Source organism: Ranitomeya imitator, chromosome 4 (genome assembly GCF_032444005.1).
Source record: "Ranitomeya imitator isolate aRanImi1 chromosome 4, aRanImi1.pri, whole genome shotgun sequence".
Taxonomy (NCBI): Eukaryota; Metazoa; Chordata; class Amphibia; order Anura; family Dendrobatidae; genus Ranitomeya; species Ranitomeya imitator.
In genome coordinates this window covers 263,714,455-264,002,812 of record NC_091285.1, presented here as the reverse complement: position 1 = coordinate 264,002,812, position 288,358 = coordinate 263,714,455, and positions in this window count along the sequence as shown.

Here is a 288,358-nt window from a genome sequence, read left to right as displayed (position 1 = left end):
TAATCTATCCCAGTGATCAAAATAAAAAAATGATAAATGACCCCCCCCCTTTGTCACCCCCATAGGTAGGGACAATAAAAAAATATAGAATTTTTTTTTTCCACTAATGTTAGAATAGGGTTAGGGGTAGGGTTAGGGTTAGGGTTAGGGTTAGGGTTAGGGCTAGGATTATGGGTAGGGTTAGGGGTAGGGTTAGGGTAGGGTTAGGGGTAGGGTTAGGGTTAGGGGTAGGGTTAGGGTTAGGGTTAGGGCTAGGGTTAGGGCTAGGGTTAGGGTTAGGGTTAGGGTTAGAGCTAGGGTTAGGGCTAGGGTTAGGGTTTTGGTATGTGCACACGTATTCTGGTCCTCTGCGGATTTTTCCGCTGCGGATTTGATAAATCCGCAGTGCTAAACCGATGCGGATTTATGGCGGATTTACCATGTTTTTTCTGCGCATTTCACTGCGGTTTTACAACTGTGGTTTTCTATTGGAGCAGTTGTAAAACCGCTGCGTGTGCACATACCTTTAGAATTAGGCCATGTGCACACGGTGCGGATTTGGCTGCGGATCCGCAGCGGATTGGCCGCTGCGGATTCGCAGCAGTGTTCCATCAGGTTTACAGTACCAAGTAAACCTATGGAAAACCAAATCCGCTGTGCCCATGGTGCGGAAAATACCGTGCGGAATCCGCAGATGAAATCCGCACAAAAAACACTGGAAATCCGCGGAAAATCCGCAGGTAAAACGCAGTGCCTTTTACCCGTGGATTTTTCAAAAATGATGCTGAAAAATCTCACACGAATCCGCAACGTGGGCACATAGCCTTAGGGTTAGGGTTGGGGTTAGGGTTGTGATTAGGGTTATGGCTACAGTTGGGATTAGGGTTACGGGTGTGGGGGGGTTAGTGTTGGAGTTAGAATTGAGGGGTTACCACTGTTGAGGCACATCAGGGGTCTCCAAACGCAACATGGCGCCACCATTGATTCCAGCCAATCTTGTATTCAAAAAGTCAAATGGTGCTCCCTCAATTCCGAGCCCCGACGTGTGCCCAAATAGTGGTTTACCCCCACATATGGGGTACCAGCATGCTCAGGATAAACTGCGCAACAATTACTGGGGTCCAATTTCTCCTGTTACCCTTGTGAAAAAAAAATGCTTGCTAAAACATCATTTTTGAGGAAAGAAAAATGATTTTTTATTTTGACGGCTCTGCGTTGTAAACGTCTGTGAAGCACTTGGGGGTTCAAAGTGCTCACCACATATCTAGATAAGTTCCTTGGGGGGTCTAGTTTCTAAAATGGGGTCACTTGTGGGGGGTTTCTACTGTTTAGGCACACCAGGGGCTCTGCAAACGCAACGTGACGCCCGCAGACCATTCCATCAAAGTCTGCATTTCAAAAGTCACTACTTCACTTCTGAGCCCCGACGTGTGCCCAAACAGTAGTTTACCCCCACACATGGGGTATCCGCGTACTCAGGAGAAACTGGACAACAACTTTTGGGGTCCAATTTCTCCTGTAACCCTTGGGAAAATAAAAAATTCTGGGCTAAATAATTATTTTTGAGGAAAGAAAACGTATTTATTTTCATGGCTCTGCGTTGTAAACTTCTGTGAAGCACTTGGGGGTTCAAAGTCCTCACCACACATCTAGATAAGTTCCTTTTGGGGTCTAGTTTCCAAAATGGGGCCACTTGTGGGGGGTTTCTACTGTTTAGCCACATCAGGGGCTCTGCAAACGCAACGTGACGCCCACAGAGCATTCCATCAAAGTCTGCATTTCAAAACATCACTACTTCACTTCCGAGCCCCGGCATGTGCCCAAACAGTGGTTTACCCCCACATATGGGGTATCAGCGTACTCAAGAGAAACTGGACAACAACTTTTGGGGTCAAATTTCTCCTGTTACCCTTGGGAAAATAAAAAATTGCAGGCTAAAAGATCATTTTTGAGAAAATATATATTTTTTTTCATGGCTCTGCGTTATAAACTTCTGTGAAGCACTTGGGGGTTCAAAGTCCTCACCACACATCTAGATTAGTTCCTTTGGGGGTCTAGTTTCCAAAATGGGGTTATTTGTGGGGGATCTCCAATGTTTAGGCATACAGGGGCTCTCCAAACGTGACATGGTGTCCGCTAATGATTGGAGCTAATTTTCCATTTAAAAAGCCAAATGGCGTGCCTTCCCTTCCGAGCCCTGCCGTGCGCCCAAACAGTGGTTTACCCCCACATATGGGGTATCACATACTCAAGACAAACTGGACAAGAACATTTGGGGTCCAATTTCTCCTATTACCCTTGGCAAAATAGGAAATTCCAGGCTAAAAAATCATTTTTGAGGAAAGAAAAATTATTTTTTATTTTCATGGCTCTGCGTTATAAACTTCTGTGAAGCACCTGGGGGTTTAAAGTGCTCAATATGCATCTAGATAAGTTCCTTGTGGGGTCTAGTTTCCAAAATAGGGTCACTTGTGGAGGAGCTCCAATGTTTAGGCACACAGGGGCTCTCCAAACGCGACATGGTGTCCGCTAACAATTGGAGCTAATTTTCCATTCAAAAAGTCAAATGGCGCGCCTTCCCTTCCGAGCCCTGCCGTGTGCCCAAACAGTGGTTTACCCCCACATATGAGGTATCGGCGTACTCGGGAGAAATTGCCCAACAAATTTTATGATCCATTTTATACTATTGCCCATGTGAAAATGAAAAAATTGAGGCGAAAAAAATTTTTTTGTGAACAAAAAGTACTTTTTCATTTTTACGGATCAATTTGTGAAGCACCTGGGGGTTCAAAGTGCTCACTATGCACCTAGATAAGTTCCTTGGGGCGTCTAGTTTCCAAAATGGGGTCATTTGTGGGGGAGCTCCAATTTTTAGGCACACGGGGGCTCTCCAAACGTGACATGGTGTCCGCTAAAGAGTGGAGCCAATTTTTCATTCAAAAAGTCAAATGGCGCTCCTTCCCTTCCAAGCCCTGCCGTGCGCCGAAACAGTGGTTTACCCCAACATATGAGGTATCAGTGTACTCAGGACAAATTGGACAACGATTTTCATGGTTCAGTTTCTCCTTTTACTATTGGGAAAATAAAAAAATTGTTGCTAAAAGATAATTTTTGTGACTAAAAAGTTAAATGTTCATTTTTTCCTTCCATGTTGCTTCTGCTGCTGTGAAGTACCTGAAGGGTTAATAAACTTCTTGAATGTGGTTTTGAGTACCTTGAGGGGTGCATTTTTTAGAATGGTGTCACTTTTGGGTATTTTCAGCCATATAGACCCCTCAAACTGACTTCAAATGTGAGGTGGTCCCTAAAAAAAATGGTTTTGTAAATTTCGTTGTAAAAATGAGAAATCGCTGGTCAAATTTTAACCCTTATAACTTCCTAGCAAAAAAAAATTTTGTTTCCAAAATTGTGCGGATGTAAAGTATACATGTGGGAAATGTTATTTATTAACTATTTTGTGTCACATAACTCTCTGGTTTAACAGAATAAAAATTAAAAATGTGAAAATTGCAAAATTTTCAAAATTTTCACCAAATTTCCGTTTTTATCACAAATAAACGCAGAATTTATTGACCTAAATTTACCACTAACATGAAGCCCAATATGTCACGAAAAAACAATCTCAGAACCGCTAGGATCCGTTGAAGCGTTCCTGAGTTATTACCTCATAAAGGGACACTGGTCAGAATTGCAAAAAACGGCAAGGTCTTTAAGGTCAAAATAGGCTGGGTCATGAAGGGGTTAATTGTTCCACGTGATTTATACAGGATGACACTCTCTTAACCTCCTTTATGCTATTTCCCCATAGTTTTAATACTAATACCTCCCCTAACTCTAATTCCCATTTTTTCATATAGGGCAGTTTAATCTCTTCCACTGGATTAATTAAAGCTCTATAAAACACTGATATTCCTTTTATAATTGGACCTGCTGTTACTATAAGTTTTCCCATCTTTCCCTCTCCCGTAGTACCAGAGTGTCTCGCTATTACAATTTTATTTAGAAAATTCCTAATTTGTAAATACTGATAAAAATATTTTCGTATTCCAATATATTTATTAACCAATTGATCAAAAGGGATAACTCCAGTGATTTCCATTATATCTGCTAAGGTTTGTATACCTGCCCCTCGCCATTGTTGGAGGTTTAAATAAGGAATATGGGGCTCAATGGCATATATTGATAATGTTTCACATGGTATCCCTAGCAGCGAGGGCAATAACAGTCTCCATAACCGGATTGCCGCCTGCATTGTTGGCAATAAGGGGGAGGTGGGTCCGGTTTGAATTAACTCTGTCTCTAACGCCAGACGTGTGGAACCCCGTCTAGAGTAAAATTTTTCTATCTGCATCCATCTGTGGTTTCCAGTCATCTGCCACCATTCTTTTAAACCCACTAATATTGAGGCTCTATGATATGCCATTAGATCCGGAACTCCCATCCCCCCTTCTTCCATAGGTAGATATAGTAACGCCCTTGCTACGCGTGGTTTCTTATATGCCCATATATATTTACTAACTAATAATTGTAGATCATAAATATATTTTTTTGGTATATTTAGGGGGAGGGTTCTGAAATAATACAAGATCTTTGGTAAGGCTATCATTTTGAAAGCATTAATACGGGCTATCCAAGAAGTGGTGATTTTATGCATATCTTCTAGTAAAATTTTAATTTGTATATGTAAATTTTTAAAATTTACTTTTATTATCTGATCTGTAGTTGTCAACATTATCCCTAAGTACGGAATTCCTTCTTTTAACCACTGGAATGAAAATAATTTCTTCATATCTTGTATGGACTCTATTGATATTGCCACCGGAAGGATTGATGATTTATTGAGGTTTAATTTATAGAACGATATCTCACTAAATTCCTTCAGCTCATCTAAGACTGTCGATAAGGACTGTTTGATGTTCACACAAGAAATAATAATATCATCCGCATAAAGACTTATTTTATGAGCCTCCTTTCCTACCATTACCCCTGAAATTAAAGGCAAAGTCCTAATCCTTTCCGCCAGTGGTTCCATACATAGGACAAAAATTATTGGGGGCAGCCCTGTCGCGTCCCGTTTTTTAAATAAAAAGGTCCCGACAGAGCGCCCGCCGTCCACACTCTCGCCGAAGGGGCTGAATATATAGCTAAAATAGCTTCGAGAATTGATCCTCCCAACCCAAATTTTTCCAGAACTGCCCGGACATAACCCCAGTGCACCCTGTCAAAGGCCTTCTCTGCGTCCAATGACAGGAATGCACTCGGGAAGCCAGACAGCTCCACAATCCGAACTAGATCTATCATTCGGCGTATTCCATCTTTCGCCTCTCTACCCCTCACAAACCCTACCTGGTCTGATGAGACCAGATCTGGAATGATCTGTTTTAAACGTGAGGCTAACATTTTAGTAAAAAATTTTATATCGGTGTTCAAGAGAGCTATAGGTCTAAAATTTTCTGGGGTTGTGGGTGTTTTGCCGGGTTTCGGTAAAGTAATAATAGTAGCCTCCAAATTAACTTTCTCGATTGACCCCTCATCCCTCCACCTCGAAAATATTCTCAACATAAAAGGAACCAACTCCTCCTGAAAAATTTGGTAATAATAGTTAGGAAATCCATCCGGCCCAGGAGCGCTAGCCCTTTTAGATTGTTTTATGATCGAAATAATTTCATCTTTTGTGAAGGGAGCATTCAAATAGCTCAATTGCTCATCTGAAATCTTAGGGAGATTCACGGATCCGAGATAATTTTTTATTCCCTGCATCGAGGGTTGTGGGATCCCCGGGTCACTCCCCAGATTATACAGTTTTATATAATATTTAACAAATTCTTCAGCTATTCCCATGGGATTTCTCACATAAGACCCATCTGACTTCAAAATTTATTCAATCCTATTTTTTATCTCTCTTTTTTTTATTCTTCGAGCAAGGAGGACCCCCCCTTTATCCCCAGCAGAATACCACTTCATTTTTAATTTACGCAAGTTATGTGCATACGCAGACAGCATTGAATCTCGTAATTTAAATCTGATTGAAAATATTTCAGCAGTGATTGAAGGAGTGACCGCCTTCTTATTAATAGATTCTAAGGTTTGCAATCTGCCCAGAAGTTCTCTCTTCTCCTTCTCCTTTCCTTGTTTCAGAATAAAAGCTTGTTGTAATAACACCCCCCTTATGACCGCTTTATGTGCCATCCACAATGTTTCATCATTGATCTCCCCATTGTCATTTTGGTCAAAATATTCCCTTACTGCAGAACCTACTATCGAAGATACCCTTTCATTCAGGAGCATTTCCTCATTCATGCGCCACCTAAATATTGGCGCTTGTTGGTGAGACAATGAGATCTTAAGATATATAGGAGCATGATCCGACCATGTTATCAGACCAATCCTTGCTTCCATACTCCTTAATAAAATGTTATCATCCACCAGGAAATAATCTATTCTGCTGTATGTGAGGTGTCGGTGGGAGAAAAAAGTATAATCTCTTTCTGATGCTTGAACATATCTCCAATAATCATGATAGTGAAATTCGAGTGCTAATGATCTCAACTCCCCTCGACTCCGCTCACCCCCTCGAGAACTATCCATCTCTCTACTCATAGGAAGATTAAAATCCCCACAAACTATTTTACCTCCTTTTCCAACTGCCTGTATTTTTTTAAATACCTTTCTAATAAATTTTCCTTGGCCCCTATTCGGAGCATATATTGTCGCTAATGTATGAATTATCCCATTTAAAGTACAGGACAAAATCAAAAATCTCCCTTCTGAGTCTACATATGTCTGTAACACTTCACATGCCACTGTATGTTTAATTATAATACAAACCCCACATTTTTTGACCGTATTATTAGAAAAAAAAATATGTGGAAACTGATCATGGTGAAATCTCCTATTATCTATTTCAAGCAGATGTGTCTCCTGTAAACAAATTATTTCTGCTTGTGATTTTACCACCTCTGACCAGACCATGCTCCTTTTACTAGGGGAATTCATGCCTTTAACATTTAATGACATTATTTTTATACTCATTACAACATATATATATCTTCTGCTATAAAGTCCTCCTCCTCCTTACCCTTTGAACTAATCCTATTAAATACACTAATATCTGTAATATCCAACGCTATAAAACAAGCAGATATCTCCGTCTCGCAGACCCAGACTGCAAAAAAAAAGGAGGAAAAAAAAAAAAATAATAAAATAAAAAAACTGCAAAAAAAAAAACTGCAAAAAAAACAACAAAAAAAACCTTTTAAACAAAAAAAAAAGAACCAACATACAATCAGAGCCCTATGGTTGATCACAAGTACCATAGGGGAAGCCCTGTACCTCGGGCAGCAGGCAGAGAAAAAAAAACATCTGCCTTGTTGGGGTCTGGAAAACAAAATTTGTCTCCAGTTAATGTCTCGAGGACCGGCCACGAGGCCTACATTCTCGCACCTTTAGACTTAAACTTTAAACTTTATTCCAGTCATTTACTACTTTCTTCCCTTTTTCCACTCTAGCAGGGGCACATGTGATTTTCCACACCGCTAGTTTCTCCTCAGCTGATTTAGGTGAGCCGCAGGCCACTATATTACCTTCATATATTATATGGAGTTTCACAGGATTAAACCCCCATTTATATCTAATGTTAGCGTCTCTCAAGGCTGCGCTTTGCCAATGTTGCTGCAGATAAGTCTGAATACACCTGTAACCCTTGAAATTCCGTAGGAAGTATAAGGGGCTTTCTTGTTTGTTGTATGAATGCTTCCTTGGTGGGAAAACGCAACAGTCTGACCAAAGTGTCTCTAGGATATGTAGAGTCCAGGTGTCTTGGTCTTGGAATCCTGTGAACCCTTTCAATAACCAGTTCTGTAGGCGAAAAGTCAGGTAGTACCACAGCCAAAAATCTTGACATAAAAGGGGCCAGCTGTTTATCTATTATATCCTCCGGGATACCTCGAACTCTAATGTTCTGCCTTCTGGACCTGTCTTCTAAATCATTTAATTTGTCATGCACCTTAGACAACTCACTTTTTAAAGTCTCATTTTCGTCCACAAGGACATTAATAGTTGTCGTATATTCCCCCATTTTAAACTCTATATGAGCTGTTCTGTCTCCCAGAGAATCCACATCTTTCCTCATTTCATTTAGCATTTCATACAAATCTTCTTTTAATGATGCCCGCACTGTAGCTATAAACTCATTCATATCCCCTTTTGTAAATGGGGCTGAGCTACTGCTGCTGCAACTGCTGCTCTCATTGTGCTGGGATGGTGCAATGCTTCTCTCATTTCTCCCCTGCGGGGAGTGTGGTTCTCTAGGTGGAGTAGCTGAGATTACATTTCCCCTTGCATGTACCGTCTGGCCTCCTGGATAGAAGTCCGGCAGTCTAGGAGGTGATGTTTGTTTACTCTTCCCTCGGGTCATCATGTAATTGTAGATGATAAGCAGTAATCAGATTCCTCTGACAGGATCAACAAGCGTTCAGTACAGCTCCGTGAAAGGAGAGGCAGCTTATAGTACCTCTCAAAGCAGCTTCAGAAACGGGAAGCAGCTGTAATAAAAAGTCCTTGGCGGCTGAGAAACTCTATGAAGCCGGCATGAGCTGCTGACAGCCTCGTGGCTTGGAACCCTCACAGACTAGGCGTCGGTCACATTCAGCATCCGGTCACACCCCCCCCAAAAAAAAGTGCCACTCCTGACTCCAGTGTGTGCCATCTCTGAGATGTTTTTGAGATGCAGGTGGCATGAGCGAGCGAGTGATTGGATACAGGAAGTGACGGAAAGTACAACCCCAAGACATTGTGCAGTCTGCTTGGAAGATGTCAGAATAACAGGAAAAAAGGCAATATTGGGGTTAGAAGATTAATGGAAGAAGGAAAGACCAGAACTTTGACAAATTCTGTTTTAGTTAGAGGGAAGACATAATTTTACAGACAGCAGACAGATAATACCTGATATCTTGTGGTCGTGCAAGAGTGATGTCAGGGTAAGTGTATAATTGAGTGTCATCAACATAGACACCATACTGAAAATCATATTTGCTGATAGTTTGGCCAATAGGGACAGTGAATAAAGAAAAAGAAGGGAGGCTAGGACTGAACTCTGAGAAACTATGGCAGTAGGGGAAGATGATAGTAGAGGAAGAGAAGCCAGCAAATGATACAGTGATGTAGCAGCCGGAAAGATAAGAGGAGAACCAAGCAAGGACAGCATCCTTGAGACCAATAGAATGGAGCAAAGTGAAGAGGAGCAGGTGATGCACTGTGTCAAATGTTACTGAAAGATCCAGGAGAATCTTTAAAGAGTAGTTGCCTGTCTGAATTTGAACCCATTTGTTCTTGTGCACCAGGTGGCTGCTCTTCCCTTTGAGCTATTCTGTTCACTGGACAGTTCCTTGCTAACTAGATACTATTACCCTGTGCATTTTCTGGTCACCTCCACCATGGGTTCCTGGTTGCTTCTACTCTGAGTTCCTGATTGGTTCCACCCTGTAATTTCTTGATTGAAGTCCCTAATTAAACATGGCATTGCACTTATTTTCTTACATGATTATTGAGCTTCCAGCCTTTAGTAAAGCTCTCCTTTCATCTACTACCTCATCCAACCTTACTGCTGCTCAAGAGCAATCTCCATCTTCTCATTTTATCATTCCCGTACAGGTCATAATCTGGGCCCAAAAAATACAATGCTAGGCCATGTTACATTCTTGAGCAGGATGAAACTTCATAGACGTACAATTTTCACTTGATAAAAACATTGCAAGTAGGACTAAATCCATGCCAATCGATATGGACCTATTTTCTGGACCTATTTCTCATGAGATGATTGAACTTGAAATCTGTATTGAACCAAATCATCATGAAACTGTTAGTTTTTATCTTATTTCTTCTCCAAAACTTCAAGTTATTCAAGGAATTTCCTTTTTTTCAATTCATAGCCCTTCTATCAATTGGGCATCGATGACCATTACCTTTCCCTGTACTGTAAGTACAATTCCCATGGCAAAGTATCTGTTTACAAACAAATTCAAGTATCTGAGATTTCTTATCAGAATTATGATAAACTACCACCTCAGTACCAGCAGTTCATTGAGGTCTGCAATAAGAAGAAAGCCGATCAACTGCTAGTTCTTTCGATTGTCCCATTGAATTGCTTCCTGGAGCATCCGTTCAATCTGGGCAAATTTACAATCTCTCTGAACCAGAATTGAAAGTACTAAAGAAATATCTGGCTGAAACTTTAGATAAAGGTATAATTTCACCTTCTTCTTCCCCAGCTGACACAGCCTTGATTTTTATAGAAAGAAGGACTCCACCCTGCGGTCATGTATATATTACAGAGAAATGAATAAGATCACCATTAAAAATTGCTACTCACTTCCAATAATTCCTGAGTTGCTGGACAGACTGTGTTCTACCAAGATTTTTATCAAACTCGATCTAAGTGGGGCTTATAATCTCATACGAATTTGCCCAGGAAATGAGTGGAAAAATAGATTTTAGAACTAGTTATGATTTTGAATACCTGGTTATGCCTTTTGGCCTTAGCAAGGTCCCTTCCATCTTTCAACACTTCATTACTTAATGATGTTTTTCAAGAATTCCTGGATCAATTTGTTTTTGTTTATCTTGAAGACATGCTTACAATTTCATATACTTTGGAGGAGCATCACAGGCATGTCCAGTCAGTCCTAGAATGTCATCAGGAGAATCAGCTCTATATCAAAGTCAAAAAATGTTAATTTGAACAAATCAGCACTCAATTTCTTGGATATATCATCTCCCTAGATGGTCTTACAATGGATTCTAGTAAAATCGGATTGGTAGTTCTCTGGCCTACAGTAAGAAATCTAAAAGACTTTAGACTTTAAGCACTTTATTGGATTTGCAAATTTCTACAGAAGATTCACAAAAAAACTTTAAATAAATCATTTTACCAATTACTTCACTGACAAGGAAAACCAAATTATTTTTCTGGTCTCCAGAGGCACAAGTGTCTTTCGACGAACTAAAGACTCTTTTTACTTCTGCATCATTACCAGGCCAACCAAATTTTGGACTGTTGTTTGTCTTCGAAGAAGTGGTGGGAGCGGTTTCGTTACAGCGAGTTGGAGACAACATTCAGCTTCATTCATGTGCATTTATTTCTCATACCACGTCATCTGCAGAAAATGACTGACATTGGAAATAAAGAACTTTTAGCTATTAAAGTCGGCTTCTCCAAATCAAGACATCTTTTGGAAGGGGCCTATCATCCAGTGACTGTCCTTACCAACCATAAGAATTTAGAATGTTCACGTACAGTTACGTGGTTGCCTGCAAGACAAGCTCATTGTGCCTTATTTTCCTTCAGGGTTAATTTTATCATGTCTTATCTGCCTGGTTCAAGAAACAGAAAGGCTGATAATCTGTCCAGGATATTTACTGAACCTCAGGACAGGTCTAACATTCACTGCTGTACCATTCTACGCTCAAAAGATTTATTGGGAATGCTGGAAAATATTTTTTTTTAACAAAGATTAAAGATGGATACTAAAATGAGTTTTTTCTTAACCATCTTTGTAAAATCGTTGATCTTTCTTTAAGGAGGCATTTTGGATGCAGAATGACGAAATATATGTCCCAAGATTTGCTCAACTTGAAGTTCTCAGTTCATGATTCCAAACTTGTAGGACACTCTGGAATCATTAACTACTGCTTCATTCTTAATTATAGGAAAGATATGGAGAAAATATGTTTTCTTTTTGTTTAACATGTGCACTGAACAAGACTCTATGATCTTCTCCTTTAGGGCTCCTTAAAACTCTTCCAGTTCCATCCATTCCTTGGGGATCAATCTCAATAGATATTATTCCTGGACCTACCTATATCTCAAGAAATGACTGTTATCCTGGTTGTGGTCGATCGGCTCACAAAGATGGCCCATTTTATTCCAGCTAAAGGGATTCCTACTGCTGAACAAACTGTAGAATTTATGGTCAGAGATGTACCGTATATACTCGAGTATAAGCCGACCCGAGTATAAGCCGACCCCCCTAATTTTGCCACAAAAAACTGGGAAAACTTATTGACTCGAGTATAAGCCTGGGGTGGAAATGCAGCATTTACCGGTGAATTTCAAAAATAAAAATAGATCATTATTTCCCCATAGCTGTGCCATATAGTGCTCTGTACCGTTCATTATTTCCCCATAGCTGTGCCATATAGTGCTCTGCACTGTTCATATTTCCCCATAGCTGTGACATATAGTGCTCTGCACCGTTCATATTTCCCAAAAGCTGCCATATAGTGCTCTGCACTGTTCATATTTCCCCATAGCTGTGCCATATAGTGCTCTGCACCCTTCATATTTCCCCATAGCTGCCATATAGTGCTCTGCACCGTTCATTATTGCCCCATAGCTGTGCCATATAGTGCTCTCCACCGTTCATATTTCCCCATAGCTGTGCCATATAGTGCTCTGCACCGTTCATATTTCCCCATAGCTACGCCATATAGTGCTCTGCACCGTTCATATTTCCCCATAGCTGTGCCATATAGTGCTCTGCACCGTTCATATTTCCCCATAGCTGTGCCATATAGTGCTCTGCACCGTTCATATTTCCCCATAGCTGTGCCATATAGTGCTCTGCACCGTTCTTATTTCCCCATAGATGCTCCACATAAATCTGTGCCATTGCTGCTGCTGCTGCAACAAAAAAAAAAAACAACACATACTCACCTCTCTTGCTTGCAGCTCCCAGCATCCGATCCTGGCGTCTCTCCGCACTGACTGATCAGGCAGAGGGCGGCGCACACACTATATGCGTCATCGCGCCTTCTGACCTGCACAGTCAGAGCGGAGAGATGCCGGGAAGATGGAGCGGCGCTGGGAAGATGGAGCGACGCCCAGCGTGTGGAACGGGGACAGGTAAATATGACATAATTACCTGCTCCCGGCGTCCGGCTTCTTCTCCCGCACAGCTGGTCTTCGGTGCCGCAGCCTCTTCCTCTATCAGCGGTCACCGTTACCGCTGATTAGAGAAATGAATAGGCGGCTCCACCCCTATGGGAGGTGGAGCCACCTATTCATTTCTCTAATGAGCGGTCCCACGTGACCGCTGAACAGGGGAAGAACTGCAGCACCGAAGACCGTGGGACGGCAGGGGGAGCGCCAGGAGCGGTGGGACTAGGTGAGTATGCCTCAGCGCCCTCTCCCCCTCACCCGCCGACCCTGCCACCCACCTTGACTCGAGTATAAGCCGAGAGGGGCACTTTCAGCCCAAAAATTTGGGCTGAAAATCTCGGCTTATACTCGAGTATATATGGTATTTAGGCTGCATGGAATTACTGACCATGTAATTTCTGATAGAAGTGTTAGATTTACATCAACATTTTGGAAAATCTTCCATTAAATACTACGGTTCCTGCTGTTGCTGACAGGCATAAAAGTTAAAGAAATATCAGAAAGAATAAAGTGAGATGTTACAAAAGGCCCAAGAAGATGATAAAGAAGCAGCAGAAAAGCATCACAAAGCCTCTGCTACCTGTTACTACTCAGCTGTTGGGTGACCCAGGACCCAGGGCTCCTTCCCTGTCCCTAACACTAAGGGACGCAATAGCTCGCCCTTTTCCCTAGGATACTTATGAAGGTGAAGATTCCATGGCTGCCACCCTTGTCTTATATCCTGAATCAGTCCTCTGTCTGTTCTCTTCCACCACCCAGGGAAGAGGGGAGCTGCCGTGCACCGCAGAACACCAACCCTAGGAACAAGGCAACACGAACAAGGGGCTACTGAAAATACCAGGCAAAGAAATATTCACTCACATATAACAGAGCAATGCACCAGGGTGTGGAGGATGAGGGAAAAACAAAACTAAATAAGAGGAGGGAAGTAAATTATCACACTTACAAACCCACATAACAGTCACAGATAACTCCACCAAACTCCTCATAATAAGCACCAGACGCCTCTCCTCCAAGACATGCAGCATAAGGTAGCTCTGAAGATGTTTGAATCAGGAACCAGATTAGGCTGGTTTCACATTTGCGTTTTTTGTACCGCATATAAACGCATGCGTCGTGTTTTCCTATATTTAACATTAAAAACGCATGCGTTTTTTTTTTGTTCGCGTTTTGCCGCGTTTGACGACGCATGCGTCGTTTCGATGCTAGCATCTTGGCATGGAAATGCAACATGCAGTAATTTCTAGAGGCGTCTATTTGCCGCCAGGAAATGCATGCGTTCGATTGCGCAAGGTTTGTGTAAAAAAAAACGCATTGCTGTGTATGTAAACGCATGCGTTTTTAAGCACATGCGTTTGGTTGCGTTTTTGAATGCATGCGTTTCAATTGAGAAAACATGTCTAGACACTGATAAGCCACCACCCACCATCAAGGTGATAAAAAGGAAGGGTGTGGACAGTTGCAGGTCACTTCTCACCAGACTCTGAAACAGATGAGACACAGAACGGCTACATCTTGGAGGATAACAAGACCCTGAACAATGTGAGTATATCCTAGCCAATGCCTTTATTTTCTATTTTCTGTCTCTACATGTCCTAATTTCTACCATTTCTTTCTTTCTACAGTCATGGCCAAAAGTATTGACACCCCTGCAATTCTGTCAGATAATACTCATTTTCTTCCTAAAAATGATTGCAAACACAAATTATTTGGTATTATTATCTTCATTTAATTTGTCTTAAATGAGAAAACACAACAGAGAATGAAGCAAAAAGCAAAACATTGATCATTTCACACAAAACTCCAAAAATGGGCCAGACAAAAGTATTGGCACCCTCAGCTTATTACTTGGTTGCACAACTTTTAGCCAAAATAACTGCGACCAACTGCTTCCAGTAACCATCAATGAGTTTCTTACAATGCTCTGCTGGAATTTTAGACCATTCTTCTTTGACAAACTGCTCCAGGTCCCTGATATTTGAAGGGTGCCTTCTCCAAACTGCCATTTTTAGATCTCTCCACAGGTGTTCTATAGGATTCAGGTCTGGACTCATTGCTGGCCACCTTAGAAGTCTCCAGTGCTTTCTCTCAAACCATTTTCTAGTGCTTTTTGAAGTGTGTTTTGGGTCATTGTCCTGCTGGAAGACCCATGACCTCTGAGGGAGACCCAGCTTTCTCACACTGGGCCCTATATTATGCTGCAAAATTTGTTAGTAGTCTTCAGACTTCATAATGCGGTCAAGCAGTCCAGTGCCAGAGGCAGCAAAGCAACCCCAAAACATCAGGGAACCTCCGCCATGTTTGACTGTAGGGACCGTGTTCTTTTCTTTGAATGCCTCTTTTTTTCTCCTGTAAACTCTATGTTGATGCCTTTGCCCAAAAAGCTCTACTTTTGTCTCATCTGACCTGAGAACATTCTTCCAAAACGTTTTAGGCTTTTTCAGGTAAGTTTTGGCTTTTTTATGTCCCTTTTCATTCAGATGCCGACGGAAAGTACGGGTTGACACTGTTGTACCCTCGGACTGCAGGGCAGCTTGAACTTGTTTGGATGTTAGTCGAGGTTCCTTATCCAACATCCGCACAATTGTGCATTGAAATCTCTTGTCAATTTTTCTTTTCCGTCCACATCTAGGGAGGTTAGGCACAGTGCCATGGGCTTTAAACTTCTTGATGACACGGCGCACGGTAGACACAGGGACATTCAGGTCTTTGGAGATGGACTTGTAGCCTTGAGATTGCTCATGCTTCCTCACAATTTGGTTTCTCAAGTCCTCAGACAGTTCTTTGGTCTTCTTTCTTTTCTCCATGCTCAATGTGGTACACACAAGGACACAGGACAGCGGTTGAGTCAGCTTTAATCCATGTCAACTGGCTGCAAGTGTGATTTAGTTATCGCCAACACCTGTTAGGTGCCACAGGTAAGTTACAGGTGCTGTTAATTACACAAATTAGAGAAGCATCACATGATTTTTTGAACAGTGCCAATACTTTTGTCCACCCCCTTTTTTATGTTTGGTGTGGAATTATATCCAATTTGGTTTTAGGACAATTCTTTTTGTGTTTTTTCATTTAAGAAAAATTAAATGAAGATAATAATACCAAATAATTTGTGTTTGCAATCATTTTCAGGAAGAAAATTAGTATTATCTGACAGAATTGCAGGGGTGTCAATACTTTTGGCCATGACTGTACATGCATCAGAATGTCTTCTTCGGATTCTTCATCTGGTGAGGAGTTTCGGCCACGACAGTCAGAAGTGGAGCATGTCAGTGAGGTGAGTATTTGCCTCGTCAGATTGGTAAGTATTCACTGTCACATCGACACATGTGACAATTTGATTTTTCCTTTTTTTAGAGCTCTTCTACTGAGGCACAGACAGGGCAGGAGCAGCGGAGTCATGGTCCGGTGGAAAGACAGCAGCGGGTACGTATACAAGGCTGACTGTCCTCAGTGTAATATTCTTGAATCTTCCTTTCTTTCCACTCGTATTTCTTAACTTTTTTCTTCTGGAATCCTTTTGTATGTAGACTTTCCTATTCATGCCATTTCTCAGCATCTTTTTTCTTTCTTTTCCTTATGTAATTGAGCAAACTTTAATGACTCTTTAATTTTTAGGTTTCACAACGGGACGATGACCTGATAGACAATGACCTCCTTATCACCCTGGTCCAGGAGCGAGTCCCGTTGTGGGACAGCCAGGATCCACTGCACTCGAACAACACCATGATCCGGCGGTTATGGAATGAGGTGGCCCAAGCGATGTTGGATGGCTGGGACAACGCCCCGACACAGGTCCGAAGTGCATTTGGTAAGTATTGCACTGCAGTGTGAAGCAGCAGAGACCTTGGCCGTGCTCACTCGACTGTGTGTGATGAAAGAAACTCTCAGGAGTTTATCTCATCACACACAGTTGTCTGAGCACAGCAAAAAGTCCATTTTCTGACCATAATGTTTTTTTTTTTTAACAGTGGGTAAAGTCAAAACACGTTGGCGTTCGATGAAGGACCGCTTCAACAAGGACCTGCGTCAAGAGAGCCGTGCTCCCAGTGGTTCAGGAGCAAGGATCCGAACGTAGAAATACCATCACGTTCTGGCATTTTTAAGACCGGTCCTTGCCCAGAGAACGTAAGTATTTATCACATGCTTTAGGTTGTATTGTATTGCCATAATCTGTATTTTTAAATTCCACAGGATTTTGCGTCTGGTAAATTTTTGATAATAATTTTATTTTTCCTTTTTTCACAGCACATACAGCACGACTGTCGGCCCAGGTTCTGGAGCGGTCCTTCATCCGACAGCCACAGACCCGTCCCAGCCATCCAGCAGCGCAGCGGCAACTAGGCCTTCCACACTAACTGGAGACCAGGGAGCTGGTCATCAGGTTTTCCCCTTTTGCAGTCCTCTTCCACTGCCCCCTTTTTTTGGGGCTCATCCCAGCAGCAGCAGAGGGCTTCGGACAGGTCACTCATGCCCAAGTTTTTGCACTTGAGCTCGGTTTTACACAAAGCAATCAAGGCTTTAGGTGACTGAATGGATGTTTCACATAACCACTTGAATGCACGTATCCAGGAGGTCACCAAAAGCCTTGATCAAGTGAAAGCCGACCTCCAGAGGCCAGCTCATCATTTTTTTAACCAAATTGAGCAGGGCATGTCGGAACACCTTACTCCTGATCTCCAGCTGAGTGTCATGCAGGCCTGCAATGCTGCTTACGTGCAGGCTATGCAGCAGAGTCGGTATTTCCAGCAGACAGTGGGGGCATATCCACCTGTGCCTTCACTGTCATGATTGTCCTCAATGCCAACCTCTGCTGCATCCCACTGCACGGCCACCTCAATTCCTTCTTTCCTTCTAAAAGCCAGACACCACTACAGCACCACCATGCCGAGTGCAGTTGGACATCCCAACGCCGCCACCATGACATCCGCTGCTCCTGCTTGGACCTCCTCCACTGACACCACGATGCAGGAGGACCCTGGCATGGCCTTCCGTACCGCCACCTCCATGATGCAGCAGGACCCTCTCATGGCCTTCCGTACTGCCACCTCCACGAAGCAGCAGGACCCTTGCATGGCCTTCCGTACCGCCATGTTATGACCTGGTGGTTAGGAGCACCCGGAATGACCTGATAGTTAAACCACATACAGGACGAGCTCTGGGATGTGGGAACTCTGCTGACCGCAAGCCTTAATCCTATCACACACACTAGAAATAGCCGTGGAGCGCTCCTGACCAGACCTAGGCGCCTCGTCACAGCCTAAGAACTATCTAGCCCTAGAGATGGAAAATAAAGCCTACCTTGCCTCAGAGAAATTCCCCAAAGGTAAAGGAAGCCCCCCACATATATTGACTGTGAGTAAAGATGAAAGTCACAAATGCAGAAATGAAACAGGTTTCAGCAAAGGGAGGCCAGACTTACTAAAAAGACAGAGGATAGGAAAGGTAACTTTGCAATCAGCACAAAAACCTACAAAAGACCACACAGAGTGTGCAAAAAAGACCCCTGCACCGACTCACGGTGCGGAGGGGCCACTCTGCATCCCAGAGCTTCCAGCTAGCAAGACAAAATCATGATAACCAGCTGGACAAGAAAACAGTGAACAAATAATGACTATCAGGAACTTAGCTTCTGCAGGAGAAGGCAGGTCACCAGAGAGATCCAGGAGCGAACTGAACAAATGCAAAAACATTGACAGCTGGCATGGAGTAACGATCTGAGAGGAGTTAAATAGAACAGCCAACCAAAGGATAAACCACGTCACCTGTGTAAGGAACCTCAGAAGCCGCAGCTTCACTCATAGCCACCAGAGGGAGCCCATAGACAGAACTCGCCGAAGTACCATTCACGACCACAGGAGGGAGTTCGACAACAGAATTCACAACACCGCCACCACCATGATGCAGCAGGACCCTGGCATGGCCTTCTGCTCTACAAGCGCTATGGACTCTGGCATGGCTGCACGCTCTACGAGCAATATGGACTCTGGCATAGCTGCACGCTCTACGAGCACTATGGACTCTGGCATGGCTGCACGCTCTACGAGCACTATGGATTCTGGTATGGCTGCACGCTCTACGAGCACTATGGACTCTGACACAGCGCAGCCGGACTCTGACCAGTCACCCGCCACCACGGCATATGAACCCACCAAGACCTCCCCCAACCAGGCAAACCAAAATAAACCCAGAAAAAAAACAGAGGGCTCTTAGCATTCCTCCCCCTTCACCTACCAATGTGTCTGTAATGTCAGGTTTGTCTCACCCTTCCAGTGCGTCTCAAGCCTCTCCTGTGTCAAGCCCCATCCTCGAACTTCCGGACCCTTCTAGTTTCATTGACTCTTTTCCTGCCACCTCTGCGTCGTCCATGGTTAGCCAGGCCTCAGTTCTTCACACCCCCCGTTTACATCACTCTACCCCATGCCGGAGCAGTAAAAAATAATTTTTTCAGTTGTTACAAAAATAAAAAAAGTTTGATTTGCCATAATTATGTTTGGTTTATTGCGTTTATCGCCGCCGGCAACACACCATGCGCCAAGAAACGTCGCCACACACTTACTTTTTGGGCCACATCATATCTCCAGTAGTTAAAAATAAAAAGACTGCAGCTTTGTGTGTCTTTAGTATAAAAAAAAGGGAAGAAGCCAGCACTGCTTATGGTCAGAATGCAATAACTGAAGTGCAATTGCACATAAATTCTAACTGTATTTCAAATATGAGACATTTAGCAAACAATTGATCAATTCTTTGAGCTACCCCGCCACTTCACGGCAATCTCATAATGGGGCAGTCCTAATCTTCGTATTTTATTTACGTTGTGCCATTATGGCTTCCTGAATGTATAAAAAAAAAAAGGACCACATTAAATGCGAACTGTACCTGGAGCATTTTCAGAATCACTCCCTTGGTGCCAGGAAAGGCAAGCGCAGGTAAAGGCCGATCAGGTCCAGTGCGGACATTTCAGATCTGGCTTCCGCACTGCCAAACCCGCACCAAAGATGAAGGGTGAGACAGGCTGAGACACAGGTGCACAATTAACTTGAGCCTGAGGCGGGGCAGGGCTGCTGTGTGTGTGCACAGCAGCCTATCATCACAGTGAACACAGAAAGAATGGCGCACATAACCCAGCGTGCGCGGCAACAGTGGTGGTCAGCCACATACCAATGCAAAGCAAAAAAAAAAAGGGAAGAAGCCAGCACTGCTTATGGTCAGAACGCAATAACTGAAGTGCAATTGCACATAAATTCTAACTGTATTTCAAATATGAGACATTTAGCAAACAATTGATCAATTCTTTGAGCTACCCCGCCACTTCACGGCAATCTCATAATGGGGCAGTCCTAATCTTCGTATTTTATTTACGTTGTGCCATTATGGCTTCCTGAATGTATAAAGAAAAAAAAAAGACCACATTAAATGCGAACTGTACCTGGAGCATTTTCAGAATCACTCCCTTGGTGCCAGGAAAGGCAAGCGCAGGTAAAGGCCGATCAGGTCCAGTGCGGACATTAAAGATCTGGCTTCCACACTGCCAAACCCGCACCCAAGATGAAGGGTGAGACAGGCTGAGACACAGGTGCACAATTAACTTGAGCCTGAGGCGGGGCAGGGCTGCTGTGTGTGTGCACAGCAGCCTATCAATCACAGTGAACACAGAAAGAATGGCGCACATAACCCAGCGTGCGCGGCAACAGTGGTGGTCAGCCACATACCAATGCAAAGCAAAAAAAAAAGGGAAGAAGCCAGCACTGCTTATGGTCAGAACGCAATAACTGAAGTGCAATTGCACATAAATTCTAACTGTATTTCAAATATGAGACATTTAGCAAACAATTGATCAATTCTTTGAGCTACCCCGCCACTTCACGGCAATCTCATATTTTTTTTTTTATACATTCAGGAAGCCATAATGGCACAACGTAAATAAAATACGAAGATTAGGACTGCCCCATTATGAGATTGCCGCGAAGTGGCGGGGTAGCTCAAAGAATTGATCAATTGTTTGCTAAATGTCTCATATTTGAAATACAGTTAGAATTTATGTGCAATTGCACTTCAGTTATTGCGTTCTGACCATAAGCAGTGCTGGCTTCTTCCCTTTTTTTTTGCTTTGCATTGGTATGTGGCTGACCACCACTGTTGCCGCGCACGCTGGGTTATGTGCGCCATTCTTTCTGTGTTCACTGTGATTGATAGGCTGCTGTGCACACACACAGCAGCCCTGCCCCGCCTCAGGCTCAAGTTAATTGTGCACCTGTGTCTCAGCCTGTCTCACCCTTCATCTTTGGTGCGGGTTTGGCAGTGTGGAAGCCAGATCTGAAATGTCCGCACTGGACCTGATCGGCCTTTACCTGCGCTTGCCTTTCCTGGCACCAAGGGAGTGATTCTGAAAATGCTCCAGGTACAGTTAGCATTTAATGTGGTCCTTTTTTTTTTTTTTTTTTTTTATACTCTTTATACATTCAGGAGGCCATAATGGCACAACGTAAATAAAATACGAAGATTAGGACTGCCCCATTATGAGATTGCCGTGAAGTGGCGGGGTAGCTCAAAGAATTGATCAATTGTTTGCTAAATGTCTCATATTTGAAATACAGTTAGAATTTATGTGCAATTGCACTTCAGTTATTGCGTTCTGACCATAAGCAGTGCTGGCTTCTTCCCTTTTTTTTTTTTTGCTTTGCATTGGTATGTGGCTGACCACCACTGTTGCCACGCACGCTGGGTTATGTGCGCCATTCTTTCTGTGTTCACTGTGATTGATGGGCTGCTGTGCACACACACAGCAGCCCTGCCCCGCCTCAGGCTCAAGTTAATTGTGCACCTGTGTCTCAGCCTGTCTCACCCTTCATCTTTGGTGCGGGTTTGGCAGTGTGGAAGCCAGATCTGAAATGTCCGCACTGGACCTGATCGGCCTTTACCTGCGCTTGCCTTTCCTGGCACCAAGGGAGTGATTCTGAAAATGCTCCAGGTACAGTTAGCATTTAATGTGGTCCTTTTTTTTTTTTTTTTTTATACTCTTTATACATTCAGGAGGCCATAATGGCACAACGTAAATAAAATACGAAGATTAGGACTGCCCCATTATGAGATTACCGTGAAGTGGCGGGGTAGCTCAAAGAATTGATCAATTGTTTGCTAAATGTCTCATATTTGAAATACAGTTAGAATTTATGTGCAATTGCACTTCAGTTATTGCGTTCTGACCATAAGCAGTGCTGGCTCCTTCCCTTTTTTTTTGTGTCTTTAGTATACAGATATGAGGTGGGCCAAAAAATATTACATATATCTCCATAATCTCTCTTTGTCTATGCCTAGTGTGGCAGTATGAAGAGAAAATGGTGGAAATACAGTGCAGTCCTCTACTGAACAGGTCAGGTGTCAAAAAACTCGTTATGACACCTGACCTGTTGAGTAGAGAACTGCCTTGTATAACCACCATTTTCTCTTTTTTATACATAATCTATTACACACAAATTTAGGAGACAATGGTGGTCACACGCTACATATCTATGCTCACCTGCACAGGTGTCAGAAATAGTGAATTCATGAGCCTGTATATGTTTATCATGAATTCATTATTTCTGACACCTGACTTGATGAGTATAGATAGCGTGACAGTGATTGTCTCTTCAGTTTGTGTCCAATGGATACAGGAGAAGACAATCATGACGCAATGACATCAACAAGCTTACCAATAAAGCAACATGGCTGCCATTACTAGCAGTATGTGGCCAGTGTTTTATATCAGTATTTGTAAACCAAAACAAGGAGTGGAACAATTAGAGGTAAATTATGATATTAAGATAATAACTAGCACCTCTGCCTTTATCACCCACTCCTGGTTTTGGATTACAAAAACTGATATTAAATGCAGATAAAATACTGCCAGTTTTAGGACAACCTTGGTTTGGAGTGGAAAAAGATAGGAGAGACGGTCAACACAACCATAACTAAAGTTTATTAATGAGAAATATTATTATCATTGTAGAAAATTACTGGTACAGATGTAATTACAACAGGACATTTACACAACATTGTCCTGCCATGACACACGTCCAATATCTGAATCAAAAAAGGCAGCAAATTGGTCCTGCATGTGACCAACGGCTGCAGTTGACCGCATCGGGTGATGCTGGAAATCGGGCAGTGGGTGTGCAACTGGTTCATCCAGTTCAATGTTGGGTTGCTCCTTAACCATTATATAATTGTGCAGAACCACACAGGCTTTGACCACCTCGTAGACTGTTTCCACTTTTAGATTTATGGCTGATGCAAGAATGCACCATTTAGCGACCATAATGCCAAAGGTACACTCTACTGTTCTTCAGGCCCTGGTCAGTCTGTAGTTAAAGATCCTTCTAGTGTGGTTCAAGTCCCCACTCGAATATGGCTTCAGTAGGTTTTCACACATCTGGAAGGCCTCATCCCCAACCATAACAAATGGCATCGGTGGACCTTGACTGTTGGGGAGAGGTTGTGGCGGTGGAAAATTGAAATTGTTGCCATACACACGGCGGCCCATATCCGAGTTCTTGAAAGTCTGGGAATCTTTGCCATGGCCAAAAGCTCCAATGTCCACGGCGATGAAGCGACAGTTCGCATCGGCCATTGCCATGAGCACCACAAAAAAATATTTGTTGTAATTGAAGTACTCCGATCCTGTCCTGGCTGGTTTGATAAAGCGAATGTGCTTTCCATCCACTGCTCCTAAACAGTTGGGGAAATCACACACATTCCAGAATTTTTCCTCAATTTCAAGCCACATGTCCAAGGTGGGTAGAGGTATAAACTCATCCCAGAGTACATTCCACAAAGCCCGGCAGGTGTCCTCAACTATTCCGGACAGGGTGGATATTCCAAGCCGGTATTGGAAGTGGAGAGATGATAAACTCTCTCCGGTGGCCAGAAATCTGGAAGAAAAACCAACACAAAAAAAAACATTACAATCTATTCTTTTTATGGTGTGGTTACGATAAAAAAAGAAAGGAAAATACACAAAAAATACATGTCAGAAAACACAAAATTTGGAGTGTCATTGGTTTAGATTTTGAACGTACCTTAATGTAACCAGCAGATGTTCCTCGGGTGGAATCGCTCTACGGAGCTGGGTGTCCTGTCGCCGTATGGCTCCTTGGACACGAGAAAGCAAAACCCGGAACGAGTCTTGCGACATTCGTGTGTATTCCTGGAATTTCTCCGGGTTGGCATTAAGCTCGGCATAGAGCATGTGATAGGCTCCACGGCTCTCACGTAGCTCGATAATGGGGTGCCTCCAAAAACGCCTATGTTGTCTCCTTCTCCATCTTTCGCGATTTCTGTCTTGCTCCCAAGCAAAAGCACAGGCAAGAAACAGCTTGAAGCTGAAATCCAGGTTGAAATAAAAGCTCTCCATGCGGAGATCCATCATGACACAGGATACAGTAGCAAACTGTTAAAATTTCAGTAGCCCTAGGGTCTATATATAGAGATCCCATCATACACGCCCTCTGTAGTCCCATAGGTGATGTCTGGTTAACTTGATTTTTCTCTTGTGAAATTTCTCATCATGCGCATCAAAAACGCAAAACCAGGAAAAAGCGCATGTAAACGTATACAAATGCGGCGTTTTTTTAACCGCATGCGACAACGCATGCGTCTAAAAAACGCTGCGTTTGTTCGCGTTTATATGCGTTTTTTACACCACTTGTGGATGCATTTTAAATGCTGCGGATTTAAACGCAAATGTGAAACTAGCCATATATAGGGGATAGAAGTGGCTAACCGAGCTCAGCTGATAGCTCAGACTCCCAGAGTTTCCAACATGGCCGATTAACCCTTGTTCTGCCAAAATAAATAAACACCATTTAAAAACAAGGTGAAGTGCTTATTTTCAGTACAGAAATGGGATCAATCAGACGCTGCCATATTCTGGCTCCTGTCTGTTGCGGTAACCCCGTGACACTACCCTTCAGGTTGGTGGCACATTTTGGCTATCTACAAAGAATCTGAAAACAAACATAGCGTTATCTAAATTGGGTAAAAAATTCATAGGACCTTTTCAAATTTCTGTACATATTACCCAAGTTACAGTTGTGGCCAAAAGTATTGACACCCCTGCAATTTTGTCAGATAATACTCAGTTTCTTCCTGAAAATGATTGCAATCACAAATTCTTTGGTATTATTATCTTGAAAAAACACAAAAGAGAATGAAGCAAAAAGCAAAACATTGATCATTTCACACAAAAATTCAAAAATGGGCCAGACAAAAGTATTGGCAACCTCAGCCTAATACTTGGTTGCACAACCTTTAGCCAAAATAACTGCGACCAACCGCATCCGGTAACCATCGATGAGTTTTTTACAATGCTCTGCTGGAATGTTAGACCATTCTTCTTTGGAAAACTGCTCCAGATCCCTGGTATTTGAAGGGTGCCTTCTCCAAACTGCCATTTTTAGATCTCTCCACAGGTGTTCTATGGGATTCTGGTCTGGACTCATTGCTGGCCACCTTAGAAGTCTCAAGCGCTTTCTCTCAAACCATTTTCTAGTGCTTTTTGAAGTGTGTTTTGGGTCATTGTCCTGCTGGAAGACCCATGACCTCTGAGGGAGACCCAGCTTTCTCTCTTTGGACCCTACATTATGCTGCAAAATTTGTTGGTAGTCTTCAGACTTCATTATGCCCTGCACACGGTCAAGCAGTCCAGTGCCAGAGGCAGCAAAGCAACCCCAAAACATCAGGGAACCTCCACCATGTTTGACTGTAGGGACCATGTTATTTTCTTTGAATGCCTCTTTTTTCTCCTGTAAACTCTATGTTGATGCCTTTGCCCAAAAAGCTCTACTTTTGTCTCCTCTGACCAGAGAACATTCTTCCAAAATGTTTTAGGCTTTTTCAGGTAAGTTTTGGCAAACTCCAGCCTGGCTTTTTTATGTCTCAGGGTAATAAGTGGGGTCTTCCTGGGTCTCCTACCCTACAGTCCTTTTTCATTCATACGCCAACGGATAGTACGGGTTGACACTGTTGTACCTTCGGACTGCAGGGCAGCTTGAACTTGTTTGAATGTTAGTTAAGGTTCTTTATCCAACATCTGCACAATCTTGCGTTGAAATCTCTTGTCAATTTTTATTTTCTGTCCACATCTAGGGAGGTTAGCCACAGTACCAAGGGCTTTAAACTTCTTGATGACGCTGCGCACAGTAGACACAGGAACATTCAGGTCTTTGGAGATGGACTTGTAGCCTTGAGATTGATCATGCATCCTCACAATTTGGTTTCTCAAGTCCTCAGACAGTTCTTTGGTCTTCTTTCTTTTCTCCATGCTCAGTGTGGTACACACAAGGACACAGGACAGAGGTTGAGTCAACTTTAATCCATGTCAACTGGCTGCAAGTGTGATTTAGTTATTGCCAACACCTGTTAGGTGCCACAGGTAAGTTGCAGTTGCTGTTAATTACACAAATTAGAGAAGCATCACATGATTTTTCAAACAGTGCCAATACTTTTGTCCACCCCCTTTCATAATGTTTGGTGTGGAATTATATCCAATTTGGCTTTAAGACAATTCTTTTTGTGTTTTTTCATTGAAGACAAATTAAATGAAGATAATAACAAAGAAGTTGTGTTTGCAATCATTTTCAGGAAGAAATTGAGTATTATCTGACAGAATTGCAGGGGTTTCAATACTTTTGGCCACAACTGTACTTTCCATTTAAAACTTCCTAGCAACCTGAAAATCCACCTTTTAACAATGTATCCTCCTTGCTCAATCCATTCAGTGAGAACCCATTTCCAGGAAGAACTCAATCTCCTCCTCCACCAGAAATAGTCCATGGTGAAGAAGAGTACATTGTAAAATTCTGGACTCTAGAAGATTTGCAGGGTTACAAGTTACAATATTTAGTGCAATGGAGGAGTTAAAGGGAACCTGTCACCCCCAAAATCGATGGTGAGGTAGGCTCACCGTCATCAGGGGCTTATCTACAGCATTCTGTAATGCTGTAGATTAGCTGCCGATGTTACCTGAAAGAGGAGAAATAGAGGTTAGAGTATACTCACCCAGGCGCGGTCCTGCTCCGATGGATGTCTCAGGTCCGGAACCGTGCCTCCCATCTTCATTCCATGACGTCCTCTTCTGGTCTTCACGCCGTGGCTCCAGCTCAGGCGTACTTTGTCTGCCCTGTTGAGGGCAGAGCAAAGTACTGCAGTGCGCAGGCGCCGGAAAGGTCAGAGGCCCGGCGCCTGCACACTGCAGTACTTTGCTCTGCCCTCAACAGGGCAGACAAAGTACGCCTGTTCCGGAGCCGCGGCATGAAGACCAGAAGAGGACATCATGGAATGAAGGTAGAAGGCGCCGGAGCCGACCTGAGACACCCATTTGACCGGACCACAGCGGTACCACCCCTGGGTGAGTATAATCTAACCTCTTTTTCTCCTCTTTCAGGTTACATCCGGGGCTTATCTACAGCATTACAGAATGCTATAGGTAAGCCCCTGATGACGGTGAGCTTACCTCACCATCAATTTTGGGGGTGACAGGTTCCCTTTAAGGACCAGAAGATAATTCATGGGAGCCAGGGTACAACGTTTATGCACCCAGGCTTACAAGATTCTTTCATCAGAAACATCTGAAGAATCCAGCTCCTGATATATGTTTAAAGGTCATCGTGGAGGAGAGAACTGCTATCAAGATTCAAACTCAATGGGTCTTGGGCACCAAATGGCAGCTCTTCCCTTTGAGCTATTCAGATTGCTGGATAGTTTATTGCTAACCTACTAGATACTAGTACCTGTGTTGTTCCACTCTGGGTTCCTGGCTGCTTCCACCCCAAGTTTCTGATTGGCTCCACCATGTAATCTCTAGATTGAAATCCCTACTTAAACTTGGCATTGCTCTTACTTCCTTCCATGATTATTGAGCTCCTAGCCTTTAGTCAAGCTCTCATCTGCCAAACTTACTGCTGCTCCCGTGTACCAACCGCTGGCAGATTCCCTACTTTGCTACCTGCCCATGCAGCAAACTCCAACCCAGGTCAGTTCCTTACATGACCCTTGGATTAAGCTGTTAGTAGATCATATGAGGCTTTAGTAAAGGCAATTTCTGTAGAATGTAAGGAGCGGAACTGGATTGTAAAGGGTCAAGAATGGAGTTATCAAAGAGAGAGCAGATTACACTGGAGTAGACCAAAAGAGTAGAGATGAAGGTGAAATTAGAGACAAGTCTGTAGTTAGCAGCGTAGTTCTGGTAAAGGGATTTTTTTAAAGTGATGGGTGTATGATGGCATGTTTGAAGGAGGGAAAATGCAAAATGAGTGAGAGATAGTTTTATGAGTGAGAAATAGTGAGAGATAGTTTTAGTTATGTGGGAAATTGATTATTGGTACAGGTAGTAGAGCAAGAAGAAGTGGGAAGCCTGGTACTTTCTTCTTCCATGACCGGTTTAAAGACAGAAAGTGAGCTATAAGAAAAGCTGGAGGTAAGAGAATGCATAATAATAGAGGATTGAGGAAACATTTCCTGTTGGATATGGTCAATTTTTTCTTTGAAATGATTGGCCAGATCATAAGCACTGATGTTGGTGGTTGGGGCCTGCATTTTTGGACTGAGGAGAAAATGAAAAGTGTCAGAGTCATTTAGGATTTTTGGATAATGAGGAGTTGAGATGGTGAAGAAGGCTTGTTTGAAGAGCTAAATGGCAGAGTTGTATGTTTTAAGCATAAATTACATAACTACATCTTATTCTAGAAAAAAGTAGCCCTCATATGGCTGGCTATGTCAGTGAAAGTCCAAAAAAAAAGAAGAAAGCAAACAAGCAGCACAGCTCAAATATCCAGAGATTAACTTTCAGCGTGGAAAATCCAAAGCGACTGGTAGTCCGACAAGGTGAAAGGAGGTGCTTGCGTGAAACAAAGTATCCACATGAGAAATAAAAATAGAAAAAACGCAATAGCACTCACCAATCTAGCAGTTCAAACGTCATTTATTGAAACATGCGGCAATAAATCTTCACGGCTCAAGGGAGGGAGTGAGAACAGTGCGGCAGACGAAGGTATGGCATTTTTAAAAAAGAAAAGGAAAAAATGAAAATGCGAAAAACAAAAATTGTCTGCAGAGGGACAGGGTTAAATGAGAAATATTTAGTTATTATTATTATTATTATTATTAATATTATTATATAATGGTTTTGACTGCTTAGAAGAATATTTTATACAGTATCACAATAGATAAATAAAAAACAATTAGCAAAATAATGTGAAAGTTTAGTAAAATAAACAAATACATTAGAGATACATAATTTAATTTCGAAGCAGAAATCTGAAAGAATACAATACATTTATGCAAAATTCTGATACATTCTTTTAGTCTTCTAATTCACAATATATTTTATAATGTTATGCTCATTAAAATAGTGAGAGCAACACATATTAGACACATGACTGACTTTCAGTTACTAAATTTGTTCCATTAGAGATACCAAAAGATTTTTTTTGGTTCCCAAGATATGAATAGAATATGTAATTGGCATATTTCTGATGCAGGGCCTGTAAAGCGGATATGTAAATCATTTCTGCACTAGTTATGTTAGAACTTTTTCCTTTAATTAGCATTTAAGCAAATATTCCCTATATATTGTTGTTACATTCCATCTGCAACAAGAACAGATTTTGTTACAAACATTGAACAGAGAGAAAATCACATTGGAGATAATGCTTTCATTAATCTTATAGGAAAAAAATATACTGAAATTTGGAATAAAGATGAGCGACAACTAAAATGCTCAATACTTGAATGCTCAGATAATCATTTAGAGTAACGAGTAGTTAACGGGAAATCTGACCACTTTTTCCGCAGACCCTTCAATGAGGTCTGGGGGCAGTGAAAATGTTGAAATGGATGGCAAAGGTGCTTAATGGAAGGAAAACAGCATGGAGGAGACCCCTGGAAGCATCTCTGAGTCCCAAACGCTGCTGAGAACAAAGGTGTCACTTTACTCCACTTTATGGATTGACAATAAAACATTCAAAATCAATGAGAAATTGGAGTTACAATGAAAAAAAAAATTAAATTTTTTTTCCTGTACAATGACTTGTATATAAGGCAACATTTTAAAAGATATTTTTTAAATTTATAACTTAAATAAATAAACATTGAATTTATTAAAAAAAAAATGGAAATTTCAGTGTAATTTATGAATGAAGCTAGAAGTGCCAACAATTTGGGACTTAGAGGTACTCAGATACACAATGTATTAGACCAAAAAGAGAGCTTAATACACATTCTGTTCAAACTGTAATGTAGTAGTATTACTAGACTTAAGGCTATGCAATAAGTGTAAATCCTGCCAAAAATTACAAGCAGAGTCATGCATACATCCTTGAAGGCACCAATTGTAGTGCCTCATTCAAATATTGTGAACATAGTGTAGTTGTGTTGCTCCTACACTCATTAAAGCTCTGCACGCAGTACAAAACCTGACAATAAGTACAAGCAGGTTCATCAATACAACCTTGAAGGTACCAACTGGAGTGCCTTGTAAAAAAAAATCAGAAAGTGTAGTTGTGGTACTTATAATAATAATCATAATATTAATAATAATCTTTATTTTTAATAATAATAATCTTTATTTTTATATAGCGCTAACATATTCCGCAGCGCTTTACAGACATAATCATTGTTGTCCCCAATGGGACTCACAATCTAAATTCCCTATTAGTATGTCTTTTGGAATGTGGGAGGAAACCAGAGTACCCGGAGGAAACCCATGCAAACACGGAGATAACATACAAACTCTTTGCAGATGTTGCCTTGGTGAAGTTTGAACCCAGGACTCCAGCACTGCAAGGCTGCTGTGCTATCCACTAAGCCACCGTGCTGCTTCCACATTTATAAAGGCTTTGAACAGAGTGCAAAGCCTGAAAAAACTATAAGGAGGGTCATCCATAGACTCAAGAAAGCAAAAACTGTCAGGCCTCAATCAAATATTGAACATTAAAAACACTTTGTACTACTGTCATCTGGTTTTTTGAAAAAGTTGGGTCTAATCCAGTCTTTGTTCATTGTCATCAGAGTGAGCCTGTCAGAACTTTCTGCTGACTAGTGCCTGTCTGTTATAACATTCCCAGTAGCACTGAAAACCAGCTCAGCCAAGATGTTAGAGGCAAGGCAGCACAGCACCTCCAGGGCATAGAGGGACAGTTTCTGCCAGGTGTCCAGATTTAAGACCCAATAGCTGAAGGTCGCAGAGGAATTAGGGGATACTCTGGTTTTGTCTTCCAAGTATTGCTTGACCATCTGTATAAAACTGTTCCCTCCTTGTCAAAAATGTCAGGTCATCAGGGCATAGACACTGGGAGGGTGTCATGAAATTGTCCCAGGCTTTTGACAGTGTACTGCTGTCTCTGCTGTACATGGTGGGTTATTCCTTTGCCTCTCCTCCATGTTTGACCAAGGAAGTTTGCACAATGGACGAACAATATTGAGGGCTCTCCCTTATCATAAACACCAAAAATCCTATAAACATGTAGGAATATGAGCCATGTATAAAAACACAATTCTTTGTTAATTATTTTTCAACACACATAAAACATTAGAAAGGAGAGTGTCAAACACAGGCAAAGCCACACATAATGCCAGAAGATGCAGCTAACAGTAATCACTCAATATTCATAACAACCTCCATACCTATATGCACATGTGCAATAATTGTATTATTAATTACAGTAATACCAAAAAATTAACCCCTTCATGGCATGCGCCATACATGTACTGCATATGTTGTGTCTTCCCCTTTGATGTGGGCTCCGGTGGTGAGCCCACATCTTTTCAGGCACATGTCAGCTATTTTGAACATCTGACATGTGCCTGTAACAGCTACTGTCAAACTCTGACAGCGGCATTTAACGCAAACTTCCTGCCATCAGGCCATAAATCTGCCCATCAGTGACCCCGTCACGTGATCATGGGTCACCAATGGGTTGGCATGACAGACAGAGGTCTCATGGAGACCACTATGTTTGTTACTGCTGGCTTGCTGTGAGCACAGTCCTGTGCTCATAGCAAGTGCGGTATTCTGCTAGATACAGCTGAACTGATCATCGCCTCTATGTAGCAGAGCCGATCGGGTTATGGCAGCTTCTCGACTCCAATTGAGACTATTGAAGCATGCAAGAAGTTAATAAATAGTTTTTAAAAATATTTAGTATAAGAATTTAAATCACCCCCTTTCACCCTTTTCAAAATAAAACAATAAAAAAAACAACATGAACATATTTGGTATTGCCGTGTTCAGAATCTTCCTATCTATCAATTAAAAAAATTGATTAACCTGGTCAGGCTAGCGAGAAAAAAAGGCAAAACGCCAGAATTACGTTTATTTGGTAGCCATGACATTGCATTAAAATGCAATAACTGGTGATCAAAAGATCATATCTGCACCAAAATGGCAATAAAAATGTCAGCTTGGCACATAAAAAAATAAGCTCTGACAACCCGAGATCTTAAAAAATGTAGATGCTACGAGTCTCGGAAAATGACACAATTGAATGAGGCAGATGGAGGCACAGTGGGTGCCATAGGACCTGTGATTGGCGGTGTCCATCTTTTTAGAAATGCATAATAGTGCAGTCGGCCACAATTTTATGCACTTCTGAAAAAAAGGAAACTGCAGCACAGAGGCCAGACGTAGTCCAGAGTAACTCTGCTGCCTCATTATAGTGAATGGATCCATTGGGGGTTTCATCTGAATCATGTCACTCAGAGATTTAGATGGAAACCCCAAAGTAAGTAGTCAGCGTAGAGCGCCGGATAACTGTGATTAAAAATGTTATGTAAAATGTTCCCAATAAAAGCTTCCACTCATCCGCAAAAACAACAAGTCCTCACTCAGATGTGTCATATGTTAATATAGGGGGCTTCCACATTACTGATAGCACAAAGGCTCTGGAAAAGCGAAATGGTTCCTCACCCCCCAAAAGAAATTCAGCAAATTCTCCACTCCCAAATCCATATTCCCCCTCCCTTCTGAGTCCCAATGTGCCTAAAGAACATTTAGCGCCCACATGTTTGGCATTTCTGTAGTGATGAGAGCCCACCTAATTTACAGCTGTGTCCCTCCCGAGTCACACTGTATGGCAAGGTAGTACCGTACAGCCACATATGGGGTATTTCTACATTCAGCAGAAATCATGGGACAAATTTTGGTGCTATTTTCACACATTTCCTAGTGTGAAAATGTAAAACTTGGGGCTATCACACAATCATGGTGGAAAAAAATCTAAATTATTTTTCCTTCACTGTCAATATAATCACTAACTCCCTAGATGAATTAAATGAGAGGGAAAGGGTCACTTATGGGGGGTTCTGCTGTTTTGGCACCTCAGGAGCTCTGTCAGTTTAACATGGCACCTGTAGCAGCCTCTCATTGGTCCTTCTAGGAAGGTCCTGTACATGCTGCAACTATTTAAGGCTCGCATGGCAGCACGGCCATGCGCTAGTATCTTTCTATGTTATGCACTTTGCGCCAATGTGGTCATGTAAGTTTGTGTTCAGGGACCCGGCTGAAATAAGCCCCTAGAATGCTGGCACCTCCGACGAGGAGATTGTGTGTGTATGTATTCAGGGACCTGGCTGCAATAAGCCCCTAGAATGCTGGCACCCCCGGCGAGGAGTTTTGTGTGCATGCATGACCACTGACTGCTCTCAGTTGGGTAGTTAGCCTGTGAAGTCTAACAGGGCGCAGTGCTTTGCTTTCACGACTACTCTGTGAAATAACAGAGTTAGTTCATACCGCCATATAGTTCCGCCGTTTGCTAGCAGCAGGTTCTCCTGCACGGTGGACCCCGGGCTGCGAACGCATCAATTTCAATAAAACATCTATATTTACTCGGTGCGTTCCACTAGCCCTAACAGAATACTCAGGAAGGATATAATGGAACTAGAGAGAGTACAAAGGAGGGCAACAAAATTAATAAAGGGGATGGGAGAACTACAATACCCAGATAGATTAGCGAAATTAGGATTATTTAGTCTAGAAAAAAGACGACTGAGGGGCGATCTAATAACCATGTATAAGTATATAAGGGGACAATACAAATATCTCGCTGAGGATCTGTTTATACCAAGGAAGGTGACGGGCACAAGGGGGCATTCTTTGCGTCTGGAGGAGAGAAGGTTTTTCCACCAACATAGAAGAGGATTCTTTACTGTTAGGGCAGTGAGAATCTGGAATTGCTTGCCTGAGGAGGTGGTGATGGCGAACTCAGTCGAGGGGTTCAAGAGAGGCCTGGATGTCTTCCTGGAGCAGAACAATATTGTATCATACAATTAGGTTCTGTAGAAGGACGTAGATCTGGGGATTTATTATGATGGAATATAGGCTGAACTGGATGGACAAATGTCTTTTTTCGGCCTTACTAACTATGTTACTATGTTACTATGTTACTAGCGCCAGTTCATTCCACACTTCTCAATTTTGGTAGCTCCCTTGGTTGCCCTCACCAAGAAGGGAGCAAATCCCAAATTGTGGTCTGAGGAGGTCTCCCAGGCCTTTAACTCCATTAACCAACCTACATTGTCAGAAGCCTCTACCTCGGAGTCAGACCAGGATCATGGTCCTTCAACCTCGTCACTTCCCCCTTCTTTTTTAAGTCCACGCCGATATCCAAAAAGAAAACCAGACGGGGACAGAAATCCAAAACGGTACAAAGATCCAGGATGGACCACCAGATCAAAGGTATGGACAACCTGGTGATAAACATCTCATCTAGAACTCTTAATGTTGCGGAACATTCTCTCTTACAAAAGGGCCTTTCATTCTGTCCGTCATACCGTTGCCATACGTTTGATCTAGATATGGACCTACAGCATTTCTTTCGCCTCATCAGATTAAAAGCGTATTTTGCTACGACCCCTGTTAGTAATGACAGTAGTATGAGTGTCTGTAATCCTAGACTTCTATCCTCCTCGAGCTTGGGCTTACGCTTTAAGAGTCATTTTAGACCTCCACATTCCTCCCCCTTCATTGGTTTTGTACAAAAGTCATTTCTATCTTTTAAAGATGACATAGAGAGGGGTACCCTTTTTTATCCACCTAATCTCACGGTGGAGGAGAGACATTCCCTAAGAAATTTACAAGATGACAAATCAATTGTAATTAAACCTGCTGATAAAGGCGGGGCATTAGTTATTATGGATAAAACTATGTATCTAGCAGAAATCATGCGACAGTTGAGTGATGTCTCAATATATCAAGTGCTAGATAGAGACCCATCCTCTGCCATCCGCCATGAGATTGAAGTCATCCTACATAAATACACGCATTTAGGGATTTTGGACCAAAAAACTTGTGACTACTTGACAAACCCTTACCCAATTACTCCAGTTTTTATACGCTGCCCAAGGTCCATAAGAATTTGGAGAATCTACCTGGTAGGCCCATTGTAGCCTCCACTGACTCTATCCTATCTCCTATTGCCAAATATCTTGAGAGAATCCTCACTCCACTTATACAAAAATCCCAATCCTTCCTTTTAGATACAGGGTCCTTTCTTCATCTTATCCGTGACACTCATCTAGTACCCACTGATGCCCTCCTGGTTACCCTTGATGTTAGGGATTTATATACCTCCATTCCACATATCGAAGGCATCAATTCCACACGCCGCCTATTAGAGGACACAAGCATGGACACAGATCAGATATCACTCTGTACTGACCTCTTGAAACTGGTTCTCACGTCTAACTTTTTTCTCTTCCAAGAGACATTCTATCTACAGGTAAGAGGGACCGCAATGGGCTCGCACGTAGCACCTCCGTATGCTAATGCATACATGATAGACTTTGAAGAAAGTATCATCTATAAGAACCCTCTCTTCCAGGCTAACGTCATCCTATGGAAGAGATACATTGAATACATTGATGACGTGTTCTGTATATGGCACGGTCCCACTGAGACTCTCCACTCTTTCCTTGAAACACTCAATGTCTCTTGGCCAGGCATCAGCTTCACTATCAGTTACAGCCCTGAGAGGATGAACTTCCTTGATACACTGGTGATCAAAAATCCTGAGGGCCTCTTGGGCACTGATCTGTACTCTAAGAGTACGGACCGGAACAGCCTACTGCATTTCGAAAGTCTCCACCCCCCCTCCACTAAGAGATCTATACCCAGGGCACAGTACCAAAGAGTCCAGCGGATTGTATCCGACATGTCTGTCAGGGAGTCACGAATACGTGAAATGACGCACAAATTTGAAGCGAGAGGCTACCACCTCACCCTTCTAGAGGACTCTAAAACCACACCAAACAAACCTAAGAGTGACACCTCTAAACGGATTCCATTCGTACATGCCTTCCACCCCTCGGTATACAAAATACATAAAGCCATACGGAAAAATTGGTCAACACTCGCCACTGCTCACCCTGAAGTCCCTGAATTCAAACAACCGTTTTTACCATGCTTTAAAGGAGCTCCCAGTTTAAGGGACACTTTTGTGAAAGCTGATATAGGCCCAAGCACGGTAACAAGGCAACATTTTCTCCACAAACACAGAAAAGGGACTTTTCCATGTCTTCATTGTGCGAAGTGTAACAATGTTCTCAAAGGTGACAAAATTACACACCCATATTCCGGCAAAGAATTTAAAATTCATGGTTACTTCACATGCAGTTCCACATATGTAGTCTATGTTATTAAATGCCCTTGTGGCCTACTGTATGTAGGCGAGACATCACAACCCATCCGTGATAGAGTGTCTAAACACAAATCAGCAAGAGCACAAGAAGAGGATTCAGAGATCCTCCCAAAAATAGAAAAAAACAGCAAAACAAGGCAGAGCTTCTTACCTGCCTAGGCCTCTAAACAAATGCACTATCAGGATGCAGTGGACCCATGTGGTTAAGATGGAGACAACACAGGTGCAGCATAACCGATGAGGCAGCCACTCTCAACCTACCAAACTAATGGAGGGGGTGGCTGCTTGGCACAATAATGCACATAAAAGACTTGTATGTGGCGCTGTTCACACAATGGAGATGCACAGCATCCAGGCAAGCCTAGTAGTGACACCCTTCTATTAGATCAGGCGGGCCTGCCCAGCGCTATCCAAATGCACCCCATGTGAACAGACACCACAGTTTACAAGACAAAAATGGGCCCAACTGCACCCCGAAAAAAATGCAAAAAACACAAAAAATATAAGAAAATTTTTGTGAGGTATTAGTTTATACTTTGGCCAAAATACGCAAGCTCGTAACCCGCGTCAAGGGTCCCCACGCTTACGAGTCCTAATTCTAAACAGCAAGAGCACAAGAAGAGGATTCAGAGATCCTCCAAAAAATAGAAAAAAACAGCAAAACAAGGCAGAGCTTCTTACCTCACAAAAATTTTCTTATTTTTTTTGTGTTTTTTGCATTTTTTTCGGGGTGCAGTTGGGCCCATTTTTGTCTTGTAAACTGTGGTGTCTGTTCACATGGGGTGCATTTGGATAGCGCTGGGCAGGCCCGCCTGATCTATCCTTAGGTTTAACAATAGTCTGAATCCCCCCTTTTTTCTTTTTCTTTTTTTCCCAGACTGCAGGTGTTTTACTTTATAGGGGGTCATCGCCCCACCATAATAGCACTCTGCCTAAGTTATATTACTCCTATCCTTTGTGCCCTATAGAGTGGCGGCGTCTTTGTGAGTATTTTAGTCATACCCTTGGTTTTCCATCCTTTCCAGGATATCCTTTATAAGCATTCTTTACAAACATTCTTTTCGTTTCCTGTTTATTTATGTTAGGTACATTGATTGGGTACTGTTTCTTTTCCCATGAACACAGCCCTACTGGCTATCATTAGCACGGTACGTTCTCCATTGTGTGGGCTCTTATGGTCACTTATTGTCTCACTTTCTTTGACACGGGGGGTAGATATTTGCGGTTCTACCTACTGCCTTTATATCCTATTCTAGTATGATACTCCATTTTTGACCTCTTGCCTCAAGCGAATGTTGTATGTCAATTTATTGTTTATGTGTTACTGTATGTTATCCTGTATATACCTTGGTTATTTTTGTACTGGTTGTACATCATTTTTTGTTTCTTTATTTTCTTATGATACTGTAGTGACTGATGAAAGTCCCTTTGGACTGAAACGTTTCAAGTACTACAAATAAATCTATTCCACGTTTGCTGAAGATGAGTGCTAGACTTCTTTTTTATTTAACTCCATTAAGTCACATTTCGCTAGCGCTCCCATCCTACATCTCCCCGATGTAGATAAGCCATTTATAATGGAGGTGGATGCATCATCTGTTGGTGCTGGAGCAGTCCTTTTCCAAAAGGATGCTCAAGGTCGGAAGCATCCTTGCTTCTTCTTCTCTAAGACCTTCTCACCAGCAGAGAGGAATTATTCCATCGGGTACAGGGAGTTGCTAGCTATGAAGTTGGCTTTCTCGGAGTGGAGACATCTCTTGGAGGGAGCTCATTTTCCCTACCAAGACTTCATAGATCACAAATATTTGGTATACCTGCAGACAGCCCAGCGGTTATATTCTCGCCAGGCCAGATGGTCCTTGTTCTTCTCCCGGTTTCATTTTACCCTCCATTTTCTTTCTGGGGAAAAGAACATTCGTGCTGACGCTCTCTCTCGCTCCGCTGTATCATCTGTGGAGGAGGAAGAGGAGCCTCATCTTATTGTCCCCACCGAGAGCATGAGAACTATGGCCCCGGTTTCGCTAGAGTCTGTACCTCCGGGCAACACTTTTGTACCATCCAGTTTGTGACCAGAGGTTCTCTCTTGGGCTCACTCGTCCAGGGTGGGTGGACATTTTGGTTCCAAAAGGACATCTGAGTTACTGGTGAGGACATATTGGTGGCCGCATATGGCTCGTGATGTCACAGACTATGTTCGGGCATATGTCTCTTGCGCCAAGAACAAGTCTCCTCAGCAACGGCCAGCTGGGTTGCTTTACCCCCTGCCGGTGGCAGAAATGCCCTGGGAGATGGTCGGGATGGACTTTGTGGTGGGCTTACCCAAGTCTCGTAGCTGCACCATAATCTGGGTGATCACTGATCATTTTTCCAAAATGGTTCATTTGGTGCCTCTTCCGCGGCTACCTTCTGCAGGGCTCTGGCAGCGTTGTTCATCAAGCATATCTTTCACTTACACGGTATGCTGGACAAGATTGTCAGTGACCAGGGTCCCCAGTTTGCGTCTCGATTCTGGAGAGATCTATGTCATCTACTCAGTATTGAGTTGAATCTCTCCTCGGCTTATCATGCAGAGACGAATGAGTTGGTTGAGAGGGCCAATCAGACTCTGGTCACATATAATATGAAACTAGGTGCGTTCGCAGTCCGGGGTCCACCGTGCAGGTAAAAGACCCTGCTGCTAGTAAGACGGACTATATGGCGGTACTAAGTATACACACATGGGTTAACTTCACCCTGCATGAAGGAAGCGATCCTGTTGTGTCACAGGACCGCAGTACCGCACATAGAGCGCGAGCAAGAAGTCAGCGAACTCAACCCCTACACAGGATTGAAGTCCGATTAGACACTTGCTGGCACAACACCGCAACTGGGTATGTAAGGAAACTTATAAAATAGAATCTATAAGCACGCGAGTGCGTGCGGTGCCGCACTGACGGACGCCACTAACCACCCAGGCTTGGGTAAGGAAAGCGCAGAGAAAGCGCATGGCGCCGTACTGGCGGGCACAGCAACAGGACGCTGTGATGTGTGTTACATGCAGATGGCTAGTCAGGCAGGCGCTAGATAGCTACCATCATCCGCGAGCAGTCAACAACTCTAGGGAGGGATACTTAGGAGTTTTCATCCATCGACATACATCCATCTACACACACACATAATATCATAACAATACTAGCGCATGGCCGTGCGGTCATGCGCAGTTTATATAGCTGCAGCACAGGAAACAGGTACAGAAGTTTTGCCCTTTCAGGACCTGCCAAAAGGACCAATGGGATGTGCTGCAGTACCTGAGCATGTGACCCTCGATCTCCAAAGGGAGATCTTGCCCTGGGCATGCTCAGTGTGTGCAAATAAGGACTTAGTCCCAGAGAAGCCTGCTCGCCGCAGATCAGTGCAGGGTACAACAGGAGAGCCAGAAAAGGCAGCAGTAACCCTTTGCACAGAATCAGTCCCAGCAAGACGCTGGGAGCGACGCCTCCGCTGAGCAGAGCCCACTGCGGCCGAAGCAGAATGGGAGACCGCAGCAGACACGGATCGAGATTCCCCCTGTGCAGCAGAGGAAACTCGACTCCTAACACTCCTTTCCTCCTTAATTACGGCCAGCATCCGCGGGTTCCTGTGCCTATGCCCGTGTCTTCTGCTGACTCCAGGGTGGCAGACTGGGCAGTGGAGGCATGGGACATTTGGGACCGCACTCAGGATGCCATCCGGGCCTCCAAGGAGAGAATGACATCCTACGCCGATGCACATCGGCGCCCTGCCCCAATCTTTGATCCTGGTGACTTAGTGTGGCTCTCCGCCCGTAACATCAGGCTGCATGTGTTAGGAGTTGAGTTCCCACCACTGCACAGGGGGAATCTCAAGGCGTGTCTGCTGCGGTCTCCCATTCTGCATCAGCTGCAGTGAAGCCTGCTCAGCGGAGACGTCGGTCCCAGCATCTCACTCAGCCTGATACTGTGCAAAGGGTTACTGCTGCCTTTTCAGGCTCTGCTATTGTACCCTACACTGGTCTGCAGCGAGCAGGCTTTTCTGGGACTAAGTCCTGCTTTGCACACACTGAGCATGCCCAGGGTAAGGTCTCTGAGTGAAGGTGTAGGGTCACATGCTCAGGTACTGCAGCGACTTCCATTGGTCCTCCAGGAAGGCCCTGTACCTGATCAATTTATGTGGCAGCCTTCCATTGGTCCTTCTTGGAAGGTCCTGTACATGCTGCAGCTATAAATGGTTCGCATGGCCGCACGGTATGGCTAGTATCGCCTCATGTCATGAGGTTGTTAATTGTGGTTGCGCCTGTATGTGTGTGTTCAGGGACCCGGCTGAAATAAGCCCCTAGAATACTGGCACTTCTGGTGAGGAGTATTGCATGAATGTATTCAGGGACCCAGCTGAAATAAGCCCCTAGAATACCGTCTCCTCCGGTGAGGACTGTTTGTATGCTTTTCTGGGTGCGTGACCACTGACTGCCTCCAGCTCAGCAGTTAGCTGTGTTCCCCTGTGACGCCAACAGGGCACAGCAGCTTATTTCTAGCCACTCTGTGGAGTTAACAGAATTCGCTTATACCGCCATATAGCGCCGCCATTTGCCATCAGCAGGTTCCTATCCTGCACGGTGGACCCCAGGTTGCGAACGCACCTATTTATACATATATATATACTCGGTGCGTTCCGCCAACTCTAACAGCATGTTGAGTCCACTAAGTTTGCACCTCGCTACTTGGGTTCCTTCAAGGTCCTCGAACAGGTTAATCCTGTGGTCTACCGTCTAGCCCTTCCTCCATGCCTAGGTATCACTGAGACCTTTCATGTGTCCCTACTTAAGCCCGTATACATGTCCCGGTTTTCTGAGTCATCTGCCGGGACATCGGGTTCGTCTACTGACAATTACGAGGTGAACGCTATTTTGGGGTACAAGGTGGTACGTGGCAAAAAATTTTATTTGGTGGCTGGAAGGGTTACGGTCCTGAGGATAGGTCCTGGGAGCCTGCTGAGCACATTCGGGCTCCGCAGCTCATTGCTGCCTTCGAACGTAGCGAGGCCCAAGGTGGGGGGGCCCTAGAAGGGGGGGGTAATATTAGGGGTCGAGTTCCCGCCTCTGCACAGGGGGAATCTCGGGCCATCTCCACTGCATTCTCCCATTCTTCTCCTGCCGCAGTGGAGCCTGCTCACCGGAGACGTCAGTCCCAGCGTCTCGTTCAGTCTGACTCTGTACAAAGAGTTACTGCTGCTTTTCCTGCTTCTGCCATTGAAGTCAGTGCTGGGCAGCGGCGAGCAGACGCTTCTGGGACTAAGTCCTGCTTTTCTCATTTTGAGCATGCCCAGAGTAAGATCTCTCAGTGGAGATCAAGGGTCACATGTTCAGATACTGCATCTAAAACCATTGGTCCTTAAGGAAGGTCCTGTAGGTGCTGATGCTCTGTGGCAGCCTCTCATTGGTCCTTCTAGGAAGGTCCTGTACGTGCTGCAACTATTTAAGGCTCGCATGGCCGCACAGCCATGCACTAGTATCTTTCTATGTTATGTACTTTGTGCCAATGTGGTCTGTAAGTTTGTGTTCAGGGACCCGGCTGAAATAAGCCCCTAGAATGCTGGCACCTCCGGCGAGGAGAATGTGTGAGTATGTATTCAGAGACCTGGCTGAAATAAGCCCGTAGAATGCTGGCACCCCCGGCGAGGAGTTTTGTGTGCATGCATGACCACTGACTGCTCTCAGTTGGGTAGTTAGCCTGTGCCTCTGTGAAGTCTAACAGGGTGCAGTGCTTTGCTTTCACGGCTACTCTGTGAAATAACAGAGGTAGTTCATACCGCCATATAGTTCCGCCGTTTGCTAGCAGCAGGTTCTCCTGCACGGTGGACCCCGGGCTGCGAACGCATCAATTTCAATAAAACATCTATATTTACTCGGTGCGTTCCGCTAGCCCTAACACATACTTTACTAAAAATATTTCTAAGTAAAAGAAAACTGACAAATTATCTCTGTTGTAAAAAAAATAATATCTGGAGGTAAATGTCAATTTTTGAACAACCAAATTTGTACACCTGTAGCTGGCCATTTCTGGATTATATTTCAAACCAAAAAAATTTCACATAATGCAGGTTCTACAGTATGCAGTATATGACTATAGTCAATTTTTGGAACAAAAATATTTTGTGAACTGTATAAGGCCAAGCGGTTTTTAAAAATGTAACCCTTTCTGCAATTTTATGCAAAGCACAATAAACTGTATGGATGACTAATTAAATTGAGAAAAAAATGTGAACTTGCATATTTTGAAAGTGTAGTTTATGTACTCTTACACTCAAATGCTTTGCAGAAAGTGCAAAGCCAGGAAAAAAATATAAGGAAGATCATCTAGTAATCTATAGACCCCCTAAAAGGTAACAACTAGCGGTTCTTATTTAAATATTTTGAAAGTGTAGCTGCTATACTCCTACATTCATAAAGGCTTTACACAAAGTGCAAAGCGAGGAAAATATTGTAAGGATGGTAATACAGTAATCGTCTCTAGGTGTCCACTTCTTCCTGCTTCCTTGGGAGGCTAGGAGGACTACCTTCACCTGCTTCCTGAAGACTGATTCCCATGTGCCTGGCTGTAAGTGACCCGGATATGGGCAGTGCCAGAGCCCCTGAGATGTAGAAATGGGTGTCAGCCCCCTGTATCACCTGCACCTTTGCCTGCTTCCACATAGAAAGTGGGGAACCCCAAGAACAGTATGCTCTCTCAGTGAGGTGGTAGCCCCATGTCAAGTCGCCTCAAGGAACCTCCCCAGGCCCATTCATTTCTCAAGAAGGGTTCATCCTGCTCCCTTTCCTCTCAGATCACAACCACCATACTTCAATGATATTGACCCTCCATTTTGATGAACATGATCGTGGATTCAGCACTCAGCTCTTGCAGTCTTCAAGGTAAGTGTTCCATTTCAGCTGCCTGCTAGTTGATTGAGAAGCGATAATGGTTCCTAAACTCTTCAATGGGGCCCCATCTCTGCTGGTGGTCATACGTAATGACCTCCCCTCAGGATGCCAACTGTCGGTAACTTGTAGCTAGCCATCTCCTCTCATCTTACCAGCCTAGGCACCGCAGTCCGCTTATTAGTTGATGGATCCTAGCACTTACGTCTGCAGTCTGCAAAAACCCTACCAATGAAGGCTGTGGCCTGGGTTCAGGCCTTGGTGGTTCTGAGAAAGTGGCAAGTTCCGGAACACAGGCTACTGCCACCTCTGCTGTCGCACCAGCTTGGTCTGGCTCCAATATTCCTCCGGTTGTTTTATCGGTAGTCTTGCGGGATTCTGCCATCTCTGTCATCCACAGAGCTTGTAATACTTTATGGATTAATAATTGAATACAGTCACATTTTCAATTCTTTTTTGGAGTCCTATGTACCACCAATATGTCACAGCAAGCACATAATAATGTACTGATCAGTAATTGAATCCATAATATGTATGTAATATGAATGTTAATAATTTGAAATTTTAGTAGATGTACTCGTACACTCATAAAAGCCTTAACCCCTTAATGACAGCCAATACGTCTTTTAACTGACCTTAGATATAAGAGCATAGCCTCCCCATACAGGTAACAATCCAGCAGCTGTCGGCTGTCCACTATAGCAGACAACTTGCTATATGAGCCACGATCAGTGTTGGCACCGTACATATCTGTTTAACCCCTTCGATACTGATGTCAATAGTGACTACATTATAAATGGTTAACAGAGTGTGGGGGCTTCCTCTTTATCCCAATTGGTGCCCTCAGATCATGATTGTGTGGTCCTGATGTTTGCGATGGCAATTCATGACCAAATAGCGGCCTTAGAGTCTGTCGGCTGTTGTAACCTGTTCAGAAGTTACCGGCATTTAGGTGGTAAAAATACACATTTTCATTTCTGTCATACCACTTTGCATTAATTCCTGTAGAGCACTTGAAGGGTTAATAAACTACCTGACAGCAGTTTTCAATATGTCAGGGGTGCTGTTTTTAAAATGGTATCACGTTTGGGGGTTTCCCAATATATGAGACCCCTAAAGTCAATTCAAACATGGATAGTTCCCCAACAAAATTAATGTTGTAAATTTCCTTGAAAAAATGAAAAATTGCTGCTACATTTTTAAATCTCCTAAAATGCTAACAAAATAAAAGAACATTTTACAAATGGTGCTGATGTAAAGCAGTCATGTGGGAAATATTATTTATTAATGGTTTGCTGTGGTATGACCATCTGTATTAAAGGGATAATCATTCAAACTTTGAAAATTGCTAATTTTTTAGCATTTTTCTCAAATTTTTGATATTTTCTATAAATAAACACAAAACATATTGACCTAAATCTACCATTATCATAAAGTATAATGTGTCACGAAAAAACCGTCTCAAAATCACTGGGATTTGTTGAAGTGTTGCAGAGTTATTACCACATAAAGTGGCACTGGTCAGATTTCAAAAATTTGGCTCCATCACTAAGGGGTTAAAGAAGGTGCAAAGGCAGGAAAAAGTTATAAAAAAAGGTCATCCAGTCATCCATAGACCCCCTGAATGGCAACAGCTGTCTGGCCGCATTCAAATATTTTTACAGTGTAGTTGCTGTATTCCTACACTCTTAAAGGCTTTGCACAAGTGCAAAGCCAGGAAAAAAATATACAGAGGGCAATACAGTAATCCTCTTCAGATGTCCTCTTCATCTTCTTTGGGAGGCTGAGGAGACTACCTTCACTTTCTTCCTGGAGCCCAATTCCCAGGTGAAGAAATGGGTGATAGCCCCCTGACCCACAGTCCACTCACTAAATACTGGATCCTTGCTCTAGATCCTGTATGCAAGAACCATGGTGAAGGTGGCAGCCAGAGTTTCATTCTGGTGGTTCTGGGAAAGTGTCTGGTTCCGTACCACAGGTTCCTGCCACCTTCACTGTCATGACAGCTTCCTCTGGCTCCAATATTCCTCCGGTCACTCCCTCGGGAGTCTTGAGTGATTCTGCCATCTTTGTCACCTGCAGAGCTCATAATACTCTATGGATGAATAATTGAATACAGAAACATTTTTCAAAGCTTTTTGGAAGTGCTGTATAACACAAAGAAATGTTCCACAAAGCACCAAATGTTTTATGGATTTACGGATGGCAATATTGCACTTTTTTTCCAACCCAAAGAAATAAAAATGTGGTCAACTGTCGCAGCTATATATTAAGCAACAGACTCCCAAGCCCTCTCTCTCCCTCTCTAGACTAAATGCAGATTGTATCTGGTACAAACAGTACAAACAGCAAAAGCAAGAAAGTAGCCCTTAGGACGGAGTCACACTACCGTAGTCAGCATTTGAGTTAAATCGCAACATGCTGCAATTTTACGTGTATATCGGCTGAGTCTCACCAATGCAAGTCTATGGGTGCGAGGAAACAATCGCACACCATACGGACCATCAGTGTGACTTGCAAGAAATACGCACACATTTTCCTTATTTCAGCCCATTGAGCCATTAAATTCAATGAGGAAAAGCAGTGAGAAATATAAAGCCATACACATATCATCCGAATGTCATACGGATCCTTAGATGCAAGAAAATCGCATCCTCGTATTGAAAACAGATTACATAAGGATTACAATACAGAGAACATTTGTGTGATTCTCGGCAGACAAAATCGGACCGATTTTTTTTTTTTATGTTATGTCTGACTCCGGCCTTACTGTTAGTACAATGGTTCAGCTTCAGCACCAGTATCTACACTACAGGACTCTGATTTTTTAAAACTGTGCACACACACACACAAACATCTGGACAAGGACTCTCTCACTCCAATAACAGCTGTCACAGAGCTGTGCAATGGTGTCAGTGTGCCGAGCCTGACGGCGCCTGTCTTTTTATAAACTCGGATGATGTCACACTGCCAGCCAATCAAAGTAATGCCACTACCAAGATGGCTACAGCATTACAGTGACTCGCAGGCAATCCCAGCATGCTTATTGGCTGTGTAACAGGTGTAAAGTATGCGGGGCAGGGATTGCAGTTTGAAGTTGAGCACCGGCTAATGGTCAACGAGTGGCGAGCACATCCGATCACCTAGATACTGGAGTGATGTCACAGTATCACGTTGCTCATCCCTAATTGGGACATATTGCTAAAATTCATAAACTCATTACAATACATTAGAAATACATATTTTAAAGCACTTATCTCTTTTATATGGTGTACACTTATTTAGCAACTTTGCGTATGTTGTTCCCAAGAATATTAATGGCTGTTTAATATATGGATAAGTTACTCAAACAAGTCAGAAGATTGTAAGGCAACACTGTAAAAAAAAGAGGGAGAAAAGCATAGAAAGAAATGGATCAGTTGTTAATATGTCCACCTTTGGATGTTAATTTAGAATTATAAGCTATGCATAATTTTATATGTTGCTGCTTGACCAGCCTCCCAGTTTATGTTAAATAGTAATGCAAATATCGCTATGTAAATATCAATGATTACAGATTTGGCAATGCTTCCAGTACTTCTCTTTAGTAATGTAGTGTTAATGATAGAATCTCACATTAAAAATATGGATTCAACTGTAAAATAGCAACTATAATATTTAATTTATATTTAATTTAATATTTAATATAATTTATATTAATATTGCTTTTTTAGACTGAAGAACAACTCATGTCTGCCTACTTTGAGTGTGCTGCTGTTTTCTATGATAGTAAAGTAAGGATTTGATTTTAGCAAGCAAAAAGATAAAATGTCTGTTCCACCTTCAGGCTTGTTCTAATATCACTAAGGCTCATATAATTTGATGCCTCACAAGGCTTGATTTGAATTATAGTGGTAGCATTCAACACCTGACCTTCACAGTATTTGCTTTTGGCCTAGAAACAAAGAAATATACAGTCTACCGTCACCTCACTATTAGGATAATCCATCACCTTGGCAGTAGTTTGAAATGATAAAAGAATGGTGGAAATTGTAACAATGCAACTGAAAATATACATTATCATTTCTGATATTAATTGGATGATTTATGGGAAGCACCAATATTATTTCTTTAAGATTTTAATAAAATTGTGTACAGTTCACAATGTTATAATATGCAGAACTTGTATTTTCATACTGTTAGTATTTATTATTATCTATTATGCTTTGCTTATATAGCGCTATCTTATTCCGCATCACTTTACAGACATTATGATCGCTATTCCCAATGGGGCTCACAATCTAAATTCCCTATTACTATGTCTTTGGAGTGAGGGAGTAAACCAGAGAACCCAGAGAAAACCCGAGCAAACACAGGGAGAACATACAAACTCCTTGCAGATATTGTCCTTGGTGGGATTTGAACCCAGGACCCCAACGCTGCAGTGCTAACCACGGAGCCACCACACATTGTTTTTTATTGATGTTATTAAAGTAGTATTTCCACAATTTAAAGTTATACCATTTACATAGATAAAAGGAAACTTTACTAATAAATAGAGGTTTGACCGAAGAGACCCCAAGCATTCCTGAGAATTGGGCTATGATGCTTAAAGGGAATTTGTCAGCAGGTTTTGCTACCTCATCTGAGAGCAGCATTTGATAGAAAAAGAGACCCTGAATCCAACAGTGTATCATTTAGGCTACTTTCACACATTAGGTTTTTGCCGTCAGGCACAATCCGGCGTGTTTTGAAAAAAAACGGATCTGTTTTTTTCACCGGATCCGGTTTTTTCTCATAGAGTTGTATTAGTGCTGGATTGCGCCTGATGGCCACACGGTTCATCTGTTTTTTGCCGGATCCATCTAAAAAGCTGTTTCCAGCTGATGGAGAAAACGTACAGAGGAACGTTTTTTCTGTCCAGCGAAAAAACGCCCAGCGACTGATGCGGCGAAAAACATATGAAACTGAGATGTGAAATGATGAAACCGGCCTCCGAATCCTGTTTTTCATGCATTCTCTATACAAATCATGCACATTTTCTCATCTCTCTCTCTCTCTCTCTCCTTTTCCCCACAACAGGAAGTCCAAACTCTATCCTTGGGTTCATTAAAAAAAAAATGGATCCGTTGCATCAGTTTTTCACAGTTTGCAACGGATCCGTTTTTTTTTTCAAAAATTCGCCAGATACTGCCTGACGGCAAAAAGTTGATGTGTGAAAATAGCTTTTGTTTACTGGGTGCAGCCTTTCTGACACAGAGTTTTTAGATTTAGCAATGAAGCAGAACTGTATATATGTATATATTTAAGTATATATATATATATATATACACAGTACAGACTAAAAGTTTAGACACACCTTCTCATTTAAAGATTTTTCTGTATTTTCATGACTATGAAAATTGTAAATTCACATTGAAAACTATGAATTAACACATGTGGAATTATATACTTTTCAAAAAAGTGTAAAACTACTGAAATTATGTCTTATATTCTAGGTTCTTCAAAGTAGCCACCTTTTGCTTTGATGACTGCTTTGCACACTCTTGGCATTCTCTTAATGAGCTTCAAGAGTTAGTCACCGGGAATGGTTTTCATTTCACAGGTGTGCCCTGTCAGGTTTAATAAGTGGGATTTCTTGCCTTATAAATGGGGTAGGGACCATCAGTTGTGTTGTGCAGAAGTCTGATGGATACACAGCTGATAGTCCTACTGAATAGACTGTTAAAATTTGTATTATGGCAAGAAAAAAGCTAAGTAAAGAAAAACGAGTAGCCATCATTACTTTAAGAAATGAAGGCCAGTCAGTCCAAAAAGTTGGGAAAACTTTGAAAGTGTCCCCAAGTGCAGTGGCAAAAACCATCAAGCGCTACAAAGAAACTGGTTCACATAAGGACCACTCCAGGAAAGGAAGACCAAGAGTCACCTCTGCTTCTGAGGATAAGTTTATCCGAGTCACCAGCCTCAGAAATCGCAGGTTAACAGCAGCTCAGATAAGAGACCAGGTCAATGTCACACAGAGTTCTAGCAGCAGCCACATCTCTGCAACAACTGTTAGGAGGAGACTTTTTGCAGCAGGCCTTCATGGTAAAATAGCTACTAGGAAACCACTGCTAAGGACAGGCAACAAGCAGAAGAGACTTGTTTGGGCTAAAGAACACAAGGAATGGACATTAGACCAGTGGAAATCTGTGCTTTGGTCTGATGAGTCCAAATTTGAGATCTTTGGTTCCAACCACCGTGTCTTTGTGCGACGCAGAAAAAGTGAATGGATGGACTCTTCATGCCTGGATCCCATCGTGAAGCATGAAGGAGGAGGTGTGATGGTGTGGGGGTGCTTTGCTGGTGACACTGTTGGGGATTTATTCAAAATTGAAGGCTTACTAAACCAGCATTGCTGCAACAGCATCTTGCAGCAGCATGCTATTCCATCCGATTTGCGTTTAGTTGGACCATTATTTATTTTTCAACAAGACAATGACCCCAAACACACCTCCAGGCTGTGTAAGGGCTATATGACCAAGAAGGAGAGTGATGGGGTGCTACGCCAGATGACCTGGCCTCCACAGTCACCAGACTGGTTTGGGGTGAGCTGGACCGCAGAGTGAAGGCAAAAGGGCCAACAAGTGCTAAGCATTTCTGGGAACTCCTTCAAGATTGTTGGAAGACCATCCCTGGTAACTACCTTGCGAAGCTCATCAAGAGAATGCCAAGAGTGTGCAAAGCAGTCATCAAGGCAAAAGGTGGCTACTTTGAAGAACCTAGAATATAAGACATAATTTCAGTTGTTTCACACTTTTTTGTTAAGTATATAATTCCACGTGTGTTAATTCATAGTTTTGATGCCTTCAGTGTAAATGTACAATTTTCATAGTCATGAAAATACAGAAAAATCTTTAAATGAGAAGGTGTGTCCAAACTTTTGCTCTGTACTATATATATATATATATATATATATATATATATATATATATATATATATATATATATATATATATATATATATTAATGCAGTGGCTTTCATGACAGTACCGTAAAGATGGACTGGCCCAGGTTTGTCCAACATAACCCTTATTGACAGAGCCAATTTTGTACTTAATGACCAAGCCAATTTTTACTATTCTGACCGCTGTCACTTTATGAGGTTATAGCTCTAGAAAGCTTCAAAGGATTCCCCTGTTTCTGAGACCGTTTTGGGTGACATATTGTACTTCACGTTAGTTGTAAAAATCCTTTGATATGACTTGTGTTTATTTATGAAAAATACAGAAATTTGGCAAAAATTTTGAAATTTCAAACTTTTAATTTTTGTGCTCTTAAATCAGAGTGTCATGTCACACAAAATAGTTAATAAATAACATTTCCCACATGTCAACATAACATCAGCATAATTTTGGAAACATGTTTTTTTTGTTAGGACGTTATAAGGGTTAAAAGTTGACCAGCAATTTCTCACTTTCCTAAAAGATTTACAAAACCATTTTTTTAGGGACCACATCACATTTGAAGTGAGTTTGGGGATCAATATGACAGAAAATACCCAAAAGTTACACATTTCTTAAAACTACATTCGTCAAAGTGTTCAAAACCACACTCATGAAGTTTATTAACCCTTCAGGTGCATCACAAGATCTAAAGCAATATGGAAGGAAAAAATGAACATTTTACTTTTTCCACACAAAATGTACATTAAACACAAACTTTTTTATTTTCACAAATGCTTCAGGAGAAAATGGACCCCAAAATTTGTTGTGCAATTTCTCCTGAGTACAGCAATACTTTGGATGTGGAGCAAAGCTACTACTTGGGCGCATGGCAAGGCTCAGAAGGGAGGGAGCATCGTATCACTTTTTGAACACAAAATTGGCTGGAATCAATGGGGGGCGCCATGTCACGTTTGGAACCACCCTGACATACCAAAACAGTGGAAGCCCCAATTCAAACTCCAACCCTAGCATAGCGTTAACCCCAACCCTAGCTCCAGCACACCCCTAACCTTTAATACTGACTCTAACCGTAATCCCAACCATAACCACAACCAAAACCCTAAACACAATCCTAACCACACACACACCACAACCATAACTTCAACACAACCTTAATCCCAATACAACGCTAAACCCAATCCTATCCCCAACCTTAACCCTTGTCAAAACCCTAACCCTAGCCCAACTTTAACCCAACCTCTAACCCTAGTCGCAGACCTAACTCTAGCCCAATTCTAACCCTAGCCCTTACCCTAGCCCAAACCCTAACGCTAGTGGAAAAATGGAAAGAAAATTAAAAAAATTTAATTTTATTATTTTTAACTAACTGTTAGGTGTCAAGTTCCCACTGCTGCACAGGGGGAAATCTCGAAGCATGTCCACTGCAGTCTCCCATTCTTCTCCAGCTGCAGTGGAACCTGCTCAGCAGAGACGTCGGTCCCAGCATCTGGCTCAAGCTGATACTGTGTGACTGGTTACTGCTGCCTTTCCAGGCTCTGCCTTTGTAGTCAGCACTAATCAGCAGCAAGCAGGCCTTTCTCGGACTAAGTGATGCTTTTCTCATACTGAGCATGCCCATGGGACGACCTCCCATTGGAGGTCGGGGGTCACATGTTCAGGGCCGGTTGCGGCTCCTATTGGACCATCTGGAAGGTCCCGTGTCCTACTGCTATTAAAGCTGTGCATGGCCACTCGGCCATGCGCTACTGTAAACTTGCTAACGTGTGTGTGTAGATGAATGTCTGTCGATGGATTAAAGCTCCCTAATCATTCCCATTCCTTGTGTTGATGACTGTTTGCGAATGGTGGAAGCTACCTAGCGCCCGACAGTGCTAACCTGCACACTCAGCACTCGATACTAAACCAAACCTGTTCGCAGTGCCCGCCAGTGCAGCGCCGTGTGCAGTCAGTGCGCTTTCTTGACAACCTGTCAGTGTAGGGTGGGAATTCCTGCTTGGACTCAGCATCTGACTCACGGCGTCCTCAGGCGCGGGCTCAAAAGCCACCGAGGGTCAGAGCGAGTCCAATCACCAGTTTTTGTGGGAGTGATTTATATGGATCCCACTAGTGTCTTTCAGCTGCACCCTGTGACTGCTAACAGGGCGCAGCGTATTTCTGATGACTCTGTGAAGCAACAGCGTTTGCTTCTATTCAAAATGGGTGAGGTCTAAACCTCGACTGTGCAAGCGTCCATCCGCCATTACTCAGCAGCAGGTGTCATCTCGCACGGTGGACCCTGGACTGCGAATGCACCTCATATTCTCTATTATTATTTTTTGTTTCATTCCTCCAGTCCTAACATTACACTAGCGCCAGGATCTGGCTAGTAATGGTAAACGAACAGCGATTACAATGGTACATCCAGCAGCTGGAGGGTAGGTTGGAGGCTCTTGAGCGCACAACCTCGGCTGTGGATGTTACCACAGTCAATGTTCAGGCTGCTAGCGTGGTTGCAGTCAGTTTGTCCACTGCCACCCTTGCTCCGACATTATCTCATCTCCCATTACCGGACAAGTTTGCTGGAGACAGTAAGCTGTGTTGGGGATTCGTGAGTCAAAGCGCTATACATCTTGAGTAGGGTTGAGCGAAACGGATCGGACAAATTCAAAAATCGCCGACTTTCGGCAAAGTCAGGTTTCATGAAACCCGACCCGATCCTAGTGTGGGATCGGCCATGAGGTCGGTGATCTTCGTGCCAAAGTCGCGTTTCGTATGATGCGTTCAGCGCCATTCTTCAGCCAATGAACGAGGACGCAGAGTGTGGGCAGCGTGATGACATAGGTCTCGGTCCCCACCATCTTAGAGAAGGGCATGACAGTGATTGGCTTGCTTTCTGTGGCGTCACAGGGGATATAAAGGGGCGTGCACACCGACCGCCATCTTACTTCTGCTGATCGTAGCATAGGGAGAGGTTGCCGCAGCTTCATCAGAAGAAGGGATATAGTTAGCAAGGGAAGATTAAGCCCCGAAACTGCTTGTGCTGTAGCGATTTCCACTGTCCAACACCATCATTTCTTTGCAGGGACAGTGGAAGCTATATTTTTGTACATCAGCTCTGTAGCTTATTAGGCTGCCTTATAAGGCTCCCTGATAGTTGCATTGCTGTTTGCACGCTGCTGTGCAAACCAACTGCTTTTTTAAAAGCAAAAATCCTGTTGTTCCTTCCTGTACAGTTCTCTTGTGTATTGGTCCACACTTTTGTGTGCAGCAGCCCATTTTATTGCTGCCATACTTGTCCTGAGATCATTGCAGGGAGATTGAAATTGTACTACAGTCCTTGAATTTTTTCATATATCTTCCAGCCACTTTCTGCCACTTACATTGTATTGTTTTATGCACAGGGTCTGAGGTTTGGTTTAGTCTCCCCCCAAAAAAGTGAGATTCAAATTATCACAAAGTGGATATACTGCAGTCCTGTTAGTTTGTGGTATATCAGCTAGCCACTTTCTGCCACTTAGATTGTGTTGTTTTATGCACAGGGCCTGAGGTTTGGTTTAGTCTCCCCCCCAAAAAAGTGAGATTCAAATTATCACAAAGTGGATATACTTCAGTCCTGTTAGTTTGTGGTATATCAGCCAGCCACTTTCTGCCACTTACATGCACAGGGCCTGATGTTTGGTTTAGTCTCCCCCCAAAAAAGTGAGATTCAAATTATCACAAAGTGGATATATTTCAGTCCTGTTAGTTTGTGGTATATCAGCCAGCCACTTTCTGCCACTTACATTGCATTGTTTTATGCACAGGGCCTGAGGTTTGGTTTAGTCTCCCCCCAAAAAAGTGAGATTCAAATTATCACAAAGTGGATATACTGCAGTCCTGTTAGTTTGTGGTATATCAGCCAGCCACTTTATGCCACTTACATTGTGTTGTTTTATGCACAGGGCCTGATTTTTTGTTCCGTCTCCAAAAGAAAAAGGGAGATTTAAAATCTCAACACGTTTATATACACCTTCTACCTTGTTTTACAGTACCATATAATGGTTGCTATTTTGGTTAGATTTTCCAAAAAATGAGGAAGTCAGGTGGAAGAGGCCGTGGGCGGTGGTTGTGAGCTCGTACTGATGGTGGTGGTGCATCAGGTGGTAGTGGCAAAAGCACAATAGCACCTAAGGCTGGAGGTATTGAGCCAGCGTCATTGTCTGGCTACACAAGGCCTCGAAGGCTCCCTTATCTGGGGGTAGGAAAACGGCTTTTAAAGCCGGAGCAGCAGGAAAAAGTTTTGGTTTTCCTTGCTGACTCAGCCTCTAGCTCTTTCGCCTCCTCTTCAGAAAGTTCCAAATATAAAAGCAGCGAGTAATCAGTGGATGCTCCCGGTCAGGAACAAGACGTTTCTTTGTGTCCTTCACCCAAACCAAAAGTGAAGGATGCGTCAGGTGACACTACAGGTTACTCCATGGAGCGCTTTACACATACCGTGCCTGGGTTAGAACGGGAAATTGTTAACTGCCCATTACAAGATGAATCGGACATGAAGTGCACTGATGCACAACCACAGCTTGATTATAATGCTGTTCCATTGACTCAGATCACTACATTGCCCTTGCAGTGTACTGAGCCAGAATCTGACCCTGATGAGACTATGGTGCCCCGTCTCGAACGCTATAGCACCTTAAACGGTGACACAGAGGAAAGTGCACATGATATTGAAGAGGAGGTGATAGATGACCCAGTTGTTTTCCCAGATTGGCAGCCATTGGGGGAAGAGGGTGCCTCTGCCAGTAACTCAGAAGCGCAGGAGGATGATCTGCAGCAGCCATCTACATCGCAACAGCTGTAATCTGACAAGCCCGTATCAGGCCAAAAACGTTTGTCAAAACAAAAACAGTTTTAGGACAGCGTGGCCATCCGGTGAAAGTAGCATAGCATGCATTGCCTGAAATGGTATTCCATAGTAGGAAGAGTGCAGTGTGGCAATTTTTTAACCAAGATCCGAATGATAAGTCAAAAGTTATCTGTAAGAAATGCTCAAAGACCTTAAGCAGAGGGAAGAATCTCCTAAATTTAAATACAACGTGCATGCTTAGACATTTAACCAGCATGCACTTGCAAGCCTGGACTAACTACCAAACATCCCGTACCGTTGGTGCACCTGCTCATAATGAAGGTAGTCAGCAACGCTACATTGCTTCCCTCACTGTAAGCCCACCGCTTAGGCTACGTTCACATTAGCGTTCCGCTAATGTGCGTCGCTGTTGCGTTGGCGACGCAGCGGCGACGCAGCGGCGACGCGCCCCTATGTTTAACATAGGGGACGCCTGCGTTTTTTGGGTGGCGTTTTTCGACACGTGCGTCGTTTCCGACGCTAGCGTCGGACGCAAGAAAATGCAACAAGTTGCATTTTTCGTGCGTCCGATTTTCGTCAAAAAACGACACACGCGTCGCAAAACGCAGTGTTTTTGCGCGTGTTTTTTGTGCGTCGTGCGTTGCGTCGCCGACGCACCGGCGCGCAACGCTAATGTGAACGTAGCCTTAGGACACCACCAGCAGCAAATGTGGAGGTATCGTCGCAAGGCCAAAGCAGTCAGGGAATCACAAGGTTATTGGTAGGAAACACCTTCATCATCGAGAATACCATCACCAACCCTCTCTCAATCCGCCATGTCACCACCACCACCACCGCTAGTTCCACCATATGCACCTCTCCAGTCCAGCTCACCCTACAAGAGACTCTCGTTAGGAAAAGAAGTACTCATCCTCTCATCCGCGTACACGGGGTTTGAACGCCCACATTGCTAGACTGATCTCTGTTATGAATAGGTAATTCAGAACCACAATGGACCTTGAAGTTCAGAGCACACAAGTGACCTGACAATAACCAAAAAACATAGGACGAGCTCTGAGACGTGGGAACTCTGCTGACCGCAATCCCTAATCCTATCACACCACACTAGAGGTAGCCGTGGATTGCGCCTAACGCTCCCTATGCAACTCGGCACAGCCTGAGAAACTAGCTAGACCTGAAGATAGAAAAATAAGCCTACCTTGCCTCAGAGAAATTCCCCAAAGGAAAAGGCAGCCCCCCACATATAATGACTGTGAGTTAAGATGAAAATACAAACACAAAGATGAAATAGATTTAGCAAAGTGAGGCCCGACTTACTGAATAGACCGAGGATAGGAAAGATAGCTTTGCGGTCAACACAAAAACCTACAAACAACCACACAGAGGGGCAAAAAGACCCTCTGCACCGACTAACGGTACGGAGGTGCTCCCTCTGCGTCTCAGAGCTTCCAGCAAGCAAGAAAAACCAATTAAGCAAGCTGGACAGAAAATATAGCAACAAAATAACACAAGCAGAACTTAGCTTATGCTGGGCAGACTGGCCACAGGAACGATCCAGGAGGAAGCAAGACCAATACTAGAACATTGACTGGAGGCCAGGATCAAAGCACTAGGTGGAGTTAAATAGAGCAGCACCTAACGACTTAACCTCATCACCTGAGGAAGGAAACTCAGAAGCCGCAGTACCACTTGTGACCACAGGAGGGAGCTCGACCACAGAATTCACAACAGTACCCCCCCCTTGAGGAGGGGTCACCGAACCCTCACCAGAGCCCCCAGGCCGACCAGAATGAGCCATATGAAAGGCACGAACAAGATCGGCAGCATGGACATCAGAAGCAAAGACCCAGGAATTATCTTCCTGACCATAACCCTTCCATTTAACCAGATACTGAAGTTTCCGTCTCGAAACCCGAGAATCCAAAATCTTCTCCACTATATACTCCAACTCCCCCTCCACCAAAATCGGGGCAGGAGGATCAACAGATGGAACCATAGGTGCCACGTATCTCCGCAACAATGACCTATGGAATACGTTATGGATGGAAAAAGAATCTGGAAGGGTCAAACGAAAAGACACAGGATTAAGAACCTCAGAAATCCTATACGGACCAATGAAACGAGGCTTAAACTTAGGAGAGGAAACCTTCATAGGAATATAACGAGATGACAACCAAACCAAATCCCCAACACGAAGACGGGGACCCACACAGCGTCTGCGATTAGCGAAACGTTGAGCCTTCTCCTGGGACAAGGTCAAATTGTCCACTACATGAGTCCAAATCCGCTGCAACCTGTCCACTACAGTATCCACACCAGGACAGTCCAAAGACTCAACCTGCCCTGAAGAGAAACGAGGATGGAACCCAGAATTGCAGAAAAACGGCGAAACCAAGGTAGCCGAGCTGGCCCGATTATTAAGGGCGAACTCAGCCAAAGGCAAAAAGGACACCCAATCATCCTGATCAGCAGAAACAAAACATCTCAGATATGTTTCCAAGGTCTGATTGGTTCGTTCAGTCTGGCTATTTGTCTGAGGATGGAAAGCCGAGGAAAAAGACAAATCAATGCCTATCCTGGCACAAAAGGCTCGCCAGAACCTCGAAACAAACTGGGAACCTCTGTCAGAAACGATGTTCTCTGGAATGCCATGTAAACGAACCACATGCTGGAAGAACAATGTCACCAAAGCAGAGGAGGAAGGTAATTTAGACAAGGGTACCAAATGGATCATCTTAGAGAAGCGATCACAAACTACCCAAATGACCGACATTTTTTGAGAGACGGGGAGATCCGAAATAAAATCCATAGAGATATGTGTCCAAGGCCTCTTCGGGACCGGCAAGGGCAAAAGCAACCCACTGGCACGAGAACAGCAGGGCTTAGCCCGAGCACAAATCCCACAGGACTGCACAAAAGAACGCACATCCCGCGACAGAGACGGCCACCAAAAGGATCTAGCCACCAAATCTCTGATACCAAAGATTCCAGGATGACCAGCCAACACCGAACAATGAACCTCAGAGATAACTTTATTCGTCCACCTATCAGGGACAAACAGTTTCTCCGCTGGGCAACGATCAGGTTTATTAGCCTGAAATTTCTGCAGCACCCGCCGCAAATCAGGGGAGATGGCAGACACAATTACTCCCTCTTTGAGAATACCCGCCGGCTCAGGCAAACCCGGAGAGTCGGGCATAAAACTCCTAGACAGGGCATCCGCCTTCACATTTTTAGAGCCCGGAAGGTACGAAACCACAAAGTCAAAACGGGATAAAAACAGCGACCAACGAGCCTGTCTAGGATTCAACCGTTTGGCAGACTCGAGATAAGTCAAGTTCTTGTGATCAGTCAAGACCACCACGCGATGCTTAGCTCCTTCAAGCCAATGACGCCACTCCTCGAATGCCCACTTCATGGCCAGCAACTCTCGATTGCCAACATCATAATTTCGCACAGCAGGCGAAAACTTCCTGGAAAAGAAGGCGCATGGCTTCATCACCGAGCAATCAGAACATCTTTGCGACAAAACAGCCCCTGCTCCAATTTCAGAAGCATCAACCTTGACCTGGAACGGAAGCGAAACATCTGGTTGACACAACACAGGGGCAGAAGAAAAACGACGCTTTAACTCTTGAAAAGCTTCCACAGCAGCAGAAGACCAATTGACCACATCAGCACCCTTCTTGGTCAAATCAGTCAATGGTTTAGCAATACTAGAAAAATTACAGATGAAGCGACGATAAAAATTAGCAAAGCCAAGGAACTTTTGCAGACTCTTCAGAGATGTCAGCTGAGTCCAATCATAGATGGCCTGGACCTTAACAGGGTCCATCTCGATAGTAGAAGGGGAAAAAATGAACCCCAAAAATGAAACCTTCTGAACACCAAAGATACACTTTGATCCCTTCACAAACAAAGAATTAGCACGCAGGATCTGGAACACCATTCTGACCTGCTTCACATGAGACTCCCAATCATCCGAGAAGACCAAAATATCATCCAAATATACAATCAGGAATTTATCCAGGTACTCTCGGAAGATGTCATGCATAAAGGACTGAAATACAGATGGAGCATTGGCAAGTCCGAATGGCATAACTAGGTACTCAAAATGGCCCTCGGGCGTATAAAATGCAGTTTTCCATTCATCGCCCCGTTTAATACGCACAAGATTATATGCACCACGAAGATCTATCTTGGTGAACCAACTAGCCCCCTTAATCCGAGCAAACAAATCAGATAGCAGCGGCAAGGGGTACTGAAATTTGACTGTGATTTTATTTAGAAGGCGGAAATCAATACAAGGTCTCAGCGAACCATCCTTCTTGGCCACAAAAAAGAACCCTGCTCCCAGTGGCGATGACGACAGGCGAATATGACCCTTCTCCAAGGATTCTTTTACGTAACTCCGCATAGCGGCGTGCTCAGGTACAGATAAATTAAACAATCGACCCTTAGGAAACTTACTACCAGGAATCAACTCGATAGCACAATCACAATCCCTATGCGGAGGTAGGGCATTGGACTTGGGCTCATCGAATACATCCTGGTAATCAGACAAGAACTCTGGGACCTCAGAAGGGGTGGATGATGAGATAGACAGAAATGGAACATCACCATGTACCCCCTGACAACCCCGGCTGAACACAGACATTGATTTCCAATCTAATACTGGGTTATGGACTTGTAGCCATGGCAACCCCAACACGACCACATCATGCAGATTATGCAACACCAGAAAGCAAATATCCTCCTGGTGCGCAGGAGCCATGCACATGGTCAGCTGGGTCCAATACTGAGGCTTATTCTTGGCCAAAGGCGTAGCATCAATTCCTCTCAATGGAATAAGACACTGCAAGGGCTCCAAGACAAACCAACAGCGCCTAGCAAACTCCAAGTCCATCAAATTCAGGGCAGCGCCTGAATCCACAAATGCCATGACAGAATAGGAAGACAAAGAGCAGATCAAAGTAACGGACAAAAGAAATTTCTACTGTACCGTACCAATGGTGGCAGACTTCGCGAACCGCTTAGTGCGCTTAGGACAATCGGAGATAGCATGAGTGGAATCACCACAGTAGAAACACAGCCCATTCTGACGTCTGTGTTCCTGCCTTTCATCTCTGGTCAAAGTCCTGTCGCACTGCATAGGCTCAGGTTTATGCTCAGATAATACCGCCAAATGGTGCACAGATTTACGCTCACGCAAGCGTCGACCGATCTGAATGGCCAAAGACATAGACTCATTCAGACCAGCAGGCATAGGAAATCCCACCATGACATCCTTAAGGGCTTCAGAGAGACCTTTTCTGAAAATTGCTGCCAGCGCGCATTCATTCCATTGAGTGAGCACAGACCACTTTCTAAACTTCTGACAATAAATCTCTATCTCATCCTGACCCTGACACAGAGCCAGCAAATTTTTCTCTGCCTGATCCACTGAATTAGGTTCATCGTACAGTAATCCGAGCGCCAGAAAAAACGCATCAATATTACATAATGCAGGATCTCCTGGCGCAAGGGAAAATGCCCAGTCCTGAGGGTCGCCACGTAATAAAGAAATAATGATCTTAACTTGTTGAACTGGGTCACCAGAGGAGCGAGGTTTCAACGCCAGAAACAGTTTGCAATTATTTTTGAAACTCAGAAATTTAGCTCTATCTCCAGAAAACAAGTCAGGAATAGGAATTCTTGGTTCTAACATAGAATTCTGAGCCACAAAGTCTTGAATATTTTGTACTCTTGCAGTGAGATGATCCACACATGAAAACAGACCTTTAATGTCCATCACCACACCTGTGTCCTGAACCACCCAAATGTCTAGGGGAAAAAAAAAGGCAAAACACAGTGCAAAGAAAAAAAAATGGTCTCAGAAATTCTTTTTTCCCTCTATTGAGAAGCATAGTACTTTGGGCCTCCAGTACTGTTATGAATAGGTAATTCAGAACCACAATGGACCTTGAAGTTCAGAGCACACAAGTGACCTGACAATAACCAAAAAACATAGGACGAGCTCTGAGACGTGGGAACTCTGCTGACCGCAATCCCTAATCCTATCACACCACACTAGAGGTAGCCGTGGATTGCGCCTAACGCTCCCTATGCAACTCGGCACAGCCTGAGAAACTAGCTAGACCTGAAGATAGAAAAATAAGCCTACCTTGTCTCAGAGAAATTCCCCAAAGGAAAAGGCAGCCCCCCACATATAATGACTGTGAGTTAAGATGAAAATACAAACACAGAGATGAAATAGATTTAGCAAAGTGAGGCCCGACTTAAGGCTGGGTTCCCATTGCGTTATGGGAACGCGCTTAACGGACAGCGTTGCACGGCGAAATTAACGCCGTGCAACGCGTCCGTTAGCGCGACCATTCACGGCAATGGGAACGCGCAGCACTAGCGCGTGCCATGTTCGGCACGCGCTAGCGACGCACCGGTGTTTCCTGGCGCGCCGCGGACGCTGCTCACAGCGTCCGAGGCGCGCCCGCTGCTCGCAGCGTCCGAGGCGCGCCCGCGGTCCGTTCCCCGCTCTCGCAGATGGGGGATCTGCGAGAGCGGGGACGTTACCGCGACCCCAGGATGCGGCCCCATTAAAAACATTGCGTTAGCGCAACCCGCTAGCGCTAAACGGGTTGCACTAACGCAATGTGACCCTAGCCAATAGACCGAGGATAGGAAAGATAGCTTTGCGGTCAACACAAAAACCTACAAACAGCCTGAGAAACTAGCTAGACCTGAAGATAGAAAAATAAGCCTACCTTGCCTCAGAGAAATTCCCCAAATTAAAAGGCAGCCCCCCACATATAATGACTGTGAGTTAAGATGAAAATACAAACACAGAGATGAAATAGATTTAGCAAAGTGAGGCCCGACTTACTGAATAGACCGAGGATAGGAAAGATAGCTTTGCGGTCAACACAAAAACCTACAAACAACCACGCAGAGGGGCAAAAGACCCTCTGCACCGACTAACGGTACGGAGGTGCTCCCTCTGCGTCTCAGAGCTTCCAGCAAGCAAGAAAAACCAATTAAGCAAGCTGGACAGAAAATATAGCAACAAAATAACACAAGCAGAACTTAGCTTATGCTGGGCAGACTGGCCACAGGAACGATCCAGGAGGAAGCAAGACCAATACTAGAACATTGACTGGAGGCCAGGATCAAAGCACTAGGTGGAGTTAAATAGAGCAGCACCTAACGACTTAACCTCATCACCTGAGGAAGGAAACTCAGAAGCCGCAGTACCACTTGTGACCACAGGAGGGAGCTCGACCACAGAATTCACAACAGATCTCATTAGAGATGATGCCCTACCGGTTGGACGTTACGTGTTCATCACGGCACACTGGGTTAATGTGGTGGATGCAGGGTCCACAGGGGAAAGCCATAGTGGGACTGTTCTGCCTAGCCCACAGTCTAGGAAAACAGTTGGCTGTAGGCGTTCGCCACCCCTCCTTCTCCTCCTCCTCCAGAAGCGAAAGCTCATCCACAGAGCGCAGTTAACTGCACGACCACTCCATCCGCAGCTGCCAGTGTTGCACACGAGGTGTCCCACTATCAAACAGCTATTGATAAGCGTCAGCAGGCTGTGTTAGAAATGAAGTGTTTGGGTGACAACAGACACACCGCGGAAGTACTGGCAGAGTACTTGCAGCAACAATCTCACTCATGGCTGGGCAGTGTACATCTTGAGGCAGGCAAGGTAGTCAGTGATAACGGAAGGAATTTTATGGCTGCCATAGCCCTTTCAGAACTGAAACACATTCCTTGCCTGGCTCACACCTTGAACCTGGTGGTGCAGTGCTTCCTCAAAAATTATCCAGAGTTTCCAGCCCTGCTCCTGAAGGTGCGAAGACTTTGCTCGCACATCCACCGGTCGCCTGTACACTGCAGCCGTATGCAGAACCATCAGCGATCGCTGAATCTTCCCCAGCACTGCCTAATAATCAATGTTCCAACAAGGTGGAACTCCACACTGCACATGGTTCAGAGGCTGTGCGAACAGAGGCGTGCTGTAATTAATTTGTGGGAGGATACACATACAAGGGCAGATAGTTGGATGGTAGACATGGAGTTGTCTGGTGTGCAGTGGTCGAAACTCCACAACCTCTGTCAAGTTCTTCAGTGTTTTGAGGAATGCACACAGCTGGTAAGTGCAGACTATGCCATCATAAGCATGATGCACTAATGTGTCTGCTGATGCAAAGTTTGATGCACATTAAGGAGCTGGCGTCTGCAGCCGAGGAGAAGGGAAGCCTTGATGACAGTCAGCCATTGTCTGCTCAGGGAACTCTCCTGGACAAGGTGGCGGACGAAGAGAAGGAGAAGGAGGATGATGGGGATGAATATTTATGGGAGGAGGATGCTTCACAGGGGGCAATAGAAACTGGTGGCATTGCAAGGTCAGGTACAGGGTTTTTGCGGGACACAAGTGATGTTGATTTCCAAGAAAGTGCTCCTCAACCCAGCACAAGCAGTGAATTGACACCTGGAACAATGGCCCCATGGCTGAGTATGCCTTGCGTATCCTAAAAAAGGACCCCTGCATTATCAAAATGATGACCGATGATGATTACTGGTAGGCCTGCCTCCTGAATCCACGATATAAAGAAAAATTACAAAATATCATGCCACATGAGAACCTTGAGCAAATATTGGCTACCAAACAAGCAACTCTTGTAGACCTTTTGGTTCAGGCGTTCCCAGCAAAAAGCGGCGGTGATGGTTTTCACACGAGCCGTAGGGGGCAACATGGCAGAGGTGTTAGAGTTGCACAAATCTGAAGTGGCATTGGACAGAGGGGTTTTATGACCAGGTTGTGGAGTTATTTCGCAATGACCGCTGACACGACAGGTAGTGCTGCATCAATTCAAAGTAACAGGAGACAGCATTTGTCCAGTATGGTTATGAACTACTTTTCCTCCCTTATCGATTTTCTCCCTCACAGGTCATTCCCCTTTGATTACTGGGCATCTAAAATAGACACCTGGCCAGAATTGGCAGAATATGCATTACGGGAGCTTGCTTGCCCTGTTTCTAGTGTTCTATCAGAAAGAGTTTTCAGTGCTGCTGGTTCAATACTGACCGAAAAAAGGACACGTCTGGCTACCCAGAATGCTGATGATCTAACCTTCATTAAAATGAACCAATCATGGATTTCAAATTATTTTGCCGCACCTTCTCCTGCTGACACGTAGCTTGCCTGAAAAATGTCTTGCTTTTGGCCTCCTCTAACAGACTTCTCCAGTTCTGCCATTTGCAGCCGCTGAATGTCCACCATAGGCCATTTTTATACCTCCCTAAATGGGCTGACTCCCCCCACAGGGCCGTGGTCACAACCTGGCGCAAGCACCCGTGTGAGTGCCGTTTGCCTGGACAGGTGGGTGCGCCCACTCTTGGGCGACGGCACTGGCACAGGGTCCCTCATAGTACAATGAAGTGTTTCTGACGGTGGTGGTGCACAACCAACGTCAGACACACCGTCGTAATATGCGGGGCCCTGTGCCAGTACAGCCGCCCACGAGAGAGTGTTTCCCCCCCAGCTCGAACAGTGCTCTACCACTTGCAATACTTTCCTCTCCCTGCTATGCCACTGTGTAGTCTGTGCTGTTAAATCCTTCAATGGCACTGCCAATACAAATTTGTTGAAATGATAGATGATAGTTAAAATATACAGGGGCCCTGGCCTCCATTTAGACCAGTTAATACTTTGCGTCTACTACCACTGTCTGCTACTCAGCAGAGGAGCCCACCCCAGTACCTAGCAAAGCCACCTGTTTAGTCCTGCTACCAATTTTGAACTCCATTTAGCCTACTTTTTTATTGTGGGCCTACAAACTGTGTCTGCGCCACTTATTACAGTTGTCCTCCACTGAACAAAGCAATGCCACCTGTTTAGTCCTGTTACCAATTTTGAACTGCATTTAGCCTACTTTTGTATTTGGGCCTACTAACTGTGTCTGCGCCACTCATTACTGTTCCTCCACTGAACAAAATTAGGCCGCCTATTTAGTCCTGTTACTAATTTTGAACTGCAATTAGCCTACTTTTGTATTTGGGCCTACTATCTGTGTCTGCGCCACTCATTGCAGTTGTCCTCCACTGAACAAAGCAATTCCGCCTGTTTAGTCCTGTTACCAATTTTGAACTGCTTTTAGCCTACTTTTTTATTTTGGGCCTACTAACTGTGTCTATGCCACTCATTACAGTTGTCCTCCACTGAACAAAGCTATGCTGCCTGTTTAGTCCTGTTACCAATTTTGAACTGCATTTAGCCTCCTTTATTATTTGGGCCTATATCTGTGTTTCCTCCTCATCCTGCCCATTGCCCAGCCACTGCTAGATGAGTCTGCTGGTACACTGACCCAGACCACTACATTCCCCTTGCACTCTACACAGCCAGAATCTGACCCTGCTGAAAGTCAGGTTCCCCTTCCCTCATACTATACCACCAAAGAGGAAGGCGCAGATGAAAGTGCAGGTTCCTTCATCAGTGGGGGGGGCATACTGGTTGGCGACGTCACTGGCACAGGGCCCCTCATAGTACGCAAAAGTGTCTCTGGCAGTGGGAGGCACCACCCGCCATCAAACACACCGCCGTACTATGAGGGGCCCTGTGCCAGTGCCAAGTGTCAATGACTGGGCCCCCCCTGCTTGCTCAGGATCACAGCACTTGCAAAGTTGAAATACTTACCTCTCCCTGCTCCACCGCCATGACGTATTCCGCGTTTCCTGGGACCACGAAAATCTTGAGCCAGCCCTACCCCCCACAACTTTAGCCAAATGACCCCCTGTTTTCAATGCCTAACTATTATTCTAAAGTAAAATGAGATTGACAAGCTTAAGAAATAAGATGTGATGTTTTTGGTATTAAAATAGACACTGTAGGTATTTTTCTGTCCTCCACTCACTGCCGACTTTGATTCCCCCTTGACTTGCATTGGGTTTCGTGTTTCGGTCGGCCCCCGACTTTTCGCAATAATCGGACGATTTCACCCGACCCGACTTTTGACAAAGTCAGGTTTCGCGAAACCCGACTCAATCTTAAAAAAGTAAAAGTCACCCAACTCTTATCTTGAGCTCCTGGCTGCACGTTTTCCTACAGAACGGGCTAGAGTAGGATTTATTATATCCCTTCTGTCAGGCAGGGCATTGGAGTGGGCAAGACCGCTGTGGGAGCGAAACGATCATGTGATGCAGAGTGCTCCTAGGTTCCTGGACACTCTGAAACAGGTCTTTATGGGACCTGTTGTCACCCATGATTCAGCGCTTCAACTGTTGGCATTGACACATGGTTCATCCTTGGTCAGCCATTTTGCCGTCCACTTCTGGATTTTAACATCTGAGCTGGAGTGGTCGGATAAAGTCCTGATTCCAGTGATGTGGAAAGAACTGGCTGAACATATAAAGGACGCCTTGGCCACTAGGGATATTCCCGCTACACTGGAGGAGTTAATAATTTTATCCACTCGCATAGACCTCCGTTTTAATGAGCGTAGGTTGGAGCGATCCCAGTGTACACAGAGGTTTCGGTTGGCGCCTACCTTCGGCAAACCTCTGGAGTTACCTGTCCAGGCGTCCGAGCCCTACAAGGCCATGGAGGTTTCTTGAGCAGGTCCTAAGTCTCGGGCTGCTCGAACAGCCATGGTCTGTAGTGTCTGCAGCAGTCAGGATATTATTCCAAGAATTGTCCACAGCGGCAGGGAAACGACCGTGTCTAGTAACTGTAGGAGGAGGTTTGCTAGAAACAGCAGCGTTTTCCTCCAAATTGTCCTTTAAGGGGACAATTACTTTTGGCCTTTCCACTTTTATGGTTGAGCTTTGTGTGGATTCCGTGGCAGAGGGACATTTCATGTCTTCTTCCTTCACCCAACGGCACGCAATACCCCTGGATTATGCTAACCAAACCAATGACCGTAAGAGTGGTGAATGGGTCGGCACTGCCTTCACAGAATACACATCAGACTATTCCCTTTACACAATCCATGTCTCCATCCCATCAGGAGATTACTTCCCTTCTCATCATTCCTGAGGGAATAGACGAGATTCTTCTAGGGATACCTTGGTTGCGTTACCACTCCCCACATATTGAGTGGTCCTCTGGGAGAATTTTGGGATGGAGTAAATCTTGTGAAGGTAGATGTCAGAGGGAGTGCGTTCAGGTTGCCACTATGGAGATATCCGCAGATCTTAGCCCTCTACTTAAACACTACTGGTCTTATGCGGACGTTTTCTCCAAGAGAGCTGCAGAGACTCTTCTGCCTCTATGACTCACTGCCCCATGACTGTCCTATTGACCTCTTGCCTGGGGCAGAGCCTCCTCAGGGACGTGTCTATCCCCTGTCTCTCCCGGAGACGGAGGCAATGTCACAGTACATCCAGGAGAATCTGGCAAGAGGATTCATCAGTAAGTCAGTGTCACCTGTGGGGGCGGGGTTCTTCTTCGTGCAGAAGAAGAGTTGAGAATTATGTCCATGCATTGACTACAGGGGTCTTAACGCCATTACCGTTAAGGACAAGTACCCTCTCCCTCTGATATCTGAGCTCTTCGATAGGCTCCGTGGAACAAGGGTATTTACTAAGCTAGGTCTGCGGGGTGCTTACAACCTGATTTGCATCCATGAGGGGGACGAGTGGAAGACGGCTTTTAATACCAGAGATGGAGACTATGAGTATCTGGTGATGCCCTTTGGGCTTTGTAATGCCGCAGCCATCTTCCAAGACTTTCTGAACGATATCTTCCGGGATATGCTCTCCACCTTGGTGGTAGTTTCTCTGGATGATATTCTCATCTTCTCTCCAAATATTGATTCCCACCAGAGAGATGTTTGCAGAGTTTTCGACCTCTTACGGGCAAACTCCCTCTATGCCAAGTTGGAGAAGTGTGTGTTTGAGCAGGAGTCCTTGCCTTTCCTGGGCAATATAATCTCAGCCCAGGGATTAGCTATGGATCTTGCCAAGCTACAAGCAGTGATGGACTGGCAGGAACCTTATTCTCTCAAAGCAGTACAGTGCTTCATGGGGTTCATTAATTATTCTCGCCTGCTCATTCCCCACTTCTCAACTTTGGTAGCTCCCTTGGTAGCCCTCACCAAGAAAGGAGCAAATCCCAAATTGTGGTCAGAGGAGGTCTCCAAAGCCTTCCTATCTAGTCCCACTTTTCTAGCGCTCCCATTCTACATCGTCCCAATGTAGATAAGCCTTTTATTATTGAAGTGGATGCCTCATCTGTCAGAGCTGGAGAGGTCCTCTTCCAAAAGGACCCTCAAGGTCGGAAGCATCCTTGCTTTTTTTTCTCCAAGACCTTCACTCCTGCGGAGAGTAATTATTTCTTCGGGGACAGGGAGTTGCTAGAAATGAAGTTGGCTTTTTCAGAATGGAGACACCTCCTGGAAGGTGATCGCTTTCCCTTCCAAGTCTAAACTGACCACAAGAACTTGGTATATTTGCAGACTGCCCAGCGGCTGATTTCTCTCCAGGCCAGATGGTCCCTGTTCTTCCCCCAGTTCCACTTCACCCTTCATTTCCTTTCTGGGGAGAAAAACATTTGCGCCGACGCTCTCTCCTGCTCCATGATGTCATCAGAGGAGGAGGAGGAGCCTCGGCTAATTGTTACCTCTGAGAGACTGAGAACTGTGGCTCCGGTGTCGCTAGAGTCTGTGCCCCCGGGCAAGACTTTCATGCCATCCAATTTGAGACCAGAGGTTCTCTCTTGGGCTCACTCATCCAGGGTGGGTGGACATTTTGAGATCAAAAGGACATCTGAGCTTCTGGTGAGGCCGCATATGGCCCATGATTTTAGAGACTATATTCAGGTGTGCGTCTCCTGCGCCAAGAATAGGTCTCCTTGACAATGATCTACCCCCTACCAGTGGCTGACAGGCCCTGGGAGATGGTCGGGATGGACTTTGTGGTAGGCTTACCCAAGTCCCATGGCTGCACCGTTATTTGGTTGGTGCATTTGGTGCCTCTCCCACGGTTACCTTCTGCATGAGCCTTGGCAGCGTTGTTTGTCAACCATGTCTTCCATTTACACAGTGAGCTTGACAAGATTGTCAGTGACCGGGGTCCCAAGTTTGCATCTTGGTTCTGGAGAGAACTTTGTCACCTACTTAGTATTGAGCTGAATCTTTCTTCAGCGTACCATCCCGAGACGAATGGGTTGGTAGAGAGGGACAACCACACTCTGGTCACATATCTACGATATTTTGTCTTAGCCCGGCAGGATGACTGGGCATCCCTGCTACCTTGGGCAGAATTTGCCTTGGACAACGCTGTAGCCGACTCCACTGGGCAGACCCCATTCCTCCTTAATTGCGGCCAGCATACGAGGTTTCCTGTGCCCATGTCCGTGTCTTCTGCTGACTCTAGGGTGGCAGACTGGGCAGTGAAAGAACAGGAAATCTGTGACCGTACACAGGATGCTATTCGGGCTTCCAAGGAGAGAATGAGGCTCTCTACCGATGCACATTGGCGCCCCACTCTGACCTTTGCTCCTGGCGATTTAGTGTCGCTCTCTGCCCATAACATCAGGCTGCGAGTTGAGTCCACTAAGTTTGCACCTCACTACTTGGGTCCCTTCAAGGCCCTGGAACAGGTTAACCCTGTGGTCTATCATCTGTCTCTTCCTCCACGCCTGGGTATCACCGACACCTTTCACGTGTCCCTATTAAAGCCCGCTCACATGTCCTGGTTTTCTGCCAGGACATCAGGTTCATCCACGGACGATTATGAGGAGAATGTTATCTTGGGGTGCAAGGTGGTACGTGGCAGAAAGTTCTATCTGGTGGACTGGAAGGGTCACGGCCCAGAGGACAGAACCTGGGAGCCTGTGGAGGACATTCGGGCTCTGCTGCTCATTGCAGCCTTTGAACGTAGTTAGGCCCAGGGAGTGGGGGCCCTAGGAGGGAGGTAATGTTAGGTGTCGAGTTCCTGCTGCTGCACAGGGTGAATCTCGATCCATGTCCACTGTGGTCTCCCATTCTTCTCCAGCCGCAGTGGCACCTGCTCAGCAGAGACGTCAGTCCCAGCGTGTGGCTCAAGCTAATACTGTGCGACTGGTTACTACTGCCTTTCCAGGCTCTGCCTTTGTAGGCATCATTGATCAGCAGCGCACAGGCCTTTCTGGGACTAAATGCCGCTTTTCTCATACTGAGCATACCCACAGGAAGACCTCCCATTGGAGGTCGGGGGTCACATGTTCAGGTCCTGTTGCGGCTCCTGTTGGACCCTCTGGAAGGTCCCGTGTGTTAGGAGTCGAGTTTCCTCTGCTGCACAGGGGGAATCTCGATCCGTCTCCGCTGCGGTCTCCCATGCTCCTCCAGCCGCAGTGGAGTCTGCTCAGCAGGGATGTCGCTCCCAGTGTCTTGCTCGCTCTCACTCTGTACAGAGAGTTACTGCTGCTTCTTCAGCTCCTGCCATTAAAGTCAGTGCTGGTCAGCGGCGAGCGGACTCCCTGGGACTAAGTCCTTGTTTGCGCACACTGAGCATGCCCAGAGCAAGATCTCCCGTTGGAGATCGAGGGTCATGTGCTCTGGCTCTGCAGCGCATTCCATTGGTCCTCTTGGCAGGCCCTGGAAGGGCAAAGTTTCTGTGGCCACTTCCTGTCCTGCAATTATATAAACTGCGCATGACCGCACGGCCATGCGCTAGTGTACAATTGAATACGTGTGTTTGTTGTGAGTGCAAGTCGTTCATTAAATACCCCTACCCTATTGTATGACTGTTCGCGTATGGAGTATGGCTGCTATCTAGCGCCCGACAAATCACTCAACGTGTCACACACAAATCAGCGTCTATTGCTGTGACCGCCAGTGCGGCGCCACGCGCCAGTAGTGCGCTTCCTGACCCACGTCTGGGTGCTTAGTGGTGCCTGCCAGCACGGCACAGTTCGCACTTCGGTGCTCTAATTATAAGAGTTGCCTAACACACCCTGTTGCGGTGTTGTGCCAGCAAGTGGTCTAATCGGACTTCAATCCTAGTTGGGGTTAAATTCGCTGACTGCTTGCTCTCCTTCTATGTGCGGTACCGCGATCCTGTGACGCAACAGGATCGCTTCCTTCACGTTGGGTGAAGTTTAACCCACGCGAGTATACTTATGAGTACCGCCATATAGTCCGTCATTACTCAGCAGCAGGTTCCATCTCTGCACGGTGGACCCCGGGCTACGAACGCACCGTACACTATCAGTCTTATTATTTGGTGCGTTCCGCTAGCCCTAACACCGTGTCCTACTGCTATAAAAGCTGCTCATGGCCAAGCTTACTTCTCAGCGCTGCAGAATAGGAACCCTTATCTGCCTCTGCTAGAAGGTGTATGGGCAGTCGTTAAGGGGTTAAACGTCTTTTGTTTTTTGCAAATTACACAAAATAATTGAATTGCTGAATCACTCTTGAGTGAGTAAATGGCTTTGCCTTCTCGGGCCTGTGTTCAGTCTCACACAGACCTTTCCTTCATAGAGCCTCCAACTCTGATGCTTGCAAATTAAACACACACCTAAACCTTAACTGAAAGTTTAAAAGGGAATCCTGGACATGAGCCACGCTGAACTGCCATCCTGCAGATCTCTCCAAAAATAAAAGCCCGTGTCAGGTTTTTTAAAATCTGGTAATAAGAAAAACCCGGCGCACAACTATAGAGAAAATATATACAGGGGGTGCATGTAGTAGAAATCAACAATGAACTAAACAAGAAGAAAAAGACACTACTACAATATGCACAGCACCCAATAATAGTATAACAAAAATTCCTCTTTATTGGCACACATGTTAAAACATATTTAAAATCATCATGCTACAATAATCATCCTGGGTACATGATATAAATCCTGTTGTGAGTTCTGTTTTTGGGCTCCCTCTGGTGGTTACTGATGGTACTGGGTGATTTGTGTTAATAATAATCTTTATTTTTATATAGCGCTAACATATTACGCAGCGCTTTACAGTTTGCACACATTATCATCGCTGTCCCCGATGGGGCTCACAATCTAAATTCCCTATCAGTATGTCTTTGGAATGTGGGAGGAAACCGGAGTGCCCAGAGGAAACCCACGCAAACACGGAGAGAACATACAAACTCTTTGCAGATGTTGTCCAAGGTGGGATTAGAACCCAGGACTCCAGCGCTGCAAGGCTGCTGTGCTAACCACTGCGCCACCGTGCTGCCCAAACAACTTAATGGCCCGTACGGGGATCGAACCCGCGACCTTGGCGTTATTAGCACCACGCTCTAACCAACTGAGCTAACCGGCCATTTTTTTGTGTTCTGCTGTCTCTGGTGTCCACCTGTTCTATTAGCATTTGGGAGTTTCCTATTTAACCGGGCTTTCTTGTCATTTCCCCGCCGGCTATCAAGGTTATCAGAGTGTTTTGTTACCTCAGCTTCTGGCTTCAGTAATCTTCAGGACAAGCTAAGTTTTTGATTTTCTTGTTCCACGTTTTGCTTTATTTTTGTCTTGTCCAGCTTGCATATAATTGTTTCTTTGCTGCTGGTTGCTCTAGTGGGCTGTAATTGCTCCTCATGTTCCATGAGTTGGAACATGAGTTCAAGTAATTACAGGATGGTTTTTTGAAGGGTTTTTTGCTGACCGCGCAGTTTACTTTTGTATCCTCTGCTATCTAGTTTTAGCGGGCCTCATTTTGCTGAATCTGTTTTCATACTGTGTATGTGCCTTCCTCTCATTTCACCGTCATTATATGTGGGGGGCTGCTATTTCTGTGGGGTATTTCTCTGGAGGCAAGAGAGGTCTGTGTTTCTTCTAATAGGGGAAGTTAGATCTTCGGCTGGTGCGAGACGTCTAGGACCAACGTAGGCACGTTCCCCGGCTATTGTTATTTGTGTGTTCAGGTTTAGGGTCGCGGTCAGCTCAGGTTCCATCACCCTAGAGCTTGTTGGTGCTTGTCCTTTTGTGATTCCCTGCCATTGGAATCATGACAAAATCCCAACAAATCTCTGTATACAGCCTGTTATATAAAAGCAATAATACGTTCAATATATAGGATCACACCACCCTTCCTAACGGCTCATGGGGTATCAAAGAAAACAGATAGGACTTGGTAAGTTACTGGGTTACTGGAAAACAGTAACCACAAGATAACCCATATAGCATGATAGCAAAAAGTCCCTGAGCATCAGCATGAACACCATGCAATAGTAAAAAGAAAAGAAACTGTGATCTGATACAAACCGACGCTTAGAAAGGTCAGGCTGGAGAACACAGGAGGATCTGTAAGTCATAGCCCCACGCATATTGCCTCCAAAATGAGATTTCGTCAGGGGAAGTAAAGAAAAAGCCAATACTTGGATATACTGTATATATCTAAATAACAAATGCTTCATAGCCTACCGGTGCGAAGCTGCGCGCCGCCACGGATGCAGAAGTGACTTAACGGCCCGCATGATGACGCTGGAAGGCTCAGACCAGCGGCGCGCATGCGCACTTGCAGATCCGACGGGAGGATATATGAGGAGAGAGATGTGTGTGGCGCAGGCACAGACCGGCATTTGCAAAGTCGCGCATGCGCGGACAACTAGCCGTGCTCCAACATTGTAAATGAGAAGCTGGTAGGCATGAAGAGGCATAGATAGAAACCCCCCTCTTTTGGCCAGTGCGCGTCTGCAGCTAAGCCACACACCATCTAACTGCGCATGCACAGGAATGTAGCCCCGCTCAAGCGCAGTAAAGAGAGCGGACCCGGGAAAAATAAAAAAAAATAAAGAAATTAGGCATGTAATATCTATACAAAGTAGGCCCTATTATTACCATTACAAATCAGACAGGGACAGCCTAAACATAAGGTATGGCAGAAGGTATAGCCAAACCCCACATGTGCTGTGATGGTAAGAACTCATAACCAATTAACAAGGCCTATATAAGGCTGAATGATGAATAGTGGTGGTAATCTATAAGATTAGTAAAGACATGCATATCCATAATAAAAAATAAGTAATAAATAATAATATAAGGGATATATGGAGGTGTGTTAGTGTAAAAAACATAATATACACACCCAAGTGAAAATCCAATTTGGTACACAGATGGTGCCAAACACACATGTACAGTATCCCACACATGCAGAACACACACACCATATCTCCGGGAATCATGCTGATCAACCAGTCAATCATACCCCACCATAACTAATAGCAACGTGTAGGAAGACCAACAGTCCAACTATTATTAATAACTTTATTATAAATTGATAAATACAGAGGTAGTAAATATTTATATTGGTATAAAAACCCAGCAAACCCAATTTCATATAAGGATTTCGCATATAATATGCATAAAAGATCAGGGCCCAGCTGAAAAAAGCAGGTAGGACCAAATTCTGCTGAAATACATAAGACGCATTGATCTCCCAATATATTATCCCCATATCCCACTATCAAGTCCCTTTATAAGGCAATAAAGATAAATATGAATAAATGAAAACCCTTTCAGAGCAATATGAACCTTAAAGCCCCATTCACAACGATGATTAGCAAACCTCCTGGGCCAGCTGGAGGATGTATGGGGGCCGTGTCCCATGATGCCCAAGGCCCACACAAACAAGACCCTGGCTCCTATACACAATACATGAGAAGCCTGACCCCTCATGCCAAACCCCATGAGCCAATCCCAAAAAGGGGGAATAAAGAGTAATCTAATTAGAAAAGTATAATAATCATAATAGACCACACTGCCATGGAAACAGACGGTTGGCTGATTACATTAAACCCGATTTTTTTAACCAATCTGGTTAGAGGTCAATGAATCCTGGTCCATAATGCAAGGTTCCCATTAGGCCTTGGAACCCACATAATGGATGCACTCATGAAAATGTACTTTACAATATGCATTTGGTGCTCCATACTCCTTTGTTTTATACATTGGCGGCAAGGCCAGCCCCGCTGCATAGTCAGTCATATGCACCCCATTAGGCCTTGGAACCCACATAGTGGATGGGCCCCGCAAAATCCACTTCACAATATGCATTTTGTACTGCGCACTCCTTTGTTTTAAACATTGGCAGCAAGGCCAGCCCTGCTGCATAGTCAGTCATATGCACCCCGTTAGGCCTTGGAACCCACATAGTGGATGTGCCCATGAAAATCCACTTCACAATATGCATTTTGTGCTCCATACTCCTTTGTTTTATACATTGGCAGCAAGGCGAGCCATGCTGCATAGTCCTATGCACCACATTAGGGCTTAGACCCCATATAGTGGATGCGCCCAAGAAAATCCACTTCACCATATGCATTTTGTACTCCATACTCCTTTGTTTTATACATTGGCAGCAAGGCCGGCCCTGCTGCATAGTTAGTCATATGCACCCCATTAGGCCTTGGAACCCACATACTGGATGGTCCCATGAAAATCTACTTCACAATATGCATTTGGTGCTCCATACTCCTTTGTTTTACACATTGGTGGCAAGGCCAGCCCTGCTGCATAGTCATACGCACCCCATTAGGCCTTGGAACCCACATAGTGGATGTGCCCTGCAAAATTCACTTCACAATATGCATTTTGTACTGCGTACTAATTTGCTTTATATATTGGCAGGAAGGCCAGCCCTGCTGCATAGTCAGTCATATGCACCCCACTAGGCCTTGGAACCCACATACTGGATGGGTTAAGGAAAATTCACTTCAGAATATGAATTTTGTGCTCCATACTCCTTTGTTTTATACATTGGCGGCAAGGCCAGCCCTGCTGCATAGTCAGTCATATGCACCCCATTAGGCCTTGGAACCCACATACTGGATGGGCCCAATAAAATTAACTCGTATTTTTTAATGGTATTATGGTTCCCTCTTTGTACAATTATTTACTGGAGAATTTGGCAATTTTATTTGACATGTTTTTAACACTAAGGTTCAGATACGGCTTTAAAAAAGGCAAATACTTGCAATACAAGGCAATTTTATTGCAACCTACAGGAATAGTATGATTGAATAGTGTGAGTGTGTACACTTTTGTATGTGTTAACATACACAGGTTAATAAGTACATATAAGGATTAAATAAACATAGTGATCACGTATATATGAAGATTAACTACATACAGTATAGTTAGATCATCACCAAGAGGCTTTTAAACATCATCCATCTGGAATATTAGAGAATGAACACCAAGACACAGAGCCCATGGGAGATTACCTACACTGCATGGGCATCCCCAATTATGCAGGTATCATCACACTGTACATGTACAGGTACCCCAGTATTGGCATCTGTCTTAGTCATGTTTATCTGGTCTTATATAGTGAATAACACTATGAAGTAACTCTAGTTTCCCCCATACCTTCAAGTGGCCACTTTTCAAGGTTGGATGAAACTGAGATATCATGAAGTCATCAGACGAGGGGCCATAAACCCCTAGAAAATAAAAGCCACAAGGATTTAGATCAAACCACCACCGGCATAGTTTCAGTAAAACTTAATGTATTACAATGATAAACAGCAAACATATATAGGCTTAGAACTGTTTGTGAAGTGAATAAACAAACATTTATCAAGATTGTGTCACTATGAGCATTGTCTGTCACATCTCTAATTGTTTTACAAGAAATGCAGCTATGTGATTGCTTGAATGCATTCGGTATACAGTATTTCAATCTTGCTTACAAATCGCCATTTGTATATTCGAGGCAGACAAAGTTAAAGCTCACAAGGAGAGAAACAGATATAGTGGACAAAGCTATATTTTTAATGAACTACTGAGGCAAAGTAACAGCTCGCTTTATCAAATTTATATGAAGTGTATTGTGTCCAATGTTGGAAACCAGGCAACACAAAAATGAGCTTTTCAAGTGAGCTCTTTAAGGTACACAAATGTTATGATTATGAAGTGTTTGCCAACAAGGGTGTGGCTTCACCAATGGGGGGTACCTTTTGTAAAAATAGACTAGTCCCATCACAGCCCCCCTTGACCAATCTTCACCGGCCTATAACAGTACAAAGCATGTTCACCCTGGTGATCTAGTGGCAGTTAAACAAGAGACATTGCAGGAGACAGAGTTAAGAATTAGGCCCAATGGCATGCCATGCCCAATTCCCCAATGTGGTGTCCTTTTTGGACTGATTAAAGTAGTGCCATTACAGCCCCCTTGGCCAAAATGCACCATACAGAGCACGTTCACCCTGGTCATCTACTGGCAGGTACAGGACAGATTGCAGGAGACCAAGTTAAGAAGTAGGCCCAAAAAAATGTCATGCACAATTCCCCAATGTGTTGTCCTTTTTGGACTTAAAAATATAGTGCCATCACAGCCCCCGTGCCCAAAACCACCGGCCTATAACAGTACTGAGCACTTGCACCCTGGTCATCTAGTGGCAGTTAAGGGACACATTGCAGGAGACAGACTTAAGAAGTAGGCCCTATGTAATCTAATGCCCAATTCCCCAATGTGGGGTCCTGTTTTTACAAAATGAAATAGTGCCTTCACAGCCCCCATGCCCAAATATCACCGGCCTATAACAGTACTGAGCACGTGCACCCTGGTCATCTAGTGGCAGTTAAAGGACACATTGCAGGAGACAGACTTAAGAAATAGGCCTAATGTAATGTAATACCCAATTCCCCAATGTGGGGTCCTGTTTCTACAAAATTAAATAGTGCCTTGACAGCCCCCGTGCCCAAAAATCACTGGCCTATAACAGTACTAAGCACGTGCACCCTGGTCATCTAGTGGTTCTGGATGATGAGGATGAGGAGGAGAACAACAAACAGACCAAATGTGGAAGCGTATACCCATGTGTGGTTGTGAAGAGGTGCATGAGAATACACCTCCCCAAAAGTGAGAATGTATTTGAGATTATGTTTCGCTGGTTTCACTTGGTGGTGTTGGGGTAAACCCGTGTTTTGGCGCACAGGAGAGCTCGGAAGGGAAGGAGCACTGTTTTACTTTTTCAACGCAGAATTAGCTGGAATTGAGACCGGACACCATGTTGCATTTGGAGAGCTCCTGATGTGCCTAGACAGTGGAAACCCCCTAATTCTAACTGAAACCCTAACCCAAACACACCCCTAACCCTAATGCCAACCCTAATCATAACCCTAACCAGACTCCTAACCTGAACATCCCCCTAACCTTAACCCCAACACACCCTTAACCCTAATCCCAACCCTAACCACACCCCCAACCCTAATCTCAACCATAACTCTAACCACACCCCTTACCTTGACACACCCTTAACCCTAATCCCAACTGTAATCTCAACTGTAAATGTAATCCAAACACTAACCCTAACTTTAGCCCCAACCCTAACCCTAACTGTAGCCCCAACCTTAACCCTAACTGTAGCCCTAACCCTAATTGTAGCCCTAACCCTAACTTTAGCCCCAACCTTAACCCTAACTTTGGCCCCAACCCTAACCCTAATGGGAAAATGGACATTTTTTAAATTTTATTATTCTACCCTAACTAAGGGGGTGATGAAGGGGGGTTTGATTTACTTTCAGAGAGGGTTTTATAGCAGATTTTTATGAATGGCAGCTGTCACACACTAAAAGACGCTTTTTATTGCAAAAAATAGTTTTTGCGTCTCTCCACATTTTGAGAGCTATTATTTTTCCATATTGCAAGCCACCTCCCTGCAGGACCCGGAAGGAGCCACGTGGCCATTTTGGATCCAGGGCCTGCAGGGAAGTGGAGGTATGAGACCCTCAGAGCAACGCGATCACATCGCGTTGCTCCGAGGGTTTCAGGGAAGCACGCAGGGGGCCCCCTCCCTGCGCGATGCTTCACTATCCCACCGAAACGCTGTGATCATGTTTGATCGCAGTGTTCCGGGGGTTAATATGCCGGGAGCGGTCCGTGACTGCTCCTGGCACATAGTGCCGGATGTCAGCTGTAATAGTCAGCTGACACCCAGCGGCGATCAGCCGCACTCACTCCGTGAGCATGGCCGATCGCCTATGACGTACTATTCCGTCCATAGGAAGTAGGGCCTGAGTCACCTGGACGGAATAGTACGTCTAATGGCAGAAAGGGGTTAAAATGTGGATCCCAAAATTGGATCTCATATTCTAGATGTGGCCTCACCAGTGATATATAAAGGGGTAACATTATGTTGGGATCGCAGGATTTTATCTCTTTTTATACATCCGAAAATCTTGTTTGCTTTTGCTGCTGCTGCTTGACATTGAGTACTGCTGCCCAGCTTACATGCAACTATAATACCTAAGTCCTTCTCCTATTCTGTAGTCCTGAGTATACTCCCATTTCATGTACAGTATATGCCGCAATAGGATTACTCCTTCCTAGGTGCAGTACTCAACATTTATCTACATTAAAGCTCATTTGCCAAGTGTTTGCCCATCCAGTCTTCTTATCCAGAATGTTTTGCAATATCATAAAGTAAAGGTCAAATTTTAACCCCTTTACCCCCAAGGGTGGTTTGCATGTTATGGACCGGGCCAATTTTTACAATTCTGACCACTGTCCCTTTATGAGGTTATAACTCTGGAACGCTTCAACGGATCCCGGTGATTCTGACATTGTTTTCTCATGACATATTGTTCTTCATGATAGTGGTAAAATTTCTTTGATATTACCTGCGTTTATTTGTGAAAAAAACGGAAACATGGCGAAAATTTTGAAAATTTTGCAATTTTCCAACTTTGAATTTTTATGCAATTAAATCACAGAGATATGTCACACAAAATACTTAATAAGTAACATTTCCCACATGTCTCCTTTACATCAGCACAATTTTGGAACCAAAATTTTTTTTTGTTAGGGAGTTATAAGAGTTAAAAGTTGACCAGCAATTTCTCATTTTTACAACACCATTTTATTTTAGGGACCACATCTCATTTGAAGTCATTTTGAGGGGTCTATATGATAGAAAATACCCAAGTGTGAGACCATTCTAAAAGCTGCACCCCTCAAGGTTCTGAAAACCACATTCAAGAAGTTTATTAACCCTTCAGGTGTTTCACAGGAATTTTTGGAATGTTTAAATAAAAATTAACATTTAACTTTTTTTCACAAAAAATTTACTTCAGCTCCAATTTGTTTTATTTTGCCAAGAGTTACAGGAGAAAATGGACCCCAAACCTTGTTGTACAATTTGTCCTGAGCACGCCGATACCCCATAAGTGGAGGTAAACCACTGTTTGGGCGCATGAGAGAGCTTGGAAGGGAAGGAGCGCCATTTGACTTTTTAATGCAAAATTGACTGGAATTGAGATGGGACGCCATCTTGCGCTTGGAGAGCCACTGATGTGCCTAAACATTGAAACCCCCCACAAGTGACACCATTTTGGAAAATAGACCCCCTAAGGAACTTATCTAGAGGTGTGGTGAGCACTTTGACCAACCAAGTGCTTCACAGAAGTTTATAATGCAGAACCGTAAAAATAAAAAATATTTTTTTTTTCACAAAAATTATCTTTTTCGCCCCCAATTTTTTATTTTCCCAATGGTAAGAGAAGAAATTGGAATGAAAAAGTTGTTGTACAATTTGTCCTGAGTACGCTGATACCCTATATGTGGGGGTAAACCACTGTTTGGGCGCATGGGAGAGCTCGGAAGGGAAGGAGCGCCGTTTGACTTTTCAATGCAAAATTCACAGGAATTGAGATGAGACGCCATGCTGCGTTTGGAGAGCCACTGATGTGCCTAAATATTGAAACCCCCCACAAGTGACACCATTTTGGAAAGTAGACCCCCTAAGGAACTTATCTAGATGTGTGGTGAGCACTTTGACCCACCAAGAGCTTCACAGAAGTTTATAATGCAGAGCCGTAAAAATAAAACAAAAATTTTTTCCCACAAATATTATTTTTTAGTCCCCAGTTTTGTATTTTCCCGAGGGTAACAGGAGAAATTGGACCCCAAAATTTGTTGTGCAATTTGTCCTGAGTGCGCTGATACCCCATATGTGGGGGGGAACCACCGTTTGGGCGCATGGGAAGGCTCGGAAGGGAAGGAGCGCCATTTGAAATACAGACTTAGATGGAATGGTCTGCAGGCGTCACATTGCGTTTGCAGAGCCCCTAATGTACCTAAACAGTAGAAACCCCCCACAAGTGACCCCATATTGGAAACTAGACCCCCCAAGGAACTTATCTAGATGTGTTGTGAGAACTTTGAGCCCCCAAGTGTTTCACTACAGTTTATAACGCAGAGCCGTGAAAATTAAAAAATCTTATCTTTCCCACAAAACTTATTTTTTAGCCCCCAGTTTTGTATTTTCCCAAGGGTAACAGGAGAAATTGGACCCCAAAAGTTGTTGGCCAATTTGTCCTGAGTACGGTGATACCCCATATGTTGGGGTAAACTCCTGTTTGGGCACACGGGAGAGCTCGGAAGGGAAGGAGCACTGTTTTACTTTTTCAACGCAGAATTGGCTGGAATTGAGATCGGACGCCATGTCGCGTTTGGAGAGCCCCTGATGTGTCTAAACAGTGGAAACCCCCCAATTATAACTGAAACCCTAATCCAAACACACCCCTAACCCCAATTCCAACAGTAACCCTAACCACACCTCTAACCCTGACACACCCCTAATCCTAATCCCAACCGCAAATGTAATCCAAACCCTAACCCTAACTGTAGCCTTAACCCTAACTGTAGCCTTAACCCTAACTGTAGCCTTAACCCTAACTGTAGCCTTAACCCTAAATGTAGCCTTAACCCTAACTGAAGCCTTAACCCTAGCCCTAACCCTAGCCCTAGCCCTAACCCTAGCCCTAACCCTAGCCCTAATCCTAGCCCTAACCCTAACCCTAGCCCTAACCCTAACCCTAACCCTAACCCTAGCCCTAGCCCTAACCCTAATGGGAAAATGGAAATAAATACATTTTTTAAATTTTTTTTATTTTTCACTAACTAAGGGGGTAATGAAGGGGGGTTTGATTTACTTTTATAGCGGGTTTTTTAGCGGATTTTTATGATTGGCGGCCGTCACTCACTGAAAGACGCTTTTTATTGCAAAAAATATTTTTTGCGTTACCACATTTTGAGAGCTATAATTTTTCCATATTTGAGTCCACAGAGTCATGTGAGGTCTTGTTTTTTGCGGGACGAGTTGACGTTTTTATTGGTAACACTTTCGGGCACGTGACATTTTTTGATCGCTTTTTATTCCGATTTTTGTGAGGCAGAATTAGCAAAAACCAGCTATTCATGAATTTCTTTTGGGGGAGGCGTTTATACCGTTCCGCGTTTGGTAAAATTGATAAAGCAGTTTTATTCTTCGGGTCAGTACGATTACAGCTATAAAGGCACAGATGATTGGCCTCGGGGAGACCAAAACATCCAACACCGCGGAGACACATCACGTGTTTCTCAACTCAGTGATTCCAGAACACTGCCCCCATCCCTTATGGGAAATATGCAGATGCAAGTAAAGAAGCTGCGGAGACACCATCACGTGTTTCTCGACGCAAGCAGTGAATAGCCAGGCCTTTCCCCGGGAAGGAACAACCACGGGAAGGGCAGCATCCTATGAAGGAAAGCCACCTATGCCAAGCATGGTATCCATCCACAGACAGCTGTTTCGGGGTTTTTGCCCCTCATCAGTGTGGAGTAGGAATCTGGCTATTAGGAGCAGTGCCTAGTAAAAAGGCTATAAAGGCACAGATGATTGGCCTCGGGGAGACCAAAACATCCAACACCGCGGAGACACCATCACGTGTTTCTCAACGCAGTGATTCCAGAACACTGCCCCCATCCCTTATGGGAAATATGCAGATGCAAGTAAAGAAGCTGCGGAGACACCATCACGTGTTTCTCGATGCAAGCAGTGAATAGCCAGGCCTTTCCCCGGGAAGGAACAACCACGGGAAGGGCAGCATCCTATAAAGGAAAGCCACCTATGCCAAGCATGGTATCCATCCACAGACAGCTGTTTCGGGGTTTTTGCCCCTCATCAGTGTGGAGTAGGAATCTGGCTATTAGGAGCAGTGCCTAGTAAAAAGGCTATAAAGGCACAGATGATTGGCCTCGAGGAGACCAAAACATCCAACACCGCGGAGACACCATCACGTGTTTCTCAACGCAGTGATTCCAGAACACTGCCCCCATCCCTTATGGGAAATATGCAGATGCAAGTAAAGAAGCTGCGGAGACACCATCACGTGTTTCTCGATGCAAGCAGTGAATAGCCAGGCCTTTCCCCGGGAAGGAACAACCACGGGAAGGGCAGCATCCTATAAAGGAAAGCCACCTATGCCAAGCATGGTATCCATCCACAGACAGCTGTTTCGGGGTTTTTGCCCCTCATCAGTGTGGAGTAGGAATCTGGCTATTAGGAGCAGTGCCTAGTAAAAAGGCTATAAAGGCACAGATGATTGGCCTCGAGGAGACCAAAACATCCAACACCGCGGAGACACCATCACGTGTTTCTCAACGCAGTGATTCCAGAACACTGCCCCCATCCCTTATGGGAAATATGCAGATGCAAGTAAAGAAGCTGCGGAGACACCATCACGTGTTTCTCGACGCAAGCAGTGAATAGCCAGGCCTTTCCCCGGGACAGTGACACCTCATTTATATAATTTTTTTATGTTTTGGCGCTTTTATACGATAAAAACTATTTTATAGAATAAATAATTATTTTTGCATCGCTTTATTCTGAGGACTATAAATTTTTTATTTTTTCACTGATGATGCTGTATGGCATCTCATTTTTTGCGGGACAAGATGACGCTTTCAGCGGTACCATGGTTATATATATCTGTCTTTTTGATCGCGTGTTATTCCACTTTTTGTTCGGCGGTATGATAATAAAGCGTTGTTTTTTGCCTCGTTTTTTTTTTTTTTCTTACGGTGTTTACTGAAGGGGTTAACTAGTGGGCCAGTTTTATAGGTCGGGTCGTTACGGACGCGGCGATACTAAATATGTGTACTTTTATTGTTTTGTTTTTTTTTATTTAGATAAATAAATGTATTTATGGGAATAATATTTTTTTTTTTTTTTCATTATTTAGGATTTTTTTTTTTTTTTAACACACTTGTAAAAATTTTTTTTTACTTTGTCCCAGGGGGGGACAATACAGATCGGTGATCTGCCAGTTTGCACAGCACTCTGTCAGATCACCGATCTGTCAAACAGCGCTGCAGCGTTACCAAGCGCCTGCTCTGAGCAGGCACTTGGTAAGCCACCTCCCTCCCTGCAGGACCCGGATCCGCGGCCATCTTGGATCCGGGACTTGCTGCAGGGAGGAGGTGAGAGACACCCGGAGCAACGCGATCACATCGCGTTGCTGCGGGGGTCTCAGGGAAGCCCGCAGGGAGCCCCCTCCCTGCGGGAAGCTTCCCTGCACCGCCGGCACATCGCGATCATGTTTGATCGCGGTGTGCCGGGGGTTAATGTGCCGGGGGCGGTCCGTGACCGCTCCTGGCACATAGTGCCGGATGTCAGCTGCGATAAGCAGCTGACACCCGGCCGCGATCGGCGGCGCTCCCCCCGTGAGCGCGGCCGATCGCCTATGACGTACTATTCCGTCCGTGGGAAGTAAAGCCCACCCCACATGGACGGAATAGTACGTCTAATGGCAGAAAGGGGTTAATATCCTACATAATTTTGTGCCATCAGCAAAGACAGACACCTTGCTCTCAATCCCATCCACGAGGTCGTTAATAAAGAGGATTAAAAAAATTGGTCCTAGCACAGATCCCTGTGGTCCCCACTGCTGAGTATATCCCATTTAGAAAATGTACCATTTATGACTCTTTGTTTACTGTCAGCCAATTCCTTACCCTTCTGCATATAGTTCCACCCAGTGCTTGCTTCTGTAGCTTCAGTATAAGGCTGTTATGTGGAACAGCATCAAATGCCTTTGCAAAGTCCAGATAAATCACATCATCTGCATTACCAACATCTATTTGCGCTTACCTCCTCATAAAACCCAACATGTTGGTTAGATAGCACCTTTCTTTCATGAATCCATGCTTGTTGTCATAATTCCCTGCAATACATTTCTGCACGTCATTTCTTATGATACCTTCAGAAACTTTGCACACTACTGATTTCAGACTTACACTCTTATTTATTCATCATTTTTGTTTTTTATTCTTTGATATTTTATTACCAGAGGGTATAAGTTTTCAACAGAATTCTAGTAGTATTTCCTTAACCCCTTTCTGCCAGCTGACGGAATAGTACGTCAGCTGGCAGATCCCCCGCTTTGAGGTGGGCTCCGGCGGGAGCCCACCTCAAAGCCGCGACATGTCAGCTGTTTTGTACAGCTGACATGTGCGCACAATGAGCGCGAGCGGAATCGCGATCCGCCTTCACCCATTAACTAGTTAAATGCCGCCGTCAAGCGCTGACAGCGGCATTTAACTAGCGCTCCCGGCCGCGCAGCCGGAGGTGTTCGCACTGCTGACCCCCGTCACATGATCGGGGGTCAGCAGTGCATTGCCATAACAACGAGAGGTCTCCTTGAGACCTCTATGGTTGTTGATGGCCGATTGCTTTGAGCGCCACCCTGTGGTCGGCGTTCAAAGCAACTCTGCATTTCTGCTACATAGAGGTGATCTGTACTTCACCTCTATGTAGCAGAGGCGATCGAGTTGTGCATGCTTCTAGCCTCCTATGGAGGCTATTGAAGCATGCCAAAAATTAAAAAAAAAGTGATTAAAAATATAAAAAAAATTAAAAAATATATAAAAGTTCAAATCACCCCCCTTTCGCCCCAATCAAAATAAAACAATTAAAAAACAAATCAAACATACACATATTTGGTATCGCCGCATTCAGAATTGCCCGATCTATCAATAAAAACAAAGGATTAACCTGACCGCTAAATGGCGTAGCGAGAAAAAAAATCAAAACACCAAAATTACGTTTTTTTGGTCGCCGCGACATTGCATTAAAATGCAATAACGGGCGATCAAAAGAACGTATCTACACTAAAACGGTATCATTAAAAACACCAGCTTGGCATGCAAAAATTAAGCCCTCACCTGACCCCAGATCACGAAAATTGGAGACGCTACGGGTATCGGAAAATCGCGCAATTTTTTTTTTTTTAAGCAAACTTTGGAATTTTTTTTCACCACTTAGATAAAAAATAACCTAGACATGTTAGGTGTCTATGAACTCGAAATGACCTGTAGAATCTTAATGGCAGGTTAGTTTTAGCATTTGGTGAACCTAGCAAAAAAGCCAAATAAAAAACAAGTGTGAGATTGCACTTTTTTTGCAATTTCATCACACTTGGAATTTTTTTCCCGTTTTCTGTTACATGGCATGGTAAAACGAATGGTATCGTTCAAAAGTACATCTCGTCCCACAAAAAATAAGCCCTCACATGGCCATATTGACGGAAAAATAAAAAAGTTATGGCTCTGGGAAGGAGGGGAGCAAAAAACGAAAATGAAAAAGCGGAAAATGCTCCGGGGGTGAAGGGGTTAAACATGCCTCATTTATGTTCGGTATCCCCAGTTATTATTACAGGGTCAATTGTACTCAATTAAGCTCTTCCCTTAATTTGTTGAAATCCGCTTTCCTAAAGTTCCAGGTTTTTGCTTTTCCCCTTATGAATGTTTGATTGAAAATTACATTGAAACTCACCATATTATGGTCACTGCTTCCCAAATGATCCCTGACCTGTATATCTGAAGTTGCATCTGGTCTATTTGATAAGACCAGATCCAGCAGATTACCTCCCCTGGTTGGTTCATCTACCAACTGTGAGAGGTATTTGTCCTGAACTGTGTATAAGAACTTGCAGCTTGTCGCAAAACCAGAAGATTCTATGTTCCATTGAATGTCTGGATAGTTAAAATCCCCATAATAAGGACCTTATTATTATTTGCTGCCTTTGTAATTTGTTGTAGCATTTCCTCCTCTACCTGTTCAGCTATGTTAGGAGGCTTGCAGCAAACTACAATTAGCAGCATTCCAACATTACAGTGTACATTTACCTATACTGACGCTTCACTATCATAGCTCCCCCAATGTTGTCATCGAGCACAGCACATCCACCACCTTTTTTGTTTTTCTACCCAGAAGAAATTCAGTTTATTTTTCAATTACATTGTACAGATGATTGCTGTCATTAACCTTGGAAAAAAGTTCTGAAATTATTTTTCTTAATATGAATATTCTTTAAAATACAAAAACCTGTTTTTTTTAGCAGGAGTGTGTAGACTTTTTATATCCACTGTTTAAAAATTGTTTGGTCATGTGTGTAGCCACCCCTTGGTTAGAAAACCATAATAAATCATTCATATATCGATATTTGAAGTGATGCATGTTTGCATGTCCTAATTCTGATGCAAAGAAATTAGCTGCATGTAAAGTGATGATAATTATAGTCATAATTAGAGATTAGATAATTCCACAGAGTTTAGAGTTTCAATAAAATTTCCTGAAATTTACAGTTTAATCACACAAATGTAATCATTTGGGATTGAATCGTGGTTCAGAAAAAAACTTGACCAGCAATATTTTCCACACTGCTATGTATCAGAGAGTGGGCCAATGTCTTTATGTAGCTACTCTTTCCTCCCCATAATACTTTTCAACTGTGTCATATAGCGGATAATCATACATTTTAGAGTGGTGGTCAGCATGTGGGCCATCACAGATCTACCGTTTCCAGTTTGTATGGCAGAGTTTCTAGAGTGTAAACTCTTATGGTCAGTGAGGTCCTCTCTTTCTCGCCTGTGAAGTGTTGGCTAATATGGTCAGCAGGGTTCTCTCCCTCTCATGTACAGTGTAAACTCTTATGGTCAGTGAGGTCCTCTCTTTCTCGTCTGTGAAGTGTTGGCTAATATGGTCAGCAGGGTTCTCTCCCTCTCATGTACAGTGTAAACTCTTATGGTCAGTGAGGTCTTATCTTTCTCGCCTGTGAAGTGTAGGCTAATATGGTCAGCAGGGTCCTCTCCCTCTCATGTACAGTGTAAACTCTTATGGTCAGTGAGGTCCTCTCTTTCTCGCCTGTGAAGTGTTGGCTAATATGGTCAGCAGGGTCCTCTCCCTCTCCTGTACAGTGTAAACTCTTATGGTCAGTGAGGTCCTCTCTTTCTCGTCTGTGAAGTGTAGGCTAATATGGTCAGCAGGGTTCTCTCCCTCTCCTGCACAGTGTAAACTCTTATGGTCAGTGAGGTCCTCTCTTTCTCTTCTGTGAAGTGTTGGCTAATATGGTCAGCAGGGTTCTCTCCCTCTCCTGCACAGTGTAAAGTCTTATGGTCAGTGAGGTCCTCTCTTTCTCGTCTGTGAAGTGTAGGCTAATATGGTCAGCAGGGTTCTCTCCCTCTCCTGTACAGTGTAAACTCTTATGGTCAGTGAGGTCCTCTCTTTCTCGTCTGTGAAGTGTAGGCTAATATGGTCAGCAGGGTTCTCTCCCTCTCCTGCACAGTGTAAACTCTTATGGTCAGTGAGGTCCTCTCTTTCTCTTCTGTGAAGTGTTGGCTAATATGGTCAGCAGGGTTCTCTCCCTCTCCTGCACAGTGTAAAGTCTTATGGTCAGTGAGGTCCTCTCTTTCTCGTCTGTGAAGTGTAGGCTAATATGGTCAGCAGGGTTCTCTCCCTCTCCTGTACAGTGTAAACTCTTATGGTCAGTGAGGTCCTCTCTTTCTCGTCTGTGAAGTGTAGGCTAATATGGTCAGCAGGGTTCTCTCCCTCTCCTGTACAGTGTAAACTCTTATGGTCAGTGAGGTCCTCTCTTTCTCTTCTGTGAAGTGTTGGCTAATATGGTCAGCAGGGTTCTCTCCCTCTCCTGCACAGTGTAAAGTCTTATGGTCAGTGAGGTCCTCTCTTTCTCATCTGTAAAGTGTAGGCTAATATGGTCAGCAGGGTTTTCTCCCTCTCCTGTACAGTGTAAACTCTTATGGTCAGTGAGGTCCTCTCTTTCTCTTCTGTGAAGTGTTGGCTAATATGGTCAGCAGGGTTCTCTCCCTCTCCTGCACAGTGTAAACTCTTATGGTCAGTGAGGTCTTATCTTTCTCGTCTGTGAAGTGTTGGCTAATATGGTCAGCAGTAGGGTTGAGCGACCTTGACATTTTTAGAGTCGAGCCGTGTTTCGCGAAACCCGACTATCTTAAAAGTCGAGTCGAGTGGAATCGGCCGATTATCGCGAAAAGTCGGGTATCGACCGAAACACGAAACCCAATGCAAGTCAATGGGGGAGCATAGTCGGCAGTGAGTGGAGGCCAGGAAAACACCTACACTGCCCATTTTAATGGCAAAAACATCCATTCTTGTTACAGAAGCTTGTCAATCGTAATTTAGCTTATAATAATTGGAAGGCATTTGAAATTGGGGGTCATTTGGCTAAAGTTGTGCGGGGTAGGGCTGGTTCAAGTAATTAGTGGGCCCAGTAAATCTGGACCACGTCACGGCAGTGGAGCAGGGAGAGGTAAGTATTTCAACTTTGCAAGTGCTGTGATCCTGAGCAAGCAGGGGGGGCCCACTCGTTGGCATTGGCACTGGCACAGGGCCCCTCAAAGTACAGCGGTGTGTTTGCACGGCGGGGGCACCTCCCACCGGCAGCAACACTTTTGCGTACTATGAGAGGCCCTGTTCCAGTGACGTCGCCAACTAGTATTCCTCCCCCCACCTGATGAAGGAACCTGCACTTTCATCTGCACCTTCCTCTTTGTCCCCGTGTAAGGTGGTATGGTATGCGGGAAGAGGAACCTGACTTTCAGCTGGGTCACAATCTTGCTGTGTAGCGTGCACGGGGAATGTTGCGTTATGGGTCAATGTACCAGCAGACTCATCTATCACTGGCTGGGCAATGGGCAGGATGAGGAGGAAACACAGATATAGGCCCAAAGAATAAAGTGGGCTAAATGCAGTTCAAAATTGGTAACACAGGACTAACCAGGGGGCATTTCAGTGGAGGACAACTGGAATGAGAGGCTGACACAGAGAGTAGGCCCAAATCAGTAAGTAGTCGAAATGCAGTTCAAAATTGGCAACAGTAGTAAACAGGCGGCACAGCTTTGTTCAGTGGAGGAGAACAGCAAGGAGTGGCAGACACCGATAGTAGGCCCCAACCCAACTAGTAGACCAAATGCAGTCTAACATTAACAACTACTTAACGAGAGCCTGAAAATGGAATTTCAGGACAGGAAACCAGGAGAACAGCAAGGAGCGGCAGACACTGTTAGTAGGCCCTGTGACAAAACACTCTGGGATCGCCTTTGCTGGGGTCAAAGGACACGTGGTTTGTACATTGAATCTGAGGCGTACAGCAGGTTTCTGAGCAGGCTGACCTCAGGTCAGATTTATTAACGTGAAAGCAACACAAAAAACAAAACATAAAAATAAATCCTAGCCTGTCCGGCACTAACTAAACAAATACGTTGCTATCTCAACAACTTGGGGGGCTACTCCCACCCAGCTAACATCATACAGATCTTGAGCAGAGCTCTTCACTCACGTTTGTCTCACACAGGCAGGCAATCTGTGTGCCCCAGGCAGAGACTGGAAACACCCAGCTGGTCATCTTTTATTCCTGCAATCATTAACCCATTAGCACCCTGAAGATACTGAGTGGCCTAATTCACATAGGACAAACACCTGGGCGAGATATACCTGCCTCCATCTACCACACCAGCATGAGTCTTACATATCCCCCCCCTTGCTCAGACCACTCCGGTCGAGCAAGAACACTTTTGAAACAGTGCACTCGGGATAGGGCATCGGCGTTCCCCATCTGCACCCCAGGTCGGTGCTCCACCGTAAAAGAGTAAGCCTGCAGGGCAAGGAACCACCGGGTTACCCGACTATTACGGTCCTTGTGGAGGTGCATCCACTTGAGAGGGGCATGGTCTGTGACCAGCCTAAACTTCCTACCCGCCAAGTAATACTTGAGGGAGTCGAGAGCCCATTTAATGGCTAGGCACTCTTTTTCAACCACCGCATACCTCTGCTCATGTACATTCAGTTTCCGACTGAGATAGAGGACCGGGTGTTCGACTCCGTCCCTCACCTGGGAAAGTACAGCTCCGATACCAGTATCAGAGGCATCAGTTTGTACCACAAACTCGCTGCTGAAATCAGGAGTCACTAGTACGGGCTGAGAGCACAAAGCCCGTTTCAGGCTGTGGAAGGCCTCTTCAGCAGCTGAGGTCCATTTTACCATGACGGAACCCTTCCCCTTGGTAAGATCCGTCAAGGGAGTAGCCATGGCTGCAAAATTGGGTATGAACCGGCGATAATAGCCGGCAATTCCCAGGAAAGCCTGCACTTGTTTCTTGTTCACTGGTTGTGGCCAGCCCTGAATTGCCTGTATTTTGTCGATCTGGGGTTTAACCACTCCTCGGCTAATCACGTAGCCCAAGTATCGGGCTTCTTCAAGCCCGATGTGGCATTTCTTGGGGTTTGCCGTTAAACCTGCATCTCGCAGGTCATCAATCACGGCTTGTACCTTCTGTAGATGAGTTTCCCAGTCCATGCTGTAAATTACGATGTCATCCAGGTAGGCAGAAGCGTACTGTCTGTGAGGCCTCAAGACTCGATCCAACAATCTCTGGAACGTTGCGGGAGCTCCGTGAAGTCCAAACGGCATATAGACATACTGGAACAGACCTTCCGGTGTAGCAAATGCCGTCTTCTCTCTGGCCGCCTCGGCCAGAGGAATCTGCCAGTACCCCTTTGTTAAATCCAGGGTCGTAATGTATCGGGCTTTACCAAGCCGGTCGATCAAGTCATCGACCCGGGGCATAGGGTACGCATCAAATTTAGAAACTGCATTCAGTTTCCTAAAGTCATTACAAAACCGGATGGAGCCATCCGGTTTAGGTATCAACACAATTGGACTGGACCAGGCGCTGTGTGACTCCTCAATGACTCCTAAGTCCAACATTGCCATCACTTCCCGGGAGACGGCTTCACGGCGGGCTTCCGGAATCCGGTAGGGCTTCACATGAACAGTGACGCCAGGCTCTGTGACAATCTCATGTTTCACCAACTTCGTCCGGCCAGGTTTTTCGGAGAAGAACTGTCGGTTCTGTAACAAAAATTGCTTAACCTCAGATTTTTGTCGTTCTGAGAGAGTCTCAGCAACCTGCACCTCTGGTACAGTAGGTGAACAAACCGGACGGGGCAGATCCGCCGTTAGGGCAGAGCGGTCTTTCCAGGATTTTATCAGATTCACATGATAAATCTGTTCCGGTTTTCTCTTACCCGGCTGGTACACTTTATAGTTCACTTCACCAACTCTTTCTCGGACCTCAAACGGGCCCTGCCATTTCGCCAGGAATTTACTATCCACCGTAGGGACTAGGACCAACACCCTATCGCCGGGTGCAAATGTACGGACCTTAGCGCCTCTATCATAACTTTGCCTCTGGGCTCCCTGGGCCTGTAACATATGGTCCCTAACAATGGGCATGACAGCGGCAATACGATCCTGCATTTGTGTTACATGGTCGATCACCGTTTTAAAGGGAGTGACTTGACCTTCCCAGGTTTCTTTTGCGACGTCCACCAGTCCCCGGGGACGACGGGCGTACAACAGTTCAAAAGGCGAAAATCCTGTGGAAGACTGGGGAACTTCCCTAATGGCAAACAGCAAATAGGGTAACAAGTAATCCCAGTTCTTCCCATCTTTGTCTATCGCCTTCCGGAGCATCTGTTTTAAGGTTTTGTTGAAGCGCTCAACCAGGCCATCTGTTTGAGGGTGATAGACAGACGTACGCAACGGGTCTATTTGTAAGAGCCTGCAGAGCTCCTTCATTACCCTCGACATAAAGGGAGTCCCCTGGTCGGTGAGTATCTGTTTTGGAATTCCCACCCGACTAAACACTTGTACCAATTCCTTGGCGATCGTCTTGGTAGCTGTGTTACGCAAAGGGACGGCTTCCGGGTAACGAGTGGCATAGTCCACGATGACGAGGATATGTTGGTGCCCACGTGCGGATCGGGGAAGGGGCCCAACCAAATCCATCCCAATTCTCTCAAAAGGGACCCCGATGATAGGAAGGGGTACCAAAGGGCTACGGAACTGAGATTTAGGGGCCGCGATTTGGCATTCTGGACAGGACTCACAATAGTTACGCACATCACAATGTATTCCAGGCCACACAAAACAATGCAATATCCTTTCTGTGGTTTTCTGTACCCCCAGATGTCCCCCCATTATATGTCCGTGGGCCAAATCCAGTACCTTCCGCCGATAAGGTTTGGGTACCACTAACCGTTGCACTGTGTCTTCCCCTTTTTTTTCTACCTGGTAGAGCAAATCATTTTCAAGAACCATATACGGGTACGCTAGCCTAGTGTCAGGTTCTACGGGTACCCCATCTATCATTTTTACATTTTTCCTAGCCGGAGTCAAGGTAGGATCTTTCATTTGCTCGCTGTGGAAGTCATCCACCTGGACTCCCAAATCTGGCAGGCAGGGTGCCGGATGGCTGTCTGCCTCCGCCTCTCGCTGAGGTTCCTCAGTTTCCTCTGTTTCCCCCGCCATGACGGAGAAGGGGTACTGAAGGTTAGATTCACTAACCTCCCCAGCAACATCTTCCTGTGGGGTCTCCCCTAGGGACTCGGGACCTCCAGATGGCATGGGAGAAGATTCACGGGTACAGCTACCGTGAAGGAGCAACTGATTCTCCCACAACTGCCAGAAATAGGGAAAATCCCTGCCCAGGATTACATCATGTAACAATGCGGGAACGAGTCCCACTTTGTGCTGCACTGACCCATAGGGAGTAGAAATCCATATGACCGCTGTTAAGTACGAGCGGGTGTCACCATGCACACACGTCACAGAAAACTTGTCAGACGGACCAGACGGAAGTGCCACTAGACTAGCTTTCACCAGAGTCACCACACTTCCAGAGTCTAGTAATGCCACAACATTTTTCCCATCAACAGATAATTCACACAGGTGTTTCACTGTATCATTTTGACCCGCATTCACACTCACTAGCTGTGTAACCAAAGACATGCGTTTTCTAGAGTCTATAACGTCGCACTGCATGGGTTCAGCGGTAACAGGACAGTTCGCAGAAACATGACCCTTCTCATGGCAGCGGAAACACCTAACAGGTCCCCTACTGAGACCACCGTCCAATACTCTTGGTCTCGGAGTGCGAGCAGTCCCGGACTCCTCCCCCACAGTTTTAAGCGATTTTCCTTCACCCGTGGTCCCTGGAACAGTCTTACCGGTTCCATGAGGAGGAGGCACAGACCGGGGGTTGGCGGTGTCGTCGGGAAGTCCTTCTGCCACGGAATAACGCTCGACCAACTCCACAAGTTGATCCGCTGTCGTGGGATTTCCTTGGCTTACCCACCTTTTCAGCGCTGGGGGTAGTACTCTCAGGTACTTGTCCAGGACAACCCGCTGGATTATTTCGGGTATTGTCAGTACCTCAGGTTGCAGCCACTTCTTTGTCAAGTAGATCAGGTCGAACATCTGAGACCGTGCTGGTTTATCCTGCTGGTATGTCCACTGATGTACCCTCTGTGCACGGACAGCCGTCGTCACACCCAGCCGGGCCAGGATCTCAGCTTTCAGCTTCTCAAAGTCCTGAGCGACCTCCGGGTCCAAATCATGGTAAGCTTTTTGGGCCTCGCCGGAGAGAAACGGGGCAATCAAATCGGCCCATCGTGCCTTCGGCCACTTCTCTCTCAATGCCGTCCGCTCAAACGTTGTCAGATATGCCTCGACGTCATCTTCTGCAGTCAGCTTTTGCCAGTATCGACTCACATGGATCCTTCTGGACTCTGCTTCCGGGTCAGCGTCAGGCATGCTCACCAGGCGCTGCGCCACCTGTTGGAGAAGTTGGCGGTCTGCAACCGTCATGTCCAGTAACTCCTTCAGCTGTGCGGCCATCAAGCGATTAGCTTCGTGCTGTGCGGCAGTGGCCTGCTGCTGTACGGCAGTGGACTTTACTAAGGCTTTCACCACGTCTTCCATGCTGTCGCCTGTGCCACGGTATGCCCGCATTCTCCACCACAATGTGACAAAACACTCTGGGATCGCCTTTGCTGGGGTCAAAGGACACGTGGTTTGTGCATTGAATCTGAGGCGTACAGCAGGTTTCTGAGCAGGCTGACCTCAGGTCAGATTTATTAACGTGAAAGCAACACAAAAAACAAAACATAAAAATAAATCCTAGCCTGTCCGGCACTAACTAAACAAATACGTTGCTATCTCAACAACTGGGGGGGCTACTCCCACCCAGCTAACATCATACAGATCTTGAGCAGAGCTCTTCACTCACGTTTGTCTCACACAGGCAGGCAATCTGTGTGCCCCAGGCAGAGACTGGAAACACCCAGCTGGTCATCTTTTATTCCTGCAATCATTAACCCATTAGCACCCTGAAGATACTGAGTGGCCTAATTCACATAGGACAAACACCTGGGCGAGATATACCTGCCTCCATCTACCACACCAGCATGAGTCTTACAGCCCCAAACCAACTAGTACGCCAAATGCAGTTGTTCCATTTAACAACTATTTAACAAGAGCCTGAAGATAGAAGCTCAGGAAAGGTAACCTGGAGAACACCTTGGAGTGGAAGACACCGTCTCTACAACCCAGACCCAACTTGTAGGCCTAATGCAGTGTTGTTTCAACAACTACTTAACGAGAGCTAGAAGATCGAAGCTATGGAGAGGCAACCTGGAGAACACCTTGGAGCGGAAGACACCGTCTCTATGACCCAGACCCAACTTGTAGGCATAATGTAGTGTTGTTTCAACAACTACTAAACGAGAGTAGGAAGATCGAAGCAATGGAGAGGCAACCTGGAGAACACCTTGGAGTGGAAGACACCGTCTCTACAACCCAGACCCAACTTGTAGGCCTAATGCAGTGTTGTTTCAACAACTACTTAACGAGAGCTAGAAGATCGAAGCTATGGAGAGGCAACCTGGAGAACACCTTGGAGCGGAAGACACCGTCTCTATGACCCAGACCCAACTTGTAGGCATAATGTAGTGTTGTTTCAACAACTACTTAACACGAGCATGAAGATTGAAGCAATGGAGAGGCAACCTGGAGAACCCCTTGGAGCGGAGGACACCGTCTCTACAACCCAGACCCAACTTGTAGGCCTAATGCAGTGTAGTTTTCAACAACTACTAAACGAGAGTAGGAAGATCGAAGCAATGTGGACGAAACCTGGGGAACACCTTGGAGTGTAACACACCGTCTCTCTACACCCCATACCCAATTTGTAGGCCTAATGCAGTGTAGTTTGCAACAACTACTAAACGAGAGTCGGAAGACCGAAGCAATGGCGAGGAAACCTGGGGAACACCTTGGAGTGTAACACACCGTCTCTCTACACCCCATACCCAATTTGTAGGCCTAATGCAGTGTAGTTTGCAACAACTACTAAACGAGAGTAGGAAGATCGAAGCAATGTGGACGAAACCTGGGGAACACCTTGGAGTGTAACACACCGTCTCTCTACACCCCATACCCAATTTGTAGGCCAAATGCAGTGTAGTTTGCAACAACTACTAAACGAGAGTAGGAAGATTGAAGCAATGTGGACGAAACCTGGGGAACACCTTGGAGTGTAACACACCGTCTCTCTACACCCCATACCCAATTTGTAGGCCAAATGCAGTGTAGTTTTCAACAACTACTAAACGAGAGTAGGAAGATCGAAGCAATGTGGACGAAACCTGGGGAACACCTTGGAGTGTAACACACCGTCTCTCTACACCCCATACCCAATTTGTAGGCCTAATGCAGTGTAGTTTTCAACAACTACTAAACGAGAGTCGGAAGACCGAAGCAATGGCGAGGAAACCTGGGGAACACCTTGGAGTGGAACACACCGTCTCTCTACACCCCATACCCAATTTGTAGGCCTAATGCAGTGTAGTTTTCAACAACTACTAAACGAGAGTAGGAAGATCGAAGCAATGTGGACGAAACCTGGGGAACACCTTGGAGTGTAACACACCGTCTCTCTACACCCCATACCCAATTTGTAGGCCGAATGCAGTGTAGTTTGCAACAACTACTAAACGAGAGTAGGAAGATCGAAGCAATGGAGAGGAAACCTGGGGCACACCTTGGGGCGGCAGACACCGTTAGTAGGCCCTACCAAAGTAGTAGCCCCAATGCAGTTTTAAAATTCCTAGAGGCTGAAAACAAGACTATTGACGCTCTGCTTTTTTCAAAGAAGGACAGCTGTATTGAGTGGCGCAGACAGACACAGGTAGTAGGCCTTAAACCAAAAATGTGGCTCACTGCAGTTTAAAAAAGGTTACAGGGGTACACAGGCAGCATTGCTCTGGGCAGTGGAGGACAATTTCATTAGTGGACCGCAGACAGACTTTGTACGCCTACTATTAAAAAAAGGATGCTCTATGCAATTAAAAATAGGTTCCAGGGGTCCACGGGCAGCAGTGGTGTGGTCAGTGGACGAGTATTGGAAGGAGGGACCGCAGACAGGCGTAGTAGGCCTAACATAACAAAATTAGGTTGTAGGCACTTTAAAATTGGTTCCAGGGGTACACGTGCAGCAGTGGTGTGGTCAGCGGAGGACAATTTGAATTAGCGACTGCAGACAGACTTTGTAGGCTGTCCCCTGTGGACCATGCATCCAACACATTAACCCAGTGCGCCGTAATGGACACGTAACTTTTTGTGGACATGCCTACTGGTCCATGCGTCTCTTGTCAGGTGCACCTTTCTACTGTTTGATTGCCTGAGTGTTATGACAATGCAGACTTTTTCATGCCGGTGGAGGGCTGGGATGGCTTTTCTCGCAAAAGAAATGTCGACTGGGTAGCTTGAACCGTGGTACAGCGTAGTTCATCTGTGCTTTCTAAATATAAAACAAAGAAAAAAAGGAGGCTCCATGCATTTTCAGCTGGGTTCCAGGGGTACATGGCCAGCATTGGTCTGGTCAGTGGAGAACTATTGGAAGGAAGGACCGCAGACAGGCTTCGAAGGCCTAACATAATAAATTAGGGCTGTAGGCACTTTAACATTGGTTCCAGGGGTACACGGGCAGCAGTAGACTGGTCAGTGGAGGCCTATTGGAAGGAGGGACCGCAGACAGGCTTCGAAGGCCTAACATAATAAATTAGGGCTTTGGGCACTTTAACATTTGTTCCAGGGATACACGGGCAGCAGTAGACTGGTCAGTGGAGGCCTAGTGGAAGGAGGGAGCGCAGACAGGCTTCGAAGGCCTAACATAATAAATTAGGGCTGTGGGCACTTTAACATTGGTTCCAGGGATACACGGGCAGCAGTAGACTGGTCAGTGGAGGCCTAGTGGAAGGAGGGACCGCAGACAGGCTTCGAAGGCCTAACATAATAAATTAGGGCTGTAGGCACTTTAACATTGGTTCCAGGGGTACACGGGCAGCAGTAGACTGGTCAGTGGAGGCCTAGTGGAAGGAGGGACCGCAGACAGGCTTCGAAGGCCTAACATAATAAATTAGGGCTGTAGGCACTTTAACATTGGTTCCAGGGGTACTCGGGCAGCAGTAGACTGGTCAGTGGAGGCCTAGTGGAAGGAGGGACCGCAGACAGGCTTTGAAGGCCTAACATAATAAATTAGGGCTGTAGGCACTTTAACATTGGTTCCAGGGATACACGGGCAGCAGTAGACTGGTCAGTGGAGGCCTAGTGGAAGGAGGGACCGCAGATAAGCTTCGAAGGCCTAACATAATAAATTAGGGCTGTGGGCACTTTAACATTGGTTCCAGGGATACACGGGCAGCAGTAGACTGGTCAGTGGAGGCCTAGTGGAAGGAGGGACCGCAGACAGGCTTCGAAGGCCTAACATAATAAATTAGGGCTGTAGGCACTTTAACATTGGTTCCAGGGATACACGGGCAGCAGTAGACTGGTCAGTGGAGGCCTAGTGGAAGGAGGGACCGCAGACAGGCTTCGAAGGCCTAACATAATAAATTAGGGCTGTAGGCACTTTAACATTGTTTCCAGGGGTACACGGGCAGCAGTAGACTGGTCAGTGGAGGCCTAGTGGAAGGAGGGACCGCAGACAGGCTTCGAAGGCCTAACATAATAAATTTGGGCTGTAGGCACTTTGAATTCTCTTGCAGGGGTACACAGGCAGTGGGCACCATTGGTGTTGTCAGCGGCGGCCGATTGTAATGAGTGTCTGCCAGTTAGTAGTCCCAAAAAATCAATACATGTTAATGTCTCGCATTACAACAAAAAGAAAAACCAAAAGGGTGCAATCATTAGGTACAGGGTTGGGCTCCTCTGCGTAGTTTCAGACCTAGTAATTTTGCACAAAGTATTTACTTGGGTAAATATAGGACACTGCCCCTGACTATGTTAAGTACCATCATACATGTGAACACAATGGTATTGTCAGTGGCAGTAATTTACGGATGTCAGCGCATAGACTAAACATAGGTGTAACTGTGAGAGATAATTGTGCAAGTGGTAGAGCAATGTTTGAGCTGGGGGTGGGTGAACTCTCTTGTGGCCGGCGGTACATGCCCAGGGCCCCTCATGTTACAACAGTGTGTCTGACGTTGGGTGCGCACCACCACCACCAGAGACACTTTATTGCACTATGAGGGACCCAGTGGCAGTGCCGTAGACCAAAAGCGGGCACACCCACCTCTTCAGACAAACAGCACTCTCACGGGTGCTTGCGCCAAGTGGCGAGACCACGGCCCCGTGGGGGGGAGTTAGCGCATTTAGGGAGGTGTAAACATGTCGTATGCTGGACAAACAGCTGCTGCAGATTAAGAGATTGGAACAGTCAGTAAGACCAGACCACAAGCAATACCTTTTCATAGGAAAGCTAGGTGTCGGCCGGGCAAGGTGGGGCAAAAGAATTCGAAATCCAGTTGTGGTTCATTTTAATGAAGGTTAGATCATCAACATTTTGGGTGGCCAGACGAGTCCTTTTTTTGGTTAATATTGAACCTGCAGCACTGAATACTCTTTCTGATAGGACACTAGCTGCCAGGCAAGCAAGCTCCTGCAATGCATATTCTGCCAATTCTGGCCAGGTGTCTAATTTGGATGCCCAGTAATCAAATGGGAATGACGGTTGAGGTAGAACATCGATAAGTGATGAAAAATAGTTAGTAACCATACTGGACAAATGTTGTCTCCTGTCACTTTGAATTGATGCAGCAGTACCTGTCCTGTCTGCGGTCATAGCAAAATCACTCCACAACCTGGTCAGAAAATGCCTCTGTCCAACGCCACTTCGGATTTCTGCACCTCTAACACTTCTGTTCTGCTGCCCCCTGCTGCTCGTGTGAGAACGATCACGGGCGCTGTGTGCTGGGAATGCCTGAAGCAAACGGTCAACAAGAGTTGATTGTTTGGTTGCTAATATCAGTTCCAAGTTCTCATGTGGCATAATATTTTGCAATTTGCCTTTATAGCGAGGATCAAGGAGGCAGGCCAACCAGTAATCGTCATCGTTCATCATTTTAGTAATGCGTGTGTCCCTTTTGAGGATACGTAAGGCATAATCCGCCATGTGGGCCAAACTGCCAGTTGTCAAATCTTTGGTTGTGCTTGGTTGAGGGGCAGTTTCAGGCAAATCTACGTCACTCGTGTCCCTCAAAAAACCAGAACCCGGCCTTGCCACGCCACCAATTTCCAGTGGCCCCGGAAAAGCTTCCTCATTAAAAATATAATCATCCCCATCATCCTCCTCGTCCTCCTCCTCTTCGCCCGCTACCTCGTCCTGTACACTGCCCTGACCAGACAATGGCTGACTGTCATCAAGGCTTTCCTCTTCCTCTGCTGCAGACGCCTGATTTTTTATGTGTGTCAAACTTTGCATCAGCAGACGCATTAGGGGGATGCTCATGCTTATTATGGCGTTGTCTGCACTAACCAGCCGTGTGCATTCCTCAAAACACTGAAGGACTTGACACATGTCTTGTATCTTCGACCACTGCACACCTGACAACTCCATGTCTGCCATCCTACTGCCTGCCCGTGTATGCGTATCCTCCCACAAAAACATTACAGCCCGCCTCTGTTCGCACAGTCTCTGAAGCATGTGCAGTGTTGAGTTCCACCTTGTTGCAATGTCTATGATTAGGCGATGCTGGGGAAGGTTCAAAGACCGCTGATAGGTCTGCATACGGCTGGAGTGTATGGGCGAACGGCGGATATGTGAGCAAAGTCCGCACACTTTGAGGAGCAGGTCGGATAACCCCGGATAAGTTTTCAGGAAGCACTGCACCACCAGGTTTAAGGTGTGAGCCAGGCAAGGAATGTGTTTCAGTTGGGAAAGGGAGATGGCAGCCATGAAATTCCTTCCGTTATCACTCACTACCTTGCCTGCCTCAAGATCTACTGTGCCCAGCCACGACTGCGTTTCTTTCTGCAAGAACTCGAACAGAACTTCCGCGGTGTGTCTGTTGTCGCCCAAACACTTCATAGCCAATACAGCCTGCTGACGCTTGCCAGTAGCTGCCCCATAATGGGACAACTGGTGTGCAACAGTGGCAGCTGCGGATGGAGTGATTGGGTGACTGCGATCTGTGGACGAGCTCTCGCTTCTGCAGGAGGACGAGGAGGAGGAGGGGGTGCGAACGCCTACAGCCAACTGTTTCCTAGACCGTGGGCTAGGCAGAACTGTCCCGAAATTGCTGTCCCCTGTGGACCCTGCATCCACCACATTCACCCAGTGTGCTGTGATGGACACGTAACGTCCCTGGCCATGCCTACTGGTCCATGCATCTGTTGTCAGGTGCACCTTTGTACTCACAGGTTGCCTGAGTGCATGGACGATGCGCTCTTTAACATGCTGGTGGAGGGCTGGGATGGCTTTTCTCGAAAAGAAGTGTCGACTGGGTAGCTCGTAGCGTGGTACAGCGTAGTCCATCAGGGCTTTGAAAGCTTCACTTTCAACTAACCGGTAGGGCATCATCTCTAACGAGATTAGTCTAGCTATGTGGGCGTTCAAACCCTGTGTACGCGGATGCGAGGATAAGTACTTCCTTTTTCTAACCAGAGTCTCATGTAGGGTGAGCTGGACTGGAGAGCTGGAGATCGTGGAACTAGCGGGTGTGCCGGTGGACATGGCAGACTGAGAGACGGTTGGAGACGGTATTGTTTCCGCCTGTGCCCTAGATGCAGTGTTTCCTACTACGAAACTGGTGATTCCCTGACCCTGAATGCTTTGGCCTGGCAAAGAAACCTGCACAGATACTGCAGGTGATGCGGAAAATGGTGGCCTTACAGTGACGGCAGGGATGTAGCGTTGGTGAGTAGCTTCATTGGCCGAGGGTGCTACAACCTTAAGGGACGTTTGGTAGTTAGTCCAGGCTTGCAAATGCATGGTGGTTAAATGTCTATGCATGCAACTTGTATTCAGACTTTTCAGATTCTGACCTCTGCTTAAGGTAGTTGAACATTTTTGACAGATGACTTTGTGCGGATCAATTGGATGTTGTTTAAAAAAATGCCAGACTGCACTCTTTCGAGCCTCGGATCCCTTTTCAGGCATTGCAGACTGAGCTTTAACCAGATGGACACGCTGTCCTCCAACAGTTTTTGGCTTTGCCACGCGTTTTGTCCCATCTACGGGCCCGGCAGATGGAACCTGTTGCGATGTTGATGCCTGCTGCGGCCCCTCCTCCTCCGCTTCAGAACTACTGCCGCCTGCACCCTGTTCCCCCAATGGCTGCCAATCGGGGTCAACAACTGGGTCATCTATAACCTCCTCTTCTAGCTCGTGCGCAACTTCGTCTGTGTCACCGTGTAAGTCGGTGGTAGAGCGTTTGTGACGGGGCAACATAGTCTCATCAGGGTCTGATTCTGGATCCGTACCCTGTGAGGGCAATGTTGTGGTCTGAGTCAAAGGACCAGCATAGTAGTCTGGCTGTGGCTGTGCATCAGTGCACTCCATGTCAGATTCAACTTGTAATGGGCATGGCCTGTTAACTGCTTCACTTTCTAAGCCAGGGACGGTATGTGTAAAGAGCTCCATGGAGTAACCCGTTGTGTCGCCTGCTGCATCCTTCTCTGTTGTTGTTTTTTCTGAAGAGGACAAGGAAGCGACTTGTCCCTGACCGTCTTACCAGCTGACAATGAATGTCCACGGCCACGACCTTTCCCACCAGACTTCCTCATTGTTTTAAAAACGTAACCAAAGTAACGGTATTTGTTGCTGTCAAACAACTTACACGGTGAGCTATAACTTCAGTATGATTTAGATATCCCTTTACAGGTGGATGAGACCGCAAGGAAAATCAGGCACAATGTTACACACTCTGTTTTCGGTGGCACCAAATGAGAGAGATGCCACACACGCAGGACTGTCACTCAAGCAGAAATGTCAATATTGATCTCCCACATTTTTTTTGATTTGTTCAGGGAGAATTTAGAAACCAAATAAAAAAAAAAATAGGCTTTCTATGGCCCACTATTTGAGAGAGAGAGATGGCACACCCAGGAGTCAAGACTGGCACACAAGCAGAAAGGGCAATATTAATCTCCCACTGATTTATTTTTCATTTTTTCAGGGAGAATTTAGAAACAAAATAAAAAAAAAATAGGCTTTCTATGGCCCACTATTTGAGAGAGAGAGATGGCACACCCAGGAGTCAGGAGTGGCACACAAGCAGAAAGGGCAATATTAATCTCCCACTGATTTCATTTTGATTTTTTCAGGGAGAATTTAGAAACACAATTAAAAAAAAAATAGGCTTTCTATGGCCCAGTGCCCACTATTTCAAAGAGAGAGATGGCACACCCAGGAGTCAGGAGTGGCACACAAGCAGAAAGGGCAATATTATTCTCCCACTGATTTCTTTTTGATTTTTTCAGGGAGAATTTAGAAACACAATAAAAAAAATAGGCTTTCTATGGCCCAGTGCCCACTATTTGAAAGAGAGATAGCACACCCAGGAGTCAGGAGTGGCACACAAGCAGAAAGGGCAATATTAATCTCCCACTGATTTCTTTTTGATTTTTTCAGGGAGAATATAGAAACAATAAAAAAAAAATAGGCTTTCTATGGCCCACTAGTTGAGAGAGAGAGATGGCACACCCAGGAGTCAGGAGTGGCACACAAGCAGAAAGGGCAATATTAATCTCCCACTGATTTTTTTTTTCAGGAAGACTTTAGAAACAAAATAAAATAAAATGATTTTTTCAGGAAGAATTTAGAAACCAAATAAAATACAATGATTTTTTCAGGGAGAATTTAGAAACCAAATAAAAAAAAAATAGCCTTTCTATGGCCCAGTGCCCACTATTTGAGAGAGAGAGATGGCACACCCAGGAGTCAAGACTGGCACACAAGCAGAAAGGGCAATATTAATCTCCCACTGATTTTTTTTTTCAGGGAGACTTTAGAAACAAAATAAAATAAAATGATTTTTTCAGGAAGAATTCAGAAACCAAATAAAATAAAATGATTTTTTCAGGGAGAATTTAGAAACCAAATAAACAAAATAGCCTTTCTATGGCCCAGTGCCCACTTTTTGAGAGAGAGAGATAGCACACCCAGGAGTCAAGACTGGCACACAAGCAGAAAGGCCAATATTAATCTCCCACTGATTTATTTTTCATTTTTTCAGGGAGAATTTAGAAACACAATAAAAAAAATAGGCTTTCTATGGCCCACTATTTGAGAGAGAGAGATGGCACACCCAGGAGTCAGGAGTGGCACACAAGCAGAAAGGGCAATATTAATCTCCCACTGATTTCATTTTGATTTTTTCAGGGAGAATTTAGAAACACAATAAAAAAATAGGCTTTCTATGGCTCAGTGCCCACTATTTGAAAGAGAGAGATGGCACACCCAGGAGTCAGGAGTGGCACACAAGCAGAAAGGGCAATATTATTCTCCCACTGATTTCTTTTTGATTTTTTCAGGGAGAATTTAGAAACACAATGAAAAAAAAATAGGCTTTCTATGGCCCAGTGCCCACTATTTGAAAGAGAGATAGCACACCCAGGAGTCAGGAGTGGCACACAAGCAGAAAGGGCAATATTAATCTCCCACTGATTTCTTTTTGATTTTTTCAGGGAGAATTTAGAAACAATGAAAAAAAAATAGGCTTTCTATGGCCCACTAGTTGAGAGAGAGAGATGGCACACCCAGGAGTCAGGAGTGGCACACAAGCAGAAAGGGCAATATTAATCTCCCACTGATTTTTTTTTATTTTTTCTGGGAGTATTTAGAAACCCAATAAAAAAAAATTAATAGGCTTTCTATGGCCCACTATTTGAGAGAGAGATGGCACACTCAGGACTGGCACAGAAGCCCAAAGGCCAATATTAATCTCCCACTGTATTTTTTTTATCAGGGAGAATTTATAAACCCCACAAAAAAAAAACAGAAAAATGAAAAGGCTTTCTATGGCCCACTATGTGAGAGAGATGGCACACACAGGGATGGCACTCTAGCAGAAATGCCAATCTTAATCTCCCACAAAAAAAAAAAAAAAAACAGGGAGTGTCCTTCAATTACAATCTCCCTGCAGTAATCTCAGCCAGGTATGGCAGGCAGCAATAAGGAGTGGACTGATGCACAAATGAAATAAAAAGTGTGGACAAACAAACAAGACAGCTGTGCAGAAAGGAAGGAACAACAGGATTTGTGCTTTGAAAAAAGCAGCTGGTTTGCACAGCGGCGTACACACAGCAATGCAGCTATCAGGGAGCCTTCTAGGGCAGCCCAATGAGCTACAGCGCTGAGGAAAAAAAAAATGTAGCTTCCACTGTCCCTGCAAACAAAAGGTGGTGTTGGACAGTGGAAATCGCTACAGCACAAGCGGTTTGGTGGTTAATGGACCCTGCCTAACGCTATCCCTGCTTCTGACGAAGCGGCAGTAACCTCTCCCTAGGCTCAGATCAGCAGCAGTAACATGGCGGTCGGCGGGAACGCCCCTTTATAGCCCCTGTGACGTCGCAGACAGCAAGCCAATCACTGCAATGCCCTTCTCTAAGATGGTGGGGACCAGGACCTATGTCATCACGCTGCCCACACTCTGCGTCCACCTTCATTGGCTGAGAAATGGCGCTTTTCGCATCATTGAAACGCGACTTTGGCGCGAAAGTCGCGTACCGCATGGCCGACCCCACACAAGGGTCGGATCGGGTTTCATGAAACCCGACTTTGCCATAAGTCGGCGACTTTTAAAAATGAACGATCCGTTTCGCTCAACCCTAGTCAGCAGGGTTCTCTCCCTCTCCTGTACAGTGTAAACTCTTATGGTCAGTGAGGTCCTCTCTTTCTCGTCTGTGAAGTGTCGGCTAATATGGTCAGCAGGGTCCTCTCTCTCTCCTGTACATTGCAAGCTCTATTGGTCAGTGGGGTCCACCCTCTCTAATATAGCGTGTAAGCTGTCATAGTCAGCAGGGTTCTCGCTCTCCCTTCTCCATTTATATTTTCGGAGCAATTACAAGCTTTGCAGTATTGAGCTTTACTCGACTTTATTCAATGTGAGATGAAATTATTGGGACAATTCAGCACAGCCAGCAATTTTAAATTTCAAAATATTAGCTCAGCTCTAGCCATAATAATTTGTATAAGTCTCTCCATCTTCACAAAAATCAGTGAAGTGGGAGAAAATAAATTTCATGGACTCTCTTGGAATTTTGGATGGGTAGTTCCTTTGTGCTAGGCTTCACCATCTTGTTAAAAAGTGTTGCAAGCGGCAGTTTAACAAGTAGCGAAATATGATGTATAAACAGCGTGCACAATAATTTGCTAAATTTATTATGCCAATTTCTCAATACTTTAATAAATGTCCAGCTTTGACTGAACAAACAATTTGATATCACAGGTTTAGATGATTTGGAAAGAGTGGAGTTAAATTACCTTAGTTTATATGCAATAACTTAATAATAGAGTATTAGATATGATGAGCTTAGATATATAGGCTCAGTATCAAACATGATAAGTTACATCAGTGATGCAGCATAGTCTCAGCTTTTGCTTGAGATACTTGAATGCAGCAAGACAGTGTCAAATATGATAGGCTTAGGACGGGTTCAAATTGTATTTTACCCTGATGTCAGAGGCTCCTTTGTGGCTAATGTCTTAAGGTACCTTCACACATAACGATATTGTTAACGATATCGTTGCTTTTTGTGACGTAGCAACGATATCGTTAATGAAATCGTTATGTGTGACAGCGACCAACGATCAGGCCCCTGCTGGGAGATCGTTGGTCGCTGAACAAAGTCCAGAACTTTATTTCGACGCTGGATATCCCGTGGACATCGCTGGATCGGCGTATGTGACACCGATCCAGCGATGTCTTCACTGGTAACCAGGGTAAACATCGGGTAACTAAGCGCAGGGCCGCGCTTAGTAACCCAATGTTTACCCTGGTTACCAGCGTAAAAGTAAAAAAAAACAAACACTACATACTTACCTACCTACTGTCTGTCCCCGGCGCTGTGCTCTGCACTCCTCCTGTACTGGCTGTGAGCGTCGGTCAGCCGGAAAGCAGAGCGGTGATGTCACTGCTCTGCTTTCCGGCCGCTGTGCTCACAGCCAGTACAGGAGGAGTGCAGAGAAGCTGAGCGCCGGGGACAGACAGTGGTAGGTAAGTATGTAGTGTTTGTTTTTTTTACTTTAACGATGGTAACCAGGGTAAACATCGGGTTACTAAGCGCAGCCCTGCGCTTAGTAACCCGATGTTTACCCTGGTTACCGGCATCGTTGGTCGCTGGAGAGCTGTCTGTGTGACAGCTCTCCAGCGACCAAACAGCGACGCTGCAGCGATCCGGATCGTTGTCGGTATCGCTGCAGCGTCGCTTAATGTGAAGGGGCCTTTAAGCCTTTGAAAACAGGACTTTTGCGCTTACAGGGACATTGACTGCAATAATGCAATTAGAGTAAATCTCAACGTCAACATTGCCTTAAATACATTAGCTCAGTTTACACATAATACGCCAGGATACCCAGGCTCAGCAATATAATTTTTACAGATGTTTTGTTATATTCACCAAATTTAATTTGTAATATAGCATATAATATAATATATTGTTCTCTGCAGTGATATGTCCTTTTAAAGGTCTTAATACAAAGGAACAACTTTCACATACATGTGAACCATAATAAGTGAGCTGTTAAATACAACACTATACATTTTAATGTGCTCCAAAACAATGCCGATATTACATATGTTGGAGAATTGTATAATTATATTTGTAAGGTTTGTGAATTATTATATTCACCTACCAGAAGATTAAGTGTTTTTTCTTTTCAGAACCAATTATAGAAGTATATAATTTTTAGAGAAATGGATTGTTATAATAAAGAACTTACTGTACCAACTGCAATGTATAAACACAGTGATTTAGCAGTAAAGATGCTGTGCCAAACAGTTTCAGTAAATTTAACTTGTAAAATAATGCCTTGTTCGTGAAAATTCTTATTGGGATTCCTTAAAAACACAATGAATGGAGGGTAATGTAAATGCAGCTAATTTCATATGGAACAGTTGATTTATTCCTAAAGTAAGGCATTTCAGCAAACTAATCGCCAGCTTATACTTTTGTGCCACTTGGGCTATTTGTCACAACTGCCTCTATAGCAATCTGTCAATAGTTACTCGTTTGAATATGTTCATGGACTATAAATATTTATGAAATTGAATTCTATTTTTTATTCTGTAGGAAAAAAATGGCATGTACATATATTTGTATACATAGTTACTGCAGCTTTTAAAAGGGAATTTCCATTGAACTATCTGCAATAAAAAAAATATTTATTTTGCTTAAAGAAATTGTTAGTTTCTAGCGGTAACAATATTGTTATATATTTCTACTAACAATCTGTTTCTTTTATTTTTTTCTCCACGACTATATTTAAATTCAGAACATCTTTATTGTAGCTATTTATCCAATGTTGGTATGTGACTGCTGGTTGTCACTATATTTCTACAGTTGGTGTTTGATGAATGCTAAGTGCAGAGTTCATAATACCATTGGCCCTGCGGTGCGATCACTGTATACCATTGAGTTATCATGGCAAACTGGGGCCTGCTGAAAGCTTCTGTAACCAGGACTGGGACAACAGGAAGCCAAGGGTAGACGCTATCTCTTGCCTCCCTGGGGGAAATGAGGTTTGGAAAAAAAACCTGACAGTGTTGTGCCTATGGCCGAAACTTCATTCCACCTCAAGCACACTAATGGCCACGGAGTAGGCACAAGGTGATGAGTGTCAGTGAGTCACTAACACTGCTCACCTCCTGAGCTTCAGCCATCATTCCCTCCCTGCTCTCAATTGTATTCGCAACTTTAAGATGCAAATACAATTGTTGTGAGAATTGGAACAGGAGGTTATGAGCGCTAATCATCTGCCTGCAGGACACAGGATTAATTCCTGTTGGATGAAAATGCCACAAATGATGTCAGTTGGCCAGATGACCTCACTGCATTTCGCTGTCCTGTGTCCACTACCATACCAGATAGAAGAAGAAATGGCAGCCACAGAGGGAGAGACTGGATTAGGTGAATGTAAGTTTTTTTTAGTTTTATTATTTGGCCACTAAATAGGGGGACTTCATATTAAATGGGGGGGGGAGTTCTGGGTGACATTGTACCTGAGCTGTTGGAACATCATACTATATGGGTGGCTGGGGGCACAAATAACTGGGCTGTGACACCTCTCGTGTCTCCCCTTTTCCCCATAGTTTGTAAGCTTGCGAGCAGGGCCCTCACTCCTCCTGGTATCTGTTTTGAACTGTATTTCTGTTATGCTGTAATGTTTATTGTCTGTACAAGTCCCCTCTATAATTTGTAAAGCGCTGCGGAATATGTTGGCGCTATATAAATAAAATTATTATTATTATTATTATTATTATAATGTTCTATGGGGCTATGGAGAACATTATACCTGGACTGGAAGCACTTTATACTTTATAGGGGCTGTGGACTCCTTAATACTGTGTGAGGTGCTCTGGGGGCAATCATAATGTGTATGGGGCTATGGTGAATATAATACTAGATATGGGGTGCTGTGATAGTAACCATTCTATATCTATATATGGGGACTGTAGTGGACATAATTTTGTACGGGGGTCTGTTGGGACCATTATGCTGAGTATAAGGGGCTGTGGGGGTCATTATACTATATGGGTGACTATAAGGGAACTCATGCTCTGGAGCGATTTTGCTATATGGATGTCTGTGATGCAAATCATATTGTATGGGTGGCTGTGGGGAATATTGTACTGTATGGGTGACTGGTGCACATACTGTATGGAGAGCAGTGGTGCACATCATACTGTATATTGGGGCTATTATAGATTTACTGTGTGGAGGGCTATGGCTGACATTTTGCTTTATATTTTGGGCAGTGGTGGACATCATACTGTATGGGGTCATGAGGTGGACATCATACTGTATATTGGGGGCTCTTGTGGATCTTATACCGTATGGCCAGCGGTGGTGACCATCATGATATGTGTAGGGACAATGTGTGGAGAGGGCAGCACTGTGGTCAGTATGAGGGTAAAGTGTGAAGAGTGGGCACTGAATGTATATGGAGAGGGGGCTACATGAAATGGGGGCATAGGATAAAGAGAGGTTAGAATGGTGGGGGGATAGTGTGAAGATATAAAAAGTGTAAGGGAAAACAGTGGAGAATGGACAGCCAAGGTATAGGCTGGGGTTCATAAGAGCAGTCAGTGTGGTGGTGATAGCTGATAATTGTGGACAGTGTGGTGGTTAGGTTATAGCACAGGCAAACATTGTAGCAGGTTTAGTTCAAAAGGGCAGACAGTAAGGAGTTTATATATCATAAAAGGTTTATTTATGGCATAGCATGGAGAAATATTTTTATGCGGAAGGCATTTCAATAACACTTGCATTTTCTTGGGCACCATGTTCAGATGTTCTGCAGAAGGCCAGAGTAGAGGGAATTCCACAGAGATGAGCTGTGGCTATGAAAGTCATCATGATATCTACACAAGATATAGATGAAAAGAAAAGGAACACTTCAATCGAAAAGATGTCCATGATGTCACCTATAAAGTACCTGAAATGTAATGTTAATTTGTGATGCAGTCTGTGTGTCATTACAACTGTTTTTACAATATAGTCCACTGTCTGATGATGGCTGTAAAAACAACTTCCAGTATCTCCTTATAATTTTTAAGGAATTACTTGGAGTTGTAGTTTCATCCAATACAAATATTTATGAGGCTGATTTCACATTACAATTGATTACTGTACTAAGATTCGCTCTTGTATTCATGTAGTCATGCTAGTCTTGGTGATGTAATAATAGTTTTCGTATACTGATGGTGGTTCTGGTGATATATTATTGTACTGATGATGGTTCTGATGTTTTTTTTATGTAAAGATATTTTGTTTTCATATTCATACACTGATGATGGTTCTGGTGTTGAATACAGAACATCATCAAATTGTCTCCTTCATCCCCACCTCCTATGGTTTTGGTAGATGGTGGCTTGGAGTATGAGCTTCAGAGGGCTGTATATTCTCGTAGGGTCCGATGTTCCCTCCAATACCTAGTCCACTGGAGAAGATACGGTCCAGAGAAGAGATCATGAATCCCATATCAAGATGTGAAGGCCGATCATTTACTCAGGGCCTGTCATCTAAAATTTCCTGGGAAGCCTGGGAGTCCGAAGGCCCCCATAGAAGAGGGTATATGGTCATGGTTCCACCTCTCAGTGTGTCTGGGATGCAGTTACTGACAGCTCAACCATCCAATATAGTACAGGGGCATGCTGAGCTGTCAGTGTGTTGATTGACAGCTCGGACCTATCTGAGTCTGGGAGATGCAGGCTGTCTCCAGGCGTTCATTGTGATAGGTGATTGCCATGCTACTTAACTGGGCTGTTACTCCCAGACCTCTACCAGTTGTACATTTAGCTAGTGTGTGGTTTGTCTCTCTGTGCCTTGCATTCTGTTTGTAGATCTTTTGTTGCCTGTCCTTGGAACTCAATCTGACCATCTGTCTGTTTAACCCCTTCTACTCTGATCCGCTCTCCTCCTGGTATTCTTAACTTGGAGTGTTACCTGACTACACCTTTGACTCTTCCTTCTGTTTATGACATATCCTCCTTGGGCTCCTTGACAATACCATCTCATGGCTTGGCCGTGAGAAGTGACTTTGTGGCACAAAAAGCCGCTCTTTAAAAGTGTCAGCTATCGCCCCAATTCACTTTTTTTACCTTCTCAAGACAAAAAAACTAAAATCAACTAAATTACCCTCATGCTTTTCTAGAAAATAGAGGGCTGCTCCCCAATTAGTAACGTTGTTAAAGAAGTTGTCCACTACTTTTACTTTGATGCCTTATCCTGAGGATAGGGCATCAATGTCTGATTGGCCAGGGTCCGGCACCTTTGCCAACCAGCTGTTATCGATGCCAGCGGCAGCAGCCGCTAGATGGAAGTACTTACTTGTGGAGCTGGCTGTCAATTTGTAGTGGCCACTACAAGTAGACTGCAAAGCTCTGCAAGTAAGGCTAGGTTCACATTGCGTTAGTGGGTATCCGCTAACGGAATCTGTTACATAGCACCACTAACACAATGTAACGGATCCGTTAGCGCACCCATTGACCGCAATGTATGTTTAGCATGCGTTAGCGATGCTCCGTTATTTTGTGACGGACCTCAAACACTGTCTGCAGCGTTTTTGGGTCCGTTCTTGCTAGCGCAGATCGGGCATCTGCGCTAGCGCGATTGCTAAACGCGATCCCTTTTTGGACATTGCATTAACGCAGTCCGTTAGCATATGCGCTAAACAGACTGCACTAACGAAATGTGAGCCTAGCCTTAGTACTTTGAGCTGGCCACCGCCGCCGGCACTGATAACAGCTGATCGTCGGGGAGTGCCGAGTGACGGACCCCAGCTGATCAGACATTGATGTCCTTTCCTAAGAACAGGACATCAATGTAAGAGTAGTGGACAACTTCTTTAATGTTAATGTAATTAAAATTTTCACTAATCCTCTTCTATAAATTGCGGCTTGTGCACCTTATATATATTTTTTACAAATATTACAATCTATACCATAATTTACTTGACTGGTTTCACAGTTAATGAAAGATGTAATATTGAATCAATCATTTATTTTTAACTTTTTTGTGCAAAATGACAAATATTGCATTTATTCTCAAAACATTTATGAAATCCTCTAGTAAAACACCTTGATGCGTTATTATCAGTGCTTTTTTTGTATAGGCTGGGAGAGAGTGCATTTCCTATTGATTTACCTATTCAGCCACAGATCTATATCCTTTACTAATGATTTCAGGAAGGGTTTCATCCTGATGCAGTACAGACATATATTTTCTGATGTTATTTTTTATTTTATTGTATTGACGACTATATGGAGTGCAAAATGTGATAATTAGGTTATTGCTCTGAAAATGTTTACTATTTTTAGCTTTAGTTTTTTTGCAATTTCTTTCTAATTTACTGGCCAACATTTCTTTTCTTTCCATTTCTAAAATCTTTTCGATATTCTATATCTATAAATTCAACTGTTTGTCTTCTTTGTTTGAGTCTGAAGTTTATATTATTGGATTCCCTGGGAAAAATTGCATCGTCAAAGCACAATCTTTTGTGCTATGTGGGAGCTCACACTATACAGAGAGTGATATGTTAGTGTTAATCCTGTATATATAGGGGCTATGTGGGGGCTCACTCTGTATAGAGAGGTCTATGTTGAGGCTAATACTTTTTGTAGGGGGTTATGGGTGGGCTATAACAATATATATGGGCTGTGTGGGGTGTTATACAGCATATAGACAGGCTGTGTGAGCTCATATAATTCTACTCAATATTAAATGATGCAATTAATGTTAATATAAGATAATTTTAATTAATAAGCTAATATTAAAATTAAGAGCGGAATTCATTTCGACCTATTGGTTTGGCCCTCCACAACAGTCACGATCTCTCAAGTGGCCTCTTGGGTAAAGCCCACCCATGCTCTACTGTACTCTCCAGCTCTGGCAAAAATTAAGAGACCACCACATCAAAACCCCGTCATGGGCAGCTCAATCTCCAGACCTGAACCCCATTGAAAACCTCTGGAATGTAATCAAGAGGATGATGGATAGTCACAAGCCATCAAACAAATAAGAACTGCTTACATTGTTGCGCCAGAAGCAGTGTGAAAGACTGGTGGAAAGCATGCCAAGACGCATGAAAGCTGTGATTAAAAATCATGGTTATTCCACAAAATATTGATTTCTGAACTCTTCCTGAGTTAAAACATTAGTATTGTTGTTTCTAAATGATTAGGAATTAACTTTTCTTTGCATTATTTGAGGTCTGAAAGCACTGTTATTTTTAAATTAGGACCATTTCTCCTTTTCAGAAAAAAAAACAAAATGCATTACTTGGAACTTCGGAGACATGTTGTCAGAAGTTTATAGACTAAAAGAACAATTTATATTTTACTCAAAACTATACCTATAAAGAGAAAAATCAGACAAACTGAAAATTTTGCAGTAGTCTTAATTTTTGTCAGAGCTGTATATGTTATAACTTTCTCTACTAAGCCGAATGAAAGTTTGAGATTTTGAATACCATATCTTTTGGATTATAAGACGCACTTTTTTCCCCAAAATTTGCGGGGAAAATAGGTGTGCGTATTATAATGCGAATGTACCTTACCAGTACCGTTGCTGTAGGCTGCAGGCGCTGCTACCCAGTGCTCTTTGGGTGTCTCTCATGCCCGGCGGTGCTGTGGGGCTGTCCAGCGGTTCTACTGCAGGTGTCCAGCACTGCTGCCTGGTGCTCTGCTGGTGTCTCCAATGCTGCAGGTGCGCAGCCGGTGCTTACCAATGCTGCTGCGGCGGTCTCCGGTGCTGCAGGGGCCCACGCTGGCAGTCCCATGGTTTCGTGTGCGGTTGACTCCATGGCTGCCAGGTGGGGCGGCGCATGAGCAGATGGAGATCTAAGCACAGAGATCTCGGGAGATGAGATTTCAGCTCTGAAATCTCATCTCCTGAGATCTCGGTGCCAAGATCTCCATCTGTGCATGCACCACTCCCCCGACGGCCATTTTACTGGAGTCCACCGCACAGGAATCATGGGAATGCTGGGGCTCTGGCCTTTTACAAAATGTCAGCAGAGCCCTGGCAGCACCGGAGACTGCCACACCAGCACCGGGCAGCACCGTCCAGGCACCCGCAGCACCAGAGAAACCAGCAGAGCATCTAGCAACAGTGCCAGACACCCACAGCAGGACCACCGGACACCGCCGCAGCGCCACTGGGCACCGGAGAAACCCACAGAGCACCGGGCAGCAGTGCCAGACACCAGCAGCACTGAAATACACCCCTACATCCCAGCCTGTGGCCTGCAGTATCACTCCTCTCCTGCCTCCTCCAGAAGTGACCCTGGGTCCCCGCTTCACCGCAGCCACCACCCCAGTAAGCAATTAGTTGCATGGATTATAAGAAGCACCATCATTTTATTAAAAAAAAATTTTTTCCTTTTTTTCTCCTCAAAATTTGGGGTGCGTCCTATAATTTGGAACATCTTATAAAGCAAAAAATATGGTTCTTGGTGTTTAATTTCTTGGAGGTGAAGTAGCCGAAAACAGCAACACTTTAGTTATGCATTTTCTTTTTTTACTGATTCATTGAAAGGGATAAATGAGATACTAGGTTTATATGGTTTGCTATTATGGTTGATGCGGTGCCAAATTTCCATTTTTTTTAGCACTCGTGCAGTGAGGCACTTGTTCACAAATTGTCTATGACCCATTTCACATGGTCAACAGTTTACATCAGTATTTTATAAGCCAAAATCAGAAGTGGAAAAATCAGAGGAAAAGTATAAGGCTGGGGTCACACTTATGAGTGCAATGCAAGAAACTTGCACAAGTCTCTTGCATCAATACCCGGCACTGCCGCCATCACTTAGGAACGGAGCGTTCAGGTGCATAGAAATACATGCAGCCACATGCTCTGGCCCCAAGTTCCGTATGCACTGCAGGCCTAATAGAAAAATGTGCATCACTTCTGCATTTTTCACCCACTCCTGGTTTTGGCTTACAAATTTCCAACAGTGACCAAATATTGAATAAATGAACATGGCCTAAGAGTAACATTTGTTAACCCCTTCATGACCAGAGGTATTTCCATTTTTCCATTTTCAGTTTTTGCTCCCCTTCTTCCCATAGCCATAACTTTTTTATTTATAAGTCAATATGGCCATGTGAGGGCTGGTTTTTTGCAGGAAAAGCTGTACCTTTGAAAGACTTCATTGGTTTTAACATGTACTGGAAAATGTGAAAAAATTCCAACTCGGTGAAATTGCAAAAAAAGTGCAATTCCATTGTTTTTTTACCATGTGCACAAAATGCTAAAACTGACCTGCCATTATGATTCGCCAGGTCATTATTAGTTCATAGACACCAAAAATGTCTAGGTTCTTTTTTATTTAAGTAGTGAAAAAAATCCAAAGTTTAGTTTAAAAAAATGGCTTAATTTTCAGAGACCAGTAGTGTCTCCATTTTTCGTGATCTAGGGCTGAGATTTTTATTGGTACCATTTTGGTGTAGATACGAATTTTTGATCGCCCGTTATTGTATTTTACTGCAATGTATCAGCAACCAAAAAAACGTAATTCTGAAGTTTTAAATTTTTTCCTTGTTACGCCTTTTAGCAATCAGGTGAATTCCTTTTTTATATTGATTATTCGGACGATTATGGATACGGCAATACCAAATGTGTATATTTTTGATTTGTTATTGTTTTATGGAGGTGTTAGTCTGCTTCTTTCAACAAAATATGTTTTTCAGATCATTACTCCAGTATCGTCACTTATCTTCCAACCTTTTGGAAGATGCCATTTCATGACTAAGAACTGTACGTATTTCTAGGTTCAAAATGCATAGGATTTTCTGCAGGATTTCTGGTTATTAAACTTGTGGATTTTTAGATTTTTAATCAAATAATTTTTTTTTACTTGTAAAATTTGGAGATTGAGTGCTGGTCAAGATTACCATTTTTCCACAAAACTTGCAAATGCATTTTCTCAAGTGGATCTCTAGATGTGCTTAAAGCCGTGGAGAAAATCCCTTTGGGTCAAAGACTTAATCCATTATAAGATGGTGCTTAAAACATGCAACTCTGCTCTTCTCCCGTCGAAACAAACCTGCTTCACAACCCTCATCTTCTCACTATTTTACCAATTCTAAATCACTCTTTGATCATTTTTATTCCCTCCTTAGTCCAAAGTGTAGGTCCCTATTACCCACCTCACTGCTGAGAATCTGGCCAGTTATTTCAAAAAAAAAATTGACCATATACAACTTGAAAATGTCTCCCAGTTCCAAAGTATTATGTGTTCTTTTCACTCCCTCATTTCATCAAGCTTAATTTTTGTCTTTAAAATGGTCACAAAAATAGTCACAATTACCTCTTCTTCTTGCCATCCTGCTTACACTAGTGACCATATTCTCTCTCACCTATTCCAGTCCCTCTCCTCAGCTGTAACTACCCACGAAACTAAAATTTTTAACCACTCTCCTTCATTCAGAATCTTTAAAGCACACATTCATAACCTCAATCCTAAAAAAAATCATACCTCAATCAGAACTGCTCTGCTAAATGCAAAACTGTCTATAAGTTCCCATTTATCAAGATTCACTCCTACGTTATTTCCTGTTTTCTCTATAAATCTCTCCTATTAGACCAATTAGCAGATTTGGATTTCAGTGCCATCTCTATGATCTAATTTTCCCTTAACATCACCCCACTTTATTGAAAATTTCAGTGATTATCTGTCAACTTTCCCTAACTTTATATCCTCTCGCTATCTAAAACTGCCTATGTCAAATCTGCTTACCTACCTAAACCCAATATTGCCATTTCTATATTTGAATGTATAATAATGCCCAAGCAGCAAGTTCACTGTCTTGATGTTGTATTTGACGCACATCTTTCTTCTCTTCCTATATGTATTTACCCGCTTGTTCTTGTCACCTGCACCGTAAACACATCTCAAGAATTTAAAATTTCAGACCTTGAACACTGCAAAAACTCTTACTGTTGCTCTGATTCATTCTCATCTGGACTATTGCGACTCTTATTAATTATTTTCCCTCTTACTAAACTCTCATCTCTCCAATCTTTCCTGAATGCAACAGCCAGGATCATATATATTTCCAGCCACTATACTGATGCCTCCTTTCCAGTCATTGCATGGGTTACCCATCTGCTATAGAGTACAAAATACACTTATCATTTTCACCCACAAAGCTTTACACCTTTCTACATTTCTGCACTGCACATTTCTACATTTCTGCAAGGTCCTAAATCTCGCTCATCTCTGTAAGCAGCTGAACACATTCTTTCCGTTTTGATAAAAAATTAAGACCAACATCCTTTATAACCTGCATCCCCAATCCTGACTTCAGGACTTCTCTCATGCTGCGCCAATCCTCTGGAAAGCACTACCCCAGACAATCCTTTTAATTCACAGAATCCACAGTTTTAATCCTGCCTCAAAACCATATTTCTATAGACTGGCTGATCACCTCATTAATTTAATTATTCCCTGTTATCCGTTTCAAACTTTTTCTCAGATGCTGGTCCCATCCATCATCTGCTTTCACACCCTCTATGCACTCAGTAGCACTTTGTATCTGTATGTATACGGGTAACCGGTGATTGGGTTATGCAGTTTTATTTGAATAACTGTATTAATTATATCAATGACATTACCAGACACGGCAAGCACTTATTTAACTTTTGTGTCACAACTATTTAAGTAACCTGTCAGATTTACATAATCATAAAATTAATTAGACCTTGTTGCTGGCAGGTCCTATTAGCCTACATTTCCACAATGGGTATCTTGTGAGCATTTGGAGCTTTGTATTTTTGCTGCACAAAAAAATGCAGCATATTACAGTTCCAGCAAATTAAATGGGATTTATAAAAAATATCATGCTGATTGTGATTTTATTTACCCAGTGCAAACTAACCTGAAGTGCGTTACTGAAAACCACATGTCCATTTCTCTTGCGATTAATTTGCTTTTTATTTGCAGATATTACCAGTAAACTTAAGTGAGATACGGAAAATCAGATAAAAATACACATGCATTTTTAGTGCATTTCCAATGCTGAAACACAGAAAGGTATATTATCCACACATTAGTTTATCAAGAAACTTTTATCAAAGCTAAGTAACAGAAAGTATCCAAAACAAAGCAATTTTATTTTAAATATGACATACAAAAGGAGACAAAAACTGCAACAGAAAAAAAGCAATAAAAAAACTTGGAAAAAATCAAACTCATAAGTGTAAAGAAAAAACACAAGAAACTTAACATGACAAGCAAATCAAGTACTCATGATGGAAACTTAGATTTAGGCCACGGTCACACTTGTGTGTGCAATGCGAGAAACACGCACGAGTCTCTCGCCTCAATACCCTGCACTACCACCGGCACTCGGGACCGGAGCGTTCAGCTGCATAGAAATACATGCAGCCACACACTCCGGTCCCGAGTGCCGGCGGCTGTGTTGAGTATTGAGGCGAGAGACTCATGCAAGTTTCTCGCATTGCACACACAAGACCCCAGCCTTAGGGTTCATACAGATATTTTTGTGTACAAGTACTAACCTTCTTTTTCATAAATAGCACTTGTAAATGCAATAATGGAGCTGTATTTCATACAGTATATCCATCATTTTTCATTGGACAAGATGGTCAGTACAAATAATGGACACATGTCTGATATTGATGAAAGTGTTGAATCGAAGTTGGCAATGAAGTTCTATGGGTCCAGGAACAAACTGAACAGCACTCAGATTCCATCCTAGTGAGCAGCATTTTTTATGGACTGTTTGGATATGATGAAGAAACTTTTTTTTTCTTCACATGTTAAAAAAGTATGAAAATAATACCAACTCTGATAAAATTCACAAATGAAACCTTGTTTATTTTTCTAATACACAAAAAACCCTGATGTTTGAATGAGCCCTTAAAGGGACACTGTCACCCCCTCCAGCCGTTATAAACTAAAAGAGCCACCTTGTGCAGCAGTAATGCTGCATTCTAACAAGGTGGCTTTTTTAGTTTTTGCTTCTGTTATTCCCTCAATAAAGCATTTTATAATTTTCCCCAAATACCTATCTTTGTACCTGGAGGCAGGTCTGAAGCCTCCTCTTTGAAGCGCCCAACTGCCGTCACTCATCTCTTTTGGAGCAATTGTCGCCGCCCCCCTCAGCGCTGTTATCGTCCGAAATCCGGCGCCTGCGCTCTGCTCTTCTGCCTGGAGCAGGCGCATAGAGCATTGGCCATCCTAGCTCTGATGCCGGGTTCCGGTCTGTGCCTGTGCGGGCAGTGCGGCCACCCTGTTACTGAATCCCCGCCCCGCACTGTGTTATGTGTTATGCACAGTGCGGGGCTGGGATTCCTGGGCATGCGCACTGCGCTTGCCAGACGCTCCCCCAGGTCCCCCGCCTTCCAGCATCAGTCTGTGCAGCTGATCCATCCTCCTTCCAATCGCCGGCAAGGATATTTGTATATTCCTGCAAGGATGGATCAGCTGCACAGACCGACGCTGGAAGGCGGGGGACCTGGGGGGGCGTCTGACAAGTGCAGTGCGCATGCCCAGGAATCCCAGCCCCGCACGGTGCATAATGCATAACACATAACACAGTGCGGAGCGGGGATTCAGTAACAGGGTGGCCGCACTGCCCGCACAGGCGCAGACCGGAACCCGGCATCAGAGCTAGGACGGCCAATGCTCTATGCGCCTGCTCCAGGCAGAAGAGCAGAGCGCAGGCGCCGGATTTCGGATGATAACAGCGCTGAGGGGGTGGCGACAATCGCCCCAGAAGAGATGAGTGACGGCGGTTGGGCGCTTCAAAGAGGAGGCTTCAGACCTGCCTCCAGGTACAAAGATAGGTATTTGGGGAAAATTATAAAATGCTTTATTGAGGGAATAACAGAAGCAAAAACTAAAAGAGCCACCTTGTTAGAATGCCGCATTACTGCTGCACAAGGTGGCTCTTTTAGTTTATAACGGCTGGAGGGGGTGACAGGGACCCTTTAAGCTTTTGTACATGGCAAGCCCTGAGACTATTATTAGGTCTGTTTGTTAGCACAGTATATAACATTCCTGCCATGTTTTGTATGCTTTTAACTGCTTTCCTTTTTTTTTAAAGAATTTCACTTGAAACCTTGTTGCCTTTAAAACTAGTAGACAAGTGTTGTGAATTCCGCTCTTGGGCTCCCTCCGGTGGTTGTAAGTGGCACTTTTGTGAGTTCTGCTCTTGGGCTCCCTCCGGTGGTTTTAAGTGGAATGGCTGCTCCTTGGATTTAGCAGTCAGCAGCTGCTTCCACTGATTGTCTATTCTGCTCGGCTATTTAGCCTGGCTCTTTCATTCAGCTTGTGCCACTTGTCAATGGTTCCTGGTTGGATTCACATCTCTTTGGATTTCCCTGTTATCCTGACCAGTTCAGCAAAGTTAAGTCCTTGCTTGCTCTTTTCTGTCCACAGGTTGTGGACTTATCCGTTCTGTGCTTTCTATGTTTGTCCAGCTTGTCAGTATGAATTAATTCAGTGTAGCTGGAAGCTCTGGGAAGCAGATTTACCCTCCACACCTTTAGTCAGGTGTGGAGATTTTTGTAAACTCTGTGTGGATTTTTTGTAGTGTTTTATACTGACCGCACAGTATTCCATCCTGTCCTGTCTATCTAGCTAGACTGGCCTCCTGTGCTCATCCTGGTTTCATTCTGTGTATGTCTTTTCCCTCTCCACTCACAGTCATTACTTGTGGGGGGTTATCTATCCTTTGGGGATTTTCTCTGAGGCAAGATAGTTTTCCTGTTTCTATCTTTAGGGGTAGTTAGATCCTAGGCTGTGACGAGGTGCCTAGGGAGTGTCAGGAGCATCCCACGGCTACTTCTAGTGTTGTGTTGAGCTTAGGGACTGCGGTCAGTACAGGTACCACTTCCTTTAGAGCTCGTCCCATGTTGCTCCTAAACCACCAGATCATAACAGTACAAGTGGCCAAAAATGAATTAAATGCATCTCAAAAGAAGGAAAAAATTCTGTGTTAGAGCTAGCGGAACGCACCAAATAATAAGACAGATAGTGTATGGTGCGTTCGCAGCCCGGGGTCCACCGTGCAGAGATGGAACCTGCTTCTAAGTAATGACGGACTATATGGCGGTACTCATAAGTATACACACGTGGGTTAAACTTCACCCAGCGTGAAGGAAGCGATCCTGTTGCGTCACAGGATCGCGGTACCGCACATAGAAGGCGAGCAAGTAGTCAGCGAACTCAACCCCAACTAGGATTGAAGTCCGATTAGACACTTGCTGGCACAACACCGCAACTGGGTGTGTAAGGAAGCTGAATAACAATATTAGGGCACAAGAGTGCATGCGGTGCCGCACTGACGAACGCCACTAACCACCCAGGCTTGGGTAAGGAAAGCACAGAGGAAGTGCACGGCGCCGTACTGGCGGTCACAGCAACTGGACGCTGTAACGTGTGATTAGTGCTGTAGGATAAGTCGGGCCCTAGATAGCAACCATACACCTTCCGCGAACAGACATTCAATAGGGAAGGGGTATCCAAGGACGACTTGCACTCACAACTAACACACGTAAGCAAATGTACACTAGCGCATGGCCATGCGGTCATGCGCAGTTTATATAGTTGCAGCACAGGAAGTGGCCACGGAAACTTTGCCCTTCCAAGACCTGCCAAAAGGACCAATGGAATGTGCTGCAGAGCCTGAGCACATGACCCTCGATCTCCAACGGGAGATCTTGCCCTGGGCATGCTCAGTGTGTGCAGACAAGGACTTAGTCCCAGAGAAGTCCGCTCGCTGCTGACCAGCACTGGGTTTAATGGCAGAAGCTGAAGAAGCAGCAGTAACTCTCTGTACAGAGTGAGACTGAGCAAGACGCTGGGACCGACGTCCCTGCTGAGCAGACTCCACTGCGGCTGGATAAGAATGGGAGACCGCAGCGGAGATGGCTCGAGATTCCCCCTGTGCAGAAGCGGGAACTCGAGACCTAACATTACCCCCCCTCCTAGGGCCCCCCCCTCCTTGGGCCTCGCCACGCTCGAAGGCAGCAATGAGCTGTGGGGCCCGAATGTTTTCAGCAGGCTCCCATGACCTGGCCTCTGGGCCATAACCCTTCCAATCCACCAGATAGAACTTTTTGCCGCGTACCACCTTGCACCCCAAAATAGCGTTCACCTCGTAATCGTCCGTAGACGAACCCGATGTCCCGGCAGATGACTCGGAAAACCGGGACATGTATACGGGTTTCAAGAGGGACACATGAAAGGTGTCGGTGATACCCAAGCGTGGAGGAAGAGCCAAACAGTAGACCACAGGATTAACCTGTTCGAGAACCTTGAAGGAACCCAAGTAGCGAGGAGCAAACTTAGTGGACTCAACTCACAGCCTGATGTTACGGGCGGAGAGCCACACCAAGTCGCCAGGAGCAAAGGTCGGAGCGGGGCGCCGATGAACATCGGCGGAGGACCTCATTCTCTCCTTGGAGGCCCGAATGGCATCCTGCGTGCGGTCCCAAATGTCCCGTGCCTCCACAGCCCAGTCTGCCACCCTGGAGTCAGCAGAAGACACAGGCATGGGCACAGGAACACGCGGATGCTGGCCGTAATTTAGGAGGAATGGAGTCTGACCGGTGGAGTCGGCTACGGCATTGTTAAGTGCAAACTCTGCCCACGGTAGCAAGGATGCCCAGTCATCCTGCCTGGCAGAAACAAAATGTCGTAAATATGTGACCAAGGTCTGGTTGGCCCTCTCTACCAACCCATTCGTCTCGGGATGATATGCCGAAGAGAGATTCAACTCAATACTGAGTAGACGACAAAGCTCTCTCCAGAATCGAGACGCAAACTGGGGACCCCGGTCACTAACAATTTTGTCTGGCATACCGTGTAGGCGAAAGATATGCTTGACGAACAAGACAGCCAACGCCCGTGCAGAAGGTAGCCGTGGAAGAGGCACCAAGTGCACCATTTTGGAAAAATGGTCGGTGATCACCCAGATAATGGTGCAGTTACGAGACTTGGGTAAGCCCACCACAAAGTCCATCCCGACCATCTCCCAGGGCCTGTCCGCCACCGGCAGAGGATATAGCAAACCAGCTGGCCGTTGCCGAGGAGTCTTGTTCTTGGCGCAAGAGACACACGCCCGAACATACTCTGCGACATCACGAGCCATATGTGGCCACCAGTACGTCCTCGCCAGTAACTCAGATGTCCTTTTGGTACCAAAATGTCCACCCACCGTGGACGAGTGTGCCCAAGAGAGAACCTCCGGTCGCAAATTGGATGGAACAAAAGTCTTGCCTGGGGCACAGACTCTAGCGAAACCGGGGCCACAGTTCTCAAGCTCTCGGTGGGGACAATAAGCCAAGGCTCCTCCTCTTCCTCCGCAGATGACACAACGGAGCGAGAGAGAGCGTCGGCCCGAATGTTCTTCTCCCCAGAAAGAAAATGGAGGGTGAAATGAAACCGGTAGAAGAATAAGGACCATCTGGCCTGGTGAGAATTCAACCGCTGGGCTGTCTGCAGGTACACCAAATTTTTATGGTCTGTGAAGACTTGGAAGGGAAAACGTGCTCCCTCCAAGAGATGTCTCCACTCCGAGAAAGCCAACTTCATGGCTAGCAACTCCCTGTCCCCGATGGAATAATTCCTCTCTGCTGGTGAGAAGGTCTTGGAGAAAAAGAAGCAAGGATGCTTCCGACCTTGAGCATCCTTTTGGAAGAGGACTGCTCCAGCACCAACAGAAGAGGCATCCACCTCCATGATAAATGGCTTATCAACATCGGGGCGATGTAGGATGGGAGCGCTAGCGAAGTGTGACTTTATAGAGTTAAAGACCTTGGAAACCTCCTCCGACCACAATTTGGGATTTGCCCCCTTCTTGGTGAGAGCAACCAAGGGAGCTACCAAATTTGAGAAGTGCGGAATGAACTGGCGATAATAATTAATGAATCCCATAAAGCGCTGCACCGCTTTAGGAGAATGGGGTTCCTGCCAGTCCATCACAGCCTGTAGTTTGGTAGGATCCATAGCCAATCCCTGGGCAGAGATGATGTAGCCTAGGAAAGGTAGGGACTCCTGCTCAAACATACACTTCTCCAACTTGGCATAGAGGGAGTTTGCCCGTAGGAGGTCGAAGACTTTGCAAACATCTCTCCGGTGGGAGTCAATATCTGGAGAGTAGATGAGAATATCATCCAGATAGACTACGACCGAGGTGGAAAGCATATGCCGGAAGATATCGTTCACAAAGTCTTGGAAAACGGCTGGGGCATTACAGAGCCCGAAGGGCATCACCAGATATTCATAGTGCCCATCCCTGGTGTTAAAAGCCGTCTTCCATTCGTCCCCCTCACGGATGCGAATCAGGTTGTAAGCACCCCGCAGATCTAGTTTAGTAAATACCCTTGCTCCCCGAAGCCTATCGAAGAGCTCAGATATCAAAGGCAAAGGATACTTATTTTTAACGGTGATAGCGTTAAGGCTCCTGTAGTCTATGCATGGACGCAATTCCCCATTCTTCTTCTGCACGAAGAAGAACCCTGCCCCAGCAGGTGACACTGACTTCCTAATGAATCCTCTTGCCAGATTTTCCTGGATGTACTGTGACATTGCCTCCGTCTCCGGGAGAGATAGCGGATAAACTCGACCCCGGGGAGGCTCAGCACCAGGCAAGAGATCAATAGGACAGTCAAAGGGGCGATGGGGCGGAAGGATCTCTGCCGCCTTTTTGGAGAACACGTCTGCATAAGACCAATACTGCTTGGGGAGAGAGGAAAGATCTGCGGGTACCTCTGTAGCAGCAACCTGAACGCACTCCCTCTGACACCTACCCCCACAAGATTCACCCCATCCCAGGATTCTGCCAGAGGACCACTCGATATGAGGAGAGTGGTACCGTAGCCAAGGTATTCCCAACAGGGCCTCATCAATTCCCTCTGGAATGACGAGCAGAGATATAATCTCCTGATGAGATGGCGACATGGACAGAGTAAAAGGGATGGTCTGGTGTGTTATCTGTGAGGGCAGTGTCGACCCATTCACCACTCGTACCGTTACTGGTTGAGCTAGCATAACCAGGGGTATTGCGTGACGTTGGGCGAAGGCAGAAGACATTAAATTGCCCTCCGCCCCAGAATCCACGCAGAGCTCTACCGAGTGGGAGAATGAGCCTATAGTAATTGTCCCCTTAAAGGACAATTTAGAGGCAAACGTCGCCGTGTCTAGTGTACCTCCACCTACTACCACTAGACGCTGACGTTTCCTCGACCGCTGAGAACATCTGGTGGCTAGATGTCCTGACTGCTGGCAAACATGACAGACCTTGAGTGCACAAGCGGTCCAAGAGTTAGATCCCGCTTGTGACACTCCCCTGGCCTCATGTGACTCAGGAACCAGGACCGGAGATTCCAGAGGTTTGGCGAAGGTAGGAGCCAGCCGAAACTTCTGTCTACACTGGGCTCGCTCTAACCTCCGCTCGTTAAAACGGAGGTCAATTCGAGTGGAGACAGTTATTAACTCCTCCAGTGTGGCAGGAATCTCCCTAGTGGCCAGAGCATCCTTAACGTGGTCAGCCAGGCCCCTCCAAAATATGGGGATAAGAGCTTTATCCGACCAATCCAGCTCAGAAGCTAAAGTGCGGAATTGGACGGCAAAATGACTGACCAAGGACTTACCCTGAGTTAATGCCAGCAGTTGGAGCGCAGTATCATGGGTGACTTGAGGTCCTAAAAAGACCTGTTTCAGAGTGCTCAGAAACAGCGGAGCACTCTGCACCACATGATCACCACGCTCCCACAGCGGCGTAGCCCATTCCAATGCCCTGTCCGACAAGAGAGACACTATAAATCCCACCTTAGCCCGCTCTGTGGGAAAACGTGCAACCAGGAGCTCGAGGTGAATAGAGCACTGACTCACAAATCCCCTACAAAACTTGCTATCACCAGAAAATTTTTCTGGCAGCGGGGAGGCGAGAAAATGTCGGAACAGGGGTGGCAATGGACAGGGTTGCTGCAGCCACGCTAGCAGCCTGTACAGCAACTGCGGTAACATCCACAGCTGAGGTTGCGCTCTCAAGAGCCGCCAACCTATCCTCCAGCTGCTGGATATACCGCAAGGATTGCTGTTTGTCCGTCATTACTAGCCAGACCCTGGCGCTAGTGTAATGCTAGGGCTAGCGGAACGCACCAAATAATAAGACAGATAGTGTATGGTACGTTCACAGCCCGGGGTCCACCGTGCAGAGATGGAACCTGCTGCTAAGTAATGACGGACTATATGGCGGTACTCATAAGTATACACACGTGGGTTAAACTTCACCCAGCGTGAAGGAAGCGATCCTGTTGCGTCACAGGATCGCGGTACCGCACATAGAAGGCGAGCAAGTAGTCAGCGAACTCAACCCCAACTAGGATTGAAGTCCGATTAGACCCTTGCTGGCACAACACTGCAACTGGGTGTGTAAGGAAGCTGAATAACAATATTAGGGCACAAGAGTGCATGCGGTGCCGCACTGACGAACGCCACTAAGCACCCAGGCTTGGGTAAGGAAAGCACAGAGGAAGTGCACGGCGCCGTACTGGCGGTCACAGCAGTTTATATAGTTGCAGCACAGGAAGTGGCCACGGAAACTTTGCCCTTCCAAGACCTGCCAAAAGGACCAATGGAATGTGCTGCAGAGCCTGAGCACATGACCCTCGATCTCCAACGAGAGATCTTGCCCTGGGCATGCTCAGTGTGTGCAGACAAGGACTTAGTCCCAGAGAAGTCCGCTCGCTGCTGACCAGCACTGGGTTTAATGGCAGAAGCTGAAGAAGCAGCAGTAACTCTCTGTACAGAGTGAGACTGAGCAAGACGCTGGGACCGACGTCCCTGCTGAGCAGACTCCACTGCGGCTAGATAAGAATGGGAGACCGCAGCGGAGATGGATCGAGATTCCCCCTGTGCAGAAGCGGGAACTCGAGACCTAACATTCTGAGCCATTTTTTTTTCTGTGCTCTATTTTGTCTTTTTTTTTTTCCTCTTGATCTCTGGGTGGTTCAGGATTTATGCTCTGGCATGGATGTTCAGGGTTTGTTTTCTCGTGTGGATCAACTTGCTGCAAGAGTACAGAGTATCCAAGATCATGTTGTCCAGACTCCGGCTTTGGAGCCTAGAATTCCTACTCCTGATTTGTTTTTTGGGGACAGATCCAAGTTTTTGAACTGCAAATTGTTTTTTGCTTTGAAACCCCGTTCTTCTTGTGATCCCATTCAGCAAGATAAAATCATCATATCCTTGCTGCGTGGTGACCCTCAGGACTGGGCATTCTCCCTTGAATCAGGGGATCCGGCATTGCTGAATGTAGACGCATTTTTTCAAGTGCTCGGATTATTGTATGACGAACCTAATTCTGTGGATCATGCAGAAAAAACCCTGTTGGCCCTGTGTCAAGGTCAGGAAGCGGCAGAATTATACTGCGAGAAATTTAAGAAATGGTCTGTGCTCACTAAATGGAATGAGGATGCTCTGGCTGCTATTTTCAGAAAAGGTCTTTCTGAAGCCCTTAACCCCTTTACCCCCAAGGGTGGTTTGCACGTCAATGACCAGGCCAATTTTTACAATTCTGACCACTGTCCCTTTATGAGGTTATAACTCCGAAACGCTTCAACGGATCCTGGTGATTCTGACATTGTTTTCTCGTGACATATTGTACTTCATGATAGTGGTAAAATTTCTTTGATAGTACCTGCGTTTATTTGTGAAAAAAACGGAAATTTGGCGAAAATTTTGAAAATTTCGCAATTTTCAAACTTTGAATTTTTATGCAATTAAATCACAGAGATATGTCACACAAAATACTTAATAAGTAACATTTCCCACATGTCTCCTTTACATCAGCATAATTTTGGAACCAAATTTTTTTTTTGTTAGGGAGTTATAAGGGTTAAAAGCTGACCAGCAATTTCTCATTTTTACAGCACCATTTTTTTTTAAGGACCACATCTCATTTGAAGTCATTTTGAGGGGTCTATATGATAGAAAATTCCCAAGTGTGACACCATTCTAAAAACTGCACCCCTCAAGGTGCTCAAAACCACATTCAAGAAGTTTATTAACCCTTCAGGTGTTTAATAGGAATTTTTGGAATGTCTAAATAAAAATGAACATTTAACTTTTTTACACAAAAAATTTACTTCAGCTCCAATTTGTTTTATTTTACCAAGGGTAACAGGAGAAAATGGACCCCAAAAGTTGTTGTCCAATTTGTCCTGAGTACGCTGATACCCCATATGTGGCAGTAAACCACTGTTTGGGCGCATGGGAGAGCTCGGAAGGGAAGGAGCGCCGTTTGACTTTTCAATGCAAAATTGACAGGAATTGAGATGGGACGCCATGTTGCGTTTGGAGAGCCCCTGATGTGCCTAAACATTGAAACCCCCCACAGGTGACACCATTTTGGAAAGTAGACCCCCTAAGGAACTTATCTGGATGTGTGGTGAGCACTTTGACCCACCAAGTGCTTCACAGAAGTTTATAATGCAGAACCGTAAAAATAAAAAATCATATTTTTTCACAAAAATTATATTTTTGCCCCCAATTTTTTATTTTTCCAAGGGTAAGAGAAGAAATTGGACCTCAAAAGTTGTTGTCCAATTTGTCCTGAGTACGCTGATACCCCATATGTGGCAGTAAACCACTGTTTGGGCGCATGGGAGAGCTCGGAAGGGAAGGAGCGCCGTTTGACTTTTCAATGCAAAATTGACAGGAATTGAGATGGGACGCCATGTTGCGTTTGGAGAGCCACTGATGTGCCTAAACACTGAAATCCCCCACAAGTGACACCATTTTGGAAAGTAGACCCCCTAAGGAACTTATCTGGATGTGTGGTGAGCACTTTGACCCACCAAGGGCTTCACAGAAGTTTATAATGCAGAGCCATAAAAATAAAACAAAATTTTTTTCCCACAAAAATTATTTTTTAGCCCCAAGTTTTGTATTTTCCCTAGGGTAACAGGAGAAATTGGACCCCAAAAGTTGTTGTCCAATTTGTCCTGAGTACGCTGATACCCCATATGTGGGGGGGAACCACCGTTTGGGCGCATGGGAGGGCTCGGAAGGGAAGGAGCGCCATTTGGAATGCAGACTTAGATGGAATGGTCTGCAGGCGTCACATTGCGTTTGCAGAGCCCCTAATGTACCTAAACAGTAGAAACTCCCCACAAGTGACACCATTTTGGAAAGTAGACCCCCTAAGGAACTCATCTTGATGTGTTGTGAGAGCTTTGAACCCCCAAGTATTTCACTACAGTTTATAACGCAGAGCCGTGCAAATAAAAAATATTTTTTTTCCACAAAAATTATATTTTAGCCCCCAGTTTTGTATTTTTCCAAGGTTAGCAGGAGAAATTGGACCCTAAATGTTGTTGTCCAATTTGTCCTGAGTACGCTGATACCCGATATGTGGGGGGGAACCACCGTTTGGGCGCATGGGAGGGCTCGGAAGGGAAGGAGCATCATTTGGAATGCAGACTTAGATGGATTGGTCTGCAGGCGTCACATTGTGTTTGCAGAGCCCCTAATGTACCTAAACAGTAGAAACCCCCCACAAGTGACCCCATATTGGAAACTAGACCCCTCAATGAACTTATCTAGATGTGTTGTGAGAACTTTGAACCCCCAAGTGTTTCACTACAGTTTATAACGCAGAGCCGTGAAAATAAAAAATCTTTTTGTTTTCCCACAAAAATTATTTTTTAGCCCCCAGTTTTGTATTTTCCCAAGGGTAACAGGAGAAATTGGTCCACAAAAGTTGTTGTCCAATTTGTCCTGAGTACGCTGATACCCCATATGTGAGGGTAAACCCCTGTTTGGGCACACAGGAGAGCTCGGAAGGGAAGGAGCACTGTTTTACTTTTTCAACGCAGAATTGGCTGGAATTGAGATCGGACGCCATGTCGTGTTTGGAGAGACCCTGATGTGCCGAAACAGTGGAAACCCCCCAATTATAACTGAAACCCTAATCTAAACACACCCCTATCCCTAATTCCAACGGTAACCCTAACCACACCTCTAACCCTGACACACCCCTAACCCTAATCCCAACCCTATTCCCAACTGTAAATGTAATCTAAACCCTAACCCTAACTTTAGCCCCAACCCTAACTGTAGCCCCAACCCTAACCCTAGCCCTAACCCTAACCCTAGCCCTAACCCTAGCCCTAACCCTAACCCTAGCCCTAACCCTAACCCTAGCCCTAACCCTAACCCTAGCCCTAACCCTAACCCTAGCCCTAACCCTAGCCCTAACCCTAGCCCTAGCCCTAACCCTAGCCCTAATGGGAAAATGGAAATAAATACATTTTTTTATTTTTCCCTAACTAAGGGGGTGATGAAGGGGGGTTTAATTTACTTTTATAGCAAGTTTTTTAGCGGATTTTTATGATTGGCAGCCGTCACACACTGAAATACCCTTTTTATTGCAAAAAATATTTTTTGCAATACCACATTTTGAGAGCTATAATTTTTCCATATTTTGGTCCACAGAGTCATGTGAGGTCTTGTTTTTTGTGGGACGAGTTGACGTTTTTACGGAAAACATTTTCGGGCACGTGACATTTTTTGATCGCTTTTTATTCCGATTTTTGTGAGGAAGAATGACCAAAAACCAGCTATTCGTGAATTTCTATTGGGGGAGGCGTTTATACCGTTCCGCGTTTGGTAAAATTGATAAATCAGTTTTATTCTTCGGGTCAGTACGATTACAGCGATACCTCATTTATATCATTTTTTTATGGTTTGGCGCTTTTATACGATAAAAACTATTTTACAGAAAAAATAATTATTTTTGCATCGCTTTATTCTCAGGACTATAACTTTTTTATTTTTTTGCTGATGATGCTGTGTGGTGGCTCGTTTTTTGCGGGACAATATGACGCTTTCAGCGGTATCATGGTTATTTATATCTGTCCTTTTGATCGCGTGTTATTCCACTTTTTGTTCGGCGGTATGATAATAAAGCGTTGTTTTTTGCCTCGTTTTTTTTTTTTCTTACGGTGTTTACTGAAGGGGTTAACTAGTGGGACAGTTTTATAGGTCGGGTCGTTACGGACGTGGCGATACTAAATATGTGTACTTTTATTGGTTTTTTTTTTTATTTAGATGAAGAAATGTATTTATGGGAATAATATATATATTTTTTTTCATTATTTTGGAATATTTTTTTTTATTCTTTTTTACACATTTGGAAAATTTTTTTTTTACTTTTTTACTTTGTCCCAGGGGGGGACATCACAGATCAGTGATCTGACAGTTTGCACAGCACTCTGTCAGATCACTGATTTGACATGCAGCGCTGCAGCCTTCACAGTGCCTGCTCTGAGCAGGCTCTGTGAAGCCACCTCCCTCCCTGCAGGACCCGGATCCGCGGCCATCTTGGATCCGGGGCTGGAGGAAGCAGGGAGGGAGGTGAGACCCTCGCAGCAACGCGATCACATCGCGTTGCTCCGGGGGTCTCAGGGAAGCCCGCAGGGAGCCCCCTCCCTGCGCGGTGCTTCCCTGCACCGCCGGCACATCGCGATCATCTTTGATCGTGGTGTGCCAGGGGTTAATGTGCCGGGGGCGGTCCGTGACCGCTCCTGGCACATAGTGCCGGATGTCAGCTGCGATAAGCAGCTGACACCCGGCCGCGATCGGCCGCGCTCCCCCCGTGAGCGCGGCCGATCGGCTATGACGTACTATCCCGTCCAGGGTCAGATAAGCCCAGGGCACCTCGACGGGATAGTACGTCTAAGGTCACAGAGGGGTTAAAGATGTTATGGTGGGCTTCCCTACGCCTACTGGTTTGAGCGAATCTATGTCTCTAGCCATTCAGATTGATCGGCGTCTGCGTGAGCGCAAAGCTACAGTTAGGGCCAGAAATATTTGGACAGTGACACAAGTTTTGTTATTTTAGCTGTTTACAAAAACATGTTCAGAAATACAATTATATATATAATATGGGCTGAAAGTGCACACTCCCAGCTGCAATATGATAGTTTCCACATCCAAATCGGAGAAAGGGTTTAGGAATCATAGCTCTGTAATGCATAGCGTCCTCTTTTTCAAGGGACCAAAAGTAATTGGACAATGGACTCTAAGGGCTGCAATTAACTCTGAAGGCGTCTCTCTCGTTAACCTGTAATCAATGAAGTAGTTAAAAGGTCAGGGGTGGATTCCAGGTGTGTGGTTTTGCATTTGGAAGCTGTTGCTGTGAGCAGACAACATGCGTTCAAAGGAACTCTCAATTGAGGTGAAGCAGAACATCCTGAGGCTGAAAAAAAAGAAAAAATCCATCAGAGAGATAGCAGACATGCTTGGAGTAGCAAAATCAACAGTTGGGTACATTCTGAGAAAAAAGGAATTGACTGGTGAGCTTGGGAACTCAAAAAGGCCTGGGCGTCCACGGATGACAACAGTGGTGGATGATCGCCGCATACTTAATTTGGTGAAGAAGAACCCGTTCACAACATCAACTGAAGTCCAGAACACTCTCAGTGAAGTAGGTGTATCTGTCTCTAAGTCAACAGTAAAGAGAAGACTCCATGACAGTAAATACAAAGGGTTCACATCTAGATGCAAACCATTCATCAATACCAAAAATAGACAGGCCAGAGTTAAATTTGCAGAAAAACACCTCAAGAAGCCAGCTCAGTTCTGGAAAAGTATTCTATGGACAGATGAGACAGAGATCAACCTGTACCAGAATGATGGAAAGAAAAAAGTTTGGAGAAGAAAGGGAACGGCACATGATCCAAGGCACACCACATCCTCTGTAAAACATGGTGGAGGCAACGTGATGGCATGGGCATGCATGGCTTTCAATGGCACTGGGTCACTTGTGTTTATTGATGACATAAGAGCAGACAAGAGTAGCCGGATGAATTCTGAAGTGTACCGGGATATACTTTCAGCCCAGATTCAGCCAAATGCTGCAAAGTTGATTGGACGGCGCTTCATAGTACAGATGGACAATGACCCCAAGCATACATCCAAAGCTACCCAGGAGTTCATGAGTGCCAAAAAGTGGAACATTCTGCAATGGCCAAGTCAATCTCCAGATCTAAACCCAATTGAGCATGCATTTCACTTGCTCAAATCCAGACTTTAGACGGAAAGACCCACAAACAAGCAAGACCTGAAGGCTGCGGCTGTAAAGGCCTGGCAAAGCATTAAGAAGGAGGAAACCCAGCGTTTGGTGATGTCCATGGGTTCCAGACTTAAGGCAGTGATTGCCTCCAAAGGATTTGCAACAAAATATTGAAAATAAAAATATTTTGTTTGGGTTATGTTTATTTGTCCAATTACTTTTGACCTCCTAAAATGTGGAGTGTTTGTAAAGAAATGTGTACAATTCCTACATTTTCTATCAGATATTTTTGTTCAACCCTTCAAATTAAACGTTACAATCTGCACTTGAATTCTGTTGTAGAGGTTTCATTTCAAATCCAATGTGGTGGCATGCAGAGCCCAACTCGCGAAAATTGTGTCACTGTCCAAATATTTCTGGCCCTAACTGTATGCACCATATGGCAGTGTCCTCTGAGCAGAGTCCTAAACCTATGCAATGTGATAGGATTTTGACTAGAACAGAACGGCAGGAATTCAGACATCAGAATAGGCTCTGTTTTTACTGTGGTGATTCTGCTCATGTTATTTCTGATTGCCCTAAACGTACTAGGAGGGTCGCTAGGTCTGTTACCATCAGTACTGTACAGCCTAAATTTCTTTTATCTGTGACCCTGATTTGCTCATTGTCGTCCTTTTCTGTCATGGCATTTGTGGATTCAGGCGCTGCCCTGAACTTAATGGACTTAGAATTCGCCAGGCGCTGTGGTTTTTCCTTGCAGCCTTTGCAGAGCCCTATTCCTTTGAGGGGCATTGATGCTACACCATTGGCCAAGGATAAACCTCAGTACTGGACGCAGATGACCATGTACATGGCTCCAGCACATCAGGAAAATTGCCGTTTTCTGGTGTTGCATAACCTGCATGATGTTGTTGTACTGGGTTTTCCATGGTTACAGGAACACAATCCGGTGCTGGATTGGAAAACTATGTCTGTGACTAGTTGGGGTTGTCAAGGGGTACATAGTGACGTTCCTTTGATGTCAATTTCCTCTTCCCCCTCTTCTGAGGTCCCTGAGATTTTGTCAGATTTCCAGGATGTATTTGATGAGCCCAAGTCCAGTTCCCTTCCTCCACATAGGGACTGTGATTGTGCTATTAACTTGATTACTGGTTGTAAGTTCCCTAAGGGCCGACTTTTCGATCTGTCTGTGCCAGAGCATGCCGCCATGCGGAGCTATGTTAAGGAATCTTTGGAGAAGGGGCATATTCGGCCGTCTTCGTCACCATTGGGAGCGGGTTTCTTTTTTGTTGCTAAGAAGGATGGCTCCTTGAGACCCTGTATAGATTATCGTCTTCTTAATAAGATCACGGTCAAATTCCAATACCCCTTGCCTTTGCTTTCTGATTTGTTTGCTCAGATTAAGGGGGCTAGTTGGTTTACTAAGATTGACCTCCGAGGGGCATATAATCTTGTTCGTATTAAACAGGGTGACGAATGGAAAACTGCATTTAATACGCCCGAAGGCCATTTTGAATACCTTGTGATGCCATTCGGGCTCTCTAATGCTCCATCTGTGTTCCAATTCTTCATGCATGATATTTTCCGCAATTATCTTGATAAATTCATGGTTGTATATTTGGATGATATTTTGATTTTTTCCGATGATTGGGAGTCTCATGTGAAGCAGGTCAGGATGGTATTCCAGATCCTTGGTGATAATGCTTTATTTGTGAAGGGGTCTAAGTGCCTATTCGGAGTTCAGAAGGTCTCTTTTTTGGGTTTAATTTTTTCTCCCTCGTCTATGGAAATGGATCCTGTTAAGGTCCAAGCTATTCATGACTGGATTCAACCCACATCTGTGAAGAGCCTTCAAAAATGTTTGGGCTTTGCTAATTTCTATCGCCGTTTCATTGCCAACTTTTCCAGTGTGGTTAAGCCCCTTACTGATTTGACGAAGAAAGGCGCTGATGTGACGAATTGGTCCTCTGCGGCTGTTGAGGTCTTTCGGGAGCTTAAACGCCGATTTACTTCTGCCCCTGTGTTGCATCAGCTGGATGTTTCTCTTCCTTTTCAGGTTGAGGTTGACGCTTCTGAGATTGGGGCAGGGGTCGTTTTGTCTCTGAGGGATTCTGATGGTTCTTTGATGAAACCGTGTGCTTTTTTTTCCAGAAAGTTTTCGCCTGCGGAATGCAATTATGATGTCGGCAATCGGGAGTTGTTGGCTATGAAGTGGGCATTTGAGGAGTAACGACATTGGCTTGAGGGAGCTAAGCACCGCGTTGTGGTCTTGACTGATCATAAGAATCTGATTTACCTCGAGTCGGCTAAGCGGCTGAATCCTAGACAGGCTCGATGGTCCCTGTTTTTCTCCCGTTTTGATTTTGTGGTCTCGTATCTTCCGGGATCTAAGAATGTTAAGGCTGATGCCCTCTCTAGGAGTTTTTCGCCTGATTCTCCTGGAGTCCTTGAGCTGGTTGGCATTCTTAAGGAAGGGGTGATTCTTTCTGCCATCTCCCCTGATTTGCGGCGGGTGCTTCGGGAATTTCAGGCTGATAGGCCTGACCGCTGTCTAGTGGGGAAGCTGTTTGTTCCTGATGGATGGACAAGTAAGGTGATTTCTGAGGTTCATTGTTCAGTGTTGGCTGGTCATCCTGGGATTTTTGGTACCAGAGATTTAGTTGCTAGGTCCTTTTGGTGGCCTTCCTTGTCGCGCGATGTGCGTGCTTTTGTGCAGTCCTGTGGGACTTGCGCCCGGGCCAAGCCTTGCTGTTTCCGCGCTAGTGTGTTTCTTTTGCCTTTGCCAGTCCCTGAGAGGCCCTGGACGCATATTTCCATGGATTTTATTTCGGATCTTCCTGTTTCCCAGAAGATGTCTGTTATCTGGGTTGTTTGTGACCGGTTCTCTAAAATGGTCCATCTGGTACCTTTGCCTAAGTTGCCTTCCTCCTCAGATTTGGTTCCATTGTTTTTTCAGCATGTGGTTCGTTTGCATGGCATTCCGGAGAATATTGTGTCTGACAGAGGTTCTCAGTTTGTCTCTAGGTTGTGGCGGGCCTTTTGTGCTAGGATGGGCATTGATTTGTCTTTTTCTTCGGCGTTTCATCCTCAGACTAATGGCCAAACTGAGTGAACTAATCAGACCTTGGAGACCTATTTGAGATGCTTTGTGTCTGCTGATCAGGATGATTGGATGGCTTTCTTGCCGTTGGCCGAGTTTGCCCTTAATAATTGGGCTCGTTCGGCTACTTTGGTTTCACCTTTCTTTTGTAATTTTGGTTTTCATCCTCGTTTTTCTTCTGGGCAGGTTGAGCCTTCTGATTGTCCTGGTGTGGATTCTGTGGTGGACAGGCTGCAGCAAATTTGGACTCATGTGGTGGACAATTTGACGTTGTCTCAGGAAAGGGCTCAACATTTTGCTAACCGCCGTCGGTGTGTTGGTCCCCGGCTTCGTGTGGGGGATTTGGTTTGGTTGTCTTCTCGTCATGTTCCTATGAAGGTTTCTTCCCCTAAGTTTAAGCCTCAGTTTATTGGTCCTTATAAGATTTCTGAAATTATCAATCCGGTGTCTTTTCGTTTGGCTCTTCCAGCCTCTTTTGCCATTCATAATGTTTTCCATAGATCTTTGTTGCGGAGATATGTGGTGCCCGTTGTTCCCTCGGTTGATCCTCCTGCCCCGGTGTTGGTTGAGGGAGAGCTGGAATATGAGGTTGAGAAAATTTTGGATTCTTGTTTTTCGAGGCAGAGACTTCATTATCTTGTCAAGTGGAAGGGTTATGGCCACGAGGATAATTCTTGGGTTGTTGCCTCTGATGTCCATGCCGCCGATTTGGTTCGTGCTTTTCACTTGGCTCGTCCTTATCGGCCTGGGGGCTCTGGTGAGGGTTCGGTGACCCCTCCTCAAGGGGGGGTACTGTTGTGAATTCCGCTCTTGGGCTCCCTCCGGTGGTTTTAAGTGGAATGGCTGCTCCTTGGATTTAGCAGTCAGCAGCTGCTTCCACTGATTGTCTATTCTGCTCGGCTATTTAGCCTGGCTCTTTCCTTCAGCTTGTGCCACTTGTCAATGGTTCCTGGTTGGATTCACATCTCTTTGGATTTCCCTGTTATCCTGACCAGTTCAGCAAAGTTAAGTCCTTGCTTGCTCTTTTCTGTCCACAGGTTGTGGACTTATCCGTTCTGTGCTTTCTATGTTTGTCCAGCTTGTCAGTATGAATTAATTCAGTGTAGCTGGAAGCTCTGGGAAGCAGATTTACCCTCCACACCTTTAGTCAGGTGTGGAGATTTTTGTAAACTCTGTGTGGATTTTTTGTAGTGTTTTATACTGACCGCACAGTATTCCATCTTGTCCTGTCTATCTAGCTAGACTGGCCTCCTGTGCTCATCCTGGTTTCATTCTGTGTATGTCTTTTCCCTCTCCACTCACAGTCATTACTTGTGGGGTGCTATCTATTCTTTGGGGATTTTCTCTGAGGCAAGATAGTTTTCCTGTTTCTATCTTTAGGGGTAGTTAGATCCTAGGCTGTGACGAGGTGGCTAGGGAGTGTCAGGAGCATCCCACGGCTACTTCTAGTGTTGTGTTGAGCTTAGGGACTGCGGTCAGTACAGGTACCACTTCCTTTAGAGCTCGTCCCATGTTGCTTCTAAACCACCAGATCATAACAGACAAGGTCCTATGCATAAAACATAGTATCTCTTTTTGATTCCAAGCAGACACTCACTACATATATTACTTGCTCAGTACAAGGTATATGATGTACTGAACCACATCCCAGATTTATAGTTGCTGCTTCCTTAATTTTGTGATTAGGTTTTGACAAGCTGTTACCTGAAGTGACATAATATGCTGCTGTTTCTAATGAACTGTGAACACCTGATGCCAATCATTACATTCCAAGCACTATTTAAGTAGCTTCCTGAAGAGCTTAGCTTTCATTACAACAGAGCTTGTTGCCTGGCAGCTTTTTACCATATCCTATGATTGTGAGAACTTACTTGATTAGTTGCATAAACTATTAACAGAACGCATGCTTTTACTTTAGTATTTGATACAAAATAGATGATGAATATACATAAATATGTACAACCTATCCTATACATTTTTGTCCTTTTTTGTTTGATATCCCGAAAATATTTTTTCTTTCCTTTTTTTCTGAAAGCATAACATTTTTCTGTCAGTTTATCTGTATGAAGTAATGTTTTTGCTGGGCAAGATAAAGTTTTGAATGATAGGTTTCACTTTTCCATTACATGAAATGTATCCATCCTGTACAGTACAAGTGGGCATGTGTCTGATAATCAAATACAATTCCACCAATGTAATTTGGATCTTTTTTTGCAATGTTTATTATACTGTAAAATTGATGATGATTCTCCAATGTAGTATGATTATGGAGATACCAAAATATATACGTTGTTTTTTATATATACATTATAAATCTTAATTCAAGAATTTGGAAAAAAAATTGGTGTAAGTTGCTATTATTATTATAATTATTACTATTATTATTATTACATTGCCAAGACCAATACATTTATTTATTTTTCTTTCAATAAAGTCTTGCTCTTTGTAGGGCAAGCTGTAATTTTCTTGGCACTATTGCAGAGTAGAGTTGGAGTTATGACTGCCAAAGTACATTCACACAAGTAACGTACAAACCAGGGAGACAATAACTGAACTTGACAGGATAAAGCCCTTCTCTGACCCTAGTCAGTCCCTGCCTGACCACAGAGATTGGCACACAAAGATAAAACAATGGCTCCCCCAGTCAACTGCTGCTTACTTTGAATGTACTTAACAGCTACTAAGATAGCTAGAGTACCAGTTCCCTAAGGATTAACTCCTTAACAACTGACGATACACCTTTTAACGGCGGCAGTTAAGGGTACTTAATCCTCAGCGCTGCTTTTTATTGTCACTAAGAAATAAGGCTATAGCGCCACCCAGCATTGGTAAATCTCTGGGGTCTCAGGTACCAGGGGTAGCTGAGAACCCAGATAATGTTATTTGTGTCAGTTTTTATTGTCCCCAGTGTTGTGATCGCCATTATTCACCGAATAACGGAGACAGCAAAAAAAGTCTGATTTCCCATTTATTTTTCACTCCTATGATATGATCTAGCACATAAGAGGAGAGAGAAATAGGGTCCTCCGAACCCCCCTCCGGTACCTCTGGCACCTCTGGCATCCACCGGTCCTGTTCCCGACCCTCGACTTCTTCTTCCAGGAAGAAAATGGCAGTCACACAGTGTTAGGGCTAGCGGAATGCACCAAGTATAGATAGGTAGCTACAAGGTGTGTTCACAGCCTGGGGTCCACTGTGCAGAGACATCTGCTGCAAAGTAACGGTGGATAAACTCTGAGCTCACACGTGGGTTAAGCTTCACCCCGTGTGAACTGGAAGCGATCTCTGGTGCCTCACAGAGTCGCACTGTACACAAAACTATTACCCTAACAAGGGTTGTGCTTGCTCTGGAACTCTTCTGTGCTAACCGCACACATGAAGGAACCAGATGCAAAGCCAATGCTAATTGCCCCCATAGACGCTAGCTGCCTGCCTGAGTGTACAGTCCCAAAGCTACAGCCTCACACCACATATGTGTAGAGTGGTATAGTATCCATTGGCATAAGCCAAACACATTTGATACTAGCCGTGCGGCCATGCAAACCTTTTATAGTTGCAGCTCTTCAGGACATTCCTGGTGGACCAAGAGCTGTGACCCCCGACCTCCAATGAGAGGTCCTCCCGTGGGCATGCTCAGTGCAAAAAAGCAGGACCTAGTCCCAGAAAATCCCATACACCGCTGACCAGTGCTGGCTACAAAGGCAGAGCCTGGAAAGGCAGCAGTAACCATTCTCATAGTATCAGGCTGAGCCAGATGCTGGGACTGACGTCTCCGCTGAGCAGGTTCCACTGCCGCTGGAGGAGAATGGGAGACCGCAGCAGACATGATTTGAGATTCCCCCGTGCAGCGGTGGTAACTCGACACCTAACATTACCCCCCTCCTAGGGCCCCCTCCTCCTAGAGCCTCAAAGGCTGCAATGAGCAGTGGAGCTCATTGCAATGAGCAGTGGAGCCCGAATGTGCTCCACAAGTTCCCAGGTTCTGTACTCTTGGCCATGACCCTTTCAGTCCACCAGATAGTATATCTTGCCACATACCACCTTGCACCCCAAGATGGAGTTCACCTCGTACTCATCCGTGGATGAACCCGATGTCCCGGTAGATGACTCGGAAAACCAGGACATATAGACGGGCTTTAAGAGGGAAGCATGAAAGCTGTCGGTGTTACCAAGGCACGGAGGAATAGCCAAACGGTGGACCACAGGGTTAACCTGTTCCAGAACCTTGAAAGGACCAATGTAACGAGGTGCAAAGTTAGTGGACTCAACTCGCAGCCTGATATTATGGGCGGAGAGCCACACTAAGTTGCCAGGAGCAAAGGTCGGAGTGGGGCGCCGGTGTGTATCAGCAAAAACCCTCATTCTCTCCTTGGAGGCCCGAATGGCATCGTGTGTGCGGTCCCAAATGTCACGTGCCTCCACTGCCCAGTCTGCCACCCTTGAATCAGTGGATAAAACGGACATGGGAACAGGGACACAGAGATGCTGGCGCTAATTAAGGAGAAATGGAGTCTGCCCAGTGGAGTTGGCTACAGCGTTGTTCATAGCAAATTCCGCCCAAGGTAGCAAAGATGCCCAGTCATCCTGCCTAGCAGAGACAAAATGTCACAGGTATGTCACCAGTGTCTGGTTGGCCCTCTCTACCAACCCATTTGTCTTGGAATGGTATGCAGAAGAGAGTTTCAGCTCAATGCAGAGTGAACGGCAGAGCTCTCTCCAAAGCCGAGACGCGAACTGGGGACCCCGGTCACTGACAATTTTGTCAGGCATGCCATGTAGACAGAAGATATGTTTTATGAACAACGCCACCAAGGCCCATGCAGAAGGTAACTGTGAAAGCGGCACCAAGTGCCCAATTTTAGAAAAATGATCGGTGACTACCCAGATAACGGTGCAGCTACGAGACTTAGGTAAGCCCACCACAAGGTCCATCCCAACCATCTCCCTGGGCCTGTCTGCCACCAGCAGGGGCTAAAGTAGCCCAGCAGGCCATTGCCAAGGAGAACGATTCTTGGTGCAGTAAACACACACCCTAATATAATCTCCGATGTCACGAGCCATATGCAGCCACCAGTATGTCCTCACCAGAAGCTCAATTGTTCTCTTGGTCCCAAAATGTCCACCCACCCTGGAAGAATGAGCCCAAGAGAGAACCTCCGGTTGCAAATTAGATGGTACAAAAGTCTTGCCCGGGGGCACAGACTCGAGCGAAACTGGAGCCACGGTTCTCAGGCTCTCAGAAGGGACAATAAGCCAAGGTTCCTCCTCCTCTAATGACACTACAGAGCGGGAGAGAGCGTCGGCATGAATAATCTTCTCCCCAGAGAGAAAACGGAGGGCGAAATGGAACCGGGAGAAGAACAGGGACCATCTGGCCTGGCGAGAATTTAGCCGCTGGGCTGTCTGTAAGTACACCAAATTTTTGTGGTCTGTAAAAACTTGGAAGGGAAAGTGAGCCCCCTCCAGGAGGTGTCTCCACTCTGAGAAAGTCAACTTCATGGCTAGCAATTTCCTGTCCCCGATGGAATAATTCCTCTCAACAGGCGAGAAGGTTTTGGAAAAGAAGAAGCAAGGATGCTTCCGACCTTGAGCATCCTTTTGGAAGAGGACTGCTCCAGCACCAATGGATGAGACATCCACCTCCATTATAAACGGCTTATCTATATCAGGGCAATGTAGGATGGGAGCGCTGGCAAAGTGTGACTTAAAAGCGAAAAAAGGCCTTGGCGACTCCCTCCGACCACAATTTGTTGTTTGCTCCCTTCTTGGTGAGGGCAACCAAGGGAGATACCAAAGTTGAGAAGTGGGGGATTAACTGGCGATAGTAATTAATGAACCCCAGATCCCGCTCGTGACACCTCCATGGCCTCATGTGACTCGAATGCCTGGACCGGAGATTCCAGAGGTTTGGCGAAGGTGGGAGCCAGCTGAAACCTCTGCCTACACTGGGCTCGCTCCAACATTTCGCTCATTAAAACAAAGGTCGATGTGAGTTGATTTTGCTATGAGCTCCTCCAGTGTGGCGGGAATCTCCCTAGTGGCCAAAGCGTCCTTCACATGGTCAGCCAGCCCCCTCCAAAATACCGGGATGAGGGCTTTATCCGGCCACTCCAGCTCAGATGCTAAAGTCCAGAAGTGGATGGCAAAATGGCTGACCATGGACAAACCCTGAGTCAATGCCAGCAGTTGGAGCGCTGTATCATGGGTGACTTGAGATCCTAAAAAGACCTGTTTCAGAGTGCTCAAAAACCGAGGAGCACTCTCCACCACATGATCGTCATGCTCCCACAGCGGCGTAGCCCACTCCAACGCTCTGTCCGACAGAAGAGAAATAATGAATCCCATCTTTGCCCGCACTGTGGGAAAACGTGCAGCCAGGAGCTCGAGGTGTATACCGCACTGGCTCAGGAAACCCCTACACGATTTACTGTCACCAAAGTATTTCTCTGGCAGCGGGAGGTGGGATAAGGTCGGAACAGGGGTGGCAGTGGTTAAAGTTGCTGCAGCCATGCTAGCAGCCTGAACAGCTATTGCGGTAACATCCACGGCTGAGGTTGCACGCTTGAGAGCTGTCAACCTGCCCTCCAGCTGCTGGATGTAACCCTGCAATCACTGTTCTTCCACCATTACTTAGCCAGATCCTGGTTCTAGTATACTGTAAGGGCTAGCAGAATGCACCGAGTATAGATAGGTAGCTACAAGGTGAGTTTGCAGCCCGGGGTCCACCGTGCAGAGATATCTGCTGCAAAGTAACAGCGGATAAACTCTGAGCTCACACATTGGTTAAGCTTCACCCCGTGTTAACTGGAAGCAATCTCTGGTGCCTCACAGAGTTGCGCTGTACACAAAACTATTACCCTAACTAGGGTTGTATTTGCTCTGGAACTCTTCTGTGCTAACTGCATACATGAAGGAACCAGACGCTAAGCCAAGGCTAATTGCCCCCACAGACGCTAGCTGCCTGCCTGTACAGTCCCAAAGCTACAGCTTCACACCACATATGTATAGAGTGGTATAGCATCCTGTGGCATAAGCCAAACACATTTGATACTAGCGCATGGCCGTGTGGCCATGCAAACCTTTTATAGTTGCAGCTTTTCAGAACTTTCCTGGTGGACCAATCGGAGCTCCTACAGGGGCTGAGCATGTGACCCCCGACCTCCAATGAGAGGTCCTCCTGTGGGCATGCTCAGTGCATGAAAATCAGGACTTAGTCCCAAAAAAGCCCACTCGCTGCTGACCAGTGCTGGCTACAAAGGCAGAGCCTGGAAAGGCAGCAGTAACCATTTGCACAGTATCAGGCTGAGCCAGACACTGGAATATCTCTGCTGAGCAGGTTCCACTGCGGCTGGAGGAGAATGGGAGACCACAGCAGACATGGTTTGAGATTCCCCCTGTGCAGCAGTGGGAACTCGAAATCTAACACCCAGCAACAATAGGAGATTTTTCCTATTGGTTCATTTTCATCACTGTGACAAACCCTATCACAGTGATCAAAATAACAAAAAAGTAACTCAAACCAATTTTCAGCACCCCCTTAGTTAGGTAAAAATAAAATAAAAAAGTATTTTTTTCATTTTTCCATTAGGGTTAGTGTTGGAGCTAGAGTTAGGGTTGGGATTAAAGGTAGGGTTAGGGTTGGAGCTAGGGTTAGAACTAGGGATAGGGTTGGGTTAGAGTTAGGATTCAGGATAGGATTAGGGTTGGTGTTAGAGCTCAGGTTATGGTTGGGCTAGGGTTTGGGTTGGGGCTAGGGTTAGAGATAGAGTTAGGGATGGGGCTAGGGTTAGGGTTGGGGATAGGTTTATGGTTGGGACTTGGGTTGAGGTTAGGGTTGTGTTGGGGTTAGGGTTATGTTAGGGTTATGGTTGTGGTTAGAGTTCTGGTTAGGGTTGGGATTAGGGTTAGGCGTGTGTTGGGGTTAGGGTTGGGATTAGGGCTCTGTTAGGATTGGAGTTAGAATTGGGGGTTTCCACTCTTTAGGTACATCAGGAGGTCTCCAAAATCAACATGGCGACCACCATTGACTCCAGCCAATTTTGCACTAAAAAGCCCAACCATGTGTCCAAACAGTGGATTTCCCCCACATATGGGGTATTGATGTACTCACGGGAAATTGCACAACAAATTATGTGGTCCATTTTCCCCTGATAACCTAGTGAAAATAAAAAATTTTGTTCTAAAATATTTTTTTTGTGAAAAAGGTGAAATGTTCATTTTTTCCTTCCACATTGCTTTAGTTCTCATGAATCACCTGAAGGATTAATAAATGTCTTGAATGTGGTTTTGCGCACCTTGAGGGGTGCAGTATTTAGAATGGTGGCATTTTAGGGTATTTTCTGCCATATTGACCACCCCAAACACACTTCAAATGTGAGGAGGTCCCTAACAAAAATGGTATTGTAAATTTTGTTGGAAAAATTAGAAATTGCTGGTCAACTTTAAAGAAAAAAATTATGTGTTCTAAAAATTGTGCTAATGTAGGCATGTGGCAAATGTTATTTAATAGATATTTTGTGCAATATGACTCTCTGATTTAAGGGCACAAAAATTAAAAGTTTGAAAAAGCAAAATTTTCAAAAGTTTTGCCAAATTTCATTTTTTTCATAAATAAACGCAAGTCTTATCAAATAAATGTTACCAGTAATATGAAGTACAATATGTCACGAAGAAACAGACTCAGAATCAGTGGGATCCGTTGAAGCGCTTTAGAGCTATAACCGCATATAGTGACAATGGTCAGAATTGTAAAAATTGACTTGGTCATTAAGTACAAAACTGGCTCTGTCACTAAGGGGTTAAAGGAATTACACACATAACTAGTGCAACCTTAAAAAAAACTACAGCCAAGTGAATGAATCTAACAAAGTCTTTCCCCAGCTGAAAACAGCAATAATCGAAGGTATTTAAAGCTGCACCTGAAAAGTGATTGTTTTTCTGTCCTGTGAAAATGAAGGACACATGTGTTAAGGTAAACAGACTTCAGCCAGAATAGCAGAACCCAAAAATCCAGAGACAAGGTGGGTCTCCTGTGGCTCGGCAGAAAGAGAAGCTGACCATAGAACACAAACTCAAGGAATCAAATCAAGGAGCATGACTGTACCCCCCTTCTATGAAGGGCCACTGGGCCAGAAGAGATCCCCTACCGCTGATGCTTACCAAGCTCACTATCTAACCTGCATACAAATATTTTGCATTAACCCCAGCAGTATCCTCCCGACCAAACCCTTTCCACTTAACATAATGTTGCCATCGATGTCTGACACGTCTGGAACCCAACACTAGCTCCCCCTAATACTCCTTTTTCTTAGTATAAGTGAGATAGATCACAGAATTCAATATTGGGTTGACTGAGGACAGAAACTTTAGAGAAAGCTGTCTTTAGGCCAAAAAAGCATCAGCAGCCTCAGTAGGCCAAAAGTAAAAAAAAATTACTCATTTTGGTCATTTCATTAAGAGGTTTGACTACAACAGAAAATTTCTTAATGAACAGTTAATCCAACTTAAAACCTGAGTTCAATGTTGACATTGGAGGGTGCTGTGAAAATGTAGAGTCAGTATGGGTAAATGTACATGGCGATGGCAATGGAAGCTGATAATTGGAGATTGTTGCAAACCTCCTAATATACCTGAACAGGTAGAGGATGAAATGCTTCAGCAAATTGATAATGCAGCAAATTAATAATAGAGTCTTTATGGGGGATTTTAACTATCCAGACATTCAAAGGGACATAGAATCTCCTGGTTGTGCTACAAGCTGCAAGTTCTTAGGGGAACAAAACAATATTGCTGGCGCACCACAATATATTAGCTCACTGGTACAAGAGGGGGGGGGGGTGCAATAAAGTGGCTAACAACAATGGTAAGAGCAACAAGGAAAACAAGCCACTTATATAAACTGCACACCACCAATCAATAATATGAAAAAAGGAACAACTTTTATTGGCAACAACGTGTTAAAAGCAATTAAAACCATAATGAGAGAAAACTCCCCCATAGGCCCTGTTCATGATGTATACAATATAAATGACACGGATAGCACATATAGCGCTGCGTATAAATACTATTATAAGTACAGTACACTGTGGGATATCATATACAGTAAGTCACAGATGCAGTGTGAAAAGATAGAGAAAGGACAAAGGCAAAAACCCATAATAAGGTGCTAGAGCATAAGTAATAATGCCATCTGCAAGAATACCATCCTAAATGTAATGGGGCATCAGCCTCTATCTCCTCCACGATATTGCACAGGTAAAAACATCCACTTTATAACGCTATTTATACTCTCTTCAGCCACTGATACAGTGACCAAATAGGGATTCCCTCATCAGCCTTATGAGTAGCTTTTTAACCATTTAAGCATCAGCGGTCTTTGTATACTGGAATACCCCTTACTATTGCACTGTCTCTGGCCTCTTTATCATATACATCATATATGAGATAATATTTTTAGGTGGAAATGTACGCCTGTTGATCCAGAAAGCCATACTCTGGTAGCCACACTCGTGCTCTATAGACCACCAATATCCTGGTTTGGAGGGGGACTTAGTTCATGCGGCACATATACAACTTTATAATACTAAGCATTTATTTTGCTGGCTTCTCTCTCCCCTTACCACTTGGAGGTCCCATTTTGTGTCTTTTTTATGTCAATTTTTTGGTCCCCCCCCTCTGTTTGTAATTTATGTATTAATAAACAGTTATTTTAACTTTATTTATTGTTCATCTCACTTCTTATCCTCTGCCTGGTATACCCCTTAGAGGATTATGGTTGTTATATACAGTGTGGAGATGTAAACTGACACAGATGGCCAGAAATGCTCCACCAACAGTGTACAAAAGTTAACCCAATAGTCATTTAAAATAGGGAGGGTAACACAGACTGCCAGTGTGAGGAACAGGACCGGATGGTGGGAGAACCCAACGAGTATCGCGGTCTGGAAACTGCTTCATCAGGGGAAGTTGCAAGTTCTTATGCACTATTCAAGACAATTACCTCTTTCATCTGGTAGATGAACAAACCAGGGGAGATAATCTGCTTGATCTGGTTCTGTCAAATGGACCAGGTACAATTTCAGATCTAAAGGTCAGGGAGCATTTGGGGTGCAGTGACCATAATATGGTAAGTTTCAACAGCATTTTCAATCAAACATTCAAAAGGGGAAATGCCAAAACCAAGAACTTTAGGAAATCTGATTTCAACAAATTAAGGGAAAGCTCAATCGAGAAGACTGGGACCATGTCATGGTAACTGGGGATAACAAACATAAATGGGGCATGCTCAAGGAAATACTACTAGAATCCTGTACTTATGCCCCATGGTAACAAAATGTCAAGGAATAAAATTAAATCATTATGCATAAATAAGACAGTACAAAGTTTAGTAAGACAAAAACAAAAGGCATTCAAAATCTTGAAAGCTGACAATACAGATTTAGCATTTCAAGAGTATAAAGAACTAAATATGAAATGTAAAAAAATAAATCAAGCTAATAAAGTTATATACACAGAAACAAACACCATCGACATTAAAATAAATTCCCCCAAAATGTTATAAATACATCAATGCCAAAAAATAGATGGTATTGGACCCTTAAAAGACAATAATAACAAGATAATTGTAGAGGACAAAGAAAAGGCTGAGATATTAAATAGACACTTTTCATCCAAGTTCACAAATGAAAGGTCTGTTCCAGGAATCTTTCAGCAAGGCGAAAATCAAAGTTCACCACCTATTATATCTAGTTTAACACAAAAGGAATTATGCCTGCATCTGAGAAAATTAAATATGGACAAATCCCCCTCCCAGATGGCATTCATACACAGACACTGAGGGAATTGATCTCAGTAATTGACATACCAATGTATCTAATATTATTAGACTCTCTTGCAACAGTGTGGTGCCACTGGATTGGAGGGTGGCTGATGTGATATCCATGTTTAAAAAAGGTAAGAAGGTGGATTCAAGCATCTATCATCTGTAAGTCTATCAGTAGTATGCAAAGTTTTTTAGGCCATTTTAAAAGATGACCTGCAGAGATATACCCAACAATTCCAAGAAACGCCCTCACTTGCTTCTTGGAGAGTGGTTGTTGCCACTTCTGAATTGCTTCGATCTTATTTAACTGTGGTTTGATCTCGTCTCTCCCTAAAATGTAGCCTAAGTACCTGACCTCTTCCTTCTCTTTGGCACACTTCTTTGGAATTATGGTGAATTCAGCTTTTATCAATGTGGAATGCCCGCCAGGGCCCATGAGTACTCAGTACTGGGTCTGGTACTTAAAGGGATGTGTCACGGTGGTGGCATCCCGGTCCATAGCCCCTTGCACCCATGATAAGGGAAAAGTCTATAAAGGGATTATATGAATAAAGTTTGTTCGTGACACCACCTGTGGTATTCGGTCAGGGATCTGCTGGGGTGATGTTATGGCAGCTGGGATGGCATGGCTTCCCTCAGATGAAGCTGGGTCGCCAGGGCTCTTGATGTAGTGGGGACAGATGATAGATGGTATTGAAAGAAACAGAGGACACAGGGTTGCAGTATCTTTACCTTTTTACTGAAGGTTCAGCCAGCCACAGTCCAGGGTACCAGATCATGGATGCAGGTGTGGTCTGGCCAGCTTGGAAGTGAATCTGGGATCTCCCTTACCAGGTGGTGTTAGAAGCCTTCCTATTAGCGCTGTGGTGTTGTATTCCCTTGCTGCCTTAGGCTTCACACAAGGTCATCACGTGTTCTCTCTGTACCCTTTTAGGTAGTACAATACCTGTATGACAGGTAACTCAAACCTTTTTACAGGATCTCTATCATGACCCGGCTCTATGTGTTACTGTGTCTTCAGGTGTATGGTGGACACATAACTTGCAATCTTCTGTCCCGTTGGATTCTGCTGTGAGATGTAGAATACTGCACAACCTCTGTCTTCCGGCTACCAGTTTCATGCGCTTCAGCATGGGAGAAGCTCAGTTTCAACTTCTCCCCAGCACTTCACTTCGCCTGTACCTCTCCTTCACGCACTCTACAATCTGTTCTGCTTTCCTTTTTGTCTCTTTCCAGGAGCTGTAGCACCCTCGTGGCTGCACGCCCCCTCACTTTGCTCTCTGCCCCAGACTGTTCCAGTCTGCTGTCTGGCACTCACTGACTAACTTTCCCTGCAGACCACAATATATATATAGGGGAGCCACCCACAAGCTGGATCAGGGCTCCCCCTTCTGGCCTAGAGTGTGAAAATGTCGCATGCCTGTGAATACCTAATAAAAGAAATCCTTCATTGCTTCCAAGCATGACATCACTCTCCCCATGAGGAAAGCAATGCCACTGTGACAACCAGGATCCTGGGGTGTCACACTCCCCCCATTAAATCCAGTGCTCCCGGACTAGGAAGACAAAAACAGTACAGGTTAGATAAAGACATACAAAAATTTTAAATGCATATAACAGGTTAAACAGATATAAAACTTTTGCTTACCTTTATGGGAGGTAATTAATCTTTAAACCTTACAAACTTTAATATAAGATATAAAATAACTTTATCAAAAATAGAACTTTCTTACGAAAAGTTCTAACTGTGAAATGACGATTACTAGCTTTACTAACACTATGCAAAAACATTAAGTCTACTAAACTCTCTCTGCAGTAAGCACTATCGCTTATGCTAACATTGACTATCTGGCATGAAAAATACAATGCTAGCTAACTTCACTAATCATATTAAATATTTTTACTTTATTAAACAAGTGCAACTAGTCAACATTTTCCTGTATTGAGGTAGTGCAATTAAAAGTGCAAATAATACTCAAGTCTTTCAACATTATAACAGCAACAACGAAGTTGGGGACCCGTCATAAACCCCAACTTAGGTCTTGGGCAGGCTGCAAGTTGTAACATCCAGACCTGGTGTTCAGCCACGCCAGATGGTTTTTCTTCAGGTCACTTCAAGGTAAAACAACTTTTAAGGCAAACATTAGCAAACAGTTTCTTTAATGTCTCCTTGTAAACCAGTAGAAAGCACCTAAGAAGGTGCCAACTATTTACATGAAAGTTCTGATCATGCCTAGTTCATGATTCTGGCAAACAAAATCTTTAGGAAAAAATACATAACAATCTAGGTGGCCTCAGGCCTGGGTAACCCAACCACCACATACAATAGCCATGGAATGACTATATATATGTGGCACCCCTAGGGGTATTTGCCACAAAAATAGTTACTGACACTAAATACAAATACTAAAATAGCAAGACTGCACTACCACCTCCGGCCAGAAGGGGGAGCTCCAGAGACTCCCCTTGATCCATTCTGGTCTGAGAGAAGAACTGGCAGTTGGGCTAAGGAGCTGAAAGTGAGAGGTCATACAGCTGAATTTCTAACAGCCCTATGACGGTTTCCAGGCCCAAATCACCGGCCTGAGGAGAAAAGGGACAGAGAAAAAGGATATTGTTAGAACCGGGTAGCATTAATCACTACCCAGAACAGGCACAAAGACGGATACCGGATCCGTGGCTGTATTCATTATATATAATACAGCAACCGGAAAAACTTGAGGTGATATCAGCTTCACTAGGGCCGGACGCAGCAACAGACACAGAGTTCATCGGTACTCCCGGAGGGGGTAAGTCGATAAAAGGACTCGGGTCGCCCGTCGAACCAGGACACGGAGGGGACAGATTGGGCCGGCAGCCAGTTCACATACAGCAGCAGGGCCACACAGAAATTGCGTACAATGAGAGGCGAAGACCCCGGCAGGGTCAAAGTAACTCAGAGTTCCCATACAGACTCCGGTGACAGGACTGGTTGTAAATCACTTTATGTTGAAGTAAACTGGTTAAACGTTTCAGTGCCTCAGACTATCATTTGGACAATAGCTATCTATCCAGGATCAGGATTATCACCGCTGAGAGAATCTGCTGCTGATCAAGTAAGTGCCTGTTCCCTCACGATACCCCTTACACTGTGCATTGCCTGAGGCCACAGCACCGGGTCAAGCCACCCGTGACATACCCCTCAAGAGACAGACCCCATTGGTCCGGTGCTGGGTACCCCGGTCTCCTGGGCGTCACAATTGGCGTCACGAACAGGACTAGCCAGCCCGTATACCGGGTATTGTGTGCCGTGATTGGAGCCCAAAACTGTGAAAACTTGGATGAAAAATCTTGAAAATTGACTTTATTAAAGAAAATTCCGTTCCCCATTGAAAACTATTGAAAGTGACTTTTCCCCATTGGTTATAATGGAGTAAAGATGGCCGCCATCACCTCATAACCGTTAGGCACGAGACTGTTAATTGAGCTACGCCATTACCTGAGCCCCAGTCTGACTGAAAAACTTCAGAATCCGCCATTACAGAGCGCGTGGCGGGCGGGAGCAGCAGGGGGCGTGTCATTGTGGGCGGCACCAAGCTGAGCGCTCTGACGTCAGAGCAAGGGGAAAACCAATCCTGCTGCACAGCGGAACGAATCTACACTATCCCGACGGAAGCGGAGGACCAGAAGGGTCCGGATTAACTAAGGGGGCACAGTATGTCGCAGCACGGAGGCGCCGCAGCACCCGGTGACGCTAATGCAGCTGAAAGACAGAGTGTCAATAGAGAGTCCGGCAGCGCAGCGGTGCAAGGAGTGGCGCCCATCATGCCGGTGCTGATGCCATATACCCCGGGTGGCCCGTGGCTTCCAATGTATGAAGGTGAGCCTAATACCCTTGACGATTTCAGAGAAAAAATGCTGGCCCATTTTGACATGTTCCCCGTGGGTGAAGTTCAGCGTGTTAGTCTCCTGATGATGCAGTTAAGTGGCCATGCTAAGCGAGAAATAACAGCATGGGCGGCTGATCTAAAAGGCACTGTTGAACGCATATTTGCTGGATTAAAAGCTACATTTGAAACCACTGCCGGAAGCAAAGCTAAAGTACGATTCTTTAATTGCAAACAAAAAGCTAATGAGGGCGTGAGAGACTTTGCCTTAAACCTGCAGGAAGCCCTTAAATCACTTACACTGGCTGAACCCATTTTTAACACCGGAGCGGATAAACTGCTAAGAGATCAATTTATTGAGGGACTCTACACCCCTTCTCACCAGGGGCATGTGAGTATGCTTGTTTTTAAGAACCCTGAATTGACATTTGCCCAATTAAAGGAGAGCGCTATACGTCTCCAACTGGCAGAGGCACCTCGGGATCAGGAGCCTGCGCAACCCATGGCAGAGGCTCCTCAACAACAGGGAGTGCCAGTGACATCAGCTATGTCCGAGGCCATTGCTAAGCCCCTGGGGCCCAGTACTAATGAGGCTCTTCAACAAAAGCTTGACTCTTTAACTGATATTGTTGCTTCAATGGCTAAAACCATGCAGGAGATGAGAGGACCCAAGATGGAGTTGGCAAACCATAGAGAAGATGTTCCATGGATGAGACCCCGGAGATACCCGACATGGAGAGGATGACCCTGCGACCGCTACCAACCAGATGGACAGCCCATTTGCCGCCGTTGCCAGCAGCCAGGCCACTTTGCACGAGATTGTGATTTAAACGGGAATCCCCTGGGAATACGGGCCGCTTCGCAGGAATGAACTTTCAAGGCCCAACACCCTGGCACGACAGGTACATCGGAGGATGACCCATTATCCCTATCGTGCTGGACGGAATTCCCCTCAACGCTTTGCTGGACACAGGTTCCCAGATTTCATCTATACCGTATATCCTTTATAAGAGGTACTGGGCTGATGCAGATATTGATAAAGGGCCCTCTGATGTTGAACTAGATATATGGGCCAGTAATGGTAAGTTGGTACCGAAACTAGGATTCAGAGAGATGACCATAAAGATTGGTAAAGTAGAATTGCAGAAACAGGGTATAATTGTTGCTGATGTTGACCGGCGGAACTGTGAACCAACTGTATTGATAGGAATGAATGTGTTAGAGAACTGCTTTTCCGAAGTTATTTCTGTCTTACAGCAAATTGCTGAAACTGCCCAATCCTGCCAACAGAGAGTTCTCCGGAGGGAAATAAAAGTATTGATGTTAAGGCAACAGGTAGAAGTTGCAGGTGGAGAAATCGGCAATGTGAGGGTAAGTGATCCAACGTCTATTGTAATCCCACCAAAAACAGAAATGCTGGTATGGTGTAGAGCAGCCATTGGTACTAAGGGACGAGATTATCAAGCCTTAATAGAACCAGTGTACACCGACAGCAGGCCCACTATACTCACAGCACGAGGGGTAGTCGAGGTGCACCGGGGACGAGTGCCGGTACGACTTTTGAACTGTGGAGAGGAAGAGGTCACTTTGCCAAGGTATGCTACAGTGGCAAAGCTATATACTGTTGACAACAATGCCATCACAACCATTGAGCCCTTAGAACCAACCTGTCAGGTGGAAGTCAATGGCTCAGATGGAGAATTGGAGGATTGGTGCCAACAGCTACACGTGGGCATAAATTCAACACCTACCCATCAAAAACAAGGGGTGTATAGGCTAGTGACGGAATATGAACAAGTCTTCAGTAAACACCCATTGGACTTCGGACGGATAGAAGGGGTAGAACACACAATCCCCACCGGTGACCATCCCCCAATAAAAGAAAGATATAGACCCATACCGCCGGCTCACTATCAATGTGCAAAAGATATGCTGAGGGAGATGAAACAGGCCGGGGTAATAAGAGACAGCTGTAGCCCCTGGGTGGCCCCTCTAGTGATTGTCAAAAAAAAAGACGGAACCATGAGAATGTGCGTAGACTACCGGCAGATTAATAACATCACCCATAAAGACGCCTACCCCTTGCCTAGGATAGAAGAGTCCTTGACTGCTTTGAAATCTGCTAATTATTTTTCCACCTTAGACTTAACAAGCGAGTATTGGCAAGTCCCTGTGGCTGAGAGAGATAAAAAAAAGACGGCATTCACCACACCAATGGGTCTATGTGAATTTAATCGCATGCCATTCGGACTCTGCAACGCATCCGGTACTTTCCAGCGGCTGATGGAATGCTGCCTCGGACACAAGAACTTCGAGACCGTCCTCCTGTACCTAGATGATGAGATCGTCTACTCAAAGACTTACGAACAACACTTAAAAGACCTGGCAGAAGTGTTCGAAGCCTTATCCAGGTATGGCATGAAAATCAAGCCATCCAAATGTCACCTTCTCAAGCCAAAGGTACAGTACCTGGGACACATTGTGAGTTCGGAGGGAGTAGCACCAGATCCCGAGAAAATAAGCGCCATAAGGGATTGGCCAAGACCTACCAACGCAAAAGAAGTGAGGCAAGTCCTGGGATTGGTGGGTTATTATCGCAGATTTATAAAAGGATTTACCAAGTTGGCAGCACCCTTGCAAGACGCCTTGGTAGGGCAGACGAAGAAACCTTCAAACCGAAACCCTCCTTTTCAGTGGAACGAAGAAAGGGAAGACTCCTTTGAACAACTAAAGAAGGCACTAACCGGAGAAGAGGTTCTGGCATACCCAGATTACCATCAACCTTTCATCCTCTACACCGATGCCAGTAATGTGGGACTAGGAGCGGTGCTGTCACAAAAGCAAGAAGGTCGGGAGAAAGTCATCGCCTTTACAAGTAGAAAGCTCCGGCCAACTGAAAGAAATTCAGAAAATTACAGCTCCTTCAAATTGGAACTACTGGCAGTAGTTTGGGCTGTGACTGAACGTTTCAAACACTATCTGGCCGCTGCAGAATTTATTGTCTATACTGACAACAATCCGTTGACCCATCTGGACACAGCCAAATTAGGTGCGTTAGAACAGCGATGGATAGTCCGGTTATCTAATTACAACTTCATAATAAAGTATCGAGCAGGTCGCAAGAATGGAAATGCCGATGCCCTATCCCGGATGCCACACTTGAGAGATGTAGAAGAAGAAACGGGGGAGCTTGAAGAAATTGAACTACCAGCCTTCCATCATCCCAAGGCAAAACATCATCAGTCAAGTACCTATCAGAAACAACAAGAGGTGAATTTTTTTAATCCGTTAGCACACCATAGATGGGCTGACACCCAAGACAGCAATCCGGCTGTGAAGTTGGTGAAGGAACTGCTGACTGAGCAAAGTGCATATCCCGATGAGGATGCCCCAGAAGAGACGCATCAACTCTGGAAAGAGAGAGGCAAAATGTTCCTGTATCAAGGGAAGCTCTGTAGAAGGTACACCAATCCGAAAACACATGAATTGGTTTGGCAGATTATTGTGCCTAAACAAGATGTCAAGATGGTCCTCGAAGCTTACCATAATGGTGCTGGTCACTTCAGTTGGAAAAAGTTAGAAGTACTTCTAAGAGAAAGATTTTATTGGGTCGGGATGAGAAAATCAATCGAACAGTGGTGCAGAAATTGTGGCCCGTGCAACCTCAGAAGAAACGATCAAAAGAACCAAAGAGCACCACTGCAGCCCATAATCACCAAACAACCACTTGAACTTGTAGCAATGGACCACGTGAAGTTGACACCAAGCCGGTCCGGCTATGTCTATGCCTTGACCATCGTGGACCATTATTCACGCTTCTTGGTAGTAGTACCCGTAAAAGATCTGACAGCAAAAACAGCAGCCAAAGCGTTCCAAACGTACTTTTGTAGACCCCATGGATATCCGGAACAGGTTATCACCGACCAAGGTACAGCCTTTGAATCAGAGATCTTCAGAGAATTCTGTAATATGTATGGTTGCAAAAAGATCAGGACGACGGCCTATCATCCACAAACAAACGGCTTATGCGAGAAGATGAACCATATTGTAATAGACCTACTAAAGACTTTACCTGAGACAGAAAGGAATCAATGGCCAGAGAAATTGCCTGACTTGGTGGATCTGTATAATCATGTCCCGGTGAGCTCCACCAACTGCACCCCAGCTTACCTTATGCGTGCAAGACCCGGCCAATTACCAATTGATCTAGAAATGGGAATTCTGAAACCAGACACAGAAGTTCAAGACTCCAATTGGGATATCATACGGCAAAAGCAGTATCGCCAAGTGCAAGAGAGTGTGGAAAGAAGCCTTCAGCAAACTAGAGAAAGACAAGAGCGAACTTTCAACCAGAATGCTCTAGCGACCCCATTAAGACCGGGTGACCAAGTGCTCAAGAGAAATCGTCGAACCAATAAACTAGACAATCAGTGGGAAGCCGTACCCTACACAGTTTTACCAACAAGAATGGATAATCCTAAAATGTGTCTCATTAGCAAAAACGGAGGCTTAACATCTGTACTAGTGTCAAGAGACGATCTTAAATTATGTCCGGAAGCATTGAAAGAGCCAGAAGTTGTCCAGCCAGAACCAGAAGTTATTCAACCCATGCAGGTCCAACCAGTAAAGGAAAAAGAAGAGGAAATGTATCACACCTGTATAGGAGACTTTCCCAAAACCCTACTAACATACCATGGTGCAGTAGTGGTTCCCATGGTGGCCTTTTACCCAACACCGAACCCAATACCAGAAGTCCCAAGACAGGAAGAGGCTGACCCCGTACTACAGGAGGTTCCAGGCCAGGAAGAACAGATTCCTGATCAGAGTAATCCCATTCACGGTGGACTTGCCAACTCCATAGTCATGGAAATATCTTTAGCAGAGCGGGCAGATACTACATCCGCAGTAGACAGTAGTACACCACATGAAGAGATACCGCTATTACGTAGATCACAGCGTAGTACCCAGGGTCAATTACCGGCCAGGTATGCGGATTACCAACTATAAAACTATAGTCATTGTTATCATTCTGCAACGTTTAAGCCCAGTACCTACAGAGACTTGTCTGTATGAACTTCTTGCATATTCTTGAACTTTTTATCAGCCCGGAGGCACTAAATCAAAGCTCCGGAAAGACTGCTTTTTGAACTTTGCTTTTTGCTCTTTTTGAACTTTCTTTAGACTTTATATTGATAACTCCGTTGGAAAAATGGAACTAAATTCCTGGACACAAAGTGCTGTGCCTTTCCTAGTACCTTCAAGGATAGAACTTGTATTAATAGACGCTATTTGAAGTGACTTTTTACAGAACTCTATTTTTGTTTCCTTGAGTGGTTTTTGTAACTTTTCATTTTTAAGACTCTGTACATATTAATTGTTATTTCAAAATGTTATCGTCCCACAGTCCCGGAGTACTGTTCTTAACTAAGGGGGAATGTGGCACCCCTAGGGGTATTTGCCACAAAAATAGTTACTGACACTAAATACAAATACTAAAATAGCAAGACTGCACTACCACCTCCGGCCAGAAGGGGGAGCTCCAGAGACTCCCCTTGATCCATTCTGGTCTGAGAGAAGAACTGGCAGTTGGGCTAAGGAGCTGAAAGTGAGAGGTCATACAGCTGAATTTCTAACAGCCCTATGACGGTTTCCAGGCCCAACTCACCAGCCTGAGGAGAAAAGGGACAGAGAAAAAGGATATTGTGAGAACCGGGTAGCATTAATCACTACCCAGAACAGGCGCAAAGATGGATACCGGATCCGTGGCTGTATTCATTATATATAATACAGCAACCGGAAAAACGTGAGGTGATATCAGCTTCACTAGGGCCGGACGCAGCAACAGACACAGAGTTCAGCGGTACTCCCGGAGGGGGTAAGTCGATAAAAGGACTCGGGTCGCCCGTCGAACCAGGACCCGGAGGGGACAGATTGGGCCGGCAGCCAGTTCACATACAGCAGCAGGGCCACACAGAAATTGCGTACAATAAGAGGCGAAGACCCCGGCAGGGTCAAAGTAACTCAGAGTTCCCATACAGACTCCGGTGACAGGACTGGTTGTAAATCCCTTTATGTTGAAGTAAACTGGTTAAACGTTTCAGTGCCTCAGACTTTCATTTGGACAATAGCTATCTATCCAGGATCAGGATCATCACCGCTGAGAGAACCTGCTGCTGATCAAGTAAGTGCCTGTTCCCTCACGATACCCCTTACACTGTGCATTGCCTGAGGCCACAGCACCGGGTCAAGCCACCCGTGACATACCCCTCAAGAGACAGACCCCATTGGTCCGGTGCTGGGTACCCCGGTCTCCTGGGCATCACATATATAAGGCACCAAAACAATATCAAAGACAATAACATCATAGACAGAGTTTAGCATGACAAAGACTCAGGTGCAGCAAGTCACATGCAAAAAGACAGTGCAACCAGACAAGGAAAATGAAAAAAGATATACTATTACCAGTAAAGTGCAAGTACTTCAAGTATACCCAGGTTTAAATTGTGATATCAAGGATAACCATGTCACATATAGTATAGTCAGTATGACATTTTATAAGGTGTAATATTAGGCATATTGACACATGGTATACACTGAAATTCTCAAAAATTCAATAATCCTTACCCATAGTAGCACTGCTCGTCGCACGTTTAACACCCTATGCACTTTTTGTGATCTTCGTCAAGGGTCTGTGATGGTGTGATCTGTCCCTGCATCCCTTTTTAAACCCCACGCTCAGCTGTAGAAGATCACCATAAGCGGCACATGTTCCCGGAAATCAAGACCCGGAAGTCCCATCATCTACAAGCGTCAATATGGCAATACGGGTAATCCGGGATTACCGGATGATGTCACTGACCCACATATGTCATGAAAAGTCACCAGAGAGGATGCGCCAGCTGTACTTGTACATGGGACATGCGCACTGGAGATCCTCAATGCCGAAATTTAAATGGACGCAGAGATAAACTCCTCTACCACCGTTCTATAGACCAGTACAGATGTACCATATTACTATGCGCAAATCTACTTAAAAATTAGAAAGTGACATATAATCATCCTAAAATGTGAATAAAGTGCAAAAAATAAAAAATAGTAAAACACATATACACCATATTATATACAGTCGTTAGTGAATCTATATGGTACAATCACCATCAATTAAGTTAGCAAAATACACAAAATATGATCATATATCAATATTCTAAACAGCATTCCAATATTATATCGTGCAAATTATATCAGATCCTCAAGTGGTGGTAGGTCCGGGTCCTCCTCCCATCATCCGGGACCGTCCTCGGCTACTTCTCCACCCTCCGGGTGGCTACCGGTAGCCATCTTTTCCTCCGGGTCCGCAGCTGCACATACGCGCTGCTCCTGCTTTGCTCTCCGGGGGCAGGGCTTCTTCTTCCTCAGGTTCCCGCCATAACAGATCAGGAGGCAGACCTCCCTGGCCAATGGACATGTCCTCGTTGTATAATAACACTTGAAGGGGGCATTCATGGCTTTCACACCTCACGCTAGACTCCGCCGATGAGGGCAAGCCTTTCTTCCCCTGCACTCCTCGTGGCGCTATAATGGCGGCAGTTTTGGTGGCAATTAGCAATTCAACAGTCTCACAATTAAGCACAGTCTCTTAGGCGCACAAGACCTAGTTTGCTGGGTTTTTCCATCCTGTTCATGACGCCAAGTTTGTAGCACACGCCAGGACCCAGGGGTTACTCGGTACCAGGCCGATACTTAAAGGGATGTGTTACGGTGGCAGTGACCCAGTCCATGGCCCTGGGCGTCAAAGTAAAAGGTGTTGTTGAATAAAGAATAAAGTTTGTTCGTGACGCCACCTGTGGTATTCGTTCAGGGATGACCGACTCTGCTAAAAGGGGTCCGCTGAGGTGATGTTATGGCAGCTGGGATAGTTTGGCTTCCTACAGGTGAAGCTGGGTCCCTAGGGCTCCCGGTGTAGTGGGGACAGATGATAAATGGCATAGAAAGAAATGGAGGACACAGGGTTGCAGTCTCTTTACCTTTTTACTGAATAAAAAAGGTAAGGCCACAGTCCAGGGTACCAGATCACAGATGCAGGTGGGGTCCGGCCAGCTTGGAAGCAAATCTGGAATCCCCCTTACCAGGTGGAGTTGGAAGTCTTCCTACTAGTGCTGTGGTGTTGTAGTCCCTTGCTACCTTAGGCCTCACACAAGGTCCTCACGTGTTCTCTCTGTCCACCTTTAGGTAGTACAATACCTATATGACAGATAACTAGAGACTCTTTACTGGATCTCTATCATGACCCAGGCTCTATGTGTTACTGTGTCTTCAAGTGTATGGTGGACAGGTGACTTGCAATCTGTTGTCCCACCGGTTTCTGCTGTGAGATGTAGAATACTGCACAACCTCTGTCGTCCAGCTACCGGTTTCATGTGCTTCAGAGTGGGAGAAGCTCAGTCGCAACTTCTCCCCAGCTCTTCACTTCACCTGTGCCTCTTCTCTCCTTCACACTCTCTACAATCTGTTGTGCTTTCCTTTCTCTCTCTTTCCAGGAATGGAAGCACCCTCGTGGCTGCACGGCCCCTTACTTTCCTTTCTGCCCCAGACTTTTCCAGTCTGCTGTCTGGCACTCACTGATGAACTTTCTCTCCAGACCAGAATATATACAATGGAGCAAAAAAGTATTTAGTCAGTCAGCAATAGTGCAAGTTCCACCACTTAAAAAGATGAGAGGCGTCTGTAATTTACATCATAGGTAGACCTCAACTATGGGAGACAAACTGAGAAAAAAAAATCCAGAAAATCACATTGTCTGTTTTTTTAACATTTTATTTGCATATTATGGTGGAAAATAAGTATTTGGTCAGAAACAAAATTTCATCTCAATACTTTGTAATATATCCTTTGTTGGCAATGACAGAGGTCAAACGTTTTCTGTAAGTCTTCACAAGGTTGCCACACACTGTTGTTGGTATGTTGGCCCATTCCTCCATGCAGATCTCCTCTAGAGCAGTGATGTTTTTGGCTTTTCGCTTGGCAACACGGACTTTCAACTCCCTCCAAAGGTTTTCTATAGGGCTGAGATCTGGAGACTGGCTAGGCCACTCCAGGACCTTGAAATGCTTCTTACGAAGCCATTCCTTCGTTGCCCTGGCGGTGTGCTTTGGATCATTGTCATGTTGAAAGACCCAGCCACGTTTCATCTTCAATGCCCTTGCTGATGGAAGGAGGTTTGCACTCAAAATCTCACGATACATGGCCCCATTCATTCTTTCATGTACCCTGATCAGTCGTCCTGGCCCCTTTGCAGAGAAACAGCCCCAAAGCATGATGTTTCCACCACCATACTTTACAGTAGGTATGGTGTTTGATGGATGCAACTCAGTATTCTTTTTCCTCCAAACACGACAAGTTGTGCTTCTACCAAACAGTTCCAGTTTGGTTTCATCAGACCATAGGACATTCTCCCAAAACTCCTCTGGATCATCCAAATGCTCTCTAGCAAACTTCAGACGGGCCCGGACATGTACTGGCTTAAGCAGTGGGACACGTCTGGCACTGCAGGATCTGAGTCCATGGTGGCGTAGTGTGTTACTTATGGTAGGCCTTGTTACATTGGTCCCAGCTCTCTGCAGTTCATTCACTAGGTCCCCCCGCGTGGTTCTGGGATTTTTGCTCACCGTTGTTGTGATCATTCTGACCCCACGGGGTGGGATTTTGCGTGGAGCCCCAGATCGAGGGAGATTATCAGTGGTCTTGTATGTCTTCCATTTTCTGATTATTGCTCCCACTGTTGATTTCTTCACTCCAAGCTGGTTGGCTATTGCAGATTCAGTCTTCCCAGCCTGGTGCAGGGCTACAATTTTGTTTCTGGTGTCCTTTGACAGGTCTTTGGTCTTCACCATAGTGGAGTTTGGAGTCAGACTGTTTGAGGGTGTGCACAGGTGTCTTTTTATACTGATAACAAGTTTAAACAGGTGCCATTACTACAGGTAATGAGTGGAGGAAAGAGGAGACTCTTAAAGAAGAAGTTACAGGTCTGTGAGAGCCAGAAATCTTGATTGTTTGTTTCTGACCAAATACTTATTTTCCACCATAATATGCAAATAAAATGTTAAAAAAACAGACAATGTGATTTTTTGGATTTTTTTTTCTCAGTTTGTCTCCCATAGTTGAGGTCTACCTATGATGTAAATTACAGACGCCTCTCATCTTTTTAAGTGGTGGAACTTGCACTATTGCTGACTGACTAAATACTTTTTTGCCCCACTGTATATATAGGGGAGCCACCCACAAGCTGGATCATTACTCCCCCTTCTGGCCTGGAGCATGAACATGCTGCATGCTTGTGAATACCTAATAAAAGAGATCCTTCATTGCTTCCAAGCATGACATCACTCTCCCCATGAGGAAAGCAACGCCACTGTGACAACCAGAAACCTGGGGTGCCACAATGCTTTCTGGTTGATGTTTTGGTCACTTTTGAATGTTGGTTGTGCTTTCACACTCGTGGTAGCATGAGACGGACTCTACAACCCATGCAAGTGCTAGTGCAGCTCATCCAGGATGGCACATGAATGCGAGCTGTGGCAAGAAGGTTTGCTGTGTCAGTCAATGTAGTGTCCACAGGCTGGAGGCGCTACCAGTTAACAGTCCAGTACACCAGGAGACATGGATGGGGCTGTAGGAGGGCAACAACTCAGCAGCAGGACAGCTACCTCAGCCTACATGCAAGGAGGAACAGGAGGAGCACTGCCAGAGCGCAGCAAAATGACCTCCAGCAGGCCACAAATGTGCATGTGTCTGCAAAAATGGTGAGAATCTGACTCCATGAGGATGATCTGAGGGTCCAAGGTCCACAGATGAGGGTTGTGCTCACAGCCCAACACCATGCAGGATGCTTGGCATTTGCCACAGAACACCAGGATTGGCAAATTCACCACTGGCGCCCTGTGTTCTTAACAGATGAAAGCAGGTTCACACTGAGCACATGTGACAGACATGACAGAGTCTGGAGATGCCATGGAGAGCGATCTGCTGCTTGCAACATCCTTCAGCATGCCCAGTTTGGCAGTGGGTCAGTAATGGTGTGGGGTGGCATTTCTTTGGAGGGCCGCACAGCCGTCCATGTGCTCACCAGATGTTGCCTGACTGCCATTAGGTACCAAGGTGAGATCCTCAGACCACTTGTGAGACTATATGCTGGTGCGATTGGCCCTGGGTTCCTCCTAATGCAGGGCAATGCCAGACATCATGTGGCTGGAGTGTGTCAGCAGTTCCTGCAAGATGAAGGCATTGAAGCTTTGGACTGCCCTCCTGTTCCCCAGACCTGAATCCGATTAAGCACATCTGGGACATCAAATCTCGCACCATCCACCAACATCACGTTGTACCACGGAGTGTCTGGGAGGAGGAGATCCCTCAGGAGACCATCCGCAGCCTCATCAGGAGCATGCCCAGGCATTGTACAGTAGGGAGGTCATACAGGCACGTGGAGGCCATGCACAATGCTGAGCATCTTTTTCTTGTCATGAGGCATTTCCACTGAAGTTGGATCAGCCTATAATTTGATTTTCCACTTTGATTTTGACTATCATCCCAAATCCAGACCTCCATGGGATATTAATTTTGATTTACATTGATAATTGTTATGTTTTATTGTTCTGAACACATTCCAGTATGCAATGAATAAAAATTTGCCATTTGCCACAGGAATATTTCATTCAGAGATATCTAGAATGTGGTATTGTAGAGGTTTGTACTCACTTAGCTGCGGCTGAGGTAGGCACGAAAAGCGGTATTGCTGCAATATTCAGGCAAGTTTATTCAAAGTTAATAAACCACTCAGGATAGAAAAACAAAAGCACAGCCTTTTCCGGCTTTATGTGAAAACATAAAGTAAACATAAAGTAAAAAATTCCATACAACATATAGCGGGTCCTCTCGCTCAGGATAGTGTACAGTTCTTTAGGCCTTAGCACAAACCAACACACAGGAGATCCACACATCTCCAGGTCCAGACAGTGAATGAAACTCTCGGTCACCATTTTATCTGCCAAACCATGCCTCTGGGGTTGGGATATGTGACTCCTCATTAAACCTGGCCCTGGAATAGCCAGCCTGATAACTCTCTCAGCATTATATGTGCTGGATCCCACAAAGTTCAGAGCACAGCCGCTGGCTGTCAGAAATAAATAAACAATTCTGAAAACAATACCAATTAGGTTCAATTACCCAAATCTTCGGGTGCTCACCATAGAAGAAACAATGATGCAGTATCCAAAAAAGTGAAAAAGGTGGCACTCACCAGATAAAATCCATGCTTTATTAGACAAACTTGTAAAATTACAGTACAGACCAAAAGTTTGGACATGACTATGAAAATTTTTCAACACGACAATGACCCCAAACACACCTCCAGGCTGTGTAAGGGCTATTTGACCAAGAAGGAGAGTGATGGGGTGCTACACCAGATGACCTGCCTCCACAGTCACCAGACCTGAACCCAATTGAGATGGTTTGGGGTGAGCTGGACCACAGAATGAAGGCAAAAGGGCCAACAAGTGCTAAGCATCTCTGGGAACTCCTTCAAGATTGTTGGAAGACCATTCCCAGTGACTACCTCTTGAAGCTCATCAAGTTAATGCCAAGAGTGTGCAAAGCAGTCATCAAAGCAAAAGGTGGCTGCTTTGAAGAACCTAGAATATAAAACATAATTTCAGTTGTTTCAAACTTTTTTGTTAGGTATATAATTCCACATGTGTTACTTCATAGTTTTCATGCCTTCAGTGTGAATGTACAATTTTCATTGTCATGAAAATGCAGAAAAATCTTTAAATAAGAAGGTGTATCCAAACTTTTGGTCTGTACTGTACATCTTCAGCTGGAGGGAGGGCAGTGGAGTGTGAGGACGATGGGCCTTTTCACGCTGAATAGCTATTCAGCGCCAAAAGGACAGTGAAGTGTGAGGACGACGGGTCTTTTCGCAATTAATAGCTATTCAGCACGAAACGGCCCGTCATCCTCGCACTTCCCTGCCCTCCCTCGAGCTGAAGATGTAATTTTTTCTAATAAAGCATGGATTTTCTCTGATGAGTGCCACCTTTTTCACTTTTTTGGATACTATATTTGCTGGAGCATACTTCCGAGTTCACGTCAATGCAGCTAATAGCCGCGATGACACATATCTACCCTCAAGGACTCGTCCTGCGGCCATCTTACAATATATATATATTGCTCCCATGCACTTCTCACCTTCCAGAAAAACCTCAGCCCATCTTGCCCAAACACAATGCACAGAAAACTTTGTACAATTCCAAAAACTACTTGCTTCTTATCTTCTTACTCCTACTGATTTCGGGGGACATCTCCCCCAGTCCCAGTCCAGCATCCCCCAACCTCAACCCCTACCCTACCCTACCTTTTGAATTAGACTAAATTGGACTGGAATTGACATGCTACTTTCCTTCTTAGAGTCTCCTGCAATCCCTCCACCTAGTAAGGAACTAGTCATTTCTTCATCCATCCTCCCCAGCCATCTCACCTCCTGCTCAGAACTGTTCCTCCACATACAATCCTTTTTCTCCAGACACATATGGCCGCATCATGTCCTATCCTGCTCCCACCTTCTAACGCTCTGTCTGCTACTCCTCATTGCTAGTGACATATCCCCAAATCCCGGACCTCCCCAACTCATCCCCAATCTCGTTTCTAACCCCCTGCCATGATCCTCTGCATGTTTTCCCAACCATGACAACCTCATACCCATTCATCCAGCCCCCACTCCCCCGGTCCCCCTACCTGGAGCACTATGGAACGCACGCTCCATCTGCAACAAACTGACATTTATCCATGACCTCTTCATCACCAACAAACTCTCCTTCCTCGGCCTCACTGAAACCTGGCTCACCCCCTCTGACTCGGCCTCTCCTGCTGCGCTCTCCTATGACGAATTCCACATCTCTCACACCCCTCGCCCCAGCAACAAACGTGGTGGAGGAGTTGGCTTCCTCCTGTCCGACACCTGCTCCTTCACTCCAATTCCGCTACCACCCTCCGCTACTCTTCCCTCGTTTGAGGTGCACTCTGTCTGCATCTATTCCCCCTCCAACCTCCAGCTGGCTGTCATCTACCGCCCCGCAGAACTAGCCATCTCCACCTTTCTCGACCACTTCACCACCTGGCTACTTCATTTCCTCTCTGTCGACATCCCCACTATCATCATGGGTGATTTCAATATCCCCATTGACACTTCCACCTCAGCTGCCTCTAAACTTCTATCACTGACTGCCTCCTTTGGCCTCACTCAATGGTCCTCTGAGGCCACTCACAAAGATGGCCACACGCTGGAACTCATCTTCACCCGCCTCTGCTCCCTTACTAATCTCATTAACACACCCCCCCGTCTGACCACAACCTACTGACATTCTCCTCCCTCTCCGCTCCTAATGTGCAACCCCCACTCCACAAACCCCCTCGCAGAAATCTTAAACATCTCAACTTACAATCACTCTCTGAGTCCCTTCTTCCTCTCACAGACATAGCTTCCCTTCATGACACAGATGCTGCTGCCACTTTTATAACACTACAATAACAGCAACACTCAATTCAGCTGCCCCACTCATGCATAGTAAAACTCGAACAATCAACAGGCAGCCCTGGCTGACCAGCCTGACCAAAGAATTGAGACGGGCTTCCAGGATTGCCGAGCGGAGATGGAAGCAATCCCACTCTGCTGACCACTTCACTGCATACAAGCAGTCCCTCGCCAGCTTCAAGTCTGTGCTCACTGCCGCAAAACAAACTTACTTCTCATCTCTCATATCCTCCCTGTCTCACAACCCTAAACAGCTTTTCAACACTTTCAATTCTCTACTCAGTCCCCCAGCACCTCCCCCCTCATTTCTGCTAAAGACTTTGCCTCTTTCTTTAGACAGAAGATCGATACGATCAGAGAGTTTTGGCCCACAGCGCCCACTGCCCCTCTTAGCTGCTCAACCCTGCTCCTCCAAAACCAGCTTCTCCACCATGACAGAAGATCAGCTCTCCACCCTCCTGTCAAGATCACACCGCACCACCTGCACGCTTGACCTGCTCCCATCCCACCTCATCCCTAACCTTTCCACGGTCTTCATCCCAACCCTATCGCACCTCTTCAACCTCTCACTCACAACAGGTGTCTTCCCCTCATGTTTCAAGCATGCCAAGATCACACCCATCCTCAAAAAGCCCTCCCTAGACCCATCCTCTGTGTCTAGCTATCGCCCGATATCTCTTCTCCCTTATGCCTCCAAATTGCTGGAGCAACACGTCCATCCTGAACTGTCCTCCCACCTCTCCTCCTGCTCCCTCTTTGATCGGTTACAATCAGGCTTCCGTTCCCATCACTCAACTGAAACTGCCCTAACTAAAGTCACCAATGACCTACTAACTGCCAGGAGCAAGCGACACTACTCTGTCCTCCTTCTCTTGGACCTGTCTTCTGCCTTTGACACTGTGGTCCACTCCCTTTTGATACAAATCCTCTCATCTCTTGGCATCACAGACTTGGCCCATTCCTCAGTGTCTTCCTCCCCCACACCACCTCCTCACTTCGCCCCTTGTCAGTCGGTGTTCCTCAAGGCTCTGTTCTAGGACCCCCACTCTTCTCCATCTACACTTTCAGCCTGGGACAGCTCATAGAATCCCACGGTATGCAGTACCATCTCTACACTGACGACACGCAGATTTACCTATCTGGACCTGACCTCACCTCCTTACTTACCAAAATCCCACACTGTCTGTCTGCTATTTCAGCCTTCTTTTCTGCTTGCTTTCTACAACTGAACATGGACAAAACAGAATTCATCATCTTTCCCCATCTCACTCTACCTCTCCACCAGACCTATCCATCAATGTCAATGGCTGCTCACTTTCCCCAGTCCCACACGCCCGGTGCCTCAGGGTGATCCTCGACTCTGCCCTCTCTTTCAAGCCACATATCCAAGCCCTTGCCTCCTCCTGCCGTCTCAAACTCAAAAATATTTCCCGGATCCGTGCTTTCTTTGACCACGACACTGCTAAAACGCTAGTGCATACCCTTGTCATCTACCGCCTCGACTACTGCAACCTCCTACTCTCTGGACTCCCCTCTAGCACTCTGGCACCACTCCAATCCATCCTACACTCTGCTGCCCGACTAATCTACCTATCTCCCCGCTATTCCCCATCCTCTCCCCTATGTCAAGCCCTTCACTGGCTTCCTATCGCCCAGAGACTCCAGTTCAAAACCCTCACAATGACATACAAAGCCTTCCACAACCTGTCTCCTCCATACATCTGTGACATTGTCTCCCGGTACCTACCTACACGCAACCTCCGATCCTCTCAAGACCTCCTTCTCTACTCCCCTCTCATCTCTTCTTCCCACAACCGCATCCAAGACTTCTCCCGTGCTTCCCCCATACTCTGGAACTCTCTACCCCAACACGTCAGACTCTCACCTACCATAGAAACCTTCAAAAAGAACCTGAAGACTCACCTCTTCCGACAAGCCTACAGCCTGCAGTGATCCTGAAGTTACTGAACCGCCGGACAACCTGCCCTACCCTCTGCTAGTTTTTCATCACCCATCCCTTGCAGATTGTGAGCCCTCGCGGGCAGGGTCCTCCCTCCTAATGTACCCGTGTGCCTTATTTGCTCATGTTTAATGTATTTGTCTATATTTGCCCTGTATTCACATGTAAAGCGCCATGGAATAAATGGCGCTATAAAAATGTATAATAATAATAATAATATCGAAACCATACTAACCTTATTAATATTATTTGCACTCTCTCATCTCCCTCCTTCATTTGTGCCCTCTGAAATCCACAGTCTGTATGTAACAAGCTTCCTTTCCTGCACAACTACTTTCTGAACAACTCTCTGAATCTGTTGGCCCTCACTGAAACCTGGGTCCTGGATTCTGTCTCCCCAGCTGCCATTTCCCATGGTGGCATACAATTCTCCCATTCCCTGAGACCCACAAACACACCTGATGGTGGATTTGGCATACTCCTGTTAATATTTATTTATCTCTGCTTCTGAGTAAACTTCTGTGAGTAAAGTAATCAGCTGGTTTGTAGATGTGCACTAGGCCCAGTTCTTGTGAGTCACGATTTTTGCTCGTTTAGTTAGTAGCCGGACAGTCAAGGATTTATGTTGCATTCTTTTTATTTTGTTTTGCTGTTATGAGAAACCAATTAAACTGGCTGCGGTCAGTTGTATCAAACCTGCCTGGTGTGAACTGTGCTAGAATACTTGAAGAGTCCATCAAGCCATAGACACATTAATCCCTTAAGCTAATTCCTAACTGGTCACTATTGTATACAGTGCGGAAAAAGTATTTAGTCAGCCACCAATTGTGCAAATTCTCCCACTTAAAAAGATGAGAGAGGCATGTAAGTGACATCATAGGTAGACCACAACTATGAAAGTCAAAATTAAGAAAAAAAAAAAACAGAAAATCAACTTGTCTGATTTGGCAAGATTTATTTTGAAAATTATGGTGGAACATAAGTATTTGGGCATTAAGAAAAGCTCATCTCAATATTATGTTCTGTATCCTTTGTTGGCAATGACAGAGGTCAAACGTTTTCTATAAGTCTTCACAAGGTTGGCACACACTGTTGGTGGTATGTTGGCCCATTCCTCCATGCAGATGTCCTCTAGAGCAGTGATGTTTTGGGCCTGTTGCTGGCAACACAGACTTTCAAATCCCTCTAAAGGTTTTTTATGAGGTTGAGATCTGGAAACTGGCTAGGCCACTCCTGGACCTTCATATGCTTCTTATGAAGCCACTCCTTCATTGCCCTGGCAATGTGCTTGGGATCAATATCATGCTGAAAGACCCATCCATGTTTCATCTTCAATGCCCTTGCTGATGGAAGGAGGTTTGCTCTCAAAATCTCATGATACATGGCCCCCGTTCATTATTTCATGTACACTGATCAGTAGTCCTGGTCCCTTTGCAGAGAAACAGCCCTAAAGCATGATTTGCCACCCCCATGCTTCACAGTAGGTATGGTGTTCTTTGGATGCAACTTAGCATTCTGTCTCCTCCAAGCGCAATGAGTTTTGTTTCTACTAAACAGTTTTGGTTTCATCAGACCATATCACATTCTCCCAATACTTTTCTGGATAATCCAAATGCTCTCTAGCAAACTTCAGATGGGCTTGGGCATGTACTGGCTTAAGCAAGGGGACATGTCTCGTACTGCAGGATCTGAGTCCATGGCGGAGTAGTGTGTTACTGATGGTAGCCTTTGTTATGGTGGTCCCAGATCTATGCAGGTCATTTAGTAGATTCCACGGTGTGGTTCTGGGATTTTTGCTCACCGTTCTTGTGATCATTTGACCCCATGGAGTGAGAAATTGTGTAGGAGCCCCAGATAGAGGGAGATTATCAGCGATATTGTATATCTTCCATTTTCTTATTATTGCATCCACAGTTGATTTCATCACACCAAGCTGCTTATTTATTGCAGATTCAGTCTTCCCTGCCTGGTGCAGGGCTACAATTTTGTTTCTGGTGTCCTTCCACAGCTCTTTGGTCTTCACCATAGTGGACTTTGGAGTGTGACTGTTAGAGGTTGTGGACTTATGTCTTTTATACTGATAACAAGTTCAAACAAGTGCCATTACTACAGATAATGAATGGAGGACAGAGGAACCTCTTAAAGAAGAAGTTACAGGTCTGTGAGAGCCACAAATCTTGCATGTTTCCAGGTGACTAAATACTTATTTTTCACCATAATATGCTAAATAAATCTTGCCAAATCGGACAAGGTGATAGCTGTGGTCTACCTATGATGTCAGTTACAGGCCACTCTCATCTTTTTAAGTGGCAGAACTTGCACAATTGTTGGCTGACTAAATATTTTTGTTCCCTCTGTATATTTGTTTGCATGTAAGTACAGTATATATCTGTATATATGAAAGTATGTATGTATGTAATGTATGTATATATATATATACCATATCTTCATGTAAATAAATTTGATACATCCTCAGAGAATTAAGTGGCAGCTAAAATATAGACCTAGAATATTGGTATTTTCAACTTTCAGATGTGACACCTGAAGGTGGGCTCACAATGTAAATTTGCTGCAAGCAACTAGAGTAAAATTGATAGCAATGTTGAACATTGCAAATCACTGATTGCAATGAAAAAAATAATACATCTTAAAATATTTTAAAGGCAACAGTATACTTCTCTTTTATATATTTTATTGAAATAATTGAGAAAACTTTGTATTGCCATTAATTGCATTTTAAAACAAAAAATAATATATTTTTGTTTTTACTTACAAATTTCTACATTCTTATTATTCACAATTATTGCCTAATTTTCAAGTTGTCAGAAAATGTCATTATTGTAAATCAAATAAGAAAAAAATGACAAGATACAAATCAGATTAGTGGTTGTTTCCCATTAAGAGCAATATGATTAAAATAAAAAACACATTAAAAAAGAATGAGACAGAAATGAACAGATTATTCTGTATCATAGCTTCTGAAATTGTTCACACTTGGTCTTGATGAGTTCTCATTAAATATTTCCAGTGCTGTACACATAATTTGAACAAATGTTAATAGTTTAGTATTGTGGTTGATAACATGTTCAAATGTAATAACATTGGTTCCAAGATTTATTAAAAACAGAAATTTTGCAAGCCTCAGTGCATTCAAGTAACTACAAATCAATGTGTTTAATGAATTTCCAGAATTATTTATTGAGAGTTACATCTAGACTGATGGCACGACTATATAAAAAAATAAAAAATGACTGAATCATTGATTAAGTGAGAATAAAATGGGGCAATCAAGTGGATGGTCGCAGAATATTTTTTAAAATGTTCAGTTCGGTTATCAGAACGGAATGTCCGGCATGAACATCTGGTGTTTCCCAGGCTGCAATCTGTGTGATAGAGTGAGAAATACCGGCTTTTATCAGCGGTAAGTTCATTACTGCTAGACAGAGTGCTACTATTCCCATGCTGTAATACAGATTCCCAATTTGAGAATACCATCCCCCAGTTGTTTGCTTTAGCTTGGCTGGTTGTCAAAAATAAAGGGGGACCCCAAACCAAGATAACGCTGACAGCTGAGGGCTGCAACCAGCAGCTGTCTGTTTTGCCTGCGCTGGTTAGGAAAAATAGAGGGGACCCAAAGCCTTTTTTTTATTTCATTAATTTGTTTATTGGAGAGGAGCAGTTTGATGAATACTCACATCCTCATATGCCTGCTCTTGAATATGATAATGAGAGTAATACTCTCATTAGCTGACACCTATGATTGTGGTCACAGCTGCTAGATCACAAACTGTCATCTGTATGTCAGCAAGGGAACTGCAGAGCTTTGACTGGCCATGATGAACTTACCGACAATCAAAGACGATGTTTCTTGCGCTGTTTCAAAGGTGACCTTACAGTTCGGGTTCGCACATACTTAGGTTCAAATTTACAGCATATCAATTTTTTTCAGTGTTTTTGCAGCATTTTTTAACCATACAAAAGAATTGGAAAGTGTTAGGAGTCGAGTTTCCTATGCTGCACAGGGGGAATCTCGATCCGTCTCCGCTGCGGTCTCCCATTCTCCTCCAGCCGCAGTGGAGTCTGCTCAGCAGGGACGTCGATCCCAGCGTCTCGCTCAGTCTGACTCTGTGCGAAGAGTTGCTGCTGCTTCTCCAGTCTCTGCCATTAAAGTCAGTGCTGGTCAGCAGCGAGCGGACTTCTCTGGGACTAAGTCCTTGTCTGCACGTACTGAGCATGCCCAGGGTAAGAGCTCCCATTGGAGATCGAGGGTCATGTGCTCAGGCTCTGCAGCACATTCCATTGGTCCTGTTGGCAGGTCTTGGAAGGGAAAAAGTGCTGTAGCCACTTCCTGTGCTGCAACTATATAAACTGCGCATGACCGCACGGCCATGCGCTAGTATTGTCTCATAATGTTATATGTGTGTGTGTAGATGAATGTATGTCGATGGATAAAAGCTCCTAAATATCCCTCCCTAGAGTTGTTGTCTGCTCGCGGATGTTGGTAGCTATCTAGCGCCCGACTAATCTTCTGCACGATACACACATTACAGCATCCTCTTGCTGTGTCCGCCTGTACGGCGCCGTGCGCTTGCCTTGCGCTTTCCATACTCAAGCCAGTGTGGTTGGTGGCGTCCGTCAGTGCGGCATTGCTCGCACTCCTGTGCATTTATATATTTATACTTAGTTTCCTTACACACCCAGTTGTGGTGTAGTGCCAGCGAGGGTCTAATCGGACTTCAATCCCAGTTGGGGTTAAGTACGCTGACTTCTCGCTCGCGCTTTAGGTGCGGTACCGCGATCCTGTGACGCAACAGGATTGCTCCCTTCACGCTGGGTGAGGTTGAACCCACGTGTATATACTTTAGTGTACCGCCATATAGTCTGTATTTACTAGCAGCAGGTTTTCACCTGCACGATGGACCCCGGACTGCGAACGCATCTATATCACCTTTCTTGGTGCGTTCCGCCAGTCCTAACAGAATAGTAGCGCCAGGGTCTGGCTAGTAAATGATGGACGATCAGCGTTCACAGCGGTACATCCAGCAGCAGGAGGGAAGGTTGGCGGCTCTTGAGCGTTCAACTTCAGCTGTGGATGTCACTGCTGTCGCTGTTCAGGCTGCTAGTGTTGCTGCAGCCACCTTGTCCACTGCCGCTCCTGTCCCGACTCTAACTCGCCTCCCACTTCCAGAGAAATTCTCTGGTGACAGTAAGTCTTGTAGGGGTTTCGTGAGTCAGTGCTCTATCCATCTCGAGCTTCTGGCCTCTCGTTTCCCTACAGAGCGGGCTAAGGTGGGATTTATAGTGTCTCTTCTGTCGGACAGACCGTTGCAGTGGGCTACGCCGCTATGGGAGCGTAGCGATCATGTGGTGCAGAGTGCTCCGTTGTTTCTGAGCACTCTGAAACAGGTCTTTTTGGGACCTCGTGTCACCCATGATACGGCGCTCTAATTGTTGGCATTGACTCAGGGCTCGTTCTTGGTCAGTCATTTTGCCGTCCACTTCCGCACCTTAGCATCTGAGCTGGAGTGGTCGGATAAAGCCCTCATTCCAATATTTTGGAGGGGGCTGGCTGACCACGTTAAGGACGCCCTAGCCACTAGGGAGATTCCCGCCACACTGGAGGAATTAATTACTCTATCCACTCGTATTGATCTCCATTTTCACGAGCGGAGGTTAGAGCGAGCCCAGTGTAGGCAGAGGTTTCGGCTGGCTCCCACCTTCGCCAAACCTTTGGAATCTCCAGACCAGGCTCCTGAGCCCCATGAGCCTGTGGTAGAGTCTCAAGCAGGATCTAAGTCCCGGACCGCTCGTGCACTCCAGATTTGTCATCTTTGCCAACAGTCTGGACATCTTGCCTCCAGATGTCTCCAGCGGTCGAGGAAACGTCAGTGTCTAGTGGTAGTTGGTGGAGGTGCACTAGACACGGCGACGTTTGCCTCCAAATTGTCCTTTAAGGGGACAATAACATTGGGCTCATCCTCTCACTCGGTGGAACTCTGCGTGGATTCTGGGGCGGAGGGCAATTTTATGTCTTCAGCCTTCGCCCAGCGTCATGCAATTCCTCTGGTCATGCTATCTCAACCAGTAACGGTACGAGTGGTGAATGGGTCGACACTGCCCACACAGATTACACATCAAACTATCCCTTTTACTCTGTCCATGTCACCATCTCATCAGGAGATTATATCTCTACTCGTCATTCCTGAGGGAATTGATGAGGTTCTCTTGGGGATACCTTGGTTACGGTACAACTCTCCCCACATCGAGTGGTCCTCAGGCAGAATTCTGGGATGGGGTGAATCTTGTGGGAACAGGTGTCATCGAGAGTGCGTTCAGGTTACTACTACAGAGGTACCCGCAGATCTCTCCTCTCTCCCCAAGCAATATTGGTCTTATGCAGACGTGTTCTCCAAAAAGGCAGCGGAGACTCTTCTGCCCCATCGCCCCTATGACTGTCCAATTGATCTCTTGCCTGGTGCTGAGCCTCCCCGTAGTCGAGTCTATCCATTATCTCTCCCGGAAACGGAGGCAATGTCTCAGTACATACAAGAGAATCTGGCAAGAAGGTTCATCAGGAAGTCAGTGTCACCTGCTGGGGCAGGGTTCTTTTTCGTGCAGAAGAAGAATGGAGAACTACGTCCATGCATAGACTACAGGGGTCTTAATGCTATCACAGTTAAGAACAAGTACCCTTTGCCATTGATATCTGAGCTTTTCGATAGGCTTCGGGGAGCTAGAGTGTTTACTGAACTAGATCTGCGGGGTGCTTATAACCTGATTCGCATCCGTGAGGGGGACGAGTGGAAAACGGCATTTAACACCAGAGATGGGCACTATGAGTATCTGGTGATGCCCTTCGGGCTCTGTAATGCACCTGCCGTTTTCCAAGACTTTGTCAACGACATCTTCTGGGATATGCTTTCCACCTCGGTTGTAGTCTATCTGGATGATATTCTCATCTTTTCTCCAGATATTGACTCCCACCGGAGAGATGTTGGCAGAGTCTTCGACCTCCTACGGGCAAACTCTCTTTATGCAAAGTTGGAGAAGTGTGTGTTTGAGCAGGAATCCTTACCTTTCCTGGGCTATATCATCTCCGCCCAGGGATTGGCTATGGATCCTGCCAAACTACAGGCTGTGATGGACTGGCAAGAGCCCCATTCTCTTAAAGCGGTGCAGCGCTTTATGGGGTTCATAAACTATTACCGCCAGTTCATTCCCCACTTCTCAACTCTGGTAGCTCCCTTGGTAGCCCTCACCAAGAAGGGAGCGAATCCCAAATTGTGGTCGGAAGAGGTCTCCAAGGCCTTCACTTCTATTAAGTCCCACTTTGCTAGCGCTCCCATCTTACATCGTCCCGATGTGGATAAGCCATTCCTAATGGAGGTGGATGCCTTGTCCGTTGGTGCTGGAGCAGTCCTCTACCAAAAGGATGCTCAAGGTCGGAAGCATCCATGCTTCTTCTTCTCCAAGACCTTCTCGCCAGCGGAGAGGAACTACTCCATCGGGGACAGGGAGTTGCTAGCAATGAAGTTGGCCTTTTCGGAGTGGAGACACCTTCTGGAAGGTGCGCGGTTTCCCTTCCAAGTTTACACAGACCACAAAAATTTGGTCTATTTGCAGACAGCCCAGCGGCTAAATTCTCGCCAGGCCAGATGGTCCCTGTTCTTCTCCCGGTTCCACTTCTCCCTTCATTATCTCGCCGGGGAGAAGAATATCCGTGCTGACGCTCTCTCTCGCTCCCTTATGTCAACTGAGGAGGAGGAAGAGGAGCCTCGGCTTATTGTCCCTTCCGAAAGCCTGAGAACCGTGGCGCCGGTTTCGCTAGAGTCTGTGCCTCCGGGCAAGACTTTTGTGCCCATTAATTTGCGACCGGAGGTTCTCTCTTGGGCTCATTCGTCCAGGGTGGGTGGACACTTTGGGACAAAGAGGACATCTGAGCTACTGGCGAGGACGTACTGGTGGCCGCATATGGTCCGGGATGTCACGGATTATGTTCTGGCGTGTGTTTCCTGCGCCAAAAATAAATCTCCGCATCAAAGGCCAGCTGGTTTGCTCTATCCCTTGCCGGTGGCAGATAGGCCCTGGGAGATTGTCGGGATGGACTTTGTTGTGGGTTTGCCCAAGTCTCGCGGCTGTACCATCATTTGGGTCATCGCCGATCATTTCTCAAAAATGGTACTTTTGGTGCCGCTGCCGCGGTTACCTTCTGCACGGGCCTTGGCAGCGTTGTTCATTAGACATATCTTCCGCCTGCATGGTATGCCAGACAAAATTGTCAGTGACCGGGGTCCCCAGTTTGCGTCTCGGTTCTGGAGAGAGCTCTGTCGTCTTCTCAGTATTGAGTTGAATCTCTCTTCCGCTTATCATCCCGAGACGAATGGGTTCGTAGAGAGGGCCAACCAGACCTTGGTCACATACCTGCGACATTTTGTTTCAGCCAGGCAGGATGACTGGGCATCCTTGCTATCATGGGCAGAGTTTGCACTGAACAACGCCGTAGCCGACTCCACTGGACAAACCCCATTCCTCCTCAACTATGGTCAGCATCCACGGGTGCCTGTGCCTATGCCCGTGTCTTCCGCCGACTCCAGGGTGGCAGACTGGGCTGTGGAGGCACGGGATATTTGGGACCGCACTCAGGATGCCATTCGGGCCTCTAAGGAGAGAATGAGGTCCTCCGCCGATGCTCATCAGCGCCCCGCTCCGACCTTTGCTCCTGGCGACTTGGTGTGGCTCTCCGCCCGTAACATCAGGCTGCGAGTTGAGTCCACTAAATTTGCTCCTCGCTACTTGGGCCCATTCAAGGTCCTCGAGCAGGTTAATCCTGTGGTCTATCGTTTGGCCCTTCCGCCACGCCTGGGTATCACCGACACCTTTCATGTGTCCCTCTTGAAACCCGTGTATATATCCCGGTTTTCCGAGTCATCTGCTGGGACATCGGGTTCGTCTACGGACGATTATGAGGTGAACGCTATCTTGGGGTGCAAGGTGGTGCGTGGTAAAAAATTTTATTTGGTAGACTGGAAGGGTTATGGCCCCGAGGACAGGTCCTGGGAGCCTGTTGAGCACATTCGGGCTCCGCAGCTCATTGCTGCCTTCGAACGTAGCGAGGCCCAAGGAGGTGGGGCCCTAGGAGGGGGGTAATGTTAGGAGTCGAGTTTCCTCTGCTGCACAGGGGGAATCTCGATCCGTCTCCGCTGCGGTCTCCCATTCTCCTCCAGCCACAGTGGAGTCTGCTCAGCAGGGACGTCAATCCCAGCATCTCGCTCAGTCTGACTCTGTGCGAAGAGTTGCTGCTGCTTCTCCAGTCTCTGCCATTAAAGTCAGTGCTGGTCAGCAGCGAGCGGACTTCTCTGGGACTAAGTCCTTGTCTGCACGTACTGAGCATGCCCAGGGTAAGATCTCCCGTTGGAGATCGAGGGTCATGTGCTCAGGCTCTGCAGCACATTCCATTGGTCCTCTTGGCAGGTCTTGGAAGGGCAAAAGTGCTGTAGCCACTTCCTGTGCTGCAACTATATAAACTGCGCATGACCGCACGGCCATGCGCTAGTATTGTCTCATAATGTTATATGTGTGTGTGTAGATGAATGTATGTCGATGGATGAAAGCTCCTAAATATCCCTCCCTAGAGTTGTTGTCTGCTCGCGGATGTTGGTAGCTATCTAGCGCCCGACTAATCATCTGCACGATACACACATTACAGCGTCCTCTTGCTGTGTCCGCCTGTACGGCGCCGTGCGCTTGCCCTGCGCTTTCCATACTCAAGCCAGTGTGGTTGGTGGCGTCCGTCAGTGCGGCATTGCTCGCACTCCTGTGCATTTATATATTTATACTTAGTTTCCTTACACACCCAGTTGTGGTGTAGTGCCAGCGAGGGTCTAATCGGACTTCAATCCCAGTTGGGGTTAAGTACGCTGACTACTCGCTCGCGCTTTAGGTGCGGTACCGCGATCCTGTGATGCAACAGGATTGCTCCCTTCACGCTGGGTGAGGTTGAACCCACGTGTATATACTTTAGTGTACTGCCATATAGTCTGTATTTACTAGCAGCAGGTTTTCACCTGCACGGTGGACCCCGGACTGCAAACGCATCTATATCACCTTTCTTGGTGCGTTCCGCCAGTCCCAACAGGAAAGACTGACACATTTTCTGTTATCATTTTTTGATCTAAGACATACAAAAATGCAAATCTTAATCAGTGATGTTTTACCATGTATTACTTAACTGTACATTTAATTTCCTCTGTCGAAGTGTATGACCTTACATTTATCTACATTAAATTTTACATTTAACTGACATTTCTCACGAATGTACTGCAGGTCAGTTTCCGTTGTATAATAGAAAAACAAAAGACAGTGGGCATGAGATTTATAAAAATCTCAACCACTTTGCTTGAATTATAATATGAAAACATTTAAATTTCAGCAAAACCTCACACTTTTAATTCTACTTCACATGCACTTTATTTTGTGGCATTTGTGGCATTTTCTTTTCCTTGAATGAAAAACTCCTTGAATTTCAGAATGACGTTACACGTATTTTTGGATTTTTTAAAGACATTTTTAAAGGACTTTTTTGAATGCCTGGAGAAGCCTGTGTGAAAAAGCAAACAAAAACGAATGGTACATTTTTCAAAATTGCTATAAGTCAATTCACTCTTAACCCTTTTGTTGTCAATGTTTTCCCGACATTGTGCAATAAACTGGGACGATATCCTGAGACATAAAAGTACACAGAGAAAATGGGAGACGTTTATTAGCATTCTGCACAGGACCTGTGCACAATATATACCCTATGGGAATAAACATGCTAGAAATATAAGGAGCACAATAAGTGACAAAAAGAAAGCATTCAAAGAATTAAAGCAAGTTGGTAGTGATGATTAGAGTTGAGCGACTTTTACTTTTTTAGGATCGATTCGGGTTTCGCGAAACCCGACTTTCTCAAAAGTCGGGTCTGGTGAAATCGGCAGATAATTGTGAAAAGTCGGGGGCCGACTGAAACACGAAACCCAATGCAGGTCAATGGGGAATCAAAGTCGGCAGTGAGTGGAGAACAGGAAAACACTTACAGTGCCCATTTTAATGCCAAAAACATCAATTCATATTATTGAAGTTTGTCAATCTTAATTTACTTTATAATAATAGTTAGGCATTAAAACAGGTAGTCATTTGGCTAAAGTTGTGGGGGGGTAGGGCTGGTTCAAGATTTTCGTGAGCCCAGGAAATGCGAAATACGTCACGGCGGTGGAGCAGGGAGAGGTAAATATTTCAACTTTGCAAGTGCTGTGATCCTGAGCAAGCAGGGGGAGCCCACAAGTTGGCACTGTCACAGTGCCCCCCCCACCTGATGAAGCAACCTGCACTTTCATCTACACCTTCCACTTGTGTAAGGTGGTATAGTATGCGGGAAGGGGAACCTGACTTCCAGCAGGGTCAGATTCTGTCTGTGTAGAGTGCAAGGGGAATGTTGTGGTCTGGGTCAATGTACCAGCAGACTCATCTAGCAGTGGCTGGGCAATGGGCAGGATGAGGAGGAAACACAAATATAGGCCCAAAATAAAAAAGTAGGCTAAAAGCAGTTCAAAATTGGTAACAGGACTAAACAGGCGGCATAGCTTTGTTCAGTGGAGGACAACCGTAATGAGTGATGTAGACACAGTAAGTAGGCCCAAACTAAAAAAGTAGGCTAAATGCAGTTCAAAATTGGTAACAGGAGTACACAGGCGCATATCTTTGTTCAGTGGAGGACAACTGTAAGTAGTGGCTGACACAGTTACTAGGCCCAAATAAGTAAGTAGACTAAATGCAGTTCAAAATTGGAAACAGGAGTACACAGGCGGCATTGCTTTGTTCAGTGGAGGAGGACAACTGTAATGAGTGGCTCAGACAGATTTAGTAGGCCTAAAATAAAAAAGTAGGCTAAATGCAGTTCAAAATTGGTAGCATGAGCACACAGGCGGCACAGCTTTGTTCAGTGGAGTGTTGTGAACTCTGTTGTCGGGCTCCCTCCTGTGGTCATGAATGGTACTTCGGCTGGTTCTATTCATGGACTTCCTCTGGTGGGTGTTTCTGAGTTTCCTTCCACAGGTGACAAGGTTAATTCATTAGCTGGCTGCTCTATTTAACGCCACTTAGATCTTTGCTCCATGCCACCTGTCAATGTTCCAGTATTGGTCTAGTTCACTCCTGGATCGTTCTTGTGACCTGTCTTCCCAGCAGAAGCTAAGTGCCTGCTTATTTTTCTCTGGTTTGCTATTTTTCTGTCCAGCTTGCTATTTTGATTGTTGTCTTGCTTGCTGGAAGCTCTGGGACGCATCTTTACTCACAGTCATTATATGTTGGGGGCCGCCTTTTTCCTTTGGGGAATTTCTCTGAGGCAAGGTAGGCTTTATTTTTCTATCTTCAGGGCTAGCTAGTTCCTTAGGCTGTGCCGAGTTGCATAGGGAGCGTTAGGAGCAATCCTTGGCTATTTCTAGTGTGTGTGATAGGATTAGGGATTGCGGTCAGCAGAGTTCCCACGTCCCAGAGCTCGTCCTATATTATCAGTTACTATCAGGTCATTCCATGTGCTCTTAACCACCAGGTCCATTATTGTCCTGACCACCAGGTCATAACAGTACAGGTGGCCCAAAGTACTAACGCATCTCAATAGAGGAATAAGAGAAGTTCTGAGACCATTTTTTTTTCTTTGCAGTGTGTTTTGTCTCTCTTTTCCCCTTTACATCTGGGTGGTTCAGAACACAGGTGTAGACATGGACATTCAAGGTCTGTCCTCTTTGATGGATAATCTCACTATAAGTGTACAAAACATTCAAGATTTTATGGTTCAGAATCCGATGTCAGAGCCTAGGATTCCAATTCCTGATTTGTTTTTTGGTGATAGATCTAAGTTCTTGAATTTCAAAAATAATTGTAAATTGTTTCTTGCCTTGAAACCTCGCTCCTCAGGTGACCCTGTTCAACAAGTAAAGATCATTATTTCTTTGTTACGTGGTGACCCTCAAGACTGGGCATTTTCCCTTGCGCCAGGAGATCCGGCATTGCGTGATGTTGATGCGTTTTTCCTGGCGCTTGGATTGCTTTATGACGAACCTAATTCAGTGGATCAGGCAGAGAAAATCTTGCTGGTTCTGTGTCAGGGTCAGGATGAAGCGGAGATATATTGTCAGAAGTTTAGAAAGTGGTCTGTGCTCACTCAGTGGAATGAATGTGCCCTGGCAGCAATCTTCAGAAAGGGTCTCTCTGAAGCCCTTAAAGATGTCATGGTGGGATTTCCCATGCCTGCTGGTCTGAATGAGTCTATGTCTTTGGCTATTCAGATCGATCGGCGCTTGCGTGAGCGTAAAACTGTGCACCATTTGGCGGTACTATCTGAGCATGGGCCTGAGCCTATGCAGTGTGATAGGACTCTGACCAGAGTTGAACGGCAGGAACACAGACGTCAGAATGGGCTGTGTTTTTACTGTGGTGACTCCACTCATGCTATCTCCGATTGTCCTAAGCGCACTAAGCGGTTCGCTAAGTCTGCCACCATTGGTACGGTACAGTCAAAATTTCTTTTGTCCGTTACTCTAATTTGCTCTTTGTCGTCCTATTCTGTTATGGCATTTGTGGATTCAGGCGCTGCCCTGAATTTGATGGACTTGGAGTATGCTAGGCGCTGTGTTTTTTTCTTGGAGCCCTTGCAGCATTCCATTGAGAGGAATTGATGCTACGCCTTTGGCCAAGAATAAGCCTCAGTACTGGACCCAATTGACCATGTGCATGGCTCCTGCACATCAGGAGGATATCCGTTTTTTGGTGTTGCATAATCTGCATGATGTGGTCGTTTTGGGGTTGCCATGGCTACAGGTTCATAATCCAGTATTGGACTGGAAATCTATGTCTGTGTCCAGCTGGGGTTGCCAGGGGGTACATGGTGATGTTCCATTTTTGTCAATTTCGTCTTCTACTCCTTCTGAAGTTCCGGAGTTTTTGTCGGATTATCGGGAAGTATTTGATGAGCCCAAAGCCAGTGCCCTACCTCCTCATAGGGATTGCGATTGTGCAATTAATTTGATTCCTGGTAGTAAGTTTCCTAAGGGCCGATTGTTCAATTTATCTGTGCCAGAACACGCCGCTATGCGGAGTTATATAAAGGAATCCTTGGAGAAAGGCCATATTCACCCATCGTCATCACCGTTGGGAGCAGGGTTTTTTTTTGTGGCCAAGAAGGATGGTTCTTTGAGACCTTGTATTGATTACCGCCTTCTTAATAAAATTACAGTCAAATTTCAGTATCCTTTGCCGTTGCTGTCCGACTTGTTTGCTCGTATTAAAGGGGCTAGTTGGTTCACCAAGATAGATCTTCGAGGGGCGTATAATCTTGTGCGTAATCTGACAGGGAGAAGGACTTGGGGATCCTAGTTAATGATAAACTTACCTGGAGCAGCCAGTGCCAGGCAGCAGCTGCCAAGGCAAACAGGATCATGGGGTGCATTAAAAGAGGTCTGGATACACATGATGAGAGCATTATACTGCCTCTGTACAAATCCCTAGTTAGACCGCACATGGAGTACTGTGTCCAGTTTTGGGCACCGGTGCTCAGGAAGGATATAATGGAACTAGAGAGAGTACAAAGGAGGGCAACAAAATTAATAAAGGGGATGGGAGAACTACAATACCCAGATAGATTAGCGAAATTAGGATTATTTAGTCTAGAAAAAAGACGACTGAGGGGCGATCTAATAACCATGTATAAGTATATAAGGGGACAATACAAATATCTCGCTGAGGATCTGTTTATACCAAGGAAGGTGACGGGCACAAGGGGGCATTCTTTGCGTCTGGAGGAGAGAAGGTTTTTCCACCAACATAGAAGAGGATTCTTTACTGTTAGGGCAGTGAGAATCTGGAATTGCTTGCCTGAGGAGGTGGTGATGGCGAACTCAGTCGAGGGGTTCAAGAGAGGCCTGGATGTCTTCCTGGAGCAGAACAATATTGTATCATACAATTATTAGGTTCTGTAGAAGGACGTAGATCTGGGTATTTATTATGATGGAATATAGGCTGAACTGGATGGACAAATGTCTTTTTTCGGCCTTACTAACTATGTTACTATGTTACTATGTATTAAACGGGACGATGAATGGAAAACAGCATTTAATATGCCCGAGGGCCATTTTGAGTACCTGGTGATGCCATTCGGGCTTTCCAATGCTCCATCAGTATTTCAGTCCTTTATGCATGACATCTTCCGAGAGTACCTGGATAAATTCCTGATTGTGTATTTGGATGATATTTTGGTCTTTTCGGATGATTGGGAGTCTCATGTGAAGCAGGTCAGAATGGTGTTCCAGGTCCTTCGTGCAAATTCCTTGTTTGTGAAGGGGTCAAAGTGTCTCTTTGGAGTTAAGAAGGTTTCATTTTTGGGGTTCATTTTTTCCCCTTCTACTATCGAGATGGACCCTGTTAAAGTCCAGGCCATTTACGATTGGACTCAGCCGACATCTGTGAAGAGCCTGCAAAAGTTCCTGGGCTTTGCTAATTTTTATCGGCGCTTCATCGCTAATTTTTCTAGTGTTGCTAATCCGTTGACTGATTTGACCAAGAAGAATGCTGATGTGGTCAATTGGTCTTCTGCGGCCGTGGATGCTTTTCAGGAATTGAAGCGTCGTTTTTCTTCTGCCCCTGTGTTGTGCCAGCCAGATGTTTCGCTATCGTTTCAGGTTGAGGTTGATGCTTCTGAGATTGGAGCTGGGGCTGTTTTGTCGCAAAGAAGTTCTGATGGCTCGGTGATGAAGCCATGTGCTTTCTTTTCTAGAAAGTTTTCGCCTGCTGAGCGCAATTATGATGTTGGTAATCGAGAGTTGTTGGCCATGAAGTGGGCATTCGAGGAGTGGCGTCATTGGCTTGAAGGAGCCAAGCATCGCGTGGTGGTCTTGACAGATCACAAGAATTTGACTTATCTTGAGTCTGCCAAACGGTTGAATCCGAGACAGGCTCGATGGTCGTTATTTTTCTCCCGTTTTGATTTTGTGGTTTCGTACCTTCCGGGCTCTGAGAATGTGAAGGCTGATGCCCTGTCAAGGAGTTTTGTGCCTGACTCTCCAGGTGTTCCTGAGCCGGCGGGTATTCTCAAAGAGGGGGTAATTTTGTCTGCCATCTCCCCTGATTTGCGGCGGGTGCTGCAAAAATTTCAGGCTGATAGACCTGACCGTTGCCCAGCGGGGAAACTGTTTGTCCCTAATAGATGGACTAGTAGAGTTATCTCTGAGATTCATTGTTCAGTGTTGGCTGGTCATCCTGGAATCTTTGGTACCAGAGATTTGGTGGCTAGATCCTTTTGGTGGCCGTCTTTGTCACGGGATGTGTGTTCTTTTGTGCAGTCCTGTGGGACTTGTGCTCGGGCTAAGCCCTGCTGTTCTCGTGCCAGTGGGTTGCTTTTGCCCTTGCCGATCCCGAAGAGGCCCTGGACGCATATTTCTATGGATTTTATTTCGGATCTCCCCGTCTCTCAAAAGATGTCGGTCATTTGGGTGGTTTGTGATCGCTTTTCTAAGATGGTCCATTTGGTACCTTTGTCTAAATTGCCTTCCTCCTCTGATTTGGTGCCATTGTTTTTCCAGCATGTGGTTCGTTTGCATGGTATCCCGGAGAACATCGTTTCTGACAGAGATTCCCAGTTTGTTTCGAGGTTTTGGCGATCTTTTTGTGCTAGGATGGGCATTGATTTGTCTTTTTCCTCGGCTTTCCATCCTCAGACAAATGGCCAAACCGAACGAACTAATCAGACTTTGGAAACATATCTGAGATGCTTTGTTTCTGCTGATCAGGATGATTGGGTGTCCTTTTTGCCGTTGGCTGAGTTCGCCCTTAATAATCGGGCCAGCTCAGCTACTTTGGTTTCGCCGTTTTTCTGCAATTCTGGTTTCCATCCGCGTTTCTCTTCAGGGCAGGTTGAGTCTTTGGACTGTCCTGGTGTAGATACTGTGGTGGATAGGTTGCAGTAGATTTGGACTCATGTGGTGGACAATTTGACATTGTCCCAGGAGAAGGCTCAACGTTTCGCTAACCGCCGGCGCTGTGTGGGTCCCCGACTTCTTGTTGGGGATTTGGTTTGGTTGTCGTCTCATTATGTTCCTATGAAGGTTTCCTCTCCTAAGTTTAAGCCTCGTTTCATTGGTCCGTATAAAATTTCTGAGGTTATCAATCCTGTGTCATTTCGTTTGGCCCTTCCAGATTCTTTTGCCATCCATAATGTGTTCCATAGGTCGTTATTGCAGAGATACGTGGCGCCTGTGGTTCCATCCGTTGACCCTCCTGCTCCGGTGTTGGTTGAGGGGGAGTTGGAGTATGTGGTGGAGAAGATTTTGGATTCTCGTATTTCGAGACGGAAACTCCAGTACTTGGTCAAGTGGAAGGGTTATGGTCAGGAGGATAATTCCTGGGTTTTTGCCTCTGATGTTCATGCGGCCGATCTGGTTTGTGCCTTTCATTTGGCTCATCCTGGTCAGCCTGGGGGCTCTCGTGAGGGTTCGGTGACCCCTCCTCAAGGGGGGTACTGTTGTGAATTCTGTTGTCAAGCTCCCTCCTGTGGTCATGAATGGTACTTCGGCTGGTTCTGTCCATGGACTTTCTCTTTTGCCTGTGGGTGTTTCTGAGTTTCCTTCCACAGGTGACGAGGCTAATTCGTTAGTGGGCTGCTCTATTTAACTCCACTTAGATCTTTGCCCCATGCCAGCTGTCAATGTTGTACTATGGCTCTAGTTCGCTCCTGGATCGTTCTGAGTTCCTGTTGCTCCAGCAGAAGCTAAGTTCCTCTGTGCTATTTTGCTTGTTTGCTATTTTTTCTGTCCAGCTTGCTTTTGTCAATATTGCCTTGCTTGCTGGAAGCTCTGGGACGCAGAGGGGCGCCTCCCACACCGTGAGTCGGTGCGGAAGGTATTTTTCCCTGCACTCTCTGCGTGGTCTTTTGTAGGTTTTTGTGCTGACTGCAAAGTAACCTTTTCTATCCTCGGTCTGTTCAGTAAGTCGGGCCTCACTTTGCTAAATCTATTTCATCTCTGTGTTTGTATTTTCATCTTTACTCACAGTCATTATATGTGGGGGGCTGCCTTTTCCTTTGGGGAATTTCTCTGAGGCAAGGTAGGCTTTATTTTTCTATCTTCAGGGCTAGCTAGTTTCTTAGGCTGTGCCGAGTTGCATAGGGAGCGTTAGGCGCAATCCACGGCTATTTCTAGTGTGTTTTGATAGGTTTAGGGATTGCGGTCAGCAGAGTTCCCACGTTCCAGAGCTTGTTCTTATTATCAGTAACTATCAGGTCCATTATTTGTCCAAACCACCGGATCATAACAGGAGACTGCACCAAAACTCAGGCCCATTGTATTACACTACACAATGTAAGTGGCAGAACGTTGCTGGAAGATATACGACAAACTAACAGAACTGATGGATATCCACATAGTGCCAATTTAATTCTCCCTTTTTAAGGGGGGAGACTGCACCAAAACTCAGGCCCAGAGTATTACACTAAACAATGTAAGTGGCAGAACGTGGCTGGAAGATATACGACAAACTAACAGAACTGACATAGATCCACTTAGTGCCAATTTTAATCTCCCTTTTTTGGGGGGGAGATGGCACCAAAACTCAGGCCTAGTGTATTACACTACACAATGTAAGTGGCAGAACGTGGCTGGAAGATATACGACAAACTAAAAGAACTGACGTAGATTCACTTAGTGCCAACTGGGTCATCTATCACCTCCTCTTCAATGTCATGTGCACATTCCTCTAGGATTCCATAGGTTCATCCGGGTCAGATTCTGGCTCAGTTCACTGCGAGGGCAATGTAGTGATCTGAGTCAATGGAACAGCATAATAATCTAGCTGTGGCTGTGTATCTGTGCACTCCATGTCCGATTCATCTTGTAATGGGCTGTTAGCAATTTCCCTCTCTAACACAGGCACGGTATGTGTAAAGAGCTCCATGGAGTAAACTGTAGTGTCGCCTGCCGCATCCTTCACTTTTGGTTTGGGTGAAGGACACAAGGAAGCGACTTGTCCCTGACCGGGAGCATCCACTGACGATTCGCTGCTTTTATATTTCGAACTTTCAGAAGAGGAGGCGAAGGAGCTAGAGGCTGAGTCAGCAAGGAAAGCCAAAACTTTTTCCTGCTGCTCCGGCTTTAAAAGCTGTTTTCCTACTCCCAGATAAGGCTACGTTCACATTAGCGTCGCGTCGCTGTTGCGTCGGCGACGCAGAGGCGACGCAGCGGCGACGCGCCCCTATGTTTAACATAGGGGACGCGTGCGTCTTTTTGCACGCGTTTTCCGTCACGTGCGTCGTTTTAGACGCTAGCGTCGGACGCAAGAAAACGCTACAAGTTGCATTTTTCTTGCGTCCGATTTCGTCAAAAAACGACGCACGCGTCGCAAAACGCGCGCGTTTTTGCGCGCGTTTGCGCGCGTTTTTCCAGTGCGTCGCCGACGCAGGGCGGCGCAACGCTAGTGTGAACGTAGCCTAAGGGAGCCTTCGAGGCCTTGTGTAGCCAGACGTTGATGCTGGCTCAACACCTCGAGCCTTTGGTGCTATTTTGCTTTTCCCACTACCACCAGATGCTTCACCACCACCACCACCATCAGTACCAGCTGGCAACGACCGCCAGACTTTTTCATTTTTAGGAAAATCGAACCAAAATAACAAATGTTATATGGTACTGTAAAACAAAGTAGAAGGTGGATATAAACTTGTTGAGAATTTAAATCTCCCTTTTTTGGGGGGGAGACTGCACCAAATCTGAGGCCCAGTGTATTACACTACACAATGTAAGTGGCAGAACGTGGCTGGAAGATATATGATAAACTAAGAGAACTGATGTAGATCCACTTAGTGCCAATTTACATCTCCCTTTTTTGGGGGGGAGACTGCACCAAAACTCAGGCCCACTGTATTACACTACACAATGTAAGTGGCAGAACGTGGCTGGAAGAAATACGACAAACTAACATAACTGACGTAGATCCACTTAGTGCCAATTTTAATCTCCTTTTTTGGGGGGGAGACTGCACCAAAACTCAGGCCCAGTGTATTACACTACACAATGTAAGTTTCAGAACGTGGCTGGAAGATATACGACAAACTAACAGAACTGACGTAGATCCACTTAGTGCCAATTTAAATCTCCCTTTTTTGGGGGGAGACTGCACCAAAACTCAGGCCCATTGTATTACACTACACAATGTAAGTGGCAGAACGTGGCTGGAAGATATACGACAAACTAACAGAACTGACAGATCCACTTAGTGACAATTTTAATCTCCCTTTTTTTGGGGGGGATGCTGCACTAAAATTCAGGCCCAGTGTAAGACACTACACAATGTAAGTGGCAGAACGTGGCTGGAAGATATACAACAAACTAACAGAACTGACGTAGATCCAATTAGTGCCAATTTAAATCTATTTTTTTTTTGGGGGGGAGACTGCACCAAAACTCAGGTCCATTGTATTACACTACACAATGTAAGTGGCAGAACGTGGCTGGAAGATATACGACAAACTAACAGAACTGACATAGATCCACTAAGTAACAATTTTAATCTCCCTTTTTTGGGGGGATGCTGCACTAAAATTCAGGCCCAGTGTAAGACACTACACAACGTAAGTGGCAGAACGTGGCTGGAAGATATACAACAAACTAACAGAACTGACGTAGATCCAATTAGTGCCAATTTAAATCTAATTTTTTTTTGGGGGGGAGACTGCACCAAAACTCAGACCCAGTGTATTACACTACACAATGTAAGTGGCAGAACGTGGCTGGAAGATATACGGCAAACTAACAGAACTGACATAGATCCACTTAGTGCCAATTTTAATCTCCCTTTTTTGGGGGGGAGACTGCACCAAAACTCAGACCCAGTGTATTACACTAAACAATGTAAATGGCAGAACGTGGCTGGAAGATATACGACAAACTAACAGAACTGACATAGATCCACTTAGTGCCAATTTTAATCTCCCTTTTTTGGGGGGGAGACTGCACAAAAATTAAAGCCCACTGTATTACACTACCCAATGTAAGTGGCAGAACGTGGCTGGAAGATATACGACAAACTAACAGAACTGACGTAGATCCACTTAGTGCCAATTTTAATCTCCCTTTTTTTGGGGGGGTGACTGCACCAAAACTCAGACCCAGTGTATTACACTACACAATGTAAGTGGCAGAACGTGGCTGGAAGATATACGACAAACTAACAGAACTGACATAGATCCACTTAGTGACAATTTTAATCTCCCTTTTTTTGGGGGGGATGCTGCACTAAAATTCAGGCCCAGTGTAAGACACTACACAATGTAAGTGGCAGAACGTGGCTGGAAGATATACAACAAACTAACAAAACTGACGTAGATCCAATTAGTGCCAATTTAAATCTAATTTTTTTTTGGGGGGGAGACTGCACCAAAACTCAGGCCCAGAGTATTACACTACACAATGTAAGTGGCAGAACGTGGCTGGAAGATATACGACAAACTAACAGAACTGACATAGATCCACTTAGTGCCAATTTTAATCTCCTTTTTGGGGGGGAGACTGCACCAATACTCAGGCCAAGTGTATTACACTACACAATGTAAATGGCAGAACGTGGCTGGAAGATATACGACAAACTAACAGAACTGACGTAGATCCACTTAGTGCCAATTTTAATCTCCCTTTTTTTTTTGGGGGGGGAGACTGCACCAAAACTCAGGCTCAGTGTATTACATTACACAATGTAATTGGCAGAACGTGGCTGGAAGATATACGACAAACTAACAAAATTGACATAGATCCACTTAGTGCCAATTTTAATCTCCCTTTTTTGGGGGGAAACTGTGCCTAAACTCAGGTCCAGTGTATTGCACTACACAATGTAAGTGGCAGAACGTGGCTGGAAGATATATGACAAACTAACAGAACTGATGTTGATCCACCTCGTGCCAATTTAAATCTCCTTTTTTTGGGGGGAGACTGCACGAAATCTCAGGCCTAGTGTATTACACTTTACAATGTTCGTGGCAGAACGTGGCTGGAAGATATACAACAAACTAATAGAACTGACGTAGATCCACTTAGTGCCAATTTTAATCTCCCTTTTTTTAGGGGGAAACTGTGCTTAAACTCAGGCCCAGTGTATTGCACTACACAATGTAAGTGTCAGGACGTGGCTGGAAGATATACGACAAACTGACAGAACTGACGTAGATCCACTTAGTGCCAATATAAATCTCCCTTTTTTGGGGGGGAGACTGCACAAAAATTAAAGCCCACTGTATTACACTACCCAATGTAAGTGGCAGAACGTGGCTGGAAGATATACGACAAACTAACAGAACTGACGTAGATCCACTTAGTGCCAATTTTAATCTCCCTTTTTTTGGGGGGGTGACTGCACCAAAACTCAGACCCAGTGTATTACACTACACAATGTAAGTGGCAGAACGTGGCTGGAAGATATACGACAAACTAACAGAACTGACATAGATCCACTTAGTGACAATTTTAATCTCCCTTTTTTTGGGGGGGATGCTGCACTAAAATTCAGGCCCAGTGTAAGACACTACACAATGTAAGTGGCAGAACGTGGCTGGAAGATATACAACAAACTAACAAAACTGACGTAGATCCAATTAGTGCCAATTTAAATCTAATTTTTTTTTGGGGGGGAGACTGCACCAAAACTCAGGCCCAGAGTATTACACTACACAATGTAAGTGGCAGAACGTGGCTGGAAGATATACGACAAACTAACAGAACTGACATAGATCCACTTAGTGCCAATTTTAATCTCCTTTTTGGGGGGGAGACTGCACCAATACTCAGGCCAAGTGTATTACACTACACAATGTAAATGGCAGAACGTGGCTGGAAGATATACGACAAACTAACAGAACTGACGTAGATCCACTTAGTGCCAATTTTAATCTCCCTTTTTTTTTGGGGGGGGGAGACTGCACCAAAACTCAGGCTCAGTGTATTACATTACACAATGTAATTGGCAGAACGTGGCTGGAAGATATACGACAAACTAACAAAATTGACATAGATCCACTTAGTGCCAATTTTAATCTCCCTTTTTTGGGGGGAAACTGTGCCTAAACTCAGGTCCAGTGTATTGCACTACACAATGTAAGTGGCAGAACGTGGCTGGAAGATATATGACAAACTAACAGAACTGATGTTGATCCACCTCGTGCCAATTTAAATCTCCTTTTTTTGGGGGGAGACTGCACGAAATCTCAGGCCTAGTGTATTACACTTTACAATGTTCGTGGCAGAACGTGGCTGGAAGATATACAACAAACTAATAGAACTGACGTAGATCCACTTAGTGCCAATTTTAATCTCCCTTTTTTTAGGGGGAAACTGTGCTTAAACTCAGGCCCAGTGTATTGCACTACACAATGTAAGTGTCAGGACGTGGCTGGAAGATATACGACAAACTGACAGAACTGACGTAGATCCACTTAGTGCCAATATAAATCTCCCTTTTTTGGGGGGGAGACTGCACCAAATCTCAAGCCCAGTGTATTACACTACTCAATGTAAGTGGTAGAACGTGGCTGGAAGATATACAAAAAAATGCAAGGACTGTAGGACAATTTCAATCTCCCTACAATGATCTCAGGACAAGTATGGCAGCAATAAAAAGGACTGCTGCACACAAAAGTGTGGACAAATAAACAAAATAACTGTGCAGAAAGGAGCAACAGGATTTTTGCTTTTAAAAAAGCAGTTGCTTTGCCCAGCGGCGTACAAACAGCAATGCAGCTATCAGGGAGCCTTACAAGGCAGCCTAATAAGCTACAGAGCTGATGCACAAAAATATAAACTCCACTGTCCCTACTAAGAAAAGGTGTTGTTGGACAGTGGAAATTGATACAGCACAGGCAGTTTCGGGGCTTAATCTTCCCTCCGTGACTATATCCCTTCTTCTGATGTAGCTGCAGCAACCTCTCCCTATGCTACGATCGGCAGAAGTAAGATGGCAGTCGGCATGCACGCCCTTTTATAGCCCTGTGACGCCACAGAAAGCAAGCCAATCACTGTCATGCCCTTCTCTAATATGGTGGGGACCGAGACCTGTGTCATCACGCTGCCCACAGTATGTCTGATGGCAGAAAGGGGTTAAAATCCAATAACTTTATTGGAACATATGACTAAGGGCGCTGTTGTCATGCCTGAAACAAGTCAGGTGTTTTTTAATATTTTTAACATGGCTTGACATCCTAATAAAATTTTTAGATTTTAAGTTACAAGTTGAGGTGCCGACTGTATCCCTTCCTTTCTTTCCACGTGGCTGTGATTCTCAGCGGGACTGGCACTCACTTGTTATACATTGGACCCATCCTCATTTGGATTGGATTGCTATGGCATGCAGCTCCCTGACCATTTCTTGTCTTCCAGTGTGGCAATACTTTATTGAACCATGAACAGACAATAACACCTAGAATGGTTCCAGCAAAATAACCAAGATGGTGTAAAATTACAGAGTCTCACCTTTCTGCTGACTCGCCTGGATTAAAGTATCTGCAACTTCCAAACTAGCCCCACCTGGTAACGACAAGCTTAGGAAGCTGACAGTTCATTGAGGTTCGAGTCCAGATGACCAGAGTTTCACAATCCTGTCTTCTCCAAACGTATCCATGGGATTCGGGTGACTAGTTGGTCCAAACCCTAACTTACTTAAATGTATCCATGGGTTCAGTGACTGTCAGTGGAGCAGATCTTTTTTCTTTCAGTCTGGGCCGTGTTCCCATAAGCAGACATCTTCTAGTATGTTAAATCTGTATCCCTCATAATGGAGCCATGACTGCTGTCTTGTAGAGTGTTCCTGGCTGTGGTTTTGTAGAGTCTCTAGTTCTTTGGATATCTTGTTACAGAGGCATATCCCCCTTATATAGTTCACAACTGTTCACGATGTGCCAGTCTGTAGTAAGGGAGAGGGGGCCTCAAAATGACCCTGTAGCTGGAACACTACCTATCCCTGTCCTTGGAGTACTCTTGAAGGTCCCACCCAGGGAGGTATGGGACAATACACAACACAACCAAAACCATGCAGATAACTCCTAGAATTTATATCAACTAATTGCCACAAATACTGACTACTACTTCACCAGAGGAGAACAGAGGAAGCAGTGAGACAAATAGAAGGCCCTGCAGGGTGATAAGATAGGCCAAACAGCAAATGAAAAACACCTGTCGAGATATGTCGACTGCCATTTACAGAAATTATGTCCCTTACTTCCATCCTACCTAAAGGAGAGTGCACATGTTTTACAAATATTACAAACTGTTCAGTGGCAGGACCATTATATAATCGGCACTCTTGATATCACCTCTTTATATACAACTATCCAGCATCAGAAAGGATGTGAAGCAGTCCAATATTTTTTATCTAAAGATGGAATTTTACCAGGTGAGCAAATTTCTTTTATCATTGAATGCACAAATTTTATACTTACCTACAATTACTTTTGTTTTGGGAAGGACTACTACTCCCAGCAGTGGGGCACTGCCATGGGTACCAGGTTCGCCCCCAGTTACGCCAACTTGTATGTTGGTAAGTGGGAGGAAGATAACATCTATAGGGATGGACTCCTGCGGGCGAACCTGGTCCTATGGCAGCGTTTTATAGATGACATAGTTTTTATATGGTCAGGGGGCCCTGTTTTATTATTGGATTTTATTAATGGACTTAATAAAAATAATTATTTTTTAAATTTCACAGCTAATACAAGTAATAAAGAAATACATTTTTTAGATTTTTAATTTTTTTTATAGAAGATAATGGGATTCAAACCACTTTGTACCACAAACCCACTGACTCAAATTATTATATCTCATTAAATAGTTGCCACTTACCCAGTTGGCTCTTGAATGTCCCCAAAAGCCAATTTATAAGAGCCCACAGAAATTGCTCCAAACCAGAGGATTTCAAGAAGGAGACAAATATCTTGATAGAGAAGTTCAGCCAGAAAGGATATGATAAAGAGACTCTGATACAGGTTAAGGAGCAAGTAGGGAAACAATCAAGAAACAAACTACTCAACCAGAAAGAGAAAAAAAGTAACAACATGAAGGGATACCGATAATAACGCCATATAATTCTAACAGCCACCTCTTGAAAAAAATTGTAAATAAACATTGGAGTTTATTGCAGGAAGACAAAGTGATAGGAAACACATTAGCCGAACACCCCAGATTTGTTTATAGGAGGGCGAACAATCTGGGCAATATAATAGCTCCATCTGTTCGTAAACCTGTGTCGCCCACACTACCGTTTACACCACAAGCCCTGTCTGGCTTTAAACCATGTAAAAAGTGTTTACCGTGTAGAAAACTAAACACGAAAAAACAATTGAGCATTATTAATAAAGATAATGAAGCAGAAATTAAGGACTTCATAACTTGTTCCACCCGAGGAGTAATTTATGGCATAAAATGCCCGTGTGGGAAATTATATATAGGGCGCACTTTATGACCTATGAGTAGTGTTGAGCATTCCGATACCGCAAGTATCGGGTATCGGCCGATATTTGCGGTATCGGAATTCCGATACCGAATTCCGATACTTCCCGCGTATCGGATACCGGAATCGGAAGTTCCCAGAATTCAAACAGAACGCAGCAGCCAATGAGGAATGATTGGAAGTGTGGGCACATCCTGTTTAGCATGGTGGGCATGTAAGTACTGGCAAGGCTGTGATTGGCTGCTGAAATGATGTCACTCTGCACTATAAAAAACGCTGCCGCCATTTTGCGCTCACTCTGCTGTGATTTCAGTTAGGGACAGGACGCTGTGTTCTAACTGAGGGCCAGTTGAGCTAGCTAATTGCTTTATTTTCCTTTCCAAAGGCTAATTTAGCAAAACGCTGTGTGTTCTTCACTGTTCACCTTGCTCTTGCCTTGCAGCGCTGTTTTAACAGCGTTCTGCAAGGTCTCTGTGTGTGTGTGTGTGTGCAGCTCACTCTGTAGTCTGTGTGCAGCCATATACCCGGTTGTATTCAGCTCAGGGGGGTTCACACTGCCTCACACAGTTGTCCTTTTTTGCTCATAGTGCAGCCTGCTGCACATTTTTTCTCAAATTTCCTATTTGTGTTTTTCCACCCGTCTCCAGCTAAATTGTGGAAAAACACTACATAGGATAACCTAGAGGGGGTTTTTTGGGCCTTGCAGCGCCGTTTACGGCTGTCTGCACGGTCTCCGTGTGAGCCCAGCTCGCCCTGTAGTCTGTGTGCAGCCATAGCCGGTTGGATTCAGCTCAGGGTTCGTTACTGGCTCATACCTTGAGAAAAATTTTCCTTTCTTTCAAATAGTGCAGCCTGTTTAAAAATTTTAAAAAAAAATCCCTATTAGTGTTTTTCCACCCGTCTCCAGCTAAATAGTGGAAAAACACTACATAGGATAACCTAGAGGGGGGTTTTTGGGCCTTGCAGCGCCGTTTACGGCTGTCTGCACGGTCTCTGTGTGAGCGCAGCTCGCCCTGTAGTCTGTGTGCAGCCATAGCCGGTTGGATTCAGCTCAGGGTGCGTTACTGCCTCATACCTTGAAAAACAATTTCCTTTTTTTCAAATAGTGCAGCCTGTTTAAAATTTAAAAACAAAAATCCCTATTAGTGTTTTTCCACCCGTCTCCAGCTAAATAGTGGAAAAACACTACATAGGATAACCTAGAGGGGGTTTTTGGGGCCTTGCAGCGCCGTTTACGGCTGTCTGCACGGTCTCCGTGTGAGCCCAGCTCGCCCTGTAGTCTGTGTGCAGCCATAGCCGGTTGGATTCAGCTCAGGGTGCGTTACTGCCTCATACCTTGAAAAACAATTTCCTTTTTTTCAAATAGTGCAGCCTGTTTAAAATTTTAAAAAAAAAATTCCTATTAGTGTCTTTCCACCCGTCTCCAGCTACATAGTGGAAAAACACTACATAGGATAACCTAGAGGAGGGTTTTTTGGCCTTGCAGCGCCGTTTACGGCTGTCTGCACGGTCTCCGTGTGATTTAAACTAGCTCTGTAGCCCGATCTGCACAAAAAAAAAAGTAAAGTTCACCAAACACAACTTAACACTTGTGTAGGCCACATTTGAAAAATAATAAAGTTTAGTCCACACTTTACAACATTAGTGTTTCTTACACCTGTTAGAAGGAGCATTTCAGGAATAGTACTTTTCTGCTTAACTTTATCTGTCAACCAAGATGAAGAGGGCAGGGAGTAAGGCACGTGGGCGTGGGCGCGGAGCAGGGAGAGGAGCAGGGAGAGGACGTGGTGATTCTGTGCCTGCTGCGGGCGCCGGTGACTCGTCGTCACTCAGTTTCAGCAGGGAACAGTCCTTCATGCGCAGCTTTGTCGGAGAGCGCCGTGCACCGCTGCTGCGTGAAGACCAAATTGAAGCCGTTGTCGGGTGGATGGCAGCTAACGCCTCGGCATCGACTTCAGTTAGTGCCACATCCTCTCAGGCACAGAGCACTGGAGAGCAGCCATCTGTCTCTTCACCACCTGCCAAATTGGCCAGGCAGTCAGAGAGCCCAGGACAGGAGCCGTCTCTACTTCTGTTCTCTGAATCTCTTGGCTTGGAAACAGGGGGCCAGCCAAGCAGCATTGGAGAAATGGAAGAAGAGGCAGTGTGCAGTGATGCCCAACAGCTTTTTCTCTCTGACTCTGAAGAGGCAGGTGGGCCAGTGCCTCCGGTGACCACAGCGCAGTACGCATCTGATGATGAAACTCAGGTGCCGCTTTCTGATGCGTACTGTGCTGCCGAGACTACCCAGGAGGAGCAGTTGGTGGCAGAGGGTAGTGGAGATGATGAGGTCCTTGACCCATCGTGGCGTGAGGAACAGGAAGGTGGTGGGAGCAGCTCTGAGGAAGAGCTTCCCCTTACGGGCCAAAGAGGGAGAGGGAGGGGGAAGACTGCGGAGCCTGTAGCCTCCACTTTGGCACCCGTTAGGAGCCTGTCTCTTTCCAAAGCCAAAAAGGGCGCTCCCAAGACTTGCAGTGCCTGGTCCTTTTTTGACACAGTTGCAGATGACATTTGTTTTGTCAAATGCAAGCTGTGTCATCAGAAAGTAGAAAGAGGTAAAAGTGTCAGCAACCTCAATACCACAAATATGTGGAAACATGTGCGGACCAGGCACGCGGTGGAGTTACAGAAACACAGTGAAGACGTAGGCCAACCAACAGCGGCAGCTACCACCTCTTCATCTCGTGTTGCCTCTTCCTCCACTGTTGTCCAGAGACCTAGTGTAATTCCACCCACAGCACCACCTCCCCAGTCATCCTCACACTCCCAGTCTACTCTACAGCCATCGGTAGTACAGGCATGGGAGAAAAGGCGGGCATTCTCGGCCAACCACCCCCGAGCACAGGCTCTGAATGCAGGCATTGCCAAACTGTTGTCCCTGGAAATGCTCTCGTTCAGGCTGGTGGAGACTGACAGCTTCCGTGACTTGATGGCATTGGCAGTCCCACAGTACAAGGTGCCCAGCCGCTTTTACTTCAGCAGGCAGGCTGTCCCTGCCCTGCACAGGCATGTTGAGGCAAACATAAAACATGCGCTACTGAACGCCGTCAGTAGCAAGGTCCACCTCACCACCGATGCGTGGACCAGTCAGCATGGACAGGGGCGATATGTTTCCCTCACTGCCCATTGGGTTAATGTTGTTGAGCCAGGTACAGATCGTGCGAGTGGCGCAGGACGTGTCCTGCCCACTCCAAGGATTGCAGGAATCCAGTCTGTACGCATCGACTCCTCCTCTTACACCAGTTCCTCAGATTCCTCTCTGCAGGATCCGTCACAGTCCACCTCCACATGGACCCGTGAACGTTTACCTATGACCGACATGAGCACAGCCGTGGCCAAACGTCAGCAGGCCGTCTTGAAACTAGTTTCATTGGGGCATCGAAGCCACACAGCGCAGGAGCTCTGGAATGCCATCAAGCCGGAGAGCGATGTGTGGTTACTGCCAGCGAATCTGCAGCCAGGCATGGTAGTGTGTGACAATGGCCGAAATCTGGTGGCAGCTTTGGCCCTTGGCAACCTCACTCACATCCCATGTCTGGCACATGTGCTCAATTTGGTTGTGCAGAGTTTTCTGAGGGACTATCCGGATCTTGATGCCCTGCTGCAGAAGGTCCGCCTAGAGTGTGCTCACTTGCGGCGTTCCAGCTTGGCCAGATCCCGCATTGCTGCTCTGCAGCGCCGATTCCGCCTTCCGGAACACCGTATCATATGTGACCTACCTACCCGGTGGAATTCCACGTTACATATGTTGGAGCGGTTGTGTGAGCAGCAGCAAGCAGTTATGGAGTACCAGCTGCATCAGGCGCAAAGAAGTCGCAGTCAGCGCCGATCAGACTTCACAACCACAGAGTGGGCCACTATGAAGGACGTCTGCCAGGTTTTGCGTCCTTTTGATTATTCCACGCGGATGGCAAGTGCAGATGATGCACTAGTCAGCATGACTGTCCCCCTTATCTGCCTGCTTCAGCAAACTTTGCAAGGGTTAAGGGATGATGTTGTGGAAGAGGTGGAGGATGAGGAGTCACCTTTTCCATCAGCTTCTGGAGAGTCAGCGCCACGTGGTTCCTCACAAAGGGGTACGCAGGGGCCAATTTGTGAGGAGGATGAGGAGGAGTCAATGGAGGAGGAAGAGCTCCGTCCAGAGGAGGGAGCGACACAATTGTCCAGTGGTCAGTGTGTACAGCGAGGGTGGGGTGATGACGAGTGGGCAGAGATCATGTCTCAAGCAGGGGACAGCGTTTCTGGGCCAGTTGGCACTCTGCAGCACATGGTGGATTTCATGCTGCAGTGCCTGAGAAACGACAGCCGCATCGACCACATTCTCAACATGCCTGATTATTGGGTGTTCACCCTCCTCGATCCTCGCTACCGGGACAACGTCCAAAACCTCATCCCTGCGTTGACCCGGGAGCGTAAATTGCGGGAGTACCACGACACACTGGTGAATTCCATCATCTTCTCCTGTCCAACTGAGAGGAGTGCTGCTAGTGCTTTACAAAGCAGCTCAGTGCGTCGAGGCAGTGGGGGAGGCTCTGCCCAAAGAGGGAGCAGAAGCAGTGCCTCTGCCCAAGGCAAGCCCAGTATGGCACAACTCTGGCACACTTTTGTGTGCCCGCCCCAAATGTCTACACCATCACCGGCGGCTCCAGTCAGCAGGAGGCAACGGTTCCGTCAGATGGTGACAGACTACATGGCTTGCCCTCTTACTGTACTCCCAGACGGCTCTTCCCCGTTCAAGTTTTGGGTCTCTAAGCTGGATACATGGCCAGAGCTAAGCCAGTATGCATTGGAGGTGCTGGCTTGCCCTGCGGCTAGTGTCTTATCGGAAGGTGTCTTTAGTGCCGCAGGTGGTGTACTAACAGACCGTTGCATGCGACTATCCTCCGATAACGTTGACCGGCTTACTTTCCTGAAAGTGAACCAGGCCTGGATCTCGCAGGAATTTGCCACTCCTCTGCCTGATTAAGTAATTGGGTGTCATCCAGGTCTCCTGCTGTGTTCATCTTTCTACCACCTGAACTGCTATTCCTGGGCTCCAACACCGCCAGTTGCGGCTCAGAAGTGCAGGCTGCACAGTAAAAACATACGACCCAGTGTTATTGGGTTTCAGTAACGTCAGCTGATCCCCAGCTGTGTAGCCGGCAATGTGTCCTGCGACCGCCACGCTGGCACAACTACCTAAATGTAAGGGAACCTGAACCCCCCCCCCGTCGTTTGTTACTGAAAGAGCCATCTTGTGCAGCAGTAATGCTGCACAAGGAAAAGGTAGCTCTTTTTTTTTAGCTCCTTGCACACGCAGAACTTAACACTTATAAAATGTGTTCACTGATACCGTTATACTGTCCCGGAGCTGGGACTTTCCTTCGCAATGTGACGCAGCACAGCCGTCATTCCTACCCCCTTGGTGCCATGCGCTGCCTCCTCAGCGTTGTTTTAAGCTGTCACGGAGTCTGCGCTGTTCTGTTATCCCTTGGGCATGCCCTATTTGCGCTGCCTGTCTTCTGACATAATTTGGTGTCAGGCTGGCTGCGCCTGTGCGGCCGCGCTGCCCGAGATCCCGCCTCGCTGTGTCTTCTGATTGAGTCACACTGCGGGCCTGGGATCCATGGCCATGCACAGTGCATATCTTCCCCTCGGGCTCTCGCTCATTTCCCTCCGCCTTCTTTAGACTGTGCGCCTTCAGCTGATCCCTAATAGCATGCCACGGCCGTGACACCGCACAGTCTGAAGAAGAGGGAAGGAGGGGAGTGAGAGTCGAGGATATGCACTGTGCATGTCCATGGTTCCAAGGCCCGCAGTGGGATTACGTTGGACGAGACTGCGAGGTGGGATCTGGAGCAGAGTGGACGCACAGGCAGTAACAGCCTGACACCAAATTATGTCAGAAGACAGGCAGCGCTAATTGGGCATGGCCAAGGGCTAACAGAACAGCGCAGGCTCCTTGACAGCTTAAAACAACGCTGAGGAGGCAGCGCACGGCACCAAGGGGATAGGAATGTCAGCTGTGCTGTGTCCCATTACGAAGGAAATTCGCACCTCCGGGACGGTTTAACGGTATAAGGGGACACATTTTTAGTGTTTACTTCGGTGTTTGCAAGGAGCATAATTAAAAGAACCACCTTTTCCTTTTGCATCGTTAGTGCTGCACAAGATGGCTCTTTCAGCTACAAACGTCTTGGGGGGGGGGGTTAAAGGTTCCCTTTCAACTTGCTCCAATCAGGCTTCGGCCTACACTCTGTTCCTCTGCTCCTCCTGCTGTCCCTGGGCTCTAACACCGCCAGTTGGTGCCTGGAAGTGCTGTGTGCACAGTCAACAGTTGCTCCTCTGTTATTGGGGTTCAGTAACGTCAGCTGATCCCCAGCTGTGTGTGCGGCAATACCTCCAATCTGCTCCTCCTGCTGTCCCTAGGCTCTAACACCGCCAGTTGGTGCCTGGAAGTGCTGTGTGCACAGTCAACAGTCGCTCCTCTGTTATTGGGGTTCAGTAACGTCAGCTGATCCCCAGCTGTGTGTGCGGCAATACCTCCAATCTGCTCCTCCTGCTGTCCCTGGGCTCTAACACCGCCAGTTGGTGCCTGGAAGTGCTGTGTGCACAATCAACAGTCGCTCCTCTGTTATTGGGGTTCAGTAACGTCAGCTGATCCCCAGCTGTGTGTGCGGCAATACCTCCAATCTGCTCCTCCTGCTGTCCCTGGGCTCTAACACCGCCAGTTGGTGCCTGGAAGTGCTGTGTGCACAGTCAACAGTCGCTCCTCTGTTATTGGGGTTCAGTAACGTCAGCTGATCCCCAGCTGTGTATCCGGCAACGTGTCATGCGACCGCCACGCTGGCACAACTAAAATGTAAGGGGACCTGTCCCCCCCCCTCCCTAGGCGTTTGTTACTGAAAGAGCCACCATGTGCAGCACTAATACTGCACAAGGGAAAGGTCGCTCTTGAAATTATGCTCCTTGCAAACGCTGAACTACACACTCATGTAATGTGTCCCCTCACACTGTCCAACCGTCCCGGAGGTGGGACTTTCCTTTGTAATGTGACGCAGCACAGCCGTCATTGCTACCCTCTTGGCACCGTGCGCTGCCTCCTTAGCGTTGTTTGATTCCGTCATGGACCCTGCGCTGTTATGTTATCCCTTGGCCATGCACAGTTTGCGCTGCCCGTCCTCTGACATCATTTGTTGTCGTCCTGGCTGCGCCTGTGCGTCCACGCTGCCCGAAATCACACCTCGCAGTGTCGTCTAATGTGATCCCACAGTGGGCCTGGTATCCATGGCCATGCGCAGTGCATATACTAGCCTCTCACTCCCCTTCTTCACGCTTCTTCAGACTAGGCGGTGTCAGCTGATCCCTAATAGCATGCCACGGCCGTGACGCCGCACAGTCTGAAGAAGCAGGAAGGAGGTGAGTGAGAGGCGATGATATGCACTGCGCATGCCCATGGATCCCTGGCCCGCAGTGGGACTACATTAGATGACACTGCAAGGTTGGATCTAGGGCAGCTTGGACGCACAGGCACTGCCAGCCTGACATCTACATGATGTCAGAAGACGGGCACCGCTAACTGTGCATGGCCAAGGGATAACATTACAGCGCAGGCTCCGTGACAGAACCAAACAACGTTGAGGAGGTGGCGCCCGGCACCAAGGGGGTTGGAATGACGGCTGTGCTGTGTCACATTACAAAGGAAAGTCCCACTTCCGGGATGGTTTGACGGTGTGAGGGGACACATTATATGAGTGTGTACTTCAGCGTTTGCAAGGAGCATAATTTTCGGAGCCACCATTTTCCATGTGCAGTATTACTGCTGTACAAGATGGCTCTTTCAGCAACAAATGCCTGGGGGGGGGGGGGTTAAAGGTTCCCTTTCAACTTGCTCCACTGCAGGCTTCGGCCTACACTCTGCTCCTCTTTGATTCCCTGGGTTTCAACACTGTCAGTTGCCACCTGGAAGTGTTGTCTACACAGAAAAAACACTAGGTGATGTGTCAGTGGGGTTCAGCACCGCCAGCTGTTCCCCTGCTGTGTTGTCGGCAACGTGTCCAGCACAAGCCTGTTGTCGGCCTACACTCTGCTCCTCTCCTCCTCCTGCTCACCCTGGGCTCAAACACCGCTAGTTTTTGCCCGGAAGTGCTAGCTGCACAGAGAAAAACACCAGCCAATGTGTTAGTGGGGTTCAGCACCGCCAGCTGTTCCCTTGCTGTGTAGCCGGCAACGTGACCTGCAAACGCCACACAGGCACATGAACTGAAATTAAAGGGAACCTGGCCCCACCCCCCCAGGTGTTTCTATGTATAACAGCCACCTAGTACAGCAGTACTGCTGCATTTGTACAAGGTGGCTGACTTTTTCTCCTTGCCCACGTGGAACTCAACACGTACAAAATGTGTCTCATTGAGACCATTCCACTGTCCCTGAGGTGTGACTTTCCTTTCTAATGATACGCAGCACCCCCCTTGGTAGCGTTTCCCGTCTTTTGTCATCATGGTTAGCTGGCTGCGCCTGTGCATCCGCCCTGCTACAAACAACGCCCCTCGTTGTCATATTTATTTTGTCAGCGAGGGTGTGGTTTATGGGCACGAGCAGTGCATATGTTCGCCTGTCTTAACTCATCTCCTTCCGCCTTCTTCAGAATGTGCGGCCTCCTGGCCATGGTAGGCGATAAGGGATCAGCTGAGGCCGCCCAGTCTGAAGCAGGTGTAAGGACATGTGTGAGCGGCAAACCTATTTACTGCACAAGGCCACGAATCCCAGCCACGCAGTGTGATTTTTTGAAAACACACTGTGGGTCTGGGATTCATGTCCATCGCTAACCGCAACGGCCGACATGAAATGAGGTCAGAAGACAGGAAGCGCTCACAGCGCATGGCCAAGGGATCACAATAGCGCAGACTCCTGTACAGCAAATAACAACGCTCAGGAATCTGCGCCCAGTACCTAGGTGCAAATTTTGACACCTGTGCTGCGTCTCCTTAAAAAGACAAGTCACGCCTCCACAACTGTTTGACAGTATAATGGGCTAAATAGTGTACGTGTTTTATTCAGCGTGTGCAAGGAGCAAACTAAATAGAGCAACCTTTTACTTGTGCAGCATTAATGCTGCACAAGGTGTGGCTCTTGTACCTTGCAACACCTGAGGGGGGGTTAAAGGTAACCTTTGAAATTGGTTCAACTAGGCTTCGGCCTACACTCTGCTCCTCTCCTCCTCCTGCTGACCCTGGGCTCTAACACCGCCAGTTTTTGCCCGGACATGCGATCTGCACAAAGAAAAACACCAGTCAATGTGTCAGTGGGGTTCAGCAACGCCAGCTGTTCCCCTGCTGTGTAGCTTGCAACGTGACCTGCAAACGCCACGCAGGCACATGAACTGAAATTGAAGGGAGCCTGCCCCCCACCCCCAGGTGTTTCTATGTATAACAGCCACCTTGTACAGCAGTACTGCTGCATTTGTACAAGGTGGCTGACTTTTTCTCCTTGCCCACGTGGAACTCAACACGTACAAAATGTGTCTCATTGAGACCATTCCACTGTCCCTGAGGTGTGACTTTCCTTTCTAATGATACGCAGCACCACCCTTGTTAGCGCTGCCCGTCTTTTGACATCATTGGTTAGCTGGCTGCGCCTGTGCGTCTGCCCTGCTCGAAACAACGCCCCTCGGTGTCTTATTTTTTTGGACAGCGAGGGTGTGATTGATGGGCATGTGCAGTGCATATGTTTGCCTGTGTTCACTCATCTCCTTCCGCCTTCTTCAGACTGGGTGTCCTCATGGCCGCGGCAGGCGATAAGGGATCAGATGAGGTCGCCCAGTCTGAAGCTGGTGTAAGGACATGTGTGAGTGTCAAACATATTTACTGCACAAGGCCACGAATCCCAGCCACGCAGTGTGATTTTTTGAAAACACACTGTGGGTCTGGGATTCATGTCCATCGCTAACCGCAACGGCCGACATGAAATGAGGTCAGAAGACAGGAAGCGCTCACAGCGCATGGCCAAGGGATCACAATAGCGCAGACTCCTGTACAGCAAATAACAACGCTCAGGAATCTGCACCCAGTACCTAGGTGCAAATTTTGACACCTGTGCTGCGTCTCCTTAAAAAGACAAGTCACGCCTCCACAACTGTTTGACAGTATAATGGGCTAAATAGTGTACGTGTTTTATTCAGCGTGTGCAAGGAGCAAACTAAATAGAGCAACCTTTTACTTGTGCAGCATTAATGCTGCACAAGGTGTGGCTCTTGTACCTTGCAACACCTGAGGGGGGGTTAAAGGTAACCTTTGAAATTGGTTCAACTAGGCTTCGGCCTACACTCTGCTCCTCTCCTCCTCCTGCTGACCCTGGGCTCTAACACCGCCAGTTTTTGCCCGGACATGCGATCTGCACAGAGAAAAACACCAGTCAATGTGTCGGTGGGGTTCAGCAACGCCAGCTGTTCCCCTGCTGTGTAGCCGACATCGTGTCCAGCACAAGCCACGCTGGCACAACCGACCAAAAGCTGCCACCAGTGCAGGCTTCGGCCTACACTCTGCTCCTCTCCTGCTGACCCTGGGCTCAAACACCGCTAGTTTTTGCCCGGAACTGCTAGCTGCACAGAGAAAAACACCAGCCAATGTGTTAGTGGGGTTCAGCACTGCCAGCTGTTCCCCTGCTGTGTAGCCGACATCGTGTCCAGCACAAGCCACGCTGGCACAACCGACCAAAAGCTGCCACCAGTGCAGGCTTCGGCCTACACTCTGCTCCTCTCCTCCTCCTGCTGACCCTGGGCTCAAACACCGCCAGTTTCTGCCCGGACATGCTAGCTGCACAGAGAAAAACACCAGCCAATGTGTTAGTGGGGTTCAGCACCGCCAGCTGTTCCCCTGCTGTGTAGCCGACATCGTGTCCAGCACAAGCCACGCTGGCACAACCGACCAAAAGCTGCCACCAGTGCAGGCTTCGGCCTACACTCTTCTCCTCTCCTCCTCCTGCTGACCCTGGGCTCAAACACCTCCAGTTTCTGCCCGGAAGTGCTAGCTGCACAGAGAAAAACACCAGCCAATGTGTCAGTGGGGTTCAGCACCGCCAGCTGTTCCCCTGCTGTGTAGCCGGCAACGTGACCTGCAAACGCCACACAGGCACATGAACTGAAATTAAAGGGAACCTGGCCCCACCCCCCCAGGTGTTTCTATGTATAACAGCCACCTTGTACAGCAGTACTGCTGCATTTGTACAAGGTGGCTGACTTTTTCTCCTTGCCCACGTGGAACTCAACAGGTACAAAATGTGTCTCATTAGAGACCATTCCACTGTCCCTGAGGTGTGACTTTCCTTTCTAATGACACGCAGCACCCCCATTGTTGGCGCTGCCCGTCTTCTGACATCATTGGTTGGCTGGCTGTGCCTGTGCGTCCGCCCTGCCCGACACAACGCCCCTCGTTGTCTCATATATTTTGACTGCGAGGGTGTGATTGATGGGCACGAGCAGTGCATATGTTCCCCTGTCTTCACTCCCCTCCTTCCGCCTTCTTCTGACTGTGCGGCCTCATGGCCGCGGCATGCGATAAGGGATCAGCTGAGGCCGCCCAGTCTGAAGCAGGTGTAAGGACATGTGTGAGCGGCGGACATATTTACTGCTCAAGGCCACGAATCCCAGCACCGCAGTGTGACTTTAGGAAAAGGCACTGTGGGTCTGGGATTTATGGCCATCGTTAACCACACCGGCCAACATGAAATGAGGTCATGAGACGGCCTGCACTAACAGGGTATTGCCAAGGGATAACACAAGAGCACAGTTTCCTGTACTGCAAATAACAACGGTAAGGAATCTGCGCCCAGCACCTAGGTGTAAATTTGTACACCTGTGCTGCGTCTCCTTAAAAAGACAAGTCACGCCTCCACTACTGTTTGACAGTATAATGGGCTAAATAGTGTATGTGTTTAATTCAGCGTGTGCAAGGAGCAAAATTAAGAGAGCAACCTTTGACTTGTGCATCATTAATGCAGTTCAAGGTGTGGCTCTTGTACCTTGCAACACCTGAGGGGGGGTTAAAGGTTACCTTTGAAATTGGTTCAACTAGGCTTCGGCCTACACTCTGCTCCTCTCCTACTCCTGCTGACCCTGGGCTCAAACACCTCCAGTTTCTGCCCGGAAGTGCTAGCTGCACAGAGAAAAACACCAGCCAATGTGTCAGTGGGGTTCAGCACCGCCAGCTGTTCCCCTGCTGTGTAGCCGGCAACGTGACCTGCAAACGCCACGCAGGCACATGAACTGAAATTAAAGGGAACCTGGCCCCACCCCCCCAGGTGTTTCTATGTATAACAGCCACCTTGTACAGCAGTACTGCTGCATTTGTACAAGGTGGCTGACTTTTTCTCCTTGCCCACGTGGAACTCAACACGTACAAAATGTGTCTCATTAGAGACCATTCCACTGTCCCTGAGGTGTGACTTTCCTTTCTAATGACACGCAGCACCCCCATTGTTGGCGCTGCCCGTCTTCTGACATCATTGGTTGGCTGGCTGTGCCTGTGCGTCCGCCCTGCCCGACACAACGCCCCTCGTTGTCTCATATATTTTGACTGCGAGGGTGTGATTGATGGGCACGAGCAGTGCATATCTTCGCCTGTCTTAACTCATCTCCTTCCGCCTTCTTCAGACTGTGCAGCCTCATGGCCGCGGCATGCGAGAAGGGATCAGCAGAGGCCGCCCAGTCTGAAGCAGGTGTAAGGACGTGTGTGAGCGGCCAAAATGTTTACTGCTCAAGGCCACGAATCCCAGCACCGCAGTGTGACTTTATGAAAAGGCACTGTGGGTCTGGGATTTATGGCCATCGTTAACCGCACCGGCCAACATGAAATGAGGTCATAAGACGGGCAGCTCTAACAGGGCATTGCCAAGGGATAACACAAGAGCGCAGACTCCTGTACAGCAAATAACAACGCTCAGGAAGCTGCGCCAAGCACCAAGGCGTTATTTGGGACACCTGTGCTGCGTCTCCTTAAAAAGCCAAGTCACGCATCCACTACAGTTTGACTGTAGAATGGGCTAAATTGTGTATGTCTTTCATTCAGCGTGTGCAAGTAGACAAATTAATAGAGCAACCTTTCACTTGTGCAGCATTAATACTGCACAAGGTGTGTCTCTTGTAGTTTGTAACACCTGAGGGGGGGTTAAAGGTTTCCTTTGAAATTGGTTCAACTAGGCTTCGGCCTACACTCTGCTCCTCTCCTCCTCCTCCTGCTTCACCACAGGCTCTAACATCGCAAGTTTTTGCCCGCAAGTGCTAGCTGCACAGAGAAAAACACCCGCCATTGTGTTAGTGGGGTTCAGCAACGCCAGCTGTTCCCACACTGTGTAGCCGGCAAAGTGTCCTGCAAACGCAACGCTGACACAAAGCTGCCTCCAGTGCAGGCTTCGGCGTACACTCTGCTCCCCCTGCTTACCCTTTGCTCCAGCACCACTAGTTGGGGCTCTAGGAAGACAATCTTTAATAGGCAACGCATCTGGGTTCCAGCACCGCCAGCTGGTTCTCGGCAGTGTTCTTGTCACAGGTACTCCCTCGTGCCAAGCCAGGTTTCAGCACCGTCAGCTGTTTCCGGGTTGTGTCAAGCTCACTGAGACGCCTATACTTGCCCCGTCGTGTTGCGGTCGGGTTAGCCAACTCCAGGGTGCCTCCAGTTTTGGAGCTTCCTATGTGGGCTGCGTGAACTGGTAGTCAAGGCTGGTTCTGTAGTGCCAGTAGGCCCAGCTCCCCCTGTAGGACTGTTGGGGTTCGGTAACTGCGGCTGCCTCGCGGCCTAGCTGTTCTCTCCTCTCCTGTGGACCTTCGGGTCCACCACCTGGTTCCAGCACCGTCAGCTGGTTCCAGGCCGAGCCTTTGGCTTAGGTGCCTCCTCCTGGGTATCTGAGTTCCGCCAATGTCAGGCGGTCCTTGGTAGTGCTTTTAAGCGCGGGCACCTACAGCTTAGTAACCGGGTTCCAGCACCGCCAGCTGGTCCTCGGTCGTGCCATTGGCTCTTGCACACTGGGGCAACGCATCTGGGTTCCAGCAACGCCAGCTGGTTCTCGGCAGTGTTTTTGACAGAGGTACTCCCTCGTGCCAAGCCTGGTTTCAGCACCGTCAGCTGTTTCCGGGTTGTGTCAAGCTCACTGAGACGCCTATGCTTGCCCCGTCGTGGTGCTGTCGGGTTAGCCAACTCCAGGGTGCCTCCAGTTTAGGAGCTTCCTATGTGGGCTGCGTGAACTGGTAGTCAAGGCTGGTTCTGTAGTGCCAGTAGGCCCAGCTCCCCCTGTAGGACTGTTGGGGTTCGGTAACTGCGGCTGCCTCGCGGCCTAGCTGTTCTCTCCTCTCCTGTGGACCTTCGGGTCCACCACCTGGTTCCAGCACCGTCAGCTGGTTCCAGGCCGAGCCTTTGGCTTAGGTGCCTCCTCCTGGGTATCCGAGTTCCGCCAACGTCAGGCGGTCCTTGGTAGTGCTTTTAAGCGCGGGCACCTACAGCTTAGTAACCGGGTTCCAGCACCGCCAGCTGGTCCTCGGTCGTGCCATTGGCTCTTGCACACTGGGGCAACGCATCTGGGTTCCAGCACCGCCAGCTGGTTCTCGGCAGTGTTCTTGTCACAGGTACTCCCTCGTGCCAAGCCTGGTTTCAGCACCGTCAGCTGTTTCCGGGTTGTGTCAAGCTCACTGAGACGCCTATGCTTGCCCCGTCGTGGTGCTCTCGGGTTAGCCAACTCCAGGGTGCCTCCAGTTTAGGAGCTTCCTATGTGGGCTGCGTGAACTGGTAGTCAAGGCTGGTTCTGTAGTGCCAGTAAGCCCAGCTCCCCCTGTAGGACTGTTGGGGTTCGGTAACTGCGGCTGCCTCGCGGCCTAGCTGTTCTCTCCTCTCCTGTGGACCTTTGGGTCCACCACCTGGTTCCAGCACCGTCAGCTGGTTCCAGGCCGAGCCTTTGGCTTAGGTGCCTCCTCCTGGGTATCCGAGTTCCGCCAACGCCAGGCGGTCCTTGGTAGTGCTTTTAAGCGCGGGCACCTACAGCTTAGTAACCGGGTTCCAGCACCGCCAGCTGGTCCTCGGTGCCATTGGCTCTTGCACACTGGGGCAACGCATCTGGGTTCCAGCACCGCCAGCTGGTTCTCGGCAGTGTTCTTGTCACAGGTACTCCCTCGTGCCAAGCCTGGTTTCAGCACCGTCAGCTGTTTCCGGGTTGTGTCAAGCTCACTGAGACGCCTATGCTTGCCCCGTCGTGTTGCGGTCGGGTTAGCCAACTCCAGGGTGCCTCCAGTTTTGGAGTTTCCTATGTGGGCTGCGTGAACTGGTAGTCAAGGCTGGTTCTGTAGTGCCAGTAGGCCCAGCTCCCCCTGTAGGACTGTTGGGGTTCGGTAACTGCGGCTGCCTCGCGGCCTAGCTGTTCTCTCCTCTCCTGTGGGCCTTGGGGTCCACCACCTGGTTCCAGCACCGTCAGCTGGTTCCAGGCCGAGCCTTTGGCTTAGGTGCCTCCTCCTGGGTATCCGAGTTCCGCCAACGTCAGGCGGTCCTTGGTAGTGCTTTTAAGCGCGGGCACCTACAGCTTAGTAACCGGGTTCCAGCACCGCCAGCTGGTCATCGGTCGTGCCATTGGCTCTTGCACACTGGGGCAACGCATCTGGGTTCCAGCACCGCCAGCTAGTTCTCGGCAGTGTTCTTGTCACAGGTACTCCCTCGTGCCAAGCCTGGTTTCAGCACCGTCAGCTGTTTCCGGGTTGTGTCAAGCTCACTGAGACGCCTATGCTTGCCCCGTCGTGTTGCGGTCGGGTTAGCCAACTCCAGGGTGCCTCCAGTTTATGAGCTTCCTATGTGGGCTGCGTGAACTGGTAGTCAAGGCTGGTTCTGTAGTGCCAGTAGGCCCAGCTCCCCCTGTAGGACTGTTGGGGTTCGGTAACTGCGGCTGCCTCGCGGCCTAGCTGTTCTCTCCTCTCCTGTGGGCCTTGGGGTCCACCACCTGGTTCCAGCACCGTCAGCTGGTTCCAGGCCGAGCCTTTGGCTTAGGTGCCTCCTCCTGGGTATCCGAGTTCCGCCAACGTCAGGCGGTCCTTGGTAGTGCTTTTAAGCGCGGGCACCTACAGCTTAGTAACCGGGTTCCAGCACCGCCAGCTGGTCCTTGGTCGTGCCAATGGCTCTTGCACACTGGGGCAACGCATCTGGGTTCCAGCACCGCCAGCTGGTTCTCGGCAGTGTTCTTGTCACAGGTACTCCCTCGTGCCAAGCCAGGTTTCAGCACCGTCAGCTGTTTCCGGGTTGTGTCAAGCTCACTGAGACGCCTATGCTTGCCCCGTCGTGTTGCGGTCGGGTTAGCCAACTCCAGGGTGCCTCCAGTTTTGGAGCTTCCTATGTGGGCTGCGTGAACTGGTAGTCAAGGCTGGTTCTGTAGTGCCAGTAGGCCCAGCTCCCCCTGTAGGACTGTTGGGGTTCGGTAACTGCGGCTGCCTCGCGGCCTAGCTGTTCTCTCCTCTCCTGTGGACCTTCGGGTCCACCACCTGGTTCCAGCACCGTCAGCTGGTTCCAGGCCGAGCCTTTGGCTTAGGTGCCTCCTCCTGGGTATCCGAGTTCCGCCAACGTCAGGCGGTCCTTGGTAGTGCTTTTAAGCGCGGGCACCTACAGCTTAGTAACCGGGTTCCAGCACCGCCAGCTGGTCCTCGGTCGTGCCATTGGCTCTTGCACACTGGGGCAACGCATCTGGGTTCCAGCAACGCCAGCTGGTTCTCGGCAGTGTTTTTGACACAGGTACTCCCTCGTGCCAAGCCTGGTTTCAGCACCGTCAGCTGTTTCCGGGTTGTGTCAAGCTCACTGAGACGCCTATGCTTGCCCCGTCGTGGTGCTGTCGGGTTAGCCAACTCCAGGGTGCCTCCAGTTTAGGAGCTTCCTATGTGGGCTGCGTGAACTGGTAGTCAAGGCTGGTTCTGTAGTGCCAGTAGGCCCAGCTCCCCCTGTAGGACTGTTGGGGTTCGGTAACTGCGGCTGCCTCGCGGCCTAGCTGTTCTCTCCTCTCCTGTGGACCTTCGGGTCCACCACCTGGTTCCAGCACCGTCAGCTGGTTCCAGGCCGAGCCTTTGGCTTAGGTGCCTCCTCCTGGGTATCCGAGTTCCGCCAACGCCAGGCGGTCCTTGGTAGTGCTTTTAAGCGCGGGCACCTACAGCTTAGTAACCGGGTTCCAGCACCGCCAGCTGGTCCTCGGTGCCATTGGCTCTTGCACACTGGGGCAACGCATCTGGGTTCCAGCACCGCCAGCTGGTTCTCGGCAGTGTTCTTGTCACAGGTACTCCCTCGTTCCAAGCCTGGTTTCAGCACCGTCAGCTGTTTCCGGGTTGTGTCAAGCTCACTGAGACGCCTATGCTTGCCCCGTCGTGGTGCTGTCGGGTTAGCCAACTCCAGGGTGCCTCCAGTTTAGGAGCTTCCTATGTGGGCTGCGTGAACTGGTAGTCAAGGCTGGTTCTGTAGTGCCAGTAGGCCCAGCTCCCCCTGTAGGACTGTTGGGGTTCGGTAACTGCGGCTGCCTCGCGGCCTAGCTGTTCTCTCCTCTCCTGTGGACCTTCGGGTCCACCACCTGGTTCCAGCACCGTCAGCTGGTTCCAGGCCGAGCCTTTGGCTTAGGTGCCTCCTCCTGGGTATCCGAGTTCCGCCAACGCCAGGCGGTCCTTGGTAGTGCTTTTAAGCGCGGGCACCTACAGCTTAGTAACCGGGTTCCAGCACCGCCAGCTGGTCCTCGGTGCCATTGGCTCTTGCACACTGGGGCAACGCATCTGGGTTCCAGCACCGCCAGCTAGTTCTCGGCAGTGTTCTTGTCACAGGTACTCCCTCGTGCCAAGCCTGGTTTCAGCACCGTCAGCTGTTTCCAGGTTGTGTCAAGCTCACTGAGACGCCTATGCTTGCCCCGTCGTGTTGCGGTCGGGTTAGCCAACTCCAGGGTGCCTCCAGTTTAGGAGCTTCCTATGTGGGCTGCGTGAACTGGTAGTCAAGGCTGGTTCTGTAGTGCCAGTAGGCCCAGCTCCCCCTGTAGGACTGTTGGGGTTCGGTAACTGCGGCTGCCTCGCGGCCTAGCTGTTCTCTCCTCTCCTGTGGGCCTTGGGGTCCACCACCTGGTTCCAGCACCGTCAGCTGGTTCCAGGCCGAGCCTTTGGCTTAGGTGCCTCCTCCTGGGTATCCGAGTTCCGCCAACGTCAGGCGGTCCTTGGTAGTGCTTTTAAGCGCGGGCACCTACAGCTTAGTAACCGGGTTCCAGCACCGCCAGCTGGTCCTCGGTCGTGCCATTGGCTCTTGCACACTGGGGCAACGCATCTGGGTTCCAGCACCGCCAGCTGGTTCTCGGCAGTGTTCTTGTCACAGGTACTCCCTCGTGCCAAGCCAGGTTTCAGCACCGTCAGCTGTTTCCGGGTTGTGTCAAGCTCACTGAGACGCCTATGCTTGCCCCGTCGTGTTGCGGTCGGGTTAGCCAACTCCAGGGTGCCTCCAGTTTTGGAGCTTCCTATGTGGGCTGCGTGAACTGGTAGTCAAGGCTGGTTCTGTAGTGCCAGTAGGCCCAGCTCCCCCTGTAGGACTGTTGGGGTTCGGTAACTGCGGCTGCCTCGCGGCCTAGCTGTTCTCTCCTCTCCTGTGGACCTTCGGGTCCACCACCTGGTTCCAGCACCGTCAGCTGGTTCCAGGCCGAGCCTTTGGCTTAGGTGCCTCCTCCTGGGTATCCAAGTTCCGCCAACGTCAGGCGGTCCTTGGTAGTGCTTTTAAGCGCGGGCACCTACAGCTTAGTAACCGGGTTCCAGCACCGCCAGCTGGTCCTCGGTCGTGCCATTGGCTCTTGCACACTGGGGCAACGCATCTGGGTTCCAGCAACGCCAGCTGGTTCTCGGCAGTGTTTTTGACACAGGTACTCCCTCGTGCCAAGCCTGGTTTCAGCACCGTCAGCTGTTTCCGGGTTGTGTCAAGCTCACTGAGACGCCTATGCTTGCCCCGTCGTGGTGCTGTCGGGTTAGCCAACTCCAGGGTGCCTCCAGTTTAGGAGCTTCCTATGTGGGCTGCGTGAACTGGTAGTCAAGGCTGGTTCTGTAGTGCCAGTAGGCCCAGCTCCCCCTGTAGGACTGTTGGGGTTCGGTAACTGCGGCTGCCTCGCAGCCTAGCTGTTCTCTCCTCTCCTGTGGACCTTCGGGTCCACCACCTGGTTCCAGCACCGTCAGCTGGTTCCAGGCCGAGCCTTTGGCTTAGGTGCCTCCTCCTGGGTATCCGAGTTCCGCCAACGCCAGGCGGTCCTTGGTAGTGCTTTTAAGCGCGGGCACCTACAGCTTAGTAACCGGGTTCCAGCACCGCCAGCTGGTCCTCGGTGCCATTGGCTCTTGCACACTGGGGCAACGCATCTGGGTTCCAGCACCGCCAGCTGGTTCTCGGCAGTGTTCTTGTCACAGGTACTCCCTCGTGCCAAGCCTGGTTTCAGCACCGTCAGCTGTTTCCGGGTTGTGTCAAGCTCACTGAGACGCCTATGCTTGCCCCGTCGTGGTGCTGTCGGGTTAGCCAACTCCAGGGTGCCTCCAGTTTAGGAGCTTCCTATGTGGGCTGCGTGAACTGGTAGTCAAGGCTGGTTCTGTAGTGCCAGTAGGCCCAGCTCCCCCTGTAGGACTGTTGGGGTTCGGTAACTGCGGCTGCCTCGCGGCCTAGCTGTTCTCTCCTCTCATGTGGACCTTCGGGTCCACCACCTGGTTCCAGCACCGTCAGCTGGTTCCAGGCCGAGCCTTTGGCTTAGGTGCCTCCTCCTGGGTATCCGAGTTCCGCCAACGCCAGGCGGTCCTTGGTAGTGCTTTTAAGCGCGGGCACCTACAGCTTAGTAACCGGGTTCCAGCACCGCCAGCTGGTCCTCGGTGCCATTGGCTCTTGCACACTGGGGCAACGCATCTGGGTTCCAGCACCGCCAGCTGGTTCTCGGCAGTGTTCTTGTCACAGGTACTCCCTCGTGCCAAGCCTGGTTTCAGCACCATCAGCTGTTTCCAGGTTGTGTCAAGCTCACTGAGACGCCTATGCTTGCCCCGTCGTGTTGCGGTCGGGTTAGCCAACTCCAGGGTGCCTCCAGTTTTGGAGCTTCCTATGTGGGCTGCGTGAACTGGTAGTCAAGGCTGGTTCTGTAGTGCCAGTAGGCCCAGCTCCCCCTGTAGGACTGTTGGGGTTCGGTAACTGCGGCTGCCTCGCGGCCTAGCTGTTCTCTCCTCTCCTGTGGACCTTCGGGTCCACCACCTGGTTCCAGCACCGTCAGCTGGTTCCAGGCCGAGCCTTTGGCTTAGGTGCCTCCTCCTGGGTATCCGAGTTCCGCCAACGTCAGGCGGTCCTTGGTAGTGCTTTTAAGCGCGGGCACCTACAGCTTAGTAACCGGGTTCCAGCACCGCCAGCTGGTCCTCGGTCGTGCCATTGGCTCTTGCACACTGGGGCAACGCATCTGGGTTCCAGCAACGCCAGCTGGTTCTCGGCAGTGTTTTTGACACAGGTACTCCCTCGTGCCAAGCCTCGTTTCAGCACCGTCAGCTGTTTCCGGGTTGTGTCAAGCTCACTGAGATGCCTATGCTTGCCCCGTCGTGGTGCTGTCGCGTTAGCCAACGTCAGGGTGCCTCCAGTTTAGGAGCTTCCTATGTGGGCTGCGTGAACTGGTAGTCAAGGCTGGTTCTGTAGTGCCAGTAGGCCCAGCTCCCCCTGTAGGACTGTTGGGGTTCGGTAACTGCGGCTGCCTCGCAGCCTAGCTGTTCTCTCCTCTCCTGTGGACCTTCCGGTCCACCACCTGGTTCCAGCACCGTCAGCTGGTTCCAGGCCGAGCCTTTGGCTTAGGTGCCTCCTCCTGGGTATCCGAGTTCCGCCAACGCCAGGCGGTCCTTGGTAGTGCTTTTAAGCGCGGGCACCTACAGCTTAGTAACCGGGTTCCAGCACCGCCAGCTGGTCCTCGGTGCCATTGGCTCTTGCACACTGGGGCAACGCATCTGGGTTCCAGCACCGCCAGCTGGTTCTCGGCAGTGTTCTTGTCACAGGTACTCCCTCGTGCCAAGCCTGGTTTCAGCACCGTCAGCTGTTTCCGGGTTGTGTCAAGCTCACTGAGACGCCTATGCTTGCCCCGTCGTGGTGCTGTCGGGTTAGCCAACTCCAGGGTGCCTCCAGTTTAGGAGCTTCCTATGTGGGCTGCGTGAACTGGTAGTCAAGGCTGGTTCTGTAGTGCCAGTAAGCCCAGCTCCCCCTGTAGGACTGTTGGGGTTCGGTAACTGCGGCTGCCTCGCGGCCTAGCTGTTCTCTCCTCTCATGTGGACCTTCGGGTCCACCACCTGGTTCCAGCACCGTCAGCTGGTTCCAGGCCGAGCCTTTGGCTTAGGTACCTCCTCCTGGGTATCCGAGTTCCGCCAACGCCATGCGGTCCTTGGTAGTGCTTTTAAGTGCGGGCACCTACAGCTTAGTAACCGGGTTCCAGCACCGCCAGCTGGTCCTCGGTGCCATTGGCTCTTGCACACTGGGGCAACGCATCTGGGTTCCAGCACCGCCAGCTGGTTCTCGGCAGTGTTCTTGTCACAGGTACTCCCTCGTGCCAAGCCTGGTTTCAGCACCGTCAGCTGTTTCCGGGTTGTGTCAACCTCACTGAGACGCCTATGCTTGCCCCGTCGTGTTGCGGTCGGGTTAGCCAACTCCAGGGTGCCTCCAGTTTTGGAGTTTCCTATGTGGGCTGCGTGAACTGGTAGTCAAGGCTGGTTCTGTAGTGCCAGTAGGCCCAGCTCCCCCTGTAGGACTGTTGGGGTTCGGTAACTGCGGCTGCCTCGCGGCCTAGCTGTTCTCTCCTCTCCTGTGGGCCTTGGGGTCCACCACCTGGTTCCAGCACCGTCAGCTGGTTCCAGGCCGAGCCTTTGGCTTAGGTGCCTCCTCCTGGGTATCCGAGTTCCGCCAACGTCAGGCGGTCCTTGGTAGTGCTTTTAAGCGCGGGCACCTACAGCTTAGTAACCGGGTTCCAGCACCGCCAGCTGGTCATCGGTCGTGCCATTGGCTCTTGCACACTGGGGCAACGCATCTGGGTTCCAGCACCGCCAGATGGTTCTCGGCAGTGTTCTTGTCACAGGTACTCCCTCGTGCCAAGCCTGGTTTCAGCACCGTCAGCTGTTTCCGGGTTGTGTCAAGCTCACTGAGACGCCTATGCTTGCCCCGTCGTGTTGCGGTCGGGTTAGCCAACTCCAGGGTGCCTCCAGTTTATGAGCTTCCTATGTGGGCTGCGTGAACTGGTAGTCAAGGCTGGTTCTGTAGTGCCAGTAGGCCCAGCTCCCCCTGTAGGACTGTTGGGGTTCGGTAACTGCGGCTGCCTCGCGGCCTAGCTGTTCTCTCCTCTCCTGTGGGCCTTGGGGTCCACCACCTGGTTCCAGCACCGTCAGCTGGTTCCAGGCCGAGCCTTTGGCTTAGGTGCCTCCTCCTGGGTATCCGAGTTCCGCCAACGTCAGGCGGTCCTTGGTAGTGCTTTTAAGCGCGGGCACCTACAGCTTAGTAACCGGGTTCCAGCACCGCCAGCTGGTCCTCGGTCGTGCCATTGGCTCTTGCACACTGGGGCAACGCATCTGAGTTCCAGCACCGCCAGCTGGTTCTCGGCAGTGTTCTTGTCACAGGTACTCCCTCGTGCCAAGCCAGGTTTCAGCACCGTCAGCTGTTTCCGGGTTGTGTCAAGCTCACTGAGACGCCTATGCTTGCCCCGTCGTGTTGCGGTCGGGTTAGCCAACTCCAGGGTGCCTCCAGTTTTGGAGCTTCCTATGTGGGCTGCGTGAACTGGTAGTCAAGGCTGGTTCTGTAGTGCCAGTAGGCCCAGCTCCCCCTGTAGGACTGTTGGGGTTCGGTAACTGCGGCTGCCTCGCGGCCTAGCTGTTCTCTCCTCTCCTGTGGACCTTCGGGTCCACCACCTGGTTCCAGCACCGTCAGCTGGTTCCAGGCCGAGCCTTTGGCTTAGGTGCCTCCTCCTGGGTATCTGAGTTCCGCCAACGTCAGGCGGTCCTTGGTAGTGCTTTTAAGCGCGGGCACCTACAGCTTAGTAACCGGGTTCCAGCACCGCCAGCTGGTCCTCGGTCGTGCCATTGGCTCTTGCACACTGGGGCAACGCATCTGGGTTCCAGCAACGCTAGCTGGTTCTCAGCAGTGTTTTTGACACAGGTACTCCCTCGTGAACAAGCCTGGTTTCAGCACCGTCAGCTGTTTCCGGGTTGTGTCAAGCTCACTGAGACGCCTATGCTTGCCCCGTCGTGGTGCTGTCGCGTTAGCCAACGTCAGGGTGCCTCCAGTTTAGGAGCTTCCTATGTGGGCTGCGTGAACTGGTAGTCAAGGCTGGTTCTGTAGTGCCAGTAGGCCCAGCTCCCCCTGTAGGACTGTTGGGGTTCGGTAACTGCGGCTGCCTCGCGGCCTAGCTGTTCTCTCCTCTCATGTGGACCTTCGGGTCCACCACCTGGTTCCAGCACCGTCAGCTGGTTCCAGGCCGAGCCTTTGGCTTAGGTGCCTCCTCCTGGGTATCCGAGTTCCGCCAACGCCAGGCGGTCCTTGGTAGTGCTTTTAAGCGCGGGCACCTACAGCTTAGTAACCGGGTTCCAGCACCGCCAGCTGGTCCTCGGTGCCATTGGCTCTTGCACACTGGGGCAACGCATCTGGGTTCCAGCAACGCCAGCTGGTTCTCGGCAGTGTTCTTGTCACAGGTACTCCCTCGTGCCAAGCCTGGTTTCAGCACCATCAGCTGTTTCCGGGTTGTGTCAAGCTCACTGAGACGCCTATGCTTGCCCCGTCGTGTTGCGGTCGGGTTAGCCAACTCCAGGGTGCCTCCAGTTTTGGAGCTTCCTATGTGGGCTGCGTGAACTGGTAGTCAAGGCTGGTTCTGTAGTGCCAGTAGGCCCAGCTCCCCCTGTAGGACTGTTGGGGTTCGGTAACTGCGGCTGCCTCGCGGCCTAGCTGTTTTCTCCTCTCCTGTGGACCTTCGGGTCCACCACCTGGTTCCAGCACCGTCAGCTGGTTCCAGGCCGAGCCTTTGGCTTAGGTGCCTCCTCCTGGGTATCCGAGTTCCACCAACATCAGGCGGTCCTTGGTAGTGCTTTTAAGCGCGGGCACCTACAGCTTAGTAACCGGGTTCCAGCACCGCCAGCTGGTCCTCGGTCGTGCCATTGGCTCTTGCACACTGGGGCAACGCATCTGGGTTCCAGCAACGCCAGCTGGTTCTCGGCAGTGTTTTTGACACAGGTACTCCCTCGTGCCAAGCCTGGTTTCAGCACCGTCAGCTGTTTCCGGGTTGTGTCAAGCTCACTGAGACGCCTATGCTTGCCCGGTCTTGGTGCGGTCGGGTTAGCCAACTCCAGGGTGCCTCCAGTTTAGGAGCTTCCTATGTGGGCTGCGTGAACTGGTAGTCAAGGCTGGTTCTGTAGTGCCAGTAGGCCCAGCTCCCCCTGTAGGACTGTTGGGGTTCGGTAACTGCGGCTGCCTCGCGGCCTAGCTGTTCTCTCCTCTCCTGTGGGCCTTCAGGTCCACCACCTGGTTCCAGCACCGTCAGCTGGTTCTCGGCAGTGTCTTTTGCTCTTGTACCTTCTGCTCCCCATCCTGGTTCCAGTAACGTCAGCTGGTTCCGGGCAGAGCCTTTGGCTTAGGTGCCTCCTTCTGGGTATCCAAGTTCCACCAACGTCAGGTGGTCCTTGGTAGTGCTTTCGGGCACGGGTACCTCCTGCTTAGTAACCGGGTTCCAGTAACGTCAGCTGGTCCTCGGTAGTTCCATTGGCTCTTGGACCTTCGGCTACCCATCCGGGTTCCAGTACCGTCAGCTGGTTCTCGGCAGTGTCTTTTGCTCTTGTACCTTCTGCTCCCCATCCTGGTTCCAGTATCGTCAGCTGGTTCCGGGCAGAGCCTTTGGCTTAGGTGCCTCCTTCTGGGTATCCGAGTTCCGCCAACTTCAGGCGGTCCTTGGTAGTGCTTTTTAGCACGGGTACCTCCTGCTTAGTAACCGGGTTCCAGTAACGTCAGCTGGTCCTCGGTAGTTCCATAGGCTCTTGAACCTTCGGGTAGCCATCCGAGTTCCAGTTCCATCAGCTGGTTCTTGGCATTTTCTCAGCCTTCTTGTACCTTCTGCTACATTTCCAAGTTGAAGACCCTAAAGTCGACGACCCGGAAGACCACCCCGATGACGACGACGACGACCCGGAAGACCACCCCGATGACGACGACGACGACGGCGGAGACGACGACGGCGGAGACGACGACGGCAGAGACGACGACGGCTGAGACGACGACAGCGGAGATGACGACACTGGAGACGACGACCCTGGAGACGACGACATGGAAGACCAAGAAGCAGAAGAACAAGAGGCTGCATAACAAAGAGCAGAAGAACATTAAGCATAAGACTTAATATCAGAGCAAAAGATATTATCTAAATTATATGCAGAAGAAGACTAAGCAGTGTATGGGGGTGAGTCCGTTCCTCCTCGTGGTGCCCCTGGATAAAGCCTGATGCTGCAGGCCAAACTGAACGCGGACAAATTTAACTTTTGTGACTGGCAGAACGGAAGGTGTAATCTTCCAACTTTTATAGATAACAACTACGGGAATGCCTGTCACAAATGAGAATATGATGAAGAAGTAGAATAGGAAGAATAATAACAGTGAAATAAAAAGAATATGTAGAATAGGAAGAATAATAATAGTTGAATAAAATGAATATGAAGAATGTAATAAAAAAAAAAAAAAAGGTAAAGGATGAAGAAGAAGATGAATAAGGTGAAGAAGAAGTTGATGTCAAAGATGCTGATGATGATGAAGATGAAAGTGTGGGAAAAGAAAAAAAAAAAAGAAAAAAAAGAAGGGGAAGGGCGTGGAATAGTGAAACATCAATATCTGACAAAATAAAAAAAAAAATGTACATAGTCAATATCTTTGTCACTCCGAACGTCTTAAAAAAAACCAAAACATGCTATTCTATTTGATTGGGATAAACGTCTATGACTTTAATGTCTCCGCCACCTCCCCAAATACATCCGGCATTATTCTTAGTTGTTTTCCTTCATGTAGAATGAACCTACAAGGCAAGAAAGGGTTTATTTTAATTCCGATATTTTGGTCCCATTGACTTGCATTGGGATCGGGTATCGGTATCGCCGATATCCGATATTTTTTGAATATCGGCCGATCCTATCCGATACCGATACTTTCCGATATCGGAAGGTATCGCTCAACACTACCTATGAGCGTACGTATTGGGGAACATCTACGCAATATCAGCAAAAGGTTTGCGGGTCACCCTCTATCATAACACTTTGAGGAATACCATGAGGGCTCAGTAAAAGACATTGTGGTTACTGGGATCAAAATAGTGAAAAAGAACTGGCGGAAGGGTAATTTCATCCATCAGATGTCAAGGGAGGAGAGTAAGTGAATCTTTGAAATGAACACACTGATTCCAAATGGACTTAATAGCGAGATTGAACTCTTTGCCTTTAATAAGTAGACCCAGCGCTTCCACCCGCTATATAATATAAAAGCACCTTTGTCATGCACCGGACCATCCCTGAGGAAGGAGTCTGCCGACTCCGAAACGCATTGGATAGAACTTTTTGGTCCTAGGTGCACTCCGTTAGCCGGTCACGTGAAGCATCATGTGTATGTGACGTCATGCGAGGTCCTGTAGCTTCACTGCACCTCGCCGGCAACTTGCTTGTGGAAGCGCGGGCTACCGCTGAAGATCCAGAAGCATCGCCTGTGAGGTAAGGGGTGACTGTCACCGGCCGGGACAGGTTTTTTACACCCTCTCCTCACACATTTCTTGGAAAGAGAGTAGAAGAGAGCATTACCGCTGTGCATACGTTCGGGAGACCCTAATTACGAAACATAAACGTATGCATGTTAATACCCGATAACTGCCAGGACCTTATATGGATGATAGATGCCGTATAAAGAACTGCCAATAAGGTAATTGTTTAAACATGGTGTGATGGATATTATTTTATGTAGAGAGCCTTTCTATTAATTGTTTTTTAGACCTGATGGCACCTCCAGCGCAAATACATTTATATACAATCGTTTGTGTTTTTACACTCAATATTGGACATTTTTGGTAGTTGTGTCCGTTTATTTGCAGCAGGAGGATTACCAATATAATACCTTTTGTGCAGCGCCCTTAGTCGCTTTTATATTTTGCTGTAAGAAAGGAGTGGATAAAAGACCATGAGTAAAGAAAACCAGGACAGTGACAGGATTTCCAGTGGCTCAGCAGATAGAGACTCCTCACAGATATCGCAAGACTCCTGGATCGAATGACAATGTGATGAGATTAACTTACATTTTAAGAGTTTTTAATCAATTTGCAAAGTTAGTCTTTCTATGTTTTGCAGTTTAACAAACTAGCTGGCTTGGATAATGTGTAATCAACATAGTAATCATCATCTATTGTTCTTTTACCCTGTGTCTTTGTCATCCTGGATAACAACACAATATGTTATAACAAACATCAACTCAAAAGTCTACATTACTGTCTCGATCAGCAGACAGCACGACACACACATCGCGATGGAAATGGGGAGAGGAAGGTCCTACCAATAAGAAATGATGGAAGAAATGCCTCCAGTGCTCCAACCTGAGTTTGTCCCTACACTCCCCTAACACCCTAAGTGGGTCCTTCCCAGCACTGCCGTTACGAACCTCATCCCTCACTGTCACCTGGCACTGCCCTAGCTAGTGCACTGGCCGGCAAAGGCGCTAGCCTCACCACTGCAGATGGTACAACAAGGGGGTGGTGACAAGCATGAGACAAGGTAAGGTAAAAACACCACACCTAGCTTCCCGACTCCGCTGCCAAGCTCCACACTGGAGAGGACACAGAAACAGGACTCCAAACTCCAGAAGTAGCTGACCCCAGAGAGCTGCAACTGCACAGCTGGTCTCCATAGAATAACTCTATCACCAACGGTCAGCTGATGCATCAGGGGACTATTTAAAGGATGGTGGGATTCACCCACATCAGCTGACCTGACAATTCAGCAGCAACAGCACACTGCCAGCAAGGGAATCTGACATTAACCCCTGCTGGCCTGAAAGGAGAAAAAAAGCTATATTTAAATTATACTGGAATCAGATGCCAAAAAACAAAAATGGATCGCAACAATTACTGGCTCATGTGAACAATAGGCTATGTTTTGTGGACCAACCAAAGAAAAACACATTAATTCAAAAGTAAACATATAGAAAACAGTCTATGCCTCCTGGATTACTGAAAATAAATATAGGTATAATTAAGATTAAATACTGTGTCATCACAGGAACCATCCATATTTACAAGGGGTGTGTTAGGGGTCGAGTTCCCGCTTCTGCACAGGGGGAATCTCAAGCCATCTCTGCTGCGGTCTCCCATTCGTATCCAGCCGCAGTGGAGTCTGCTCAGCAGAGATGTCGGTCCCAGCGTCTTGCTCAATCTCACTCTGTTCTAAGAGTTGCTGCTGCTTCTCCAGCTTCTGCCATTAAAGTCAGTGCTGGTCAGCAGCGAGCGGACTTCTCTGGGACTAAGTCCTTGTCTGCATACACTGAGCATGCCCAGGGCAAGATCTCCCGTTGGAGATCGAGGGTCATGTGGTCAGGCTCTGCGGCACATTCCATTGGTCCTTTTGGCAGGTCTTGGAAGGGCAAAAGTTCTGTAGCCACTTCCTGTCCTGCAACTATATAAACTGCGCATGACCGCACGGCCATGCGCTAGTATTGTTTTGAAATTATATGTGTGTGTGTAGATGGATGTATGTCGATGGATGAAAGCTCCTAAATATCCCTCCCTAGAGTTGTTGACTGCTCGCAGATGTTGGTAGCTATCTAGCGCCCGACTAACCATCTGTGCAATACACACATTACAGCGTCCAGTTGCTGTGTCCGCCTGTACGGCACCGTGCGCTCGTCTAGCGCTTTCCATACCCAAGCCTGGGTGGTTAGTGGTGTCCGTCACTGCGGCATTGCTCGCACTTCTGTGCCTATAATTAACTATTCAGTTTCCTTACACACCCAGCTGCGGTGTAGTGCCAGCAAGGGTCTAATCGAACTTCAATCCCAGTTGGGGTAAAGTTTGCTGACTACTTGCTCGCGCTTTATGTGCGGTATCACGGTCCTGTGACGTAACAGGATTGCTTCCTCCACGCTGGGTGAGGTTGAACCCACGTGTGTGTACTTTAGAGTACCGCCATATAGTCTGCAATTTACTAGCAGCAGGTTTTCACCTGTACGGTGGACCCCGGACTGCGAACGCATCTATATCCTCTTTCTTAGTGCGTTCCGTCAGTCTAACAGGGTGTTCATTAATGATTTACCCTGACCCATTTCTTGTGGACTGAGAGCAGTGAAATTTGGCACAGTTATTTGTCCTTCTCTACATAGGTTCCACCTAGGGACACACATCTCTCCCATCTCTTTAAGCAACTGTAAACACCTCGCTTGTAGGAGAGGCAGCACGGTGGCTCAGTGGATAGCATTGCAGTGCTGGGGTTCTGGGTTCAAATCCCACCAAGGACAACATCTGCAAGGAGTTTGTATGTTCTCTAGAGTTGAGTGACCTTGACCTTTTTAGAGTCGAGCCGGGTTTCGCGAAACCCGACTATCTCAAAAGTCAAGTCGAGTAGAATCGTCCGATTATCGCGAAAAGTCGGGGATCGACCGAAACACGAAACCCAATGCAAGTCAAAGGGGGAGCATAGTCGGCAGTGAGTAGAGGCCAGGAAAACATGTACAGAGCCAATTTGCATTGGCAAAAACATCCATTCTTGCTACTGAAGCTTGTCAATCGTAATTTAGCTTATAATAATTGTAAGGCATTTGAAATTGGGGGTCATTTGGCTAAAGTTGTGGGGGGTAGGGCTGGTTCAAGCAATTAGTGGGCCAAGGACATCTGGACCACGTCACGGCAGTGGAGCAGGGAGAGGTAAGTATTTCAACTTTGCAAGTGCTGTGATCCTGAGCAAGCAGGGGGGGCCCACTCGTTGGCATTGGCAGTGGCACAGGGCCCCTCAAAGTACAGCGGTGTGTTTGCACGGCGGGGGCGCCTCCCGCCGGCAGCAACACTTTTGCGTACTATGAGAGGCCCTGTGCCAGTGACGTCGCCAACGAGTATTCCTCCCCCCACCTGATGAAGGAACCTGCACCTTCATCTGCACCTTCCTCTTTGTCCCCGTGTAATGTGGTATGGTATGCGGGAAGGGGGACCAGACTTTCAGCAGGGTCACAATCTTGCAGTGTAGCGTGCACGGGGAATGTTGCGTTATGGGTCAATGTACCAGCAGACTCATCTATCACTGGCTGGGCAATGGGCAGGATGAGGGGGAAACAGATATGGGCCCAAAGAATAAAGTGGGCTAAATGCAGTTCAAAATTGGTAACAGGACTAACCAGGGGGCATTGCTTTGTTCAGTGGAGGACAACTGGAATGAGAGGCTGACACAGAGAGTAGGCCCAAATCAGTAAGTATTCTAAATGCAGTTCAAAATTGGCAACAGTAGTAAACCGGCGGCACAGCTTTGTTCACTGTAGGAGAACAGCAAGGAGCGGCAGACACAGATAGAAGGCCCCAACCCAACTAGTAGGCCTAATGCAGTGTTGTTTTCAACAACTACTAAACGAGAGCCAGAAGATCGAAGCAATGGAGAGGAAACCTGGCGAACAACTTGGAGTGGAAGACACCGTCTCTACACCCCATACCCAATTTGTAGGCCTAATGCAGTGTAGTTTTCAACAACTACTAAACGAGAGTCAGAAGACCGAAGCAATGGAGAGGAAACCTGGGGAACACCTTGGAGTAGAAGACACCGTCTCTACACCCCAGACCCAACTTGTAGGCCGAATGCAGTGTTGTTTTCAACAACTACTTAAGAAGAGCTTTAAGATTGAAGCAATGGAGAGGCAACCTGGGGAACACCTTGGGGAACACCTTCAGTCCTGAGCGTGCCATCTCTCTGTCAAATAGTGGGCCATAGAAAGCCTATTTATTATTTTTTCATTGGTTTAATAAATTCTCCCAGAAAAAAAAAAAAACAGTGGGAGATTAATATTGCCCTTTGGGCTTGTGTGCCAGTCCTGAGCGTGCCATCTCTCTGTCAAATAGTGGGCCATAGAAAGCCTATTTTTTTTTTATTGGTCTTATAAATTCTCCCTGCAAAAAAAAAAAAAATAGTGGGAGATTAATATTGGCCTTTGGGCTTGTGTGCCAGTCCTGAGCGTGCCATCTCTCTCTCTCAGATAGTGGGCCATAGAAAGCCTATTTGTTTTTGTTTTTTTATTTGGTTTCTAAATTCTCTCTGAAAAAATCACTTTTTTTAAATTTGTTTTCTAAATTCTTCCTTAAAAAATCATTTTTGGGGGGGGTTTCTAAATTCTCCCTGAAAAAATAAAAAAAAACAGTGGGAGATTAATATTGGCCTTTCTGCTTGTGTGCCTGTCCTGACTCCTGGGTGTGCCATCTCTCGCTCTCAGATAGTGGGCCATAGAAAGCCTATTTGTTTGTTTTTTTTATTTGGTTTCTAAATTCTCTCTGAAAAAATCACTTTTTTTTATTTGTTTTCTAAATTCTTCCTTAAAAAATCATTTTTTTTTTGGTTTCTAAATTCTCCCTGAAAAAATAAAAAAAAACAGTGGGAGATTAATATTGGCCTTTCTGCTTGTGTGCCAGTCCTGACTCCTGGGTGTGCCATCTCTCTCTCAGATAGTGGGCCATAGAAAGCCTATTTGTTTTGTTTTTTTTTATTTGGTTTCTAAATTCTCTCTGAAAAAAATTACTTTTTTTTAATTTGTTTTCTAAATTCTTCCTTAAAAAAATCATTTTTTGGGGGGTTTCTAAATTCTCCCTGAAAAAATAAAAAAAAACAGTGGGAGATTAATATTGGCCTTTCTGCTTGTGTGCCAGTCCTGACTCCTGGGTGTGCCATCTCTCTCTCTCAGATAGTGGGCCATAGAAAGCCTATTTGTTTTTGTTTTTTATTTGGTTTCTAAATTCTCTCTGAAAAAAATCACTTTTTTTAATTTGTTTTCTAAATTCTTCCTTAAAAAATCATTTTTTGGGGGGTTTCTAAATTCTCCCTGAAAAAATAAAAAAAAACAGTGGGAGATTAATATTGGCCTTTCTGCTTGTGTGCCAGTCCTGACTCCTGGGTGTGCCATCTCTCTCTCTCTCAGATAGTGGGCCATAGAAAGCCTATTTGTTTTGTTTTTTTTTATTTGGTTTCTAAATTCTCTCTGAAAAACTCACTTTTTTTTAATTTGTTTTCTAAATTCTTCCTTAAAAAATCATTTTTTGGGGGGTTTCTAAATTGTCCCTGAAAAAATAAAAAAAAAACAGTGGGAGATTAATATTGGCCTTTCTGCTTGTGTGCCAGTCCTGACTCCTGGGTGTGCCATCTCTCTCTCTCTCAGATAGTGGGCCATAGAAAGCCTATTTGTTTTGTTTTTTTTTTATTTTGTTTCTAAATTCTCTCTGGAAAAAATCACTTTTTTTAATTTGTTTTCTAAATTCTTCCTTAAAAAATCATTTTTTGGGGGGTTTCTAAATTCTCCCTGAAAAAATAAAAAAAAAACAGTGGGAGATTAATATTGGCCTTTCTGCTTGTGTGCCAGTCCTGACTCCTGGGTGTGCCATCTCTCTCTCTCAGATAGTGGGCCACAGAAAGCCTATTTGTTTTTGTTTTTTATTTGGTTTCTAAATTCTCTCTGAAAAAACCATTTTTTTTTTTATTTGTTTTCTAAATTCTTCCTTAAAAAATCATTTTTTTTGGGGGGGTTTCTAAATTCTCCCTGAAAAAATAACAACAAACAGTGGGAGATTAATATTGACATTTGTGCTTGAGTGACAGTCCTGCGTGTGTGGCATCTCTCTCATTTGGTGCCACCAAACACAGAGTGTGTAACATTGTGCCTGCTTTTGCTTGCGACCTCACCCACCTGTAAAGGGGTATCTAAATCATACTGAAGTTATAGCTCACTGTGTAAGTTGTTTGACAGCAACAAATACCGTTAGTTTGGTTACGTTTTTAAAACAATGAGGAAGTCTGGTGGAAGAGGTCGTGGCCGGCGGCGTTCATTGTCAGCTGGTAATGAGGGTAGTGGTAGTGGTGGAGCATCAGGTGGTCGTGGGAAAAAAAATATTGCACCTAAGTCTGGAGCTGTGGAGCCAGGTTCTTCGTCTGGCTACACAAGGCCTCGAACGCTCCCTTTTCTGGGAGTAGGAAAACCGCTTTTAAAGCCGGAGCAGCAAGAGCAAGTTTTGGCTTACCTTGCTGACTCAGCCTCTAGCTCTTTTGCCCCCTCTTCTGAAACTGGTAAATGTAAAAGCAGCGCGTCGTTTGTGGATGTTCACGGTCAGGGACAAGTCGCTTCCTTGTCCTCTTCAGCAAAAACAACAACAAGAGAGAAGGATGCAGCAGGCGACACAACGGGTTACTCCATGGAGCTCTTTACACATACCGTCCCTGGCTTAGAAAGTGAAGCAGTTAACAGGCCATGCCCATTACAAGTTGAATCTGACATGGAGTGCACTGATGCACAGCCACAGCCAGACTACTATGCTGGTCCTTTGACTCAGACCACAACATTGCCCTCGCAGGGTACTGATCCAGAATCAGACCCTGATGAGACTATGTTGCCCCGTCACGAACGCTCTACCACCGACTTACACGGTGACACAGACGAAGTTGCGCACGAGCTAGAAGAGGAGGTTATAGATGACCCAGTTGTTGACCCCGATTGGCAGCCATTGGGGGAACAGGGTGCAGGCGGCAGTAGTTCTGAAGCGGAGGAGGAGTGGCCACAGCAGGCATCAACATCGCAACAGGTTCCATCTGCCGGGCCCGTATCTGGCCCAAAACGCGTGGCAAAGTCAAAACCTGTTGGAGGACAGCGTGGCCATCCGGTTGAAGCTCAGTCTGCAATGCCTGAAAAGATATCCGATGCTAGAAAGAGTGCAGTCTGGCATTTTTTTAAACAACATCCAATTGATCAGCGCAAAGTCATCTGTCAAAAATGTTCAACTACCTTAAGCAGAGGTCAGAATCTGAAAAGTCTCAATACAAGTTGCATGCATAGACATTTAACCACCATGCATTTGCAAGCCTGGACTAACTACCAAACGTCCCTTAAGGTTGTAGCACCCTCGGCCAATGAAGCTAGTCAGCAATGCAACATCCCTACCGGCAGTGTAGGGCCACCATTTTCCGCACCACCTGCAGTATCTGTGCAGGTTTCTTTGCCAGGCCAAAGCAGTCAGGGTCAGGGAGTCACCAGTTTCGTAGTAGGAAACACTGCATCTAGGGCACCAGCGGCAACAATACGGTCTCCAACCGTCTCTCAGTCTGCCATGTCCACCGGCACCCCCGCTAGTTCCACGATCTCCAGCTCTCCAGTCCAGCTCACCCTACATGAGACTATGGTTAGAAAAAGGAAGTACTTAGCCTCGCATCCGCGTACACAGGGTTTGAACGCACACATAGCTAGACTAATCTCGTTAGAGATGATGCCCTACCGGTTAGTTGAAAGCAAAGCTTTCAAAGCCCTGATGGACTACGCTGTACCACGCTACGAGCTACCCAGTCGACACTTCTTTTCCAGAAAAGCCATCCCAGCCCTCCACCAGCATGTTAAAGAGCGCATCGTCCATGCACTCAGGCAATCTGTGAGCACAAAGGTGCACCTGACAACAGATGCATGGACCAGTAGGCATGGCCAGGGACGTTACGTGTCCATCACGGCACACTGGGTGAATGTTGTGGATGCAGGGTCCACAGGGGACAGCAATTTTAGGACAGTTCTGCCTAGCCCACGGTCTAGGAAACAGTTGGCTGTAGCCGTTCGCACCCCCTCCTCCTCCTCCTCATCCTCCTGCAGAAGCGAGAGCTCGTCCACAGACCGCAGTCGCACAACCACTCCATCCGCAGCTGCCACTGTTGCACACCAGGTCTCCCATTATGGGGCAGCTACTGGCAAGCGTCAGCAGGCTGTATTGGCTATGAAGTGTTTGGGCGACAACAGACACACCGCAGAAGTTCTGTCCGAGTTTTTGCTGAAAGAAATGTAGTCGTGGCTGGGCACTGTAGATCTTGAGGCAGGCAAGGTAGTGAGTGATAACGGAAGGAATTTCATGGCTGCCATCTCCCTTTCCCAACTGAAACACATTCCTTGCCTGGCTCACACCTTAAACCTGGTGGTACAGTGCTTCCTGAAAAGTTATCTGGGGTTATCCGACCTGCTCCTCAAAGTGCGCGGACTTTGCTCGCATATCCGCCGTTCGCCCGTACACTCCAGCCGTATGCAGACCTATCAGCGGTCTTTGAACCTTCCCCAGCATCGCCTAATCATAGACGCTGCAACAAGGTGGAACTCAACACTGCACATGCTTCAGAGACTGTGCGAACAGAGGCGGGCTGTTATGTTTTTGTGGGAGGATACACATACACGGGCAGGCAGTAGGAAGGCAGACATGGAGTTGTCAGGTGTGCAGTGGTCGAAGATACAAGACATGTGTCAAGTCCTTCAGTGTTTTGAGGAATGCACACGGCTGGTTAGTGCAGACAACGCCATAATAAGCATGAGCATCCCCCTAATGCGTCTGCTGATGCAAAGTTTGACGCACATAAAGGATCAGGCGTCTGCAGCAGAGGAAGAGGAAAGCCTTGATGACAGTCAGCCATTGTCTGGCCAGGGCAGTGTACAGGACGAGGTAGCGGGCGAAGAGGAGGAGGAGGACGAGGAGGATGATGGGGATGAGTATTTTTTTAATGAGGAAGCTTTTCCAGGGCCGCTGGAAATTGGTGGCGTGGCAAGGCCGGGTTCTGGTTTTTTGAGGGACACAAGTGACGTAGATTTGCCTGAAACTGCCCCTCAACCAAGCACAACCGCAGATTTGACAACTGGAACTTTGGCCCACATGGCCTATTATGCCTTACGTATCCTCAAAAGGGACACACGCGTTACTAAAATGATGAACGATGACGATTACTGGTTGGCCTGCCTCCTTGATCCTCGCTATAAAGGCAAATTGCAAAATATAATGCCACATGAGAACTTGGAACTAATATTAGCAACCAAACAATCAACTCTTGTTGACCGTTTGCTTCAGGCATTCCCAGCACACAGCGCCCGTGATCGTTCTCACACGAGCTGCAGGGGCCAGCAGACCAGAGGTGTTAGAGGGGCAGAAATCAGAAGTGGCGTTGGACAGAGGGGTTTTCTGACCAGGTTGTGGAATGATTTTGCTATGACCGCAGACAGGACAGGTACTGCAGCATCAATTCAAAGTGACAGGAGACAACATTTGTCCAGTATGGTTACTAACTATTTTTCATCCCTTATCGACGTTCTCCCTCAACCGTCATTCCCATTTGATTACTGGGCATCCAAATTAGACACCTGGCCAGAATTGGCAGAATATGCATTGCAGGAGCTTGCTTGCCCGGCAGCTAGTGTCCTATCAGAAAGAGTATTCAGTGCTGCAGGTTCAATATTAACCGAAAAAAGGACTCGTCTGGCTACCCAAAATGTTGATGATCTAACCTTCATTAAAATGAACCACAACTGGATTTCGAAATCTTTTGCCCCACCTTGCCCGGCCGACACCTAGCTTTCCTATGAAAAGGTCTTGCCTGTGGACTATTCTGAATGACTTTTCCAATCTCGTAATTTGCAGCACCTGATTGTCCAGCATACAACATGTTTACACCTCCCTAAATGGCCAAACTCCCCACACGGGGCCGTGGTATCGCCACTTGGCGCCAGCACCCGTGAGAGTGCTGTTTGTCTGAAGAGGTGGGTGTGGCCGCTTTTGGTCGACGGCACTGCCACTGGGTCCCTCATAGTACAATAAAGTGTCTCTGGCGGTGGTGGTGCGCACCCAACGTCAGACACACTGTTGTAACATGAGGGGCCATGGGCCTGTACCGCCGGCCACAAGAGAGTTCCCCCACCCCCAGCTCAAACATTGCTAAACCACTTGCACAATTATCTCTCACAGTTCCACCAATGTTTATGCGCTGACATCCTTAAATTCCAGCCACTGACAATACCATCGTATTGACATGTATGATGGTACTTACATAGTCCGGGGCAGTGTCCTATATTTACCCAAGTAAATACTTTTCGCCAAATTACTAGGTCTGAAACTCCGCAGAGGAGCCCACCCCAGTACTGAATGATTGCACCCTTTGGTGGTTTCGTTTTGTTGTCATGCGAGAGATTAACATCTATTTATTGTTTGGGACTACTAACTGGCAGACACTCATTACAATCGGCCTCCGCTGACAACACCAATGCTGCCCGTGTACCCCTGGAACCAATAATAAAGTGCCTACAGCCCAATTCTATTATGTTAGGCCTTCGAAGCCTGTCTGCAGTCCGTTCTTTCTACTACTCCTCCACTGACCAGACCACTGATGCCCGTGTACCCCTGGTACCTATTTAAAAGTGCCTACAGCCCAATTTTTTTATGTTAGGCCTTCGAAGCCTGTCTGCGGTCCCTTCTTTCTACTACTCCTCCACTGACCAGACCAATGCTGCCCGTGTACCCCTGGAACCAATTATAAAGTGCCTACAGCCCAATTTTATTATGTTAGACCTTCGAAGCCTGTCTGTGGTCCGTTCTTTCTACTACTCCTTCACTGACCAGACCAATGCTGCCCGTGTACCCCTGGAACCTATTTAAAAGTGCCCACAGCCCAATTTTTTTATGTTAGGCCTTCGAAGCCTGTCTGCGGTCCCTTCTTTCTACTACTCCTCCACTGACCAGACCACTGCTGCCCGTGTACCCCTGGAACCTATTTGAAAGTGCCTACAGCCCAATTTTTTTATGTTAGGCCTTCGAAGCCTGTCTGCGGTCCCTCCTTCCACTAGGCCTCCACTGACCTGTCTACTGCTGCCCGTGTACCCCTGGAACCAATTATAAAGTGCCTACAGCCCAATTTTATTATGTTAGGCCTTCGAAGCCTGTCTGCGGTCCGTTCTTTCTACTACTCCTCCACTGACCAGACCAATGCTGCCCGTGTACCCCTGGAACCTATTTAAAAGTGCCTACAGCCCAATTTTCTTATGTTAGGCCTTCGAAGCCTGTCTGCAGTCCCTTCTTTCTACTACTCCTCCACTGACCAGACCACTGCTGCCCGTGTACCCCTGGAACCTATTTTAAAGTGCCTACAGCCCAATTTTTTTTATGTTAGGCCTTCGAAGCCTGTCTGCGGTCCCTCCTTCCACTAGGCCTCCACTGACCTGTCTACTGCTGCCCGTGTACCCCTGGAACCAATCATAAAGTGCCTACAGCCCAATTTTATTTTGTTAGGCCTTCGAAGCCTGTCTGCGGTCCGTTCTTTCTACTACTCCTCCACTGACCAGACCACTGCTGCCCGTGTACCCCTGGAACCTATTTAAAAGTGCCTACAGCCCAATTTTTTTATGTTAGTCCTTCGAAGCCTGTCTGCGGTCCCTTCTTTCTACTACTCCTCCACTGACCAGACCACTGCTGCCCGTGTACCCCTGGAACCTATTTTAAATTGCCTACAGCCCAATTTTTTTTATGTTAGGCCTTCGAAGCCTGTCTGCGGTCCCTCCTTCCACTAGGCCTCCACTGACCTGTCTACTGCTGCCCGTGTACCCCTGGAACCAATTATAAAGTGCCTACAGCCCAATTTTTTTATGTTAGGCCTTCGAAGCCTGTCTGCGGTACCTTCTTTCTACTACTCCTCCACTGACCAGACCAATGCTGCCTGTGTACCCCTGGAACCAATTATAAAATGCCTACAGCCCAATTTTATAATGTTAGGCCTACTACGCCTGTCTGCGGTCCCTCATTCCACTAGTCCTCCAGTGACCAGTCCACTGCCGCCCGTGTACCACTGGAACCTATTTCAAAGTGCATACAGCCTACTTTTTTTCTTTCATTTATAATTATAAAGCCCAGATGGACTACGCTGTACCACGGTAAGAGCTACCCAGTTGTCACTTCTTTTGAGAGAAAAGCCATCCCAGCCCTCCACCATCATGTAAAAATCCGCATTGTCCATGCTCTCAGACTATCTAATAGTAGAAAGGTGCACCTGACAACAGATGCATGGACCAGTAGGCATGTCCACGAGAGGTTACATGTCCATTACGGCACACTGGGTTAATGTTGTGGACGCATGGTCCACAGGGGACAGCCTACTAAGTCTGTCTGCAGTACCAAATAGAAATTTTCCTCCGCTTACCACACGAATGCTGCCTGTGTACCCCTGGAACATTTTATAAACTCCATTGACCAAAATTTTGGGTTTAAAGCCTACTACCAGTGTCTGCCGCTCCAAAGTGTTCTCCGGGTTGCCTTTTCTGAGCTTTGATCTTCAGGCTCTCGTTTAGTAGTTTTTTTAAATCTAACTGCAGTGGGGCTAGTACTTGGGTTGGGGCCTACTACCAGTGTCTGCCACTCCAAGGTGTTCTCCGGGTTGCCTTTTCTGAGCTTTGATCTTCAGGCTCTTGTTTAGTAGTTTTTTTAAATCTAACTGCAGTGGGGCTAGTACTTGGGTTGGGGCCTACTACCAGTGTCTGCCGCTCCAAGGTGTTCTCCGGGTTGCCTTTTCTGAGCTTTGATCTTCAGGCTCTCGTTTAGTAGTTTTTTTTAAATCTAACTGCAGTGGGGCTAGTACTTGGGTTGGGGCCTACTACCAGTGTCTGCCGCTCCAAGGTGTTCTCCGGGTTGCCTTTTCTGAGCTTTGATCTTCAGGCTCTCGTTTAGTAGTTTTTTTAAATCTAACTGCAATGGGGCTAGTACTTGGGTTGGGGCCTACTACCAGTGTCTGCCGCTCCAAGGTGTTCTCCGGGTTGCCTTTTCTGAGCTTTGATCTTCAGGCTCTCGTTTAGTAGTTTTTTTAAATCTAACTGCAGTGGGGCTAGTACTTGGGTTGGGGCCTACTACCAGTGTCTGCCGCTCCAAGGTGTTCTCCGGGTTGCCTTTCCTGAGCTTCTATCTTCAGGCTCTTGCTAAATAGTTGTTAAATGGAACAACTGCATTTGGCCTACTAGTTGGGTTGGGGCCTACTACCAGTGTCTGCCGCTCCTTGCTGTTCTCCTGGTTTCCTGTCCTGAAATTCCATTTTCAGGCTCTCGTTAAGTAGTTGTTAATGTTAGACTGCATTTGGCCTACTAGTTGGGTTGGGGCCTACTATTGGTGTCTGCCGCTCCTTGCTTTTCTCCTCCACTGAACAAAGCCGTGCCGCCTGTTTACTACTGTTGCCAATTTCGAACTGCATTTAGACTAATTACTGATTTGGGCCTACTCTCTGTGTCAGCCTCTCATTACAGTTGTCCTCCACTGAACAAAGCAATGCCCCCTGGTTAGTCCTCTTACCAATTTTGAACTGCATTTAAACCACTTTATTCTTTGGGCCTATATCTGTGTTTCCTCCTCATCCTGCCCATTGCCCAGCCAGTGATAGATGAGTCTGCTGGTACATTGACCCATAACGCAACATTCCCCGTGCATGCTACACAGCAAGATTGTGACCCTGCTGAAAGTCAGGTTCCTCTTCCCGCATACCATACCACCTTACACGGGGACAAAGAGGAAGGTACAGATGAAAGTGCAGGTTCCTTCATCAGGTGGGGGGAGGAATACTCATTGGCGACGTCACTGGCACAGGGCCCCTCATAGTACGCAAAAGTGTCGCTGCCGGTGGGAGGCGCCCCCACCGTGCAAACACACCGCCGTACTTTGAGGGGCCCTGTGCCAGTGCCAATGCCAACGAGTGGGCCCCCCCTGCTTGCTCAGGATCACAGCACTTGCAAAGTTTAAATACTTACCTTACCTTAACTATTATTATAAGGGAAATTAAGATTGACAAGCTTCATTAAGAAGAATGCATGGTTTTGGCATTAAAATGGGCACTCTAGGTGTTTTCCTGGCCCCCACTCACTGCCGACTATGCTGCCCCATTGACTTGCATTGGGTTTCGTGTATCGGTCGATCCCGACTTTACGTCATAATCGGCCGATTTCACTCGACCCGACTATTAAGATAGTCGGGTTTTGCGAAACCCGACTCGACTCTAAAAAAGTCAAGGTCGCTCAACCCTAGGCAGGAAGCCAGTGGCTCAGCTTGACACTGTAATCGCTACTAAAGAACAATGAATACTTACTGCCCTCCATGCACATAGTAACATAGTTATTAAGGTTGAAGGAAGACTTTAAGTCCATCTAATTCAACCCATAGCCTAACCTAACATGCCCTAACATGTTGATGCAGAGAAAGGCAAAAAAAAACCATGTGGCAAAGAGTAAGCTCCACATTGGGGAAAAAAAATCCTTCCCGACTCCATATACGGCAATCAGACTAGTTCCCTGGATCAACGTCCTATCAAGGAATTTAATATATATAACCTGTAACTTTATACTTTTCAAGAAAGGCATCTAGTCCCCTCTTAAATTTAAGTAATGAATCACTCATTACAACATCATCTGGCAGAGAGTTCCACAGTCTCACTGCTCTTACCTTAAAGAACCTGCATCTGTTGTTATGCTTAAACCTTTTTTTCCTCCAGACGTAGAGGATGCCCCTTTGTCCCTGTCTCAGGTCTGTGATTAAAAAGATCATCAGAAAGGTCTTTGTACTGTCCCCTCATATACTTATACATTACAATAAGATCACTCCTTAGCCTTCGCTTTTCCAAACTAAATAGTCCTCTTGGTATTGCAGACCTGTTGTGAATTCTGTGGCAGAGCTCCCTCCTGTGGTCACAAGTGGTACTTCGGCTGGTTCTCTCTGTGAGCTTCCGTTGGTGGAGGAAAGTGGTACTGCGGCTTCTGAGTTTCCTTCCTCAGGTGATGTGGTGAAGTCGTTAGGTGCTTCTCTATTTAATTCCACCTAGTGCTTTGATCCTGGCTTCCAGTCAATGTTCTAGTATTGTACCTGTTTCCTCCTGGATCGTTCCTGTGGCCTGCTGCTCTGCATAGCTAAGTTCCTCTTTGCTATTGTTTGCTGTTTTTTTCTGTCAAGCTTGTCAATTTGTTTTTTTCTGCTTGCTGGAAGCCCTGGGACGCAGAGGGTGTACCTCCGTGCCGTTAGTTCGGTACGGAGGGTCTTTTTGCCCCCTTTGCGTGGTTTTTGTAGGGTTTTGTGTTGACCGCAAAGTTACCTTTCCTATCCTCGCTCTGTTCAGAAAGTTGGGCCTCACTTTGCTAAATCTATTTCATCTCTACGTTTGTCTTTTCATCTTAACTCATAGTCATTATATGTGGGGGCTGCCTTTTCCTTTGGGGTATTTCTCTGAGGCAAGGTAGGCTTATTTTCTATCTTCAGGCTAGCTAGTTTCTCAGGCCGTGCCGAGTTGCATAGGCAGCGTTAGGCGCAATCCACAGCTGCCTTTAGTGTGGTTGGAGAGGATTAGGGATTGCGGTCAACAGAGTTCCCACGTCTCAGAGCTCGTTCTTGTTTTTTGGGTTATTGCCAGGTCACTGTATGTGCGCTGACCTCTATGTCCATTGTGGTACTGAATTACCTTTCATAACAGTACTGGAAGCCAAAGTACTAATGATTCTCAATAGAGGGAAAAAAGAAGTTCTGAGACCATTTTTTTTTCTTTGCACTGTGTTTTGCCTTTTTTTTCCCCTAGACATTTGGGTGGTTCAGGACACAGGTGTAGTGATACCAATAAAGGTCTGTCTTCATGTGTGGATCAGCTCACGGCAAGAGTGCAAAGTATTCAAGTCTTTGTGGTTCAGAATTCTATGTTAGAACCGAGAATCCCTATTCCTGATTCGTTTTTTGGAGATAGAACTAAATTTCTGAGTTTCAAAAATAATTGTAAACTATTTCTGGCTTTGAAACCTCGCTCCTCTGGTGACCCAGTTCAACAAATTAGGATCGTTATTTCTTTTTTGCGTGGCGATCCTCAGGACTGGGCATTTTCCCTTGCGCCAGGGGATCCTGCATTAAGTAATATCGATGCATTTTTCCTGGCGCTCGGATTGCTGTACGATGAGCCTAATTCTGTGGATCAGGCAGAGAAGAATTTGCTGGCTCTGTGTCAGGGTCAGGATGAAATAGAGGTATATTGTCAGAAATTTAGAAAGTGGTCCGTACTCACTCAGTGGAATGAAGGTGCGCTAGCAGCTATTTTCAGAAAAGGTCTCTCTGAAGCCCTTAAAGATGTCATGGTGGGATTTCCTATGCCTGCTGGTCTGAATGAGTCTATGTCTTTGGCCATTCAGATCGGTCGACGCTTGCGCGAGCGTAAATCTGTGCACCATTTGGCGGTATTACCTGAGCTTAAACCTGAGCCTATGCAGTGCAATAGGACTTTGACCAGAGTTGAACGGTAAGAACACAGACGTCTGAATGGGCTGTGTTTCTACTGTGGTGATTCCACTCATGCTATCTCTGATTGTCCTAAGCGCACTAAGCGGTTCGCTAGGTCTGCCACCATTGGTACGGTACAGTCAAAATTTCTTCTGTCCGTTACCTTGATCTGCTCTTTGTCATCGAATTCTGTCATGGCATTTGTGGACTCAGGCGCTGCTCTGAATTTGATGGACTTGGAGTATGCTAGGCGTTGTGGGTTTTTCTTGGAGTCCTTGCAGTGTCCTATTCCATTGAGAGGAATTGATGCTACGCCTTTGGCCAAGAATAAGCCTCAGTACTGGACCCAGCTGACCATGTGCATGGCTCCTGCACATCAGGAGGATATCCGTTTTTTGGTGTTGCATAATCTGCATGATGTGGTCGTTTTGGGGTTGCCATGGCTACAAGTCCATAATCCAGTTTTAGATTGGAAATCCATGTCTGTGTCCAGCTGGGGTTGTCAGGGGGTACATGGTGATGTCCCATTTCTGACTATTTCGTCATCCACCCCTTCTGAGGTTCCTGAGTTCTTGTCTGATTACCGGGATTTATTTGATGAGCCCAAGTCCGATACCCTACCTCCGCATAGGGATTGTGATTGTGCTATCGATTTGATTTATGGTAGTAAATTCCCAAAAGGTCGACTGTTTAATTTATCTGTGCCTGAGCACGCCGCTATGCGGAGTTATGTGAAGGAGTCTCTGGAGAAGGGGCATATTCGCCCGTCATGGTCGCCATTGGGAGCGGGGTTCTTTTTTGTAGCCAAGAAGGATGGTTCACTGAGACCTTGTATAGATTACCGCCTTCTAAATAAGATCACGGTTAAATTTCAGTACCCCTTGCCATTGTTATCTGATTTGTTTGCTTGGATTAAGGGGGCTAGTTGGTTCACCAAGATAGATCTTCGTGGTGCGTATATTCTTGTGCGTATTAAGCGAGGCGATGAGTGGAAAACTGCATTTAATACACCCGAGGGCCATTTTGAGTATCTAGTAATGCCATTCGGACTTGCCAATGCTCCATCAGTGTTTCAGTCCTTTATGCATGACATCTTCCGAGAGTACCTGGATAAATTCCTGATTGTGTACTTAGATGACATTTTGATCTTCTCGGATGATTGGGAGTCTCATGTGAAGCAGGTCAGAACGGTGTTTCAGGTCCTGCGTGCTAATTCTTTGTTTGTGAAGGGATCAAAGTGTCTCTTTGGTGTTCAGAAGGTTTCATTTTTGGGGTTCATCTTTTCCCCTTCTACTATCGAGATGGATCCTGTTAAAGGGACACTGTCACCTGAATTTGGAGGGAACAATCTTCAGCCATGGAGGCGGGGTTTTTGGGTGTTTGATTCACCCTTTCCTTAGCCGCTGGCTGCATGCTGGCTGCAATATTGGATTGAAGTTCATTCTCTGTCCTCCGTAGTACATGCCTGCACAAGGCAATCTTGCCTTGCGCAGGCGTGTACTACGGAGGACAGAGAATGAACTTCAATCCAATATTGCAGCCAGCATGCAGCCAGCGGGTAAGGAAAGGGTGAATCAAACACCCAAAAACCCCGCCTCCATGCCTGAAGATTGTTCCCTCCAAATTCAGGTGACAGTGTCCCTTTAAGGTCCAAGCCATCCATAATTGGACTCAGCCGACATCTCTGAAAAGTCTGCAAAAGTTCCTGGGCTTTGCTAATTTTTATCGTCGCCTCATCTGCAATTTTTCTAGTATTGCTAAACCATTGACCGATTTGACCAAGAAAGGTGCTGATTTGGTCAATTGGCTTTCTGCTGCGGTGGAAGCTTTTCAAGCCCCTGTGTTGTGTCAACTAGATGTTTCGCTTCCGTTCCAGGTCGAGGTTGATGCTTCTGAGATTGGAGCAGGGGCTGTTTTGTCACAGAGAGGTTCTGGTTGCTCAGTGATGAAACCATGCGCTTTCTTTTCCAGGAAGTTTTCGCCTGCTGAGCGAAATTATGATGTGGGCAACCGAGAGTTGCTGGCCATGAAGTGGGCATTCGAGGAGTGGCGTCATTGGCTTGAAGGAGCTAAGCATCGCGTGGTGGTATTGACTGATCATAAGAACTTGACTTATCTCGAGTCTGCCAAGCGCTTGAATCCTAGACAAGCTCGTTGGTCGTTGTTTTTTGCCCGTTTTGACTTTGTGATTTCGTACCTTCCGGGCTCTAAAAATGTGAAGGCGGATGCTCTGTCTAGGAGTTTTGTACCCGACTCTCCGGGTTTGTCTGAGCCGGCGGGTATCCTCAAGGAGGGAGTAATTGTGTCTGCCATCTCCCCTGATTTGCGGCGGGTGCTGCAAAAATTTCAGGCTAATAAACCTGATCGTTGCCCAGCGGAGAAACTGTTTGTCCCTGATAGGTGGACGAATAGAGTTATCTCTGAACTTCATTGTTCGGTGTTGGCTGGTCATCCTGGAATCGTTGGTACCAGAGAGTTAGTGGCTAGATCCTTTTGGTGGCCCTCTCTGTCGCGGGATGTGCGTACTTTTGTGCAGTCCTGTGGGATTTGTGCTCGGGCTAAGCCCTGCTGTTCTCGTGCCAGTGGGTTGCTTTTGCCCTTGCCGGTCCCGAAGAGGCCTTGGACACATATCTCTATGGATTTTAGTTCTGACCTTCCCGTTTCTCAAAAGATGTCAGTCATTTGGGTGGTCTGTGATCGCTTTTCTAAGATGGTCCATCTGGTACCCTTGTCTAAATTGCCTTCCTCCTCTGATTTTGTGCCTTTGTTCTTCCAGCATGTGGTTCGTTTGCATGGCATTCCAGAGAATATTGTTTCTGACAGAGGTTCCAAGTTTGTTTCGAGGTTTTGGCGAGCCTTTTGTGGTAGGATGGGCATTGACTTGTCTTTTTCCTCGGCTTTCCATCCTCAGACTAATGGCCAGACCGAGCGAACCAATCAGACCTTGGAAACATATCTGAGGTGCTTTGTTTCTGCTGATCAGGATGACTGGGTGTCCTTTTTGCCTTTGGCTGAGTTCGCCCTTAATAATCGGGCCAGCTCGGCTACCTTGGTTTCACCGTTTTTCTGCAATTCTGGGTTCCATCCTCGTTTCTCTTCTGGACAGGTTGAGTCTTTGGACTGTCCTGGTGTGGATACTGTGGTGGACAGGTTGCAGCAGATTTGGACTCAGGTAGTGGACAATTTGACCTTGTCCCAGGAGAAGGCTCAACTTTTCGCTAATCGCAGACGCCGTGTGGGTCCCCGACTTCGTGTTGGGGATCTGGTTTGGTTATCTTCTCGTCATATTCCTATGAAGGTTTCCTCTCCTAAGTTTAAACCTCATTTTATTGGTCCGTATAGGATTTCTGAGGTTCTTAATCCTGTGTCTTTTCGTCTGACCCTTCCAGATTCTTTTTCCATACATAACGTATTCCATAGGTCATTGTTGCGGAGATACGTGGCACCTATGGTTCCATCTGTTGAGCCTCCTGCCCCGGTTTTGGTGGAGGGGGAATTGGAGTATATTGTGGAGAAGATTTTGGATTCTCGTGTTTCAAGCCGGAAACTCCAGTATCTGGTTAAGTGGAAGGGTTATGCTCAGGAAGATAATTCCTGGGTCTTTGCCTCTGATGTCCATGCTCCAGATCTTGTTCGTGCCTTTCATGTGGCTCATCCTGGTCGGCCTGGGGGCTCTGGTGAGGGTTCGGTGACCCCTCCTCAAGGGGGGGGTACTGTTGTGAATTCTGTGGCAGAGTTCACTCCTGTGGTCACAAGTGGTACTTCGGCTGATTCTCTCTGGGATCTTCCGTTTGTGGAGGAAAGTGGTACTGCAGCTTCTGAGTTTCCTCCCTCAGGTGATCTGGTGAGCTCGTTAGCTTCTTCTCTACTTAACTCCACCTGATGCTTTGATCCATGCTTCCTGTCAATGTTCCAGTGTAGGACTTGTTTTTTTCTCTGGATCATTCCTGTGGCCTGCTGCTCTGCAAAGCTAAGTTTTGCTTATGTTATTTTGTTGCTATTTTTCAGTCCAGCTTGCTTTATTGGTTTTTCTCGCCTGCTGGAAGCTCTGAGACGCAGAGGGACCACCTCCGTACCGTTAGTCGGTGCGGAGGGTCTTTTTGTCCCCTCTGCGTGGTTATTTATAGGTTTTTGTGCTGACCGCAAAGTTATCTTCCCTATCCTCGTTCTGTTCAGCTAGTCGGGCCTCACTTTGCTAAATCTTTCATCTCTATGTTTGTGTTTTCATCTTACTCACAGTCATTATATGTTGGGGGCTGCCTTTTCCTTTGGGGAATTTCTCTGAGGCAAGGTAGGCTTATTTTTCTATCTTCAGGACTAGCTAGTTTCTCAGGCTGTGACAAGGCGCCTAGGTTCTGGTCAGGAGCGCTCCACGGCTACCTTTAGTGTGGTTTGATAGGATTAGGGATTGCGGTCTGCAGAGTTCCCACGTCTCAGAGCTCGTTCTATTATTTTGGGTTATTGTCAGATCACTGTATGTGCTCTGACCTCCATGTCCATTGTGATTCTGAATTGCCTTTCATAACAATGTGCGCTGACCTCTATGTCCATTGTGGTACTGAATTACCTTTCATAACACAGACCCCCCAGTCCTCTAATAGCCTTGATTGCTCTTCCCTGCACCCGCTCTAGTTCAACTATGTCTTTTTTTATACACCGGAGACCAGAAATGTACACAGTATTCTAAGTGTAGTCGAACTATTGACTTGTATAGAGGTAAAATTATGTTCTCCTCATGAGCATCTATGCCTCCTTTAATGCATCACATTATTTTATTTTCCTTTGTAACAGCTGCCTGACACTGGCCACTAAATGTGAGTTTGTCATCCACCCATACACCCAGGTCTTTTTCATTGACGGTTTTGCCCAGAGTTTTAGAATTAAGCACATACAGTAGTTATACTTCTTTGTTATGACCTGGTGGTCAGGACAATAATGGACCTGGTGGTAAAGAGCACACGGAATGACCTGATAGTTACTGATAATAAAGGACGAGCTCTGGGACGTGGGAACTCTGCTGACCGCAATCCCTAATCCTATCACACACACTAGAAATAGCCGTGGATTGCTCCTAATGCTCCCTATGCAACTCGGCACAGCCTAAGGAACTAGCTAGCCCTGAAGATAGAAAAATAAAGCCTACCTTGCCTCAGAGAAATTCCCCAAAGGAAAAGGCAGCCCCCCACATATAATGACTGTGAGTAAAGATGAAAATACAAACACAGAGATGAAATAGATTTAGCAAAGTGAGGCCCGACTTACTGAACAGACTGAGGATAGGAAAGGTTGCTTTGCGGTCAGCACAAAAACCTACAAAAAGACCACGCAGACGGTGCAAAAAGACCCTCCGCACTGACTCACGGTGCAGAGGCGCTCCCTCTGCGTCCCAGAGCTTCCAGCAAGCAAGGCAACAATAAAAATAGCAAGCTGGACAGAAAAATAGCAAACCAAAGAAAAACAAGCAGGAACTTAGCTTCTGCTGAGAAGACAGGTCACAAGAACGATCCAGGAGTGAACAAGACCAATACTGGAACATTGACAGGTGGCATGGAGCAAAGATCTAAGAGGAGTTAAATAGAGCAGCCAGCTAACGAATTAACCTCGTCACCTGTGTGTTGTGAATTCTGTGGCTGAATTCACTCCTGTGGTCACAAGTGGTACTGCAGCTTCTGAGCTTCCTCTCTCAGGTGTTCTGGTGAGCTCGTTGGCTGCTTTGTTATTTAACTCCACCTGATTCTGTCTTCCTTGCTCCTTGTCAATGTTCCAGTGTTGGATCTGAACTTCTGGATCTTTCCTGTGGCCTGCTGCTCTGCTTAGATAAGTGCTTTTTGCTTTTGTTGCTACTTTTTCTGTCCAGCTTGTCTTTTCGTTTTGCTGGAAGCTCTGAGACGCAAAGGGTGTACCGCCGTGCCGTTAGTTCGGCACGGTGGGTCTTTTTGCCCCCTTTGCGTGGTTTTTTGCTTTAGGGTTTTTTGTAGACTGCAAAGTTCTCTTTGCTATCCTCGCTCTATCTAGAATATCGGGCCTCACTTTGCTGAATCTATTTCATCCCTACGTTTGTCTTTTCATCTTGCTAACAGTCATTATATGTGGGGGGCTGCCTTTTCCTTTGGGGTATTTCTCTGAGGCAAGTCAGGCTTGTTTTTCTATCTTCAGGCTAGTCAGCTCCTCAGGCTGTGCCAAGTTGCATAGGTAGTGTCAGGCGCAATCCACAGCTGCCTTTAGTTGTGTTTAGGTTAGGTTCAGGTATTGCGGTCTACAGAGATTCCACGTCTCAGAGCTCGTTCTATTGTTTTTCGGTTATTGTCAGATCACTGTATGTGCTCTGATTGCTGTCACACTGTGTCACTGGATTGCCTACATAACAGTACAAGGAGCCAACCTAATGATTCTCAATAGAGGGAAAAAAGAAGTTCTGACATCATTTTTTTTTCTCAGCTCTGTGTTCAGTCTTTTTTTTCCCCTAGACATTTGGGTGTTTCAGGACACAGGTGTGGACATGGATATTCAGGGTCTGTGCTCTTCAATGGATAATCTCGTTACACATGTACAAAGGATTCAAGATACTATTGATCAGAAATCTATGTTAGAACCAAGAATTCCTATTCCTGATTTGTTTTTTGGTGATAGAACTAAGTTTCTTAATTTCAAAAATAATTGTAAGCTATTTCTGGCCTTGAAACCTCATTCTTCTGGTAATCCTATTCAACAGGTTTTGATTATTATTTCTTTTTTGCGCGGCGACCCTCAGGACTGGGCATTTTCTCTTGCGCCAGGAGACCCTGCATTGAGTAATGTCAATGCGTTTTTCCTGGCGCTCGGATTACTTTACAATGAGCCTAATTCAGTGGATCAGGCTGAGAAAAATTTGCTGGCTTTGTGCCAGGGTCAGGATGATATAGAAGTATATTGTCAGAAATTTAGGAAGTGGTCAGTACTCACTCTGTGGAATGAATCTGCGCTGGCAGCTTTGTTCAGAAAGGGTCTCTCTGAGGCTCTTAAGGATGTCATGGTGGGTTTTCCTATGCCTGCTGGTTTGAATGAGTCTATGTCTTTGGCCATTCAGATCGGTCGACGCTTGCGCGAGCGTAAATCTGTGCACCATTTGGCGGTATTGTCTAAGATTAAACCTGAGCCTATGCAGTGCGATAGGACTATGACCAGAGTTGAACGGCAAGAACACAGACGTCTGAATGGTCTGTGTTTCTACTGTGGTGATTCCACTCATGCTATTTCTGATTGTCCTAAGCGCACTAAGCGGTTCGATAGGTCTGCCGTCATTGGTACTGTACAATCCAAATTCCTTCTGTCCATTACCTTGATATGCTCTTTGTCATCGTATTCTGTCATGGCGTTTGTGGATTCAGGCGCTGCCCTGAATCTGATGGATTTGGATTATGCTAAACGTTGTGGGTTTTTCTTGGAGCCTTTGCGGTGTCCTATTCCGTTGAGAGGAATTGATGCTACACCTTTGGCCAAGAATAAACCTCAGTACTGGGCCCAGCTGACCATGTGCATGGCTCCTGCACATCAGGAAGTTATTCGCTTTCTGGTGCTACATAATCAGCATGATGTGGTCGTGTTGGGGTTGCCATGGCTGCAAACCCATAATCCAGTATTGGATTGGAACTCTATGTCGGTATCCAGCTGGGGTTGTCAGGGGGTACATGGTGATGTTCCATTTTTGTCTATTTCGTCATCCACTCCTTCTGAGGTCCCAGAGTTCTTGTCTGATTATCAGGATGTATTTGAAGAGCCCAAGTCCGATGCCCTACCTCCGCATAGGGATTGTGATTGTGCTATCAATTTGATTCCTGGTAGTAAATTCCCTAAAGGTCAATTATTTAATTTATCCGTGCCTGAACACGCCGCTATGCGCAGTTATGTGAAGGAATCCCTGGAGAAGGGGCATATTCGCCCATCGTCATCACCACTGGGAGCAGGGTTCTTTTTTGTAGCCAAGAAGGATGGTTCGCTGAGACCGTGTATAGATTATCGCCTTCTTAATAAGATCACTGTGAAATTTCAGTATCCCTTGCCATTGTTATCTGACTTGTTTGCTCGGATTAAGGGGGCTAGTTGGTTCACTAAGATAGATCTTCGTGGTGCGTATAATCTGGTGAGAATCAAGCAAGGAGATGAATGTAAAACTGCATTTAATACGCCCGAGGGTCATTTTGAGTATCTAGTGATGCCGTTCGGACTTGCCAATGCTCCATCTGTGTTTCAGTCTTTTATGCATGACATCTTCCGTGAGTATCTGGATAAATTCCTGATTGTTTACTTGGATGACATTTTGATCTTCTCTAATGATTGGGACTCTCATGTGAAGCAGGTCAGAATGGTTTTCCAGGTCCTGCGTGCTAATTCTTTGTTTGTGAAGGGATCAAAGTGTCTCTTCGTTGTGCAGAAAGTTTCATTTTTGGGGTTCATCTTTTCCCCTTCTACTATCGAGATGGATCCGGTTAAGGTCCAAGCCATCCAGGATTGGACTCAGCCGACATCTCTGAAAAGTCTGCAAAAATTCCTGGGCTTTGCTAATTTTTATCGTCGCTTCATCTGTAATTTTTCTAGCATTGCCAAACCATTGACCGATTTGACCAAGAAGGGTGCTGATTTGGTTAATTGGTCTTCTGCTGCTGTGGAAGCTTTTCAGGAGTTGAAGCATCGTTTTTGTTCTGCCCCTGTGTTGTGTCAACCAGATGTTTCTCTTCCGTTCCAGGTCGAGATTGATGCTTCTGAGATTGGAGCAGGGGCGGTTTTGTCACAGAGAGGTTCTGGTTGCTCAGTGCTGAAACCATGTGCTTTCTTTTCCAGGAAGTTTTCGGCTGCTGAGCGTAATTATGATGTGGGCAACCGAGAGTTGCTGGCCATGAAGTGGGCATTCGAGGAATGGCGTCATTGGCTTGAAGGAGCTAGGCATCGCGTGGTGGTATTGACTGATCATAAGAACCTTACTTATCTCGAGTCTGCCAAGCGCTTGAATCCTAGACAGGCCCGTTGGTCGTTATTTTTTGCCCGCTTCGATTTTGTGATTTCGTACCTTCCGGGCTCTAAAAATGTGAAGGCGGATGCTCTGTCTAGTTTTGTGCCCGACTCTCCGGGTTCATCTGAGCCGGCGAGTATCCTCAAGGAAGGAGTCATTGTGTCTGCCATCTCCCCTGATTTGCGGCGAGTGTTGCAAAAATTTCAGGCGAATAAACCTGATCGTTGTCCGGCGGAGAAACTGTTCGTCCCTGATAGGTGGACTAGTAAAGTTATCTCTGAACTTCATTGTTCGGTGTTGGCTGGTCATCCTGGAATCTTTGGTACCAGAGAGTTAGTGGCTAGATCCTTCTGGTGGCCATCTCTGTCACGGGATGTACGTACTTTTGTGCAGTCCTGTGGGATTTGTGCTAGGGCTAAGCCCTGCTGTTCACGTGCCAGTGGATTGCTTTTGCCCTTGCCGGTCCCAAAGAGGCCTTGGACACATATTTCGATGGATTTCATTTCTGACCTTCCCGTTTCTCAAAAGATGTCAGTCATTTGGGTGGTCTGTGATCGCTTTTCTAAAATGGTCCATCTGGTGCCCTTGGTTAAATTGCCTTCCTCCTCTGATTTGGTGCCTTTGTTCTTCCAGCATGTGGTTCGTTTGCATGGCATTCCTGAGAATATTGTTTCTGACAGAGGTTCCCAGTTTGTTTCAAGGTTTTGGCGAGCCTTTTGTGGTAGGATGGGCATTGACCTATCTTTTTCCTCGGCTTTCCATCCTCAGACTAATGGCCAGACCGAACGAACCAATCAGACCTTGGAAACATATCTGAGATGTTTTGTTTCTGCAGACCAGGATGATTGGGTGTCCTTTTTGCCGTTGGCTGAGTTCGCCCTTAATAATCGGGCCAGCTCGGCTACCTTGGTCTCTCCATTTTTCTGCAATTCTGGGTTCCATCCTCGTTTCTCTTCAGGACAGGTTGAGTCTTCGGACTCTCCTGGTGTGGATTCTGTGGTGGACAGGTTGCAGCAGATCTGGACTCAGGTAGTGGACAATTTGACCTTGTCCCAGGAGAAGGCTCAACTTTTCGCTAATCGCAAACGCCGTGTGGGTCCCCGACTTCGTGTTGGGGATCTGGTTTGGTTATCTTCTCGTCATATTCCTATGAAGGTTTCCTCTCCTAAATTTAAACCTCGTTTTATTGGTCCATATAGGATTTCTGAGATTCTCAATCCTGTGTCTTTTCGTCTGACCCTCCCAGACTCCTTTTCCATACATAATGTATTCCATAGGTCGTTGTTGCGGAGATACGTGGCACCTATGGTTCCATCTGTTGAGCCTCCTGCCCCGGTTTTGGTGGAGGGGGAATTGGAGTATATTGTGGAGAAAATTTTGGATTCTCGTGTTTCTAGACAGAAACTCCAGTATCTGGTTAAATGGAAGGGTTATGCTCAGGAAGATAATTCCTGGGTTTTTGCCTCTGATGTCCATGCTCCAGATCTTGTTCGTGCCTTTCATGTGGCTCATCCTGGTCGGCCTGGGGGCTCTGGTGAGGGTTCGGTGACCCCTCCTCAAGGGGGGGTACTGTTGTGAATTCTGTGGCTGAATTCACTCCTGTGGTCACAAGTGGTACTGCAGCTTCTGAGCTTCCTCTCTCAGGTGTTCTGGTGAGCTCGTTGGCTGCTTTGTTATTTAACTCCACCTGATTCTGTCTTCCTTGCTCCTTGTCAATGTTCCAGTGTTGGATCTGAGCTTCTGGATCTTTCCTGTGGCCTGCTGCTCTGCTTAGATAAGTGCTTTTTGCTTTTGTTGCTACTTTTTCTGTCCAGCTTGTCTTTTCGTTTTGCTGGAAGCTCTGAGACGCAAAGGGTGTACCGCCGTGCCGTTAGTTCGGCACGGTGGGTCTTTTTGCCCCCTTTGCGTGGTTTTTTGCTTTAGGGTTTTTTGTAGACTGCAAAGTTCTCTTTGCTATCCTCGCTCTATCTAGAATATCGGGCCTCACTTTGCTGAATCTATTTCATCCCTACGTTTGTCTTTTCATCTTGCTAACAGTCATTATATGTGGGGGGCTGCCTTTTCCTTTGGGGTATTTCTCTGAGGCAAGTCAGGCTTGTTTTTCTATCTTCAGGCTAGTCAGCTCCTCAGGCTGTGCCGAGTTGCATAGGTAGTGTCAGGCGCAATCCACAGCTGCCTTTAGTTGTGTTTAGGTTAGGTTCAGGTATTGCAGTCTACAGAGATTCCACGTCTCAGAGCTCGTTCTATTGTTTTTGGGTTATTGTCAGATCACTGTATGTGCTCTGATTTCTGTCACACTGTGTCACTGGATTGCCTACATAACACCTGTGGAAGGAAACTCAGAAACACCCACCAGAGGAAGTCCATGGACAGAACCAGCCGAAGTACCATTCATGACCACAGGAGGGAGCCCGACAACAGAATTCACAACACTTCCTATTACTTCTACCCAAGTGCATAACCTTACATTTATCCCCATTAAAGCTCATTTGCCATTTGTCAGCCCAAGCTTCTAGTTTACATAATTCATCCTGTAATATAAAATTGTCCTCCTCTGTATTGATTACCCTGCAGAGTTTAGTGTCATCTGCAAATGTTGAAATTCTGCTCTGTATGCCCCCTACAAGGTCATTAATAAATATGTTAAAAAGATGAGGGCCCAATACTGACCCCGGTGGTACCCCACTGCTAACTGCGACCCAGTCCGAGTGTGCTCCATTAATAACCACTTACACATATTTTCCCTATCCCCATTATTCTCATTTTATGTATCAACCTTTAGTGTGGCACCGTATCAAAAGCTTTTGAAAAGTCCATATACACTATGTCCACTAGGTTCCCTTGGTCCAGTCCGGAACTTACCTCTTCATAGAAATTGATCAGATTAGTCTGACAGGAACGGTCCCTAGTAAACCCATGTTGATATTGGGTCATGAGGTTATTCCTCCTCAGATACCCCAGTTTAGCATCCCTTAGAATACCCTCCAAGATTTTACCCACAGTAGAGGTTAAGGTTACTGGCCTATAATTTCCGAGTTCAGCTTTTGTCCCCTTTTTAAATATTGGCACCACATTTGCTATATGCTAGTCCTGTGGTACAGACCCTGTTATTATGGAGTCTTTAAAGATTAAAAATAATGGTCTATCAATGACTGTACTTACCGTATATACTCGAGTATAAGCCGAGATTTTCAGCCCAAATTTTTGGGCTGAAAGTGCCCCCCTCGGCTTATACTCGAGTCATGGTGGGCGGCAGGGTCGGCGGGTGAGGGGGAGAGGGCGCTGAGGCATACTTACCTGCTTCCGGGGCTCCTGGCGCTGTCCCTGCAGTCCCACGGTCTCTGGGTGCCGCAGCTCTTCCCCTGTTCAGCGGTCACGTGAGACCGCTCATTAGAGAAATGATTATGGACTCCACTCCCATGGGGGTGGAGCCGCATATTCATTTCTCTAATGAGTGGTAATGGTGACCGCTGATAGAGGAAGAGGCTGCGGCAGCTGTCCGGGGGAAGGAGCGGGACGCCGGGAGCAGGTAAGTATATCATATTCACCTGTCCACGTTCCACACGCCGGGCGCCGCTCCATCTTTCCGGCGTCTCTCTGCACTGACTGTGCAGGTCAGAGGGCGCAATGACGCATATAGTGTGCGCGCCGCCCTCTGCCTGATCAATCAGTGCGGAGAGACGCTGGGACGGGACGCTGAGGAGCTGCAAGCAAGAGAGGTGAGTATGGCATTTTTTTTATTGCAGCAGCAGCAATGGCACAGCTTTCTATGGTACATCTATGGGGCAATAATGAACGGTGCAGAGCACTATATGGCACAGCTATGGGGCAATAATCAACGGTGCAGAGCACTATATGGCACAGCTATGTGGCAATAATGAACGGTGCAGAGCACTATATGGCACAGCTATAGGGCAATAATAAACGGTGCAGAGCACTATATGGCACAGCTATGGGGCAATAATGAACGGTGCAGAGCACTATATGGCACAGCTTTCTATGGTACATCTATGGGGCAATAATGAACGGTGCAGAGCACTACATGGCACAGCTATGGGGCAATAATGAACGGTGCAGAGCACTATGTGGCACAGCTATGGGGCAATAATGAACGGTGCAGAGCACTATATGGCACAGCTATGGGGCAATAATGAACGGTGCAGAGCACTATATGGCACAGCTATGGGGCAATAATGAACGGTGCAGAGCACTATATGGCACAGCTATGGGGCAATAATGAACAGTGCAGAGCACTATATGGCACAGCTATGGGGCAATAATGAACGGTGCAGAGCACTATATGGCACAGCTATGGGGCAATAATGAACGGTGCAGAGCACTATATGGCACAGCTATGGGGCAATAATGAACGGTGCAGAGCACTATATGGCACAGCTACGGGGCAATAATGAATGGTGCAAGCACTATATGGCACAGCTTTCTATGGTACATCTATGGGGCAATAATGAACGGTGCAGAGCACTATATGGCACAGCTATGGGGCAATAATGAACGGTGCAGAGCACTATATGGCACAGCTATGGGGCAATAATGAACGGTGCAGAGCACTATATGGCACAGCTTTCTATGGTACATCTATGGGGCAATAATGAACAGTGCAGAGCACTATATGGCACAGCTATAGGGCCATAATGAACGGTATGGAGCATCTATTTTTATTTTTTAAATTCACCGGTAGCTGCTGCATTTTCCACCTTAGGCTTATACTCGAGTCAATAAGTTTTCCCAGTTTTTTGTGGCAAAATTAGGGGGTCGGCTTATACTCGGGTCGGCTTATACTCGAGTATATACGGGTAATTCCTGCAGTACTGGGGGGTGTATCCCATCCGGGCCCAGAGATTTGTCAATTTTAGTGATTTTTAGACGCCGATGTACTTCCTGCTGGGTTAAGCAGGTGACATTTAATGGGGAATTTTTGTTATCACTGATCATATTGTCTGCCATGGAATTTTCTTGTGTAAATACTGATGAAAAAAAGTCATTTAGCATATTGGCTTTTTCCTCATCCTCATCCACCATTTCACCCAGACTATTTTTAAGGGGGCCAACACTATCATTTTTAAGTTTCTTACTATTTATGTAGTTAAAGAATATTTTGGGATTATTTTTACTCTTTCTGGCAATGAGTTTCTCTGTCTCAATTTTTGCTGCCTAGATTTGCTTTTTACAGAGTTTATTTAATTTTCTATATTTATTTAATGCCTCATCACTACCTACTTCCTTTAATTCTCTAAATGCTTTCTTTTTGTCCCTTATTGCACCCTTTACAGCTCTATTTAGCAATATTAGTTTTCTTCTATTTCTAGTATGTTTATTCCCATACAGTATATACTGTGCACAGGTCCTATCCAGGGTGCCAATAAACGTCTCAAATTTTCTTTGTGTATTTTTATGTCTCAGGATATTGTCCCAGTTAATTGCACCAAGATCATTTCTCATTCGTTGGAAATTTGCCCTCCTGAAGTTTAGTGTCCTTGTAATCCCTCTACTACACATCTTATTGAAGGATACATGAAAACGTTTTATTTTGTGATCACTATTCACCAAGTGACCCCCAACCCTTATATTTGCTATGCGGTCTTGCCTGTTGGTTAATATTAGGTCTAGCAGTGCCCCCCTTCTTATTGGGTCCTGAACCATTTGGTAAGGTAAGGTAATTGTCTCTCATAATTGTCAAAAACCGATTACCTTTGCTGGAACTGCAGGTTTCTGTTCCCCAATCTATTTCAGGGTAGTTGAAGTCCCCCATAATAATGACTTCTCCTTGAATCATAGTCCCGGCGTGCAGAGCAATGAGTATTTCGGCAGCTGTTCTTCGGCTTGTAAGCAGCGCACAATTTCCACGCCATTAGCTGCTTACAAGCATAAAGCAGCTGCTGGCATAGGAACAAAATGTTGAGAAGGAGCGCAGGAAAGTAAGTGTAATGTTGTTTTTAATGTTTTCTGATGGGACCATGCATACCAGGAAGGAGATGGCAGCCATGCATACAATTATGCTATTAAAGAGAAATGAATATTCATTGCCTTCCACACCCATGGGCATGGAATGCAGTAAATATTAATTTATTTTTAGCAGTGGGCACAAGAGATAGCCGCAGCCAGCGGCTCCAGCCTCTTGAGACCTGCTGCTCTGCCTCTGCCGCCCCCCCAACCTCCCCACCACAGACAGTACATCCGGACATAAATGATGCTATTATATAAAAGGGTATATACTAGGAATGAGCGAATGTGCTCAGTGTTATTTGGATATCACTCAAGTATTTGGCTGCTCGGATGTTCTTGGCGAGCATTAACTGGTGATCAAATTTGAAACTCAAATCCCTTAACCACATGTTTGGAGCATGTTACACAGCTATTAGGCTTGCAGGGATTGCCTATTAGCCACTGTAATTACATAGCTATTAGAGATGAGCAAATCTTTCAAGGTTCGGTTCAGTGAACGTCAGAAGGCTCGCTGAACATGTTCTCTGAACCCCATTGAATTCAATCAGAGACTAAACCAAATGCATTTACAACACCTTTGGGGGGGCAACCAGCTGCCAAAACAGCTCAAATTAGGTGCAGACACCAGTAAATGTGGCTTCAATTGACCCAGAGTACAAATAGTACGTATAACTGTGCAGCATGTATGCATGGTGCAGGGCCTGGGACAGGGCTTGGACCAGCTTTTCCAGCTTAAACATTAATCAGTAACAAGTGAATGAGTGACAGATAGTGTTGAGCGACACTTTCCGATATTCGGAAATATCGGTATCGGATTGGATCGGCCGATATCCAAAAAATATCGGATATCGCCGATACCGATACCCGATACCAATGCAAGTCAATGGGACAAAAATATCGGAATTAAAATAAACCCTTTCTTTCCTTGTAGGTTAATTGTACATGAAGGAAAACAACTAAGAATAATGTAAGATGTATTGGGGGAGGTGGAGGAGACATTAAAGGCATAGAGGTTTAGCCCAATCAAATAGAATAGCAGGAATTACTATTTTTTTTAAGACGTTCGGAGTTACAAAGATATTGACTATGTTAAGATTTTTTATATTTTGTCAGATATTTATGTTTGACTACTTCCATGCTCTTCACTTTCTTTTTTACTTCTCCCACACTTTCTTCTTCATCATCCTCAGCAGCAGCATCTTTTTCATCAACTTCTTCTTCACCTTATTCTTCTTTTTCTTCTTCACCTTCTTCTTATTATTCTTTTTTTTACATTCTTGATATTCTTTTTATTCAACTATTCTTCTTCATATTCTATTTCTTCATCTTCTTCATATTCTTCTTCTTCATCATATTCTTGTTTGTGATAGGCATTCCTGTAGTTATTAGCTATAAAAGTATGAAGATTACACCTTCCGTTCTGCCTGTCACAAAAGATTTACAACAGGATTTGTCCGCGTTCAGTTTGGACCTGCAGCAGCAGGTTTTTTCCAGGGGCACCACGAGGAGGAACGGTCTCACCCCCATACACTGCTTACTCTTCTTCTGCTTGTAATTTAGATAATATCTTTTGCTCTGATTTTTAGTCTTATGCTTAATGTTCTTCTGCTTTTTGTTCTGCAGCTTATTGTTCTTCTGCTTCTTGGTGTTCTTCGTGGTGGTCTTCAGTGTCGTCGTCTCCAGGGTCGTCGTCTCCAGGGTCGTCTACGGGGTCATCTTCTTCGGGGTGGTCTTCAGGGTCGTCGTCTCCAGGGTTGTCATCTCTGGGGTCGTCGTCTCCAGGGTCGTTGTCTTCTTCGGGGTGGTCTTCAGGGTCGTCGTCTTTAGGGCCATCGTCAGAGAAATCCAGAGTGATTAGCAAAAACCATTTCCAAAAGCTTGAACTTGGAAATGTAGCAGAAGGTGCAAAAAGGCTGAGGAACTGCCGAGAACCAGCTGTCTGTACTGGAACCCAGATGGTTACCCGAAGGTACAAGAGCAAATGGAACTACCGAGGACCTGCTGAAGGTACTGGAACACGGTTACTAAGCAGGAGGTAGCCATGCCAGAAATCACTACCAAGGACCACCAAACCTTGGTGGAACTCAGATACCGAGAAGGAGGCACCTAAGCCAAAGGCTCTGCATGGAACCAGCTGACGGTACTGGAACCAGGGGGACCTATTCAAGATTGTCTTCCAAAGAACCAACTAATGGTGCTGGAACTCAGATAGGCAGCAGAAGGTCCACATGAAAAAAAAATTGCTTGGCCGCGAGCCGTCCGGAGTTACTGAAAACCCACAGTCCTACAGGGGGAACTTGTCCTATTGGCACTACGGAACCAGCCTTGATTGACAGTTCCCGCAGCCCACATAGGAAGCACCTAAACTGCTGGCACCATAGAGTTGGCTAACCCGACCGCAACCCAACAAGAAAATGTATTGCAGGCGAAATGACCAAGACTCTACCCAGAAACTGCTGGTGTGCTGGAACCAGGCTGGGCAGGAGGGAGTACCCGTGCCAAAGACACTTCGGAGCAGCAACTGGCAGTGTTGGAGCCCAGGGGTTACAGGAGAAACAGAGTGTAGGCTGAGGCCTAATTTTTGGCAAGTTGAAAGGGAACCTGTAACCCCCCCGTGGCTCTTTTAGTAATGCTCCTTGCACACGCTGAAGTAAACACTTATAAAATGTGTCCTTTCATATTGTGAAACCGTCCCGGAGGCAGAAGTTTCCTTCTTAATGAGACGCAGCACAGCCGTCATTCTTACCCCCTTGGCGCCGGGCGCCGCCTCCTCAGCGTTGTTTGAATCTGTCCCAGAGCCTGCGCTGTTATGTTATCCCTTAGGAATGCGCAGTTAGCGCTGCCCATCTTCTGACATCATTTGTCATCAAATGATGACTATATATTCTACATACTGACTACAAGAGCATTGTGTACCTCCCTCCTCTGGACAGATGTCTTCCTCCTCCATTGACTCCTCCTCATCCTCCTCACAAATTGTCCCCTGCCTAGGCCTTTGTGAGGAACCACATTGCGAAGACTGTCCAGAAGCAGATGGCATTTGTGACTCCTCATCCTCCACCTCTTCCACAACCTCATCCCTCAGCGCTTGCAGTGTTTTTTCAAGCAGGCAGATAAGGGGGACAGTCATGCTGACTAGTGCATCATCTGCACTCGCCATCCACGTGGAAGCATCGAAGGCACGCAAAACCTGGCAGATGTCCTACATAGTGGCCCACTCAGTGGTTGTGAAATCTGAACGGCGTGCAGTGCGACTTTTTTGCACCTGATGCAGCTGGTACTCCATTACTGCTGCCTGCTGCTCACACAACCGCTCCAACATATGTAACGTTGAATTCCACCTGGTGGGTAGGTCACATATGATGTGATATTCCGGAAGGCGGAATCGGTGCTGCAGAGCTGCAATGCGCGATCTTGCCATGCTGGAACGCCACAAGTGAGCGCACTCTAGGCGGATTTTGTGCAGCAGCGCATCAAGATCCGGATAGTCCCTCAAAAAAACTCTGCACGAACAAGTTGAGCACATGTGCCAGACATCTGACATGAGTGAGGTTGCCTAGGCCCAGAGCTGCCACCAGATTTCGGCCATTGTCACACACTACCATGCCTGGCCGGAGATTCGCTGGCACAAACCACACATCGCTCTCCTGCTTGATGGCATTCCAGAGCTCCTGCGCTGTGTGGCTTCGATTCCCAAATGAAATTAATTTCAATACAGCCTGTTGATGTTTGGCCACGGCTGTGCTCATATCGGTCGTAACAGGCAAACGTTCATGGGTCAAGGTGGAAGTAGACTGTGATGGCTCCAGCAGCGCTGATTCTGAGGAACTGGAGTATGAGGAGGAGTCAATGTGTACAGACTGGATTACTGCAATCTTTGGAGTTGGCAGAACACGTACAGCACCACTCGCAAGATCTGTACCCAGTTCCACAACATTGACCCAATGGGCAGTGAGGGAAAGGTATCGTCCCTGTCCATGGTGACTGTTCCACGCATCGGTGGTGAGGTGGACCTTGCTATTGAAAGCGTTTAGTAGCGCATGTTTAATGTTTCCCTCCACATGCTTTTGCAGGGCAGGGATGGCTTGCCTGCTGAAATAAAAGTGGCTGAGCACATTGTATTGTGGGACTGCCAATGCCATGAAGTTACGGAAGATGTCAGTCTCCACCAGCCTGAATGACAGCCTTTCAAGGGACAGTAGATTTGCAATGCCAGCATTCAGAGCCTGTGCTCGAGGGTGGTTTGCCAAGAATGGCCGCCTTTTCTCCCATGCCTGTGCTAACGATGGCTGTAGACTGGGATGGGAGTGTGAGGATGATAGTGAGCGTAGTGTTGTGGGTGGAATTACACTGGGTCTATGTACAGCAGTGCCAGAGGTTCTTCCAAGGCGATCCTGTGAAGAAGCTGAACCAGCTGTGTGTGAGCTGGAGGAAGAGGCTACAACACGAGCTGAAGAGGTGGTAGGTGCCGCTGTAGGTTGGCCTAGGTCTTCAGTGTGTTTTTGTAACTCCACCACATGCTTGATCCGCACATGTTTCCACATGTTTGAGGTATTGAGGTTGCTGACACTTTCCCCTCTTTTGAATTTCTGTTTACACAGCTGGCATTTGACAAAGCAAATGTCATCTGCAACTGGGTCAAAAAAGGACCAGGCACTGCAAGTCTTGGGAGCGCCTGTTTTGGGTTTTGGGAGAGGCATGCTCCTAATGGGTGCCGAAGTGGAGGCTACAGGCAACCCACTCTGCCCTTTCCCTCTTCCTCCTTTTTGGACCGTTTGGGAAATCTCTTCCTCAGAGCTGCTCCCACCACCTTCCTGTACCTCACGCCATGGTGGGTCAAGGAACTCATCATCTACACTACCCTCTTCCAACAATAGCTTCTCCTGGGTAGGCTCGGCAGCTCAGTATGCACCAGAAAGTGGCACCTGAGTCTCATCATCAGATGCGTACTGAGGTGTGCTGACCCTAGGCTCTGGCCCACCCGCCTCTTCAGATTCAGAGAGACAAAGCACTTGCGCATCACTGCATACTGCCTCTTCTTCCATTTCTCGAATGCTGCTTGGCTGGCCCCATCTTTCCAAGCCAAGAGATTCAGAGAACAGAAGTAGAGATTAGGGTTGAGCGACTTTTACTTTTTTAGGGTCGAGTTGGGTTTCGCGAAACCCGACTATCTCTAAAGTCGAGTGAAATCGGCCGATTATGGCGAAAAGTCGGGGATCGACCGAAACACGAAACCCAATGCAAAGTCAATGGGAATTTTTTTATTTATTTATTTATTTTTATTTATTTTTTTCTCCCTCTCCCTCTCCATCTCCATCTCCCTCTCCCTCTCTCTCTCTCTCCCCTCCGTCCCTGAACAGAAATGTTACACATTGCAAATCGCTACTGCGCACAAGATGACAAGATGACGATAGGCGTCCACGCCCCTAAGACCTATGTCATCACTCTGCCCACGCTCCTTCATTGGCTGAAAAAATGGCGCCAAGTGCGTCATACAAAACGCGACTTTGGCCTGAAAGTCGCGTACCGCATGGCCGACCCCACACAGGGATCGGGTCGGGTTTCATGAAACCCGACTTTTGAAAATGATTGATCCGTTTCGCTCAACCCTAGTAGAGATGGCTCCTATCCTGGGCTCTCTGACTGCCTGGGCAATATGGCAGGTTGTGAAGAGGCAGATAGGTGTTCGTCAGTGCTGTGGACCTGAGTGGATGTGGCACTAATTGAAGTCGATGTATTAGTTGCCATCCATCTGACAACGGCTTCAGTTTGTTCGTCCCGCAGCAGTGGGGTACGGCGAGCTCCTACAAAGCTGCACATAAAGGACTGTTACCTGGTAAAACTGGGGGATGCTGAGTCACTGGTGCCCACAGCAGGCACAGAATCCCCACGTCCTCTCCCTGCAGAAACTCCACGCCCACGACCACGTGCTTTACTCCCTGCCTTCTTCATCTTGGTAGACTGATAAAGATAGGCAGAAAAGTACTAAGGGCTTAGTGTGCTTATTCCTGAACAGCTGCTAACAGGTTTAAGAAACACTAATTTTATAAAGTGTGGACTAGACTTTAATATGAGCTAATGTGGCCTACACAACTGTATAGTGGAGTGTTTGGTGAACTTTATTTAGGTTTTCTATTGACAAAAAAAATGGATGTGGCCAAAGATGTAAAACCGATAGTATCACAAACTTTTTGTAGGTATTACAATGCATGAAGGTAACCTACAATGCAATAGATGAGGCTCCAAAAAATAGGCTAATACTAATCTGGCTGGGGCTGCAGGGCACAAGGCTGCAGAACGACTCCTCCATCTACTCCTATATAGTGCACGCCATCTAGCTGGATTTGGATGGAAACACACTAATAGGAGGAAAGACTACACGGAAAGACTTCCACGGAAATGTCCGAGGAAATTCTGCAATGTGTGCACTTAGCCTTAAGGTCTCAGACGTCATAGGTCCTAATGAAAGTCATAAACAGATGTCATGAAGCTGATATGATGAGCCATTCAGAAAAGCCTTGTCTATTCTTGTACAGGGAAATGATTCAAACCTGGAAAATGTTCAGCTATTCTTTGAAGAAAACTTTTATCATGCTGATGTAGCTAGCTATCATTCAATTTATAATGTGGCTTTCTATTTCATTACTCATTAGATTAATATAAAAGTTTGGCAAAAGCTTCAAAAGTACTTTAAAATCATGACTCGGTTTGTGAAATTGAAAAAAAAATACATTAATGCTTGTTGATTTTGTATGATATTACATTATGCTTGCACATAAGATAACATTCATTTGTATAATAAATGTGGTTCTACACTAACATTTCTTTTACTTTGGAGAGTTTACTTTAGAATATCTCATTAATATGTTTCATGCAATTAAAAGTTCTCAGATGTCACTATTACGTTTTCTTAGCTGCAGGGGTCCATCTATTTTTTGATCAGCTTTGTAACTACCAATAATTAATACATGTTCTTGATTTCACCTTTTGAAGATTTCAACTATGCTAATATGAAATAAATGTGAGTTTTCTTCTTTGAAAGAGAACAGTTAAGCACCGGATTTGCTTTCCGGTTTGCGTAAGAATAACATTGCAATACATTCATCAGGTTCAAATTTAAAGAAACATTATGACCAAAAAATATATTTAACTATATTTCAACATGTCTTATCTAACTGGTGTTTATAAATGCTCTATTAAATGCACAATGCAAAGGGATGTTGTCTATAAATAAATAATTATCTTCAGCAATAGAGAATGTGCATAGAAAAGCAATAATATGAACAACAGTGTAAACAATTCAGTGGTCATAAATATGTATGTTATGTGCTTAATAGAAATGCAAGTCAAGCTAAATATTGTGTATAAGTATTCATTGTATGACATTAATTGACAACATATTTTCTCCATAGGTGGGATTTTGTAGCACACAAATAACTACTACTATTCTGATCCCAACTATTAAGCAGACAATGAAGATGTTTTTCATTCTTGAATGTTTGCTGGAGACTGTCCTTTTGATTTTTATTTTTTATAAAAAAAAATACTACTAATAGCAAGTTTGACATTTTTCAGTCGAATTAATAGATATTTCCATGGTATGTTAGTGTCCCTGAAATTAGACAATTTGTTAAAGGGGCCCTACTCTTTCTGAAAACCCTGGTTCCCAGGACTAGTTTGAAATACAAAAACTAATTATCCTCAGTTCCAGCTTTGAATCTCCGCTGCTGATCCCAGTATCTGATACTAGCGGCAAGTGCTTAAGCCACATTGACTGTGTAGCAGGCAATTACTGAGCTCAGCAGCTCTGCCCCTGTAAATGGAATGCCCAGCTCAGATATACTGAGCTCAACAATTGGCTGCCGCACTATCTACTTGACATCATTACTAGGGTTGAGCGACCTTGACCTTTTTAGAGTCGAGTCGGGTTTCGCGAAACCCGACTATCTCAAAAGTCGAGTCGAGTGGAATCGGCCGATTATCGCGAAAAGTCGGGGATCGACCGAAACACGAAACCCAATGCAAGTCAATGGGGGAGCATAGTTGGCAGTGAGTAGAGGCCAGGAAAACATGTACAGAGCCCATTTTAATGGCAAAAACATCCATTCTTGTTACTGAAGCTTGTCAATCTTAATTTAGCTTATAATAATTGTAAGGCATTTGAAATTGGGGGTCATTTGGCTAAAGTTGTGGGGGGTAGGGCTGGTTCAAGTAATTAGTGGGCCCAGTAAATCTGGACCACGTCACGGCAGTGGAGCAGGGAGAGGTAAGTATTTCAACTTTGCAAGTGCTGTGATCCTGAGCAAGCAGGGGGGGCCCACTCGTTGGCATTGGCGCTGGCACAGGGCCCCTCAAAGTACAGCGGTGTGTTTGACCGGCGAGGGCGCCTCCCAACGGCAGAAACACTTTTGCGTACTATGAGGGGCCCTGTGCCAGTGACGTCGCCAACGAGTATTCCTCCCCCCACCTGATGAAGGAACCTGCACCTTCATCTGCACCTTCCTCTTTGTCCCCGTGTAAGGTGGTATGGTATGCGGGAAGGGGGACCTGGCTTTCAGCAGGGTCACAATCTTGCAGTGTAGCGTGCACGGGGAATGTTGCATTATGGGTCATTGTACCAGCAGACTCATCTATCACTGGCTGGGCAATGGGCAGGATGAGGGGGAAACAGATATGGGCCCAAAGAATAAAGTGGGCTAAATGCAGTTCAAAATTGGTAACAGGACTAACCAGGGGGCATTGTTTTGTTCAGTGGAGGACAACTGGAATGAGAGGCTGACACAGAGAGTAGGCCCAAATCAGTAAGTATTCTAAATGCAGTTCAAGATTGGCAACAGTAGTAAACCGGCGGCACAGCTTTGTTCACTGTAGGAGAACAGCAAGGAGCGGCAGACACAGATAGAAGGCCCCAACCCAAATAGTAGGCCTAATGCAGTGTTGTTTTCAACAACTACTAAACGAGAGCCAGAAGATCGAAGCAATGGAGAGGAAACCTGGGGAACACCTTGGAGTGGAAGACACCGTCTCTACACCCCAGACCCAACTTGTAGGCCGAATGCAGTGTTGTTTTCAACAACTACTAAACAAGAGCTTTAAGATTGAAGCAATGGAGAGGCAACCTCGGGAACACCTTGGAGCGGAAGACACCGTCTCTACACCCCAGACCCAACTTGTAGGCCAAATGCAGTGTTGTTTTCAACAACTACTAAACGAGAGCTTTAAGATTGAAGCAATGGAGAGGAAACCTGGAGAACACCTTGGAGCGGAAGACACCGTCTCTACAACCCAGACCCAACTTGTAGGCCGAATGCAGTGTTGTTTTCAAAAACTACTAAACAAGAGCTTTAAGATTGAGGCAATGGAGAGGCAACCTGGGGAACACCTTGGAGCGGAAGACACCGTCTCTACACCCCAGACCCAACTTGTAGGCCGAATGCAGTGTTGTTTTCATCAACTACTAAACAAGAGCTTTAAGATTGAAGCAATGGAGAGGAAACCTGGAGAACACCTTGGAGCGGAAGACACTGTCTCTACAACAAAGACCCAACTTGTAGGCCGAATGCAGTGTTGTTTTCAACAACTACTTAAGAAGAGCCAGAAGATCGAAGCAATGGAGAGGCAACCTGGGGAACACCTTGGAGTGGAACACCCCGTCTCTACACCCCAGATCCAACTTGAAGGCCGAATGCAGTGTTGTTTTCAACAACTACTAAACGAGAGCCAGAAGATCGAAGCAATGGAGAGGCAACCTGGGGAACACCTTGGAGTGGAAGACACCGTCTCTACACCCCAGACCCAACTTGTAGGCCGAATGCAGTGTTGTTTTCAACAACTATTAAACAAGAGCTTTAAGATTGAAGCAATGGAGAGGCAACCTGGGGAACACCTTGGAGCGGAAGACACCGTCTCTACTCCCCAGACCCAACTTGTAGGCCGAATGCAGTGTTGTTTTCAACAACTACTAAACGAGAGCTTTAAGATTGAAGCAATGGAGAGGAAACCTGGAGAATACCTTGGAGCGGAAGACACCGTCTCTACACCCCATACCCAACTTGTAGGCCGAATGCAGGGTTGTTTTCAACAACTACTAAAAAAGAGCTTTAAGATTGAAGCAATGGAGAGGCAACCTGGGGAACACCTTGGAGCGGAAGACACCGCCTTTACACCCCAGACCCAACTTGTAGGCCGAATGCAGTGTTGTTTTCAACAACTACTTAAGAAGAGCCAGAAGATCGAAGCAATGGAGAGGCAACCTGGGGAACACCTTGGAGTGGAAGACACCGTCTCTACACCCCAGACCCAACTTGTAGGCCGAATGCAGTATTGTTTTCAACAAGTACTAAACGAGAGCTTTAAGATTGAAGCAATGGAGAGGAAACCTGGAGAACACCTTGGAGCGGAAGACACCGTCTCTACACCCCAGACCCAACTTGTAGGCCGAATGCAGTGTTGTTTTCAACAACTACTAAACAAGAGCTTTAAGATTGAAGCAATGGAGAGGCAACCTGGGGAACACCTTGGAGCAGAAGACACCGTCTCTACACCCCAGACCCAACTTGTAGGCCGAATGCAGTGCTGTTTTCAACAACTACTTAAGAAGAGCCAGAAGATCGCAGCAATGGAGAGGCAACCTGGGGAACACCTTGGAGTGGAACACACCGTCTCTACACCCCAGACCCAACTTGTAGGCCGAATGCAGTGTTGTTTCAACAACTACTAAACGAGAGCCAGAAGATCGAAGCAATGGAGAGGCAACCTAGGGAACACCTTGGTGTGGAAGACACCGTCTCTACACCCCAGACCCAACTTGTAGGCCGAATGCAGTGTTGTTTTCAACAACTACTAAACAAGAGCTTTATGATTGAAGCAATGGAGAGGCAACCTGGGGAACACCTTGGAGCGGAAGACACCGTCTCTGCAAACCAGACCCAACTTGTAGGCCGAATGCAGTGTTGTTTTCAACAACTACTAAACAAGAGCCAGAAGATCGAAGCAATGGAGAGGCAACCTGGGGAACACCTTGGAGTGGAAGACACCGTCTCTACACCCCAGACCCAACTTGTAGGCCGAATGCAGTGTTGTTTTCAACAACTACTAAACAAGAGCTTTAAGATTGAAGCAATGGAAAGGCAACCTGGGGAACACCTTGGAGCGGAAGACACCATCTCTACACCCCAGACCCAACTTGTAGGCCGAATGCAGTGTTGTTTTCAACAACTACTAAACGAGAGCTTTAAGATTGAAGCAATGGAGAGGAAACCTGGAGAACACCTTGGAGCGGAAGACACCGTCTCTACACCCCAGACCCAACTTGTAGGCCGAATGCAGTGTTGTTTTCAACAACTACTAAACAAGAGCTTTAAGATTGAAGCAAAGGAGAGGCAACCTGGGGAACACCTTGGGGCGGAAGACACCGTCTCTACACCCCAGACCCAACTTGTAGGCCGAATGCAGTGTTGTTTTCAACAACTACTAAATGAGAGCCAGAAGATCGAAGCAATGGAGAGGCAACCTGGGGAACACCTTGGAGTAGAAGACACCGTCTCTACACCCCAGACCCAACTTGTAGGCCGAATGCAGTGTTGTTTTCAACAACTACTAAAAAAGAGCTTTAAGATTGAAGCAATGGAGAGGCAACCTGGGGAACACCTTGGAGTGGAACACACCGTCTCTACACCCCAGACCCAACTTGTAGGCCGAATGCAGTGTTGTTTTCAACAACTACTAAACGAGAGCTTTAAGGTTGAAGCAATGGAGAGGAAACCTGGAGAACACCTTGGAGCGGAAGACACCATCTCTACACCCCAGACCCAACTTGTAGGCCGAATGCAGTGTTGTTTTCAACAACTACTAAACAAGAGCTTGAAGATTGAAGCAATGGAGAGGCAACCTGGGGAACACCTTGGAGCGGAAGACACCGTCTCTACACCCCAGACCCAACTTGTAGGCCGAATGCAGTGTTGTTTTCAACAACTACTAAACGAGAGCCAGAAGATCGAAGCAATGGAGAGGCAACCTGTGGAACACCTTGGAGTGGAAGACACGGTCTCTACACCCCAGACCCAACTTGTAGGCCGAATGCAGTGTTGTTTTCAACAACTACTAAACAAGAGCTTTAAGATTGAAGCAATTGAGAGGCAACCTGGGGAACACCTTGGAGCGGAAGACACCGTCTCTACACCCCAGACCCAACTTGTAGGCCAAATGCAGTGTTGTATTCAACAACTACTAAATGAGAGCCAGAAGATCGAAGCAATGGAGAGGCAACCTGGGGAACACCTTGGAGTAGAAGACACCGTCTCTACACCCCAGACCCAACTTGTAGGCCGAATGCAGTGTTGTTTTCAACAACTACTAAAAAAGAGCTTTAAGATTGAAGCAATGGAGAGGCAACCTGGGGAACACCTTGGAGCGGAAGACACCGTCTCTACACCCCAGACCCAACTTGTAGGCCGAATGCAGTGTTGTTTTCAACAACTACTAAACAAGAGCTTTATGATTGAAGCAATGGAGAGGCAACCTGGGGAACACCTTGGAGCGGAAGACACCGTCTCTACAAACCAGACCCAACTTGTAGGCCGAATGCAGTGTTGTTTTCAACAACTACTAAAAAAGAGCTTTAAGATTGAAGCAATGGAGAGGCAACCTGGGGAACACCTTGGAGCGGAAGACACCGTCTCTACACCCCAGACCCAACTTGTAGGCCGAATGCAGTGTTGTTTTCAACAACTACTAAACAAGAGCTTTAAGATTGAAGCAATGGAGAGGCAACCTGGGGAACACCTTGGAGCGGAAGACACCATCTCTACACCCCAGACCCAACTTGTAGGCCGAATGCAGTGTTGTTTTCAACAACTACTAAACGAGAGCTTTAAGATTGAAGCAATGGAGAGGAAACCTGGAGAACACCTTGGAGCGGAAGACACCGTCTCTACACCCCAGACCCAACTTGTAGGCCGAATGCAGTGTTGTTTTCAACAACTACTAAACAAGAGCTTTAAGATTGAAGCAAAGGAGAGGCAACCTGGGGAACACCTTGGGGCGGAAGACACCGTCTCTACACCCCAGACCCAACTTGTAGGCCGAATGCAGTGTTGTTTTCAACAACTACTAAATGAGAGCCAGAAGATCGAAGCAATGGAGAGGCAACCTGGGGAACACCTTGGAGTAGAAGACACCGTCTCTACACCCCAGACCCAACTTGTAGGCCGAATGCAGTGTTGTTTTCAACAACTACTAAAAAAGAGCTTTAAGATTGAAGCAATGGAGAGGCAACCTGGGGAACACCTTGGAGTGGAACACACCGTCTCTACACCCCAGACCCAACTTGTAGGCCGAATGCAGTGTTGTTTTCAACAACTACTAAACGAGAGCTTTAAGGTTGAAGCAATGGAGAGGAAACCTGGAGAACACCTTGGAGCGGAAGACACCATCTCTACACCCCAGACCCAACTTGTAGGCCGAATGCAGTGTTGTTTTCAACAACTACTAAACAAGAGCTTGAAGTATGAAGCAATGGAGAGGCAACCTGGGGAACACCTTGGAGCGGAAGACACCGTCTCTACACCCCAGACCCAACTTGTAGGCCGAATGCAGTGTTGTTTTCAACAACTACTAAACGAGAGCCAGAAGATCGAAGCAATGGAGAGGCAACCTGTGGAACACCTTGGAGTGGAAGACACGGTCTCTACACCCCAGACCCAACTTGAAGGCCGAATGCAGTGTTGTTTTCAACAACTACTAAACAAGAGCTTTAAGATTGAAGCAATTGAGAGGCAACCTGGGGAACACCTTGGAGCGGAAGACACCGTCTCTACACCCCAGACCCAACTTGTAGGCCAAATGCAGTGTTGTATTCAACAACTACTAAATGAGAGCCAGAAGATCGAAGCAATGGAGAGGCAACCTGGGGAACACCTTGGAGTAGAAGACACCGTCTCTACACCCCAGACCCAACTTGTAGGCCGAATGCAGTGTTGTTTTCAACAACTACTAAAAAAGAGCTTTAAGATTGAAGCAATGGAGAGGCAACCTGGGGAACACCTTGGAGCGGAAGACACCGTCTCTACACCCCAGACCCAACTTGTAGGCCGAATGCAGTGTTGTTTTCAACAACTACTTAAAAAGAGCTTTAAGATTGAAGCAATGGAGAGGCAACCTGGGGAACTCCTTGGAGCGGAAGACACCGTCTCTACACCCCAGAACCAATTTGTAGGCCGAATGCAGTGTTGTTTTCAACAACTACTAAACGGGAGCTAGAAGCTGAAAGCTATGGAGCGGAAACCTGGGGAACACCTTGGAGCGGCAGACACCGTTAGTAGGCCCTACCGAAGTAGTAGTAGTAGCCCCAATGCAGTTTTCAAATTCCTATAGGCTGAAAACCAGACTATTGACGCTCAGCTTTTTTAAAAGGAGGACAGCTGTATTGAGTGGCGCAGACAGACACAGGTAGTAGGCCTTAAACAATAAATTTGGCTCAATGCAGTTTAAAAAAGGTTACAGGGGTACACAGGCAGCATTGCTCTGGTCAGTGGAGGACAATTTCAATTATGGACCGCAGACAGACTTAGTACGCATACAATTAAAAAAAGGATGCTCTATGCAATTTAAAATAGGTTCCAGGGGTACACGGGCAGCAGTGGACAGGTCACTGGAGGACTAGTGGAAGGAGGGACCGCAGACAGGCGTAGTAGGCCTAACATAACAAAATTTGGCTGTAGGCACTTTAAAATTGGTTCCAGGGGTACACGGGCAGCAGTGGTCTGGTCAGTGGAGGACTAGTGGAAGGAGGGACCGCAGACAGGCGTAGTAGGTCTAACATAACAAAATTTGGCTGTAGGCACTTTTAAATTGGTTCCAGGGGTACACGGGCAGCAGTAGACAGGACACTGGAGGACTAGTGGAAGGAGGGACCGCAGACAGGCGTAGTAGGCCTAACATAACAAAATTTGGCTGTAGGCATTTTTACATTGGTTCCAGGGGTACACGGGCAGCAGTGGACAGGTCACTGGAGGACTAGTGGAAGGAGGGACCGCAGACAGGCGTAGTAGGCCTAACATAACAAAATTTGGCTGTAGGCACTTTAAAATTGGTTCCATGGGTATACGGGCAGCTGTGGTCTGGTCAGTGGAGGACTAGTGGAAGGAGGGACCGCAGACAGGCATAGTAGGCCTAACATAACAAAATTTGGCTGTAGGCAATTTCACATTGGTTCCAGGGGTACACGGGCAGCAGTAGACAGGACACTGGAGGACTAGTGGAAGGAGGGACCGCAGACAGGCGTAGTAGGCCTAACATAACAAAATTTGGTTGTAGGCACTTTAAAATTGGTTCCAGGGGTACACGGGCAGCAGTGGTCTTGTCAGTGGAGGACTAGTGGAAGGAGGGACCGCAGACAGGCGTAGTAGGCCTAACATAACAAAATTTGGCTGTAGGCACTTTTAAATTGGTTCCAGGGGTACACGGGCTGCAGTAGACAGGACACTGGAGGACTAGTGGAAGGAGGGACCGCAGACAGGCGTAGTAGGCCTAACATAACAAAATTTGGCTGTAGGCACTTTTACATTGGTTCCAGGGGTACACGGGCAGCAGTAGACAGGACACTGGAGGACTAGTGGAAGGAGGGACCGCAGACAGGCATAGTAGGCCTAACATAACAAAATTTGGCTGTAGACACTTTTACATTGGTTCCAGGGGTACACGGGCAGCAGTGGACAGGTCACTGGAGGACTAGTGGAAGGAGGGACCGCAGGCAGGCGTAGTAGGCCTAACATAACAAAATTTGGCTGTAGGCACTTTTAAATTGGTTCCATGGGTACACGGGCAGCAGTGGTCTTTTCAGTGGAGGACTAGTGGAAGGAGGGACCGCAGACAGGCGTAGTAGGCCTAACATAACAAAATTTGGCTGTAGGCACTTTTAAATTGGTTCCAGGGGTACACGGGCAGCAGTAGACAGGACACTGGAGGACTAGTGGAAGGATGGACCGCAGACAGGCGTAGTAGGCCTAACATAACAAAATTTGGCTGTAGGCACTTTTAAATTGGTTCCAGGGGTACATGGGCAGCAGTAGACAGGTCACTGGAGGACTAGTGGAAGGAGGGACCGCAGACAGGCGTAGTAGGCCTAACATAACAAAATTTGGCTGTAGGCACTTTTACATTGGTTCCAGGGGTACACGGGCAGCAATGGACAGGTCAGTGGAGGACTAGTGGAAGGAGGGACCGCAGACAGGCATCGTAGGCCTAACATAACAAAATTTGGCTGTAGGCACTTGCAATTCTCTTGCAGGGGTACGCAGGCAGCATTGGTGTTGTCAGCGGAGGCCGATTGTAATGAGTGCCTGCCAGTTAGTACTCGAAAAAAATAAATAGATGTTAATGTCTCGCATTACAACAAAACCAAAACACAAAAGGGTGGAATACTTAGGTACAGGGGTGGGCTCCTCTACTGAGTTTTATACCTAGTAATTTGGCGCTAATTATTTACTGGTGTAAATATAGGACACTGCCCCTGACTATGTTAAGTACCATCATACATGTCAACACAATGGTATTGTCAGTGCCAGGCATTGAATGATGTCAGCGCATAGACTAAACATTGGTGGAACTGTGAGAGATAATTGTGCAAGTGGTAGAGCAATGTTTGAGCTGGGGGGGAACTCTCTTGTGGCCGGCGGTACAGGCCCAGGGCCCCTCATGTTACAACAGTGTGTCTGACGTTGGGTGTGCACCACCACCGCCAGAGACACTTTATTGTACTATGAGGGACCCAGTGGCAGTGCCGTCGACCAAAAGCGGGCACACCCACCTCTTCAGACAAACGGCACTCTCATGGGTGCTTGCGCCAAGTGGCGAAACCACGGCCCAGTGGGGGGAGTTTGGCCATTTAGGGAGGTATAAACATGTCGTATGCTGGACAATAAGCTGCTGCAAATTACGCGATTGGAAAAGTCAGTCAGAGTAGTCCACAAGCAAGACCTTTTCATAGGAAAGCTAGGTGTCAGCCGGGCAAGGTGGGGCAAAAGAATTCGAAAAACAGTTGTGGTTCATTTTAATGAAGGTTAGATCATCAACATTTTGGGTAGCCAGACGAGTCCTTTTTTTGGTTAATATTGAACCTGCAGCACTGAATACTCTTTCTGATAGGACACTAGCTGCCGGGCAAGCAAGCTCCTGCAATGCATATTCTGTCAATTCTGGCCAGGTGTCTAATTTGGATGCCCAGTAATCAAATGGGAATGACGGTTGAGGGAGAACATCGATAAGGGATGAAAAATAGTTAGTAACCATACTGGACAAATGTTGTGTCCTGCCACTTTGAATTGATGCTGCAGTACCTGTCCTGTCTGCGGTCATAGCAAAATCACTCCACAACCTGGTCAGAAAACCCCTCTGTCCAACGCCACTTCTGATTTCTGCACCCCTAACACCTCTGGTCTGCTGGCCCCTGCAGCTCATGTGAGAACGATCACGGGCGCTGTGTGCTGGGAATGCCTGAAGCAAACGGTCAACAAGAGTTGATTGTTTGGTTGCTAATATTAGTTCCAAGTTCTCATGTGGCATAATATTTTGCAATTTGCCTTTATAGCGAGGATCAAGGAGGCCGGCCAACCAGTAATCGTCATCGTTCATCATTTTAATAATGCGTGTGTCCCTTTTGAGGATACGTAAGGCATAATCCGCCATGTGGGCCAAACTTCCAGTTGTCAAATCTGCGGTTGTGCTGGGTTGAGGGGCTGTTTCAGGCAAATCTACATCACTTGTGTCCCTCAAAAAACCAGAACCCGGCCTTGCCACGCCACCAATTTCCAGTGGCCCCGGAAAAGCTTCCTCATTAAAAAAATACTCATCCCCATCATCCTCCTCGTCCTCCTCCTCCTGTTCGTCCGCTACCTCGTCCTGTACACTGCCCTGACCAGACAATGGCTGACTGTCATCAAGGCTTTCCTCTTCCTCTGCTGCAGACGCCTGCTCCTTTATGTGCGTCAAACTTTGCATCAGCAGACGCATTAGGGGGATGCTCATGCTTATTATGGCATTGTCTGCACTAACCAGCCGTGTTCATTCCTCAAATCACTGAAGGACTTGACACATGTCTTGTATCTTCGACCACTGCACACCTGACAACTCCATGTCTGCCATCCTACTGCCTGCCCGTGTATGTGTATCCTCCCACAAAAACATAACAGCACACCTCTGTTCGCACAGTCTCTGAAGCATGTGCAGTGTTGAGTTCCACCTTGTTGCAACGTCTATGATTAGGCGATGCTGGGGAAGGTTCAAAGACCGCTGATAGGTCTGCATACGGCTGGAGTGTACGGGTGAACGGCGGATATGCGAGCAAAGTCCGCGCACTTTGAGGAGCAGGTCGGATAACCCCGGATAACTTTTCAGGAAGCACTGCACCACCAGGTTTAAGGTGTGAGCCAGGCAAGGAATGTGTTTCAGTTGGGAAAGGGAGATGGCAGCCATGAAATTCCTTCCGTTATCACTCACTACCTTGCCTGCCTCAAGATCTACTGTGCCCAGCCACGACTGCATTTCTTTCTGCAAGAACTCGGACAGAACTTCCGCGGTGTGTCTGTTGTCGCCCAAACACTTCATAGCCAATACAGCCTGCTGACGTTTCCAGTAGCTGCCCCATAATGGGACAACTGGTGTGCAACAGTGCCAGCTGCGGATGGAGTGGTTGGGCGACTGCGTTCTGTGTACGAGATCTCGCTTCAGCAGGAGGACGAGGAGGAGGAGGAGGGGATGCGAACGGCTACAGCCAACTGTTTCCTAGACCGTGGGCTAGGCAGAACTGTCCCAAAATTGCTGTCCCCTGTGGACCCTGCATCCACCACATTCACCCAGTGTGCCGTGATGGACACGTAACGTCCCTGGCCATGCCTACTGGTCCATGCATCTGTTGTCAGGTGCACCTTTGTACTCACAGATTGCCTGAGTGCATGGACGATGCGCTCTTTAACATGCTGGTGGAGGGCTGGGATGGCTTTTCTCAAAAAGAAGTGTCGACTGGGTAGCTCATAGCGTGGTTCAGCGTAGTCCATCAGGGTTTTGAAAGCTTTGCTTTCAACTAAACGGTAGGACATCATCTCTAACGAGATTAGTCTAGCTATGTGGGCGTTCAAACCCTGTGTACGCGGATGCGAGGCTAAGTACTTCCTTTTTCTAACCAGAGTCTCATGTAGGGTGAGCTGGACTGGAGAGCTGGAGATCATGGAACTAGCGGGGGTGCCGGTGGACATGGCAGACTGAGAGACGGTTGGAGACGGTATTGTTGCCGCTGGTGCCCTAGATGCAGTGTTTCCTACTACGAAACTGGTGATTCCCTGACTGCCTTGGCCTGGCAAAGAAACCTGCACAGACACTGCAGGTGGTGCGGAAAATGGTGGCCTTACTCTGACGGAAGGGATGTAGCGTTGCTGACTAGCTTCATTGGCCGAGGGTGCTACAACCTTAAGGGACGTTTGGTAGTTAGTCCAGGCTTGCAAATGCATGGTGGTTAAATGTCTATTCATGCAACTTGCATTTAGACTTTTCAGATTCTGACCTCTGCTTAAGGTAGTTGAACATTTTTGATAGATGACTTTGCGCTGATCAATTGGATGTTGTTTAAAAAAATGCCAGACTGCACTCTTTCTAGCATCGGATCCCTTTTCAGGCATTGCAGACTGAGCTTTAACCGGATGGCCACGCTGTCCTCCAACAGGTTTTTGCTTTTCCACGCGTTTTTGGCCAGATACGGGCCCAGCAGATGGAACCTCTTGCGATGTTGATGCCTGCTGCGGCCCCTCCTCCTCCGCTTCAGAACTACTGCCGCCTGCACCCTGTTCCCCCAATGGCTGCCAATCGGGATCAACAACTGGGTCATCTATAACCTCCTCTTCTAGCTCGTGTGCAACTTCGTCTGTGTCACCATGTAAGTCGGTGGTATAGCGTTCGTGACGGGGCACCATAGTCTCATCAGGGTCTGATTCTGGATCAGTACCCTGCGAGGGCAATGTTGTGGTTTGAGTCAAAGGACCAGCATAGTAGTCTGGTTGTGGCTGTGCATCAGTGCACTCCATGTCAGATTCAACTTGTAATGGGCATGGCCTGTTACCAGTTTCAGAAGAGGAGGCAAAAGAGCTAGAGGCTGAGTCAGAAAGGTAAGCCAAAACTTGCTCTTGCTGCTCCGGCTTTAAAAGCGGTATTCCTACTCCCAGAAAAGGGAGCGTTCGAGGCCTTGTGTAGCCAGACGACGAACCTGGCTCCACAGCTCGAGACTTAGGTGCTATATTGTTTTTCCCACGACCACCTGATGCTCCACTACCACTACCAACATTGCCAGCTGGCAATGAATGCCCACGGCCACGACCTCTTCTACCAGACTTCCTCATTGTTTTAAAAACGTCACCAAACTAACGGTACTGTCAAACAACTTACAAGGTGAACTCTAACTTCTGTATGATTTAGATATCCCTTTATTAGGTGGGTGAGACCGCAAGGAAAATCAGGCATGATGTTACACACTCTGTTTTCTGTGGCACCAAATGAGAGAGATGCCACACACGCAGTACTGTCACTCAAGCAGAAAGGCCAATATTAATCTCCCACTGTTTTTTTTTTTTCAGGGAGAATTTAGATACCAAATTTAAAAAAAAAAACACTAGGCTTTCTATGACCCACTATTTAAGAGAGATGGCACACTCAGGACTGGCACACAAGCAGAAAGGCCAATATTAATCTCCCACGTTTTTTTTATTTTTTCAGGGAGAATTTAGATACCAAATTTAAAAAAAAAACACTAGGCTTTCTATGGCCCACTATTTAAGAGAGATGGCAAACTCAGGACTGGCACACAAGCAGAAAGGCCAATATTAATCTCCCACTGTTTTTTATTTTTTTCAGGGAGAATTTAGATATCAAATTAAAAAAAAAAATAGGCTTTCTGTGGCCCACTATTTAAGAGAGATGGCACACTCAGGACTGGCAGACAAGCAGAAAGGCCAATATTAATCTCCCACTGTTTTTTTTATTTTTTTCAGTGAGAATTTAGATACCAAATTAAAAAAAGACACTAGGCTTTCTATGACCCACTATTTAAGAGAGATGGCACACTCAGGACTGGCAGACAAGCAGAAAGGCCAATATTAATCTCCCACTGTTTTTTTTTTCAGGGAGAATTTAGATACCAAATTTAAAAACAAACAAACACTAGGCTTTCTATGGCCCACTATTTAAGAGAGATGGCACACTCAGGACTGGCACACAAGCAGAAAGGCCAATATTAATCTCCCACTTTTTTTTATTTTTTCAGGGAGAATTTAGATACCAAATTTAAAAAAAAAACACTAGGCTTTCTATGGCCCACTATTTAAGAGAGATGGCACACTCAGGACTGGCACACAAGCAGAAAGGCCAATATTAATCTCCCACGGTATTTTTTTTTCAGGGAGAATTTAGATGCCAAATTTTTTTAAAAAAAACACTAGGCTTTCTATGGCCCACTAATTAAGAGAGATGGCACACTCAGGACTGGCAGACAAGCAGAAAGGCCAATATTAATCTCGCACTGTTTTGGTTTTTTTTCAGGGAGAATTTAGATACCAAATTTAAAAAAAAAAACACTAGGCTTTCTATGGCCCACTATTTAAGAGAGATGGCACACTCAGGACTGGCACACAAGCAGAAAGGCCAATATTAATCTCCCACTGTTTTTTTTTCCAGGGAGAATTTAGATACCAAATTTAAAAAAAAACACACCAGGCTTTCTATGGCCCACTATTTAAGAGAGATGGCACACTCAGGACTGGCACACAAGCAGAAAGGCCAATATTAATCTCCCACATTTTTTTTATTTTTTCAGGGAGAATTTAGATACCAAATTAAAAAAAAAAAAAACTAGGCTTTCTATGGCCCACTATTTAAGAGAGATGGCACACTCAGGACTGGCACACAAGCAGAAAGGCCAATATTAATCTCCCACGGTTTTTTTTTTTTTCAGGGAGAATTTAGATACCAAATTTAAAAAAAAAATACTAGGCTTTCTGTGGCCCACTATTTAAGAGAGACGGCACACACAGGACTGGCACTCTAGCAGAAATGCCAATCTTAATCTCCCACAACTTATTTTTTTAGGGAGAATTAAAAAAAAAAAAAAAAGGGACTGTCCTACAATTACTATCTTTCTGCAGTAATCTCAGCCAGGTATGGCAGGCAGCAATAAGAAGGAGTGGACTGCTGCACAAATTAAATCAAATGTGTGGACAAACAAAAAAGATAGCTGTGCAGAAAGGAAGGAACAACAGGATTTGTGCTTTGAAAAAAGCAGTTGATTTGCACAGCGGCGTACACACAGCAATGCAGCTATCAGGGAGCCTTCTAGGGCAGCCCAATAAGCTACAGCGCTGAGAAAAAAAAAGTAGCTTCCACTGTCCCTGCAAACAAAAGGTGGTGTTGGACAGTGGAAATTGCTACAGCACAAGCGGTTTGGCGGTTAATGGACCCTGCCTAACGCTATCCCTGCTTCTGACGAAGCGGCAGCAACCTCTCCCTATGTTCAGATCAGCAGCAGTAAGATGGCGGTCGGCGGGAACGCCTCTTTATAGCCCCTGTGACGCCGCAGACAGCAAGCCAATCACTGCAATGCCCTTCTCTAAGATGGTGGGGACCAGGACCTATGTCATCACGCTGCCCACACTCTGCGTCCACCTTCATTGGCTGAGAAATGGCGCTTTTAGCGTCATTGAAACGCGACTTTGGCGCGAAAGTCGCGTACCACATGGCCGACCCCACACAGGGGTCGGGTCGGGTTTCGTGAAACCCGACTGTGCCAAAAGTCGGCGACTTTTGAAAATGAACGATCCGTTTCGCTCAACCCTAATCATTACTACAGCCAATATCAGATACTGGAAGCAGCAGCAGAGACTCAGTGTTGGATTGAGTCCATGAAAGAAAAAGGTGGCACTCACCGTTCCTTTAAAAACTTACTTTTATTGGCTCACCTTTTAAAACATGCCAGCAGGAAGGTATTTGTGTAGAACACAGTGGACAACAGCCGTTTCGTGCCTCCTGTGCTTCAAAGGGTCTCAGCATTGGATTTAGTAAACCAAGGTTTATTTGTTTTTGTTTTTATAGAAAACTGCACCTAGTGACTGGCATTTTTAAAAAAAATGATAACCCATTTAATATTTGCAAAGCTTCAAACTATGGTGCCCAGAGAAATGAATGCTTGTTATTTTTTTTTATTTTGCAGGCACTTCACATGCCTTCCATGTCTCTATATTGGTGCAGGTTCTAGCAAAGGGAACTCTATCAAATCACGTAATAGCCAAGAAGTGTGCAGCTTAGAACACAGGCATGCAAAGCCTCTGCCTGAATGCGCAAAATTCTATAGAAAGTCATAGTTATAGATAATTAAATTGATATACTGTTAATTGACATCTAGTCAAATTTCAAAAAATGTGCCATATACACAGGATAGTACACTTAAACTGCAAATGTTCCTTAAATCAGTCAATTTGGATTACATTTTTTTAATTTCTGGCTACAAGTCGTTGTAAAATTATGAACCTTAAAAGAAAGAGTGGAAAGCCTGACAGAAACTCCACATACATCTCCATGCCCTCGCTACTCTCCCGAGGGACCCTGTGCATTGCCTAAGATTTTTCCAGGATACCAAGCCCAAACCAACCGCTCCACATGAACCGATCGTGCTGACACCCAGAACCGATCCTCAGGACTGTAACCCTTCCAGTGGACCAGATATTGGAGTGAGCGGTGGACCATGTGAGAGTCCACAATCCATTCTACCCCATACTCACTCTGACCATCCACCAAAACAGGTGGCGACAGAGATGGAGACCCCCGGAGGAAGACCCCAATGGTTTCAAAACAGCTGTCACGATCTATGTTTGGATCTGTGGCAGATCTGGTTTCCCTCTGATTTAGACCCCCTGGTGGCCGCTGGTGTTCTTGCATTGCATTGCTGCTGGGTCAGCTGATGTTTGTGACCACTCCCACCATCCTTTATAAGGTCACCTGGTGCATCAGCTGACTGTTCGTTATACAGGTCCTTTTAGGAGACCAACCTCGCAGTAGCAGCTCCCTGGTGTCAGCGAAGTCTGGTGTTTGGAGCTCAGTTGCTGCACTATCTGTATTGTGGAGTCTGCAGTGGCGTGCACAAGCTAAGTTCTGAGTTTTGTTACTTTGTAGTTTGTGCATTCACCTTTTGGTATCGTGTTCCCTTCACTCTCATATTGTTTATTCCTGTTTATTTGATTTGTGGTGCTGTTTACATTGTTCACCTCCTGGGGTGGGGGTTGGGGGTTTAGTTCAGGGTTTAACAGCAGACAGGGACAGGTCGGTGACTTGGGCCTCCCTACCTTCAAGGGTACCCCCAAGTTAAGGAAAGACAGGGTTTCCCCTAGCCTGAGGGGCAGTTCTGGGGCCTAGATTCCTAATCTCCTGTCTTCCTATTTTTGTCGCGTGACAAGAGCTTTCTGGAACTCGTTGGGGATCCATAGTGATGGGAAAGGCACAAACGGAAGGCCACAGGATTGACTATCTTCATAATCTCATAAGGACCAATGGACTTGGGCCCCAACTTAGCCAAAGGTACTTTAAGCTTAATATTCCTGGTGGACAACCATACCTTATGAGCAGCCCAAAATACAGGCCCCACAGATCATCTTTTGTCAGCAACAAATTTATACCTCCCCTGAGCCTCTGCAATGTTCCTCTAGACCTCATTCCACACCTCCCCCAACTATTGAACAGCTAGATCAGCCCCAGGACACCCTGAATCCAGTCGAAAAAACTCCCCAAAATGAGGGTGAAACCCATAATTATAGAAGAAAGGTGAGGTGCCCGTGGACTGATTATTAAAAGCAAATTCAGCCCCAGTCAAAGAGGAACACCAATCGTCCTGCTAAGCTGAGGTCAGACATCGCATGATTTGTTCCAGGGACTGATTGATCCTCGCTGTCTGACCATTAGGCTTAGGATGATATGCAGAAGAAAATATCAGATACCCAACCTTTTGCAAAAAGCCCTCCAAAACTTGGACACAAAATGCACTCCATTGTCTGAAACCACACTCACAGGCACACTATGCAACCGCACCACATGTTCGACAAACAATTTAGCTAGGCCTGTTAAAGGTACAAAATGCGTCTGCTTGTTAAATCTGTCCACCACCACCCAAATGACCATTTTAGCACTAGAAGGAGGGAGATCAGTGATAAAATCCATGGACAGATGAGTCCATGGTCTATCAGTCCCGAGCGACCCTTTTCATTGCCTTGTGTGCATTGGTTGATGAGATAGGTTGGCTGTGGTGTCCTCTGGAGGCTATTCACCTTACCCTTGGTATGCAAGGTGTGTTTCTCTTCACCTGCAGCTTCTGGACCTGCCCACACATCCATCTACTTTCCGACCACCTCCTTTGCCGAATGGGCTCTGTTGCATGCTGGTGTCCTTGGAGTACAGTGAATTAGGTTTTGAATCTGGAGAGTGAGCCTGTTAAATGGGCCCCACATCCAAGGAAGGCAGCAGTCAAGCAAATTAACCATTAATCAACTGGGTCAGCAGATGATGTTTCAAGGCACAATAGACATGCTTGACAATTTTGAACCTCTGTAATTGGAATGAGTAGTTGCATTTTTTAATGATATATTATGAAATATTTGCGATTATGTATATTATTCTGTACTAGAGGGCAAACCTGGTGCCAGCAGCCATGATAATTCCAGCTCCAGTAGCGCACACTAAAGTCTCCCACCACTACCATGCACACATGGATGGCACAGTGAAACTGTGAATGGTAATTAAATGAGTTAACTTTGCCTACACTGTGGTCCTGAGTTCAAATTCCATCATGTATGACATCTGCAAAGAGTTTCTATTAGGGTTGAGCGAAACGGGTCGAACATTTTCAAAAGTCGCCGACTTTTGGCTAAGTCGGGGTTTCATGAAACCCGATCCGACCCCTGTGCGGGGTCGGCCATGCGGTACGCGACTTTCGCGCCAAAGTCGCGTTTCAATGACGCGAAAAGCGCCATTTCTCAGCCAATGAAGGTAAACGCAGAGTGTGGGCAGCGTGATGACATAGGTCCTGGTCCCCACCATCTTAGAGAAGGGCATTGCAGTGATTGGCTTGCTGTCTGCGACGTCACAGGGGCTATAAAGAGGCGTTCCCGCCGACCGCCATCTTACTGCTGCTGATCTGAGCTTAGGGAGAGGTTGCTGCCGCTTTGTCAGAAGCAGGGATAGCGTTAGGCAGGGTCCATTAACCACAAAACCGCTTGTGCTGCAGCGATTTGCACTGTCCAACACCACCCTCGGTGTGCAGGGACAGTGGAAGTTTTTTTTTTTTTTTTCCCCTCAGCGCTGTAGCTCATTGGGCTGCCCTAGAAGGCTCCCTGATAGCTGCATTGCTGTGTGTACGCCGCTGTGCAAACCAACTGCTTTTTTCAAAGCACAAATCCTCTTGTTCCTTCCTTTCTGCACAGCTATCTTTTTTGTTTGTCCACACTTTTTATTTCATTTGTGCATCAGTCCACTCCTTATTGCTGCCTGCCATACCTGGCTGAGATTACTGCAGGCAGGGAGATAGTAGCTGCCTGCCATACCTGGCTGAGATTACTGCAGGCAGGGAGATAGTAATTGTAGGACATTCCCTGTTTTTTTTTTTTTTTTTTTTTTGGTGGGAGATTAAGATTGGCAATTTGGCATTTCTGCTAGAGTGCCATCCCTGTGTGTGCCATCTCTCTCACATAGTGGGCCATAGAAAGCCTTTTCATTTTTCTGTATTTTTTTTTGTGGGGTGTATAAATTCTCCCTGATAAAAATACAGTGGGAGATTAATATTGGCCTTTGGGCTTGTGTGCCAGTCCTGAGTGTGCCATCTCTCTCACAAATAGTGGGCCATAGAAAGCCTATTTTATTTTTTTTGGGGTTTTATAAATTCTCCCTGAAAAAAAGGGAGATTAATATTGGCCTCTGGGCTTGTGTGCCAGTCCTGAGCGTGCCATCTGTGCCAGCCCTGAGCGTGCCATCTCTCTCACAAATAGTGGGCCATAGAAAGCCTATTAATTTTTTTTTTTGGTTTTATAAATTCTCCCTGAAAAAAAGGGAGATTAATATTGGCCTCTGGGCTTGTGTGCCAGTCCTGAGCGTGCCATCTGTGCAAGCCCTGAGCGTGCCATCTCTCTCACAAATAGTGGGCCATAGAAAGCCTATTTAATTTTTTTTTTTGTTTTATAAATTTTCCCTGAAAAAAGGGAGATTAATATTGGCCTCTGGGCTTGTGTGCCAGTTGTGAGCGTGCCATCTGTGCCAGTCCTGAGCGTGCCATCTCTCTCACAAATAGTGGGCCATAGAAAGCCTATTTAAATTTTTTTTTGGTTTTATAAATTCTCCCAGAAAAAAAGGGAGATTAATATTGGCCTCTGGGCTTCTGTGCCAGTCCTGAGCGTGCCATCTGTGCCAGTCCTGAGCGTCCCATCTCTCTCACAAATAGTGGGCCATAGAAAGCCTATTTTATTTTTTTGGGGGGTTTTATAAATTCTCCCTGAAAAAAAGGGAGATTAATATTGGCCTCTGGGCTTGTGTGCCAGTCCTGAGCGTGCCATCTGTGCCAGCCCTGAGCGTGCCATCTCTCTCACAAATAGTGGGCCATAGAAAGCCTATTTATTTTTTTTTTTTGTTTTATAAATTTTCCCTGAAAAAAGGGAGATTAATATTGGCCTCTGGGCTTGTGTGCCAGTTGTGAGCGTGCCATCTGTGCCAGTCCTGAGCGTGCCATCTCTCTCACAAATAGTGGGCCATAGAAAGCCTATTTAAATTTTTTTTTGGTTTTATAAATTCTACCAGAAAAAAAGGGAGATTAATATTGGCCTCTGGGCTTCTGTGCCAGTCCTGAGCGTGCCATCTGTGCCAGTCCTGAGCGTCCCATCTCTCTCACAAATAGTGGGCCATAGAAAGCCTATTTTTTTTTTTTTTTGGGTTTTAGAAATTCTCCCTGGAAAAAAAAAGGGAGATTAATATTGCCCTTTGGGCTTGTGTGCCAGTACTAAGCGTTCCATCTCTCTCTCTCTCTCTCTCAGTCAGTGGGCCATAGAACGCCTATTTTTGGTTTTATTTGTTTTCTAAATTCTCCCTGAAAAAATCATTTTATTTTATTTGGTTTCTAAATTCTTCCTGATAAAATCACATTTTTTTTATTATTTTTTTTTCTAAAGTCTCCCTGAAAAAAAAAAAAAAAAACAGTGGGAGATTAATATTGGCCTTTCTGCTTGTGTGCCAGTCTTGACTCCTGTGTGCGTCATCTCTCAGTCAGTGGGCCATAGAACGCCTATTTTTGTTTTTATTTGTTTTATAAATTCTCCCTGAAAAAATCATTTTATTTTATTTGGTTTCTAAATTCTTCCTGATAAAATCATATTTTTTTTATTATTTTTTTTTCTAAAGTCTCCCTGAAAAAAAAAAAAAAAAAAAAACAGTGGGAGATTAATATTGGCCTTTCTGCTTGTGTGCCAGTCTTGACTCCTGGGTGTGCCATCTCTCTCTCTCTCTCTCTCTCTCTCCAATTGTGGTCCATAGAAAGCCTACATTTTTTTTCCTTGATTTGGGTTCCAAAATCTACCAGAGAAAATAACTCCATCAATCATTGGTAGAAAAATATTGGCCTCTGGGCTTGTGTGCCACTCCTGATTCCTGTGTGCGTCATCTCTCACTCAGTGGCCCATAGAAAGCATATAGTTTGTTACATTTGTTTTCTAAATTCTCCCTGCAAAAATCTTTTTTTTTTTTTTTGGGGGGTTTCTAAAGTGTTCCTGAAAAAAATAAAAATAAAAAAAAAATAATAGTGTGACATTAATATTAACATTTGTGCTTCAGTGACAGTCCTGCGTGTGGGGCATCTCTCTAATTTGCAGCCACCAAAAAAAGAGTGTGTAACATTGGGCCTGATTTTCGCTGTGGTCTCACCAACCTGTAAAGGGGTAGCTAAATCATACTGAAGTTATAGCTCACCGTGTAAGTTGTGTGACTGCAACAAATAACGTTAGTTTGGTTACGTTTTTAAAACAATGAGGAAGTCTAGTGGAAGAGGTCGTGGCCGGGGGCGTTCATTGTCAGCTGGTAATGAGGGTAGTGGTAGTGGTGGAGCATCAGGTGGTCGTGGGGGAAAAAATATTGCACCTAAGTCTGGAGCTGTGGAGCCAGGTTCGTCGTCCGGCTACACAAGGCCTCGAACGCTCCCTTTTCTGGGATTAGGAAAACCGCTTTTAAAGCCGGAGCAGCAAGAGCAAGTTTTGGCTTATCTTGCTGACTCAGCCTCTAGCTCTTTTGCCTCATCTCGTGAAACTGGTAAAAGTAAAAGCAGCGCGTCGTTAGTGGATGTTCACGGTCAGGGACAAGTCACTTCCTTGTCCTCTTCAGCAAAAACAACAACAGAGAAGAATGCAGCAGGCGACACAACGGGTTACTCCATGGAGCTCTTTACACATACCGTCCCTGGCTTAGAAAGTGAAGCAGTTAACAGTCCATGCCCATTACAAATTGAATCTGACATGGAGTGCACTGACGCACAGCCACAGCCAGACTACTATGCTGGTCCTTTGACTCAGACCACAACATTGCCCTCGCAGGGTGCTGATCAAGAATCAGACCCTGATGAGACTATGTTGCCCCATCACGAACGCTATACCACCGAACGACACGGTGACACAGACGAAGTTGCGCAGGAGGTACAAGAAGAGTTATTAGATGACCCAGTTCTTGACCCCGATTGGCAGCCATTGGGGGAACAGGGTGCAGGCGGCAGCAGTTCTGAAGCAGAGGAGGAGGAGGGGCCGCAGCAGGCATCAACATCGCCACAGGTTCCATCTGCCGGGCCCGTATCTTGCCCAAAACGCGTGGCAAAGCCAAAACCTGGTGGAGGACAGCGTGGCCATCCGGTTAAAGCTCAGTCTGCAATGCCTGAAAAGGTATCCGATGCTAGAAAGAGTGCAGTCTGGCATTTTTTTAAACAACATCCAATTGATCAGCGCAAAGTCATCTGTCAAAAATGTTCTACTTCCTTAAGCAGAGGTCAGAATCTGAAAAGTCTCAATACTAGTTGCATGCATAGACATTTAACCACCATGCATTTGAAAGCTTGGACTAACTACCAAACGTCCCTTAAGGTTGTTGCACCCTCGGCCAATGAAGCTAGTCATCAACGCAACATCCCTTCCGGCAGTGTAGGACCACCATTTAGCGCACCACCTGCTGTATCTGTGCAGGTATCTTTGCCAGGCCAAAGCAGTCAGGGTCAGGGAGTCACCAGTTTCGTAGTAGGAAACACTGCATCTAGGGCACCGGCGGCAACAATACCATCTCCCACCGTCTCTCAGTCTGCCATGTCCACCGGCACCCCCGCTAGTTCCACGATCTCCAGCTCTCCAGTCCAGCTCACCCTACATGAGACTATGGTTAGAAAAAGGAAATACTTAGCCTCGCATCCGCGTACACAGGGTTTGAACGCCCACATAGCTAGACTAATCTCGTTAGAGATGATGCCCTACCGGTTAGTTGAAAGCGAAGCTTTCAAAGACCTGATGGACTACGCTGTACCACGCTACGAGCTACCCAGTCGACACTTTTTTTCCAGAAAAGCCATCCCAGCCCTCCACCAGCATGTTAAAGAGCGCATCGTCCATGCACTCAGGCAATCTGTGAGCACAAAGGTGCACCTGACAACAGATGCATGGACCAGTAGGCATGGCCAGGGACGTTACGTGTCCATCACGGCACACTGGGTAAATGTGGTGGATTCAGGGTCCACAGGGGACAGCAAGTTTGGGACAGTTCTGCCTAGCCCACGGTCTAGTAAACAGTTGTCTGTAGCCGTTCGCACCCCCTCCTCCTCCTCCTCCTCGTCCTCCTGCAGAAGCAAGAGCTCGTCCACAGACCGCAGTCGCACAAACACTCCATCCGCACCTGCCACTGTTGCACACCAGGTCTCCCATTATGGGGCAGCTACTGGCATACGTCAGCAGGCTGTATTGGCTATGAAGTGTTTGGGCGACAATAGACACACCGCGGAAGTTCTGTCCGAGTTCTTGCAGCAAGAAACGCAGTCGTGGCTGGGCACTGTAGATCTTGAGGCAGGCAAGGTAGTGAGTGATAACGGAAGGAATTTCATGGCTGCCATCTCCCTTTCCCAACTGAAACACATTCCTTGCCTGGCTCACACCTTAAACCTGGTGGTGCAGTGCTTCCTGAAAAGTTATCCGGGGTTATCCGACCTGCTCCTCAAAGTGCGTGGACTTTGCGCACATATCCGCCGTTCGCCTGTACACTCCAGCCGTATGCAGACCTATCAGCGTTCTTTGAACCTTCCCCAGCATCGCCTAATCATAGACGTTGCAACAAGGTGGAACTCAACACTGCACATGCTTCAGAGACTGTGCGAACAGAGGCGGGCTGTTATGTTTTTGTGGGAGGATACACATACACGGGCAGGCAGTAGGATGGCAGACATGGAGTTGTCAGGTGTGCAGTGGTCGAAGATTCAAGACATGTGTCAAGTCCTTCAGTGTTTTGAGGAATGCACACGGCTGGTTAGTGCAGACAACGCCATAATAAGCATGAGCATCCCCCTAATGCGTCTGCTGATGCAAAGTTTGACGCACATAAAGGATCAGGCGTCTGCACCAGAGGAAGAGGAAAGCCTTGATGACAGTCAGCGATTGTCTGGTCAGGGCAGTGTACATGACGAGGTACCGGGCGAAGAGGAGTTGGAGGATGAGGAGGATGATGGGGATGAGTATATTTTTAATGAGGAAGCTTTCCCGGGGGCACGGGAAATTGGTGGCGTGGCAAGGCCGGGTTCTGGTTTTTTGAGGGACACAAGTGACGTAGATTTGCCTGCAACTGCCCCTCAACCAAGCACAACCGCAGATTTGACAACGGGAACTTTGGCCCACATGGCGGATTATGCCTTGCGTATCCTCAAAAGGGACACACGCATTACAAAAATGATGAACGATGACGATTACTGGTTGGCCTGCCTCCTTGATCCTCGCTATAAAGGCAAATTGCAAAATATTATGCCACATGAGAACTTGGAACTAATATTAGCAACAAAACAATCAACTCTTGTTGACCGTTTGCTTCTGGCATTCCCTGCACACAGCGCCCGTGATCGTTCTCACACGAGCTCCAGGGGCCAGCAGACCAGAGGTGTTAGAGGGGCAGAAATCAGAAGTGGCGTTGGCCAGAGGGGTTTTCTGACCAGGTTGTGGAGTGATTTTTCTATGACCGCAGACAGGACAGGTACTGCAGCATCAATTCAAAGTGACAGGAGACAACATTTGTCCAGTATGGTTACAAACTATTTTTCATCCCTTATCGACGTTCTCCCTCAACCGTCATTCCCATTTGATTACTGGGCATCCAAATTAGACACCTGGCCAGAATTGGCAGAATATGCATTGCAGGAGCTTGCTTGCCCGGCAGCTAGTGTCCTATCAGAAAGAGTATTCAGTGCTGCAGGTTCAATACTAACAGAAAAAAGGACTCGTCTGGCTACCCAAAATGTAGATGATCTAACCTTCATTAAAATGAACCACAACTGGATTTCAAAATCTTTTGCCCCACCCTGCCCGGCTGACACCTAGCTTTCCTATGAAAAGGTCTTGCCTGTGGACTATTCTGAATGACTTTTCCAATCTCGTAATTTTCTTCACCTGATTGTCCAGCATACGACATGTTTCCACCTCACGAAATGGCCAAACTCCCCACACGGGGCCGTGCTATCGCCACTTTGCGCTTGGACCCTTGAGAGTGCTGTTTGTCTGAAGAGGTGGGTGTGGCCGCTTTTGGTCGACGGCACTGCCACTGGGTCCCTCATAGTACAATAAAGTGTCTCTGGCGGTGGTGGTGCGCACCCAACGTCAGACACACCGTTGTAATATGAGGGGCCCTGTGCCTGTAACGCCGGCCACAAGACAGTTCCCCCCCCAGCTCAAACAGTGCTCTACCACTAGCAAAATTATCTCTCACAGCTTCACCAATGTGTAGTCTAGGCGCTGACATCCTTCAATGCCTGGCACAGACAATACCATTGTTTTGACATTTTTGTTATGTTAGGCCTTCGAAGCCTGTCTGCGGTCCCTTCTTTCTACAACTACTACACTGACCAGGCCACTGCTGGCCGTGTTACCCTGGAACCAATTTAAAAGTGCCTACAGTCAGCCCAATTTTGTTATGTTAGGCCTTCGAAGACTGTCTGCCGTCACTCCTTCCACTAGACTTCCACTGACCATACACTGCTGCCCATGTACCCCTGGAACCAATTTAAAGTGCCTACAGCCAGCCCAATTTTGTTATGTTAGGCCTTGGAAGCCTGTCTGCGGTCACTCCTTCCACTAGACTTCCACTGACCAGACCACTGCTGCCCGTGTACCCCTGGAACCAATTTAAAAGTGCCTACAGCCAGCCCAAGTTTGTTATGTTAGGCCTTGGAAGCCTGTCTGCGGTCACTCCTTCCACTAGGCCTCCACTGACCACACCACTGCTGTCCGTGTACCCCTGGAACCAATTTAAAATTGCCTACAGCCATGTGTTATTATTTTAGGCCTTCGATGCCTGTCTGCGGTCACTCCTTCCACTAGGCCTCCACTGACCACACCACTGCTGTCCGTGTACCCCTGGAACCAATTTAAAATTGCCTACAGCCAGCCCAATTTTTTTATTTTAGGCCTTCGATGCCTGTCTGCGGTCCATTCTTTCAACTACTACTACACTGACCAGGTCACTGCTGCCCGTGTACCCCTGGAACCAATTTAAAATTGCCTACAGCCATGTGTTATTATTTTAGGCCTTCGATGCCTGTCTGCGGTCACTCCTTCCACTAGGCCTCCACTGACCACACCACTGCTGCCCGTGTACCCCTGGAACCAATTTAAAATTGCCTACAGCCAGCCCAATTTTTTTATTTTAGGCCTTCGATGCCTGTCTGCGGTCCATTCTTTCAACTACAACTACACTGACCAGGTCACTGCTGCCCGTGTACCCCTGGAACC